The sequence below is a fragment of the Calypte anna genome, chromosome 1 (assembly GCF_003957555.1).
Source record: "Calypte anna isolate BGI_N300 chromosome 1, bCalAnn1_v1.p, whole genome shotgun sequence".
Classification (NCBI taxonomy): Eukaryota; Metazoa; Chordata; class Aves; order Apodiformes; family Trochilidae; genus Calypte; species Calypte anna.
This window is the reverse complement of record NC_044244.1, coordinates 130,015,804-130,304,161: the sequence shown is the minus strand read 5'-3', so window position 1 is coordinate 130,304,161 and position 288,358 is coordinate 130,015,804. Positions and strand designations below refer to the sequence as shown.

At 40.2% G+C, this 288,358-nt stretch overlaps 2 protein-coding genes and 1 long non-coding RNA gene across 5 annotated transcripts; 1 reads left to right on the top strand and 2 right to left on the bottom strand.

The window, feature by feature from the left end:
* Window positions 1–3,157: 3,157 nt before the first annotated feature.
* Window positions 3,158–11,929, top strand: LOC115600455. Its single transcript, XR_003988983.1, has 3 exons — window positions 3,158–3,192; window positions 9,941–10,006; window positions 11,810–11,929. It is a non-coding gene; the product is annotated as an uncharacterized LOC115600455 (long non-coding RNA).
* Window positions 11,930–68,556: 56,627 nt separating this feature from the next.
* DHRSX (dehydrogenase/reductase X-linked) lies at window positions 68,557–237,560 on the bottom strand. Of its 2 annotated transcripts, XM_030446450.1 has the most exons (8): window positions 237,263–237,559; window positions 236,581–236,639; window positions 199,996–200,103; window positions 184,663–184,731; window positions 125,527–125,628; window positions 113,612–113,819; window positions 96,220–96,427; window positions 68,557–69,013 (listed from the first exon to the last, which is right to left on the bottom strand). In XM_030446450.1, exons 1-8 carry the CDS (start codon window positions 237,367–237,369, stop codon window positions 68,816–68,818), a joined length of 1,059 nt encoding a protein of 352 aa, XP_030302310.1. In that variant the 5' UTR covers window positions 237,370–237,559; the 3' UTR covers window positions 68,557–68,815. The 2 variants fall into 2 exon arrangements, with proteins under 2 accessions (XP_030302310.1, XP_030302299.1); XM_030446439.1 differs by lacking the exon at window positions 236,581–236,639 and having other exon boundaries at window positions 237,258–237,560.
* ZBED1 (zinc finger BED-type containing 1) lies at window positions 227,642–237,341 on the bottom strand. 2 transcript variants are annotated; one of them, XM_030446417.1, is made up of 2 exons: window positions 237,258–237,341; window positions 227,642–230,028 (listed from the first exon to the last, which is right to left on the bottom strand). In XM_030446417.1, exon 2 carries the CDS (start codon window positions 229,975–229,977, stop codon window positions 227,890–227,892), a length of 2,088 nt encoding a protein of 695 aa, XP_030302277.1. In that variant the 5' UTR covers window positions 229,978–230,028; window positions 237,258–237,341; the 3' UTR covers window positions 227,642–227,889. The 2 variants fall into 2 exon arrangements, with proteins under 2 accessions (XP_030302277.1, XP_030302285.1); XM_030446425.1 differs by lacking the exon at window positions 237,258–237,341 and adding an exon at window positions 236,581–236,656.
* Window positions 237,561–288,358: the final 50,798 nt, after the last annotated feature.

The following is a 288,358-nucleotide window of genomic DNA, read 5'->3' as shown; positions in this document are numbered from 1 at the left end:
TCTTTGGCAACTCAAGGCACCTGGTTGACAGTGTCTCTCTACATACATCAAAGTTCAGACAGCTGTCTACTAACTTTACATACGTCAAACCAAACCAAATAGCATTCTTGGAAAGTCTGACTGCAGTGGGTTTCAAACCAAACCACCAACAAAGCTCCATGTAATCAGAAAAACAAAACAAAAACAACCAACCAAAAAAAACCAGCAAACCAACTGACCAAATAACACACAAAACCCCCTTAAATATTGTATACCTGCTGTATTTCTCAGTAATTCAGGTGTCTAGCTGACTTTACCACTGAGCTGGCCATATTATGAGGATAAGCTCCAGCATAGCAAAGGAGGAATTCAGCCCTCTGTCTTCAGCGGGCTATGGAGTGATAAATAAAATTCCCTTCTTATGTCCCTGTTAAAACTGTTGCATAGAACTTGCTTAATAAGAACCTGAAGAGCTGTCAGCTATGGGACGAAAACTGGTAACACAAAGAGCTGTTAATGCCTTGGCCCACCACAGGCCACAAAGGTTCATCAGGCACCTCTCAGCATCCAGGCAAAGAGAAGTCTGCTGGCAACTTCCTTTACATATACTATGACAATGCACTTAAGTTGGGCTGGCCATTTTAAAAAACATTTAAAAGAATTGCAAATAGATTGTTTCATATATATATATATATATATGTATATATGTATATATGTATATACACACATCTGTATAAATGTATGCATATAGAGATTGTACACATTTTTAATGCAGACATGTGAAAGCCACCTTCATCTCTCTAGGTAAATATACATTTACATGAGAACTTATTTTAATCCTTATTTCCTCATACCTCTTTGTTTAATTTAGTGTAATTTTCTTCAGATAACTATGCCTGTGAAGAGTTGTATTTTCCAAAATGTTTAATTCAAACTTTTCAGAGTAGAATTTTTCTCAGCGTAATCCAGCATTAAGGTTAATATTCAGGTCACACTTTCCTCACAGGGTCACTGAGTTCTGGGGATCTGTTACAGGATTGCTCATGTCCCACGTGTTCTCCCTTGGGAGAGCTGTTCCTGCCCCTTTGCAACCCATCTGAAGTCATGGTGACTCACATTGAGGCAGCACATCCTGAGAGGAACACCTCCTGTTAAAAGGACAATTTCTTCCAGCCAAACTTCAAGTGGGCAGGATTGATCTTTTTCAAAAAAATTTGACTATTTTGTGATTTGTTAATGAGCTTTATTTAGAATATGTATGGTATGTGTGCAGCCCTAACTGGGGCTTTCCTGGTTTTGGGGCTCTCACCAATGGACCACAAGTTTTAAGACTTTTGTACCCAGAGCCCAAACAGCACTTCTGGTTTGGGGTTTTAAGGCACAGCTCTGGTGTGTAATTCTTCTGCAGACAGCTATCAAGTCCTACTGATGCAGAAGCAAGAAATTTCCACAGATCCTATGTGAAGAAGTACACTGCAGGGTCTGAGGCAGACACCTCAGCTTCTCAGAAGGGCTCCATGGGGAAATACACATGTTCTGGTGAAAGGTGTAGAACAAGACCCTAAAACACCCTTATTCCTTTTTTAGCAATGATAAATGGTGGGATGTACAGACTTGCCATGCTTTCCTCCTGCTTTCTGGTGGCCAATGCCTTATTGAGTATCATTTATTGTCCCCTCAGTGCCCATCCAGCAGAACAGTACTCATGTTCTGAGCTCCAAAGGATCCTTTGTTACCTGAAATGGCCTGAAGTTGCACCAGGGGAAGTTTAGATTAAGTACTAGGAAGAAATTGCTTACTGAAAGAGTAGTCAGGCACTGGAGCCATCCCTGGAGGTATTTAAGAACCATGTAAATGAGGCACTGCAGGACATGTTCTAGTGGAATGGTGTTTTTTTGTGGAGGGGCGGGGGTTGGGGTTGGTCATTGACACAGTGATCTTAGAGGTCTTTTCCAGCCTTGACAATCTGGGGATTTGATCCAGTTGATTTGTCTGTGACAGCTGTCCAGTCATACCAGCCAGCCTGCTCTTCACACACTCGTCTTCCTTGTGGTTTTTCCGTCACTTTCTATAAATGCTGTACTTCATTAAAACAGGCATTACTATTTGCAAGTACTTTGTCAAGCACAGACCACACCATGTGTTGAATAACCACAAGCAAAAAGAATGGGAAGAGACATCAAGAGCTAGACAAACAAAAGCAGACAAATAGGTGCATGTCAGAAAAACTATTGAGTGTGCTAAACTTCCTTGTCTTCGAGAAGTCTGGTGTTAGATTTTTTGAGGTTACGCTTGCAGTTCAGATCCCACTGAGATGAAGAATGAAGTCCAATTCACCAAAGCAAAAGTTGATTTAATTTTTGAAGAAGGAGATGTTGTTTATGCTTCAGCTGAAATTCAGGCAATTTTTTTCTAGGTAGTTGTTCTCAATGATATTCTCACAGAATGAAAATTATTCTCTTAAACCACTTACACTGATGCAGAAGTCAGGAGCTTTCTGGAACTTCTCAAATACTGGAAAATTACTGTAAAAGTGATATCATAATATCCCTTCCTCACCTTCTTAACTTGATTTCTGATATTGGCATAGTTTATATCTCACCTCTTCAGAAACAAGAGGGCTTCCTACAGATGGTGAAAATGTATCATTTTGAAAAATGTCTAATAGAAGTATAATGCACTTTGTTACTCAACAAGAAACTGCAAGTTTTATTTATTTTTTTCACGTTATTTTTTCTTTTAAGCTAGGCACAAATGAGTTAGCTATTTCTTGGTTCAGGAATTTTAGTCATACAGTAGTAAGAAAAAAAATTCACAAAGGAAAACACAAAACTAGAGGCTTAAAAAGAAAGCAATATTTTTTTTTCTGAGTGTTAGTTTCTTCCTGCATAACTTTTGCTTTCTGCATAAACAGACATAATTTTTCCAAGGAAAAAGAATCTAAGAAGTTCACCAGTGAATTAAATCCTTTTAGTTATCTTTTTTTTGTAGTAGACTTTAAGAGGAGGGAAAACACAAAGTTCACCTTGTATAAAGGACATAGTGCAGTGTTTGGTGCATATCATTCCTCAGGGACACAAAGTAAAGATAAACAAATCTTTGGATTTGCTGGATCTTTTTCCAGCAACTTTTTCACAACAAAATGAAGACTCAGATGTTCCTGAGTCAGATGTTCAATAACAGGACTTAGAAAATCCATCCCAGTTTTTTAAGGTACTGCTCAATGTTAATTACAGTTAGCTACATTTTCCTTTTTTTTTTTTCAGACTCAATAGACAGATGCTCTCATAAGAATTACTGACTGTATAAAGATTTTGCTGTGGCAGGGTATAGATTATTTCAATTCAAAAATGCAGTGACTTGAACTGCTTCAAATGCTGTCAACCTGCCTATTCCTATTACAGAAAACAGGAAAATTTATAACAACCAACTCAAAGCTTATGTAGCTACAGGCAATATAGTTACACAGTTTGAAGTGCAATGTAAAGAAGTGTGTTCAGGTATTTTGAAAGGCCCAGAGGCCTGAATCTGTGCCATAAATCAGAAGAAGAAAGTCTGCTACAGAAAATAGGATTTTACTTCAGTTTAGGTAACTCTCAGGCCTTTGTAATTTTTATCTCCATTCTTAAAAGAGCAAGAGAAAATAGTTGGAGATTCCTTGTCATCACAGGACTGATGTGTGGGCTGTAAAGTCTATCGTCATATCACACTAATATAACTTGAAGACAGTGGCCACATTTACATTTTCTGGATAACACATACAGTTTTTCTGTAACCAGAGAGACCAGACTAATCTGATGACATATTATTATTTGTGATATATTTTATATTTACAGAAGAAGTATTTCTTGATATGTATCACAGTACATTCCATGTATGATGTTGCTGTTAAGCAACAGATTTTCTGTTTGTCAGAGAAGATAAAATTGACATCTGATAGAAAACCACCTCTTTATCAGGCAAAACTTAGTTTGTCCAAAATTATTTATTTTCCCAAATAGAAAAGTGAATTTTCAAAGGCACTAGTGGATGTTCCAGGGAGCCTGTCATCTAAGGAAAAATATTTACAGCACTTAGTAACTGCAAAAGAGTTGTATATGTTTGCTACCTCCAGGATGACCGAAAGTATAAAAAATCAGTTTGAACAAGAGTCTCAGTAATTTAAACAATAGCAACACACTCCCACACTCCTAGTGTATCTTCCACATAATTTAAACCATGGACTTCATTTTTATGTCTTTCTAGTTCCATTTTTAATTTTTTTTTTTTAAGTTTTTAATTCAACATAAAATCACAAGAAGAGTTACGACAAGAAAAGTATAGCAAACCCTGTGTCCTCAAGCAGTGCCCAGGAGGACTGGTGACATAAAAACACTATATAATTTTAACAATAACAAATATTTAGCAGTATTAACATACTCAGTTATACTTCCCCAAAATACTCCTCCTGTCTTCTTTAACTTGTGGCTCTGAGACTTCCTGAGCAGGGACACAGACTTTGCCTTTGGTAGTTGGCCTACATTACTGCATTTTTTGTCCCCTTGATTTGTCCATCTGCTTCTTGACTTTATGCAAACTTCTGGTTACACCACATCCAGTTGTAAACTTCATGTTTTATATAAATAATGTGTTAAAACAGTCTCATTTTTCTTGCCTTAAATCTGCCCCTTGCTATTTTCGTTATATCCCCCTGTTTTCTTTCTCTAATAAAAATAGGGAAATTCTTTCCTCATTAATGTTCTGATCAGTCAGAATAATACCTGTGCTGTGTCTCCCTCAATTATTTATTTTCCCATCTGGTAAGCCCTTAGTCTATTTATTCATTCCTCATTTAAAACCAATCCCCTTCTTTGGACATTCTCATTGCTTTCACTGGACCTTTCCTTCTTCTACTCAACATCCTCTGAGATGGAGACCTAAGATCTCTATTAAGTGCTCAAGATGCAAACAACCTGTAGATTTATTCTGTCTGATGATGCTTTTTTGCCTCTTCCTTTTCCTAAAGATTCCCAACTTGATGTATTTTCTGGCAACTGCTGCTGATCTGGTGGTGTGAGATGACTGTCTTGGCAGCCCCAGCCCACTGGCCTGGGGATAGCAACAGCTTTAGGAGAGCCAGAGGTCATGTCCCTCTCTGTATTTAGGCAAGGATCTGCTGAAGGGCACCATTAATAACTCAGGATATAGGAACTGTTCAAAGATTCATGGAAATTGCTGACATTTTTTCAGAGACAGGACCACTTCTGTACCTGAAAGTGTCCTACAGGCTGTGGAGGGACATTTCACATGGGTGTAGAGTGATAAGAAGAGAGCTAATGGCCCTAAGCTGGGATACAGTAGATTTAGGCTAGACACAAGGAAGAAATTCTTTTATGTGAGGATGGTGAGACACTGGAGCAGGTTGCCCAGGGAGCTATGGATTCCTCCTCCCTGGAAATGTCCAAAGACAGATGGGATGAGGCTTTGAGCAACCTGTTGTAGTGGGAGGTGGATGGAACTAGAGGGTCTTTAAGGTTCCTTCCAACCCAAACTATTCCATTGTTCTCATTTTATGAGCTTTTCCATCATATGGTTTTCTCTGGGGGAAGACATGGGTTGAATTTTTGGCCAGTCTGTGGCCATGTTAGTAAAATTTTCCCATCTTTGCCAGAACACTTAAACTGACAGCAGACTTTTCCACACCATCATGCTCTCCCAGACTTGTTGTTATAGTTTTAATTTAAAATGTTTTGTATTGGAGACATGTTTAATGTTTTATACCCTAGTTACTCTCATTAAAGTGCTGTTGAGCACAGTGTGATGCTTATTATTTTAATCATACTAGGCCCCATTTGGGAACTAAATTGTGTGCAGTTATTGTGGGCTTTTTATCTTTTTATCTTTAGGTTTATTTTTCCCACCTCCTTTATGAGGATGAGAGGTTTTAACAAAGCAGCCTGTGCAGAGAGGGTTGTAATGGGCACTAGCAGCAAATCACTGTTCTCTTTCAGGACAGGAGACATGGAGCAATTTTTTATCTTAGGCAATACAATTATAGAGCTTGCACTCTGCTTACAGGACTCCTGGACATTCACAGGCATCTGTTTTGAAATGTGAGGATCTAATCAAATTCCCTTCAGAAAGTATTCAGAAGGCTTAGGTCTGAAGAACAGATATGCAGATCCAGTTGAGAGCTGGAATTAGGAAACAAAATGCACAACTGAAACATACTAGTATCATGTAGCTTTATTTAAGCACATAATTATAGCATATTATGCATTTTAAGAGATAACATCACTATCAATATGCACTTTATAAAATAATAAATTAAAAATAGAGACTTTCATCCATTTGGTTTTCTCTGTTGGGCTTTGACTTGATCAAGAGTGATTTAAAAGCATAGCTTGGCAGAAAGGGACTGAATTTTGCTTTATTACCCAATATAGGTAGAGAAAGAAATTTGAAAGACTTAAGGAACTCAATATTCCACAAAACTAATCATTATTGTCCTTGAGTGATAGGGGAAGTGTTAAACAAACACAAAGGAAAGAGCAAAGAAAGAAATGAGATTTGCTGCTGCATTTAATTTCAAGGATACCTGAATTTTTGAATGCCAGATATTACCTCCCATGTTTGGCTCAGATGCTTTGCTTCATAGCTCTGATGAAGACATTTGAGAAGAAACATGGTAGTCAGCTAAAAAGGTATTGAAATCCAACCATGACTAAGTAAATATTGTTGATGTTTCCAAAACGAACAGCATTTTCTTAGCCTTTTATATTCTTAACTCTTATTTTCTTCCTTTAGCTCACTCGTTTTAATTTTATGACTTGGATAGCAGGCAGGAAGGTACTCAGAAACCACAGCTGGAGATGGGATTTTCAGCAGCCAGGCCTGAAATAATTGAGGTAAATGAGGGCTGACACCATCAATCACTTGCCTTGGAACAGTTCACTGTGCCAGATTGACCCTCCCTTTTTGACAAAATTAGGGAAGACCAAATAATACTTTGGGTTAGCATGTAAACATAATATAAATTAACTATTAATTTAAAAAAAAATTGGCAATGCTTTCGATTACAAAACAAAACATGCATCGGATCAGTGGGCTGGTTTCAGTATTTTTCAGTAACCTTAGGAAAAAAAATATTCAGGTGGAACAAAATCTGATAACTTTCTTGACATCTATTACACATCTTAATAGTGAATAAAATTACAGTTCATTTATATCTGAATTTTACTTGGAATATTTATGAATATGAGCAACCTGCCATGGCAAAAAGCAACAGTAAATGATCAGGGAGAGTTTGATGCACTTTCAACAGGAAACCAAAATCAGTATTTTAGTTTGTTGTCACTTTAAATAGCTTCTCCTTCCCAAGACAATCCTCTTTTTGTCTTTCACAAAGGCTTAGTAATTATGTGCCGAAGGCAGCAGAAGGCTCTCCATCAGTTTCAAAAACTAGGGCACCTTAATATCTCTGTGACTGTCATGAAAACAGGACATTCATGAAACTGGGGCACCTGCTGACCTTACCAAGGACTTATACTGAAAACAGTAACGTTAAAAACTGATGGACAATCTAGACTTATCACGTTTTTAGAAAGATAAAATTATTCCCATGTAAGTGTTGGTAGGAATGAAAACTGGGAAGTTAATGCAGATATAGTTGCATTCAACAAATGTTAGCTTGTGCACAAACTAGGTGTTTCCAAAAGCTCACAGACAGAAAGACAACTGGAATTTTCAAATGGCAAAGTGGCCATTTCTGCATTAAAAGAGCTGAAGTTGTGATACCCAGGGCAGCTGAGAATAAGGCATGCTTTTCCAGGGGGACCAAAGTTTCCTGGCATACCTCAGCAGTATGACTCTTCCCCCAGTCCTCACCTCTCACCAGTCCTTGCCCAAGTTTTGGCTAAGATAAAGCTAATTTTCTTCTTAGTAGCTAGAATAGCACTGTGATTTATATTTCATATGGTATTTGGCATGAAAAGAATATTGATAATATATGGATGTTTTAAGTTGTTGCTAAGAAGTCAAGAACTTTTCAACTTCCCATGCTTTCCTAGTGTTCAGGTTCACAAGAAGATAGGAGGGAGCATAGCCAGAGTACCAGATCCAAATTTGCCAGAGATATTCTGTATCATGCAACATCATGCTCAGCATATAGATGAGGGCTGGCCTCGAAGCTCTCACTTTGAGTGATTGCAGTTCTGGGATTTTCTCTCCTCCAAGACCACAAGCTGGGAATGGGCTGGGTGTTGTTCAGTGGATGAGTGGTAAGCACTTGCATTGTGCATCGCTTATTTGTGTACTGTTGTTGTTGACACTGATGGTCCTTCTCTGGGCAGCCCCCTGAGCTATACTCACATTGTTGTTGTGGGGACATTCTGAGGGCCAGCTCAATGATATCTGGGTTGATTAGAAACATGCACAAGGAGACTGGTTCATGGTAGTGATGTTGGTGCAGCCAGAGGAGCCATGAGGCAGCCCCATCAGCTGGGGTCCCTTCTGCAGAGAGAACACATTGACTCTGTGTGACACCTGGTCCTAAGTCTTCTGCCCAACCTGGGACATGGGCCAGGCAGTGGGGTCATAACCCTTCTGACCTATGCCAGGGGAACTGTGGAAAAGAGGAGGCTGGGGATTCAAGGGAGAATCAAGTATAGCTCCTTCAAGAGGAGTTGTTTCATGGTAGTTTTTACCAGAATTTTCTCCAGTTGGTTATGACAGAGAGGAGGAGAAGGGGTTTGGGTGAATCTGTGTAAGTAAAGCTTATGCTTACCTAATTTATTAGAAAGCTAAACTGTTATGAGAGACCTCAATAAATATGCAATTTTGTCTCTGCCTGCAATGCTCTCTTGTTCATCAGCCAGGCAGGGAATAGCCTGATTAGTTATGAGTAGATACATCTTGTTAGTATGGAGAGGGCCACTATGGGGACAAAGTTTTTTCACCTTAGAGGTTTAAGAAGACAAGAGAAAAGAGCATGAAAAAATATTCAGCAGCAGAACAAGGCCTCCAAAGCACTTCTATTAGCTTTAGGGAAGTGGAGAGTTACATATTATCTGTTTATCTGTTTCTGCCACAGGAGCATTTCTGTTGTAGGCATTAAGAGCTTACTGTTTTCATAATCTTATACACAGATCTCCTGTTTCGTGTTATAGCTTTGTGTTACAGCTTTCATATGCTCCTGAAAAAGGTAGCTGTAAAACACACCAACACCAGTCATTTTTTCCAGAAAATGATGTGCTTGATTAATAAAAAGTGTTGAGATTCCCAGCTCATGCCAGCGGCATGTAAGCATGGATTTGAGGACTGTGGTGGTTTCACTTCAGGTTTCCCCCAGCAAGTTTTTGTCCTGACCCCGGGGCAGGACAGCTCTGTGAGGATGTATGTGGAAGAAAAGGAGAAGAGCAAGCCTGCTTCACTGGATGTATAGGGCAGCTAAGGAGATCACTACCCCTTTCATTGAACTTTTAGAATATGTGTGCATAGTCATGTAAAAGATGAGCATGGATGCTGGTGGTATTAAGTAAAATTCAAGCTGCTTCCTACTAATAATAGAGTTTTCACACAAGCACTTGAAATTTCAGTATGATTTCCATATTCTTAAATGCATGGGTGTATCTTTTTATGGTTCTGCATCACTCCTCAGATTATTCCTGAGACAGTTATTCCTAACTTTTGCAGCTTTTCAAACAAAATCCTCTCTTTAATTTTTACATTCTACCACATTTGAAGAACGTAGTCTCTTGGTACTTATATCTCCTCTGAGGTACAACCCACCCTCCCCCCACAAAAAAATGAAACAAACAAACAAACAAACAAAACACCACAAAACCAAACAAAAAAACCCAACCCACATATCTTAAACAGGAGAAGAAATTGAGCTTCTATTTTCTCGGGTATTTTATGTTTTGGAGATCCTACCAAGAAACTGCAGTGTTCTTGATGTATGAGCTCTCTGCTCTGTCAGCAGATTTGGCACCAACCATGAAGCTGTGATCTACTGTTCACAGTGTCCAGAAAAACTGACTTTTCAAAGGTGAGTACAGAAATATGTCAGTCATTCCAGCACTATAATAGAGGTATTTATTGTTCGTTTAATTGAAGGCCAAGAGTATGGAACAAACCAGAGTGGCTTAAAACTGCATGTTTTCAAATGCCACTGTAGCATGCTACGTTTGATTAAAACACAGCAGCTGTGGTGGGACAATGCAATGGAGCATTAATCACTGCACCCTGAGAAAATAAAGCCCTGGTTCACAATTACCTATTAAGTTTTGATCAGGATGCAGTGCTAAGAAAAGCATGCTGCAATAACACTGCTTCCCTTCTAGTTACCAGAGAGAAACACTGGAGTGCTTATTACTAGCTTGGATTTTGAGGTTGTCAGTGGCTGTCAATAGTGTCCATTTTCTGCAGCTTTTCATCAGTGTCTGCTGGCAGAATCTGGGACCTGGAGCAGTGAATACTAACTCAGGAGCCCTACTTACAGCTTGTTCATACCTTGCTCTGAGAGTATACATTTTAGAGGGCAGAAATAGCCTCATTCTTCCTCTCTCTTTTTGAAGCTGGACACTGCATTTGCAATATCCATATTAATTTAGATCTCCAAAGGAAAATCAATTTTGTATATTTTGCCATGAGAAAATTTTTCTCACTGCCTTCTGTCTGAGCCCTCTCTTTTTTTAGTTCTCATTTAAATTCACACAGAATATTTATCACAAAGGTTATCCTAACATTTATCTTTTGTATTTGTCACTGGAACAACTTGTTCTTGTCTGTTGTATGAATATATCACTCAGACCTCCTTCAAGATCTCCTTCTAAAGCATAGTCCTTAAGAAGAGGAAAGAATTATTTCACTTTCAGCAGTGTCCATTTAGAAAAATAATAAAACAAACAAACAACAAAAACCCACAAAAAACCAAACCAAACCAAACCAACAAAAAACAAAACAAAAAACCCAAACCAAACCAAAAAACAAACCAAATAACCCAGAACAAAACTTCATCATTCAAAGAGATGAGGTCACAGCCAGGAACAGCTTAAGAAAGAGACTGAACCAGACTTGCTCAATCTGCAGAGGGTGATGATGAACAAAACTTATGGCAGTCTGATATTTTCTTCATATATGGTGGTTAATGCAGTGAAGATAGGGACCACGAGAGACAAAAGCTGCCTCCTGCTAGTGACAGGTGATGATAACAAATTCTCAAATAACAAATCTCCTGCTGAGGTTGTGGAAGAAGAGGAATTTAGCCTCACTTAATGGCTTTAAAGGAAATAATTCAAAATCTATATATGAAACTTTATTAAACTTTAGAATCAATGTATATGAAGAAATATTACCTACATAAAAATCATACATTGGTTAAACTGACCAAAGGTCTCCTTTTGTCATAGAGGATAGAAGTCATCTTCACAGATACCTAAAAAGACTTAGATTTTTTTCTGTTTGATTGCTAAACGATGAATGGAAAACTATAAGCAGAGATGGCCATTTCCATGCCCCTGCCTTTATTGTTGAGGTGCTCAAATACACAGGCAATTCACTTTGCTGTTCGCAAAGTCCTACCAAGTCACCTTGAAGTCTGTAAAATACATGTCGAAGGAAAGCAGGGCAACCTGTTTTCTAGAGGTGAGTATTTTTCTCCATTGACTGTAGAGGGAGCCTAGAAACTAACTTTGACTTGATGCCTAAATTATGGTTAAAGTGAAGGTACAATCCACCTCACTTGTGTGCACAGCCATGCACACTGCAGCTGGAGATGGATTCAGTCTCAAATGGCAGAGAATACTTATGACTTTTGTGTGTCTTTTCTTCTTTCCTGTGTCTTGTCCAGATTTACTTGGCAAATATCCACCTTCAAATTTCTTTGCACTGCTACTGCATGACTATTTTGTCCCAGGCAGCTCCTATATAATCCTGCTTAATATAAAGATCATCCTAACAAGAAAATAACAAAAAGTTATTGAAACTCATGAAACGCATGAAACTCCTGGAGTGGTGCATGCATGCCCTTAGAAGTAGGTCAAGAAGTTTGTAATACAAATGCTTTCTTCTCCCCTTTAGTTCTTCAAAACATAAACAAAATAAGAAAAAAAAAAGTCATTTTTATTTTTAATCTGTACTAAATTTTCCTTTATTATCATGTCTTTTGCATTATCATTTGCTATTTAAAAACATTCCTGTGTCTGGGCTGCAATATATCATGCATGTATAAAAATGTAATAGCAGATGTTGGTCTTGCAGAAGTTCTCACCAAAAGCCACAGAAAATGGGAAGATTGATCTTGCTTGCTGTGCACTTGATAGCAGATAAAGAAAAAAAAAAAAAAGGCATTCATCTGTTACAGAACAATTTAGTGGACTACACAGTTTGGTGTATGTATGTTGCTGCTTAAAACTGATTCTGATTCTTCTGACAACTCACAGTTTGGATTGTACATGGCACAAATATGGAACTAGGCAACAGTGATTAACAGATCATATCTTTTCTAGTCTGCAAACCTCCTCAAGGCCATTATTATCAGCCACTCTTTTAGAAAGTGAAGGACAGTCACCCAAGGTGCCCATGCAGAATGATGTTTTTCAGTGACTAAGAATGAGGTGGAATTGATTCATTCCCATTATTCCCAAATTTCTTCCACTCCAGAATTGAAATAAGGCTTCTAGAAACTCTCTGTAGCTTTTAAAATTATTGTCAGGGCTGATAAGAGACATTTCATTTTGAGAAGTGTAAGCAATAAGTTTGGGTTTGTCACCAGGTCCAAGGAGTAAAATCACCTCTGGCTTTTATCCAGGATGTGGCAGTTTATTGAGCAACTCTGACTCCCCGTTTAAACAAGGCTCCTGTTGTAAGCTCCTTTTGGTCTGAAAGCCACTCTTTCAGCAGCAGCAGTGCAGCCTGACAGCTTGTGTAGCCAGGACACAAGTCAGGTCTGCAATAACCTTTAAAAACAAGGTATTAGTTATTAAGAATCCTGCCAGTTTTAAATGCAGAGAAGAATGCACACACATCCATGCAGGTCATTTTTCTCACTTCTCTGGCTCATCAACCCCAGGATTAATCAGCTCCCTGCACCAGGCAATCCTCTTCCTCATAAAGCTTTGCGAGACCTCTGTCCTTGGTTTAAAACCCAGTCACAGGGTTTGCACATGGTTTGTCCACACTGTCTGGCAGCTGTTAAGAAGTTCATGTGCAGTTGTCGAGTGTCACTGTTATCTCCAGGAGAACACCATATCTTGACAGGCTCCAGGTAGGCATGTCTAGACAGGTATGAACTCACTCAGAGCAGCTTTCACTCTCCTGGTTCAGAGAGGACATGCATCACATCTGATGCCCAGCAGATACTAACACAAGGCAAACACACTCCCTGCACTCCTCCATTCTTTACAATGGGCATACATTGACCAATACTGTGATTCTAATCCAAACAAAAAAAGAAATATATCTTCAAAAGGTGTTTCTTTAATCTTTGATCAGGGTTGACTTTTCAGCAAAACACATCAGGTTTTTACCATTTGGACTCTTAAAAGAACAACCAACCAACCAAAACCCAAAATCTCCATCCAGCCACCAAATTAATCAAGTCTGTGAAAATTTCAGACTAAATCCCTTTTTTGCAGGTAGATGGGAAAGGACACATTCTGCTCTTGACACCTTTGTAGGGACAGCTGTACATATTACCATGGCACATCTGGGTGGGTATGGAGGGAGGGATGGAACAGGGAAGAGACGTGTTCAAACAGTGTTGGTAAGGGATCATTGGGTCACAGCTCCCCTAAGTGATCCTAGGCTCTTGCCCACTGACCATTCCAAAAAATGCAGGGGTGCAAAATGAGAAACATAACTGTATTATTGATATCATAATGAAAGGGGAAAAATGGTATTTCTGACACTAACCATATAAGCTTGGCCTTTTCCAGAATATTACCCACAAAAAATTCGATTAGAGAAACTTTTCTATGAGCAGGTATCCAGGTGTTTGCATCGGCTATCCACAGTGATATTGCCAGACTGTTCATAGATTCATGCCCATAGGATCACATCCAGAACCTGCCTCTGTCTTTTCCTTCTCCATCCTGATCTTAACCCTAGAAACAGTTCTCTGTCCTAACCTTCAAAATTATAGGTAAGAGGAATCCACTTGGTTTCAGCCATAGTGACAGCAATTCTTTGCAAGATGTTTACCCTGGGATGTTGTTGCTGATGCTATCTTATACCCTGCGAGTTTGAGAGTGAGGTTCTCAGTGCATTCAGGCAGGATAATAAAGTAAAAACTGAGGTAAGGAAGTCAGACAGCACTCTCATTTTACAGAGGTACATCCTGGAAAGAGGTAAACAGCAGTTCAGAGGTAAGCAAATATGTGCAGTACCCAGAAATCCGTCACACTATGATTAACTCGTAGCTCTAATATTATGTATACTTATTTTCAAAGTGATTCAAATGTGTACCTCTGTCTTTTTGCATGCACAGTTAGAGACCTTGAAAGAATTTCCTTTTCTCAGACCTCATCACTTTAAATTGCTCCCTTTCCGAGGCAGTACACAAAGTCACCAGTCACCTTTCAAATGTTTGACAGGTGTGTCTTATCACATCAGTTAAATCCATGCAAAAGAAAAATGATTGGCTAGGAACCCTTCATCCAAGCAGCAGCATCACAGATATTAACTTCCCTGCCTCTCTGGCCTCACGTTCACCTCTAAGAGTAAGATCAGTCACCCATTGACTAAGCACAGAATATTTATAAAGGCAGAAATACAAACAGAGGGAGTGCAGAAAAACAACCACCAGAAGATCATGCTGGCATTTTATTCTTCACAGCTGATTTTCATCTAGAAGATTGCTCAGTCACCCTTACTGCACAAGCACTGCAGCATTGCATAATGAAAAGCTGGCTGTAGGGTGACTTTCAGTGTTCCCTGCCTCTGCTCTGCTCTTGCTGTGCATCACAGAAAACAAGGCTGGATATGTTTTATAAGAAATAATTGTCACAGCATTAATTGCCTCCCCTTTGTAAATAAGGAACATCCTTGACTCTCAGCCATAGTTTGTGGTATGGCTCATCTCAGGGCAGCCCTTCTAGAGCCAAGGGTGAGCATGTAACATGGTGTTTTGCAGACAGACCTGAGCATCTTCTGCCCAAGCTGATGCAAGGTCAGGAAGCCATGCAGCTAGGCCTGGGTAACCAGGGCAGTGTGGGCCTGGCAGCACTGCACAGGGAACAGTAACAAAGAGAGGAATATCAGCTTGTGCCCATGGTAGCAGCTTTTGTGGTACACATGTCTGAAGTCTATTACTACAGCCACAACATGTAAGTTTTCATGAAAAAAACAGGTATATACAACGTTAGAAACTAGTGTGGGATGGATAAGTCATTTGGGTCTCAGGGTACATAGATCTTAGCTAACCTACCAGAATATTATCTACACTGCAGATGTAAAGTCCCATCTAACAGTTCTGCCCCTTGCTTCAAACCAGCATTAATATGCTCTGAATTTCAGCCAGAACTTGGTTAGAAGCCAACCTCAGGGCCAAGACATATGAACGTAAGCTTAGATCCAGAAGCCAGGAGCTTGCAAGAGGAATTAATTATTTTTAAGCATCATGATCATTATAGCTGTTCCCTTTGAGACATCTGTGAGGGAGTTAATTTATAATGGATAACTTTCTGGTCCTTTTTGGAGACACCATATGTCAGAGCTGGTTTTCTGATAAGTTGCTTCTTTGGCTGACTTTTTCAAAGTTTCTTCTAGGGTTTTTTCTGTGATGAACTGAAACTTAGTTAAGCTATATGCAGGAGCTGAGTCATATTACTCTCTAATGAGGATCAACTTTTCCTTTCCATGGTCTGCCATTTTATGATTCTTAGTACTAAATATTTATTTTCTCAGACATAACATCAAGGCAAGGGAAATGAATAGATAAATCTCATTTTTGTGATACAATCTGTCTGTAGATATGGAAAATATTACATGGCTTCCCCTCTTCCTCCCCCTTCCCCCCCCCCCCCCACTCAGTTGGTCCTGCATTTTTTTGTTTTATTTTGTGAACAACTTAAATATGTTTTTTCTTTACCTGCTCCCTTTTTCCCATATTGCCACTATTGATAGTACAAGAGATTTTCTTAGAAGACTTAAGCACCTGTTAGCCATAAAGTTTCTCTGAAACACCAATGACAGCAGCAGACCTTGACCATGTGCTTACTTGGCTGATTTATTGAAAGTTGATAAAATAGCTACAACAAACCAATTTTTTTTCCATTTCTTAGTTTTACCCAGGAAGCTGGTCTCTTCCTCATTCTGTCAAACAAAATGTGGTGCATCAGTAGAACTGGAGTCTGCCTACAAGGAAAATAGCAAGGAAACCTACTGTGCTGCCCCAGAGCATCAAGAGAAATGTTCTGTCTAAAGCATCTGGGCTTTAGTGGTACAAAAATTAAAAGAATAATAAAACAAAATCTGCTCAAATGTCAGGAATTATATGGTTCAGAATGTACTTTGTCTCACTGCATCAGTTCCTGTAGAATTACCTAATGCTACAGCACCTTTCTTAATTTAATTACACAAAAATCCTTATATAATTTCTAACAACTTAAATTAAAAACTGAGAACAATATTTTAGCTTCCCTTTTCTCCTAAAAAGAGTTAATTGCAACATGAACTGGAAGAAAATGAGTAGGAAAAATATTCTGGCTAATCCAAAAGAATATTTTATTAACGGTTTCAGGTATATATTTATCATCTCTACCAGGGTGGAGTAAGTGGAAATTCAGAATATGAGACAGAAGAGCTAGACTGAACATGGTATGTGGTACTGATAGGTGGCAGCTGGCCATGCTAGCTCTGATCTGGTATGATTTGAAGGATACAGCAAGGTGGTCTTTCCTATTTTTCTTAATTTTTTTTTTAATGTTGATGTCTGTTTCTTAATTTTGGGGGGGAATTTCTTTCTCTATGTGTTGAGAATGTTGGTTCCTTTTTTAATATTGAAATACTAAAGACCACCCTTTTCATTACTCTCCACCCATAAAGAAAAATCTTCAAGCTTTCAGGGGTTTTTCATATATATATATATATATATATATAAGCAAGTTTCTACTTAAGATTTTCAGGGTACAGGGACCATATGTCCCCAATCTGGCAGGACACTTAAATATTTTGGAAGCCTGGGGAATTTCACTTTAGGCAGATATGGGGCTGCATTTTCTTCCTGAGAATCTTTTGACACCAGCAGTCCCCAGCTCACCAGTAAACATACTAAGCTTTAAAAATAACTAAACTAAGTACAGAACCACAGGGGACTTCCTAAAACCTCCATAAATATTTAGTATCTCCTGCTGATTAAGTGTCCTGTAAACATTTTTAGGCAGTTACTCGTGTAGGTTGATTGTACAAAAGGACTAAACCAAAACCTACGTTGCTGAATAAAATATTCTGTAAACATATTTTAAAGAAATAAGCTGGCTATAGGAACTATCACAATTTTAACACTGGGAGTTATAAAACAGCTGGATTTTGTTGGAGGGGTTGTGCATCTGGCCTCATCCCTCATCCAACAGTACCATGGCTTACATTAACTAGATCTTATCCCCTCTCTCACCAGATATTTGTATCCAGATAATAAGGTAAAATATTGCTTCATTATTAAATATCTTAAATGAATGGGAGAAATACAGTAAAATTTTCCACCTTAATATATAAAAACCTGTGCATTTGTATTGGTAAGTGTAAAAAAACAGGCATATGTTTGTATGTGAAATTATTTGTATATTTTATTTTACCATCAAGCTTTCATCATAAAATTTAGGATAGAAGTCATTATCACATAAACACGTTTATAGTTCTAATTGAAATAGTTTTGTTTTGGAAAATCTAAATGGTTTCTTTTTAGTTATGCAAAGTTAACCAAACATTGCAACACTTTTGAAAATGAGGCCTCTGGTGAATATTGTCTGTAAAGCACATGTTGTTTCTGCTTCTAATGGTTTTAGAGTTTGGGGTGTCTTGTTTGTTTTGGTTTTGGGTTTATAGTTCAAGAATTTTGTGCACAAGGAAATTACACATTTGAAGAGTATTGGTGATGACGTAACAATATTAAAAAGAACTTAAAAGCTTAACGTTAAATCTTTGGTAGAAAATAAATATTGGGGAAAGGGTTGAACTGAACAGTGATGAGCCAGCTCCCACATGAGTTTAGCACAAAGTCCCACTTGGCAATGTTCCTTCATTCTCTTCCACTGATGTGTCCCCACCATCCTGCAGAGATCACATCAGGATCAGATGACAAACATTCCCTCAGCTCTTAAGTATTCTGCACCTTCAGCTGAGCCCACAGGAACCAGAAATTAGCCCCACTAAGCAGAAAGAGATAGTCCTTTTCTGTGTCCTCCTGACAGGAATCTTGAGAATGACCACACATACAAATATCTTTTCTAGAGATTTATATGGTTTCTGAATTATCTTCATGTTCTCACCCTGGGACAGCAAACAGTGGGATAGTGCAGCCTGAACTGCTTTTAACTTGTCTTTCTCCTTCAGCCACCAGTTTCTCCTTGTCCTCAAGCTACCCTCAGGGTGCCATCCTGCCAGACTTTAGCTAAATGTTTGTATAGATGAGGGCACTTTGTTCTTTTATGATTCATGAAGATGTACTGGCCCATTAGCATCAGCAAGGATAAAATCCACTTTTCCTTTCATTTAAATAAATCTCTTGCATCTGTATGACTTCATCAGTCTGACAGTCTTAATACTGATGTACCTATCTCCAAGTACATACAAAATCAAAGCCAAAAGACAAAATGTACAGTAAACAGGGAACTCTATAACTCTTCTAACTCCTGGACAGAAAATGAAACAGTCTGAGACTACACAAGGTGTTGACACGCTTAGATTTCATGTAAGGTATCTGAAATGTTATACTGCACTGAATCATTTAGAAGACTGAATGTTATGAAAGAAACATGCCTTTCATTAAAAGGTTGATTGGTATGTCTCTGCTTATAATCATAGGAAGGACATTTTTTAAAATTAGACCCTTCTAGCCTTTGGAAGACAATATAAACCCAGATTTGTAATATTATTTTACAGCTTTCTGATATTCAAAGACTGAGACAATTGGAACCATAATGAGAACATGGTTTGGGGGTATTCTGATTTGCTCAGTAAAGTGGAAATTTCAGTACCAACTGAAGTGTACAACCAAAGCCAAGAAAAATAAAAAGATTGTAGGACAAGCAGGATAACAGTTGCTAGCCTATGAAAAAATGACTGGGATTAAAAAAAAAAAGCAAACAAACCCAAAACAAACAACAAAAAATAACCCAAAAACCAAAACAAGAAAACCAAACAAAACCCCCCACAGAGATAAATATTGAGAAGAATATCATTTCTCATGCAATCTTATGATCAAGAGATTAACATGATAGAGTGGATGTATGCATAAACTGATGAACTCTGTGCAGGGACACTGTGGGGAATACTCAGCTGCCTGAACAGATGTCTGGTGCCTTATGAAGTACATTTCAGTACCCAAAACACTCAAACACATACCACAGATATAGCAAAGAACCTACTGGAGATGAAGACCTATCTGGGATGATATATGGAAGCTGAGCAAGATACACCTTTGCACTTGTATTTTCACTAGACACCTACATTTAGGCAAACCCTACCCTACTGTATTTTAGTACCAATAAAACCAGGACATGGTATTGTGTTGTCTTTTTTGAACAGCTCACAAGAGAATGCAAAAACAATTAAGGGACCCTGAGAATGATGCAATGAGGGAGGAGACACATCATGATAGCTACAGGGAACAAACCAAATTTTTATGAGACTTAATAGGAAATACAAGTGACCATATATACTTTAGTTTCCATATGGGAAACTCAAGCCTGAGAACAGAGAGTTTTTCAATTTAGAAGATGTAATCTAGGTCAAAGTCTAAGTTAGAAACACTTTAACAAAAATTAGATGGGAATTTTGACACAGGTGCCAAGTGTTATAGCCTATAAGAGAAAGAAAAGAGTTTTGTTCATTCTCACCTCATTACTGGAAAATTATAACTATATCTGAATACATCTCTAAAAGAGCAGCTCCAGTTCTAATGAAAATTTTTAAGACTTTGTAATAATTATGGTAAGAATTAGGTTTTTCAACCTGAGTTCATGAACTTGCTTCATTATATGTCAAAATGACCTGGAAAGGATAAACCTGGGTTCATGTAAACAGTATAAACCTTGAGAGACTGCACAAATGAGTCTCATGATGTCCACTGAAGGGAAAACCCAAATCCTTCACTTAGAGAAAATAACCTTCTGTACCAGCATGGGCTACTGACTCACTAGCTACAAAGAAGGTCTGCAAAGTGGCCTGTGAGGGTTCTGGTGAACAAGAAGTTAACCTTGAGCCAAGAATGCACCCTCATGGCAAAGAAGGACAACAGTCTACTGACCTGTACTAGGAGCATTATCATCATCAGGTCGAGGGAGATGGTCCCTCCTGTTTTCTCAGTATGGTTGAGATAAATCTGGAATGTCCGGTTGAGTCCTGGGCTTTCCACTATAGGAGAGACATGGGCACACTGGAGAGAATAGAGAGAAAAGGCCGCAAAGTTAGTTAAGAGATTGGAGTATCTGTGTTAGGTGAAGAGGCTGAGAGAAATGAGACTGTTCAGCCTGGAGAGAAGACTCAGAAGGATCTTATCCATGTGTTTAAAAGATCTGATGGGAGGAATGTAAAGATGAGCACGGGCTCTTTTTAGTGATGCCCAGTGAAAGAACAAGAGGCAATAGGCAACAACTCAAACACAGGACATTCAATTTGAAGATTAAAAAAACCCAAACTTACTAAGAGGGTCATCAAAGGTGGTCAAACACTGAAAGAGCTTTCCAAAGAAGTTGTGGAATCTACATCCTTGGAGAAAGAAAGAAGGCAGGAAGATAGTCAGGCAATTAAGCAGGAAGGCAGGAAGGAGAAGCTTTAAAAATTTTACTTGAAAAACCTCACGTGCTATTTGATTTGCCAGTTAATGAGAAACCAGATTTTGAATGTAAAGGTAAACACCACCCATTTTTTCACAGAAGAATGCATGGCTGTTTGAAATTGGTTTAAATTAACCCTAAAATGAGACTTTAAAAACATAGAAATGAGATCAGAGAGTAAGCAAATTCACAGGCATGTACCTACAACTCCTTCAGAGAATCAGTGTGTTGGAGAATTTCTGGAAAAAGAGAGTGTAAAATAATGAAGGGGCTGTCTCTCCAGCCACTCTTCCCCCAGTCTGTAATTCTGCATGGCATTATTGCCCAAAGTATAGGACCCTGCTCTTGGTCCTGTTGAACTTCAGACCATTGGCTTCAGCCCACCAACCCGTCCTCTGGCAGATTGACACTCCCTCCCAGTTTGCTGTCACCCCCAGACTTACTAAGGGCAGACTCAATCCCCTCACACAGGTTGTCAATAAAGATGTTGACTAGGACTGGGGCCAGTACTGAGCCTTGGGGGACCCCACTAATAACTGGATGCAGCACCACTCACAACCACTCTCTGGGCCCAGTCATCAAGCCAGTTTTTAACCCAGGGAAGGGTGAACCTGTCCAAGCCATGGCCTGTCAGCTTCTCCAAGAAGATGCTGTGGGAGACTGTGTTGAAAGCTTTGCTGAAGTACAGGTAGATCATATCTTCATCCTTCTCCTCATTCAGTAGGCAGGTCACCCAGTCATAGAAGAAGATCAGACTGGTCAGGCAGGACCTGCCTTTCAGATTATTCTGCAGTTTGCCCTTTATGCTGTGAAACCTGTGGGAGGAAGAGAATTTGAAATTAGGAGGGGGAAATCTGAGGAAAAGCACAGATTTTTGAGGTAATTTAATATATTTGGTGGCTGCTATTCACTCATATCACATATAATAATTTTTCCATCCCCTGGAATAATGGGAAGAGATATACTCTGAAATAGAGTATCTTGATGACCTTGCTCTATGCCTCTGGCAGAAACCCTTGGGTTCATTGATGTATGATTACCAACTTGGTGCAATTTCAGGGAAGGGATTTCTATGAAAAGATTTCCTACTTGAAAAATGTCAAGGCAGTAAAAACTGTTGAAATTGTTAAACTGAGTGCATGGGCTACATTATTTTGGTAATACACTATATGGAATATAAACTGAAGCTGTGGGTAAAGTTGATGGAAACACAAGATTTTCACATACTTTAGTCTCTCATAAATTGCTCTTTTTAACATAAGGTAATATAAGGTAATGCTGCTTGCGCTGTAGGTAGAGAGTTATATCATTTTTGTTTAGGAGAAGACTGAAACCCTTTTATTTTTTAATGGATTTGACATTTACACTTAGCAATTCAGGTGACAAATGACTCTACAACAAGCATGATACCTCTAAAATTTTTAAATATTTGATTTATAATTGCGATGTTTCCTTTTTTGTCCTTTCAAGCAAGGAATTGACATGCTGAAGAGAGTTGATGTTAACCCTGGACAACAACTAAGCACCAACCAGCCACATGATCACTCTTCCAAAGAGCAGTCAGGGAGAGGATCAGAGCAAAACCAAAAAACTCTCAAGGTTCAAGATAAAGACAATTTAATAAGTGAAGCAAAGAGGAAAAAATACCCACAGACAACTGATGCAAAGACCAATGACTAGCAGACTGATGCCCAGCCAATGTCTGAGCAGCAGCCACCTTGGAAAAACTATCCTCCTTTCCCAGCTTCTACTTCCAAGCATAGTGCCATGTGGTATGGGATAGCCCTTTGGTCATTTGCTCAGCTGTCCTGTCCATGTCTCTCGGCCTCTTGCCCAGCACCAGCCTACTCACTGCTGGGGCAAAGTGAGAAACAGAGAAGCCTTGAAGCTGTGTAAGCACTGCTCAGCAACAGCTAAAGCATCCCTGTGTTATCAACGCTGGTTTGGTTACAAATCCAAAACATGACAACATGAGCTGCCAAAAAGGCAGAGAACTCCATCCCATCCAGACCCAGTAGACTTGTATAAATTAATACCTGAGTCACATCCAATTTTCTTTAGGTTTTCAACCACTGCTGCCCTTTCACATATTAGCACATGCAAACAAAGTATGAAGTCAGACTGCAGTGTAGAATATAAATTATTTTGGAGTGTTTGATCACCTCCTTTTGTATTGATTAATTAAGCTCTTGTGCTACTTGCTATTTACCAAGATGACTTTCTTGTCTATTGTATGGTATAGTTGTGTTGTACTTATCTGCCTTATAATGGAAAACTACATTTCATGTTCTCTCTTCAATTCCAGTTTTCAGGCACATAACATAACTCACACCAGCAGCAGCTAGGCACTAACCTAAAGCTAGACACTAGACACTAGCCTAAAGAGGCTAAGGACTGAGTAGACACAGACAGCCCTCTTATTTTTAAGGTTATGTTTATGGCAGAATTTAAAAGATAAATTGCAACTTATGCAGACTTTTAAACTTGCCACCCTGGGTTCTGACAACAGTGAAAAAAAGAAAACAAGAGGATAAGGACAGATTACAGGACCCATCAGTGTCTTGAAGTAGCTATTTATGCAGGCTGTATCAGCCTAGCTCACGTACCTCTACAACTCAGAAAGTTTCAGTGCAGTAATTTCTTTGTACACTACAGAAGAAAAAAGCTGGTGTAGTTGATGCCCTCTGATAACTGGTCTGCCTGGAAGGCTGTACAGGATTTCAGCTGTAACAAAGAAATAAATTTTGTGCAGCTGGAAAAATACTGGAACTGGAAAAATTCCTTTCTGAGGTACACAGGAAATCAAGGGTTTGTAATTGTATCTAGGAAAAACGCTGGAAAAACTCATGAGCATGGAGGATCTAAGACACTTTCAAGATGTACTCAATGGATGCCTCCAAAACCTTGAAATCAGGAAGAACAGGAATGGTAGGACATGTAAAGGTGTGGTTTAACAGATAAAAGAGCATGCTTACAATAGAGCTTGTTGTGAAATCCAATATCAAAGGTCCAGAGAACCCAAATAACTTTCTGGTCTATTAATTAATTATTCCTGAGAATTCCCACAAACAGAAAGGGCACTGTGTTATCTTCTGCATTGACAATCATTACATTTTATTGGGTTCATTAATGTCTGCTGCTTGATCTGTCAACATTTAACCTAGAGGACCTGTGCTAGAAAAGCCATCAATGGCATGGGAAATCCATATGGTCTTTGCATATTGTGTTCTGAGGGTACATGTCTGGCACCCATTGCATTCCCCTGCTAATACACATTTAGCTAGTAAGGACAGCTTTTCTGCAAAAGACATATTTTGGGGCAAAGGGTTGCTATTATTGTAAAAGATGATATATTTTACTTCATCACATTTCTCACAGGAAACAGAGTAGCTGAGGTTTTGAGAAGGGATACCTCAGCATTTTCACACCAGAATGTCAAACTGGACAGTTAGGCCTTCAGTAACTGCTGAAACATATTGTACCTCATGAAGAAATATGAGACAGACGTTGGGAGAGAACAGAACATTCCTGCTTTCAAAAATGTTCTAATACCAAAGATAAATTAATCTCATTGGTACTTCATCTTATAATTTTGAAGTTTCCTTCCCAAGAAATGAAAGTCTATCTGTCCTTGTATTCAAGGGTAGAAACATATTCCTAAAATGCCAGGTATCATAAAGGTACCATGTCTGGAGCTGCTTACTGCAAAGTGATGTTTGGATTTGTTCTATCCTCAAAACCACAAGAGAGTGATTGCCATAACACCTATAAAGATCCAGATCTAGATGACTTCTGCGTATCATTCTGCAGCTGAAGTTATTCATGAAAACAAGTGCACATTTATTTCTGCTAGGCTCTAAGAGCCATATCTTCTAAAAACACACTGAGCAGTAGTTTATTGGTTGGCGACACACCAAAACTTGTGGGTTTCTCTCTTGCTATTCAGATCTCAGTTCACTGACAGGACCTTCATACTTCCAGGCCAATTGTTTTAGGACCATTTTTATTTCCATCAGCTTATGTTATTACATTTCTTTGGGATCAAGAGCACCCTGATGAAATTTGTTGACAACACCCAGGCTCACCCTAGAAGGGAGAGCTATCCTTCAGGATGACTTAGAAGGACTGAAGAGGTGGGCTGACAGGAACTTCATGAAGTTCAATGTAGAGGAGTGCAAGGTCTTGCACCTGAGGACACAGAACCCAGGAGTGCAGTTGACATCTCCTGCAGAAAAGTCAGCCAGGCTCCTTCTATTATCAGTTGATATGGTAGGCATCCTCAGAGCTAGTACATACATCTAGATACCCCCAACAGACTTAATGAGTAGTCTAGGTGTTAATTTAGACTACCTCCAACAGGTTAGATGTCTTCACTATGTGTTGCATTCACATCAACATTAGTCTACAACATAACAAAGTATGTCAGACATTGTTCTTCCCAGTACACTACGTCAGTGACGCACAAAAAAATGCTTCACTGACCTGAATTCTGGCTAGCAGGGGTCTAGGAACAGACAGTATATAACATCCCTTAGATGTTTCTGAGGGAGTAGTAGGTTTGGATATCTGGAACAAAACATTGAGTGTTCAGTGTTAAGTCAAAAAAAAAAAAAAAAAAAAAGAAAAAGCTTCTTTTTCTCTGGCATTCTTTTTTTCTTCTTCTGCTTGGGGAGACTTTTTTTCAGTCCTGGTTACAAGAAATCATCTAATGATTGTGCCTTTAAAATCTGTTTTGCTGCTTCTAAGCTCCCTTTTGAGAATCATAGAATCATAGAAAGTTAGGGATTGGAAGGGGGGTGTCCAAATAGTTAGACATAGGGGGGGTGGCAAATAATGAGCCATGGTGGGCTCCAAAGTCATGGGGTGGTGCTACCAGATAATGATCAATGGGGGTGATGACAGATAGTGAGAATTAGGAGGGTGCCAGAGAACATACTATGATTTATAGAGAATGAGTGAAATAGTTGTATCTACTGCAAGTTCCACAGTACTTCATTTTTCTTCAGAAGACAGATTTGCTTGAAAGAAAGATCAGCTTCAATTCACTGAGTTTTCAACAATAGTCTTTGTACAAATAGTGAGGAAAAAAACAACCCTTCATTATGATTGGTCTCTTTACTTTTGCTTCATGCTCTATAGAAAATAATCCGAACATTCATCTAACTGTTGACACACAGATTCTTTGCAGACACAAGAAGCAATATGAATACACACAATGTTAAATGTTTGCTGTATATGGATCATTTATTGAGGGCTGTTTAAGGTTTGTAAGGCCAATCAAAACATACCTTAGTAAGATGTTTGTGCAGCTTGCCTAATCACGGTTGCTGAAATTGTTGTGAAACTCAGGGGAGTAAATTAGAGCAGGTATGAACTTGCAGTCTACCCTGGCACTCTTTGCCTTTCCTCTGCACGTCTCCAGGACTATCCAAGTCAACAAAGGGAAATCAGGGAAATCGCCAGGCCAGATCCTGGTGTTGACTGCTTGTGCGGACACAGCTGATGGAAAAAATCCCCTCCCTTCCACCACAGCAAGGAAACGTGTGTGTATGTGTGTGTGTGTGTGTGTGTGTCTACCTTTGTTTGGCTGGGTGACTTCTTTGAGCTGCTTGTTTTGCCATTCAGCAATGAGCCAACTAAGGACACAAAAAGCTTAGATTGCCAGGCTTCCGTGGCAAAACTCCTGTTTGGAGCCACAGATGGAGGAGGTTTCCAAGGACAAGGTTTTGTAGCTCATGTGCCAGGGAAGTAGATGTAGACTGCTGACTCATCTCATGAATTTATTCGTAGTTTTGGTAAGATGCAATGTCAACAATATGAAAGTGTACCACTTAGATACTGCTTGTGGGACTTTGTATGTACAGCCACTAAAAACACGGACTGATTTAATGAAGTATTATGTATGTCAACAAGTCACACATCACACTGCAAATGTCCAGTACTAGGGTAGACTTTCCTCTCTAGACAGTGAGAAAAAGAGGCTTCTTCAAAAATCTTTGTTTGAAGAAACTGCTGTGGTTTAGTGGCCCAAATTTCCACACAGCTGGAAAGTCTGTGCCTAAGAAGGGAGGGCACATTAGATGCCAAAAATAGGGACCTAATACCCCCTCTAGCTACAAAAAATCAAGGGAAAAGCTTCCATAGCTATTCAGTGAAGAGCCTTTTAGGTTTTTTGCAGCCATTTCCCAACTGTGACCCTGTATCTCAATAGTCAAGAAATTTTCTCTAAGTGTTTATCACTAGAAAAAAACTGCAAAGAAAATTTATACTTTATGTTTGAGTAACTTGCAGCACAAGACATGATTTTCTGACACTCATTTGTTTAATGTACAACAAAAAAACATGGTCTTTTGTACTGGTAACGTAAAATAAAACATGGAGAATGGAGGCATTTTATAACAGTTCTGAAATAAAGCTTCTGAGTCAGAGCTCATCTGCTTCTTTAATATATTGTTAAAATCCACTATTCACTTGTCTTTGCTTAGGTAATTTCATGTGAACAGCTTCAAAATTTTCCTTAATACCAGCTGGTTTTAGCAGCTTGATGTATTGCTCTTTGTATTGTTCCAGTGAATTCCAGTTCACACGCACACAAAAGAGGACTTTACCCTGTAGAATTCTTTTGATTTTTAGTGAACAAATTTAAATTTAAGTTTTTGTCATTTTAATTACAAAAACATTTTCTGACCCCCAGACCAGACATATTCTGTCTTTTGCAAATTGCAGAAGGCTATACATGAACCCTTACAGGGGGAACTATCAGCAAGGCATCAGGGTGTGAAAAAAGGTGGAATTAAGCTCTTTGAGATGAGGATATTGTTGCTAAATTGTGCTCCCAGAACAATTTCTTATTGTTATGCTCCCATGATGTTTTCAGAGTATAAATATCAAAGAAATACTTTTAATTATGCAGTGTTTTGTCATGGGATTCAAAATATCCCAGAAGGATTTTAAACCAACATGAACAAGGCTACTCCCAGAGGTAGCAGGGACTTCGTACTGAGGGATGTTAATCTTTCCAGCATGATGGAAGATTTTGTATACAATTATCTTATGTTATTAAAAAAAAAATAAAAGCATGTGTGATTCTAAGTCGAAGTATGATAGAATGGCAGTGTCCTTGTTTTTTATTTTTAAATTTTACTATCAGTTCCTCTTCTTTACATTCGTAACCTTCATTACATTTTTTTATGCTAGTACATGAGTCCAGTTTTGTATATCTATGTGTTTAAGCATAAATTCATCTTTCTGCACTCTTAGATCATTCTCTTTACCAGAACAAAATGAGGTCTGTACAGAATATTAGACAACTGTGTAAATGGCTGATGGCTCTCAGACTAGATGTGAGGTCCTCCTCTGTGGAGCATGGGCTTCTCTGCATGAAGTTGCAGCCTCCAAGTGCCGAGATGAAAGGATGGCCAAATGAGCTACAAAATGTTTCCAGTAATATCATCAAGAAGTGAGCAGCTGAACGATTCCACATGATTGTCATAAAATGTTTCAGCAATCAATATTAGCAAGTGTAAGTGCCAAGCTGTAATAGAGGCTAAAGGCCAGGAGCCAGGAGCCACGAGGTGGTTGCAATTAGTTCTGTGCCCAGCTGTAGCCATCAGTTTTATGCCTGAGACAACCCTAGTCCTGATGGTCCATGCTTGTTCAAATGGCTGGGGGAGTTCAGGACAGGAAAAAGAAAAAAAAGGCTGCTGAGTGCTTAAAATCTTACAAAAAATTTGATTGGTGCAGTGTAGGTGTCAATAATACCTGGCAACTTTATATTCACTCTCGGGAGAAATTATGTATACATTAAAAGGAAAATAAAAGTCACTGTCATTCTGTTTAGGTGTTGCCAGGATACTTTCTGTTTGTCTTCCAGAGCTTAGAAGGAATAGTGGTGGAAATGTGAGCAAATATCAGAAAATGAACATCCCAGAGTTCTGCAGTGGGAAGGTATTGATAAGAGCATGCATCCAAATATTGCTGCTGGACATCCAGCTTGGGATTCTAGAAACAAGGAAAATATTCATATTATGGAAGTATTTTTTCCTGGAAGGAGCCCTAGATGATTCTCATAGTAAAGGATCTATGGGCAACTGTGAAGCAGTTAGTAGGATGAAAGGAGCAATTTTATTTGAGTGGTAAAAGAGTTTCTTCCCCCTTTTTTTGTGTGTTTCTGCCACTTAACCCATCTTGCTTGGTACACTGCACATGATACTTGCCATGCTTGGTGGGGTAGCAGTCAATAAGCCCTAATGAGTTTCTGCTGTGACTTGGCTGACCCATTTAATTATGACAAGCAGATATTTGAACAATGAGTGATAAAGAAAATGAAGGTAACCTCTTCTCAGCAGTCTGGCCTTGGAATATCTTAAGTTGTCTGCCATTTTCTCTTTTAGCAAAGGCAAAGGGCAGCCAGCAAAAATCAGTAGACAGTAAAAATGGTGAAAGCTGTTTCGGTGCACAGCTGCACTTCCGTTCTCCAAAACCTTCTGTTCTCCACTAGTTGCAGCCTTTTTTTTCCCTGACACTGTCACATAGCTAAATAGTCTGTTTTGAGTATTTCAGTATGTAGATTTGTGGGAGGAGCACTCCAAGATGAACCTGTCAGGGTTATTTTTGTTCTGTTCCCCTTCAGGAACAGCTGTGAAATTTTTTTGATGCAGTATTGAAAATAACATAAGTAACAAAAGTGAGTTGTCATGAGCAGAACTGTGTGATTTTCAAATTTGCCATAGAAGTACTGTTTGGGTTGATTCAAAGCTATTTCAAAATTCAAGTCAGATTTTCCAAATAGTTTTGAATAAATAAAATAGTTAATAGTTCAGAAAGAAATCATCTTGATTTTTTTGTCAGAGCATATCTCTGAAAAAATTGCAATGCTAGTTGGGTAATCTTAGAGGAGAAATGAACGAAGAAATGATAAATATTTATTGGCCGAAGAAAGAGCCAGAAAGTCTTCTAGAATGTTAGAATGCTTGCCTGGGAAGTGAAAGGTTTTTGTTTCAGTTCATACTCCCTGTGCTATTAAATTTTTAATGAAAACTGAAAAAGCTCCAGCAGAGTAGAATGAGAAAGCCTTAATTCATAGTGTCATAGAATCCAACGGCGAGGGTGCCCAATGATGTACCTATTAGAAAACTAGTTCTTTATTTTTATAAAAAGGTTGGTAGATTGTTCTATAAACAAATCTTTTGTTTATCCACATTGTTTTAAGTTGATAACTACATAGACAAAATTTTTTGAAGTCAGCTTGGAGGAAAAAATAAAATTTTCTTGGAGTACCAACCAAAAGCCAGCCATGGTCATATCCATAAGCTCCAAGTATAAAACACTCTTGACAAGAAAAAATTCTTCGTAGTCTCACAAAGGAAGAAGCAAAACCAGCTGTTAGATCAACAGACTTCTTACATCAAAATGTCTGCCATCTAAACATCTTGCTGCTGATAAGAAGTCAGGAAAAGCTTTTTGGTTTGCTACAAGTTAACAAGCACAGAAACTATAGCCAAGGGATAATTGTTTTCATGGGTGACACTAGAATGACTTCACCCCTTATTACACCACTTTTTAGCTCAAGGTTAGCAGAGGGTCGTGGTTCGGTTTTAATATTGGGCTTTGACATACCATTTTGGGGTTTGTGTCATAATATTTCAAACTGATTAAACAATTTTGATCTATCAGAATCATATTAATTTCAAGTAATTTTATTTAGACAATTTTAGAAAAGAATACTTCCAATGAACTTTGCTTTATTGAGTGATATACAACGTAAGGATATGGAGCTTTTGGAAGGAGTCCACAGCAGGGCCAAGAAGATGATCAGAGGGCTAGAGCACCTCTCCTAAAAAGACAAGATGAGAGAGTCAGAGTTGTCAAGCTTGGAGATGGCTTCAGGGAGGCCTTATAGCAGCCTTCCAGTACCTGAGGGAGCCCAGAGGAAAGCTGAAGAGGGCATGTAGTGACAGGACAAGGGCTAATGACTTTAAACTGTAAGAGGACAGGTTTACTTTAGACATTAGAAAAAATTATTTTCTGGGAGGGTTGTGAGACACTGGCACAGGTGCCCAGAGAAGATGTGGCTGCCCCCTCCCTGGAAGTGTTCAAGGCCAGGTTGGGTGGGGTTTTGAACAACCTGGTCTAGTGAAAGGCGTCCCTACCTGTGGTGGGGTGGAGGGTTGGAATTAGATGATCATTTAGTTCCCTTCCGACACAAACCATTCTATGCTTTTATAATTTCTGGAAAAAAGGCAGTTCTTTGGTTGTCATTTTTTCAGGTGGAAATATTGGTTCTATTAGCTTGGGGGGGTTGGTAGAGGGAATTACATTTACTTCTGTATCTACTCATGTTTCTCACTGAGGCTTGTATTGCATTCCTACTGTGTTTTCTGTCTAACATTATAGTGTTTGTGTGTAGCAGTATGGATCATTTTCCTTCTCTGCATCTCACTCTCATGCGAACATTGAAGGAAGCATTTCTGTATAGCTTTGTCTATCATCTGTTTAGATGCAAAGCTCATAGGATTTGCTATTACCCCAAAATTAAATGTCACTTACTCCTCATATACTGAATTTAGTGTGGTATTTGCAGTACTTCCACTTCTGGCTTATCAATATATTGACTCCACATCTTACTTTCATTACCTCTTTGTTTGGCACAGTAGTGTTAAAGAGTTAGATTGAAGTATTTCTGCAATACAGCTATTTAAATTGCCTTAATTATTACCAAATACATGTACTACCTTCATAATATAAAATAACAATAATATGGGCAAGGAATTATTTTTATTGCTGCGACACCTCCTAGTATGATCCTTATACTTTGGCTTTCAGTGGAAGGAAGTAACAATAGTGATGGAAAGGGACAAAATGCTTGGTTCTTGTAGGTATGCCAAGGAAAAAAAATGCGTGTTTATATTTCTCTGCCAGATGATCTTGCTGGTGATGACTGGGACATAAAAGAAATTATTCCAATCAAGTTCCTTTCAATTGAGATGTTTCTGCTGTAAGAGAAAGAGTCCAAGCTGTATATTTATCCGAACAATTAGTATTCTCAAGTTTTGTTCTTCTGCCTCTTTTTAGTGTGCTTTACATGCAAGAGACACAGAGGTCAATATGCCTTATATAGCCTCTGCCAAGCATATACAGACTTAGAGACTTGTTTGCAAACTTCCTGCACGTCTGCCCAAGCTGCTTCTGATGGGGAGATAGCACCATGCTTGGAAGTGGTTTAGCTTAATGCTGGGAGCTGTATTGCTAAGTGACTTTGTCATCAATTTATTCTTTTTCCAGCTAACAAAATCTTCTGAGACAAACTTGAAAGAAATCAGGTATCAGGCATATTCCCTGGACAAAACAAGGAAATGCACTCAGCAGTTTACTTGCTTTCTATAAAATATTCCTATCCTCTCTTATAGCTTTAAACAAATGACACTAATTTCCTTCATCTTCCTTGCTTCTTATGGATGAAGAGCTTCCCCTACTTCTGTTAATATCTTTTGTGACATTTGATTCAGCTGGTCTTTTGCCTGTTCTCACATTTCTCAGTCTCAGGTGATAAACACCTAGAAATTAAAATGTCTCATTAAGGGCACAACTTTCAGTATTTATTCATCTCCTCCATCACACTACAGAGATCCTTGATCCATATATACATCTAACCCTCAGGGTTTATCACTGATTTATCATACTGTCTCAGGAGAATATTTTTTAAATCCATTCCTACAGACCATCCAGCATCCAATATTCTACTGAATCCTCAAGCACCTGAGCCCTCTTCAGCTAGGTTTTAACTACATGGTGATTCAGAAGTGTCTTCAGGTCACTTCACTTCTTCACTCTTCCATTTCTCACTTTTAAGTCATCTACATCACACTTAAGTATCTCAGACATCTGCATGGTGTCAATACTTCAAGAAAAACTTTTCAGCTGATTGCAGCTCTGTGACATGAAGTCAAATCTTTCTTATTGTAACCAGTCCCTGTTGTTTTGTTTCATTTTTTAATTTTTCTTGCTATGCATTTACTTCCTAATGTAAATGTGATGAATTCCAGAGAGACATCTCAAGCTTATCTTCTTTGAACATTCTAGTCTATTGTAGACATCCTTGACTCTCTCCAGTATTAGTTCTTGTCCTGATGCCAAGAACACTCAGTAGGGTCCTCTTTGACATTTTCAAGATCCTCTTAGTTCCAATCCTGTTTCTCAGCTCTTTACTGTCTCTACACCAGCTCCCTTGGTAGGATTTTTTTTTCTTTTAATGATAAGGGCCCCTTCTTGATACCAGTTCTAGTTTTCTCCATGCCAGCTAACAAAAGCTACTTGGTTTCCCATTCCTCTTTTTGTTGGACTAAATGTACTGTTTTTTCACTTTTCAACTTATCTTGTGCTCCCTTTTCTTCTTCTCTGAAGCAAGCCTGTTCTCCAGCTCTGAGTTCTTTTTTCCCATGGAGGCTGCCCAGGCACAGACTTCCAGGTTCTCTTTCTTGGACTGGTGTTTTCTCTGCAGTTCTGTTATGTAGTACATTTGTTGGATGTCTGAATGCCAAGAGATCTGTAACTCAAGCGTATTGTCAAGTGTTAACATCTTCCCTCTCTTCCACAGTCTCAGATCCAGAAGTAAAACCTACAATTTCTTTGATTTTGCTGCATTTTAATTTGCCTTCTTTTTCATGAGTTCCAGCTCATGACCCTTGAGCCAAAATCATCTTACAGCCTGCATACTGCTGGCAGCAGAAGGGGAGGAAATTATATCAATCGAGGTTTTAATAAAGCAAGAGTAATTCAGCAAGCTCAGGCTTTTCTGACAGGCTTTTCTTGTGTGGTTTGGTTTTTTTTTTCTTGATAAAGGCTCTGTCACGATGATGAATTCATAATATGTTCTCGATTCCCAAAGCAATTTGAATTATTACAGGACAAATGCACAAAGTTTTATCTATAGTTTTATTTTTCATCACACATACTCTAACTTATAGTCATTTGTGGGGGGGAGGCTTAAAAATAACCCTGGAATTTTTCCTTTGTTCCCACTTTATTTTCTTCCTTTTTTCCTTCTGCAGAAAAACTAGTATCAGGTTAAGATCTGTGCAGCAATAAACCTTTGCCACTGGCAGGAATCTAGCAGTCACAAACAATTAGTTCTTTCTGTGAATGGTCCAAGGTTAATTTTAGCCTCCTAAACTGTCTCCTGCCAGATCTGATAAGTTTTATCCTTCAGCTCCAGCTGTCTGGTCCCTGACAGGATTTGGCTACAAGGAGGATGGCATTATCAGCCCATTAACCATCACTAGCAGGAGAACTGTGATGCTGATGAATATTGATCACCTGTTCCACGGGGTTATCGGATGATGCTGAGTGAACCTGACGCTTGGTTGTTTCTGTGGGCAGCTTTACTCTTTCCGTGGCTGATGGCACTTCTCTCCCTGGCTCTGTTCATGGAGGAGAGGGCACTACAGCAGGGCAGCTCTGCTTTCACCATCAACAGGTCCTGTTTGACTGCAGGAAGGGGTTGGAGCAAAAGTTGTCCCCTGTCTGGGTCTAAGTCCAGATACGACCCATGCAGCCATCTCTCCACCTTACTGCACAGCTTTGCAAAATGGTTTTGATGCAGGGAGAGCCCCAGCAGGTTAGAAAGGATTTAGATCAAAATTTCAGGCATCAGAAGGATCTAAGTGGTACTCACTATATTGTGAGTGGCTTGCACCAGGGTGGTGACTTTGCTGTGTCTGGAGAGGGTAAGTATAGAAGATGAGGAAGGTCTATCAGTGGGACCCTGCCTGATAGGACAGCAATGTGCCACCCAAATTCCTGAAAACCCGTCAAAACAGAGGGTGCATTGGGTTGCTTTGGTTTTGAGAGCAGAGAGTTATGAAAAAAAACACTGTAGAATACCAGCATTTTCTTTCTAGTCCAAAAAAAGTTACTCAAGGCTCTGAAGGTTAAACAATAATTGTTTCTGGTTTTTCCTGAAAGAAAAAATAAAAACAACAGTTTGGAAAAAAAATTCTGTTTGTTATTAAGGTATAAAAACACAAATTCTTGGATTAAAACCAGGACAAATATTTATTAATACATGAACTATCAAATTAAGTGAGTTAACATTTGATAAAACCTTCACTTTGGATATTTTTTACCCATTTATTTCATTACTTTGGCAATCACAATTAATTCAAGAGACATTTGAAGGGGAAAAGAAAAAAAAAACCATGACAGCATCATCATAGTAAGACAAACAGATATTGAATAAATTTTTCCTAGGAGTATGAGGTACCTTGGAATAATGAGAAAAGAAAAAAAATGTGACACAGTGTTAGCTTTTAAAGATTAAAGGAAAAACAAAGATGGTTTGAAATATTCCTACTGTTTGGGTTATTTATTTCTTTATTTATTTTATCATGCTCCAGTGTATGGTAGAATAAGAGTAGATTAGCTGTTTAATTCTAAAGTTCCCGACGGATTTTTAAACGGTATTTTTCAGTCACTTAATTTCACAGTTTTAGGCAGCATTAGAATAAAGTTTTATTTTTAATTTTTTAACTTATGCTTCTTCAAACACACATTTAAAATCTATCAGTGTATAATTTCCCGTCACAGACAAAACATAACATCAGTCAAAATTTCCTCAACTCTTATTTTTTTATCTTGAATAGTGAAATATCTATCAGCTCTACCATAGAAACACACAGACAAGAATCGTGGAAGAAAAGGACATCGCAGTGTCTGAAACAGAAGTGATTTAGGCATTGAATTCTTATTAAAAAAATAAAATAAAATTCTAATTTAGAAAGAAAGGTCAAAGTTCTGGGCCTTTCAGCAGAAAGAAGATTGGGGAAGCATACGAGCTCTAGCTTCAGCCAGCTCTCTGGTAGGCAAAGTTTCCCCACTATCACTGAGCAAGCCTGTCTGGCCTCCCCAAAATGAAGAGCACTGGGAAACAGAGCCTGCCCATCAAACTTATTCTTTTGCTCCACTCAAAGCTCATCACAACCAACAGAGTCCTAGAAGAACATTTATTTTGACACATAGACTCCTTTCTTAAACAATTGGTTTTCTTTGAGAAAACATCTTGTCAAGAGGCTCAGGTGCTTCAGTGTTTAACCTCAGGAGCATTAGAAGAACAAAGAATGGCAGATAAGTAGGACAGGAAGAGAAACAAACAAATGGAAAGAAAACAGAAGCAAGAAATGAGGGTTGTTTTGTTGTTATTGTTGGTTTCTAAAGCTAGAGATACCACTGTGATGGTCTTGGTTACTCAGTGGAAAAAGTCTGAGGAAAGAAAAGAAGTGAAAATTGAAATGTTCAGCCAGCAGTTACAAATGTGTTCATCTTGACTGCAGATTATCTTCATGCCTCTAAATTTGAAAAAACTGTTTAGCTGGACTTTGCATCTCCCTGATACAGAATAAACTAGCATAAAAATACCAAAAGGATTAAACCATTCAAAACCAACCTTTATGTTTCCATCGAAAAGCCTGTTCTCTGCTATCTACAGAGGGTTTTTTCCTGGTTTGTATATCCTTCAATTTATTAAAAGATACAACTATGAAGCCTGAAAATGGATAATCACAAAGAGAATATATTTTGATCAAGCGTCATCTGTCCTAACAGAAAGAGTTAGGAATAAATCAAGAAATTATATTTTTGACTGAAATGTAATGTGTTAAAGATAATTTTCCTTGCACTTCTTGGTTTTTGACAGCTGATTTCTGAAGGTGTGCCTCAGTAGCTCTGGTAGGATCCACTCAAGCTTAATACCACCTTTGTAAGCTTACATCATGTGTGCCTGTGTGAATTTAAAAAAAAAACAAAACAAAAAAAACCAAACATACAATCTTTTCAGGATTGCCTAATGCTAGAAAAGATTAATTCAAGCACTGCTTCTCTTCTCATGCTAGAAGTTTCTTGGATGCTGATTTCCATAATCAAACTTTGATGTGTACTCTGGGTGCATGTGAATAAGTTCCCTGTTAAAAGCTCTTTTGTAATCTATATTTAGGTCAACAAGTACCTGGGCTTCTCATAACAATGATGAGAAAAGGCCAGAATGCTAAATGGTGTCAGTAGTGTAAACAATTTTGGTAGCCAGCAGCAGCACAGTCCACCTTGACTATTAGAAGAGCAGTAATGAGTGCCTGCTCTCTTTTATGGGTTAAGTAAAGGTGGCCCATCCACCTTTGTTGTATATCAGCTCACGGTGTGCCATGATGATAATAATCATTACGAAATTCTAGGTTCAACTCTCCTCAAAGAGTACTGAGGTCACTTCTGCAACACACCGAGTGGAGCACACTGTTCAGACCTTCAGCAAAAGCCAGTCCACCATGCAGACAGGGATTCAAGAGTCTCAGAGGAAAGAAAGAAATAATTAAACTGGAGATCCTTGCTGAGTGTGCAAGGATGGACATAAGCTGTGCTTCCAGACACAACAGTTCTGAGGGTACATATATTTCACCTTCAGGGACTGACAACTATCAGTTCTTGGGAGAAGGACCAGGACACCAGATATGTTTATGTCCTACTAGTACAGTTCAAGATCATCTTAGGGGACATGATATAAAATTCTACAGGTCATTCAAAAAAATAAAAAAACTAAAAAACCCAAAGAAGCAAACAAACAAAATAAAACAAAATAAAACAAAACCCCACTACTCTCATTCTTGTTTTGCATTCCTCTTTTGCCTCCATCTCAGAGCAGGGCTAGGCAAAACAAATGCTGGGTATAGAGACAGAGTCAGGATTGCCTTTTGGGTCTTATAAACTCCCTGTCTGTGTCACTGGAGTGCAGTAGGCTGGATCCCCCTCTGAGGATCTGAGTTCTCTATGCAGTAGAGGAACATTAAGTGGCACAGACTGGAGATGTCTCTTGAGAACACAAAGGTGTCTTCCTCACCTTGTTAATTGTGTGACCACGGCTCATAAGGAACCTTACTTAGAGACGTAAACTATGGGGGCATAATTTCCTCCCCTCCACTGGTTTTCCATAGCTTGGCTAAAAAAGGAAGAAAAAGCTGTCACTACTTTGTTGGTTTCCAAGACAAAAAGAGCGCAACTTTCCGTTGCCTCACAGTACAAATTTGAGCCTATTCCTATACAAAAAATAGGAGCTGTGGTTCCCATAAAAACATTCATCTCTTCTGGAGTTCTTTACTCTGGGCTTGGCCCACCTTCCAACTGAGCAGAAGCAATTTCATCGCACCAGAAAGCAGCACCCGCCTGTGCCATGATTCAGAAGAAGTAACTGTGCTTTGATTTCATAATTTGTTTAAATTTGATTTAGCTTTCAAGTGCAAAGAAGCCCTAATGTACATGAAGTCAGAGGAAAACAAACACATTCTAGAGAAATGTGACCAAGGGTTATTGGGCTGGTTTTGCTCTCTTGTGGATAGCACCTTTTTTCAGAAGATTCAGGGAAAGTGCTTGATCAGAAGTTTGTTTTCAGGCAAAAGGCTTCTTGAGCCTTTTGAATTTTATGTTTGGAAGCTTTGAAGTCATCTCATGCTCTCATGCTGAGCCTAGTAAGGGATGGATGTGCATACTGGCTTTCTTGCCTGTGAATCTTCTTAACCCTTACGTGTGTTTAATGTGTTTGAAAAGCCACCAGAAAGCCTATTAGACACAATAGCTCAAGGCATAGCTATAGAATACATACTTCAACGTGGCATAACACATCAAAGGGCTGTGACAGAGTAGGACTTTGAAAACACTGATGCTGGGCCAAGGAAAATATGGTTCTAAAGTAGGCCTGTGTTCCTCTATGACCTCAGAAGTCCTTGTTCAACAGGCAAAAGGAGTGTGCAGTGAAGTGAGGTTCGTAAATGAAAGGCTAGGACATTCATCACCATCAATGCATTTTGTAACCTCTTGAACTCTTTTCTAGAATTTGCAGAATTAGCTCCCATTTTTGTTTCTCATAAAATCACCTGTTATTACAGTGCAGAAAAAGTGTAAAGGCAGCTACACACCATGTCTTGAGGCTGTCATTCTTCTACCTGATGTGGTCTATCTCAGCACAATCAATTCTGCTAGTAAATCAGGGATCAAGTCAGAAGTGAAATTGGGCAATGGGCCACAGACATGTCACTCCTTAATTTCTAGTCCTTGCTGCTAGCATAGTGAAGTGATGCTGATACTGGAGTTTGATATTTTGCCTGCTTAATGACAGCCACTCCCTAGCCTTCTCTGCCCATTGGCTTATTGCTTCCTTTCCCTTTGCTGTGAATGTCTGCAGCACAATGTTTGAATCTGGACACAGTGGCTGGCCCTCCAGTGGGGAAAAATCTGTTTAGGAGTCACCTGTTCTGCATAATTCTATGCCTTTTGGTTTGATGTGAATTCCTGGGCAAGGAACCAAAGGACAGATCATGCACTGACCACTCAGGGAAGAACATTTCTGAGCTGCTGAAATAAAATCTACTCTGCACAGTGTGCTGGGTAGAACAGTAGAAACTGTGACAAAAATAGAGTCTTCTAAGAAATTAGCATAGAGCAAAGACAGAATAATTCCTAATAGTATCAAAGCCACTGACAGACAGCCGCAGAAAGATATTGCTCTGAAGAACAGTTCATGTCTTAGAAAGACAACAAGAGAAATCACTGACATATTATAGGGCCCTTTGAAGTGCTAGTAGAATTGGACAGTGTGATTCTGCTGTCCCCCATACAATGCCATCAGGTGATACAGATTCTCTCTGATACAATTTAAAGTTTTGAAGTTGAAGGGAGCCTCCCTTTCCTCTACCTTAGACAACAGCAAACAGATTTAGGGAGTATGTAGCCATTAGATCAGACCAGATCCTTGCCTGACAGGCAGAAATCTCAGTTTCTGCCCAATACATAGAGCAGTGTGGGGCCTTGGACTCCTAGTTTCCTTACCTCAAGTAAGTACCTTAATTATTTGTCACAGTCTGTTACCAGGAGCCCATCCTGCCCTAAGGAATATTTCTGAAAACACTTAATTGAAGCCATATGTTCCCATTAGAAGCTTGAACAAACCAGCAATTCCTTTGCTTGTCACCAGAACTGTATCACCCAGCTTGAATTGCCAAATCTATCACAAGTGTTCGTAGAGACAACTGAAGGAGTTCACTGCTCATCCCCAATCAAACCTTTGCCTCAATACCTCCTACAGGCACTGATAATCTGCCCAAGGTAGCTGTGAGTCCTTCCTATTTAGAGCAGCCTTGAGAGCAGTATGGGGTCAAGGATTGGGAGAAGGCAAAGGAGGCAAAGTGCAAAGACATTGAGTACAGGGCACATGTTGAGGGACTGACAAGCCTCATTCTCTCAGTTTTCTCTCACCCACATTTGTTGCTTCATTCGAAAAGTTTAACTAAAGCAAAAAGGTAAAGTTTTAGGTCGCTGCAGGAGCAGAGCTCCCTGATTAGAGCTGTTTTGAGAACAGAACTGGAAGACCTCTTGGGGGGTGCCATACTTAGAGATGGCTGAGGAGAATGACAGATGAAGTTAAAGGAACTTGGGATACACAGGAATTTTTATTTGCTATGAAGAGATTTTTGCTCTGCTCAGAATGCTGATTCCAAATATTGAGTTTCTTCTGCTTATCATCTCCTACTACTATTTTTTTTACCCAAATTTGCTTAATTTCTACAGAAAACAGATGTACATATTTCCTCTTGTTCATTAGATTTGTCCTGTATGATCTAATATTAAAGTAACTGTAGCTGAAATAATAAATACTTATTGTTTTTTTGGCTTCGTTCCTGACCATTAATGGTAGCTGCTTTTCATGTATATTTGTAATAGCCAGCCTTGCAAAGGCCCCTGGCTATAGCTGTGCTTTCAGGGTGTAGTTCCATCTGTTTCATTTGTCTCTCAGATTTTAAAACTGTCACATCTTAATAATCTATTAAACTCCAGAAAACCTGTCCATTACCTATGTCTGTAGCCATTGAATTGCAGCTTTTCCTTCAGCATCAATCATGATCTGCTTGCTTTGGCTGAAGTGCCAATAAGGGACAACTTTTTCCAATGGTATTCCTGCCAACTAAAACGTGTGATGCTTAGGTATGGAGCCAAAGAAAGGAGGACGAAAAGAAACCACAGTATATGACATAATGTACATATTGGAATTGTAGTATTTAGTAATTGCAACATGTTCTTTATTTCAGAAGTTATTTGATTACTAATAAAAGTACTTTAGAGAAAGAACAATGCCTTTGTAGAGAACTGAATGTCATCTACTTAGATATGGGGCTTCTAGGCACCGTGGCAATCAACTTATCAGATATTCATGAAAGGGGATCACGAGTACACCACTCCACATACAGTTTTATAAGAAGCAATGTACCTATTTTAAGGACTGCATGCATTTCCATTACCTTGTTGCACATTTCTTTGAAGTCAGTTCAGATATTTCTACAAGAATAAGACACTGTTAGGCACTGAGGTAGGAACCAGAGCTCTACTGTGAATTTTAGGTGTAAATAGACAGTGTCTGTTCCTTGATCAATAAGAGGAGGACCAAAGGTAGTTACAAGCAACAGATGGAGAAAACACATAAGAGGCAGTCTGGTAGGTAATGAAAAGCAGTAGTTACAAGACATCAGCTGTCTGACTGCCAGACTTTTGGCACTGCAACTGAGAAAAGCTTGGACAGAAAATTTGCATTTGGACAATGAAATCACTTTCTGACACACATAGGGAACAACATAGAAGAAAAAGCATGTAACACATATCCCAACATGTACTGTGTGACGTCAGTTTCAGAAAAATGTTCAGTATGATGGATGACAAAGATTTTATAGTACATAGGATTGAAACTCCTAAGTCTAATTATAGTGTGACAAATGGGACAAGGGAATGATGAGATTTTTCAGAAGGTTTAACAAAGAAGTGATAGCATGAAATGAAGATAATGAATGTGGGAAAGTAAACCCTGGTCAGGGAAAGGATTTTTTGGCAAAACTGTGACGATTCAGACAGATGACCACAGGGGAAATAGGAACTGATAAATCACAAGTATCATGGAAGACCTACACTTGCTCCTTTTAAACTTGAACTTTTCCACTGAGAAAATGAAAGATCAGTCCTGAGAATTTCTGCTGACTTCATTTAAGTTGATGGTATAGACTGAAATAATTAAACATGTGTTTTATATATCTTTACATTTCCCACCTGAATTACAAAATGGTTGAAATTTTGATTTGGTTAAATAGAAATGGCCAAGATGTTTAATTAATTTTGCCTCCTTATAGGGGAAACAAAGTATAGATAGAATTGTCTGTTATTCAATTTCCAAGTCTGGAAAAGTACACAGGCTTCATTTATATCTTATCTTACCATGGGCAGTAACTTATTACAGGAGAAGAAGGTCCCTGGGGCACTCAAAAGAAGGGCAAAATCTTCAGGGGTGGCTACTTTAACACCAAGGTCTCTGAAAAGAAAATGACCCTCAGTAAACACAGAGTTTTAAAAGCTACATAGAGGAGATCATAGGCACCAAACTACCCAGCTATAAACTCTCCAAAGCTTTCTCAGATGCTGCCTATCTGTAGGTTTTTCATTCTCCAGGTACACAGGGCATGTCTACACTTAGATACAGACATCTTGGCTGGCTCCATCACACTCCCCTAAACACAGGAATGTGGAGATGCACAGTACCATCCAAACCTGTGGTGTTGAAAAATATCAGGTAACCCTGGAGGCACCTTTTTTGTGATGCCTTGTTACACGTCCAGAAATGCCCTGGTTTTGATGGGACTGTGCATCTCAGCCACATGTTCGTGCCTAAACTTAACTGTTATACAGGAACAGACATCCCTCTGTCTTGTAACCCTGGAAGTATGGCCAAGTGCCGGGTCCTTCACTTTGGCCACAACAACCCCATGCAGCGGTACAGGCTGGGGACAGAGTGGCTGGAGAGCAGCCAGGCAGAAAGGGACCTGGGAGTCTGGATTGACAGGAAGCTGAACATGAGCCAGCAGTGTGCCCAGGTGGCCAAGAAAGCCAATGGCGTCCTGGCCTGTATCTGGAACAGCGTCGCCAGCAGGTCCAAGGAAGTGATTCTGCCCCTGTACTCAACACTGGTGAGGCCACACCTCGAGCACTGTGTCCAGTTCTGGGCCCCCCAGTTCAGGAAGGATATCATGGTCCTGGAGCAGGTCCAAAGGAGGGCAACCAGGCTGGTGAAGGGACTCGAGCACAGACCTTATGAGGAGAGGCTGAGAGAGCTGGGGCTGTTCAGCCTGGAGAAGAGGAGGCTCAGGGGAGACCTCATCGCTCTCTCCAACTACCTGAAAGGAGGTTGTAACCGGGTGGACGTTGGTTTCTTTTGCCAGACGACTTTCAACAAGACAAGAGGGCATGGTCTTAAGTTGTGCCACAGGAAATTTAGGTTAGATATTAGAAAGAATTTCTTTACGGAAAGAGTGATCAGGCATTGGAATGGGCTGTCCAGGGAAGTAGTGGATTCTCCATCCCTGGAGCTATTTAAAAAGAGACTGGATGTGGCACTCAGTGCCATAGTCTAGCAACCACAACGGTGGTTCAAGGGTTGGACTCGATGATCTCTGAGGTCCCTTCCAACCCAGCCAATTCTATGATTCTATGATTCTATAAGTGTTCCCATAGCTTGTCCCCACAGTGGGTCTGCATCCAGTGCAGCTACAATATTCCTTTTGATACAAAGGGAAAGAGGATGACTCATGACCCACCTGTTCTATGTTGTAATACAGAGGTCTTACAAAATGTCTTGGAGTAGTTCCCACCCCGTCCTGAGCAGTTTCCATCCCATACTGACCTCTTCACAAGAAAGAACCCATAGAGGGCTGTTATCCTCTTCTGGGATTCCTCTTCATGATTCAGAGGAAGGCTTCAAGCCTCCTCCAGCCACACAAGGAAGTGATGGCTCTCAGCCTACTGATTTGGACACTCTACTCCAGACTTTCTAAAAGAAGGTTTCTTTTGACAACTGTTTATTGTGAAACAGAAAAGCAATGATGGAGGTAGATGGTAGGATATCCATGTTTCCTTGTTCTACCACTCCATGGCTGGATTGTGTAAAACATTTCCAAGTTCTGTATCCCTTGTCCCATGAGCTGATCAATACCTGACTCCTGCATCTTTCTGTTTGCTTAGGTAGAATAAATATCTCTGAACATTTAAAAAAGACTCTGTCTTGATGGATAAACATTGCAAAGTCAGTTCTGGGTCAGGGTGACTTTGCTCCAAACTGATCCTGTTGCTGTCATGTGCGTAATCAAATATTTGAATGATGATGTTTCCAATGAATTGGTGATGACTTGATAGCAATCAAGATTATGGGGTGTGCTATTTGATAGCAAAATAAGAAAATGAAATCTTGAAGACATATTAAAATGGTTTTCAATTTTATTTTTGTTTGACGCTAGTGCAGCAGCTCAGTTAAAACTAAAGCAGGAGAATCACACATCAGATATTATTTCTCAGAAGTACTTTTTGTGAGTTCTCCCATTATGCCCTCTAGGATTCTTGCTTTGCAGATCAACAGCACTGAAAAGACAGGATATGACTTGTTAGCTGAATAATTTCCATTTAAAATTAAAATACTGTCAGTACTGACTAAATTGTTCCTGGAATTTATATACATTTCCCAACCCAACTGACAACAAACTTCGGCTCTGTTATGCTTCTATGATCTTTCCTTCATTAAAATGTGTAAATAAATGATGTGGTAAATTATCTCATGTCTAACTCTTGTCTTGTTATTAATCTAGAGGGAGATGAAGTTCTTCAAACAAGTCAGGAAAGACATAGAATACAAGATGATTAACTTATCTTCAGTTCCACTCACAACAGGATTTAAAAAAATATGTTTACTATTTAAAATATGTTTTTCTAATTGCAGAGCAGAGATCCCTTTATAACAATAATCTTTTTTTTTTCTTGAAGTGGTAAAGAGAAACACACTCTATTAGAGGTTCCCACAAATTGAAATTAATCCTGAAGTAGCTCTCCAGAGGCATTACATGAAGCAAAAGTGGTGGGTCTCTTTTTTACCTGATTGTATTCTTAAAAAAAAACAAAAAAAACCCAAACCACTCTACTGCTCACTCTTACATAAAAAATAAAGTAATTATTATTTATTTATTCCTCATGCAGAAGATTGCTGTTGCCAACAGGCAAATAAAATTAAGCACTCTTTGTCCCAAAGAGTTTATAATTCACGTTTGCATATGATGAATTGGAGAGGGATAAGGAAAATGGAAGAATAATGGCTACAGAAAAAGGTTCCTTCAGGCCCTTCACATTATTTTGTATACGCCAAGGGAATATGTCAAGCATACATCTATGTGTGTGTTACATTAAATACATGTAATATGAAATCTTAGTTATGGCCTTACTAAAGCTGTGTGTAGGTCTCTGTCAGCCTTTTTGTGGACAATGGACTCAGTAAGAGGGGAGAAGCTGTGAAACTGGGGCAGTGAAAAGCCAATGGAAAAGAAGGAAAGGGTGAAGGGGAGGAGGAGGAGGCGAAGGTGGGAACAGGACCACATTCCAGGAGCTACTCTCCAGGGCAGAAAAACCCCATACCAGCCATATTGTGTGACTGGAGGAAGACCTACAGGCTGTGCTGGCAGATCACTGGCTTCCCAGAAGATGATTCTCCCTTCCCACTGCTGTGGGGAAAGGGCTTGTATTCCTCACACTCCCCAAGAGCCCAGATCTATTTAATGCAGCCAGAGTGATGGAGAAACCAACTTGGGATGCTGAGCTCAGGTGTACTGAGGTGCATTCCAGAAGAGGATTTCTTTGTAATTGTTAAAATTTCTTTCAGACAGAATGAATAAATATGTCCTATGACCATCAATCATACATCAATTAAATAATATAATAATATTCAAGTCATATACAGAGCACTCTCTACAAGCTTCTTTGGTTATAGGAGAATGGACAGAAATATTCCCATGGGGAGACCAAATGAAAAAGAGAAAATGAAATTCCAGCATCTTTCTTCTGTAGTTCAAGAGGCTTGGAGTCTTTCATGAGGGAATCTCTTTGCTCTCTTATGAAGGGGAGCTCATGAGACCCAGGAAGTCAAACTTCATTTCAGAAAAGTACTGTTGCACCAGTGAAAAAGAATGCTTAGGAATAGCCACCACCTCCCCCTGCAAAGAAAAAAAAGCAAAAAAACAACTCTCTTCCTGGTCATGTTCCCTACAACAGCAGACATCTGCCTTTGCATTTGAAAATGACCAAATAGTGCCAGTTGGCATTGTAGTTGGAAAAACATGCACGAGTAGGGCACAGACTCGGAATGGTTATTAGCCCATTGAAAAGATAATGAAAAATCTGTGTGCATCAGTGGCCTGAAGATATTTAAACCTGATTAAACATAAAATGCCTGTAGTTTAAGAGACTGTCTCAGTGGATATATTTAACCTTGTAAAAATTCCAGAGCTACCGGCAGACTTTGTAGCTGTAAAGGAGGGAACAGGCAACTGGTTGTACAGGCAACTGAGTATCAGTCTGATGTGGGCAGAGGATTGCTGCAGGTAGAATAAGTGCTTTAGTTTTTTGGTGCTCTGCATGGAAATTAAGCAACAAATTGTGCTTGTGCTGGGCCAAAAGGAGGCCTTTAAGCCCCTGCCTTCCTACAATAAGTCAAAGCCTCCAACAGGGTCCTCAGAACGGGATTTGTAACTTAGGTCACCCGGGGGGGGGGAGGGTTAGAAAGGATAGGACTCACTTCTAGATGTCCTTGTTTCCCTGACGACCTGAGGAAAGCATCAGAGAAACAGCAAATTTGTCACCTCTCCCAGCAAGCAATCTCTGAATACTGGGGGTTTCAGAGACCGTTCTGGAGATTGGAAGGGGCAATGGGTGACACTCAGATGACACTATGGAAGGTTGGATGAGAACAATAACAGAAGTTCCACTTCATGCAGTAGTCTAGGGATAATAGTATTTGACCTGGACACTGTTCCCCAGGGTTCCCACCTGCTGAGAGAGGGTTCCGTGGAGTCCCCAGGCAGCTCCTTTCACGTACTTTTGGGTGGCCTTGTCTTTGTACAGCCCAACGAGATGGGAAAAATGTACAGCAGGAAAACACCCCCTTGTCTTGAGTTTTCATTACCTCCTTAGCTGCCCATCTCACCCTCGACATCCCTACCCCAAACTTCAGTTTGCTTTTGTGGTTCAGCAAAAACACAAAAGTTCCTCTTCTTTGCGCACCTGAGTGGGGGGCACATATCCCTCAGGGCTGCATGGTACAACTCTTGATTCTTTGTATAGCACAGACACGTCTATGTCCCACAGACTAAATCCCAGAAGTTAATAGGATCTCTTAGCCAGTGCTGCTGCATTTTGCAGCCGCCCAGAACACTGCAGTCTCTCTCCGGTAAGCCAGAGACTTCTGCATCACATGAAATACGGTAGCAGCATCTTTATAAGGTATGGGAGCAAATTGCTTCTTTCTCTTGATTATTCTCCAGACATAGATTTTAGCAAGATGAAATGGCACAACTCTAAATTAATTTAGTTTTGTGATTTTGATGGTAACAAATGAAGAAAATAGAACAAGCACAGTCCTTTATAACTAGACTGCAACCTTGTGCTTTTCTCCAAGTGCTGCAGCCTGTTTCTGAGATGCAGAATAATTTCTGTTTCCAGAGGCCTGAAATTATTTTTCAAGCTATAGATAAAAAAAATTTTCAGTCTACCTTGTGCCTAATGTTTTCAATTCTATTCAACATTATTATAAAGTTATTTAGAAAGTTTCCTAGCTTAAACCAGCCCTGCAAAAGCAGTTTATTTCTCAAAACACATTAAACCATAAAACACTAATAAAAGTGCTTATCAAAGAACTGCATTAGATGCTTAGCTGTTATGGACAGTGTTGATTTCACTTAAAACGATGAAGCTGATGACTTAAAATAATGATGACTATAAAATCAGTAAGAGTAAATAAAATGGAAAGCTGAAATGACAAAGTCACAGTCATGGAATTAAGACAAGTGACTTCTGTAAGCACCTGAAAAAGAGCAAAAATCATTCCCAGGTGGTTACCGTAGCAAATGTAACTGTAGATGTCTCACTCCTGTCACTGCACTTTCAAACGTGGGGTGATTTTAAATATTGTTGCACTTTTTAAAAAAAATGCCATTTCTTTCTGTTTCTGATTTTAAAACCTTATATTTTAAAACATTTTTCTTAGTGTTTTTCTCTCTTTCTGTGTTCAATATTTACTTCCTTGAAGAAAGCAACATTTAAAGGCAGAGACATGAAAAAGCACGAAAAAAGCATGAGAAAAGTAATGAAAAATCCCTATCAAAAAAAGTCTCTCCTACACCACATCCCTGCCTTCTTTCTTTAACTAAGGGAAAGCAGATCAAACAAAGAATAAGTCAATTCATAGATGAAAAAATCGAAATGGTTTAAAACCAAATTAAGGGTGTGAAAATGTTCACTTTGTGGAATTTTTTTACAGTTTTGGGGAAGATTATTTTTCTTTCCAATAGGGTAAAAATCAGATTTTTAAATAATTATCTTCTTTTCTTTGTGCAGTAAGCCCAGACACAGCCAGCTAATCAGAGCCCTATTCAGCCAACCTCTACATGCATTGTAGCAAAGTTGTTTAATTTGTAAATTTGACAGTAAAATAAGGGGATTTTTTTCTGTTTGGAGAGAAAAGACATGAAAAGGACAAAATACAAGTCTTTAGAGATACTTCTAGCAGGCAATTCAAGGACAACCCTTTCACTGGCCAATTTAATCATTTAGCATAAATCCAATTTAGGATTGATTGTTGACTGTTAAGAAGGATCAGTCATTTTTATTGCATGTAAACAAAGAACTTCCTTCAAATTAAGCACACTTACTAAGAAGATGTAAATTATTGCATCCACCCTGTCTGTTTCTAAAAATTCTTTCATATGTTGTAGCACCAGTTTACTCAAAAAGGGAGATTCTGCTTTTCAATGATACTTTGAATCTTGCAAACAGGATATGTTTCTGCCACTATTATAAAATTTCTCTAGGAAAGATAAATTCCTTTTTAATGAATTTGCAGCTTATTTTTCAAAGACTTTAAGATATCTAATGGCCATCAGGGATCCATGAGTCTTAGCCAGATCTGTCTGTCTGAAGAGACCATTGGCACTGACATTTTCTGGCAATAGCTCTAATGGCTCGAATTGGATTTAGTTCTAATCACCATGCAGTAAATTAGAGAGGAAGGGTGTTGTTTGGGTCTTTTTCTCTTTCTAAGGCGTCTGTAGCATTGATATCTGCTGCTGTGCAGAGAGCCAGCCTAAGGTAAATTTCTTAGTTTGTATTCTTGACTTCCACCCTGCTCCTGCCCCAAGGATTAGCATGCAGTTCTGTTGATGTACTGGCTTTCTGCTGATCTTTTCCTTAGGGACAACCTTCTTCAATAAAATTTCTGAAAATACAAGCAGGAATGGTCTTGTTTCAAGGATCAGTGGCAATTCTGAAAGGATCTGTAACAAATTTTTCTAGGCTGCTTAACTGCAGTAGAGTACCTGAAATACTGACTCACTTCAGGCTACCACTTTTTGCTGAATAATTTTACATGCAAGGTATCGTAAACATGACCTACAGTCTCCCAAAGCACCCCAGGCTCATCTGCTTTTATATTATAAAAGGATCTTGTTTCTTGAAGACAACATGGTTATGCAATTTTTGAACCAGGATTAAGGAAAAGCTGAGGAGAACAAACTGCAAATGCAGCTACTGTATCACAGGAGTAAACCTTACACAAAATAGGTAGACCTGATCATGTCAAATGCGAGGCAGTTTTTACACTTGTGGTCTGAGGACTGAAATTTGACAGAATTTGGAAATTGGAAGTGCCATTTTCTCTTTCCAAATGTACCTTTAATGTGCAGCCAGTGAGTCTCTATATACAAGAGATTAGCATGTTTCTAGTCTCAAGAAAATGATACAGGGGAACTTGGATATTCACTGCAAATTATTTTCTGACACAGCAAAGGTCTGGGATTATTTTGGCACCAAAGCACTGCTCTGCTACCCTGTGATTTGCCTTTTCCTCTCCGTAATTCACAGTGACAGACTTTTAAACAGAATTACATCCCCCTAAGCAGTTTCCTGTGCTCTGGAGATGGGCAGGATGGCACAGACAATAAGGAAACATGACTGGAATACAGGCATGGCTGCCCCTCTTGTTCAGCATCAACACAAAGATAGGTGCTCAGCCTTTACTCCAGCAGTGAAAGAACACTGTGCTCTCCCTGTATTTTATTTCTAAGGCAAAGCCATCATGATTGTAAAAACACATGGGGGGGAAACAGAAAAGAAACCCTGAGTATTTCACTGTTTCTCAAAGGCTGAAGATTGAAATTCTCATGAGATTGGAACTTCAAGGCAGCTCAGCTCTTTCACAAGCCTCTTGTTGCTATGCAAGAGTGATCCTTTTGTGGGCACGTATTTTATCCAGACTCATCTCTACTGTCTGTGCTATGAATTTATAAATGAGAAGCAATATACCAATACACCTTTTTAAAGAACTTTGTAATAGAAAGTCCTACCATCACACATGGGTGTAGTAGAACAAAACACTGTTTTTGAGCATCAAACCTGCTGGAGAGTATGATGGACCTGTAGTCTTCTAGGCATGGAATGCTTAACATATAGCCTGAAAAATCAGTATGTCTAGAGGGAATATAACCTTGTATTTTTATGACATTTATTTATATACTTTCCATGACTGTGAGAAGGAAGAAAATTATAAGCTTGCAGATATTCAGAACACCATATATATACACTCACAGGCATTCATTATAAAAGAACTACTAAATGTTTTATGTCATTTGAGATGTATGTTCTGTGGGTTTTATATACTATATAAACAGAAAATAATATCACAGTAACAGATTATGAACTGGCATAGCTCCATCCACTTCCATGGCAGGATTTACCATTTACAAATTGATAAGACTCATCAGGCTATAGCTTTAAATCTTTTCCTTCCTTGCTTCCTGAGCTAGGATGATACAATTTTTCCATGATACCGGCCAACTATTTGAGAGAGTGGCAAGAAGTACAACAGAGAATTCATCATTAGCCTCTGTGGTTCAATTGCCAACAACCCTTTAATCATCAAAGATTCTTTCTAAATAATTTTGGATTTTGCCCTTCTTACAGAAGAGGAAGGATCTGATTCAGCTGATAAAATTTATAAGACTGTGTTTTTAACTTATTTTCATTTTTCTTACAATTTTTCCATGCTGTAGCATAAGATTCAAATGTGAACTTATGGTCAGACATGCCATGGATTGTATTGCAGTAGCATGAAGGGATCACACATGGAAAAAAGGAACAGGACTGGTTCAACTGGTACTGAAGCACCTTCATGAGGAGAGGAATACCAGAAACCTCTGAGGTAGACCACTGTTTCAGGATGTACAACATGAAGTCAGGCTCCCAGGCCCAGGTCTGATCAAGGACCCCAATGCCTCATGGTCAGTTATGAGGCCTTTGGTCCTTCAGAGTTGAATTCAGTATTCCAACAAAGCCTTTGGCATGGGGAAAAATCTCATACTTAAAAAAATAAACAAAAATGGCCAGTTGACTAAAAAGTTTGCATGAATGAAATGTTGAGTCTTACCTCCCAGGTACCTTATTCAGCTATGCACTGAGATATTTGTATTCCAGATATGCAGCCTAGAAGAATGTCCCGAGGGTTAAATGTTATTACCCTTTACTTCAAAAGGTTGAGAAAGGCACACTGCTAGATTGCTTTTGTCTGGTGAATGTAGTGCAAAGTTAAATTTTGTTTTTAATTGTTTTTATAATGCTGGAGTTCTTAGAGCCTTGATGTTACAGTGTCTCAGACTAAAGGTTAGGGAGGAAAGATCTCCTTTTGTATTATTAACACAGATTTCACAAACCTTGGCTAGGTTTTGACTGGTTTTATACTACTTTTCCACTCCTTGCTCCAGACTAAATGACCAGTTGAACATAAGGTACAAAAAGAGTTGTGGCAAGCTAGAATCTAGGAATTTTATTTTTTTTTTACATGAATGGACCCCAAGCCACACTCTTCCTGACCCATAGAAGTTTGATTTCAGTTCTGTGACCTCTCTCCTCTCCTCTCCTCTCCTCTCCTCTCCTCTCCTCTCCTCTCCTCTCCTCTCCTCTCCTCTCCTCTCCTCTCCTCTCCTCTCCTCTCCTCTCCTCTCCTCTCCTCTCCTCTCCTCTCCTCTCCTCTCCTCCAAAAGGACACATTCCCATCAGGATATTATGCAGGGATATGTGGATTTCATAGTTTCTGTGGGCATTTTATACTGGAAGGGACCTCTCTAGGTCATGTGGTCCAACCCTCTGCCCAAAGCAGAGCGAATTTCTGATCAAGATAAGGTTGTTCAGGCTTTTTCCAGCCCAGGTTAAAGTAGCTCCAAGTCTGTCTGGCAGCCTGATTCCTCTCTGAAAGACACATACTTCTTGGTCCTGTCAAGATTCACTAGGTCTGCTCTGAGACTGCCTGCCTACATCCTTGCCAGGAGCACCTAGAGTGAGATTCACCCTACCTTTTAAAAGCTGGGTATCTGATCTTGACCTTCAATCTGTGCCAAAGAAATAGGTGCTCTTAGAAGTGAATTGTGTGTCACTTCTTTGCTCTGATTATAGAGGTAGCAGCCAGAGGAGTTGATATTTAACCCCAAGAGGAAAGCTCCTTTCCCAAGTTCAGGGGTTTCGACCTAGGCTAAATGGGAAGAAGACACAAAGCACTTTGGCTTGCTTGAGAACAGAATGTGAACAGAGACATAAAAGGAACTTCTGAGCTATTTCATTGGAGTAATGGCATCAAATTGGAAGAGAGGGTCTCAGGATCACAGTTCTGAAATAAAATTGAAATTGGAAAAAAGATCCATCTGACCCAGCACTGAAGCTGTAGTTTGCCTCACCATCTCTAATTAAAGGACACTTAGTCACAGAAGTTTCATTTTTTCTTTCAGCCTTGGAGGCACAGATCCAGAGAGAATATGTTTGCTTCAGTTCTCCCTTTCAAAGATTATGCTAAGAAGATAAGGAGAGGCATTTACAAATGCATCAAGCAAACAGAACATGTGAGAAATTTACTTTCAAGACAAACAGGAGGTCAGGAACAATCACAGCCTCTCACACTTTTGCATTAAAATACTGATAATCAAAAGTGTTGCTCTCCAGGCAGCAATGTCTAAAGTAGCCTTCTAAAATAAACAGAAGTTTTCCTTTTTTTTTCTCCATTTTCTTCAAGCTTCTTAGCTTGGATTATATTGTGTTTTCCTGTGTAGCTGCCTTCTCCACAGTCTTCTTACAGATTTCCTTTCTCCTTCATATCTTGCATCATTCATATTTCATTATCTCACTCTGTTAGAAATCACTCTTGTTGTGTTCCCTAGCTGGCTTATTTCTTTACTGCTTTTGTTTTCTGCTCTGTCTTTTCCCATTTTCCTGCTGCAATCTTGCTCTTGGTGAGCTCCTGTCTACTCTTGCTCTTGGTGAGCTACCTAACTACTGTACCTTAGACATGTCCAGACAAGATCTCCCCCTGGCAAACTGCAAAGACTCTTCCCACTCTCCAATGATTCTATGGTGAGCAGTGATGTCAGTGAAGCTTAGAAGATGGTTCCACTAGGAGTCCAAGCTTTAGAAACAAGCTGAGCGAGTAGGACTAATATTTCTTCTATTACATATTTTTTTAAAGTTTATTTCCTTCACTCTACTCTTTTTCAGTTTTATCAGCTGGCTTTCTACAAATCTTTCTATCCCTTTCAAGGCTGAGACGGAGACAGCAAATCCCCTCTCAAACTGAGATTGGTTTGAACACCTCACATCCTAACTTAATACCTTCTTTCTCTGAAGAATTCCTGTTTCAGAACTTCATCTGGCCCTGCAGCAATACTGGGACACTGCAGGAGAGCAGCCTTTTTGTATTCTGTGTACTGAAAAAGTAACCTGGATGCAGTAAGAGCATGTCTGAATCTTCCTGAATTAATGTGAGAATCAGGTACAGGAGTAAATCCTTTATATAAAAAGCTGCCCCCTCGGTTTTTTCTCACAGTTTTACATCGTGTTAGGAATGACCCAAAATCCTAGGGCCACTCCCCAGGATATTTTTGAGTTGCTCATCTCTACCTGTATGCCAACAGACACATTTTCTTGTCCTGGATCCACTTACAGCAAAAGTTTAAAACGCAAAGGTTGTCTCAAAAAATTTCTCATCTGAACTCACACGTCCCTAGCTGACAAATAGCAGCTCATCACTCACTGCCCTCATCCTTGCACAAAAATCTGCTGAAGGGACCCCAGACGCTCACTGCCAGTCCAAGTTTCCCAGCGTCCCTGCTGGCAACGCAGCATGCTCACTGCTATCTGCACTTCATCAGTCATTTCTGAGAACACAGTATCAAGAAAATAATCTACCACATATCAGGAAGTGTGGGAAGGCAAGGAGTATTTTTATACAAAATTATCCAAAAATATCCTTAGAACTGCTTGGCTGAAGTGTGTAGGGAAAGTGAAGGAGTTTAACAGCAGATTTTCCCAATTCTTGCCAGAGAGAGCATCAGGCTTGCACAGCATCATTTATGGATGCTGAGGAGCTCCTAGCCTGAAAAAATCACCTGCAATATGACTGGGACAAGTGGATCAAAAACCATATTTTGTGGATATAGATTTAAGGAAAACATCCATTCTTTACTGGACATGGGCAGGAATATAGTTGTCAAAGATGAAGAAAAGGCTGAGGTATTTAACAGCTTCTTTGCCTCAGTTTTCAACAGTAAGACAGGTTATCCTGAGGACAGCTGGCTTCTGGAGCTTATAGAAGGTGACAAGAACCTAAACAGCCCCCCTATAATCCAGAAGGAAGCAGTGACCTATTGAACTGCTTGGATCCCCACAAGTCTATGGGACCAGATGGGATCCACCCAAGGGTGGCAGAGAGAGCTGGCAGAAGAGCTCGCCAAGCCTCTCTCTATCATCTACCAACAGTCCTGGCTCACTGGGGACATCCCAGATGATTGGAAGTTGGCGAATGTCACGCCAATCCACAAAAAGGGCTGGAAGGAGAACCCGGAAAACTACAGGCCCGTCAGCCTGACCTCAGTGCCTGGCAGGGTCATGGAACAGATCATCCTCAGTGCAATCACACAGCACCTGCAGGATGGGCAAGGGATCAGACCCAGCCAGCATGGGTTTAGGAAGGGCAGGTCCTGTCTGACCAACCTGATCTCCTTTTATGATCAGGTGACCCGACTGGTGGATGAGGGGAAGGCTGTGGATGTGGTCTACCTGGACTTCAGCAAGGCCTTTGACACCGTCTCCCACAGCATCCTCCTGAAAAAGCTGTCAGCCCACAGATTGGACAGGGACACTCTGCGCTGAGTTAGGAACTGGCTGGAGGACTTAAAAAGAGACTGGATGTGGCACTCAGTGCCATGGTCTGGTAACCGCAGCAGTAGTGGATCAAGGGTTGGACTTGATGATCTCTGAGGTCTCTTCCAACCCGGACAATTCTATGATTCTATGAAAGCACTGAACACCAGTATGTGAACTCAAAAGCTGCTAAACTCAATTTTTTTTAATAGACTAATAAACTCTATTCCTCCCTTCCCCACCTCCATTTTGTTTTTATTTATTTTTTTACTTTTTATTTTATGAATTCCTGCCAGTGCTTCTGGGAACACTACAAGGAAGGTTAATCCAGACACAACATCTAGTTGTTTATGGGTTTCTTACAAGTATGAGGAATCACTGCAGACAGAGGTGTGTTTGAGAGTAGCCTTTTAGCATGCCAAAGATCAAGTTCCCTTGAAATAGAGGGATCCCCGAAGCAGCAGTGGGGGATTCTTCTCCTCGTTATACTTGGGCACTGAGCTACAGCACAAGCCTCTACTGTGGTTTAAAGTTAGTCTGTCTTAATTGCTTCTTAAATTACACTTATTATAGGAGCCTTGATTAATTTCTCGTTTCTGTTACAATGCTAGTCAGTGAAAGAAATTTTTGCTAGTGGCAGGCTTGCCCAGGGTTATGATTCCTGAAAACCCTTCCAGGGTCTTCAGTCACCAGAAAGCAAACTGCAGTCTCTAGAAATGCATAATATTTAATGTGACAGGTAATCTAGGTTTGCAAAAAGCCACTCTGGTCATCAGGCTAGGTCTGCTGCTCTCTATGTACCTGTTCCTGCTTTAATGAGACTCCAGCTTTAAAAATACTTCAGTTTCTCTAATCCCTCTTAATCCTGTTAAAGTTATTGCTGAGCTGCAACCCCAAATGGTAAGAAAATTTCTATTGCTGCTCAGGCTAATTCATTCATCACTGAATTATTCCTTTTTGTGCTTCTACTACTGTCTTTCAGCTTAAACAATCCCTTTTCCCATGGTATTTATAGATAAGAGCTGGAGTCTCTTTAGGGAGAAACAGACACTGGGCTGTTTTAAAGGGAAACTCCTGTATGCACTGCACCTGGGATACTGACACACCTTACACCTGGACCTCATCTTATAAAGGTGCTGTTTGTAAAGACAGCTGTAGGAGCAACGAAGGGAGGAGAACAGGCACATAAAAAAGCACAATGGCCACCCCTGTAATAGTCTGGATTTCTCACTAGTTTCATCTTTCTGCCAGGGATGTTTCTGTCACTTTTTGAGGAGCTCTATTTGCTCCTAATAGTCCTTTCCATGCTCTGGGAAAGGGGAATTGCTGATGTCCAGGGTAGGCAGGCACCCTTTGGCCCTCTGCCAGTTACTGCCCGGTGTTGCTGTTCCAATGGATGAGAAAAGTGTCTCAGACCTTGCAAACCTTGCACTGTGCTCCAGTGGGGCATTCCTCAGGTTTCTCCCTACTTAATATGAATTAGCAAGGTTCAGATTTTAAATAGTCTAAAATAGGACAGGGATGAAATCTCTAATAGCCAAATAACCCACAAAAAAAATCTTGCTCAGCACTTGACTAACCTCGAAACATTGGAAGCCTCCCTGTCTCATCTGTGGTACCCTCAGGTGCACAGAAACCTTCATGCCTGGGACCTTCTACATCTTGGTGATGAAGCATTTGTCATCTCTCTTATCCAGAAAATAGGCAGAGCCATGCTTAAACCTTCTCATGAAGGTCCAGAATCTGGACTCCCAGTTCTTGTAAGACCCACCTGTAGGGCTAGTGCCCCCAAAGCAGGAACTGGGACTGTTTTGTTTGTAAAATACCAAGCTTCTCCACTGCCTGGGGAGTGAGTCAGGATCCCACCCTGCAATTAATCTCCCTTTTTTTTTCCAGGAGAACAAACATCAGGGGATTAGCTGCTGGAGGTGGGAGGGTGTGGATGGGAGATGGAGGGGAGGGCAGTTTCATCTTTTGCAGCCAGTGCTGAAGCTCTGCCAGGCTGCAGAGAGACATGGATCCAGGGGAAAAGCAAAGCACTAAGCCTGAGCCTCTGCAGCCTCCTGAACACACACACCTCTCTACAGCAGGGAGGTGCCAGCCTTGCTGCTCTCCCCCATCCATCTTCTATCTCAGGCTATGTTTAATTTAAACACTTGCTTATTTTGATCATTACTAAGAACACTTGCACACCACATTACCCACACTATGCCCCATCAGCCTCACCATGTTTTTAGAACATCTACAAATCAGCTTTTATAATTTTTTTTTCATCTTGAGCAACATCCAGGCCACCTAAATCCCATTAAAACATTCCACCCCTCAGTTTCCTTTGCCTAACCACCTCCATCCCCTGGGACTGAAAGCTCTCACCTTCAGCCAAGAAGACTCCTTCATGCCCAGAACTGTCAGTCAACATTTCTCTTGAGCTTCTAAATTGATTAGCATAATGAAGTTAAACTGAGAGCAATTACTCTCAAGATCAGTCCTGGTAATTTTTTAGCCTCATGGAAAGGCTGATGAGAGGCAAGCCTGAACTGTTTCTTCCCACAGCCATTCCAGCTGGTCTGGAGAACAACATGGACCTCATGTCACTCCTGTGCCCCTGACGGCAACAGTACAGGCTCATCTCAAACACACAAACAATTTTCAACTGTGTTTTGTAACCTGGGATGCCTTTTGGAGAAGAGATGGTGAGAGGAAGCTATTGTTTTGCCTAGCAGAGGGGAGGTGAAAGGCAGGCCAGCTGTAGGCACTGGCTGTGGAAAGCTGCTGCTGTGCCATTTTAGAACTGGCATTTTGCAAGAGGGAGAGATATTTTTCCCATCCTGCCAGCTGGTGGCTCTTGGCAAAGTGGTTATGTTTTTAGAAGCTAAACAAATTCATCTTTCTTATTTTTCCCCAGAGTTTTGGATACGACTTCAAGTGGTTTGATAGAAAGGTTTTTAACACATCTGACTAACAAAAGGCTTATTAAAAATGAAAGAGGACATGAGAAAAATAGGAAGAAGCACAAGTGTTAATTTGTATTCAGCAAATGAACTGCTTTTTGAACATAAGAAATCTAAGTGGTTCTGAATATATTAATTTTCCATTCATGAAAATAAACAATTTAGACTGATACACAGTTACCACTCCAGTGTATGTTCCTTCAAAGATGTGCAGAGCTTTGAGTTTTCTTGTAGCACTGTACATAATCAAGTACTTGCAAATAATAGTTATCATATTTATAATACTCTTGACACAGGGATCACTCTCCCATATTTTCTCCTCAAACTCTGCATCTCTTATCCTTAATGAGCTTTGATGTACAGTTTGAACTTGTGGTATACAACTAATTTTTCAGCAACATTGGACTAGCTTTGTTTTCCTATTTTTAAAATATGTTTTAAACTTATTTTAAAGTTATTTAAAAATAATTTAATGTGTCTATTATTTTCCTCTTGAGATTATGCAGACACAGTGATTATGTGATTAAATATATTGAGCTAAAAGCCTTAAAGTTTAAACACATCTTTGGCTAAACGTTGATATTTATGAAAAACTTTCAAAAATGGAGACCATTTGGCTTGGTCTTCATTACAGGTGAAAATTAGCTCTTCAGCTTGTGCTCTTTTTTATACCTACCTGGGTGTGATTTCAATACCTTTTTGTCACCTACCCCACATCTGAAGTACAACACAGCCCCAAGTCAGTCAAGCACATGCTGGAATCTGAGCCCATGCTTAAAATCAATTCACTTATTAAAATATGCTGAAGCACACGCTTTTACACAAATATGTTTTTCTGAACTGCTGTGATGAATAATCTAAATGCAATGTCCCAAAACATCTGCTCTCAGGAGAATTAGGTCATGTAGATTTACAGAACTTCAGGGAAAGGAAAAAACTACAGATTCAGCCTAACCTATTGCCCAGACATTTTTTTTTTTCTCCTTAGAAGAAGGAAGGATAGGAAGCTATTTGCTGGATCAAAACATTTAAAAAACTACTTTACACATATTTGAGTTCGAAGGTGGTTGTTCAGGTGACCATGGTGCTTTTTCCTAGCCTCAGAGCCTTTGAAATAAAATCAAAATAATTTTGCATTAATTTGTCGATGAATTCAGAGGATGATATTTCAAGAATAGCAACACCCAGAATTTGACCTTTTCAGCTGTACAGAAAACAGCAGCCAGTGTGTTTTACCAGCTCCTGGGAAATTAAGGTTGAACAAGCATGGAAATGTCTTTCATTTTAAGAAAAGGTAAGTCACAAACCCTACAGGGTAGGACCAAATTTCCTCAGTCCTGTGACCCTGAGAGGTACTATTCAAGGTTCTATTCAAAACCAAGATACAGCCACATCAGGGCATGAAGTGCTTGGTCTGACTGAGATTTGGATAGCTGATTTTTCATTCATGTATTTCTCATGTCATATCTCTATCATATCATGGTTAGGGCTGGAAGGTACAAAAAAGATCATCCAGTTCCAACCTCTCTTCATGGGCAGGGACACCTCCCACCAGACCAGGTTGCTCAAAGCCCCATCCAACCTGGCCTTGAACACTTCCAGGGAGGGGGCAGCCACAAGTTCCCTGGGCAACCTGTGCCAGTGTCTCACCATCCTCATAGGAAAGAATTTTTTCCCAGTGTTTAGCCTAAATCTCCCCTCTCCAAATTTTAAACCATTGCCCCTTGTCCTCTCACTACATGGAAGCACACTGCTGCTAGTTGCCTTCTCCTATTTCCTATTCATGAGCCCTTGACAGCTTAAAAATGTGAAGGAGAAGCAGTTATAAAATCAAGTATTTATGTTGTATCTTCCTTTCTGGGTCTTCATGGGCCCCAGCAGTGTGATGCGTAAGGATGTGCAATAAATCCTCTCCTACAGTATCAGCTGTCAAGTCATCTTTGTCAAAGGAAAAATCTTCAAAGCACGATTGCTAAAGATGTAGAAATTTATTTTTAGAATAGAAAGAAACATCTTTCACTAAAGGCCTCTTCCCTGAGTTTGTTTCAAAAAGCTACTTCACTGCAAAATGCTGCAACTTCTACAGTGAAACAATGTGAGGGGCACAGTCATATTGATCCAGATGACTTCAAACCTGAATTTAGTTTTTATTTTTGCAAGACATTTAAAAAATAGTCTGCTACTATTTTTCATGTTCTGGAAAACAGAACATTTACAACTTTTTAGTATTTACATTTCCATTGTATTTTTAGCATTATCTAAACTAAACATTTTGATTAAAATGTTATGATTTCCCAAGAGAAATACTTTAGACACAGTGTTCTGCAGGAAATAACTTGCATCGTGGGCTTTGGTTCAGAGGCAAGATGACTGCTGCACTTTTCAGTATTTTTTGGAGAATGAGCTGGTGGTAAAATGCTTTCTGCTCTACAAGAAGACTGGTGATAAATGCAGTAGCAGCTATTGAGTCTTAAGCAAATGTGATATGAAATATGGTTGAGAGACCCACAGAACGGATGGTAATGACTCTCTTCATAACAAGCAGAGAAGCCATGAGTTTGCAGCTTGAATGCAGTGCCCAGGAATAAGACCCAGCAGAGCAAGAGGGAGTTACAATATTGTGATCACAACTGTCACACCAAGTGGATGCAGGATGCATGGAAAAAAAATCTGTTTCCATCAGTTTTGGGAGAAGTCTCCAGTTTGCACACAGGGTTTCATTGAGAAGCTGCACATGAGAGGGAAAGAGTCATTAAAAATGAAGAATTGGTGTTAAACTAAAAAAACCAACCAAACCCCCCTCAAAACAAACAAACAAACAAACAAAACATCTTTGAGAGCCTAATCTGCTTTTTGAAATCACTCATAGAGCCAAGGTCTGGAGCCAAGCTGCTGAAGCTTCAGCACTGTGCTGACGTACTGTGTAATTGCTAGGGATCTCTTCACCTCACAGGTGCAGAAAAATATCCATTTCTACAGCTAATCCTGGCTGTGAAGAGAGAGAAACATCTTCTGAGAGTTTCTTTCAGAGTGATAAATAACAGAAATAATCTTTTTAATGAATGAAATGACAGATTGTGTGTAATTAGTTATGTTCCAGATAAGTCAGGTCACTGCTTAGTATTTTATCTATGGCTTTAATTGCTCAACTATGGAACTTTTTCATGATGTCAGTGCTTCAGCTCTCTGTTCCTCTTGTGCCTTCTGACTCAAATGCTCCAGACACCTCTCAAGCACTCCTTGGTGCAGATTTAGGGCTTTAAATGTGGAAATAAATCACAAAAAAAGAAGTGTTCAGTGTTCTATTAGATCATGCATCTTCAAAACCTAAAATAGGCTGTATTTATGGGCTAATACTTTTTGAGTCTGAAAAAGGCTTATAGAAGCTCTTAATCTGAGCTCTCTATGATGCCTCAGGGAATAAGGTCCAGAAGGTCTTGGGGTGTAGGAAGAGGGAAAAATAAACTGGGTAGTGCAACTATATTACCTGTGTATATCAAAATCAACTATTGAGATCCCAAAAGTAGGAAGGAAGTAGAAAAATTAGATGAGATTCATGAACAGACAAGAAAATTATTACAAGATGTAAAACACAACTTCTAATTACAGACTCAAAGAGCTTAATCAAGCTAGCTTATAAAAAATATGCCAAGAGATGATTTCTACCCTGCCTGGCCACCTCCACTGGGATCAGAACACAGGTTCTTCAGCCCAGCAGATGAAAGTGTAACTACATCAAAAAGCTGGTAGCTGAAATAAAGCCCAGTTTTTAAAACTGAAGTGTAGAGAAACAAGATAAACCAGGTGCCTCGAGTTGCCAAAGAGTGGGTGTGAGTCCACCTGTGCCTGGTTAGGGCAGGCCCCCTATTACCAGGGGGCCAATAAAGGTGGGACACACCCACAGAGGCAGCTCACTCTGGTGTGAGGCAATGGAGAGGTCAGCAGCTCATTGAGCCTCAGGAGCAAGAAAGGCTCCTCCTGCTACACTGAAGATAGTTTATGGTTGGAAAAACATATCCAGGTTGCTCTATATTTCACTGGAAAATTTTAAACAAGGTCTGATAACTATCTGGAAGAGGTGATCAAGCTAAAGTTAGAATTCGCTGATCTTTATTGTCAGAAGATCAAACTGTAAGATTGCTATGGTGCCTTTTCAGCTAAGAAACTATGAAAAACCAAGCCCCAGAAAAGAAAAGCTTTCTTCTTGGGCAGCTTAATTGTTTGTGGAGCTTGCTGAGCAAACAAGAGCTTGATAATGTTCAGGCACTGGACATTAACCTTGGACTATTTTCTATAGTCAATTTTCCCTCACTAATTAGTCTGAGATGGCATTATGACTCATTTCACACTCAAAATGGGTCAGAGGAATTGTCCCATAGAACTATTACACTCATTGACTGAAGGCAGAGCCTAATGGACTGGTTTAAGCTATCTGGCTTTTAGTTGATTTACTTTTAAGTGAGATGAATGTTTCTTTTCACAATAAATCATATCAGTGGAATTTTAGATTGCATATTTTTTAAGACTAATCTCTTTGAGACAGAGAGGGCTTAAGCGTATCAATAAAGCACAAAGGTGCTTTCACTCCAGATATAACATTCTGAGGCATTTTCAAATTTAAATCATAGGGATTTTTATAGCTTCTTCTGTTACTAAGTTATGTGACTTTCTAAGGTGATTCTTGAATGTCTCATTAACTTCAGCAGCGTTGTACAATACAGTCAAGGGAAAAGTTCTGTGTAGGTATTTTACATTAACTTTCTTGAGCACAGTCTTACTATTCTTGTAAAGAGCCAAGATTGTCTTCAATGGAAGTTTTCTTTGAGAAAAGAATGCAGATTTTGGCCTTTAGGTATTCTGTAATTCCCAAGAGGAATTTGTTTTGTTTGTTTTTTTTCATTCAGTATCATTAAAAAATATTTAGATATCGCACAGATCTTGAATATATGCAGATCATTATGGACTAAGTCATGAATTCCATAAATGTGGCCAATGTGGAAAAAATTTAGTTACTAGTTTCAGAAAAGGGAAGAGAAATTAATAAGGAAATATCAGTCTGTTTGGCTGCAAAGTTTAACAGAGGTGTCACTTGAGGCCTATTTGAGAGCTCAAGCAATGCAAAGATAGAGAGGAAGGCTATGTGTTTGTTGGTGTGTGTTCTCTGGAAAGGACATAAGCCTGCTTTCCATCTTAATGTGTCTTAATTTCAGTCTGTGAAGAGGTGGCTAGGTTTAGTATTACTCAAAACCTGCTACATACTTTTTTTCCTCTTTTTTTTTTTTTTAATTATATATTATTTTTTTATATAGTTTTTTGGCATTAGGAAGGTTTTCACTTTAAGGTCATTATGGTCACTACTTCTTATTCCCTCAGCTGTTTATGTGAAAGAACTCCTGGCGTGGGTCCATTTCCAAAGACATGCTAATAAGGGTAGGGTTGATCGGTACAGCCAATAACTACATGCATCTGGAAACAGCACTCTTGATCACTGCTCTGTTTTCTTCCTGAAAATGCTTATAGCTTCATCAAAGTTACCACAGTGGATTGCTGAAACACAAGTGGGTTTGTTTTTAAAAGGAATAAATTTACCTTCCAAAAAATTGTTCATAATAGCTGCTAATCTATCTTGCCTGGGCTGATGTTGTACAATACAGTTCACATTTCTCATTGATTTCTTCACCAGTTGCAGACTGGTCTGTGCCCTTGTCCTCCATTCACTTAAAGTCATGTGGTTTTATCTTATCTGTGACAGATTTCATGTGAACTTCACTGTAATGTGATTTTGTTTATGCTGGAGCATAAACCATGTCATATAGTGAGCAAGGACAGTCTAAAGCCAGAACTGTGCTAGAGCCAAAGCTTGCATAGCTTATTTATGACCAGAATTTAAATATCTGGCATGTATTCTTTTATTTAGGGATAACACTATAATGCATTTAGAATAGGCAGTATCAAGTTTGATGTCAAGTTATGAGGTCCTTGTTTCTTTTACAGCCTACTGAAGGAGCTGATAGTTGTGCAAAAATGAAAGTTTGAAGTTTAAATATGCATACACTGTCATTGTAGAAGTGTGGTTAGAGGTTCCACACTTAGGGCTTAAAATCAATTTTGAATCGCAAGTAAGAACGCAACTTCCTTATTATGTGTGAATAACAGTGTATAGGCACACAAGTCACACACTTATTATTTCAATACACAATAAATTGCCCCCAAATTTACAAATAAATTAGTTAATTAATGAAAAAGTTCATATTTTTCCTAAGAAACGTATAGCTCTGCCCCACATAGTTTATTTCCTAGGCAAGTACGTAGTCTCATCCTAGGTCATTCCTAGAGGACTACATTAATTGCAGTAAGATCTAGAATATATATTTGAACTATGTTCCACCTTTTATGTCCTTTTTTAACATTTTTTTTCATGGGAGATGAAAATGAAAAGTAATTATTTTTTTTTTTTTTAATAAAGGATTATTTTTTTACATTTTTGAGGGGGTTATTCCCTCATTGAGGGTAACAGGATCACATCATGGTGGCCTTTAGCAGATGCTTCTGTTGATCAGACATGAACTGGACTGTAGATTTTGTGTGTTTTTTTAAGACCAAGTAAAGGCACTTAGCCTTTTAATTAAATACTAGCCTGAGCAGACTACTGGCATGGAAATATCCGTTTGAGAAGTTGTGAGCAATGGGTCAATCTCACACTAATCAAAATAAGTGCTATCACTTTGGACATGAGAGTGAAGCTAAGTATGACTTTACTGTGGTTGACCTGCTCTGCTTAGGAGCCTACCTGGCCTCCTTGCCAGGTATCTCATCAGAGGCATCTTTTCATTAACTTCAGTATCAGATCTACGTGTTCCAATATGTAATTACTCTTACAGAGAGTGGATCTCGCTTAACGTTGGAAACTTAATTTGTCTAACTTCAGTTTCAGCTTGCTTTGCTTTGCCTTTCTTTGCAAGGTTAAAAAGTTCTCAGTATTTTTTCTAAACATATGCATCTACCACAGACCCAAGCCATCCCTCAAACTTGTCTTCGGTGGACTGAAGGAAAGGGCTGAAAGAGCTTCTCAGATCTCCAGAAATTCCATGTCCTTGAGTTGTTAAAATAAACTAGCTCTTATGATTTCTGTGTGCAGAATTATTATTTTTTCTTAATAGATATGCTAGGGATTATTTTGAAATTTCATATCAGTTTCACAGATGAATGCTCCCAGTAGCATGTAGAACTTTATAATGACACCAGATTTTGCTCAAGACAAGCTCATGTGCTTATGTGACATTGCAGAGCTGACAGTTTTCTGCTTTAAGATCCTGAGATAACATTTTTGCAGCTATATCAAATTATACCTTTATGGCATTGCACTGTTGTAGAAAAGCCTGGCTTTTAGGACACATTTTTTTCCCCCATGCAGGCACAGTCTGTGTTCTTGGTTTTCACAAAGCAGGTTGTCAGAGTTGTTATAGTAGATTTCACTGGACTGAGACCACTAATGAAGTGGTTCAGATTACACTGAAAAGAGGAGCTGGCTCTCTTTACCATCAGCTTTTTCTACCAAAGCCTATGACACTTGAAAATGGTTGTGCAAATGTTGTGGAGCTTTGAGAGAGTGAAACCTGAAGGTAATTTTGTCCCATCTTGTTTGACAAATCCTGGACATTCTTCTAGCAGCAATGATGTTCCATGGGAATGCTATGGCAACATCAAAATGTTGGCTGTCTAGCAGGCTTACTGCATCCTATGCATGATCCATGAATAAACAGAGGAATTTAGTTCCCAGAGTGTCAGTCTGGCACATTTCACAAGCACTATATTCACTTCCATAAAAAAAAAACCAAAAACAAAACCCAAAGAGTCAGCCAGTCACACATATAGTGTGAGTGACAGAGAGACAAATTTCCTGCTGCTAACCCTTGTATATACTAAGTCTAAGAATCTAGAAATAAATCATGCATGGCTTAATTCAGAGGGGAAATATGCTCTCCTTCAGATTTTTTATCATTTTTAAACTCATCTGTTTTTCTTTGTTCATGCTATTTTTTTTTTTTTTTCATTGTTTTTGCATCTCCTTGCTGGTCTCTCTCATACATATTAGCATGCATTCTTTCAGTTAAATGTGATCTTTCTCTGGACCAGGGGCTGGAGATATGGTCAGTGATGTACCAGGTTTGAGCTAAAAATCCCAAAAGGGATATTAGTCCAGGGTTCAGTGAATAGGAACATGTTCATATTGTTTCTAGTCTGCTGCAAATGAGACCACAATGCTGTGTTTGCACTTAGTTCTGTCATGCAGTGATTTCCATTGGTCCAAATGAATGTAAGTTTTACATTTGCCTAGTGGTCTCTTCTGTAGTGTAGATCTTTAAAAAAAAGGGACATACAAGGACATTTATAGGACTGTGCTGCTTTTTCAGACCACACCTAAAATTAATGAGATGGGAATAAGGGAGAGCTTACTCCATTAAGAGCCAGAGTTCAAGCTCCCCAGCAGAGACCATTCTTGGAAAGTTTTTCTCACTAAGGAGAGATCCTAGCATCACAGAATGGTTTGTGGTGGAAGGGACCTTATAGATCACCTAATTACAACCCTCCTGCCATGGGCAGGAACACCTCCTTCTAGACCTAGTTGCTCAAAGACCCATCCAACCTGCCCTTGAACACTTGCAGAGGCAACATTCTAAAACTTCCCTGGGCAACCTGTTCCAGTATCTCAGCACCCCCACAATAATGAATTTCTTCTTAATATAATCTAGATCTCTTTCATCTTAAGAATATTACCCTTCATCCTACTGCTTAACTGCCTGAGAAAGTATAGAATCACAGAATCATTTAGGTTGGAAAAGACCCTTAAGATCATCAAGTCCAATCATAAATCAGGATGGTGATTATATCAGCCTTTGCTGGACAGGCCATTTGGAGGCTGGAATCTTGAATAACTCTGTTATTCTGCCTTTTTAAACTTATTCTATCTGCAAGATCAGAATGGACACAGTCCACACAGTCCATCAGGAGACAAGGACACATCACACCTCATCTTTCCTGTAGGCCCCATGTAAGTACTGGAAGGTAGCTATTAGGTCTCTTTAGAACCTTCTAGATAGTTTGGGGACACTTCTAATATTTATTGTGACTTCCAGATTAAATTTATCTGTAAATTATTCTCATAGTTTATCACCTTCCCCTTTAAAATGCAGGCTCTATCTTCAGTCCATGGCTTTCTTGTAGTTGCTTGAGCTTGAAGAAACTCAGACTTATCTTCATATCACCACGTCTCTTTTGTTATTCACCCCACAGATGTGAGCATCATTCTTGAAGCTTTCCTTCGGCAGACATAGATAGAGTGCCCTGAAATGTAGACACTGCAGTGTGTTTGAAACTGAAGGCATCTGAACTGACTACTGTCCTGCTCAGAGGAGAAATCCCAGGGTTTACCAAAAACAGTTTCATAAAAAGATATTAGGCCCACACTCAAAGACAGTCAAATAAAATTAAAAATAAAACTGTTGATAAGAATTTTTAGGAAAGAACTGCACAAGAAAAGGAAAACTATCCTGTTGCTGCTCTGTAAGTTGGATGAGTAGGAAAGGACTGGTCTTTAGCATGGCAAAAGAGACTGTTTAAGGAGGACATGTTGGAAGTCTCCAAAACCCTTAGCAATGTGGAAAAAAAGTGACCTGGCATTACCCAGTTGCTGTCTCTTCCAAACCATGAACTCTAGTTTTGAAACTCATAGGAACTAGGTGTGAAAACAGACAAAGGAGGTGATTCCTCTTGCAGTGAGCAGTAGGTAAGGGCATCTGCTTGACAAAGAAAATGCAAGAAGTTGCAGCCTCAAGGTTACATGGTTTCAGGAGAAAAGGACACAAGTAATCTTAGCCTGCTGCTGAGACAACAGGTTGAGGGCACCTGTGCCAGATCCAGTGTCTCTTTTATTTTGCTTGAGCTCTTCCTCATTCTTATGGCTTGTCTTTAAAGGAGAGCTGAACTCAAATGGAAAAACACCTGAATTCAATATCCTGTCTGAAGACCTTCTTTATTTACTCTTTTTTGGCTCTGACCTTCCTTAAAACTTCTGGATAAACACTGACATATAACACTAACACTACAATAGAAACAGCATAGTGAGCATGAATGTCAAATGTCTGCATTAGAACAAGCTGACTGTCATTATAACATGCCTGAAAGATCAAATTTAAAAATTATTTAAAAAGAGTAAGTTACATGTACAAAGGTGCCTTAAGTTCAACATGCCATAGACAACATTCTCACCAGGGAAAGTTTTTTTTGTTTGTTTAAAAATGAAAACTCAACTCTGCACAAGGTTAAAGATTGTATTTTAATCACAGACTGAAACATCATGATTTACAAAACTGATGGTTAGATTTAAAACCAACCACTACATCTTTCTGTGGGAATACTTCCCACACACCCTAGCAGACTAGGGATTCAAGCAAAGAACAGAGCTGTTCATGTTTGCCTTTGAGACTGAACAGTGATTTCCAAGATGATGACTGATGCTGCAAGAATTCACCTAAGATGCTTGTCAATACATTTCGTTCACCCAACCGGAAATTGTTTCTTCTAGGGAACTCTGCTGGATTCATCAGGAATCCCAACCATCTTGCAGCTTTCTGTCCAGAGCCTTCTCTGCAGCTCCTCATCATATGCTATGTCAGCTGATTTTGTCCTTTCCTCATTGTAAAGGTAGCAGCCGCCAGCCCCTTCCATCTCAGGCGATACTGCTGCATAGATGCTTGTAGAGGCTCCTTCCTCTGGAGTCTATAGAAACAAAATAAAACAAAACAAACCAAAATAAAATGAAAAACAAATGCAGGCAAGACAGGTACAATAGAAGAATTACATTATGTCATGGAATCTCACCAGTGACAATCAGCTTCTCTAGTTGTGCATCGTATTTGTGGGCGGTAGGCAAACCTCAAGCTGATAGTGATAAAAATGACACCTACCCAACTGCTAGAGTACAGTCCATTTCTACAACAGTGCTATTTTGAGATAGCTTAAAGCCACGGAACAGATATATGGAAAACTCTGGTCCATTTTTCCAAGAGCTAGTCAGATAGAGTGTTCAAAATAATTGATTTAGTTTTCACAGTTAGAGGTAATACACCCAAAAGCAAACACAAGTATAAAAATTTTAGTTTAATTATTCATTTTACAAGGATGAAAGGGTCTGTACTCTGCCTTTAGAAGAAGAAGGCTATGCTCTATGAGCAATGTGCTCATTGTAACAAAAATATGACACAAGCAAGGGATCATGGAAACCATGACAGAAAATTAAGATTCCATACTGTAGCTCAAGCAGGCAGGTAAACCAGGAAATTACCTTTTACACTGAGCACACTCATCAGAGTTCTGCAAAGTTTGTGAGGCAAAGTGGTAAGATATCTGTAATGTCTGTTATACCATGAGTTTCAAATGAAAATTAATAAATGAATAGCTAAAAGTGATAAATCCTTTCATCCCAGGGATATGCAAAACATTTCCATTTGCATACAGCAGGATCACGTGTCTATCACTGCAATAATTTCAGTGGATTTTTTTTTATTTAAAACACAACATTTTATCTATTTTGTCTTTATCAGTGATGTGATTATGATCCATGTCTTCTAGATGATAATGTGTCATCTTACAATACTTGCAGTAGTTCTGAGTCACTAACAGTACTGCTGCTGCTCACAGCTGTGTCTGCTGCTCCTGACAGGGTGTCTTTTCCTGAAGAACTCACTTTATGAATGAGACAATACTGAATAGCTTACTCAATGCCCAATTAAAAAGAGAGATAAATCTAAGTAATTTCAAAGCTTTCTCTGACAAGGTTCAGATATTTTAAAAAGAAACAATTTTTCTGCTTTCTCACTGTTACAAAACATAGAACATAATTTGTTCTATGTTCTATAATCAATTTCTCTGATGAATCTGGCATTTGGTCTCATTTATAAGTTAGAGCCATGCCATACAATCATACAATAATACAAAGCTACCCAAACCAACCTTTCTGGCTGCTGCCAGGGCAGAGAGCCCTCAGATTCTGCAAGGGAAACACATTCCCCGCATGACAAGAGGCTCGGTCCCTCAAAAGGGAACTGCTGAAGAAATGTGCCCAGTCAAGGTATTTCAATGCACAGAGCTCTACTGGTTCCCTACCAAGCCCCTGTCTGAAGGTGTTTAACCTGACAGAAAACTATTTATGCCAACAGGCTGCAAAGAGTGGTATTACCACCACCCATTCCTTGAATGGCCAGAAAATAGGCAGCTGTTACTATTAGTCCCCATGCAATGACACCCATTCCAAATTCCACTGAATAAAAGATGACAGTGCAGTTATCCAACTGGCTACTCTCTCCTCAAAATATCAGTCAGAACACTAATTAAGAGTCCAGGTAACTGCTGGAATATTAAGGTAGTTTTTAATAAGATGAGTCTACTGTGAGCTACTATCTAGTGCTTATTAAAAAGCACTTAATAAAATGTGTTTATTTATGTTAATTTAGTACTCTAATACTTGTTCTTCCCTCCTCATCATTTTATGGAAAATAGTGCAGTCCATTTAATCAATCTAAAGCCATGTGCATGCATAATTCTTTGCAGGACCATCATGACTCCATAAAAAGCTGGGATCCACACGCTCAGGTAGAATCTGTTATCCATGATCAGCTATGACACTATAGAAAATATCTTAATTCTGTAAAGCAGAAGAATAATGATGAATACAAGCATTCTTATTTTATGCAATTTCTTCTGGATGGCAGAAGGAAACATAATTTTTAAGGTAGTGCTGTGCTTTACTTAAAAAATCTACTAATACAGATAAACCATTATTTCATGCAGTTGTTCACTGGACATTATGGTCTGGTGTTCAACAGCACTGCAGCACAAACAAGTATAAATGTCAGTGTCAATGACTCACAAATCTTATTGACAACACCTTAAAACTAAAATGCTTTAAAAAAATGGTGTGAAGGCAGAATTTGTGTGATTACATTCTTTCAAGCAGGGCTCTCTATAGCCTCAGAGACTGGTCTGTATGGATCTTCTTACAGTATCAGAACAACCACATGCCTTTTGTGGTTTGATAGGAAGGTTATCCCATGATATTATTCATGGATTATTTTATGCAGTTATCAAGATTTTTATTTTTTCATCATATGTCAATTAAGTTCCTCACCAGAGGGGACTTATTAAAAATAATATGAAATATATTACATAAAGGCTTTATATGAGTTGAGAAACAGTTGTTTGGTTTATTCCAGATTTATTTATTTATTATTCCAATATTATTCATTTATTGTTTGTGTGGTTTTTCACCAAAGAGGTTAGTGACAGGACAAGGGGCAATGGTTTTAAACTGAAAGAGGGTAGATTTAGGTTAGATATCAGGAAAAAATTTTCATCATGAGGATAGTAAGACGCTGTATAAGTTGCCTGGGGAGGTTGTTGATGTCCCCTCCCTGGAAGTGTTTAAGGCCAGATTGGATGAAGCCTTGTGCAGCTTCCTCTAGTGGGAGGTGCTCCTGCCCATGCAAGGAAGTTGGATCTTGATGATCTTTAAGGTCCCATCCAACCCTAACAATTCTATGATTTATGCAACCTTAGTAGACCTTTACCAAAGCATTTTATATGGCAAAGTATTTCCTACTCTTCAATACAGTGAGAATATGGGGCAGGTTCAGACAATAACAGATGTGCTATCATGGCGACATTGGGACCAGTCTATAAGCACAGTGACATCATCAGCTTGTGTAACTTTTCACAAATTTAGCTTCTTCTTCATTATGACCACCATATCTAACATGCTGAGTAGAAGGTTCTAGGCAAAAATGCTCGTTTCTATCACCTGCTTTTTATCATCTATTGCTAAAAGCAATTATCTAAACACATAAGGGAAAAATACTATACTACATTAAGCAATTAGCAAATAATAATTTAAGCTAAAGGAAAACAATTTTTCCTGTACAATGGGGAGTAGAGTTGCATATGTATGATTAATTAATTGTCTTACCCCATCTTCTGAGTACTTAATTAATGTTGAAAGCTTTAATGTTTCCTTACTTGAGGATCTCTTATTTGGTTTGGCGTGTTTTCTATTTTAATAACAATAAAAAGAAACCCTACATCAACAGACCTCCGGTCTTCTGGCTGGGTGGATGACCTACCTGTTTTGACAGGCTGGAAGAAAAAACATATGCTGTTATTCCACCTCTGGATTATAGATTCATAAAAGAGTTTGGATTGGAAGGGACCCTAAAAATCATCTAATTCCAATCCCCCTGCCATAGGCAGGGACATCTCCCACTAGACCAGGTTGCTCAAAACCCCATCCAACCTGGCCCTGAATGCTTCCAGGGAGGGGGCAGCCTCAATTTCTCTGGCCATTCTGTTCCACTGTTCTCACCACCCCCACGGTGAAGAATTTCTTCCTAATGTCTAACCTAAATCTAACCTTTTCCACTTTAAAGCCACTAACCCTTGTCCTTTCACTACATACCCTTATAAAAAGTCCCTCCCTAGCTTTTCTCTAGGCCCCTTCAGGTACTGTCAGGCTGTTATAGGGTCTTCCCAGAGCCTTCTCTTCTCCAGGCTGAACAACCCCATCTCTCTCATCCTGTCTTCATAGGAGAGATGATACCTACCTGGAAAGCACTGTACAGCCACCTGCCCACACACACTCAAGGCTCTTTACCAAACCACTCGATCCTCCCCACAGATCAACAGCAACACACACACATCCTGCTTGTTTAACATCACCTGAGGAGCTCTTGAAGAAGCTGGCAGCAGGTGGTTGCCACTGGAGCAATTCATGAGTACCAGGAGAGAGAGTGAGATGAATTGTTCCAGCAATGGCAGCCCCACTCCTGATTGCAAGCTTTCCTGGGAGTCCCATAGCTCTTATTTTACTACCTGAGAGCTGATTAAAAGATGAGGAGAAACCATAAAGACCTTGGGAAAGAAAAGAACCATAAGCAACACATCTGATCTGTCCTTTGAATGCCAACAACACCTGATGGGAGGCCAGAGAAATCATCAGCCAGTGGCTGAATACCTTGATCAATAAAACCCAAGATGTTTGCCACGATGCTCTACACAAACAGGAACCAGTTCCTTCCCTTCTTTGGGAATCTGAAGTGTTATACCAAAAAGCTGCAGTGTATTTGTGGTTTAGTTTTGTTTTTCTAAGATTTGCCAGTTAATACATGAATGCATTTTTGAGCGCCACGTAACTTTGCCAATATTAGGTGCTATTGCACTCAAAATGTGCTAGCTGACAACAGTCAGTCCCTACAGCCATATCACCATGAAATATCACATCTTTTTTGTTTGTCTGCAGTAGGCACAACACCTTAACTCTTTAAATATCATGCGCCTGCTTCAGAAACCACAGAAAACTTGTCAGGAAACAGAACTAATGAACTCCTATCATTCTTCATCTGCAATACATTCATTTTGCCAGTACCATTTTCAGTACTAGCAAACACTGAAAACTTTTCTATGTGTCTTAAACACTGTGACAAACAGTTTGGATGGATGCCATGCACGAACTTCATATTGTAATGGTTGTCAGAGCTGGTTAAAAAAGCATCTATGGTATCAGATACTTACTGTGGAATAGCTTCCCCTTGCCCCAGTCAGTCAGTAGATTGTACTGGGTTTATATTTTATGACTTCAGGATGCTGCCTACTTGGGACATGCTAGGAGAAAGGGCTGGGCAAACAAGGCAGAAAGAGGGAAGCAGATGGAAAAGTCAATGACCAACATCACAGCTGCACTTTGAGGGACACAAATGAGGGGCCAAACAGGGAAATGTGCACCCAGAACTGTCTGGTATACTTGCAAATGACTTAATTCTGAGGAAGAATATACTAAAACACTAAAACACCTCTAACCATGCAATTTGTGATGCAGAACAGATTAAGTATTGGTGGAGTGTCCCTCATCAGCAATATTAGGTAGGCTGCTTTAGGAACACTTACTGACCCTGATTTTTGTCATGTGGTCCTACTTCATGTATTCATATCCAGCATGCATTTTTCAGTTCATATGGGAAATCTGCTCATGGGTTGATGAGTTAAAGGAGCTTTCTGGGATGTTTTTGGAGAGAGACTTCAGGGTTTGGTTTGTGGCCCTGCTTTATTAACTGGATAAGTTTTAATCAGTCCATTTCTGTCTCAGCTAAGAAGAAGACATGTCTTGGCTAGTGACACAGTTCCTAGGTTCTAGCCAGGAAGACACAGCAAGCACTAAATGTGCCATCTTCTGGGCCTGGGTACTCAGACACTTCTGCCAGCATTCTTTACTTTTTTAATTAATATGGTAATGTTCTGCAAATGTTAGTATTTTATTGTTTTGTATCTGGACTGAAAAACTCCACATATACAGAGTTTTCTGTCTTTTTTGTCTCCAGGAAAGACAACAATCATCTGGAATCCCTGATCACTATTACACATATGCACAGTGGGGGGCTTGCCAACAGGAATGAGAACATGAAATTACTGTTATTTGGTACAGCAAAGTCTTTAATCTACCTGCTGGCAGCTAACAGAAGGGTGACACCCAGTCACCTTCAATGCACTGCCTGAGTCTCAAGAACAGAGGCAAACATGAAGCCACTGCAACACAGAACAGGTTGAAAACTGTCAGAAAAAGCATGGCTGGGATTGCGTTCCCATGAATATTAAAGCAAACAAACCTGTGAGAAATAAATCACCCCTGTCCCAGGGAGCAGTGATTACTGAGCTCTGCAAACTGCAGAACCATTTCAAAATCAGGTTACTTACTGCTGCAAGACTCTAGGTGAAATAATACCAGCTGCACTAGTGTCACAGTCCCCTGGTAAAGACATGGGCTGTATGTGCTCAATGCTTCTTGTGCAACTTTGGCAGTTGCCTAAGCCTCCTAACATGGTCGCTGCTTTGAAAATTTAATCCAAAAAAAGGAATCAGTTGAAACATCAGGTACAAAAATGCTAGAAAAGGAAACCATCATGCAGGTGTAAGGATTTGTTCAGAAACTTTTGATCAATAAGGCTGGAGCAGCTGACTCTAAGACCTGGTGAGACCGGTGGCCAGGACCAAGTGTCGGATCCCTTGGAAATCAGAGGTGCCAGAGAGGTCTGGCAGCACAGCTTTTTAGACATCACCCCCTTCAGTCAAAAAGCCTGGTTTCCATCTGCATTCTCTCTCTCCTCCTATTCTTTCCCATGTAGCTCACTATTATTCTCTTTCTATCCAATTTCTGCCTTGATCATAAACCAGAAAGAGATAGAGATGTTTTATTGAATATAGAGTTTTCCCTTGAGACCCAGTCAGCACCATCAAATTAATTTATCTTCAATCTCCAACTCATGGCAAAAGGAATTCTTTATTTAATTCACTGCATAATAAAATTCTTTAGATTTCATCTTTAAATAAGACAGCAGCTAGAAACAGAAATAGCTGAACTAAAATGTGAAGCCTTTTTCCTGACAATGTTGTGGCTATAGAAAAATAATTTCTGAATCAAAGATATGAATATATAATAAAAGATGAAACATGAATTAAGAGCAAAAGGCAATTTTCAAACTAAAAAAAAATGAAGCAGAGGATTTTTATAAAATGAATAAGTCATGCCTATTCTGGGAAAAAGAGAAGCTTTTCCCTGAACATCCTATCACAAGACACTGTAAAGAGCAGAAGCAGAGGGAGGTGGCAGACAGACACAGGGAATATAAAATCCTGAATCTCTCCTTTACTTCCTATTGAAACCAGTTTTTCTGGAAAGAAAAAAAATCCAAGTCTACAGACAGTCTGGGAAGCCCAGCACCACCTTCATACCTGGTGGCTGGGATGACTGTAGACAAAGAAGACCACAGAAAGAAAGAGCTGCCCCCCAAGACAACCGGGGTCAGGCTGGTGCTCAGGACCCCAAAGAGCAGACAGGGCTCCGGCCTTGATTACCTGGTTTCCCATATAATTATTTGATAGAGTCAACAGTAGAAGGTTTCACTTTGTTTTATGACAGAGCAATGCCTTCTGAGAAGTCTGTTTTGCTGGAATATTACCAGGCAGCTCTTCTCTGAAGTTCTGGAATGGCTCTTCTGTCAGACTCAAAACACGAGCAAAGGTTTTGAAGAAGAGGAAGATAGCAGTAGTGGCTCTGAACACCCCTTCCAAAGCAGATGCTTCCGACTAAGTAGGACATCAGGGGTCATCTCAAATAGCATCAAATGCCTATGTTATCAGACTGCTAAATTAAGCCCCTATTAGGTGGCCAGTTTTCTGGGCCACACTGAAAAGATCTCCATTGACTTTAAATAGCAGTTTCAACAGTGAACTCACTTGTAGAGTTCAATGTATCCCCAGCAATTTGAGTGGGGAATTTGTAGATCCTTAGTTGAAATTTTCTGAGCTACTGAAATTAAGGCCTAGAAGAACAATCTTTAGTTTTAAGCAATTTAAAAAAAAAAACAAAAAACCAGAAAAATGAACCCAACTTTACACGACTGAATTTGAGAAGGGACTTGAAACTTCGGTCAAAGTCATTAATCATAACTGACTCCTTTGTTCATTTTGGCAAGGGCACTGAGGAAGATTACTTTGCTAAAGGCTGATCCCTAAGCTCGCTTTGTGGCAGGCAGCGGTGTCTTCAAAGCCAGAGCTGAGATATCGCTGCAGCCTCTCAAATTACATTTGACTTGTTACCTCGCTCCGTTCAGTAACAATATGCAAAATGTGACAGCTAGGAGCCTGCTGCCCCAGACACTGCATAAACATTCAGCAAGGGGCAGTCACTTGCTGGAAGAACATCCAGTCTCTTGGAAATAAGGCGGGCAGTGACAGGAGGAGAGGGACAAGACAGCACATGCAAAATGCTGGAACCTCTTCTGCAGGCAGGGCACTCTGTCTGGTTAATCATCCTGTAAAACAGGTGATGTCCAGCAGCCACCCATGGCTGAGGATGCCTGACTTAAATCACTCAGGATTGTCCTGGGTATCTTCACATAATCTGGGATTTTCTGCAACACCTCTAGTCACAGAGAGACAAAGGGATTTACTGAAACAAATGCGCAAGCCAGGGAGATGAGGAAAGAATGAGACTCTTAAATCCTAATCCCGATGCTTTGCAGACTAGGCTGTTAGTCCTTGTCTGTGTTTGTAAAGGAAAATACACAATTTATTTGTTTACTACCAGCTTTATGACCATAATTACAGTATCATGCAAGCAATTCAACATAATCTTCTTCATTCCAAGATGCAGACTGATCCATCATTAAGTAAGAATATTTAATTACAGCTTAGTGTTAATGCTAAATATATGCTAAGGAACCATCCTGTTATCTTTATTAACTATAAAAGGCTTCAATTCCACTGAGTTTTGAACTATTACCATCAGAGAAATATGACTAAGAGAGTAAGGCTGCTCAACCCTCCAACAAAGCTTTTGGAGACGCGACTGCTTTGATAAGCAGTGGCTGGATCATCTGTACCATTTAATAATATGTGCCTGTTTTTTGAGTTGAAAACACAATTTAGATATGAATCAAAATGTGAATGGAGAAAAAGTAAAGAGGACTTAAAAACAACAACCATGAAAACTCTAGATCTTTCATTCGCTATGCATTATCCCATACATGGGTCTTCTTCAGTTGCCGAGTTCTTTCAAATTGTGCCAGTTTTGGCAAAAGAAATGAAACGACAAAGACAAGCACACAGAAACATTAACATTTGAAATGGTAGCTTAATTTTCACCTGTCCCAGACAGCAGGAGACATAGCAAGGGTCTAAGTGATGAAGAGGATTCTCCTGAGTGCATATGCCCCTGAACAATTTATTTTATTACCTGCCTGCTCACACAAACTAAAATATCTTTGCCAGCTTTTGCTGAAAACAAAAGACTTTAGGCATGAGATACATGGCAGCTTCTGACTTGTAGCCCCCTGCCATCATCTTTGCTCTTTTACTGGTTGTTAAATATTTAAGAAGTTAAAGATCTTGTTCTCCCTTCTTAGAAAATTGGAATTGACATATCTCCCAACTTTCTTATACGGATGGTTATTTTTTTTTTAATGCTTATAAGCACTCAGGATGGGCATGGAACTTCTAAATATTTAAAAGGCAACCACAATACAGCAAAGCTTTACAAACAACAAAGAGATCAAAAAGAAGAAGAACTGTACAGAACAGAGACCAAATGAAATAACCCAAAATTACACAGGGCAACTGCTATTTCACAGCCTCTTCTGTTTAAAACTGCTACAACACCCCTCTTGCACCCCAAAAAACATCAGGACTCTTTCCCACCTGTGGGCTCAGCCTGGTGGTGGGGCTGGGAGAAGCTGGCTCCTAGCCCAGGCTTTTCACTTACCTGCTTGAGGCACTTACTGAAATGAGATGGCTCACATCAGAAAGTGCAAATCCCTTCCCAGACCACCAGGTAAGGGCAGCAGAGGACACTTCTCCTCCAGCAGGACTCCAGCAGGCCATGTGCTCATGCTAGCAAAGATGGGAACCAGAAGTAATAAAGCACACAAAGTAATTCAAAATGAGTACAGAGTGCTACATCTCTGCATTTGCAGCATGCAAGCTGAAAATACACCTAGGAAGATGGTAGATGAAAGCAGAAATTCACTTTCCCACAGATTTGTCTCATCTACATGGTAGCTGCGTGCTGGCAGCTGCAACATGTCCTGCTGAGGGGTAGAGGGGGTCCACATACAGCCCTGCAGGGAGACGCTTGGCCACTGAGGTGGTCAGTCAACAGCAGAGCTGTTTGCTTGACAGAAAGCTCTTGTGTGGAAAAAGAGACATCATCTCACAGTCCTTACCCTTGCTCTGGGCCTCAGCCTTCGTCTCTTTTTCCCTTTCACTGACTGAGGTTTCCTGCAGGACTGAAACATGATAATCCTTCAGAGGCTGCACTGGCTGAAGAAAGAAGTCTCAAGTAGACCACCAAATAACACTGGGGTATTTGTCCGTGCCCCAAGTGGTCTGGCTTTAATTTTTTTATATATAGTTACTGTGTGTAAATTAATAATTTTGCAATATTCCCCAAGCTGACAGGAGAAAGCTCAAACTGGAAGAGATAAATATGGTGAGGAGGGAAGGAATCTTCTGCAAATTTATGTTTTATATAATTCCAATAGATGGTAATTTCAGTATTTAATCTCAAACAATAAACTAAAAAGATATAAACAAAGGGGTTAATTTAGGTCTGTCCCTAGTAACATACTCTGGAGATGGAAAACAAGAAGAGTAGACTGTATTTCTACTGAAAGAGGCTCAGATTTGAAATGCGTGGGAGAGGCTCAGATTTTCTAGTCTTTCTGACAGAAAAAGTAAACAGAATTAGTCTCTTCTAGTCAGTAATTACAGATCATATATCCTTGGTTTTATGAGAAAAATATGTCCAGTAAGTTCCAGGTATTTCTGTTTAAGTAATAAAAGCCCTTTAAAATGACAGTTTTCTCCATTTTAATTAAACTCATATTTCATCTGGAAAAAGCTTTTTTTTGTAAAAAAAAAAAAATAAATAAAACTACTGTTTCCCATTTTCTACCACAACAGAATGCTAAAATAATGAAATCACAGATAAATTCTGAAACCATACAATGATTGAGCTGCCTCCATAATTTATTGTCTCGATTACTAAATGTAAAGGCAAGGACTATACTCAGTTGCAAATCAACAAATCTGAATGCTTACTGGCAAATCAGAATCAACCTGGTGTTAACAAAATAACTAAATACACAATTGCAAAGGAGGGCTGAATCTTGTGATTCATATTAGTCTTCTTATTGCTTAGAATGAAAGTGAGTATAAGCTCTGTAACTTAAATCCCTTTGTTTAAATCAATCAACCCAGAGGCTCTTTACTGTCCATTAGGGAACCTACCCATGGCTTCAATTGAGAAGAGCCCCAAAGAACATGTATAACTTTAGACAATCAAATAGTGCCATTGATTGCAAGAAGATTAGTCATGTTTCTAAAAGTATGTCAGGCAAGACATGAAGCACCAGCAGAGCTCATTATAGAGAGAGCAAACACACAAACACTCAGTCACACAAATGTTTTGAAGATCTGAGAACCAAAAACCTTCCATTGAAAACAATTACTCATGAGTTTTAACTCATCATTTAATCAATTAAATGGTCTGAAAGTAGGGCAGATTGGTACCCATAGTTCAGAGGGGGATGTTAGCCTGGGGAGAGGTGACAATGTTTTTCATTTGCAAAGGGACCTAGAGGGGAAAAGGTGGCAGCTCTTGACAGATACAGGAAAGCAGGGCAGTGAAATGCACTGAAAATTAAGTAATAGTAAGTAGCAAGACCCAGGTTTACTATCCACTGAAGCTGTTAATTTTAATACTGAGGCTTATTTCTAAGATGCTGTGTAAACCTTCATTAAAGTAAGCAGAGGGAGACAGTAATTTATGAAAAATCCCTCCCCTGCAAAAGCCAGGACTGGATTTGCCGACAGACATGATCCTTTCCACGTTTCTGTTTCCTTTGTTTGATGACAGAAGTCACAGCAGAAGTGTCATGTTGCTGTAGAGGTAAGAAAGTATCCCCCAGCCCTGTGTGAATAACTAAACTTGTGTCACAGGAAGTATTGGTTTGGGTTAAAAATTAGATTCACAGTGGCAAATTTTATTACCTGTAGGAGGATGAAAAAAGAAGAAGGAAAAAACTGTGAAGAAGAAAAACATTTAATCCTATCCAAACCTAGTCTTCTCCCAGTCTGCAAGTGAAAAAAAAGAGGTCCTCTGCAGAGACCTTTTAACACAGAACTGATTAAGGGCACAGGTGCTCACACTTGCAGAAGTATCAATAGCCAAAATAACACAGTGAGAATTAACCTTTTCTTTTTATTATGCGCCCCGGGAGAGTTTCTGTTGCGCTTGTATTCACGGGGCTTTTTGACTAAAAGGTTAGAGCAATAGTTTAGAATGGGAAACAAATACTGTGAGGCTTTGTGGTTCAATAAGTATATGTTGCGGCCTCATCTGATGCTGAAATAATTCCCTTTGTTTAGGGAGCCTGCATTGAATGCCACTCTCTGGTAATGCCATTGTGCTACACACGTCCCTTTGCCCTGAGACTCCAATCAATGAGCCCTCCCTGTGATACACTGCAAGTAGCGATGCTCCAGATGATTAAACTCCTGCTTCCCAGGCAAAATTCCAGTTGAATTAATGCAGAACTGTGCTGCGGTTTAGTAACTGCTTTTAAATCCCAAAAATATAGGCTGAGGTATGAGTGAAGGCTTCGATGCCAGCTCGCACTGCCTGTCCCAGCCCTCCCTGCTGCCTTGCCTGCCCGCCTGGCAGCTTGCTTAAAATTCTGCTCTTCACCTGCAAGTCTGCACAGCTCTGCAGCTGCCTATTGTTATTTAATATGTACTTCACAGCAGAATTGAATTGTTCCAATCAAGATTAGGACTCCTCTTCTCTAGGTGGTATGTAAAGCACATCTGCAGTCCAAACTTTCACCTATTTCTCCCCTTTCATCATGCCCCTTCACAATCTCACAGACAGTCCCAGCTTCTTCTTCATTACCTTTTCCCCTTAAATCCCTCCCTGGCCTCTTGCCAGGCCCTCACTGCAGCCTTATTGAGTGTGGCTCCTACATCACATGCCAGGCACTTCTCCCCCCTTGGCTCAGATCTCTTTTTGCATCTCATAAGCCATATGGAAGAGGGGCTTCTCAGGGGCTCCCAGTGCAGTCCCAACACTCACCCTCCTGGGATCACCCATCCACGTCAATGAGCCCCTCTAGAAACAAAAGACAGCACCCTTCAAAGCATGGGATCTCAGGGCAAATGGCTCTTACCACCTCTGCAGCAAACAAAGGAGACAGCCCAAGCCTTTTGACAGTAGAGAAAGAAGAGAGAGAAGGGAAATTAACTAGATGAACCTAGTCAATACATTGACTAAGCCAGATCTGAGAAGACAGGAGATACAGTGGGTCCACAAGCAGTGCAAAGCCCTTAGAACAGGGAAGAACAAAAAGTTTGTCTCACAGCAGAATTGTAGGGGCCCCAGAACCAGTGGTGTGCAGCTTGTTGCACTGCTGGATACATGGGGCTGCAAGGGAAGGAGAGCAAGAGGGGGGTCTTAGGCCACCAGCATCAGCCATGATCCTGCCACTGCTTGGCCATTCCCGGGGCATGAGCCAGTGCCATGGCTGGAGGGATGAGCTGCAAAGCCCCCTTGGTTTTGCGAGCCATCTGCTGAGCTGATGTGGCTAGGTTTTGGTCCCTGGTCTCTGCTAAGGGAGCCACAGTGGAGAAGCAAGAGTTTCCCAAGCAGCACGCTTTTAATAGAAAAATAATCTAAATGTTTGGTTTTTACCAAATATACGAACTCCTCAATGACCAAAACACAACTGACCTTTACTTTTAAATCTGTACTCAATAAAAGAGGATTACAATTGTTTGTGAAGTTTGTAAAGCCCGTAACGTGGCTTAGGAAAAAACAAAACAAAACAAAACAAAACAAACCACCTTAATTCATATTTTTCTAATCCCTAATAGCTGCTGACAGTCTGTGAAACAAATAGTTTTAATTATTTTCTCCTTGCTAAATCTCAGGTCTCATCATCTAATCAAAAAATAGCACATCACTGACAATTGGGATTTAAAGGAGAGTCATACAGTAGGAAAAAGAGGAAATTACATTAGTACCCAACAGCGAAAAATATATCCTACTTATTCAGCCCTGCCCTGAGACAGGAGAACATTTACAACTCCCCCATCAAAAAAACAAACAGCTAAACAATAGCAAAAAAAGCCCTTAAGACTTTTTCAATTTATCCTGAAACTTACGGCTATTGAAAATGTAAATTTGGGCTCTGCAATAAAATCAATATTCTAAAGATATATTTTTTTTCAGTTATTAATGAACAATGTATGGATCTTACACACTGGTGTAAAATAAGTGCTACTTATTTTTTTTATCTGAACTAGTGATGCATGAAAATTACTACAGAGCTAATCAATAGGTAATGACTGTATTTCAGAAGTAATGGTCTGTTCAGAGGGGAAAAAATGGCTGCAATTCACAAACAATCGTTGACACCGTGAAGCACATGGATCAATGCCCACAAGAGACCTGCACATTATTTAAAATTTCTTCAGCCATGTTTGCTTTTGTTCCTTTGTCCCAGTGTAATTTTTCTTGCCACTAGAGCAGCGAATATATTAAAGGTAAGTGTGAATCTAGAATAAAATGCAAAAAGTAGACTGCTGATGGATAAATTTAACAGCCAGCAGCAGTGCACCTATTACCGGAGCACATTGGACTCTTTCTTGCCTAAGACATTGTCAGTCACAGAACAATGAAGACTTCACCTCTCACAGGCTTGGTATAACCCTGCAGGATTTCATATTTTTAAAGTCTTCCCAGTTTCTTTTTCAGTGTGCAACCATTTACTTCTCAAAGTAACCAGAACTGTCCAGAGCTCAAGGTGATGTGCCTGAGCACTTGCTGAGGGCTCCCAGGGAGACACATTTATCACTGGTTCCTAAAGTGAACTCATGAGTCCTCACAAGCCTAAATTTCTAAATATAGCTTTGTCTTGTTTTTATCTCTATCTCAGTGTAAAGCAAAGGAAAAGAATGAACTAATCCAAGGTACAAATCTGAATTCCCCTCTATTAACACAAGGGAGAGAATAACCCATCATACATAAACACCCCAGGTGTACACGGCAGCAAAGAAGCTGATTACCTCTGGCTCTCACATTTTTCTTTTTGACTCACACATAGCTTGAGAGATGGCTGGGTTATAGCCTGAAATGATGTACCTTTACTTTAGGTTTAAACTGCAAGTCAGTCTGCTGATTTGGCCAGAACAAACGTCTGGTCTTTGCTTAGAAAACAAATAGACGACTTCACGCCCGCCATCAGACCACAGCTTCTTGAACATCTGACAGCATTTAGCAGCAGAATCTGATAGAAGGAGAGATTTTTGGAAGAATAAATACCTAGCTGTGACTATAAATTACCAGAATTAGGTGTCTTACTGCAGTTCTGAAGAATAAAACATCAGTAAATTTTAATCACTAAAATAATGAAAGGGAGAAGAGCAGTTTGATTCTTGAAAAATGAGGCAGATTCCTCTTCTAATCCAAATTAATAGTGTGAAGAATTTACAAATACCTGTAGATGGCCACAGCAGAAAAACCCCCAGACATAACCACAAAGAGAAATTTGAAGAGAAAATAGTACTTAAGTACACATTCTTGCAGAAAATGCTTCCTTGAGTAAAAATAGATGCCCAAGCCAAGTATACTCTTAAGATCCTTCTCTGGAAAAATGAACGCATTTCAAAAGAGCTCACTCAGGTGGTTTTGTTTTCTTTTCCCTTGTATTAGAAATTACCAAACAATACTGAAGATTTTCTCAGTATGCACTTCATTTGCAATAGCAGAGAGCTGCTCCTACACCTAGAGTTTGATTTTGAGTAGAAAAGGAAACAAAATCTAGTAAATCCTCTAGCCCGTGTTAACTGCTGCTTCATTAAATAAGCACAAACATAACTATTTTGAAACTATAAACTGGGAAGGAGTGTCAACAAATTGGACCTGAGAATAAAATCCAGAATGTATATATGTAATTTAAAAATCAACATAAAAATGTGTACTTATAGGATGAGGAGCAAGAAAGGAAGCTGCTATCCCAAAGCCTGGGTGCCTGAGCACAGTGCACTGCCAGCTCCCAGTTTTCCTATTTAATTTAGAGAAAAGGTTACTATCATCAATCATGCTCCACAGGTTGTCAGAAAAGCCAGCCCTCTGTATTTTATCATTAAGAAACCTGACTGAAGAGGTGTTTTAAATGCTTGCAATGCAAGCATTAGTTAGCATTAGGTTAGCTAGCTATTTGCCAGATGCAATGTAGTTCTGCCCTTCCTTTCAATTCAAAATTATATAAACTGGAGGAAAATTGCAGATATTCTCAACCGTAATCTACAGTGACAATAATAAACAGCAGATCAAATGAAAAGGACCTTTCAGTCTTCCAAAATAATCAGCACTTCATGTTTTGAAGCTATTTATCTATCTTTTCTAAAAATTCTTATGTATTGCAGGTGACTGAAACTAAGAGGGAAAGAAAAATATTGAGCAGTACTTCATAATATATGTGTAACTTGAAAAGCTATAGTAGGCTACATTTTTCTCTAGTATATGATTAAAAGGGAAATCTATACTTGAAGGTAAGTGATACATAGTTGAAAATTATCTAGTCTCCACAGATTTTAGGAAAGCCACTCTAAAACATGAAAAGGATGTCAGGCTACTGCTTTTTAGATGAATCTGTTTTTCTGTGATAAAGACACTAAATAACTGTAATAAGAAAATACTTGCAGAAGTCTGTTAATAAATACCTATTGTCAGAAAAAGTTTTACAGAAATACCTGTTGACAGTGAAAATTTAGAAAAACAAGAGAAGAAGTTATATGTACCTACTCAAAAAAATATCTTGCACCTACTACACATGAAAATAAGGGATTTTTTTATGTAAGAAAGCTGTTTACATTAAGAAATACCTACTGGTACAAATGACCCAACAATGCAGTATTCTTAACAGAAAAACAGTGCACTTTTTTACTAATTCCTTGAAGTTGCAGAGGCACGTGCATCTCAGTGACATGATTCATATACAGATATTTCCATCATAAATATAAAAAAACCCAAACCCTAGAGGCTGCTGACAGCAATACACGGTGAATGAGAGATTACTGAAATACATCTGAACTGAAGGCAGATTAAGAGACCTATATGTCAGTTCACCACACCATTTATTTCTTGACAGTTCAAATTTTGGGTATAAACACAAAATTACACAGGATCACAGAATGTTAGGGATTAGGATTTATTTTTAAATCTAGATACCTATTCATATCAGAGGGCAAAGCTTTAACTCAGTAACTTGAGGCATGGTCAAATCCCAGCTATAATACTGTATTCATGATCAATAGCTCCAACCAGGTCTCTTGTTTTGATATGGAAGACCCATCCAAGAAATAACAAGAACCTGGTTTTGTCCCCTCTAACATACCTCATCATACCACTTTAAATAAAAAGTCCACAGAAGCTATACTTAAAAAAAGAAAAAAAAAAAAAAGAAAATATTTTTTTCCAAATTTTAAAATGCGTGGTATCACTTCTCCATAAGAAAAATACAGCAAGTAGTGGTGGTGAGAAAATCAATACAGGCAAGAAGAACCCGCCACCACAGAACATAAGAATACTTTTCTTTCCTTCAGGCAAAATCCTGACCCAAACTCTCTCTTCTGGACAATTTAGGAATAGAAATCCTCCCCTGCTGGTCTACTCTTGACCCTGACAGTTGCAGCTCTTCAGCAGGGATGCAAACCTCCCCAAAGGCAGTCACCTCAAAGGTACTTTATGCAAACCACCTTCACAAAACAGACTTCAGTAACCCTGACCCAGATTAAAGATAGCTATGACACCTATCTCTACAGCTCCAGTTTCAATTTACTTTGGCAAATTTATTTTTTAATAGCACGAACAGATTTCTTGACCAGGAGAATAAAAGATCTAATTTTCATTGAAGGCTCTTCAGTCTGACCCTTAGCCCCACCATCACTTTTCTACTGTAAAAAAGAGCCAGCACTGTTGGAAAAACACTTCAATAAATCTCAGCAAACAACTGGAAGAACACTAGGATGGAGGGGAGGTCAAGAAGTGACACATCTTGACCGAACATTTTTTTCTAAAGAAGGATTTCCAAGGTACTCAAATACATTCAAAATCAAAATTAATGTTTGTTGGCAAATCTTAGCTTTTGGACCCTTATTTTGGATTCCTTTTTTTCTTCCTTTTAATCATAAGGGCAAAACAGATAAATCTGAGGGAAAAAGAAAAGAAAAAAAAAGAAAAAAAAGAAAAAAAAAGGATTCTAAATACCAAAGGAATTCAGAAGGAATGGGGGACCTCAGGGTCCTCTTGGGAGATCTCTCATCTCTTCATTTTATTCTGTGAAAGTCTTTCCCAGAGTCTAATTCCAACGATTACAAACAAGTTTTTCATTTTTTCTCCTTATTTCTATCTCACTTTCTCAAACTAAATACATTTCCAGCTTGCTTGCTTCAATTCATTCTTGTCTTGACAAAATTGTTTCCTCAGTCCTGTTCATTTTAAAGGCTATTCCTCGATATCATGATATAACTTGAGAATAAAAAGAAAACAAAATTTGTTGCCTAGAGCTTCTACAGAGACAGACTGAGATCAGCAGACAAAGGATGCATTGTTTTTATGGTAACAGTGACAGCACTGCTACTCTTCTTGAGTGGAGTGGTACCTCCTCACATCTATAAAGCCTAGAGACACTAATACTGAAAAAAAAAAAAAAAAAAAAAAAAGAAAAGCAATTCTTTCCAAGTAGGAGAGCACAGAACATATTGTACATCACATGTAGGAGAGCTGCTTCTGAGCACCGGAGGTCCTTTATAATCCCCTTGGCTTCTCTGGGTAAACCACTGTGTAGTGTCCTACCACTGTGTAGTGTCCTACAGATGACAAACCCAGTTACCCTAGCACAATAACATTTTGTATTTTATAATTTTTTTTAAAAAGCTGGAAATAGATGACTCATCAGCAAACTGCCTTTAAATCGGTGCTCTGACGAATGGATTGAAAATTCTTATAGAAGAAGTTATACAACCAAGGTGTTGGGTGATGGGTATATTTTGCAGTGAAAACAGTGGTTCATATGAAACAGGCTTTGCCCCATACAAGGGTGAAAAAACCCCACCACACCACCAAAATCAAAACTGAGCACTGAGTGTTTATAGACAGAATATTAACAGAACAATTTTATTTAATTAAAAAATGCTACGTAAAGCTCCCTGCTTCCTGCCTTCCAGATCTTACTCCTGAATGGATTTGAAGCAACATCAGCTGAATCTAGTATTATAAACATTTGAAGTACTTACTACCTCTAGAGACCTGCAGGCCCTCTAAAGCGATTATGGTTCAGTGTATCTGTGACAGCTTTAATCCACTTCCTCTGATAATAGGCATATAAAATAGGACACATGTGCTACAAGCCTAAACTAGGTGAGAAAAATAAAAGGCCAGACCCATATCAAGGAGAACTTCTAAGAAGCAGGATGAGATGTGTAAAATGTTTTACATAAGGAGAGTACTCCACAAAGAGGATGCAAAGTCAGGCCAGATAATCCTTCCTACAAGAATACACAGTAAAACTGAGCCTGGGTTCTTTCAGGTTTGGGTCTTTTTTACTTGTTTAGAAGGTTCTAATCAGCTTCACTCACACTGAAGCCACCAAAGAAGTACCAAAAACTTCCTGATGATGGAAGTCATAACTTGATATGCAAAGGAAAACAGGAACCTACCTTGTCATTACTGGTCATGATGTATGAGAGTGGTGGTAACTGAGGTTCCCTCTGAGAAATGACAAAGCTATATTCACAGCTTGGGCAGTCACGAAAATAACCTTTGTACTTGGACAATGTACAATCCTGACAAAACAAATCAGCATTTTGCCCCATACTGCCTCTTCTACGTTCTTTTCAGAGCAGATCCACTTGTCACAATACGCTTATAGCATGCAATTTTATTTCAACACCCTGAGCTCCAAAACCAACAGGACAGCTTTTCTCTCTCTGCATTTTTCATCATCTTTGGACAGTATGCGACAAGTGGCAGATGCTGTGGAAGACTATATTTTGCATCTGAAGAGCTTGGCAGGAAAAAAAAATACAAAAAGAATGAGACAGTCAACACCACTCTTCCTGAGACAGGCTCAGCCTCAGCCCACGGCTGCCAGCTGCAGGGATGCCAGGCAGCTGGGGACCCATTGCACGAGGCTGCTGGCAGCACAGCCCGGGGAATACCGGGATGCCAGGCACAGGGTAACAACTCCAGCCCCTGCCATTCATTTTAAAACTAACACATATAATAAATTATGTAGACTATTAATAAAATCAGTAAGTTAAACTTGTGAGATGGTGGCAGCTCACTCCAAGACTTTGATGAGAAATTAAGAGACATTGGGAGCAACTCTTATGTTTTTCAGATGCTGCCTTGGCCTAGAACCAGCAGCAGCACTTCCCTCCTGTTCCAGTGACAGAAAGTAGGTCAGTGTGATGGGGCCAAATAAATACCTCTGTAAATCCCTGATAAGTTGTCCAAGTTCATTCATGTTTTATTGCACATTGCTCAGGTTTCATCCAAATCCTCTTCCGCATGTGTTCTGTATTCCCTGCAGAGCACCTGCTCTGTGGTAATGTAAATCCTGTGGACACTTCCCCTGTCCACCACTGAGATAGCAACAGCCAGATATAGTCATTTGCTCTGAAGAGATTCACATCTAATTTAAAGAAAAGGTTTAAATATGTAATAACATATAGAAACCACAGACTCTGGACAGATTGTAATGACTTGTGTTTGTGCCATGTCTAGGATCAACTTCCTTGTAGAAAAATGGGGGCTAGAGCCATTGCACCAAATTCCCTTCTTGTGTTTACCTATTAAAACCACCAAATCCCATGTATTTAGCTGAGAACATAATAAGAACACAAAAAACCATATGAACCACATCCTGAAGTACCTCAGTACTCTCTCAAATACACACATGAATGTTTTGGGCTAGCAATCATAATTGTTATTACTAAAGCCAGAGATATTCAAGTGATTTTTTAATTGAAACTTTTCAAAATTCTGAATTTGGGTGCTGGATTATCCTGTTATTAAAAAAAACCCAACCATATTTGCTGTTTCCAGTTCTTCCTCAAATAGTGGGTGGTGCTTGCTTTCTGTGGTTCTCTCTAGTTATGCACATGATGCAATTACAAATACGTACAGGGAGTACACATAACTACCCATGTAAATACATGGCTATATCTACGTGATATATAGTGGGTTGTAAACATACTAGAAAAATAAAATTCATAAATAACTGTGATTTCCTCACCTGTGGCTGCCCATTAATACATTACCCATTTATACGGGAAATGGTCTGACACTCAAAACGCTTAAGAGTCATCATATGAAAAAACAGCTTGATTGCATATTACTTGTGGTCCAGATATGTGAACACACTTTTACAGTTCCTACTCTCTCCTGTGCACATACAAAATTAAGCTATCTTCATTTACTCATTAGTACCTCCAGTGCTATAAAAATAACACAGATTTAATATCCTCTACCTTAGGAAGGGATTCACCTAAACTAATTTTATACTTTTAGAGAGCAGTTATCTACAGCTGAGCTAGTCACCATTTACAGGGTTAAACTGGCACTTGTAGTACTTGATTCATCTGTACAACTGTATAAATTTATCTTGAGATAAGACAGATCCAGAAATAGAAGCAACTCCCTACCAACTGTAAGAAGATCACTGAATGGACAGCTCTGATGCAGGCATTCACATTGCAGACATTTGTGAACAAGAAGACCTGTCAGAGAGGGCTTCCAGGCACAGATGTCTTAGACCACTGCAAAACGGTATGTTTTCAGCTTCTTGGCAGAACCTGGCATTTTCTGTTAACCTTTAAAAGCTCAGGATAGCCATCAAAAATGCTGCTCACGGAAGAGTTTCCTTACTTCACATTGAAAGGTTTTACAGTCTCCTTGGATTACTGGTAAATTAAGGAGCTTCACATTCAGAGAGGGGAAAAAGACTGCCTGCAAATCTCCAAACACTCCAAAAATTATTTTTCTTGTGGTAAGTAGGGGCTCAAGGTTTTATCAGCATTATTTGTTACATTACAAGGTAATGCAGGACAAGTATTAAAGCAATAATGAAGGTCATCCCCAGAGAAATATTAATTGAGCTATAATGCACAACATCCCTGGAGTCAAACTGTTCAAGTATATATATATATATATACCTCAGCAGTTCCAAATAAGAGTTTTTAAACAAGAATTTCAAAATTTTGACTCCATCTGATGCAATCCAACACAATCCCACCCATTTTATGCTGTCCTATACAGCATCCTTACCCTTTGGTGTGCCATTCACCAAGACATGCAACACAAATCCTTCACTTTCTTGTCATCAAAACGCTCTCCAGCAACTCTCAAGATGTCTCTTATAATAAACATTTCAGCTGCTTAGCCCTGAGAAAACGCACATAAAGCAATGGTATCTTGGGACCTCAGGGGAACAACAGGTTAAGTGGGGACAGAAGTCCATGTGTGCACTGAGCATCTGACTCCTTTAGAGAGGTCTGAGCCTCATTAGGACAGACACAAAACACTCTATGCTCCAAAGTCTTCTAAATTAGCAGTTGGAATAAATAAAGCAGCCAAGCTGCATCGACCTGCCCCCTAACAAGCATATCCTAAATGCCTGCCCAAATCCAAGGAGTCACATACAAGAGATATACCCAGACCACCAGACTATGGTAGCTCAAAGATAGGTTGCTCATAATCCTTCTAAGGTGGTTCCCTTCATCTTTCCTCCTAGAACTGTTCTATGGCTGTATGAATAAGCAAATACTTATTAAATGGGGAAAGAAAATAAGCCCCATGGCTGTGAAGCTTAAATCCCTGTGCCATTGTGTACAAAAATGGGACCTGCTAAAAGATCAGAGGTACTGGCATAAAGTAGACTTTACTCAGATTTTGACCAGAATCTCACTTTTGATCTAACAGGCTTCTGTAAAAACCACCTGCAAATTACATGTTTCTGCAAGAAGCTTTCATTTTGTGAGAAAGTTCTAGACTAGCTTTGCATGAGGACCACACACACACATGGATGCAAGAGTCTGATGAATTGCTGTTTTCAGCTGTAGAATTTAATTATTCTCATTTTCTACAGCTGGTGTTATTGTGTGGTGATGTGTTTGTCTTCTCACACCTCGGGGAGGGAGGATGAAATGAATTTTCTACATTCACAGAGCCAAAGGGACAGTTTGAATAAGAAATGCTGCAATAAGACCTGCATGACTATGCCCTCTGGCATGAATGATGAATCCAGGCTCTTTGGATCTTGTTTGCTAGCAGCACGTACAAAGTGGAAGCATTTCTTTAAAAACGTTATAGGAAGATTACACTAAAGTAAAGGTTATTTTGACAGACAAAAGAAATTAACTAGTTTACATTGGTTGATTTTTAGCTTGTATTCCTGAAGCCTCCCCCATCACTTCTGCAGGCCAGCAGGGTCACTAATCCCACTCATTTTCAAGTTTGTCAGTCAATAATCACTTACATGGCACTATGTCTTTGGAGATGACAGCTGAGACAAGATCTGATGTGCAGTCTTGCTTCCAAAATGCCTTCCTAAATACCAATCTCAGGCAGCTGAAAGCACCAAATATTCTGTGTCTGATACTGATACATTCATCCAGCTTGTCATAAAGAAGGTTTGGGGGAAGCTTACAGAGCTGCTAAGCAGGAAATGTCTGTACATCAATGACATTATGAAGTCATATAAGGCAGAACAGTCCCTGCCATTGGACATTAATGAGAGTCAACTCTTTCTTGGCTCTAAAGCATTTTAAATATATCACAAGCAGAGGCCATCTGGCTTAAGAATGGATATTCAGTATGGGTAGCAGAAGCAGAAATACTTGGGAGGGAAATGGTACCTTCTCAGCTTCCAGCTTGGACAGTACTCTTTACTAAAACTTGTGTAGTGTACAGCTGACTAAATTGCAATTTGATGCCTGAGCAATGTCTTTTTATGCTATTATTGTCTTACTAATTAGCTACTGTTTACCAGGTTGGACTTTATGTCTTCAAAAAGAAGATCACTTTATATTAAAACCTCCTAAGGGATAACATATTTCAACACACTCTGCAGAGAACTATGACAGCTCGTCAGCTTTTATTTACTGGGAAGTCATAAGGGTAGAAATCAATTTATTTGTTTGAGGAATAAAGATAACTTCTCTCAGGTGTGACAGGTGCAAACCCTGTTTATTAAAAAATGCAGAGAAAACACTTGCAAAAAGAAAATTTAAAGAACATTCCCAGCAGAAAATAACATTCCTGCGAAAGAACCAAGCTGAGAAAGAATGAAACCATCATTTTCATTGAGGGCAGGCATTAATTTTATAATTTTTATGATTGTCACCAGGTACTTTAGCTTGGCCTATCTTATTTCTACAGAGGTGCCTCTCACTGCAGCTTGTTGGGGAAAAAGAAACACCAAACCAAAACAAAAAAACAAAATACCCAAAAGAAACAAAAAAACAACCCTGGTGTAGCCGAGATTTTTACTGACCTATGTATGAAGCCCAGAACACGATGTTGTGCAGTTCTGAGAAGCTCAGGCTGTTCATACTTGAGTAAACTATATTTATGTACCATGACCTATTTAGGAGACTGCAGGTTTATTTGTTTAAGCACCTAAATATCTTGAGGCAACTCTGAGGCGGATGTTGAGCCGACAGCTTTGTCTGCCACACGGAGCTACCTCACATCTGAGCAGCCCAGCAAGAGTCAGGGCCTGGCTGTAACCCCCAGGAGGTATTTGACTTGAATGCAACTGGGACCAGGACCAGAGGAAATGCATTTAAAGGTAGCGAGGCTCTGCCACAATATTTTGGAATTAAATCAAACAACATGTTGACTCTCTCCTGAGGGAATGTGATGTGATAAATCCGTGATGCATTTCCTCACCGGAGCTATCTGGGCCGCGTCGGCTCTCACGAGCGCCAGATTGCAGTGGGTGAAGCAATTTCCTGCACGCATTTAGAAACCCCTTCGGAATACTTCAGGGTGATAAAAGTTAGTTGAGCTGATATGATTAGAGAGCTATCACCTCATTTTCACTGTATTACTGTCAGAATTCTAGAAGGAAGATTCATATGTGTGCACCTGGGAACAAATTCCAAGGAAGAAGAAATCCATAATGCCACCAGTCAGCTGATACTATCAGACAGCTGAATTTTCTTGTACTTGCCTTTTCACTTTTCTCAGGGGAAATCTATCCCGGACCAACACAAGACCCACCCAGGCCCAAATGCTAGATACTATGGCACTCAGTCCAGTGCTAATGAATCATCTTTCAGTGCTACTGAAATGGCTTTCAACATGAACACGACATGAGCTAAATACTGTGTTGTGATGCAGTTCTGCTGGAGCTGAGCAGGGCGTACTTATGTGATGAAGTGCTCCAGAATGTGAGAAATGAAGGTAAAGTCAATCCTGAATACATAAACATATCTTAAGCACTAAGCAAGAAGTACAGAGTAGAAGTCAGAGATGTAACTCAGAAGCCTAAGGGAGGATGGGAAGAGTGGTGGCAAGATTTTTTCTCTCCTTTGGCCAATAAGAAAAACACATTGAGTGTTACATAAAAATGTGAAATTTCAACCTCAGTAACTGAAACAGTTACGCAAACCTGAAGTAACACAGACCAAAAAGCTTTTGCTGATCAGGCAGCACACACACACTGCATTTCCATACAAGTTAGGATATCAGTCTGTCACCTGTGGCAAGGCAGGATGCCTTTAGAGTGGCACCTCATCCAGAGAATGGGAAGTGATCAGGAACTATCAGTGACATCATTATTAGAGCTCAAGTATGAGACTCCCTCTTGTAATAAATCCAAATTCATTTCATGTGTGTTCAGCAACAACCCATTCAGCATCTAAACACAATCAGTCTCATATAAAAATATCTCCCTGAGGAGACAGAAAAAACTGAATGGGGTTGAGTTCTATGAACAAGAGACTCAGTTTCCACTCAGACAAGGAAATTTTGTAAGAATTTTGTGGGACTAAAGGAAATGCTGAGCACAACCTAAACATCTACATGAAACTGTTGTTAGCAAGGTGAAATAAGTCCAATGAAAAAAACACTACCACTCAAGACATATTTAAAAAGGCAATCACAAGAGGCAAAACAAGTTTAATATATACTGGTCTGGCAAAGCTGCATCCTGCTCCTTTAGGAATGCATTGCATATTATGAGCATTCCTATTACAATTTTATTGCAATATTCAAGGTGTACTCAGAAGATACTAGTAATTTTTTTTAAATACAGGTTTATTTGCTTGCATCTTATTTTACAGCCACTCTTCCAGCCTCCAGTTTCACTTCTAAAATTAAAGCTAGTGATATTTCCATATCAAAGTTTAAAATTAATTTGCTTTGTGGGACATGCCCCTTGATCTAAAATACTTCATTTTAATTAGGACATTTAATTTTCCCTAATGGAATCAGGTTCCATTCGCTTAATCCAAAACTACTTTCTGGAAGAGTTTCAAGCAGTACATTTCCTTAGCACAAGTCCTACTTAGGCTTGTCTGCATGTGGAGATTGCACCTATGCAGCTAAATTGATTTCAGATTGCTCTACTTACACCATTACAAAGTGTTACTGAAGTTAACTGTTACTGGATCTGCCTCACTTCTGGATTGGTTTATCAAAGAGCTTTAAATTTCCTAATGCAGGCCAGGAGCAGATAATAGAAAACCAGGTACTGTTACAAGCATGTTTTAAGGTGAAAATGCCTAATGAAAATTGTCCCCTTTCCCAGAGCAGGAGTGTCTGGACTTTCACAGCCCTGAGTATGGCCACTTCCCACCACCATTTTTGCACAGCTACCTTCTTCCTTTTGCAATTTTTCTCTATAATCTGTTGCGTGCACATAAACAGTGCCAGATCATATCTGCTTATCATTAAGAGGGTGTAAAAGACATTTTAAAGGACCACTGCATCTTCTGGCTCCATGTTAGGATGATGTTCTGTTCCCATACACTCAAAAAGTGCACACACAGATAGATGGGGGCAGAGAGGATTCTGGGCACAGCCAGTGAAAGGTACTGCCTTCCCTTATGTGAAAAGTTGCTCGCCTCATATTAAATCAGTGTTTATTCTGGGGAAGGTCTGCCTACCAATTTTGTACATCTCATCAGAACAGAGAAAAGAAACAAATAGCATAAATTATGATAAACTCTGAAACACCTTCAGCTTCATGGTGACTACAGCTCTCACAGTGTAGGGGCATGGTAACAAAAGGATCCAAAAAAACCCCCAAACTGCTTACCTTGAAAACTAGCCAGGCTGTCATCCATTTGACCGCTTTCACAACCCAAAACACATGCTTGTAGAGGTCAGTATTCACTACACCTGGGTCTACTACATTAGCAGTCACATGGCTTCCATTTGCAGTCAGAAGGTGCTGTAGTCGATAGGTAAATAACACAAGGGCAAGTTTGCTTTGGGCATAGGCTCCATGGGGCGAATACGAACATCTGTACACAAGAGAGAAAAGAGACACAGAGATGCACATGAAAATAATCAGAAGGAAAACAGAACTGCCCAAACTTCAAATGTAATGCATTTTGCAATATCCACCAAACAAATGGTTATACAATGAGGAGTCAGAAGAAACAACTTATCACTGGCAGGCATGTGGTTTGCTGGGGTTCTGGTGATTATTCCAGCAGACACCAAGTCTGATTTCATAGAATCATAGAATCATAGAATCCTAGGGGTTAGAAGGGACCTCGAAAGATCATCTAGTCCAACCCCCCCTGCCAGAGCAGGGCCACCTAGAGTACATCGTGCAGGAACGTGTCCAAGCGGGTTTTGAATGTCTCCAGTGAAGGAGACTCCACAACCTCCCTGGGCAGCCTGTTCCAGGGCTCTGTCACCCTTTCTCAGCTTCAATCCCTGTACAATACATCTCATGAAGCTTGAAGTTGTGCCCTGGACACAGTATTTCTGCACCAAAATGCATCTGCAGGATGTGTATTTCCTTTCCTGCATTTTACCTGATTATAATGTGGAAACAAAATATACAAGGATGAAGCCTTTATCTGGAACAAACACAAAGTAAATTCCACCAAGTACAATCTAAACACAGAGATTTCTTTCACAAGCATCAAGAATGCATTTGAAAGAATGTCAAACAGATGCCCCAAGAAAATTACTTCTCTTGTCTCTTTTCTCATCCCAAATCCTTATTATGGCAGGGAAAAAAAATAAAATTACACAGAATCCGGTAGAATCTCTGTGTCAAACTATTTAAATGAGGAATGTTGAGGCACCATTCTCCAGGATAACGTCACATAGAGGCCTTCAGATTACTCTCCTCTTCCTCACTGTCCTCTGCCCACACACACATACCCTGTTCCCACCCAATAAATCTGTGCCTGATAATACTACTCCTGGTTATTACTATTTGTTTTACAGCAGGACCTACTAGTTTCTGAAGAAGGCTCCTGTGTTGAGAACAGTGGAGATGAGTAAGGCAATCATTGCACCTGTGACACACCAGATTACACCCAGCTAAAGAGATGGATAAAAATATGGGGCAAGGAGAGTGGCTGCAAGTGTAACAACCACACTTATGGCATATACAGTCTTTAGAGTGAAGACAGATGGCTGGGTCTGTGCCAAACAGGAGGTGCGATGAAGGAACCCTAATAATGGGGGTAAAGGCAAAACATTACCTAGTGCACCTCTCTCATCTGTATGCTGAATCTGCCTTTCTTTCAAGTCAAACTGTCTAGGAACTGCTGATTAGTTGGGTTTGAGTTTGTGTAGGCAGCAGTGTTTTTTATTTATTTTTTTTTAAATAAGCAGGCTACTTCGAGGTAAATTAGCAGGTATGTCACTTAAAATGCTCCTCCTGAGTGGGGCTTCAGCATCACTTCTACAAATTCCTATGCCATGACAATTTACTCTTGTAATTACTACAGCCTCTCATCTAATCTTTTTTGTGTGTGATTGTGTGTGTGTGTGTGCTTGGCAGAACCAAAGGTAATCCCTGGAATTACAGACAACTCACAGGAAAACCAGGTGGGAGCCTAAAGCAATGGGCTGCTGGGGGCAGCAGAAAAGAACAACTTTGTTCTCCATGCCCTTTGCCTCTGCCAGTGCATCAGGATGCACTGCTTGCTGCTGCTGCTGCTGCTGCTGAGCCAGGGAAACAGCTAATGCTGTGGGGGGGAGATAGAGGGGTATCTAGGAGTAGATCACTCTTAGCCAGCTCTCTCCTTCCCCCTAGTTGCTGTCCTGCTTCTGTGACAGACGCAGCTACAGATCCACCCTCTACACCCTCACCCTCAGTGCAGCAAACACCCAGGCTGGGGATGTTCCTGCTCTGGTGAAAAGCCTGCCTTCAGTTTGCTGTGGTTGCTATGTGCAAGGTTTTTATTTTGAATCAATAGCAAATATGTCTCAGGGTTCTTTTTGTTATCCCATTCTGGTTGAATACCTCTACTTATAAAATCCTGTAAACTTCACCACAGAAAGCCCTGGGTGCTAGCAAACAGGCTGACTCTCTGCAGAGGTGTAAGGCTACTGAAACAATTTAAATTGCTTGCTATCTGGATGTACTCAGACACTTGGAGACACAATGGTAAATCATAAAGTTCAGCTAAAAGAAGTAAAAGACAAGAACTCGAAATCTCCAGTGTATCTCTGGTATTTTTCTCTTCTCTTTTTCCATTCTTGTTCAAGCAAATCATAACAAACAGGCCACAAAAGCATTCTAGAAATCGTGAGAGAATAAAAAAGGGCAGCTGATTATAAACAGCACTCATACCAACCAATGGCCTGAGCTGTACCGTGCTGGGGAACACAGCTCCATCATCATAAAGGTATCACCTGTGCCTCAGGGTTAAATGGGCTATTTTAAGAGTAAAGAACAACCACTGCATGAATATAAAAGCAACTGGGCATTAGCCAGGAAATTGCAGTTACATTTTAAATTCGGTAACGTTCATGCTCTGATCTGAGACACTCAAAATGTCACCTTATGCTTCATGCATATTTCAGCCCTTTTAACTTGAAGGACTAGATCCTCAGCCACTACAAGCTTCCCTTGCACAGCTGTGAGGGACAGAGCTCATGCCACCCATGGGAAGAAACACTTCATCCCAATCTGCCTCTGGCAGCCAACCCTGGCATTTCTCCATCCATGCCACCATTCCCTCACTATTAGAGAACACAAGCTGAGGCACGGGACAAGCTTTCCAAGTTGACTTAGGGTGATCTCGTCTGGCAAGTGGTTTGCAGGGTAGCAGGGCTGAGGACTACTCTGACTCGTTCTGCCTGGGTCTAGTCTGGCCTTCTGTAACCTTGAGATGCCAGGCAGGAGGATGGTGAACACTTCCCATTCCCACATTGTGTGTGAGTGATGTTTTGACTTACCTTGTGGCAATGAAGCATGAACTACAAGGGCCAGATCCTCAAAAGCCTTGTACTTTGCATAGGTATCTATGTCAGAAAAACATGAGTGCTGAGAAGTTATAAAAAGCTGTCCAATCAGCAAGGAAGCCTTTTATATCACAGTACGGAGATGCAAATGATTTGCAAGGCAGCAGGGAATCAGAGTTCAGTAACATACTATAGATATGAAGGAAATAAAATTGGATACAAGCAGCAGACACTTCTGGCAGAACTCCTGCAATGATTACCTGCTCTTTTCCCATTTTCTCTGTGCATGCTTTTTGCTTTCCAGGAATCTGACATCAATGAAGTGCACAAGACAGGGGAATAACCTGTGACACAGAACTGACAAGGATTTTGGATGAACAACTATTTTGTTTGTCATGTTGTTTAAATGCCACATTGGAAAAAAAATCAGTACTGGTTACCTGATTTCATTACATCAGTCTTGACTATATGTATCAGAAAAAGAGGAGCATTTAAGCTCCTATTTCTGTATCATGCATGTACACATAGAATGACAGACTGATTTGGGTTGGAAGGGGCCTTAAAGATCATCCAGTTCCAACCACCCTGCCACATGCAGGGACACCTCCCAGTACACCAGGTTGCTCAAGGCCCCATCCAACCTGGCCTCGAACACTGCCAAGGAGGGGGCAGCCACAGATTCCCTGGGCAACTTGTCTCACCACTGTCATAATGAAAAATTTCTTCCTTATGTCCAATCTGCATCTACCTTTTTCCAGTTTAAAGCAAATAAAGAGAAGTATTACTCTTACACATGGAATTATCTGGCTTTAAAGTTTATGCACTTAGATCTAGTCTCTCTTGGTGCTCTATGCTTTCTCTGTATGTACATTTTCTACACTGAATGAATCTGTAATTGTATACTAAATAAAATAGTAATTTTGCCATTATACATTTCCACATTACTTTCAATTCCTGAAGACTCTAAAAGCTTTCTGAAATGAAAGTGCACTCAAGAGGCCAACCAGCTCAAAGCAGAATACAATTTATCAACAAACTGTGTTGGCATACCAGTGCACAGGAGGTGCCTGCGATGTCTGGACCCCTGAGGACACAGTATTGATGTTTTGCAGCAAGGCAGAGAAACTCTGCCTAGGTGGACAGCCAGGCAAAAGACTGGTAGCTCCCAATAGTACATATGCACGCTGATAGAGAGGTAGGGGGTATGGGTGTTTGACTTTTCATGGTTATTCCTAATAAATACTGCCCACTAAATTGAAACTATGTCAGAAAGTACCTAAAGTGGTATGGCAGGCCTGTGAATGGGTCATAAGCTAAGGAAAATGGAGCAAGGTCTTACTGGGAAGAAGTCCAGTGGGAAAGATTGCTGTACTAGGCAACAGCAGCTTACAGAGAACGATGCTTGCCTACCCACTCATTTAAGTGGGGGTCTCTGTGGACCACCCCTTCCAGCCACAGAAAACGGGATGCCCAAGGAGATGCCCTGTAGACCAATTTGGCAAGTAGTTGTTGATAAAATAAGGCAACACTCACCTCACTAAATGGGAACTACAGGAGGAGTTAAGGCAGACAGGATTTAATTAGCTGCTTTGAAATCTGGCCAAAAGAGCAGCAATATACAAGAACTTCTTCCTTTTAAAACAATGTTTTATTGATTCTGTACTGAAACATAAAAGATAAGGACAAGGCAGGCTATGCACTTTCAGTTCAATTAATTTAGCAGAGATTCTTATTTTTGGCTTATGATTTTTTGCAAGATGGGCTTAATAAGCTTAAATTGCAATTACAAAAATCAGGAAGGAGAAAGCTCATTTTACTACTCATATCCATGGTGATATCCCCAGCAGCAGTCTCCCTAGTATGGTGGGGCAATGTATTTCTAAAAAGTAATGAGAGGCCAAATTTCAAACCAGAGTCTGCAGTGGCTAATTAGTTGTTTAAATATGGACTCAGCTACTATCCAAGTTTGAAAACAGGATCCATGTTTAGCACCTCCCTTGGCAGTCAGTCTTACTCTTTTTTTTCTACCTGGCTTTTTTCTTTTTTTTTTCTTTCCTACCCTTTCCCTTTTCCACTACTTACTTGAAGACTCACAGGAGCTATGACCACACCTGTGACACACAGAGGTACATTTAACCCAGCCATTGCCTGGAAGTACTGTTTTCCTGATGAGGACCTCTTCACACCACAGTTGTCTTGTGCATGTCATCCTCCCCTCACCCATCACCACACTCCTCAATTTCCAGTGTGTTAATTTGCCTGGAGGGCAGAAGGCACCAAAATCCAAAGGCAGAACAACCCCATTGCTGTGTGCTCCATTAAAAGACAAGTGATGCAAAACGTGGGTGACATGCTGGGATTTTTAATGAAAGGACACACAGAATTTTAATATCTGCCTTAGGATGATTCAGTGATTTAAGCAAAACACAGAGTTGCTGTATTAAAATGACTAGAGTTTCCTAATGATTTATGAATTAATCTTGCAATACATCATCACCACTGCTTAGTCAAGAATATAAAAGACTATTATTAAACACTCATGAAGTTTTCACAGTCTTAAATTTTCTTTCCCCGGGGGATGCAGTCTGGATTTTTTAGGATTTTTGACAGATCTTGCAGTTTATTTTGAACCAGCTACAGAAATATATTGCAGGACATAGGTATATTCTTTCTGCTTATCATAAAGAGTTTCTTTCTCTCTTTCTGTGATAAACTAGAGCCTGAGTCTTAAATATTGCCTTTTAGATTTGAGTAGACTTCCTGGCAGTATATTTATCCCATGAACACATTTAATGAGTCTCATCAATTGTGATTTTTCTCCAACAAAAGAAAAAGAAAAAAAAAAAGAAGGGGGAGGGGAGAAATACAGAGATGGAGAAAAGAAAGAGCTGGAGAAATTGGAATACAGGTATGCTAATACTGAAGATTGCTATTTGAAAGGAACATGCACATACCTTAGTAATCAGTAAAACAAAACTACAATCTAAAGTGTTATTGTACCTTCTCCAGATTTTGTTAGTTTTGTACAGTAGCTTCCTTTTTACCAGCTACTACTGTAGGCTACTGCAGAGTCATGCAGTCCATTCAAAAGCCTGGAAACTTTGGTTGTTCACTGAATAGCTACACTTCCTCACATACATTTCCTTCATGTATTCGATATTTAGCCTTAAAAAAATATAAATATATACATATAACAGTCGAGGTGGCCCTAGAATGCTTCATGTTTGAACATGAATATGCTGGTAGCTGTAATTTGAGTGAACAAAGACTCAAGCATTAGGAACATCTCAAGGGCCCTCATGACCCTGTGGTGATCATGTCAGAAAGGAAGGCTACAAGACTGATATATGAAATTAGTGATTCTATAGAGGCTGATAAGCAAACCCTTCAAATCCCAGTTGGTTTCATGGTAGTTGAAACCAACCAGAGACAACCAGAGCAACCAGAGACAAGCAACCAGAGACAGGAGGCACTGTCAGAGCAGCCCACCTCGTCCTTTGGTTCCAATCCACTCAGAAAGATCCACCACACCTAGAGCTTTGTCCTCTCCCTTCAGTGAGCCCCTCAGTGCCATATGCTGCCCACACACAGCTCTGGCCAAAACAGGCTCCTTCTGAAATCTTTCAATCGTGATAAAATAGCATTTTTCTTCTTATAGGATGAGCAGAAGGGTACACATTCAGAGCCGGGAGATTCTCTCTAAAATATTGGTGCTAGTCTCACTAGGAGCAGCTTATTTCTCTGCAAGTCAGTGGTTCCTGTCTTGTGCTTAAATCACAGCAGGAAACACAAGTTGGAAGCTCGGTTGTGGAGTTTTTTAAAAGCCATGCTTCCTAACTTCCAGCACATCACTGTATAAATACATAGCATTCAGTGACTTTCACCTTGTATTGCTTGTAGAAAATCCAGAGGGAACAAAATTAAGTTACTGTTTTTGGAGGACTACATTTAGTGAAGGAACCTGGACTATATTTCAAAAACATTTATGAAAGGCAAAACAAGCAGGGTCTTGCCAGCCTGGAATTACTGTCATCCAGATAGAATCAGTGCATCATTGTTCACTTGGCTTGGCATGAGTCAGGATGTCAAGAGCCCTCCTGCTCCACTGATTTCCTTGCTCTGCACACCTCCATCACTTGGTGGCTCAGCACAGCTCTCAAATGTATGAAACACAGACTCAAAGGCTGGCCTTCTCAAAGTCTCACCAGAATTAGTTTCTTAAAAAAAAAAAAAAAAAGAAAAAAAAAAAAGAAAAAGAAAAAGAAAAAAAAGTCTAAGTTTTCTGGTTTTGTACATCCAGTGTTAATTTCAAATGGGGTTTTTTGTTTTTTGGTTGATTGGTTGGGTTTGGGTAGGTTTTTTTGTTTGTTTTGGGTTTGGGGTTTTTTTGTTATTTTTAAATACCGATTTCAGGTTCAAGTTGTAATTACTGTAATATCATTCCTGCAGAAAATATCTCTCTTTATAAAGAATGATATAAATTGCCTCTTCTGAAACATAATTTTTCTACAGTTGTTTCACATGATGCAGTGTTAAGTATTTGCTAAAATTTGAAGTGGTATTTAAGCATAACAGGATCCCTTCATTAAATTAAAAATCTCCATCAAATGAAAGAATGTGTAAATAAAGTGAAGCAAATAAAGTTTTGCATTGCTGCAGGAAATCCAGGCTCAAACACCCACATTCTGTGTCCCTATGACCCCTTTACATCCCCTTTGATGGAGAAACATCATGGCTACATATCTTTTTGTACTATCTCTTGGATAATATGGATCTTAGTTTATTGAAGATTGTCACATATATTTTAAGATTATCTCTTGGGTTATAACAAGAGTTCTGACACAACCTCCACCCACTTGTGGAAAGCTTCCTAACTTTCCTGCAATCAAGCTTTTAGGTTGAAGGAAGCAAAAGGTCTCCTTACAGTTTCTTCCCTTTCACCAGAATGCATATATAGCCATAAAATGGTCCAGTAATAACCTGAACAATCCCAAATTTTCTTCCTGGTTTGATAAAACTATGTTAAAACTAGTGTAAACTTTTGCAGAGCAGCAGCAGATTCTGGGCTTTTCTTTCTAGGGCTGAAAGGGAATTTTAGGGTCTGCTTATGCAGGGCTGCCATCACAGACCCAGAAGAGTGCACCACATGTGGTTATCAGATTTCCAGCAGACTACATGAAATTTATTGGTCTATATGTGAAAGCAACGTATGTTTTCATTTTGTGGTGGGCTGAACACACTGCATTGCCTTGAAGCTGAGGAGGTGCTGAATGTGTTCTGCAAATGCAAATACTCAGCATGCTGAAGGACTGTTGTCTTACAAGGGGAAAGTGTGCACACAGACTGCAAAACCCTTTTCCTTCCAAGAGGTCTATAAATACTGAGCAAAAACTCCTGTGCCATCACCCTCTGTCCACAGAAGCCGCACAAAGTTATCAAGTCTGGCACTATGAAAAAAATTTGAAAAATGGGTTTTCTTTGTTTAAAAAAATCTCACAACTTCTGCTTTTTGAAAGTTTTCTGATGTATTGAGGATATGAGCATCACAACTTCAAACTGAGAGACAAACTGGCTAACTCCCTGCTCATGAATATAGGACAAGGAACAAGCTTGCAAACAGAGCTCTTTGTAAAAAACATCCATGAGAAGTTTTGTACTCTGTTGGAAGACTTTTCTAGGCAAGAGAAGAAATACAGCTGATGTTCCAAAAGGTGTAGGAGAAATTAAGATGTGGAAGTTTTCTGCACCCATGAAATGACTGAGAGCTCAGACACATCAGAACAGGCTTTTGTCCTGTGAGACTGTATCACCAGTGCTACTTTTCCACCATCAGAAAAGGTGCAGGATTTAAAAGAGTGCATGAAAGGGGTCTGTGAAGTGAGGGGATGTATTACTTATGAACATAAACAAGCTTACTTGAGCAAAAAAACGTAAAAAAAAAGCAAGAAGCAAGTACAATGTCCCAAAGTGGATGGTAGCCAAGATTACAAAGGAGTTGTTTCAAAGTCCCATAAGGGACAGTGAGAGTGACTTCCTCTACCATTTATCCTTAGAGCTGGTTTTTAGTTTTATTTTATAAATTTCCCACTACTGTGTCACCCCCTTGGAACACTAAAAGCAGAGATCTATAATGGAAAATTTTTCTAAGCCTTTCCTAAGAAGCAGCATGGCCTGTCTAGGGGCCAGAGTGCCAGTCATCTCTTCTACTCACAAACATGAGGAGCAAGTGAGGTCAGGCAGGTTTGGCTTCCCAGAAAACAATTAAAAGTTTCATGTCCAAAACCTGAAAAACCAACACCCATAGAGCTGCCATCCCCCAGCCCTCATCAAAAAAGGAGTTAAAAGATACTGCTGCTTTGGCACAAATCTGATTTTTGGCAGGAACTCAGATACAGAATGCACCATGGCCCTCCCCCTTTGAGCTGAAAAACAAAAGATTTCATGCAAAACTCATAATATTTTAATTTGCACATTGTTTTCAGTGCTGTATTATAGCTAGAAACACTGTTAAAGCTCTTGAGCTTCTCAAAAAGCTACTGTGAGACACAGTGCCCTTTGGTCTCTGTCCTTGGGAGGCTGAGATGGTGCTGTGTACAGCCACCTCCTGTGATAAGAAATTTAAGGCAAACAAAGCACCTGACACATAATGAGATCAAAAGAAATGTAGCAATGAAGCTACAAGTATGTAAGGCATTCTGGCAGTATTAAAACTTCTGGAGGGGATAAAATATTTTATTTATACAGAGGCTTATTTTATTTAGGAAGTGTATTTTTTATAAACCCCACTTTTTTTGTAGGATATTTGAGTTGATCAAAAAACTGATTTTACTTAACAGGCTTAACAATTCAAACACCTGGTCTTCTTTTGCACAGATGTTCTCCTTCACTGAAAGAAGAGGTTTAAGACAGGGGGCAGAGAAAGGTTAAGAGTTATCATTGCTGAGGCAGAACTCTGCCTCCCCCCACTACAGCTTGTAATCCTTAATGCAGGTGGCAAGATCAGGGATGTACAGTTGTGAAGAACCAGGGGCAACAGCAGGGCTGAACCCAGAGAGGATTTTTGGAAGGCAAGCTGATGGTTTTGAACGTTTCCCTAAACACATTATCTTAGGGATTTACAGGCATTTGTGCCAGCTTTTCCCAGCTAAACTAGGCAGCTCAGAGGAAAACTGCTGGAAAGGTGCTTGGAGTATGCTGGTAGTTAAAGTGATTGAAAGGAGCACTGAAATCATTTGAATCATCACCCAGGACCTGAAGTTTATGCTTCTAAGGTCCCCTCAGCCCTAACAACTCTTTTTTGTTCACAGGGAGATGTTAAACTAACCTTCCCCTCTTAAGGGTGACAAGCTATCTCCACTCCCTGTTCTCTACAAGTCTCTTTTGCTTCTCAGTCATACAAGCACAGCACATTAACTTTCAAATCACTATTTTGCCTTTTTGGAAAAGAGCACATCTGTGAGACTCACTGTCCTGACTCTCAGAGACCCACAGAGAGCTGACTTCACCCACCCAACCCACTGTGTAAGGAGAGGCTGAGCAGCAGGAGCACCCATACATCACATAACCTCCCAACGTGTTGCAATTCTGAACCTGGGAAGAAACACTGTGTTCTATGAAATCATTAACTATTATTAATAATCCTTTGCTAAGAACATTAATCCCTTTTAGACAAGGAGGAATTTAACATTGTGACACACAAAGTAGCTACATTTAATTTCCCTGAATATATTAAAGTCTGGTGTTACCTTTGTGAGAGTAGCGTTACACTGTGTTATTGTTTTTCAGAAACCAATGAACCCTAAAAGTATTTTAATTAGACACAGCAAAAATGAACTGATAAATCTAAAATAAAAACTTTCCAAGCTGGCATCCTGATTTAAACATTGTTGGTTTCAGGAATGTCTGGGAATCACCTGTGGTAAGCTACAGGGATAAAACACATGCTAAGAATGAAGTAAAACTCTGTCTTTTGTACTGATTAATTATTCTGCTCATACAATAGTCCATTTATTAAAAAAAAAAAAATACAGAATTTGAGGTCTGCACCTTCACTAGCGCACTTATTTTCTTGGCCAGCAAGTCGATTTTTGCAGTTAATTCTAACTGCTGCAAAAGCAAGGAATCATTTGGCAAACTAGCAAATCTTTTTTTATTTACGTAGAAGTGATTTCACAAAGAAGAACTGAAGGACTGAAGGATTTCTGTAGATGCATTAAGCTTTTAAATACTTATCATCTAACTGTAGACAGGGAAACTTGGTAACCTGTGTCAGGAAGATGTTTAACTGAGGACAGCAGTGTCTGCAGTTGGTATTTGGTCTTGCTAAGGGAACATGATTCATCTCACAAACAGAAGCAGATTATGGAATAGTGAGAAAGCTGTTCAAACAAAAATACATTCCTGGAGTAAAAGAAAATCTACAATAAGATGTATCTAATTGTCTAGAACAATCTGTTGCTATCACAATTTCTGCAGTTTTCACAGCATTTTACTAAGCAGCAGTCCAGTGATATAGCTCTTTACACATAAATGTGAAAGACTTCTGTACTGATTTAATGGATTAATAAATAGAAGGGTAATATTTAAAACACCTCCTACTTCTTGTTACACATTTTCTTCCATTATTTAAAAATTTGGAAATAAAGCAATACTACTACACTGCATCAGCTTCCTGCTTGCTTTTTTTAAAATTGACAATATTGTATATCCCATATGTTCTTATAGTCAGAGACAATTAAAGCATTACAAGTGATAGATCAGTTGTGAAAAGGCACTGAAGGAGCCAACTGAGAGTTTGGGGAAATTAATAATAATAATAATAATGCTAACGCTAATGCTAATAATAAAAATATCTTTAGAAAAAATGTTGACCTATCAAACCATTCTTAGGGAAAAAAAGACATTTTAAACAAAAGTCCATCTTAAAAATAAGCAAAATTTAAACTGATGGAGATTCCTAACTTAAACAGAATGAATTAAAAATCAAAATTTTTGGGGTGTCAGTTTGATCAACATTATGCTTCAATTTACAACTAAGAAAGAAAATATTCTGAAATCACTGAAATCAATGGGTTTGTTCTGAAAAATGAATATTTATTTTCCAAATATAGCTTGGCATTTTAACTTTTCCTTGATATTCATAGACAATATTTTCAAAATGTCAGCAGTGCTAGTGGGACAAAACTCTCAGCCTTCAGCCCAAACTTAATACAACTTCGTTTACCAACAACCACCATACACATGGAAGAAGTGAAGGACATCACAACAGAAGGACAGGAGGTCTCCAGGGACAGTGCTAGACATATTTGCCCAGCAGTGTGAGATGCCTCCGATTACAGCCCTTAGGAACCTCCTATCAAAGAGATGAACTGGAGCTGCCTTCTCTCCCCAGCACCCTTCTAGATCTTGGGCAAAGATTTTTGCCCTATTTTACACCAGTTAGGAAGCTCATACAACAGCCAGGATGTTTTTGCAATTCCTTTCTTTCAATCTCTGTTGTCTCTGACACAATTCATGCACTAGGGCTACTGGGAAAAAAAATACAGAAATTATCTGGGGACAGTATCAGCTTGGAGAGTTACAAAAAAAGTCTGCAATGAAAGAGCAGAGGAAAGAGAACAGAAAAAGTGTGACTAATTGTTCCTGAATATGCAGGAGACATGAACCAGAAAAGAAGCTGTGTTCTGTGGCCGGGGAGTTCAGAGATCTGTGATTCACAGCATCATAGGGCCAGTTTGACATGCAAAAAGAGAGGATGATGAAAGGAACAGTTAGTCATGGAGGCAAAGCTAGACAGAACACACAAAGATACTACCCCTGGGAAAGGGAACATATTCAGGTGTGACCCACAACCTGGGAAAAGCAATAATGTCTTCTTTATTTTTCAGGAATCCCTTCTTAATCTGGTAGGTAGAGTACATGAAGGAGTTTCCTCCATGCTAGCCTTGTCAGAGCACCAGGCACTCCAGTGCACTGTTCAAGCCTATCTCAAACCAAGAGGGATGGCATAATGTTCTTCAAGCTCTTGCTAAAACCAGTCAGCCGTATGCTCTCATTACCATATTTTTTTTTTATTCTCTCACTTTAGGAAGTATTCTTTAAGGCAGGCAAAGAGGAAAAAATGATACCCCAGCTATGCTGTTGGAGTGCACAGTCTACTATCCTCAGCATGTAATTACTGTAACCACCATAGCTGAAACACTTGCAGATAGCATTTCTGCTAAACTTTCACCTCCTTGAAAAGAGTTGTACTCAAAAGTAGGGATGAAGGAGAATGATTTGCCTTAGGGATCCCCTTGTCGACTCATGTGATTGCTGTTGAAAATGGTCTGGATCTAAAAGACCACAAAGGTGTTTGATGTTCTTCATATATCCTTCAGCAAAAGAACTAGGAGAGCAGTCATTGCCCATGTGCATTTGCATTTTCAATAACACACATGAAACAAGCTATGCCCTGCCAGTTTGAAACAAGCTCTGTCCTGCCCTGATGTACCCATGTTGTGCCTCTCATGCTGGTGTGTGTGAAGAAGATGAGCAGGAAGGGGGAGAAAAGTTGAAGGGGAGAAATAGGACCTGGACTAGGGGGAGAAAATAAGAATTAGATAAATGGAGAGGAGAAAATTAACTAGTAGGTGGAAATCAGACACAAATGCACACCAGAAACAAACAAACAAACAAAGAAACCGATTATGAGATAGGGTGGAAAAAGGCAATGGAGACAAAAAAAGCTCGAAAGACACAGGCAAAGATGAAACTATGAACATAGAAATCAAGTAGGCAGACATGAAAAGAGAGATAACAAAGGAAGAAAAATAATGTGAAGTGCAAGGAAAATCAGAAAGAAAAAAAATTAACCCTCTTGCCAAAAAGAAGTTGAAATTAAAAATATGGGATAAATTAGATTGGTAAGATGGCAGAAAACAAACAAAAGAGGAAATGTGCAAGATAGTAGAACAATCTGCGCTTAATACAATTCATGGGATAGACCTCCTAACAATTATTTGTTATACTGTTGCCCCATGGTCACTTGCTATGGATGACATCTGGCTTAAGAGACAAACTGTGGGTGGTAAGTACAAGCAATAGGGACTGGTGGCTGCAACTTTGTCTGCCAGACCAGAGGCACCTCAATGGAAGAACAATCCCATACAAAAATCTGTGGCAAAGCAGAGAACTAAACCTTGGTTTACTGTCTCCTTTATGTTAAGATAGGCTTCTGCCTTTCCTTCTCTGTCATGTTTAATGCATGGATCCCTCCTTGGCCACCATCACTCACCTCCAGTATGGACACTAGTCCAGCCAAAATCTAGGAATAATGGGACAAGAACATGGTAAACAGTTCCATCTGCTACAATCTGTAATTTTTCCATCAGAGAGCATGTTACCCATTCTCCACTGTGAAGATGAATCCAAATGATTTTGCTCCCTTCCTGCAAGGTTAGTAATACCAGGCAATTTGGAAACATACACCCAAGCCATGAGAAGGATTACTGCCAACTAGCGCAACTAAAAATAAGGGAAAAGCCAACATAAAGTTTTTAGAAAGATTTCCTGTTCACACAAGCAGGAAAAATGAGGGATGGCATCACTGGGAAACTGTGGCAACTTATGAAATGTTGTCATACTGCAGTGTTTACCACGGGTGTCTTTACTGCATCCATTAATGCTCTTAAATGCTGCTCTGAGTCACAGGCATTCCCAAGGCCCCATGGTGTGGGCACTGCCTGTGTCTTGTACCCTGCAACAGCCCCTCCAGGGCTGCTAAACCACCCACTCATGCTGTAGGCACACACTTGAACACTGAAGTGATCTCACTGTTTTTACCAGCATCATTTCTGAGATATCTAACTATTCACCTGCATGGAGGCTTATCTGCAGTTAAGCTAAAAAAAAAACAAAACCAATAAGAAACCCCACAACCCAGGAATGTCTTCTGTCTGAACCAAGGGCATGTGTGGAGTTGAATCAACAGCTCCCAATGGGTCTCACCTTGTGCCTGTGTGCTTGGAAAATGGGCACCACTGCTGGGCCCAAGAGATTCAGAGCATCCACATGGGAAAGAACAGGCAAGATCAGCCAGACTCTTTTGTCCTTTATGGGTCTTCTTATGCCAGTAAAGTTGAATTGTAAGGGGCAGGGTTTGGTGTAAAAGCTGCCAGTAAATCTTACTGGTATATTATTATTTTTTACATCAGATTGGTCATGTTCATAACTCAAACATAACTTTTCAAACTGACACAATTCCAGCTCCTTTAAAAGATGAGTTAATAATGATGAATCACAGGTAAGGAAGATCCTGAATTAAAGAGGGATGGTACAAGGCTTTGCTATAATCAATGAAACTATTGTTATCCAGAGAAACGGAACAGACACATTTAATTTTGCAATCTGCACTTTAGCCCAAAGAAACACTAATTACCCTCCTCAGTCCCTATGCATGGTGCCATCCAGAACATGGCCATCAGAAAGAATAAATACATAGATCAAGTGAAGAGTAAGGGTAATTTCCTGTGATTGGTTTACAAGCAAGAGATTAAACTGTGACTACCCTGCAGAGTTTAAACAATATGGTTGTAATAAAACTGATGCTGTAGTATGCAATCAGGAGTCAAACAGAAAGTCTGATGTGCTTGATGCAGCATTCATATGTAAAATGTCTGAAGTGGAAACAGCCCAAGCTCTGTAATTTCAAGTTTTGTTCTATAATGAAACCTGTGGTCAGGTGCCTCTAAACACATACTGAACTCCCTGTCAAAGGACAGAGACAGAATTTCTCCACAGAAATAATGCAAAACTCAGACTGTCTCTGTGCAGGCAGAAATGTTCCAGAGCCCATCAGATTAGTGAGCATGTGATTCCCACACGTGGCCACATGGGGACATTATCAAATGCATCTCAGTTATCATGCCCGCTCCTAAATTAATTAAACAACTTTACATAGCTTCTGTATGATGCCAGACACATTAAATGCATCATTTGGTGCCTTCTTAACATTAGAAACATCCTGTAGACATTCACCCAGTTTTCCCAAATGAGAGCAGTTGGACAGAATATAGCCATGCATTTTAACCCGTTTTTACAGGATGGCAATGCACTTGGAGCTAGAGAAGGTCTCAGAATCACCAGCCTCAGGTGTGAGAGGGCAAGCACCATGGAGACAGGAGGGATGGCAGAGCCTAGAAGCAGGTGGGGAAACTGAAGAAAGGCTGAGAAGGAGGCAGAGGTGGGGAACTGGGACATCAGGAGATGTGCAAGACAAAGCAGGAGCCAGAGGTGGAGGGAAAGGAGGATGGTGTGCCAGAAGCTGGAGGGCAGCAGTCAGAGCTGCCAGAGAGGAAGGAGCAGCAGGCAGCACATGGGCTTTGCAATGCCCCAGACAAATCAGCATCCTCATGCTCAGCGGGCAAGGAGCTGGCAGACAAAGGCATCTGTTGTGCTCATCTGAGGGCAGGATCAAGGTGCCTCAGTATGCATTCACTTGAGGATGAAGTGCCTTAGCATTTGCACAAACCAGTTTCACAGAATCACAGAATCATCATGGTAGGAAAAGGCCTCTAGGATCACCAAGCCCAACTGTCAACCCAGACAAAACCCACCATGCTCACTGGAGCATGTCCTGAAGTGCCACATTAGCACTTCTAAAAATGTTTTTAATACCTGTAGTGACAGTGACTCCACCACCACCTCCTTGGGCAGCCCATTTCAGACTACTCTCTCAGTAAAGAAATTCTTCCTAATATCCAATCTAAGCATTCCCTGGCACAACTGCAGGCCATTTTCTCTAGTCTTATCATTCTTTACTTGGGAGAAGAGGCCAACGCCTCCCTCACTACAGCCTCCTTCAGGTAGTTATAGAATGATAAGGTCTCCCCTTAGCCTCCCCTCACAGAAAATAAACAACACGAATTCCCCCAGCTGCTTAAACAATTCAGTTATTGAAAGCTTCCCTGTAAGGCAGTGAGGATTCCAGGCTCTGCACCACAACTGCCACCACAATGTAAGCATCAGAAAGGCTGCAAAGGCTTTTAAGGCTCAGAATAAAACACTCAGTTTACGAGCTTATAAATTATCTGTGTCTTTGACTGAAGGCTACAAGCTTTGTTCAGGCCTGAAAGACACTAAGCAACAGCTTGAGAATCATCATCAAAACAAAAAAAAAAAAAAAAGAAAACACCAAAGAAACCCAGATGCAGTATTCAGTAGAAATTCTCTTGGAGTTTAATCTGCACACCTTTACTGCAGAGCAGTGAATGCCAAAAATGGATCAGTACCTGCTTTGTAAGTCATTCAGGTGCAATTTGCCTACATAATGGGTGGCTGATGAGACAGTGATGATCCTAGCATTGTGACTGTGCGTTCCTGATTGCTTCAGCTTATCCAAGAGGAGGTTTGTCAGCAGGAAGTGTCCCAAGTAGTTCAATCCGAAGTGCTCCTCAAACCCATCCTCCGTCTTCCTTTCAGGGACCAGCATCACCCCGGCTGGAGGAGAAAGTAGAGGTAAAACTTGTTGATTTATTTCAGAGAAGGAGCAAGCTAGAAGGAGCATGGCTTTCCTAATGCAGAGTGTGAACACTGAGCAACGAGTGACTGGTGATGGCATGTGAAGTATACATCCATGATTGATTCCTGTTGAGAAAAATGTCAAATCCCCCACTTCAGTTCCTCTATCCCAGCAAACAGGTGGACGGACTCCCTTCCTCCCTCCCTCCCTGCAGAATTGCAAGGAAAAATGAGTTCATTTGTGAAAAGGGTTTTGAAGACATTAAAAGTTGAATTAACCCATTGTTGTCGTGCCAGAACTAAATGCCACAGATCCACAACAATAATTAATCCATCTACAATAGCTGGGAGATGGTGATCACTACAACATTGCCTCCATCAAAGAGCTCAGAGCAGTGGAGACAAGACCAGGCTAAGCAGCCAACTTGCTCTCCCAGACAGCTTTCTGCTGAGTCCTGGCTGGTGTTTAAAGATCTGTTGAGTATTCGTCTGAAATATGCAACTTCTATCTCAATGGTTTGTGTGAGAAAAGATTTAGTAAATTTACCCAATATATCTTAATTACTGTGCTTACAAGCAGCTGCATATTGAAATGAGTTTTTAAATACTTATTTTGGCAATATTTTTGCATATATTCCTCCAAACCACAATTTTCAAACTCAGTGCCTAAACTCAGTATCCACATCCCTAGCACATGATGTTGATTTCAGCATTTTGCAGAGAATCCTGAGCTCATGCATAAACTATATCATGTACTGAGGCTGTACGGGGGATTGCTGTCCCGCTCAATTATAATGTGGACTTGAACGTTATAAATTATTCTTCTTTTATTAAAATTTAATTATTGTACAAGTGGACCTGACCTTTGTAATTTAAATGTAGATGGACAGGGCTCATAAAGAATAATGTTGCAGGATGTTTGTCTTCTCCCTAAAATACATGGTTATTATAGAGCAGAAAGGCCATCTCTGTTCACAGACATGAGAGATTATCATGATACTTCACATGCCCATAAAAAACCTTCAACATCCCATTTCTAGACATCAGACCAATTATGGCATATTAAATTGCCATTTTAAATTGTACATGCTGTGCATCTGCACCATTCCTTCTTGGGTCTCAGCACCCAACAGTTCTGCTTCGTTACTGCAGCTCAGACTGAGGAGGTGATATTTTCAGGACATTTTTAGCATGGACAACACCCATAGCAATTCACCTCTGGCTGCCTATTGCTTCATGGAGCAACTGGAGACACAGAGTGAAGGGAAGAAATGGGAGAAGAAGACAGGGAAAGCAAAAGGCTCAGATGTAACACAGCTTCCTGCATATGGAGACCTTAAGACTGAACATTTTAGCTGATGAAAGAAACCTCACACAAATTACATGACCTGGCTCTACAAAAACTCTGATTGGTATCTCTCTCCGTCATTACAGCCACTCTCCCAGATGCCTCAGAATGACAGGAGAATCCAGCTGCCAGATGTGGTTTCTCTGAATGCCAAGCCTCAATTTTAACAACGGGAAGACACAAATTAGAGGGTTGGATGTCCTGTTGCATTCTCCTTTCCTAGCAGCACTTGCTTCGATGTACAGTGCAACAGCTCACAGAGATGAAAACAGATTTCCATCTCCTCCATAATCTGCATATGTGGCATGCTCGTGGCTGATACTTAACGCTGGTGTGAAGGTTATGAACAGAAAGAAAGGTGAAAGAAGCTCTACTGTGGCTTTTTCTTGTTTTCTGGGAAAAAGGAAAGGGCAGGACAGGCAACGAACCCCAGATTCCCAGGCCAAGTCTCAACCTGCTACAGTGTAAGTTTTAGCAAAGACAGGACTTAGCACGAGCTGTTGGAGGGCAGATGTGAACAGCACCGCAACTCATGAGCACTCAGGATGGTACAGAGAAGTGATTTAAATCTCTCTAAGACCCATTCTGCCCCCCAAAGCTCTGCAACTTGGAAGAGGCATGAGGAAGAAGTTTGCCAGAGGTCTGTTTGTAGCAGCAATGGTAAAATGGAAATCTATGAAAAAGATGCCAACATAAAGCAACCCTGGCACAGAAAAGCTGATATGAACCCTAAATGATGCTTCTGCATCTGCTGGGCTGCTGCAAGGCTCACCACAGGCACCTCCATGTACACCCTCACTTCTGCCAGCCAAGGCAGATGAAGCGATGGAGGAATTTGTTTGGAGAGAAGTTCAGCTTTCAGCAGGCAAACCCAGGGAGGTGGTCACCACTCATACCAGCCCTATGGATGCTTCTGATACAGCAGCTGCCCCCTCAACCTCTGGAAAGATGCAGGACTTCAAGAGCACATAGAGGTTTTGTCCTTCACCCCAATTAGTCTCCACCATCTGTGCTGTCCATTGTGTAAGCAGAGAACAGACCTGAGCTCATGTCAGGAGACAGAAAGAAATAGTACTTGTGCAACACACAACTGTTAAGATAAACATTCCTGAAAATTATTTAGCTTGTTCTTGAGGACCTGCCTCTAAGCAGAAATCGTGGTCAAGTACTTGAGCAGGCACAATCACTTCTGCCGGCATTTCTTGTTGCTACAAATCCCTTTTTTGTCTTCAAGACCTGGTCAAAAAATATTAATCCAAAATACCTTTGAAAGATTTTTATTTTTTTTTAAGGCTTTCATCTTTGTGGTGGTTCATGTTACGGCTATCAAAAAATCTTGCTCTGCAATTTGGGGGCAGTTTCTTGTTTTGAGGAGAAGCCATTTAAGTCAGAACAAGCATACAAAGGAGTACCCAACAGGCAACTGAACCCAGCTGCTTCCCTGACAAAAGGGAAAACCTTGCAAGTCTAGCTGCAATCTTTTTTTTTTTTTTTTTTTTTTTTTCTTTTTTTTTTTTTTTTTAAATTATTAACTAGCATTCAGTAGATACTAAAAATGTCATGCTATTGATTTTCTTTTGTCCAGAAATGTCATCAGCTTTACTAAAGGGCCCCAAATGGTAACTCAATGATTCTCCTATTTTTAATTCTTTGTTAGTCCAATACTATTTGAAACATTTTAAAATGCTTTTTTTTTTTTTTTAACTTCTTCATTACAAGCTAAGCATGATGCTTAGATGCTAAGCTCAGTGCCATGGTCTAGCAACCGCAACGGTGGTTCAAAGGTTGGACTCGATGATCTATGAGGTCCCTTCCAACCCAGACAATTCTATGACTCTACGATTCTATGATTTTGCTTATTTTTCTGGTATGAATTCATTCATTATATTTCTGATTTTAATTATCAATAGTCAGTGTCCTCTGCTTTTTGGAGTGCATGTGAAATTGGAAGTGGCAGCACACAGACCATTAATGTCAGGCACCTCAGTTCTGATACAGTTTTCTTGTGTGTTTTCCCCTCTTATTTAACTAGATTGCTTCCAGAGTTTTTATTTTTAAAAATGTCACTGGTGTCAGCATGGCATTAGAAAATTAATTATAAGTAAGCTTTTACTTTCCAATTGGTTAGCTATGACCAAAATATTCAGGCAAAGGACTGACTGTACATACAGAAAACTGTCTGTAAAAACACACCAATGTGTGATTTTGCAAAAGCAGAAATAAGTTAGAATAAGGAAAATATTTTGCTGCATAACTCTGTAGAATTACTCTTTTTATCAATACAGTAATGCCTTCCTGTGTGCTATAACTAGCTAAAAATTGAAAAAATCTGTATATATTTTAATTTTATGACTAGGCAATAATATTTTTCTCTGAAAGAATGAACTCACATCAAGACAAACTGTCTTTGGAAACTGCAATTCATCATGATTTTCAGTGAAATTTTCTAATGAAACTCTTGGTTTGGGATCCACTAATGAACTAATCTTATGTGATTTTAGGAGCATAATGGATCTGATAGTGTACACACCATAACCAGGAAGCTTATGACATCTGTAAATACTACAGGCCAAGCATAATGTATTTTTATTGGATTATAAAGAATAACTTGTACCATGCCTGCCTGTACTGTAGATGATAGTAAATATTGCTGTAATTCCTGTACCTCCCACTGCAAAATCATCCTTCAGCTCCATTATAAAATATGTTTTAAAAACTTCAAAAATACAAGTATTTCACTTATCTGCACTTATTTACACTGAGCTGCTAGGAGGTTTTTAAAGGTAATTGCTTGAAATTCACTAGAAAAGAAAGATTTAGAATGTCTTTTTCACACACAGAACAAATTGCCTTTCTTCCCAGCCAGGCTCACAGAAGAGGGGTTGAAGACAGTGCCCCTACATAGAAGCCAGTTTATCCCCAGAAACCCAAAGGCAGAGCAGAAAACTCAAGAGAGCAGCCACATACACTTAATACCTCCACACCAGGAGGTGAACACGTAGAATCACATGCACCTAATTCTTGCTATTTGTGAGGAAAAGATTAAAAAAAAAAAATTACTTTTTTTGGACCAAAAAAGTTCACAAGAGGCAAACATCATAGAGACAGTAACACTAGGTAGAAGTACAAAGCCTTTTTTCATACAGGATTGTAGGAATATACATAATATATGTATACATATATATGTATGTATACAGTACTGGTGTAGTTGATTCTTTTAGCAGCACTTTCCATCCCCATAAGCAGTCACATGAGGTGACCCACCTCACTTAACAGAGTGTCAAAACTGCTCCTCACACCAAAAGATCTATGGCTGGATCTATCTAACTATAGAATAGTACAGTTCACTTCCCTCTGGAATAGGGAAAGCTCTAGTGGAGTGAACATCTCAATAACCAAACAGCAGCAGCCACTGGCCAGGCTGCCTATACCAGAGTGCTGGTTCCACTTTGTTCAGCTGGGCTGCACTATCCAAGAACACACCTGTCCTGTGGGATCTCTCCTGCCTAGTGAGCAATGAGAAAGTGCAATACCTTTGCTTTACTTTAAAAAGCCCCAAACCACATTTTTTACTTTAAAAACCCAAGATGTTTTTCTTACCATTCTTGGAAATAGATTAATTCCATGGCTCTGAGATTAATTCCTTTATCTGGCATTACAAGAAAAATTAAATAAAAATAAATTAGCCTTGGGCAAATGCTTGGCATGGAAAGTCTTAGCCCAGATATTAAAAGTTGGCTAGTGAGTAAAAAATTGTAAATTGATTTATGTCTACCACTGTTGTTCCCAGACCCACTTATAATGATCCCAAGGGGGAAGGGTACTGTATTAGCTGTGGCAAAGAACATAAAGCAATGCATCTCTTTCCACCGAAGACAAACTCTTAGTTTAACAGTAGGTTAAAGAAAAAAAAAATGCAGACAATCTACATTCAAGGAGTATGAGAACAGCAACCCTAAGAGGTTCAGCACAAATCTGAACAGGTTGCAATAACTCCTTAAGAACAGATTCACTTTCTGATTCAATGTCAGTCTGCTACACAGGGAACACACAAAGCATAGGCTGGTTCTCTGGAAAATGCATTAACTGAAAAAAGAAAATATGATCCACAACTGAGGTTTTGTTTTCACACTAAAATAAATTAGTGCATTCATAATTGGGTTGCACCAAAAAAAAAAAAACAACAACCCAAACATTATTTCCTAACACTACTCTCAGTTAAGCATTTGGTTGGCATAACAGTGAGTTATCCCACTCAGAAGCAGATAATTGGAATCTCAGTCTAAGCTTTCTAATTCAATGGGAAGCTTACTTAAAAATAAAATATTTTTTCCCATTTGTATAAAAAGACATTTTTACCTAAGAGCTATGAAAGGATTAGGTAAGAATAAAACATGGCTCACTCCTGCCTCTCAGAAAAGCCAGTGGCAAATGTTCCACACACTTAAGTAGAATCGGTTTGGTTTCATAATCCATCAATAGCTGAATTTTGTGTCTGTCTTCCACTGATAAAGCATTCACATTCAGGACATAAAAGCAAATGGGTCAAGAACCTGTAGCATGTGGAGCCTCAGATATTTCCTTTTTCACAAAGCGTTTGATATCAGAGACACAGAGAAAGCTTTGGAAATAAATAAAAAGTCAAAGATAATATCAAACAAAAGTCAGGATCTTCATGAATGAAACACAGTTTAAAAGCCAGAAGTAGACTAAAGTTACTCTTTTACTGCATTAGTTCTTCTAATAAAAATAAACCCTTTATAAGAAATCTGCTATCTTTATACAGAATACATATCATTCTGGCAGACAACAATGCTATTCAAGTATAGCAAAAGCTCTAGCTGATGACTGCTGCTAAAAATCTGGGTACTAGGTAAAGGTTGCCATAGCACAATCCTTGGTTGCTCTGAAGAAGCTGGGTTGTATGGCATCAGCAGTATCCTGGTGCTCTGACACCTGCCCAGACAAGTTACTCCCAGTAGCCAAGGCATGTAGGACCTGCAAAGAGCAGTGTGTGATCAGTCAGCCTCCCCAGTAATTTCCAGTTACCTCTCTTATAGAGGTGAACTCCTCTGAAAAAGCTGAGTGAGTGGCATCTGTCGTGCACTGAGATTCTTCAAAAAAAACCCAAAAACAATGGCTCTGGGAATATTTTCTCAATGCACAACACATTAACACTGCATGTTAGTGTCCTAATGAGTCTTGCATCCATATCATACATGGATGATATGCCCATCATCCATGGGATATCCATTTTAGGCAAATACCACCACCACCTCAAATTGCCTTTTCAAGCTGTTAACATGTACAAAGGCCCAGCTCTCCAATAATGTCAGTATCTATCCTCCATTACATACAAGTAAAGAGCTACTTGTCCTTCTACTTCTCCTTCTCTCTCTGTGTCCCTGTCCCTCTACAACTCTTCCATCTCAGCTTTGCTGGTGTATTGCTCTAATTTATCTTTGAGGATGTACAAAGGTGAAACATGATGTTGTAATCAAGGCATACAAGGGGGGAAGTGGCTTTTATCTAGTCCATGGGGACACGATCTTTTCATAGATCCCACTGTGTTAATGTAACTATTATACCTAACTAGTCAACAATACTTGTGAATGGGTAGGCACCTATAAAATTGTTTGTGTTTGCTATATCCACTTGTTCCCATCCCTCAAATCTCACACTTTTACTATCTTGCAAATAACCAAAACCAAGAATAATCTAATATGTGATAAACCATGAAAGCATCTGTGGGACTACTCAAATGGCTCCCTGCAAAGGATTATGACTAGGATGATTGAACTGTGTGTAGGTAATACAAATATATATATATATATCTCACATATTTACCAACTGATTCAATTTTTATTGTACCCTAAAGAAGGGACTAAAGAAGGTAGCTTATAGACACTTACTCTTTCAATCACAAGACTGATATTCCTCAGATACTTCTTTATGAAGTATGAAATATGAACTTCAGAATTAGCCAGCAGGACAGAGACATTGATTTTAAATTGGCATAGACAGCTTTCAACCTGAAATACATTAAGTGCAGCCTGCTTATGATAGGCTAATAATATGCTGAAAACTCCATGTTCTTTTCTTGCATTTGTGTGCATGCCAAGGAATATACTAAATGTCCTTGTCATTGGTTTTCATCCTCTCCTTTCCTAACCTGTTGCCAAAATCACAAACCATTCAATGACACACAATAGAGAAGGTAGCTGCTATTTCACGGCTGATGAATTCGACTGTGCATGTTCAGTATTCATAGGCATCCTGTTAACACTAAAGACACTGTGTCTGCAGTGTTATCTCTCTTCTGTTTAAGATCATTAAGTACTGTAAACAATGTATAAGTAAAATTATTAACTACAGGTGCTGAGAAAAAGGAAACAGCGACTACTGCTCATGGAATTTTATGAAGTGTTTCACTATCTGTCTCCTTTGCAACCACAGGAAGGTAGTAGAGGTTTTAATGTGTCTTAATGTCAATACCATTTCAATAAATATATTAAATAATTACACTAGTGCACATGCTGTAATTTGCTAAATGATTTTCAACTGTACATTGAAACAGCTCATTTCAAAAACAACACCAAAAAATTGGCACTCAGTTACTAATTAGCAGACTAGAAGACATACTCCTCTGACCTTCTGTCAGGTAAGTTTTCCTAGATGCTTTTACTGCATCCATTATTCTGTGGCACATAGTTCAGCTATTTAGCTTACCTTTTTTTTTTTTTTTTAATAGAAAATTAATTTGCTCTCTGTGTCATAGCATTTCTCTCTTTATAGCACTAGCACATAAAAAAAAAAAGATTACGTAATACTCTATTTGCATCTTTAATATGTTTTGCTTATTTTAAAAACGAAGAGCTGAGCATGCACATTACTGATGCAGAAAGCATAGTAATGGAACAACAGGCCTTTATTTGTCAGCTGAAATAATGAGTGCATTCAACCAAATTTTTTCCTTTTAAATTAGAAATTAGAAAGGTAAATGTGTACGCTAAAATCAGCTACAACAAAAGGAGAGGAGGTGACTCTAGTGCATTGATCTCCATTTTGAATGCTCTGAATGTTCATGTAAGACTTCTTAAAATGCCTGAATTAGTTGGATACCTAAACTTTACTGAGATTTTTGTGGGGCCTGGGCACCCAGCTCTAGAATACTTTGAAACTCAGGATTTTATCAGTAATTTAATTTCCAATCAGATCCCTAAGTTAGGCAAATGATGGAGTGCAAATGATAGAGGTACATTTTTTTTTTAAATCACCAGTGACCTGGAAAACTACTGAATTTCATAATAATCTTAGGACAGACATGTAGTATTGATTATTTACCTAGCACGGCATACATGTCAAATCACTTGTCTTTAATAATATTTCAATGTTAATTTAATAGTTTTCATTATTGATAATGTTAAAACTTTCCTCAATCCATCTTGAAATGTTTGGCTTTTTTGATAGGTTAATATAAGCCTACAACAAATATCATATACCTACACATATGTACAGAATACCTATTCATGGAGATAAAAAGGAAAGTTTACTACCATATAGATATGTTTATATCAATAAATTTAAAAGATTCTGATTCAAAGTAATTAAATAATACTAATACATTGTGCATAAAAATTGCAATGTAACAGTTTCTGGCATTTTTATATTAAATGTAATAAAAGGATACAGTCCTTATTAACAAAACCCTTGGTCCTATGAAGATAGAGAGGAAAACTCTTATTAGGTTGCCAGTAGTCTGATTCAGAAGTCATAGGAGCCACACAAGGTCTCATTTTTAAAACCTAATGGAGGCTTTCCAACAGATTTTGGGACAGATTCTTAAAAGCATATGGCTTTTTATACATGCATTGTTTAGATCTCTGGCCCACAGACTCTTTCCATATGCTAAAAAATAAAAAATACCCCTTCATACGAAGAATGCTAGAGCTTCAAGATCCGTAAGAAATAAGAAAGTACTGTGTGATACCCTACTATTCTTGATGCATACACTGAGGAGACATGACAAAATCAACCATGTCATTATGAGATGTCATTGTGACATCTAATGGCCATACAAAGTGCTTTTGTATTGACAATAGAGTTTTCTGACAGGAAGGGTACACATGGTGAGAGCATGGCCAACAACTTACTCCCATTAGACTTAAATATTGCAAACATTGTTGTCCTCCACACACCTAAGTTGTGTTCCAAGGAATCAAGCAGTGAAGGCACTGGAGCTGGAAACTGTGATAAGGCTTTTGAGTGAGTGGTGCCTCCATCCCAGCAGTTCACAATGGACTGAATCTTCCTCCTTAGCACATTACAGTATGAAAAAATGTCAAAAAATGAATGAGGAAGAGAAAGGGAAGAGGAAAACTCAACCAGTTAGCTCAAACATTAGCATTTGTCTTGGATTTCCACAACAGTGATGGATGTTCAGAGGTTCCTGCATCAGGCCACTAGGTACCTTCATTTTCCTCTTGTGTACGAAGAAATCACTTGGGTTTTCACTACAAACCTAACAACAAAGCTAAATGGTACAGATTATTTACATGAGCAAACAAAAAGGACAAAAAAAGCCCAAACAAAACGTGGGAAAGAGCTTTCAGAAGTGAAGGCTGATGACTTGCCAGGTAGTGGTTTAAGACTAATCTAATTACATGGGAGTCTTTACAGCAGCTTTGGACATGATTCCTCCTCTGATCCTGTTAAAGATTCAGCAAAAAGCAGAGTTGGACCATTCATTTCATTGTGGGTTCTAGCAGGATTTTCTCAAACGAAAGATTTCTCTTGTCAACTGTATTCGGTAACTATAATAAAATTATGCATAAATGAAATTAAATGCCTTGGTTGCAGGTCACAAAACCAGACTGATTTAGGTAAACAGTCTTAAACTTTTTCCGTAATAGAAGCTTTGGGTCTACACTCTTCGGTCTCATATTTTTAGGGTGGTGAGACATTGGAATAGGTTGTTCAGGGAGGTCGTGGCTGCTCCTTCCCTGGAAGTGTTCAAGGCCAGGTTGGATGGGGCCTTGAGCAACCTGGTTTAGTGAGAGGTGGTGTTGGAACTATCTGATCCTTAAAGTCCCTTCCAACACAGCTATTGCTGTTTTTCCAGATAGCTTTGTACCCATCTGTCTTGCACTTTGTACTCTGCATCTTTAAAAGTACACCTGTAAAACTGAAAAGATTTTGTAACCAGGATTAAATATCCATTACTTTTAATTGCTGCACAATTAAAGTAATAAAGGGAGATTTTTTGACTAATCAAATAAAAATGAACATTTAATTGAACATTTAATGAATGTTCCATATCAGTCAAGAAAGAAAAAACTCTTAAATTTTTATTGCAATATTTGCTCGTGTTATTGAGAGATCTTTAAAGGAACAAGAAATGTAACAAACCCATTTATTCACAGGCCTCACTAGGACTGAAAGGTGTATGGGAAAAAAGAAAATCCTTTTTGAGATGTCTTAATGAAAATACATAGAAATAATTGGAAAAACAAAAACACCAGCATGTAACAGCAGAAAACTTCTAAAAAGAAGCTTAGACTGTTGCTGGCAGGGTTTTCCCCACATTTAATACAGGTGAAAATTCCCCTTTAGAAAAGTGTATGAAAAGCATAAAGGGTTTTCAGAGGAAAATTATTGTGCAGGCTGGCTTCCAAAAATATTGCAGCTATAAAACATAATTAGATTGCAAGTATGTGAATAACAAAAGTTAAAATCCCTAACAGTAATTACATTCATTTGATAATTATATGAACGCAAGATAAATGCTGTCCTTATAATTTGTTCTCTGACCACTGAGGACACAGCTTTGTGGACAACTTTCCAGCAGCACCTTGATCTAAGCAGTGAGGTCATCTGCTTAATTTGCTAGATTATATTTCAGATGGATTAACCCTCCAACCTAGCTCACCAGGCAGCTGCAGTAAATGCATGTGTTAATACAGGGAAAATATAAGGGAAGAGATTCTAGAGACATAAAATTCAGCTTTACTTTTTTCTTTTTATTAAATTTTTTATTTTAAAATTTATTAGGAATGCTCAGATTCTTGTTTAGTCACATGATGTTTAGTGTTGGAGAGCTGAAAAAACCCTACACAACAAAGGAACAAGACTTGCACTAACATCAAGAGCAGGGGTGGCACTGAAGTGTTCAGTCTGCTCAGCTGACAATCCATCCAAAATATTCAATTTAACTCCTAGAAAGACCTCCCAGTTAATGCAGTTGTATTGTAACTTTCTGTATAGCTCAGATAATCAATTTTCTGAAATGCTTTTTGTCCCATCTTTCCCTGCAGATATGTGAAGAAAAAAACAACTCACCATTATTCACCAGGACATGGAGTGGATGATTCTTTGCTTTAAACCGCTGCACAAATTGCCGTATAGACTTCATGGAAGTCAAATCACAGTATGAAAACTCCACTAGGAAAGAAGAGGAGATGAACAAAACCAGAGTTAAATCAGTTACAATGTTATCAAAATGCACTTACAGACATCAACAAGGACTCTTGTAGCCAGGAAAGTATGGAATTAGAAATAAATCAGGCTTTTGAAAATTATGGGTGAAGCTGGTCTCAGAAGGTTTCTTCTTCCTCTTCAAAGAAAAATATTAAGAATGCTGCTTCCAGGACTTGAATAAGGGTATCAAACGGAGAAAATATGTTCCAGTCATTCCAGTTTTTTTCTACTGCTACAATTTAGGAAGAGGGGCTACATCCCTTCAGTGCTGAAAGGATCAAAACACGTCAGCTAGAAATCAAAAGGGGGGAGGAGAGGCCACATTGGGCACTACCATGTTTCCTTGTGTTCCTGATGCCAAATACTCTGCCCTATGCTTCTTTTCCAGATTATTCACTGAGTGTCTGTGGTCCAAAAAGTGATGGATTCTGACAATAGGTTACAAAAGAAAGCTTTATTGAGGAAGTAGGAAAGATGAGCAACAGTGTGCCCATAGGGCAACTCATCCCATCACTGATAACAAACATGGCATTGTAAGTGATGCCATGGCTCTGGTGGACATCCAGGGACATTTCTTGTCCGGGTCACTGGGCAACAACAACCAGTTATGTAAGTGCCTTTTGGATGTGGGCAAGAATTGTGCCCTCCCTCATCTCCAGCAATGGCTTGAGAGGAGCACCCCTCACATGGCCACTGTGGGCAGCATCCTTACTACACTGCCAATGTCAGCCCAAGGGGCACGTTGGTGGGGGATAAGGGTTTGTCTAGAAACACTGTAAAGGGAAAAGAAAGAAAGAAAATTGTGACCTCACCCACCTGTTTTAGCCATTTAGAAAGTATTCATATTGCATGCAAAGCTTTTGGTTTGTTTCTGCATTGTTTTAAGAAAATATGAATTTCTAGCACATGTTATTCTCTTTCTGGTTTTCTACATGTCATGGTGGGACTAAAAATTGACTAGATCTTGTCAGCTCCACCCAAGCCAGATCCAGCACACTGGGGTCTGAGGCGGATTTGCCTGAACCTCTTCCACAAAGTGAATTTTCCAGGAAAAAGCAAAAGGTAAAAAAAAAAAAAGGAAAAAGCAAAAGGAAAAAGCTTCTTAGGAGGAAGCAACCCCCATTGCCAATGGACAAGTCCCTTTTATTGCAAAATATTCATCTTGGTACAGAAGGCATTGGACTTACGGTAGATACAGTATTTTGTGGCACAGGGCAAGGTCCAACCACCTGTTTAGACTGACAGTGCTTTGGACACTCCTACAGTTTGCTAATTTGCAAAGCAGGCACCTGAGAACATTCAATGAACTAATTTTTAATCTTTCCCCTCATACAATCTCAAAATTTTCCTTTTCTGCATTGCCAGCTACAGCTGTGGTTTGATAACCAGCAAGCCATGGTGAGTGTTTTTCAGGCTGATAGGTACAAGCCCATTCCTTTTTGGGAATTAACTTTTTGCTACGTGTGTCTGATGTTCCCTCCCTTAATTCTGTACTTTAGCAGAGCAACTGCTGTCCTGACTTATGACTGCACGGTGCCCAGAGTAATGGCTTACTAGGCCAAGGCTGCCATTACTAAGCTTATTTACTTGCTTACTTGGGAAATGTGTCATCATATTGAGTATTTGTAGAGCACTTGACATCAGAAGATCAGAACATGCTTTGCACAGGAAAACAAACAAACAAATCAAACCCCAAACATCTTTTTTCTCACGGGGCAGACAAATTAATGGCCAAAGTCCTTGTCTATGCTTATTCGTGCAAGGCAGCCCTTTGCCAAGGTGGCAGGATCACTGGCATGAGTGCTGAGGTGTCTTTCCAATGGAGAAAGAGTGCCAAAGCATGGCTCCAAGCCTTGTGCTGGCTCAGCGACAGGGCCCTGAACAGAAACCCAATTTCTTCTTTGTGCCATGGTGCAAGTATTTAATATTTTTTTCAGCAGTGTACTGAAAAATTGCACATCTAGAAGCTACAGACAAACGTTAAATTTTAGAATATTTCAGAGCATGCACAAATATATTAAGCAAGCCATTTTTCCAAATGTCTTAACTAACAAAGACCTGTGTTAAATAATGGGAGTAGATGACCAAGCCTGAATTTGAACTAGCAATGTGACTTGAATCACTTTCCAAAACCAACAATGGCTAAAGGTTTTCTGTATGGGATAGATATGAGAAAAAGGATAGATATGTCCAATAACAAGAAGCAAATTAAAATAGATGCTAAAATTAATATTCAGAGATGTTACTTCTTATCTTTTTGGTTTGTCTGCCACTAGACTTCAAATTATTAAAGCACCTAATTAACTGACAATAGTGGTCATTATGCCTTCGAGTTTAGTAATGTGTTTTCAAAACTAACTTGTTCCTTTTGTTTGTTGTATACCATTAAGAACAAAAAATAGGAATTGAATCTACATATAGAACATCTGCATCTAATGCTGAAATGCCCTGTTTTCTAACTCAATCTCATTTTATCTCTCCTTCTCCTATGCTTCCCCTTGCTTTCAGGTACTTCTAGGCTGACATCCAGACCTGCATGTCTTTCTTCTAGTGGAATGGTTATTGTTCTCAGGTAAATAATCTTTCCAAGGAAAGCAAGTGACTACACAATTGTCAGACACTGGCTAAAATATTCACCGTTAAAAAATGTTACTATTACTTTACTGTAATTTGATGATTCACTTGTCAGAAAGTTAGTAGCTATTAAAATACAAAAGGAGCATAATTTCCCAAAAGGCAGCTAGAGTTACTTATGCCATTATTCACCTATGAATAGGTGATGGTGCTACAATTGCTTCTTTGCCTAATTGCTTTCTTTCAAACACCTATCTGCCTGGTGCAGATGGTGGGCAGGATGCCTGTGGGGCTGCTCCTCAGTAAGGCCGCACAGATCCCACAGAGCTACCCTGGCTGAATGCACTCACACCACTGAGCACCTGCAGAGTTCAGTGCCCCCCACAGCACTGTGCACCTTCTGCTTGTTTGGTCCTGGTAACAGCCAAAGGACCTGAAGGACAGGCACCTGGTGGCCCTTGGAGAGCCTCCTGACACTGTGAGTCCCACAGGAGCCCCAGAATTAAGACACAGCCCTTGAGTGATAACATTCTCATGAGTTTTCTCCTTCGTGAGTTTTCTCCTTCATGAGTCAACTTCTTCACACTATTTAGCACACCCTTCTTTTTAACACCTACAGTTCACCTCGTCTGCTTTTCACATCTGACCAGTTGACTCAGAGACTGAAACTTCTGAGATATTCACTGACCAGATGAACAGAGGAAAATGCAATGTTTAGGGTCCTGCAAGGGCTATGTCATTAGGGTTTAGATCAGATTTTTGATGATCTGATTGAGAGGAGAGGAGAGGAGAGGAGAGGAGAGGAGAGGAGAGGAGAGGAGAGGAGAGGAGAGGAGAGGAGAGGAGAGGAGAGGAGAGGAGAGGAGAGGAGAGGAGAGGAGAGGAGAGGAGAGGAGAGGAGACTGATGCCACCTACCAACTACCTCTTCTTCTGCATTCAACTCTAACTCATTATCTTGAAAATATTATGGACAACTACAGCTCCACCTCAGCAGAAATCATAAGCCAGAGTCAACTTTCCTTTATTACTTATGCCAAAGAATTTTTCCACAGTGCTTTTACTTTCTGCAGTCCTGCACAGCACGGAGCTGAGAGCTCATAGCTCACAGTGGAAAGAGGACTGCAAAAAGGATTGCTTTGCCTGTTCCTGTTTGCCCCTCATCTATCCAGTATCTGAAGATACCAGCAGGAAGAGTTACTTCTCCAGCAAGGCACTAAGAATGGTTCTTAGACAAGATAATAAAGAATACTGCTCAGTAGTCACATATTCATGCTCAAAAACACATTGCAAAAGCTTCACTCAGGTGCATTGTTCTCTGTCTGTCATATCTCCACAGAGAGCACTGAGGAATTTGGCCTATTGTCTGCTGTTCTGCCTCCTGGAGTTATGCTTTGGCATCTGCACAGCAGCAAGCAGAAATGTTGTCCTGCTCACAAAAGAACGGAGTGGGTTTCTGAGCACCTGGACAGTGCAACAGAGATGAGTTTTATCAAAAAGTGCTCTTAATGAGGCAAATATCGACCCTCTGATGCATGCTGTGCTGCAGAGCTAGAGAAGCTCTGTCAGGATGGTGGCAGGTGGAAACAAAATGGAGTAAAACCCAGGAGACCCAAAGCATGAACTGTGAGGGGAAGACATAAAGCAATACTGACTAGCACCTCTTTCTGTTTGTCACTCCACTCTCCTTGCTAGCACTAATAAACAGTGGCTTTGGCTGGTCCAGTGTTCTCCCTTCTCCCGTGGTCCTCTCCCCAAAGCAAGGTGTCCCAGAATCAAGTCATCTTTCTTAACAATCTCCACTCCTCTGCTTATACACCTTCCAGCAAAAAAAAGTCATTCTCAATCAAAACAGGGAAGGGAATGAACTGACCAGCTGAGAAATTATGTGACAATGCTGTGACTGGAAAATGCAAAAGCACTGCTATCTAGTTTACTGACACAAACCTGGGGTTTATCAGTCTGCAAAATGTGGTATGTGCCCTTTGACAGAATATGAGCTCTGCTAATAGAATTTTCCTACTTTGTCCAGGATTAATACAAGGGCTGGGATGAAAGCTTTGCTCAGATGTGAATGATGACAGAAAATTACATGTTATTCAGGACTATAAGATACTCACTTTAAAAGGACTTCTAGGAAAACAAACGCAAACAAAACCCCACAGGTAAATAAGGCGTGTACCAGCCAACTGCATATTGAGCTTTACTATGAGAGACAGTCATCATAAATGCAGAAAGCACAGCGTCTCCAATTTATGCCATGTTCCTGTTCTTGTACTCTTGATGACCTCTCTGGCTTTTACACCACAAGCACCCCAGAGTCTCCCCGATCCTGCATTAAGATTCACAGGAATTAAATATTCAATTGATTAATGAACAGAAAATCCTGGTATGTGCAATAGTACACATGGCACAGGTTAACCCATAATTCCAGCTGTGGTTAGGCTAATAGTTTGCAGAAATTTGGGTCCTAATCCTTCCAACAATTTTACTTATATAACTATGTACCAAATTTGGGTCCTAATCCTTCCAACTATTTTACTTATATAACTATGTACCAAAATGTTGATTGTTTTACATCTTAAAAGTTTCTCTATCCCTAGCCTTCTCCTCTGTCCTTTTTTTTTTTTTTTTTTCGGTGGCACTTTTTCCAATCACTGGTCTTTCATGGACTATTAACAGAAATTATAAACCATGGCTAACTCAAATACAGATTTATTGTTTGGGCTGATGCTTGTAAGATGCCATGGAAAAAAACCACAGATGGAACACATCCATCTGGCAAAATGTGTAAGTGTGCTGCCATGGATCAAAATAGTGAGCTTATTTAAAGATATATGACTTGGTCATTAAAAGATACATTCACAACTTTAGTTAGACTAGGTTGTCTATGGTCTTCCATTAGGTGGGAGCACCTAAATTTAGGCGCACCTTCCCTGAGTCATCCATCCCAGTGCCATTAGTTTTTAAGACAGACTAAAGAGATCAGCTGTCTCTGCCTAATGTTAGCCTTTGTGAACAACCTCTGTGTGTCATTCTCCAGCTTACTCAGTGAGAAAAGAGTTCTGCATTGGTGCTCATGACATAAAAAGGAAGACACATAGGGCAAATATTAGTATTTCATGCCTTTATTTTCTTCCTCGGGATGACCTGAACATTGTTCAAAGAGTTACCGCAAAAAAACCCAGGCATTTCAGGTTAAACCATGTAGATCTAACTTCTTGTACTAAGATAAATGGGGAAAAAAAGACGTCAGCTTGCTTTCTGTCTTAAGAGGTGGAAGAGTAAAATAAAAAAGAAATTTGCTCTCAGAAACTGAGCATTTTGGATTAGCTACTTTCAGCTTCTTCAAAGAGAAGTGTGTGGTCTACTGCAGTGAGCTTTTAACTTGTTAAATTCAACAAAGGCTGCAGTAGGTCTTGTGTGCTGACTAATCCAAATAAGCAAAACTCCAAGGTAAGAACAGTACTTGAGTTCCATCACTACCAGTAGTTCCCATTACTGTCAAAATAACAGCTCCTCATAGGACTGCCCCCTGAATGACTTCACAGATCCAGTTGCCAGAGCACTAGGACATCACAGCAATATAAAAAGACACAGAACTGCCCATCCATGACTCTAATTGCACCACCAGGGATGATGATATTTATGTATGCTACCATTTTAGCACAGTTCCTATAGGCACTGCATGTCCTGGTTTTCCAAACATGCAAGTAGTGCTTTGCTGTATAATATGTAGTATTTTCTGCTCAGCAGGCAGTGTATTTGAAAAGAAATAAGCTTCAATCAACTTGTCAGATGAGTGACCTTAGGAGGTGGTGGCAGCAGCACAAGAGCAGTGGGGTCCATAGCCAGCTCCCAGGGTAAGAAAGGTTAACTCAGCTTCCTGTGGTAAAATGTCTTCCAGATTATTGACTGAAGAGTCTTTATCTTTTTGAATAGCCAATACAACAATAGTTACATATGCTTGCTGAAAATGAGATGCCACCTCCCTTACTCTTCAGGAGTTTGGGTGCTCATCACCCAAGTTTCTGGCCGCAGAGAGTCCTCGGGCACCCTCCCTTGTTGCTATGGGGAGACTTTGCTTTTACCCCAGTGAGTAACTCTTTTGGGAACCCATTCTGTCATTATTTCTAGTATCTGCTGGTGTGCCTTCTCATAGGTTTAAAGGAAATACCATTTCAGCAGCTTTGCAGGCTCATTTAAAGCCCTCTGGAGAAATGTTGGGAAAATGACATGGCCACGCCAGTTTCACTCTGTGGCTGAAACCTGGTGGGGGGGGGGGAAAGTGTTGCTGTGAAAATGCTTCTCCTATCTTTTTTTCAGGATTGAGGAAGGCAGCATTTATCTGGATCACAGCTAAGCATCTTTTTTTTTCCCTTCACAGGCACCAAAACCAAGGGACAGACCCAGGTAAAATCCCTCTACTCCACAGGGACAGGAGAGCTCACAGTGAACATCTGAAGATTCATCATTTATGGACAAAAAATAAGATAGCTTAGAAAACCCTCATTCCTATTATACATACTTTCAGATGCATTTTTCTCTTGCTCCCTGGAGAACAGATTTTTATATTAAATTTCATCACTATATTTTGTGAACTGCAGATATGTTTCTCTTTCATCTTGAGTGACATTTACTGCTTACAGTGGCTTATCTCTATACTAGGACTTATATCTCATTTAAAACTTCAGAATATATGGCACATATGTGACACACACATTATCGTGCTCTCCTATTGACACTTCTCATCAGAAATGAAACTCAAGCAAAGAGCTTTTTGGAAGCAATACATAGTCAATCCATTAAAGAAGATAAAAGTCAGTAAGCCTTTTAGAAGATGGCAAAATAAAAAATGTACTTCAGAGCAAGCTAGGAGGAGGATTCTTCCCAGAAAAGATGCTGAGTCTTCAACTGATTTAAACTGGTAAAGTTCTGCAAACTGTGAGCTAACATTTGTTTCTAGTTTCTTAGCTCTGGACTTGCACACTCCCACTGCATCTTGGGTTGTGTAGCTTAAAAGTTAAGATATCAAATCTCTTGTATAATTTAATGATCAAGGATAAATAGATGAATATGAAAGGGTACCAGGGATGACAAAAACAAAGGCCCAGACATCTTTTGCTGGCAGCCTTCTTCTTCTGAATATTTTCTTAGATATGTACCCTGACTAAAACATGCACCAGCATTCTTCTTGAGCTGTTCCCCTCTTGACTTGCAGAATTTCTTTTCTATATGAATAGCTTACTTCACAAGCAAGTATAATTTATTTACTCAAAACATTTTCTCCAAGCTATCCAAACCCTACAAAATTCAATTTATTTTTAAATTAGCTATTTTGCTCAAACCTTTACATGCCTAAGCCTTGCTTTCCTCAGCCTCCCTAATTTATTTATTTATTAATGTGAAAGCCAATTTTCCTTGCCTTACAAAATAAAAAAGGTCTTACATTCCCTATGTATTTATTTTAGAGAAAGAACTGGCACAAGTTTCTGTGAAAAAGAGGCTGTTCAGAAAGTGATACTTTTTCCAAAACAGGGATACCTTAATTTCAAACACTCCTAGAGTCATAATATCTATAGAACCGATTTTTTGATTTAGTTGCTACAGTAATGAACCTCTAAATCCACTTAGACTGCTTTTGGACTGAAATAGCTCAGTTATGATGAAGCCCCAGTTCTGATAGTGTCCCAGAACTGAGCTGGGCCACTTGACTGCTGCTACTGCAGGTCTGGCTTCTGTCCTCTCATGAATGTAATTGTCAAGAGATGTGAAGTTGTAACCTTCAGTCAAAATTCAGAATGCCACCAGCACGGCTAAGTTTGCAATGCAAGAACTTCTTCCCATAAAAAAATATCAAATATATACTTGGAGATCTGAAAAAAAAAAAATCTTTCCAGTGGGAAGAACTATATAGATATTTCATGCACAATAACAACTTTCAATTCATGGCCAGATTTAAATAGCAGAGAAACTTTTTGTGATGACAAAACAGTTTTCCCATTGGCTATTTCCTGAAAAGAGAATGCATTTTCTGAGTATAGCTGCTTACCATTTCAAAACCACCAAAATAAAAACCTTCAATGTGAAGAAGCATGTTTGTAATAAGCTTCAGTATTACCATGAAAACACCTCAGCAAATATTCTGCTCCACGCCCTCTTAGCTAACACAGAGAGGCTGATAGTGCCTCTGCTTTGGAGCACTGCAAGGACAAAAACCTTGCCGAGTCAAAGGAAATAAAACCAAGAAGGAAATAATATTTCCAAGCTTTAGGGAAGAATAACTTTGAGTTGTCCAGAACACAGTATCTTTTGCTCTAGACACGAGAGCAAACATATCCATAACAGATGCTTCCGCAAACGCCACCTTTCTTTTTCCCCCATGTTCTATGGTTTTTACCCCCTGTGTCAGTCCTAGCACCCATGTGACAATCTTGAGCAGCTCTCAGATCCAGCTTCAACCAACTTTTTTTTGTCTTTTTTTTTTTTTTTTTTTTTTTCTGGAGATAGTCTTCCTACAGATCAGTGAGTCGCTCCTCTTCCTGGCAGCAGTGGCTGAAGAGGTGGTGGAGAAGAGGCAGAGGGAAGAGGGAGCTGGGGTGGAGAGGCCATGAGAGGCAAGGGCTGCCCCTTCCACCAGGCAGGCAGCTTTAGGGACAGATTAACCTGCTTCCTGAGCACCTGGTGGGATGGCTGCTCTCCCCTCTCATCCCTGCCCCTCTTCACTGCTTCCACAGAGTTCTGCAGGGGTAACTGCTTGTCCTGGCTCATGCCCACCTACACATGGATTGTGACGTGGGTTAAAATAAAATAACAATGAATGTCATTGTCCTTTCCCACTCGTCCAAGAATTAGGATGCACAGGCTCACTTTTTCCTTCCCTCCAGATCTGACACTAGACTGTTTCTCTTTCATGCTTAAGCAAACTTAGGTCTGTAGAGGGCTTCGGAGATATGATTCATCTGACCTGTTTCACAAAATCTAGTTTAAGATGAGATGAATCATGTCCTGCAACTGCTTATTCCTCTTCACAGACTGCAAAGGGAGCTTGATGATGCTGACTCAGTTTTAAACCTCTGCATTATAAACACCCTCAGTTAGGGGATTTGAGTCCCAGTGCTCAGTTTGAACCAATAATGAACAAATAGAATAAGAGAAAAATCACAGAACAGGGTATGCTTGCAGATGACTCAATGTTAGTCTCCATCCTAAAGATTAGGAAACAAAACAAAAAACACACAAAAAAAAAAAAAAAAACAAAAAACAAAAAACAAAAAGAAAGAGTGAGAACTTTAAGGATCCTGCCAAAGGCTCACAGTTAACTGAGTAACAGAAAGAAAATTCATGCTAGAGAAACATAAGGAGTCTTGCAGGGTGTTTTTAAGTTCTTTTCATATTGTGAATGCCTCTGAAATAACTGTGACTTCTCAACGCAAAATTTGAGATATTGTTGCACAATCTAATTGATGAACAGATGCCGAGAGTCTAAGAAGGTAAAGATAATCATGGTGGTTGCTATGTATGTTCATGAATATAACCAAAACTGAGGTTATACAGACTGCAAAACACTATTAATTCTAAACTAACAACAGTATAGCTTTGCATCCCAGGTGAGAACTGGCAGTTTTGCTGCTGCTTTATAAATCACACAGCTCTTGCAGTTACTAATCTGAAGCAGAGATCTTATTAGCTAGCAAAGTGCCATGAGAAACAAGTGCAGAAGAATAAGATCCCAAGAATAGAACCAGAGTTTCTTAATTGATGCTTCAGAGGCTTTCCTGTATGCAGGACTCCATCTCTTTCTCAGTATTTCCTATTATTTTCAAGGGTGTATTTTCATCAATATTATATGAAAGGGCCTTTAGGGTCTTTTTTTGTTTTTTGGGGTTTGGTTTTTTTTTGTGTGTGAGATCAATTCATCTTCAGGAAACCTTAGATCTCTCTCCCCACTGCCGTCCTGTTTTGTTCTTTACTTTTCTGTTCTTCTTCTCATGTCACCTCCCTTGTTGGTCCTCCAGAACATTAATCATGATCACTCTAATATGTTTATTAAGGGGCTTTACAGCAATTATCTTTCATAGCAGCACCCTGCTAATGCTGACCTGGAATTTCAGACAATATAAGACAGAGCTGTTGAGCAAGGAGCCACACTGTTCTCTTTCATCTCAGTATTCAGGCTTCTGGTGTTCTCATTGTTCTTGAAGGCAGACTGACATTTGGAGTAATTCTTACTGTCTTGGCCTGTCTCAACTCCTGCTGATAACCCTACGAAGATAGTTTGTGGAAAGTTTTCCTTTCATTAGAAAAAAATATCCCTGGGAAGGTTATGTGTGGCTGGAAAGGGTACATTCTCACCTGGGGACTACTTAGGAAAAAAAAAAAAAAGTTTTTTTCACAGAATCACAGAATGTTAGGGATTGGAAGGGTCCTCTGGATATGCTCCAGTGCAACCTCCTGCATGAAACTCCTTTACCTGCATGATTTTTCTTTTTTTTCAGAAAAAAAAAAAATTCTAAAGGTACAGCTTGGGGAAGGTACCAGATGAACAAAAAATGGATATTTAAATCTTTTTCCTGTTCAAAAATCCAGCTTGTGCATAGCAATTTCTGCCATTGGCCTTAATGCCAGCTCTACAAGAATAGAACCTGTACAGCTAAGTCTTTGCATTCCCATCTATTCTTTGGGCTTTCTGGAGCAACTCTCATCAGCCAAAGTAATTTTTAAAATGTGCTGGTGAGATACTCCTCCAGGTCTGAACTTCTCACCTGCTGAAGGGGTTTGGAGCAAGGCATTCATTGCTCTGCAGTGCATAGTGAAGTGTATAGTGAATTCCTATGAATTCACTTCATAGGAAGTGAATTCATTCTTGCTGAATTGGTCAAAAGAGGTGCATAGCTAAATGAAAAGCATAAGAGGTGTATGAATCAATTTCTGTGTGAATCTGCTCTCTAGTTATAAGGAAGGAATTCAGCAGTAGATAGAAGGATCTCTTTTTTGAGGCAATAGCCACAGCACTGTTTTTGCTTTGGTGCACATCTTTCAGGCACAAGCCTTTTAGAGGGAGGAGGGGGAAGATGTGATTCCCATTAGTCTCCTTAAAACCAAGTATAACTCAAATAGATGTTTACTGGATTTTTTCCCCAATCTCTTACATAGGAAAACTAAGCTCAGAAAGACAAAGCTCTTTTAAATTTTTCATCCTCTGCAGGGAATTAATAATGTATGAAATTATTCTTCCTACACTTTCTGATGTATTATTGGTGTTTGGTTAATGAAGAAGCAAGGAATTCTTGTCACAATAAATTACTCCTTCTATTATGGTGATAGCTGTGATCCTGACTCTATGAAGTACAGTAGAGAACTGCAACTGGCAGAATAGTGGATCTGAGGACTTATGAAGGTTTCTGATTACTGCTTAATGCCCAACTGGCATTTCTGGGGAACAGAACCCACCACTCATTGGGAAAGAAATCAGGTAACTTTTATGCAATCTACTATTCTGGTAGAGTACCTTTAACAGCAGGTCTGGGTCTGCACGCTGCCTTCCAAACATGCTGAACTGCTGCAGAGCCCCAGATGAGCAGTGCTGCTGCAACATCAAAAGGCTCTGATGCAAAATCTTGGTGGAGCATGCCACAACATATAAAAACCACACTGCCTGTTTTTAGCAGATTCTCACCCACCATAGTGTCTCCTTATGTCTATGTTTAGGGCTCATCTCAACTCTCACCTGCAGAGAGCTGAATCCAGCCCCTGCTGCCATGGTGCGCATTGTGCAACCCACCTCAGTGCTGGGTAAGGTGGGGGGTCCCTTTCTTGACTCCTCTACCTCATCCAGGAAAGGGCAGTGCAGCTGCTCAAGCACCTATCTGGGAAAGTTTGGTGGCTCTGCCAGGGGGAAAAAGGGGAGCAGGGATGGAGCAAGACTCGTAGTGACCACTCAGCCCCAGCATCCTGTGCCAGCACTGGAGCCGTGTGATTACTCTGGTTACTTCATAGAGGTGACACAGATCTGCCCAGCCACTATTTTTAAGGCTGAAGTAAATTTGGTTAGCTATGTAAAAAGCTCAGGAGCAACATATTTTTAATGGGCAGGTAGAGCACTAATTTAAGGGAAAATTATACATTTGGGTTAGTAGCTTGGCTGCTTTGTTGTTTGGTTCTTACACATTACTTGGACAGCAGCCACCAATTCTCTGCAATTTATCTCTATTCAATTTTTCCACTTTTTCAGACCCTTGGCTGTTGGTAATTCAATTTCTGGCAACTGCAGATCTTTGTTCTCTATTATAAGTTATACCCCAAGGCAGACATACAGCCATCTGCACAGTAATGGTGATGGTAGCTAGTGGATGTGAAGAGGCAGATGTCCAGGTGCCACTTGAGCTCTGAAACAGCTTTAATAAACAAATTATATTTGGATCAGAAATACTCTCTGAATCAAAATATGAGCCTTTCAGAAACAATAGCGTACTCTCCCCTCAACCCTGTACTCAATTTCTGTGTGTTGCTTGACCAGACAGCTTTAATGGATTCAGAAATCTATTTTCCTTTGACCAGACTCAAAAATCATCAAAAGAGGAACTAATCCCCATCCAGTCAGCCTTCATACACACTCACTTCCCATCCCACATTTTGACTTCTTCTCCTCCAGAAGAAATCTTTCAGGAGGTTTGTGCTTACAGCAAACCACTAGCTTCTGCTTTCCTGAGAAGTATGTCCCATTGTCATCTGTTGGTAGCAACACTCTGACACAGTGCAGCGTCACCCCTGTCCAGCAAGTCTGGAAATGATACAAGTCTTGCCCTGAATCAAAGAGGGTAGGTTATATTTTAAGCAGAAATTACAAAAAAAAAAAAAAAAAAAAAAGTGTGAAAAGTTCAATGAAGATGTAAGCTACCGACAGAGAGGTGGAAAGAAAAACTATGAAACTGCTGAAGTGCACCCACTCTTGTAGGAAGAGGAGGGAGCCTCATCCCATGCTGGGTGATGCACAGCTCAGCACTTGTACCGCCTATCTTCCTGGCCTCCTGCATGACACAGGATCTGACCCTACAGTTACTCATTACTGAGTCAAACCTATAATTTCTTGATGAGCTTGGGCAAAGCTTGATGAGCTAATAGCTGAGGGAAGCTAGAAAGAAACAGGGTGATACTTCTTTTCCCCAGGGTTAGTTATCTTGAGATGTGGAAGACTTCTGTGGCTGCACCTTCCTGTCCTCTGATGAAAAAGGAGAATATCAGTGCTTATCTTGTGTGAAAAACAAGGGAGTTGATCATGACAACACTGGAGAACTTCTTTGCTTCCTACTATGTCTCCTTGGATAAATATTTAGATTTATAAACTGTGAGTTTATTGTAATTTCCTAAGCAGAGATCCATCTGATATTATCCAGACACAGTTTCATTTTTCTCTACCCAAACAGTTCACTACCTGTCTAATAACATATCTTCAAAATTTCTGGACTTCAGAGTGAGAAAAATGCAATCTAAAATACACATCCAAACAGTCTGTGTGGATGGCTTCCCACAGTATTTAGCCTTCTGCATTTCTGTTTTAAAATTAACTTCCCAAAGAGAATGAGGTGAAGCAGAAAGACTTCATACTTAGTAACACCTATTTTCTATTAAACTGTTCTGTTAGTCATGAATAAAAAGGTAAATCACAGAATCAGAGAATCATCGAGTTTGGAAAAGACCTCTAAGATCATCAAATCCAACCATCCTCCCTATAACCCCTAACCACTAAACCATCCACTGCAGCACATCAACCATGAACACTTGCTGTATCTATTCTGGAGAAAACTGCGTGCTTGTTCTCTGAAGGCACCTCTTTGCCATTGCCTCAGCTAAGTCAATGAAAAAGAAAGAGAAGCCCATGCCAGAGAGAACAGAAAACAATTTAAGACATTTGGGCAACCTGGCATGCAATTTTGCTGGAGGGACATATTCACTTTCCAAATAATTTTCTTTTTCTGTGGAATAAAGGACTTGTTGCAGCTTGGCGATGCTTTTCAGGAGATTTAAATTTCTAACAGAAAATAAACCCTTTAAGATGTATTGTTCCAAACAACTGCATTCTTTAGCTCTTATCAACCCTTTTTGATCACTGCTCTTTCAAGATATGTTTTATGGGAATAAACAAAAGGTACATTGTCTCTGCGTAAACTGACTTGCATCTATAATCTTTTACTACTTAAATGTAATGCTTTCAAAACTCTCTCAAAAAAACTGTGTATTGAAGCAGTACACCAGCAAAGATTTTTTAAAATATATTTTTTTAACAATTACCAATGCTGACACCTATTTCATCACTGGCAGCAGTGGCTACAGTATGAAGCCAATATTTTTTTTTACTTCAGTTGGATTGAGCACAAACCATTAAAAGGTCAAGTCTGCAGTCAAGGTATTCAAGTGGCAGCTCATGACATTTCAAAAGTTACAGGTTATGTTTCACCCACAAAGTTGAGGAAAAGATATCTGCACTCCATGCTTGGAGCAGGGAACCCTTCCATGCTGCTCTGGACTGTCAGGGATAGTTTGCCCACAACGAGTGAAGTTTCTCATTCTCCTCAGCTCTTGGCTCCCTGACTACATTTTGTGGCTGAAGTGAATCCACTCTTAGGAAGGGGCAGTTTATGCTGCTCCTTCTTCTCCTGGGAAGAGGGTCATGGTGCATTTCACCTAATACCTGGCAGGATAGCTTAGCCAGGGCAACATCTTTCCACTTCTGTTCACTTCTCAATTTTCCCCCCATTGCAGTTGCATTCTTCTATTCTGTCAGTCCCACTTTAAAAACTGATTGTTCTTATGGTAAGGGAAGGCATGAATTACACATCCCTCCTTAGAGGTGAATTTTATCTTCTCAAGCTTTTTAGTGAAAGGAGTGGGAAGAGGGTGAATCAGGTATTTCTGAAGCAGTTTGAGCAGCTCTTCTAGTGGCTGGAAATATACATCTTAAAGAATGTGCTTTAATTCCTGGAAGAGAAATCAAATCTGTCATTTTAAACTGTAAGATTATGTTTTAACTACAGTGGTGGAAAAGACCAAGTTATTAGTGGGAAGGTGACAAAACTGATGACTGGTGCAAGAGAGAAACTTAGAGCTGGTACTTACACAGTTTAGAGAACTTATCCATGCTCTCTCAGAGGTTATCTGAATACCCATTCTATTGCAGAATTTTGTGGCAAAAGATCTTTAAAATCACCGAGTCTGTTAGCCTAACACTGCCAAGTCCACTGCTAAACCATGTCCCTAAGCACCTTTTTAAATATCTCCAGGTGTAGTAACTGCACCACTTCCCTGGGCAGCCTGTTCCTGACAACCTTTCCAATAAAGCACACTGTGGTCAGCTTGTGATAAAGCAACCTCTTAATAGCAGTGAAACTCAGAACCCAAGAATGTTGAGATAATTTAAAACAAAACAACACAAAACAAATGCAAGTGGTATTGATTCTATAACACACCACTGGTAAAAAATCTCAGAACCTGAAGTGCTCTCTACAGAAACACAAGAAAGATGGAAGAAGGAAACTTTCATCTGGAATGAATATCCAATGGTTTGATTATCCAGCTATCCATTAAATATCCATTAAATCCATAAATATCCAATATCCATTAATCATCCAATGGTTTAAGACAAAGTTGTACCAATGCAGCTTCAAAATCAAATGCAGGTCAAATTTAGTGGAACAATAAAAGCTGACTGACATACATAGATACCTGAACTTAATTTTCTTAGGATACAAATAAACAAGAAAAAGATTTTGAAAATGTACTTTTATCATTATCACTCAACTTCTTCTAGAAACAGGAGGAAAATCTCTATTATCCAAGTGACCAAAACTTATCACTTCCGCATTTTGAGATGTCACTCATTTCAAGTACTTGGAATATACAACACAGACTGCAGAGCCTTATAAAAGTAAATTCTAGAAAGGTCACTAGTCATGAAAACCCCTGACCTGAGTATGCAGGTGAGTTAGGAAAGATTATTATGCAACATGATTTATGTAAATTTTAAGCATCATAAGATTAGAAGAGCCATAGGAAAAAGTGGGCTTTTTTCCTACAAATAGCATGACTCCCATAGGCCCTTACTGCAGTTAGAGTTTAGTAGGACCCTCTGAAGCAAAAGGATGAGCTACCATGTCTGAGAACATCAAAGCAGGCAAATAATGACACATTAGTGTGGCAAATGCTCTGACTTGCAGTTTTCTGTTCACAGCTTCTGCATTTCTACAAGGCAATGTAGCTGGCAGACCAACGTGTGCAGGGATGGCCTGACAAATACTTGGTTTGTGATTATGACAAATTATAAGACTATCACACTCACAACAAAATGTGGATCTGGAAAATTTATTTCTAATTCAGAGTTCATATCAGATTACCAAATCCATATGCTAAAAAATGCATTGGGAAAAAAAAATTATGAATTTTGAAAAAGCATTAAATAATCATCAGACCATGCAAAAGACATCTCTGTAACACATGAGCTGTTTTCTGACCACTTATCACATTTATTCCAGAAGGCTCTGCCTTCAATCCATTAAAATATAGCATTAGCTGGGGAAAGTATTCAGTGCCATTTGAGTGCTTGAAAGCTGCTTGAACCCAAGGTTACAAACAGTTTTGTAAGCAAAATTGCCAGAGTTTAAGAAGGGCAAAATACAGAAAAATAATTATATACATTTGTAATTAATTCCTTCTCTATTGAAATGCAAAAACTGATCTGTGACAAACAATTATTAAGAACTCTTAAGAGTGAAAATACAATGGCAATTTTCTAAATTAATTTAATGGTTGACTTGCTTTAATTAGTGGTAAATTATTTATTGCCAGTTCTTTAATCACTTCCTATTTACACAAGGGAGCCCCAATCTTGGTTGAGCTATAGAAATCACTGCAATAATAAACATTAGAAGATGTTATCTAATCCTCATGATTTTGTCTGGGTTTGAGGAAGAGAAAGCAAAGGAAAGAGAAGCTGGAAGACAATTTTTATTTTAATGTATAAGGTTACGTACAGGCCAACCTATCTGCAGTTAAAGTCAGACAGCATAGACTGAACACACTGTCACAAATAATGGGTATATCTTTATGCATCCTGTCACATCCCTTCAAAAACTTACTGGTTTCTTCTTTGGAAATAGCTATGTTGGTTTTTTATGTTTTGTTTATTCTATGGGAAACCTGTTCCATAATTTTGCTTTTCCAGCTGGTGGGAAACCTTTACTAACTTCCAATCTAAACCAATCCATGGCTAGTTTATACCTCACTGTTTTTGTAAGTTGTCTTCTACTGAAAATATTTTTGTACTTGTTTTATTATTTGCCCCATTGATAAATCTATGGGGAGCAAGGCTGTCCTCTCTAATACTCAATTATTTCTGGACAAAATCAGCCAAGCTCTCTGTTTACCTAAGAAAGCCTTCTTTCTCTATGTCAGCTTGCATTCATCTTTGTTAGAACACACAGAGCAAGACAGTACCCTGTATTTTATATGGAATTCAACATAAGTTAGTACTGATATTTCCTAATTTATTTTGGGAATACACCACCAAATACATCTCAGGATCATTTATCTGTTTCACAGTTACATGAAAGCCTAAGCTGCTAAAGCAGTGGCTTATCTTTGTCACCTTTAGTTATCCTAATAGCACTGAATCCACTGATGTCCTCCTTTTCCCCAGATATTTTTAACAAATGAGCTTCAAGTTTATAGCTGAAAATTTATTTTATGTTATAGGTCCTGGAAGCCTTTTGATACCAGACAGACAAAAAGCATCTCAGTATTAACAGTTTGCAGCTTATTAGCCCAGCATACTTCTGCTGAATTTCATTGCACCACACAGAGCTTCAAGATTATTAAAATTTAATATCAAGACATTGAACTAAGCCATGCTGGAAAATCTGCCATTAAAATTCTTTTAAGTCTCATCATACCAATCCAGGGAAAAATCAACTATGACAGGCTTGGAAAACATCACATTTAAATAATGTTCTTTGTCCTCCCTGAAAGGCGCATAGAAGAAGTCACCACTAAGTAACACAAACACTTTTTAACATATTACTCCTTTTTTGCTAGACCTTTGGGACATATAAGAAGCAAAATGTGAGAGCAGAAAAAAGGACAGTATTTTGAGGTAAAAGTTGCCCAACTCACAAAATGTCAAAACCAAAAAATATAATGTCAAGGATGAAAAAGAAAATATATGGCAAGGTATAGTCATGTGAATAATACAACATCAACAATTAATTTGGCTCAAATTAGTAGGAAGAGAATATATTTCACAGAAAAATTTTGAACAACTTTATCTCATAAATGCTTGCAGTGGCCACGAGGAATTGTAAGGAATGATAAAGAGAGCTTGGGCTTGGGGTAAATCATTTTGGAACAAATTTGTGCGCGATAGAAATTTCTTTGGCTCCTTTTCCTTTTATTTTTCTATTTTTTTTAAGGGCAATAATTTATTTTAAAGCTTCTTTCCAGTTTATTTATGTTATAACACAAAACTGACACTTAGTTCTCAGAGGGCCACACCTCTGCTTTTGATTTGTTCTCATCCCAGAAACCAAAATGCTCCAGATGCACAGCCCCTGCCACGACCAGCTTGTCATGGACCTGTAACTGCTCTGGTCTGGCTGAGTTCCTGGCAGCAAACTTGACTCCTGATGCTACATAGCCACAAGAGTAAACCTCACTTCCCGGATTGCAAACTAACATTTGATATCTCCTCTATTTAGCCATACATCGTGCTATACCTTCCTTTTCCAGACCTGGGAGATATCCCAGCCATCAGTAGAACATTAAAGAGGTCCTCTCCATCTCACTAGACCTGTGACCAATTGTCTGGATAGACAAGCTTGCTATGACCTTCCCCAGTCAAATTCCATGAGCCCAATTCTGATATCTTAACAGAATTAATTAGAAATCAGTGCTGTCACTTGTAAATATGTTCTTACTCTGGCTAATGGATTTGAAAATGCAGGGCATTTTGCAATAGACTAACAGCAAAAAGGTTGCATGTGGTTTTTATTTTCTGTTTTTCTTTAATGACATTCTGCTATGTAGGAAAGCATTTTAATGAAACACATACAGGAAACAAGGAGAAGTTGCTAGAAAATTAGAATTAATCATACATTAAGTGCAAATCTTGTATGTGATGGTCTGAACACAGTACTTAACACATGAAAAGTTTAATGACAAAACCAAAACAAAATGCCTTTGGTCTTTCTTAAAGTTATATAACAGCACGAAATAACTGTTGCATTAATAGGTAGAAAGTATAAAAGTATTAGCATTTAGGTATTCTTTCTGTCTCCCACTTTCACTCATTTGGAGTACTTTCTCAGTACACAAAGTGTTGGCGTAACCCTGCTCTTACAGAAATTAACAGGTATTTTACAGTCTAGAATGAACAGATATGGACAGTGTAAGAAAAATGACAAGGAAACCTGAAAACAATATAAAAGAAAACAACATGGAAAAAACCCCTCAAACAACTAACAAAAAAACACACCACTTTGCTCTCTAAAAAGAAGTCTGTAGCCCAGGCTCTACTCATCTTAAGTGCTTTGGAGAGGTGCTTCAGTTTCCTGGCCAAAGAAGACAGCAGGCCATTACAAAGGCAGTTTTGGAAGGTGACCTTCCTTCAGTGACTGTTTCAGAAATACAAGAATCTGAATATTTGCCTAGATTTTTAGAACAAGTATGAAAGTAAAAAAAAAACATTTCTATTCCCACTTTTTTTTAATGGCAATTTCCAGGAGCTACATGGAACCTGGGGGTCCTAGGAAAGTAAACAACTCACCCAGTTTTACATTTGTCCTAGTTATCCTGAAGACTAGCAGCTAGAGATGTTACTGTTTCTTGTAAAAGTGGATGTTCAGATACAATGACAATTATCCAACACAGAGTGCATTCTTTGCACCAGTTATTCTACTTCTACTACAACACAGAAAAATGAAAGCAATATACCTGCTCCTCAACCCCAGCTTTTGTTCTTTTTCCTAAGAATGCACTGACCCACCTCACTATCCTCACTCGCCTCCACTATCCACTGTGTCTTTTCATATTCACATCGTAGTAGTTTTCTCAGAGACTCAGTGTGCTCATTAATTTTTATCCCAGAATTAAAAATCCTACATTCAGAAAGGTAGGCTATTTTGATCTAAGCTTAGACAAGATGAAAAATTCACCTCTTATGGAAATTTTTACTCTCTTAATTTTATTAATTGCTTTATCACCCTGGTTATTAAAGCTGGTTCCTCATTTGACCTTGTTTGCCTTCAACTGAGGGACATAGGTCTGATAGTACTCTTCCCACCCTGAGTCTTCAAATCTAGTTCCAGTCTTCACAGCTGTTAATAGTTCTTGAGTTTTAGTACCCCCTGCATTTTTCTTTAAGAATTTATGACAATGGAGTGCTATTCCAGGAAAAATCTACAGGGGCAGACACCAAATGAACATAGATTTTTCCCTGGGGTGTCAACTGGCAGGATGCAAGCTGGCTCTGGTCTGGAATTTGATGAAGAGTTCTGCTTAAGCAAATACACTTGGCAAATACTTGAGTAACACCTCAGTTTCCCTCTAAGGCACTTTCTCCAGTTGTTCAGTCAATTCCTTGATCCACCCTTACATTTTCCCCAGTTTTTCCAATACCTTATGTGTGTGTGCATACATGTATGTACACACATATATATTTTTCTGCATCAAGTCTGATTTTCGGAGAGTCATTAAAAAGGTATGAATATTCAGTTACAGGTTTTAATGTGCTGGTTAGTCGTTTGCTTTTGCATAGAATGTATTCTCCTTAAACTTGCTTAGTTTCTTTTGAGTGGCCTATGGGCTATCTCAACTTATTAAGGCTAACAGTGAAATTCTAATTCTAATGCAAGATTATAATGCAAAGCAAGCAATTTAATAGGTATGTAATTTGGAGGAATAAGATTTTTTTCCTTTCTTCTGCAAGCCAAATCATAACTGCCAACTGGAGCCACCTCCCTCTCCCACCCACAAGCCAACCACTTCCAATGAGAGATCAGGAGAGAACATTTTCCACACAAGTCTTTGCATCGACACCATTCATGCAGCTCAGAAACAGATGACCAGATTTTCATTGACCTTTTCCAAGTCATATCCCTTGGTGTGGGGATCAAACATGACAAAGATATGAAGCAGCTGAAAAGGACAGGAGGTGACAGGGACTCAAGTGTCAACCAAACCAGCATTACCTGCGCTGGGTAGGTGTCTCAGAGAGCTGCAGCAAATTTCACTTTGGAGTGCCCGGATAAAACTTCCTTCCACCCCTGGCCTAGTTAGGTTACAGGTGTTATTTATGGAGTGTTTTCACCCTGGGGCAGTTTCTGTGCCCATACTGAAGATGCCTGATGCCCACTGGGGAGTGTGTGCCCACTCTGCTGCCTTGTGTAGCTGCACAATGTGCTGCCTGATGGATCACCAGGGGCCAAGCACCCTCATCCTGCTGCCAAGGACACAAAAGTGTTGACAACCTTCTTCACCCTTAAGACACCCAGACTGTGGAAGAGCAAGGGAGGCTGTAGTGCAATTCAAACCATCACTTTTTGGAAACACAGTGCTCTTATGAAACAGAATGAGAAGCCCATTTTCTAGGACAACAATTCCTCATAAGATGAAAGCTATAAGGAAATAGCTACAAAAAATATGTCAGAGCTGTACTGCAAGTTTTTAGTCGCATTTTCTTCATAATCGTTACTGAAATTAATTCACAAGATTTGCCACAATATGCTGATAGGATACAACTGTAATACTGTAAGCTGCTGTTAAGAATTCAAAACATGACAATCAAAACAGTTCTCTTTATATACGACTAGAACATTTATTTGCTTGTTTGACGCAAAATTAAATAGTAAAAGCAACCGGGATCTGGGAAGGCTGCCAGAAAATAAAATTGATTGATTGCCCAAATACATAAAAATCATATCCACAGCTTTCAAACATTCTTTTGGAAGCAGAAATTCATCTCTTCAAGGTTACCAAACAACCTGGTTAGACAGGATGGTGAACCTGCTGTTAAACAGAAGACAAAGTTCGTCTGTGAGGTGCAGCTAATACAATTACTGGTTGCTCAAAATAGCATGCATCTCCATAAATCTGTCTCTATTTAAGCTAATGACCAGAAATTATTCAGCAATGTCATTTTTCTTGATTCTTCGATTACACGAAGTATACATTTGGATGTTGAGGAAAAACATACCAGTTGTTTAACCCATTTTTTTTCAGAAAAGATGCATTCCCAGAATTCATTTCACTTTGCAACTGCTTCCTTCTAAGAGTACAGATCACCTCATCACAGCACATCAATTTTATTTCATTCATACATTACAATCAGACAGCTTTCAAATTACACCCGTTATATCCATTTTGCCTGTGCCACCATCATTCTAACAAAGTCAGCATTGTCCAGATTAAGTATTAAACAACTATTTACATTAAGAGTGGAATTTAAATTGCAGAATTGAAATCAAGCTTGGTACCTTCATAGGCAGAAGTTCCAGTGAAAGTCTGGTATTTTCAGTGTCTAGTTGTCACAAGAGACATATAACAAGAACTATTTAGAATGTGGGAAAATAATATTTTAGAAATAAAAATATTTAAGAAAATTAACTGCTTTTCCATTGAAAGAAATCCCAATTAAGAAATCTGAATACAGACTCAAATGAGGTGCTGAAGACAATATTCTGCATTCCAGTCAAAGTTAGGTCAAAAACTTTATCAACCTCATTGGCTGAATCAATAGCACAGTTGTGTATCCCAGATTCATATTGCTCTTTGTTATTATTGTATGTGACAGCTTTAATCGATGTGAAGGGTCAGAATTCACAGCACAAGGCATTCAGAGGGTTTCAGTGCCTCACTCTGTCAGGAGCTATTGAAAATCCAAGCCATAAATATGCCTTTGCAGGATCTGATCAAGAAAGAAATACTGCTGACAGGTCCAAACATTGTTGAAATACTTTTCACAAGAGAAGTCACTTCTGAGACAAATGGATGTCATTCCTCAATGTGTATGAATCAAATCGAACAAACATATGACAATAAATATCTTCAAGGCTTTTGTAAGTATTAAATAGCCAAAATTAATTTCACTAAAACTTCTACTTGACTCTTGAGTGGTTGGTTAAACAAAACAGCCAACTGGATGTCCTACCTGCATGCTTAAACTAGAGAATGGCTTCTTAAATAAATCTGGTCCCCAATAGTTACTTAGAATAATAAAGCATCATGAATTTTACCTACATATATTGAGTGGACATTACTCAGCACTCTTTGAACTGTAAGACTGTAGTACTTTTGGTTTTCAAATTGTGGTTCAGTTTTCCATATTATTGTAATTATTGCAGCTGGACTTCTGCCAGCAAAATCCTAGATTCAAAGCTCTTGGCTATGACAGAACATCTAAGTAATCACCATGGGATATAGGGCTAAACTCAAAACAGGTTTCTTTTTTACGAGCTGTGTACATGAGCAAAAGCTAGAGCATGTTTAAACAAAGCAAATCAGTTCAAGTCAAGCCTCCCTACTTAATAGATTCACACTGCTTATTAAGATGAGCAAACATGCCTTAATGAAGAACACCCATCTTCTAAATGAGAGAAATAAGGCCTTAGTTGTGCTATTTAGGCAGGGCAGGGCACAGTTTCAGGCTATCCCAGCGTTCAGAGAAGAAAATCCACTACAAAATGAATTCAGGGTGGACCTTTCACTCCTCTGCCCATGATTTTCAGTCCTCCTTTGTTGTCTAGTAGTTGTCATGGTTATCTGACCACTGCCCAGTGGTCACATCGCCCTTAGCAGGACAGCAGGAGTCCTGGTTACAGTGACTTCATGGTCAGGTGGGCTTTTCAAATGACAGGAGGCTTTCTTCCACTTTCCCTATTGCAGCATCTAGAAAAATCACCAAGTACTTCAGAAGCCCTTAAGATGTAAATAAACACTGGCTTTAAAGGAAGACTTAGGGTAACATCATTAGTCAGCGGAAACTACCACCTTCATTTCCTATAATGGCAACTCTTCACTTCATGTATTTTCTTCCCACAAGCTGAAAAAGCTGTCAGTCTAAGTTGGTCAACAATTATGTCACCCTCAGACTGTGCCATCAGCTCAGACACTACAAGGTTTTTCCACTGACTTGCCGGTGTAGGAAACAACACGCTATGGCCCGTGAATGGTCAGTGCTGCTTAATACTATAAAAGCAGACAAAAACATTTACTCAGAGGTATGGAATTGGAGACAACAGTTCCCAGCTGAGAGACTATACCAGATTTGGGGATGAATGTGGCTGGGGTATTCATCTGCATTATGTCTTTCACTAGACTTGGTTGGTCTGGTTTGCCTTGTGTTTTTGCTCCAGTGGTAGAGACTATGGACAGCACATGCAATAGAAGTGTAAAAAACCTTCCATACTAATTTGTAGCCCTCAGCAGCCTTTTAACCATGGTAAATTTGTTGAGAAGATCAATAAGTATCAAAAGCTCAAGTTTAGAAGTTGATGGGAGAGCTGAGAATTTCTTATGATGGGCACTGGGCATGGATCTGTGGCTTATATGCACAGACACACATCAGATTTATAAATTAACTACTTAATTAATTATGTAAATTTTTACAGCTAATTACAAAATACATGCCAAGGAGTGCTTCATATTCCAAGGGATTTTGATCTCTTCTCTATGAAAATGATTAAATATGGAATTGGTAACTAGCTTCATCATTTACTGAAAAAGGAAATGGAAAATATAGGAAAAAAAACCCCGATTACTATACAACACTGTGGTTTAACACAGAATAAACTCAGAATTTCAAATAGAAAATCCAGTTTGCCTAGAGGTTTTTCTGCTTACTATCTTTTTTTAAAAATGGCTATTTGACATTTTTATTTACTGTGCACAGTACATATTCCTTCACATTCATATTCCTTCTCTGGTTGTGTCAGCTCTCTAACCAAACAACCTGAAAATATATAATTATGTATGAAGAGAATTCAAATGGAGAAAATGCTAACATAAAGTAGTATTGGATGGCATTAGAAAGCTCACCAACATTACTGAACAGATTAAATTAGCATTTTTCCACAACATTAAGACTCTGCCATGGAATGCAGCTCACAGTACATGCCTTTCCCTATCATTTATTCAAATTAACTTTGGGCTTTTCCTTGCTTTGTGGCTTTATCTTAATGGAGAATTATGATGGAGCAGCTGGTTGTTGCCCAGGTAATATCACTCACATGAGTCCTGAACCCCATCAGAAAAAAACCCCAAACATGCATTGAATAAATAATTTGGTATCTGCCACATGAATGACTGACTGGTCCTGTCATGTACAGAAATATTTAAATATTTGCTTTTTAAAATATATTTTTCTTTTCACTTCACCAGTGATGAGATACTCTCTTGAGCTGCAGATACTTACAGCTTTGTGGTTACAGCAGTATTTCATCATGAGCTCATACATCACTAGGCCATAAAAAGAAAACTTTTCAGGTACAGCACACATGAGCTGAATTCTGCAATAAGTTGAAGTGCTATGTATTATCCAAGATGCAACCCCAGGCTATGTCTATTTTAATGAAACAGAGATGTTGTACCATGGCACTACAGTAGCTTCTACTAAAGCACTTTAATGCATAGCTTAAATACATCTGCTATCACTTGAATAGAAATACCATTTTTTTTCCTTGATAGATGTTTTCCTTTACCTTGCACCAGTAAGCTCAATGCCATCTCTTACTGACATGTTTTTTTCTCAGCTGGTTTTGTTTTTTTTCCAATTGTGACTTAAATTTCCTTTTCAGACAGTAAGTTCTATGCAATTTTTGTTATGATTTTGTGCAATACTAGCACTGTTTAAAAAGTGGCAGAAGAATCCTTTTATCTGTTTCTAGACCTTTCATGCAAAACACCATCTTCCCTTCCATGAAAACACGAAAGCTGGAATATCACAGTTTGTCTTATATGTTCTATGATCTCCTTCACATTTCTTGTCCATCTGCACTGGTAGGGTCTTTCTTTCAGAAGGATTATTTTAATATGGTACAGTTAATGTGTTGTGGTATACATGTGGAATTGAAAATATAAAATATGTCTCTTGAATCAGTTTTTTTTTTCCTCTTTCCTTCATCCTGCTTGTAATTACCATATGTTTACCTCAATGTATGCCTGACAGACACCTAGAAGATAAGATTATTTATCAGGTCACCCAAAACTAGCAGGACTCCAGGAAACAAAAGATAAGAAATGACTCATCCCAGGAAGCCTGGAGATTTGTATGTATCAGGGCCATACTCAATGAAGGGACCTCTCTTTCTTTTGGGGGTATAAAAAACCCTAGGAAAGAAGGAAAAGTGGCCTTCTTCGTCCAGACGCTCCCCCAGCTCGGCACCTCGGCTTCCAGCTACGGAAAGACAGAGCAGCGGCTCGAACGACGGAGAACCAGGAGCAGCCCCCAGCCCGAGGCTGGCCCCTCGCATGGTGACAATTTCTCTCTTTTGTTTTCCCCTCTTTTACTTTTAACGACCCTCGAGTTAAGGTAATTACTTTATGCAAAGGCCTTTTGCCAGTAAACCGGCTTTCCCTGTTTTTAGAAATAAACCCTTGTAACTAATTTTAAATCCAACAGTCTGGTTATTTTGTAATTCAAGCGTCGTCTCTGGGTGGCTAATTTGTCCTCATAATCAATATATAAAATAATAAGCGGATCACGAAATGTGTCATACCTGAACCACACACCTTGCACCTCTGGCTTACTGGAGTTTCTTCTGTAAGACACAATTCAAGCTCTGACTAACATTTCATAGTGCTATGATGATGCTTTATAGAGCAGAAAAAACCTAAACAAAAATATCTACATTATAAATTTTCATTGCCTCTTCCAACTGAATTTCCATGAGTAAGCTCAGGTGAGAAGTAGCCTGCATGATCAGAAGTATATACAAAGCAAAGCACTAACTAGTACAGTATCACATATGGAACAGTTCTGTAGTGATACACAGGGATATTCATATTCTTTGTGCTGAAGACAATAATTAGAAGTACATTTACTTCACTGAGAGGCTTCAGAGAAACAAAATGAAAAAGGGAATCATAACGATAGAGATCACTGAAATTACAGGGGAAGTGGTGCATCCTGACATAGAATAAGGATAGGTTATGTAACATGATGTAGGAAACTAGGATTTAAGAGAGAGTTGGGTAGGAGGAAAAGATAAAGCAGCGAGATGGAAAAGATCTTTGAAGTGACTTAACAGAAGTTATATCCTAATATAAAGTTTAATTTTATATTATAAGTTTGAAGTAGAGGCAAACATGATGAGAAACTTGGGGAAAAGGGTGATGGTGATTTAGACAAGCAGAAAGTAAGACAAAGCATAAGATTTGGAGATGAAAAGATTGATATCTGATGCAGGTGGATAAAAAGAGGGGGGAAAAAAGCCAAGAGAACTTTCCTGTATTATCCAATTTCTAAGTAGAATGCTTCTGACCCTTCAGATATCAGAGAGTTCTGAATGAATCTGTGCTTTTTTTACATATAACTGTGCCTTCTGACTACAGCCAAACCGGAAACAGAAATGAAGAAAAAATAAAATCCAAAAGTACGGTAGAAAAAAAGAGATAATTTGGAAGAGCTTCTGGAACTAAGCCTCCTGCTGAAAGACATGCAACAGAGCGCAGAGAACCACTTAGGAGATAATGTTTCTGCACATTTCTGGTAGTCTGTTTCAGGGGAGTCAAGATGTTTTGCCACTCTGTGTCATCAGTCACTCATGTGAAACTGAGGAATTCAACCAATTGGAAACACAACAAAGACCAGCAGGAACCTTGCTGACAACAAAAAAAAGGAGATTAAAGGATCTGAACAATTGCATCGAGGGCCTCCCCCAGAATTGTGACTGGGAAACAAGAGAAAATCAAAAGGTTCTGAACTGGCCAGGGCAGAGAACTCAAGAACACACACACTCAGACTAATCTCCCACTAGAAAGTACCACAATAACTCTACTGTGTGTGGTTTCACCAAGAGGAAGCAACAACATTGATCAATACATAGCATTTCCTTTATGAAGAGATACTTTAATTATCTTTTAGCTAGAGAGCAAAGCATATATATATTGACCTCCATGTTGCAATGGCCTTTGGAGACCTGAAAAGCTAAAGCATCTCCAGGAAGCTGTGAGTAGGAAGTGGCAAGTTACACAGAAGCAGCTAGAAGCAGTCACATTAGAGTTTATATGACTGCCCCACTCAGAGATAATACACAAGATACAATTCAGTGACTTTAAAGCAGAAACAGGTACATTGCTTTAGATTTAAAATACAAGACAATGGAGTTGCATTTATTGGTGCTGGAAGGCCTGTGGGTTTTCAGTTACTTTTGCACAGCACGTCTACATCTCCCTGAAGCTCTGAGCTGCATTCTCCACCATGCCTGAAATCCCAGTTGTTAATTCTTGAAAGGTGCAACAAGAACAAGACTCATACCTACAGCAATCACCTCCTTTTTTAGCTGCAGATAATATTTCAAGAAAACAATAGTGAGATAAGGCAGAGCACAGGAGTGATTAGACCATGTCAAGAAAGTGTATTTGCCTCACTTGGTGAAACCTATTTTCTTGATGTTGCCAAAAAAGAAAAAAAGGCTATTCAGTCAATGAGCAATTCTGTTTCTAGAACAAACTATATCAAGACAGCTAATATCCTTGATGGTATTGAAGAGGTAATTTATTGGTACATGATATCGTGAAGTATTACCTTGAAGGTTTAAGCATATACCTTAATAATACTAAGATTAAATTGTTGAGCCTCCAAGGTGTTATTCATCATGAGTCAGGATACGAAAGTTTAAATCAGAATACCTAAATTATAGTTCACCTTCAAATTATATTGCCTTTATAAAACATACCTTGTAGTTGAAGTCAAAGCATACTTTTGTTATGATTTCTTCAATGTGCGTGGTAATTTAGGCAGCACTACAACACATCACTCAAAGGATTTGGCTAAATGTAATGTATAGTACAACTTGCAAAGAAAATTCATCAGCACAGATGATCCTAAAAATATATCCAGCAAGGCAAATAAGAGATTTTAATTTGCTTTTAACTTTCCTTTGTAGGTAATAGAATACATTGTGTATGCAGTCTTCTACTGAAAACTTATTTGAACTTGTCTCTCATTCTTTTCTTGAAATCTGAGGCTCTAAACTGTCATTCACAGTCAATCAGTCTGCTCACACTGACTTTATAAAAAGTACCATTCAAGCAATTTTGACATCAAGTCAATTTTAAAGAGACCTAATTTTAAAGAGAAAGATCAGACTTCCTGAATTAACATTCCTTCTTTCATTTTCATAAAAGAGTGGTATTGTCATAGATACAGGGAATTCAAGGACAGAGCCATTCCTAATCTAATAATGTATTGGGACTATTTTGTATTATTTATTAATAGAATTATAATGCAAAAGGAATAATGAACACACAGGCCATCCTTTATATCCCTAGAGCCTGTACACATTACATGAGAGATTTCTCCAAGGCTGAATTTTCAGGGTTCGTGTATTACTAGAGTAGAAGAAGGAAAGAAAGAAGCTAGAGGCATTTAAAGAGGATGACAGCTCAGAGAAATAATCTGCAGAACATCTATATGACACAGCTAGAATAAGTCCAGGAGTGCTCACCCAGCTGCAGCCTAAGGGATCTGCCATGCAGCCAGCTGCTGCTGTTATGTGACATCTGGGATCTGTAAGTGGAAAAAAATCAAAACAAAACAAAAAACTCCCAAACCCTTCCTCCCTCATAACAGCACCACCACCGCCCCTCAAAAAAAAAAAAAAAAAAAAAAAAAAAAAAAAAAAAGGCAAGAAGAGAAGGAAAATAACTAAAGAGTTATATGAGGTAAAATTCACCTCTCAAAAAAATCATATAGCCAACACTAGAGGTATTTCTAAAGAAATTTTGTTGCGGGGGCAAAAATGAAGATGGAGCCTCTGTGTGCTGTGTGAATACAGAACAGAAATGAAAGGTGATGTAAGCCCTGGCAAATTAGTGTAAAGCAATAAAACTACTAGGAAAAAACCACTAATATTGTTAAAAGCAGCACTCTGTGCCCTTATCTGACCAACAGTTTTGTTACATACTGCATCACTTACAAAGATTACCAGGGGTAATTCATGCTGTGGGGATGAGAGCAACTGGTTTTTAAGGCTGAGTCAGTGGTCTCAAGCATTGTGCCAAGGCAGTCCAGTTCTCCACTTCCAGAGAACCTCAGCCTGATTTCCCCTGCTTGCTCACCAGTGGTTACTGGTGAGAAGTGGGCAGAAGTGCAAGCAGGGAAGTGACTTGCCTGAGAATATGCAGTGTGCTATCAGCAGAGCTGAGGAGCGATTAAACCAGCCAGCCAAGGAAATTTCCCTTGGATCCATCTACCACACCAGGGACCAGGTGGTCAGTGCATATGTAGTAATGCAAACTCATGTCTTCTTTCTCAAACCTCCATGAAAACAATAAAACAGGCAGTCAGTACTTCCAGATTACTGCATGGAGCTGCTGACAGGTTCCTTTTCTATGGCTTGTGTACTTCATTAAAGGTTACTCTAAGTGTCTAGATTGCTTTTCATCCTCATATGACCTCCTCTCCCTCGCATGACTGAGAGCATTTGAGACAGGAGTGATTCAGATATATCTGACACAAACTCCCAAAAGCTTTACTAAGTGTAATTTTATATAAGCAAATTGCCTGCTTCTCTGAGGTGGATCAGCAATGCTTCCCCTTGTCAACCCACAATACTAGTGAAGTTTTGAACTGTCAGAGTCACTCTCTAAGAGAGAGACCTTGCTGGGAAAGATCATAGGCAGAAAAAAAAGAATTTGTGCCCCTGCACGTGTTTCTCTGGCAGTTTCTATATTTACATTTTTGGAGAACTAACTTTGGGCCAGATTTTGTCACTCCTATTCACAATGAAGAGCATCTCAATGCACAAATAATCCCGAGGGGCTAGACTGAGGAAATCTGGATCATGCTGAATAGTTCTTTTCACAATGTGAGGTTTGTTTTTCTTTCTGGCATAAAGATGGCTTCATCTGAACTATACGAAGGCAGAATTCATGGTCACAGCAGACTGCCAATTTTGCATGGGGACTCCAGAAATGGACACAGTACTCCAGGTGGGGTCTCAAGAAAGTGAAGTAGAGGGGGAGAATCACCTCCCTTAACCTGTTGGCCACACTTCTCTCTATGCAGTCCTGGATACTGTTGGCTTTCTGGGCTGCAAGCATACATTTCCAGCTCATGTGGAGCTTCTCATCAAAAGACACCCCCAAGTCCTTCGCCTCAGGGCTGTTCTCAATCTGTTCTCCCTCCAGCCTGCATTTGTGCTTGGGATTTCCCAGAGCCAGGTGCAGGACCTGGCACTTGGCCTTGTTGAACTTCATGTGGTTTGCATGGGCCCACATTTCAAGCCTGTCAAGGTCCCTCTGGATGGTCCCCTTTCCCTCCAGTGTTTTGACTGCACCACACAGATCAGAGTTATCAGCAAACTTGCTGAGGGTGCACTCAATTCCACTGCCCATGTCACTGACTAAGATGTTAAACACTGCTGATCCATAATCAATCCCAGGAGGAACACCATTCATCAGTGATCTCCACCTGGACATAGAGCTGTTGACCACAATTCTCTGAATGCAACCATCCAGCCACTTCCTTATCCTGGACTGAATGGTCCATCCATCAAATCCATGTCTCCCCAGTGTAGAGACCAGAATGTCATGTGGGACAGTGCCAAATGCTTTGCACAAGTCCAGCTAGATGACATCAGTTGTTCTTCTCTTATCAATCAACACTGAAATCCTGTCATAGAAGGCCATGAAATTCATCAGGCAGGATTTGCCCCTAGTGAAGTCATGTTTGCTGTCACAGATCACCTTCTTATTTTCCATGTGCCTTAGCATAACTTACAGGAGGATTATAATGTATGACTAGGCATATTTGTAAATAAGATATAAGCAAACAGTTCAACCATAGAAATAAGTCTCAAATTTTTTGCCTTTTCTCTTCAGTTTACCTATTAGCACCTATTTTGCCCCTGTACTCAGCGCTGGTGAGGCCACACCTCGAGTACTGTGTCCAGTTCTGGGCCCCCCAGTTCAGGAAGGATATCGAGGTCCTGGAGCAGGTCCAAAGGAGGGCAACCAGGCTGGTGAAGGGTCTCGAACACAGACCCTATGAGGAGAGGCTGAGAGAGCTGGGGCTGTTCAGCCTGGAGAAGAGGAGGCTCAGGGGAGACCTCATCGCTCTCTCCAACTACCTGAAAGGAGGGTGTAGCCAGGTGGGGGTTGGGCTCTTTTGCCAGACGACTTTCAATAAGACAAGAGGGCATGGTCTTAAGTTGTGCCAGGGGAAGTTTAGGTTAGATATTAGAAAGAATTTCTTTATGGAGAGGGTGATCAGGCATTGGTATGGGCTGCCCAGGGAAGTAGTGGATTCTCCATCCCTGGAGATATTTAAAAAGAGATAGGATGTGGCACTCAGTGCCATAGTCTAGGAACCACAATGGTGGTTCAAGGGTTGGACTTGATTATCTCTGAGGTCCCTTCCAACCCAGCCAATTCTATGATTCTATGTCAAAAGACCTACAGAAGAAAGTACCTAACTGATATAGCTATGACTTGGTGCAACTAGAAGGCAATTTGGAAGCCCAAATATTTCACTGTGCTTGTAGCTTGAACAATAATACACATGCAGAGGAACTGAAAAGGAGAAAAAACAAGTTGGTCACACTTGGCTTCAAGACAACCCTCAAACCTAAAACTTCAGAGCTTCAATGATGGTCCTAATTCCTGTGTCACATACCTTGGCCCATTTATGTGGACCAACAAAGAAAAGAAAAAGTGCTTCAGAAAAGTGCTTCAGAAGCCCCATAGGGACCTAAAAGTGTTCACCAGAAACACAGAGAAGTATAAAATGCACTGCATAATTCCAGAATGTCCAGTACATTCAGAAAAAAAAAATATATCCCAGAACCCACTTCTTCTTGTTACGGAGATTTAAAACTGGCAAAGTTATAGAAAAATTCTGATGGGTACCTATCTAAACGATTTACTCCATAAATAGCACATCTGATTTCATGTTGTTTACCATTTCTTTCAAATATCCTAGATCCCGTCGTCCCCAAAGAAATGGGCTGGCAAGTAACAGAAAATGTAGACAGAAAAACTCTTGGGGTTTGAGGGTGGGAAAAATTTGCCTGGATGGTTTTGGGTTGGGGAATTGGTGCTGATAAATATAACCTTGAACTAGCTTATGGCATTCCCCTTCTGCACCCTCAACTATTCTGGCCCAGTGCGCTAAATGGATCAACATACAGGATCAATGTCCTAAAAAGCATAAGGAGGGAGAGCTAAACCATTGGGGTTTTTTTTGTTAGCTTTACCCGTGGCAAATGGCTTTTCTGGAGTGAGGCATAACATTTGTATCTGAGTTTTTCTTTAGGTAAGTATTTGTTAAAGTGTTGATAAGCATTTGTTAAATCTCATGTGGGGAAAAAATAATTTAAAAATATATACATGTTCTTCTCCTATAAACAGACAAAAATCATTTTGCAGGAGGTTGAAATGCTCCAATATGTATCTTCCTGACAGCCTTTAAACTGTTGTTTCAGTAATATCAATAAACACTTTCCTTCCCTGTAAAGGAATGCATTATGTGTGACAGGAAAGGAACAGAAAGAAGGGAGGTGATCTCAGTTATCTACATCTGCCTAGATGTTAGCTGCTCAGCTCTAGACAGTCTTGTAGGCTGCCCTCCTTAAAATGGGTGTCTGAGGTGCCTTTCAGATGTTCCAGTCTCCTCCTCTCACTAGTGAAGGTGTTTGGTTGAAGAGCTTGGAGGACCCAACCATCTCTCAAATGGCTGAGGCTGGCCAGGTGGGTCACACAGTGCCAGGGAGCACGAGGCATAAACAGAAGAGACTGAGTCCAACCCCCTAACATCCTTGCTGGCAGTGCCACTTGCCTGTTCCCTTAAAACTTCCTGACCTGACCAGGGCCAGGTCTGGTGAGTCTCTTCCAACAGTCAGCTGCAGTAAATGCATTTGAGATGCAGAGAGACAGAGGAGCTGTTTGTAAGGGATTGATCCTCATTGACCACTGTAATCCAAAGGGACTGCTGGAGAGGATGGAAACAGTGATAAGGGTATGCATATGGCCCAGGTCCTGCATATCGTGATAATGATAATGATTGTGATAATGAAAAGAACTGAGGGGTGGATGGGGCTGAAGCCCATTCCAGCTTCTCAAGCATGATGACTCAATTATGCTTACTCACTGAGAAACAAAGAAGTTTCATTTTGTATTCCCATTTCTTCTTCATTCACAAACTTCAGGAGTTTCATTGACACCAATCTTTCCCTGTTGGCTGGCCCAATGCTGGATCGGGGACTGGTGATTTTCTCTTCTCTATCTCTCTTTTCTTCTCCTACTCTCTCTCTCTTTATCTTTCCTAAAATCATTAACACAATGCTTATCACAGTTTTTTCACATGTCATGAAGCTTGAGCATCCATGTATTGTGACTTTTGTGATCCCAATATTCAGCCTTTATGATTCCACAGCCTGAGCATATATAATAACCAAACTATCAGTTTTATGAGTTATTCTTTCCATGGTTCTAAAATCTTATGTTCAAATACAGACCTTCATTGTCACTTCACCGTAATCTGATCAAGAGGTATCTGACAGTCAAGCACTTCTCCTCTCTTACTCTGCCCTATTAAGACCTTACCTGAAGTACTGCATCCAGTTCCGGGCTCCCCTGTTCAAGAGGGACAGGGATTTACTTGAGAGAGCACAAGGGAGGGCTACGAGGATGATTCAGGGACAGGAGCACCTGCCTTATGAAGAAGGCTGAGAGACCTGGGGCTTCTTAGTCTGGAGAGAAGACTGAGAGGGGATCTAATTAATGTGTATAAATTATATGAGGGCTGGGTGTCAAGAAGGAAGGGACAACCTCTTCTCACTTGTGCCCTGTGATAGGATGAGGGGCAAGGGATTCAACAAGCTCACCAGAGAGGTTGTGGAGTCTCCTTCTCTGGAGACTTTCAAGACCTGTCTGGATGGATTTCTAAGTGACCTGCCCAGTTTTTGGTCCTTCTCTGGCAGGGGGATGGACTCGATGATCTTCAGAAGTCCCTTCCAACCCCTGACATTCATATTCTCTCATTTCTCAGACCGTAATATTTAAGTCACTCTCCCTGGGAGGGCCAGGTCTGACACTAAGGTTGGATCCAGCTGTCCCGAGGCTCCTTTCTGAGAAGTTTAGAAAGCAAGGGGGTCTGATCTGTCTCCATGGGTGCCCTGTCCTGGTTGTGATGCTGTTTTAAGCACAGTAGATCCTCATCCAAACTGAGCAAGAGAAGAGTTCATCTGGCCCATCAGTTATGCCTGCTGCCCACAGCATTTCCCATCATCTCTCAGCCAACAGTGGTTTAGAGATGGTAACTTTCCAAGATGTATCTCAGAGGCATTTCAGCAAGTGAGAAGACCACAAGTTACTCAACACAGTCCACAAAGTCTTCTTTAGTCCCTGAGTTTAAGTAATAGAGTAGATGAGGTTAGACAGGCTGAACCACAGCATGGCCAGCACTAACTATCCCAAAGGACTGATTCTTATAAAGGAGGTATCGTGCTGGGTAATGAAAGGCCTCACTTCTTTCAAGGAATAAAAATTAGGTAGATTTAGACTAGACATTAGGAAGGAATGCTTCACTGTGAGGGTGAAACACTGGCACAGGCTGTCCAGGGAAGCTGTGGCTGCCCCCTCGCTGTAAGTGTTCATGGCCAGGCTGGATGGGGTTTGGAGCAACCTGGTCTAGAGGGAGGTGTCCCTGCCCATAGAGGGGGGTTGTAACTAGATGATTCTTAAAGTCCTGTGTTCATAATGAGTTGAGGTTGATGACTCCTTCCAATTCAAGTAATTTGGGGAGAGAATGCTGTAGATTACTCTAATTATTCAGAACTTAGAAGATCTTAGCCTTCCAGTGTATCCAGATTGCCTGTCCGCAAAAACAAAGGCAATGGTCAGCACTGAGGATGCCACCAATCAGAAGCACCTCAATTAGTCTGTACATAGCTCTTCAAAAAATATCAGAACAGATTGTATTACTCAGCCTCAAAAGAACTATGTGGATATATCACCCAAAGTCATGACACAGGCAGGTACTATGTAAGAGGCATCTTTACTGAGCCTAATACAGTCTAAATATTCCTAAATAGGTCAAAAGGCCTTTGATCTGGGATATAAAAGAACGACATGATTCAAAAATGGAAGGTTAGTACTTCAAAAAGCTGATGTTAGGCCTGGCAACAGCAGACGAATTTTTAACAGTGATAACAAACTAACCACTTCGTAATGCACATGATATATTCTGCATCTGATGCAGTTTAGTAGCTTCTTTTCTCTAGCCACAAAGGTCTGCTGACCACTTTATCTTACATCTCATTGGGTTCACCTTTTTCAAGTATATTGGGTGATTTTTATTTTTCTTAAATGTCCTTTCAATATATGAGTTTGCTTATAATATACAAGAGAATTGAAAGGAAAAGCTCACATCATGTATTTATTATGAAACTATTTTGCTGACACAACTGGATGTTTTTATCTTATTCTTTGCTGGTGCCCATTTTTTCCCTCCTACACAGCTGTAGACATTGGCCTCTTATGTCACTTGTCTCTACATTGCCCAATATCCTGTCACAATTAATCCCTACTCATTGGGCACTGATGAGTGGGAAAGCAGCAAAAAAATGTAGCTAAGTCTGTCATTATATATTTTAATGTCTCACAGATTCTGTCTGATCTATTACTACTGCACAGTTTGAAACTCTCTGCTTAGAAGCTACACAAGTGAAAAATCAGACCATTATTTAGGTAAGCATCCATACTTCTCCCTCTGCGTGTGGCACTGGAGGGAGTACACTTGAGGACATAAAGCACGCTAAAGCATCTTATTTCCCATTTCCTCCAGACCTCTGAGCTTCAAGATCTTTCTCCTAACCTGACAGAAACAAGGCAGGAAAGAATATATTTTCTGGGGCACTGGGCCTGCATAGAAACATTGTGCCTTTGTTCTGAAGCTACACCACAGAGAAGTGGGCATTGTTCAAGCATGGCAGGAGGATTAATATGATGCAACGTCTTAGGCAGGAGAGCTTATCCTACAGGTGGATCTGTAGGAGTCCAGGTGTTTGGAAACCTGTCCCCTGCCTCCTCCACAGCTTCCAAAACCGCACACTATTTTTGGAGTTTTTTCAAACCACCGTGTTATAACACCTGGCCTCGCGCAGCTCCTTCTGCTAGATATTGCCAAGGGGGAGTATTACATATTCCTTATGCATGCCTTGAAATAATTCACAAAAATAAGTGATAAATGACAATAGGAGAGCCAGGAACTCTCAATTAAGATCATATCAGCTCAGAAACAAGAAATTTTTTTCTTTTATTCCTGCCAATTCTTAATTAAAACAGGTAAGTAAATACATAAGGCAGTAAAAATTTAATTTGGAAAGGCTAAAATTCCCAAAGACAAGCTGCTATTCATATTTTACGGGAGAAACAAAGTATTATTCACTTTATGAATCTTTACTTTCATCTTACATAAGAAAAGACTAATTTCTAGCCAAAATAAATCTTGATTTATACTTCTCCTTGAGTCACTTAGTGAAATCAAGCGTTTAGATTTTCACTGTAACAGACGTAATATATTAAAAAAAGAAGTCCAAAGCACACAGCATACTCATGAATTCAGAGGCTGAACTGACTGAACTGACTGTAATTAAAAAGTCCAGCCTTTGCTCACCTTTACAATCTGTTTCTGTATCTCATCCATCCTTCTCCTCTTCTTTCTGTGACTTTCACTAAATATATCAGGACAGTGAAATGACCTTTTAATCAACAATCTAAATCAATCTTGAGACTAAATATGGAAATTCAATACAAACTGCTGCTTCTCTAATATACTAAAAAAAGGTGAAGGATCCATGTTTATACAAGTAATGTGTCCAATATAGCCAGCAGCACTCCAGCTGCAGTTGGCATCCCAGACATTCTTCAGCTGTTGCTAGATCTCTTTCCCAAGGCTTGGATCCATTTCTCAGAATTCTTCCCTGTGAGATAAAAATCACATGTTCCATGAAAGAGCAACTCAAAGATCTTGTATCTATCTAGCATTTGATTGATGCTCACACATCTGCATCCCTTTCAGTTCAAGTTACCTGGGTTAAAGACACATGTCACAGTATTAAAAAATGCCCTTACAAAGCCTTACAGATGTTCCTGATGAGAATTAATGTTTCCCCAAATCCTTCTGTGACTCCATCAAAACAGGGGAAAAAATTACCCTAATTTGTCCTTTTTCCCCCTATGGATTTCCTTGTTTCATTCACATAAATTTAGCTTCACTTTCCAGATGAGCTTTCTGATCAGTCAACACAGCATTCCCTCTGCTCTCTGTCTAACCACTTCACTTTCTGATCTTCTCCCTGGACTTGGGACTCACACACTGTACAGGTAGCACAAAGGAGGGCTCCTGAAAAAAATATCCTCTTTCCAAAGATGCTGCAGCAGCAGCTTGCATCCTCATGTGATACCTTCTTGATGCCTGTCATGTAAAGAAGAGTATGAGCCTCCAAGATGGCTTGGAAAGGACCTTCTGTTGAGTCAAGAGGTTAAGAAAGGCCCCCCCTTACATTTTAAACTCCTTCTCAGAGAGTAGTCAAGGTGTGGATGGATCCAATCCTCATCCCTGACTTGGTCAATGGTTCATGTCTAAAGGATTATGAATGTGCCACCTATTAGAGTCAACATTTGCCTGCTCAGAGCCCCATAAAGGACTTGTACTGAGCCAGCTAAGAAAAGTTGAAAACAATGTTGGCTGTTTCAGAGCCTCACAGAGAGCTTGCACTGAGACAGATAGTAAGGCTCTAAAGAAAGAGACTTTATTAAGGCAATATATAACAAGTTTGGAATTGCCGTTGATAAATGCCCTTTGTGAAAAGATTTGAACCTGAGTTATTAATTGTTGAGTAAACATCCAACAGAGTTGGAGGTGAAAATTTTACCAAAGAGGCATCCCTGTTTGGGAGTGGGGGTGGGGTGTGTATGTTCAGGCCCACCTGGATACTTGGAATTTTCTTCCTCCCTAAAGAGAGGATTCTACAGAATACTTTATAGACCTACTGATGAGGTGGGATTAGGTCATATATCATGTATTGACTGGTTCTTAGCAAGCTAATGGTAATTAATAATTAATAATGAAGAGGGTGATGATAGAAAAACCAACATGTGCTACAGATGCAGATTCCTTGTCTGGTTTTGCTGATACAGCCTCTGGCTATGAGTCCTTGCCTCCGGCTCTGCTAAGGCAACTTTGGGCCACAGGGCTTTTGCTCTACTCCAGCAATCATGATAATCACTGATCATAAAACCTACATCATGGTAATTGTCAGGTCCAGTAGCAGTAGTTGTTAGGTCATAAAACTTCAAACATCTGTGCTATGTCTTGTTCAGATAAGCAAGTTGCTCATCCCTCCACCCTTACTCATGGTCAAGTAAAAGATAAGTGCACAAAGTACAAGATAAGCACACTAACTAGCTTAAAAGAACAAAGAAAACTATTCCCTCAGTGCCTTCAGTGCAAGCTTCATTCTGCAATTCCACAACTTTCAGTACAACTGTAATAGAAGATGGGGTTGATTTTAGACAAAGGCACTGGCCATTTCCAAATCATGCTGGCTTGGTTTGGTTGAGCACTTGCTGTTCTGCACATGCAACACTGGGGAAAAAAAAGATAGATAGATAGATAGATAGATAGATAGATAGATAGATAGATAGATAGATCTCCCAGGTTTTCAGTGCCAGTTTTGTTTGAGCCCCAAGAAGAACCCTTCCCTATGCACCTGAATCTCAGGGCTGACTAATGGCTCTATTCATCAGGAGCAGTTGTTGCCTCTGCCTGCTGCCAGTTCTGAGAATTCTGGAGAGAAACATCATGCTTCATTTGCCTTGTACCCAAACAAGTGGTAGGTGCCAGGTGTGAGGGATTTTCTGTAAAACAGGAGGAATAGACAGGTGGTGAAAGTTGCTGACAGTGCAGATACATTTAGCTTAACAAAGGCTTGGGAGGATCATTAGGAATTTCCCAAAAGACCAAACAGAAGTACATGCTTAGGCAACACTTAACAAGGGAATGTTTGAAGATAAGTGCAAGGTGGTGTACTAGAGGAGAGAAAAATAAACATTGTTTTGGACGAGTGTGACCTCTTCAAAATAAGAAACTCACTGAAGGAAGGACTGTGAAATGCTGGCAGCTGTGTGTGTGTAGGGGGATAGTATCAAACAACTAAGATCTTTGACAAGTTGTTTATAACTAACATGCATGAAAGAGAATAGCAGTTCACAGCATCAAAGAATGTCAGGGGTTGGAAGGAACCTCTGAGCATCATCGAGTCCAACGCCCCTGCCAGAGAAGGACCAGTATCACAAGGAAGAATCATCACAATCATTACCATTATCATGATATGCAGGACCTGGGCCATATGCATACCCTTATCACTGTTTCCATCCTCTCCAGCAGTCCCTTTGGATTACAGTGGTCAATGAGTTACATTGACCCTTACAATGAGTCCTCTGTCTCACTGTGTCTCAAATGCATTTACGGCAGCTGAGTGTTGGAAGAGACTCACCAGACCTGGCCCTGGGTAATTAGAACACCCTTGGCAGGTCAGGAAGAATTAAGGGAACAGGCAAATGGCACTGCCAGCAAGGATGTTAGGGGGTTGGACTCGGTCTCTTCTGCTTATGCCTCGTGCTCCCTGGCACTGTGTGACCCACCTGGCCAGCCTCAGCCATTTGAGAGATGGTTGGGTCCTCCAAGCTCTTCAACCAAACACCTTCACTAGTGAGAGGAGGAGACTGGAACATCTGAAAGGCACCTCAGACACCCATTTTAAGGAGGGCAGCCTACAAGACTGTCTAGAGCTGAGCAGCTAACATCTAGGCAGATGTAGATAACTGAGATCACCTCCCTTCTTTCTGTTCCTTTCCTGTCACACATAATGCATTCCTTTACAGGGAAGAAAAGTGCTTATTGATATTACTGAAACAACAGTTTAAAGGCTGTCAGGAAGATACATATTGGAGCATTTCAACCTGTCTAGAACTGAGCAGCTAACATCTAGGCAGATGTAGATAACTGAGATCATGTTTCTCTCAACCTTTCCTCAGGAGGTAGGTGCTCCAGTCCCTTAATCATCCTTGTAGCTCTTCATTGTACTCTCTCAAGTAAATAAATCCCTGTCCCTCTTGAACAGCAGAGCCCAGAACTGGAAGCAACAAAGCAATACTCTAAGTGAGGTCTTACTAGGGCAGAGTAGGGGGGGATGAGAACCTCCCTCAATCTGTTGGACAAACTTTTCCTGATGCACCCCAGAATACCATGTGCCTTCATGGCTACAAGGGCACATTGCTGTCCCATGGATAATTTTTTTTCCACCAGGACTCCAAGGTCCTGCTCCATGGAGCTGCTCTCTAGCAGATCACCTCCTAACCTCTACTGGTGCATTTTGTTATTTCTTCCCAGGTGCAGGATTCTGCCCTTGTTCATGTTGAACCAAAACCTCATTTATAGAGACCATAATGCATCCTTAGTACAGAAAAGCCTGTTTCAGACTCATTACACTGAGATACAGAGATCTTTGTCAGGAATGACCTGGAAGGAAGGTGAAAACATTCAGTTAATGGCCAACATTTACAAGCTACTCTTGCTGCAGATTGGTGCCCAGTGCTACAAAGTGTTTTTTTAAAGCATATTGATTAGATATATGAACTCCAGCATGTAAAGAAATCACATCACTGTTCAGCACTCTACAGGCTAAATAAGCATTTGGAAACCCTCAAAAAAATCTTTGCAATCAACTGTAAATAAAATGAAAATAAAAATATTAAAAGGTATGCTTCTTAAAATGTTTAGGTTAATTACAGTTCTTACTGACCAAAGAAACAGAGACATTTAGTTTGTGAAGGTTTTTAAAGTTAGTGCATACATAGATGGGAACAGCACCTGCATGCACAGCTACTGTGATTCAGATCTAGAGGGCCATGACACTCTCTGCCTCCAAGCACAAATAGATGGCCAACTGGGATCAAAAAGTTTGCCTTCCTGGGTATCTCTGAATAATCGTCCAGCTGAATTGTTAGAATTGTAACTTTACTGATGAATATGGGACAAATTTCCAATTAAGTACACTGAAAAAACCAGAAATATAGTATACTATTCGTAATAGTGAGGTAGAATCCGCAATTGTGTTCAAGCCAGTGGAAATTTTGCCATTGTTTCCAAGAAAATTCAAGATATTAGAGCCCCAAGAACATTATTTTGAAGGCTTTAATATAAAAAACAAACAAAAAAAACAAACAAAAAAAATACTCAGAAATATTTAGATGCAATAATCAAGTAGCTTCGTGATTCATGTTTATTGAATGTAACCATACAGACTCTTAGGTGCAGAATCCTTGACATTTTTTTCCTAGTCCGGTGCAAATACCAAGTTCTGCTCTGCCCATATTATTATATTTACCTCCCTTTTATTCTTTCTTTCTAAGGAGGTGCTTTTGAGTTGCTTGGCCCCTAATAGAGAGGGATACTGGTAAACTACAACAAAACAACCCCAACAACATATTAAAATGTCTAGAAAGGAATCGTAACATTAAGGAATTTTTTTTCATCCTGTCTTCCAAAAGCTCGAGTGTGGTTTCACAGGTTTCTACCTGCTTGCTGTTCATGTTCAGCATGAGCATAAAACCACCAAAAGAACCTCCCAGATTTTAATAACGCTTGAGAACTGGGTCAATATATGCTGATAGAAGCACTTCAAATGCATACACCAGCACCTACTGCAGAAGGGGGAGGGGGGAGAATGAACAGGGCTTCGAATATTCACAAGTGGTGATCTGTAATCCCCTTTCCATTTCTGATTTTGCATACTACGCTGAGTGGAGTGGGTCTCCAGTCTCTGGGTTGCAGGGGGAACCTCTACATCTCCGTACCATAGCACAGAGACACGACAGTGTTGTGCGGGGTGACGACCTCAGAGGTTCGGCACAGAAGTAAAAGATGAGTCCTCACAGAGGTATAATCAATGCTTTCAGAGAGAGGGAGAGAGTTTATTACGTACAAAAACCGCTTATATACTGTTACAGTGTCCACACCCCCTCCACCACACTCCAAAACTACCTGCTACAGGTCACCGGGTGCCGTTCACATGTAGCAAAAGTGAATCCTATTGGTGCAGGGGTGGGAGCCACTTGTTTTTCACTTCGTGCCTCCTCCTAATCTAACGTCCAGGACAGGGTGTCCTTGTAACTCTGAACAGTCTCAAAACATGGGGTTGTGCATACAGTAGTGCAGCACGCCCCTGCCTTTCAGACCATCCCCCTACACGACAGCCTTCAGGGTTTTTTCTTGAGCAAGGCTTGTGTCCTGTCCTGCCCAATTCTCTGCTATTTTAAGGTGCTTCAGCCTTTCTGAGAGCTAGGAGACCCCTCCACCTAAGCTAAAAGCCTTTATCATCAGCTTTGGGTGTGTTTATCCAGCTGTGCTTGAAGCGGGCACTGCTGCACCATCAGCATTTCCTCAGCAGCTGGCAGAGAGCAGGTGCACTCTCACACAGCAAAGGGAGACAGCCAAGCACAGCAAGCACACACAGGGCTCAGGGACTTCAAAACACAAGGCCAGCCAGCCAAGGCAGCCTTCTTGCTCTCCAGCAGTCCCTTTGGATTACAGTGGTCAATGAGGATCAATCCCTTACAAACAGCTCCTCTGTCTCACTGTGTCTCAAATGCATTTACGGCATCTGAGTGTTGGAAGAGACTCACCAGACCTGGACCTGGGGAATTAGAACACCCCTTGGCAGGCCAGGAAGATTTAAGGAAACAGGCAAGTGGCACTGAGAGCAAGGTTGGATTCGGTCTCTTCTGCTTATGCCTCATGCTCCCTGGCACTGCCTGGCCAGCCTCAGCCATTTGAGAGGTGGTTGGGTCCTCTAAGCTCTTTAACCAAACACCTTCACTACTGAGAGGAGGAGACTAGTACATCTGAAAAGCAATTTTCTGCACCTCACTTTCTTGCAGCATTATTCAAGGGCTGTCCCTGCTAACCTGGAGAGGGAGATGATGCCTGTCTGTACCAGTGCTGGCCCAGACAGACAGGAAGGGATGTGCAAAGAGCTCTTGTATCAAAGGTAGAAAAGATGCACTTTCCTAAGGTCCTGGCTGGGGACAGGGATGAAAAGACCTACATGGATAACTTGAGGTTAGGTTAAGTTTATACCATTAAATTACTGTGTCTACCCACTGACACCTATTTCTGCCTTGTGTTTAGCAAACTCAGAATTTGCAGTTCTGAGCTATTAAAACAAAAGATAATCCAGATACAGAAACATATACAATTGGGACTTCGGAGGAAAGGTTTGAGGAAAGGACAAAGGGATGGTTCCATAGGACTGGAGAAAACAAGGGAGACATTTGGACAAAGAGGGCACAAAGAGGAGCACGGGAAGAGAGAAAAGTCCATCAGGAGTTATTTAATTCCATTACCTTAATGATTCAGTCATTCTTTTTCTAGTTTTCAGATGAATAATTACAGAAGTTAGCTTTTAGGCTTTTCCCAAGGCTAGCATGATACCTATTCCTAGGACACAAACACCCACTGGACATAACATGTCACTTACAGTTTGTGGTTTTTAATTTGACAGCTTTGAAAATAATTTAACAGAACAGTTGCCAGAGAAAGGATATCATGTAATCCAGATCATTCATGTGTACTCTTCCAATCCTATATAAAGTCAATGAAGAAGTTTGAAGGAGTAGGTTTCTGCCTCCATCTTAGAAGCCAGCTTAAAGAGGATCTAAATAAAAATTAACATATTGGATGAAAAGTGTAGAATAAGAAATCACACTTACTTTAAAAAAAATCCTATTTTTCTGACGATGCAAGCACTATTAATGCGGGATCATTTTTTAAATTAAAAATGAAAAGGCATGGCTAAAGTACAGGCTGTTCCCATTGATACTGCCTGCTTGCAATATGCAAACTAGAGACTGTAAAGCAGCTCCAATGAGAACACAAAAAGCATTTGAAACAGAACATAAAACTGCAAGACGCATGTTACAAAAGCTGTATTTCCCATTAGTTAAAAACATTAAAAAAGAGACAGAGAGATAGGGATGGAGAAGGAGACAGAGTAAGGAAGGGAAGGAAAGGGGGAGAGGAGAAGAGGGAGGGAGACAGAGGTGGAAATACAGTGATGCCAGGAATGCTGAATGCTTTGTAAGACCTTGGGAGAATATTAGGAAAGTTAAGTACAAAGAATGGAAATGAAAATATGCAGTTTTCCTTGATGGAAAGATAGGGGGAAATATGTAAGATGAGGTCTAGAACAAAGCCAATACCCTCTCACACACTGCCTGGGGGATATAAACTAGACTAAAAGCAAAGCATCAGCCTCATGTGCACTGTGCTAGCCCAGCTGGTGCCTTGTAAGCAGGCACAGCCATGAATGCTGTGTCACTGTCAGCTGGGATATGACTGATATTTTCTCTACCGTGTTAGTGCAAGGAACGTGCAACTCCCAACAATGAAATCCTGAAGTATGGAGTGACTCCACTTCTTTCCCTACAGACTCATCTACTCAAAGTTTGTTTAGCATATATAGTAAACAATCAGCCAGCCCCTGTGCATTGCATTTTCTGGATATAATCTTACACTCCTTCAAACTTGTATGGCTGTAACCAGGTTCTCCTATGTCCCTCTTCTTCAGCCTTTTCTACTTGTGCTGTTCTTCTCTTTAGTCTTCCCTTCCTCTTACTCTTTAGTATGTCTCAGCTTTGTTTGGCTTATTAACCTGCATGTTAGCATGTTGACTCTAGCGTGTTGAGGATTAAATTTAAAACTATGTTAAAAACATGATCTTTCTAAAAGAAACTGGAATATGGAGAAATGGTTTTCTGCTTTCCTTTTTTCCTCAATTTTCTCCCATTTACCTGTCCAGCTTGGCTGCTCTTTCAACATGTACATATATTCTTTTCCACAGCATCCACTGCAGTAGGACGCTTTTATTTAACACAAAAAATAAACAACATAGAAAAAATATCTGCAAAATCTGCAATTAATCTGCAAAATCTGAAATTAATCTGTAAAAAAAAAAAGGAAGTTAACATATTGTTTTAAAAACAAAAAAGATCTATTAAAAATCTATTTTTCAACTCAAGGAATAATCCCCCGCTGGTTAGGTAAACTTATACAATAGCTCTAAGACTGAATTCTCCTTATAATATCAGTGACATATAATCTCACCTGGTGCTTGTGAAGGGACACACAAGGACCTATTGTGGAGAGTGGTGTCCAAACACCATCATAAGTCCTGGAATAAAAGAAAATGACTGCCAGACAAGGGACTGCCTGGCGCCTATGGAAATAACAGCTTGCACATGGCCTATGGCCTGCATATGGAGACAACGGGAGAGATTACGATGGAGGAGCAGAGTAGGACAGAGGTCTACTCCACTTGCTCAATCATGATATGACTCAACCACACTTAATCATCATTGCAAAACAGTTGCCTAAAGGAAACAGACCTATAAAGCGAGGAGCTGGGATGGTGGGCTTTGGGAGCTCCACTGACACCAACTCTACCCCATTGGCAGGACCAATGCTGGATCCAGGACTGATGATCTTCTGCTTTTCTCTAGCTTCTTCTTTTTTTCTCTAGCTTTTCTTCTATTAACTCTCTATCTTTTCCTTCCCCAAATCACTAAGCAATGTGAGACCTGCCACAATTTTTCCCAGGATGCACAGTTTGAACATATATGTATTGTGACTTTTGTAATCAAATTATCAGCCTTTATGACTGTGTAGCCTAAGCACATATAATGAACCAAGTATCAGTCTTCATGAGTCATTTGTTCTATAGTTTTAATTAAAGCAGATGTTCAAATACAGAACTTGAGTATTGTTTCAACTTAATCCAAATGAGGGGGTATCTGATGTTTGAGCATTTCCTCAGACCGTAGCATTTTAATCAGAATCTCTCTGGGTTGCCCAGCCCAGGAAATTGAAGGGAAAACAGCACTAATTTTTACTCTCTGCAACTACTAGGAGATTGTGTGTTTTAAAAGTTCTCTCTGGCCTGTTGTGATGGCAGATTGTGGAAAGGGTCCCTGAAGTTAGGCAGAAGAGTAAGCAAAGCGCAGATCCATCAGGCCCATAGACACTCTTTCAGCTCCAAGCCACTCCTTACACAACTGTCCCCCTGTGCACCACCACACTGCACTGGACCCAAACTGCCCAGAGAACATGTTACCTACTGAAGGAAATGAATTATATTTCCCATCCTGGCCTTGTTTTCTGCCTTAAAAATCCCTGAGGTTGGGGCTGGTGGGTAGCATTTTCTTGCTGAAGGAAGAGATTAGCCTTTTTGCATCCAGCTTCTGAAAATAACCCCTGTGCAAAAACACTTCAGAAGAACAAATGCAGGGCTTGATTTCAAAATATTACCTTCAGCAAAGAAGGTAAAATTACACTTAGGAGATTAAGGATATAGGTAGATTTTCACACAGCCTAAAAACTGTGCTTCTGGACTACCCGCGAGAAGTGAACTTTGGTGCCAGCAATTTACATCACCTGATGAGGTCTTCACCCAAGGAGAACAATTACTAGGTAAGATCTCTGCCACAGTCACACATTCAAGGCTGTGTACTGAGGACAACAGGCTGAGTACCCAGGCTCTGCTGCAGACTGCTGCCTGGATAGCCTGTCAGTGAGGAGGAAGGAGGAAGGCCTGGGAATTCAGGGGAGATGAAGGAAGGACCTCACAGTTCAGCTCCAGCCAGCTCTCCAGAGATGCTGTGACCACCTTCTCCTGTGTGACTACCATGATGACTACCCATCTCCATACACAGATGTTGCCAGAATAGCCAGGGGGACCCAGCAGAATTACTGGGTCTCTAAAACACCTCGGGGCCCAAATTCCTACCAATAAATGCAAACATAGCCCCCAAATTTTGGGCCCCTCAGTTCAGGAAGGATATTGAGATCCTGGAGCGGGTCCAAAGGAGGGCAACTAGGCTGGTGAAGGGACTCAAGCACATGTCCTCTGAGGAGAGGCTGAGGGCGCTGGGGGTGTTCAGTCTGGAGAAGAGGAGGTTCAGAGGAGACCTCATCACTCTCTACAACTCCCTCAAAGGAGGGGGTAGCCAGGGGGGGGTCGGTCTCTTCTCCCAGGCAGCTGTCAGTAAGACAAGAAGGCATGGACTTAAGCTCTGCCAGGGGAGGTTTAGGTTAGATATTAGAAAGAATTTCTTTACAGAGAGGGTGATCAGGCATTGGAATGGGCTGCCCAGGGACGTAGTGGATTCTCTGTCCCTGGAGATATTTCAAAAGAGACTGGATGTGGCACTCAGTGCCATGGTCTGGGAACCACAGCGGTAGTGGATCAAGGGTTTGACTTGATGATCTCTGAAGTCCCTTCCAACCCAGATGATTCTATGATTTTATGAAATTCTCAACTTTTGACTGCAGTGAGGTGAAAAACTCCACACAGTCCTGCTTGATCCCACACAGCAAATGCAAGTAGCTTTGTTTGAAGAGTTTCCTCCAACACCATGCAGTATGCACTGTAGGCTCTGCTTAGTCGTGCTACTTGAGGAGGGCACAGGGAGAATTACTACTTCAGTAATGTAATTTTCACTACTTGAAACTCAGGATTTATTCATACTTAATCCCTACGTACACCCAGGTTGGCTAACACAAACACACCAATTTGAATTTCAGATTTATACAAAAAGGCACTGTTTGGCAGTTAATTGAATAATATGTGAGCACTGGCACAAATTATTCCCTTTTGCATGCAAAGGCAAAGATACTGTTCCATCCTGCTGGGAGGACACACAGAAAAGGATGCTGCATTCTGAAGAGCATGTTTCCAGAGATACAATTCAAGTAAATAAAATAAAATTTTAAAAAAAGAAGTTAAAAAGAAATATTGTCTGTAGAACCAGATAAAAGGGCATCTGGGGAGGCAAAACCCAATGTAGTTATGTATCATTATTAGTTGTCAAGGCAACTAAAGGATTATGATTTCAGACCAAAAAATCATTTATCCTCTATGATAGCAGTCTTCAGCCAGCTTTTTGAGATCAGCTTAACTTGAGGAAGAGCCATAGTAAGATTCTCAGGAGAACTGCTCACTACATCAGACTTGTAAGACATGCACTAGTACCAAATAAGCACATTTTTGACATTTCTTTCTATTATCTATGGTCTGTGATTTCAAAGAATATGGCCTTCATGGCACTGAGATGTGCTTTGCCTTCTAGATTCAGAAAAAAAGTCTTGAAGGATCCCATTTGAAGGCTTAATTTAGCCTAGGATTGAACATTTAATTTTGCATCGTGTCAAAGCAATTAAAAAGTAAATATCGGATTGATGGAAAGTAGGCTCAGACCTATACAAAAGAAGTGTTTTCAGTTGGACAAAAAAAAAAAGAAAATCCATAACAACATGCATTTGCAAATCAACACAAAGCATTGATAAGCATCAGTTTATTAATTCAATAAGGTTTTAAGTTCTAAAACAAAGATTGACTTCATTAGTAGTCTGGGACATAAGAAATTCAGAACACGTTGGATGAAAAGCCTTTTGATCTGGATTGAAATGAACACAAAACTACTGCATTTTGTGTTAATTTCTTCTAGAGGCAAAGGCAATTTTCCTGTTTTATGCTGCAGACCTAAGAGCAAAAATGTTTTTCTCTCTCATTCACCAATAAACACTCACACCAAAATGGAGACATCACTAGGAAACATTCTGAAATATTCTGTCTTCGTGAACAGTTCCAGTTAGGGTCATGGGATTTTTGCATGGACTAGTGTAAAACATAAGCTAGGAGAAAGAGCACAAGATTTCAGGTTGGAAAATGAACTTTTCACAAACCTCCAGTTTAGAAGCCCCCACTACAATGACAAAGTTTTTCAACTGGAGAAATTTTTATTTTTTTTTCCTTTTGCTACTTTTTTCTTTTCCTCCCCTCCAATACATAGATCTCTTTTTTTTCCTCTCATATATTATATAAAATTCCTAAGAGAAAGAAATACAGACACGTTACCATTTATATAAGATCCATGTTTCTGGAAATTTAGTAACTGTAAATTATTCAAAACAAGTCCAAGTGTGTGAGCATAACAGGCTGGAGCAGAATGAGAGGAAACACAGAAAAACAGAAGATCTTGCCCAGAGCTATGAAGATCTCTCTCCCATCACAGGCTCACACTTTTACCATGCTTGGGAAGTAAAACACTATTAAGAATTATTTTTCAACTAGGTCAAACTAAATGTTGGATTTTATCTCCTCAAGTCATATCAGTTGTCTAGAGCTACTCCTGCCAAGCAGCCTGAAGTCAGCAGTAATCTTGGTAAGAGAAGATAGTGACAGACATAATGTAAAGACTAAATAAGGATTAAACCACAGCTGCCCATTACCTTGGGGAAATTAATCAGGCAACAGTTCACATCACCTTGTCCAGAAAGATTGCCTTAATATAAGAGGACTATCAGATTACTGTCAGATAGCTAATGACTCCCTTGTTGGATATTTTTCTCAGTTCAAGAGTTTGTATCAGTCTCTTTTGGAGTATTTCTTTTTCTTCTTACAAGAAAGACTTTTTAGCACCAATTATTATAAAATATTGCAGAAATTGTTCTGGCATTACACTTTTCCTGCAAGCCTTTAAATAGGTGGGAAAGTGTTTCAAAGTGTACATGAACATGCTAATTTCCATTCAGGATGTGAAAATGTGACAAAGACATCATGTCTTGCATGATCTTGAACATGGTTTATTTGAAATTTGGATTTTAAAATTTAGATTATAAAATGAAATATATTAGTCTATACCCTGCATAGAAAAAAAACAACAATAAAACAAACTGTAAGAAGGTCAAACTGCTCCAGAGGACAGAGCAATATTTCCTGGCTTTTTCACACAGATTATTGCTTTCAGTACTAGTGTTCCTACACTCCTTTTCTCTGTTTCTACAGAATGGGCTTTTTACCTGCACAGATGTGTCTTTTTCACACTGCTTCAAATTTCTTCTCAAATACCCATTTCCTAAAATTTCATTACAGTCAAATTATTGCTGTTCTCACAACAGTCTGTGCCCAAGAGTCTTATTTTGGGCATTGTATAAACACTGATGCAATTCTTTGGAATTGCAGTCCAGGAATCTGTGCATGGTATTTGTAGTCAGGGCTGGACATACAAAGAAGTAGTTTTATGTGGTTTTGGCTGCTAAAATTTCATAGACTCACACAGATGTAGGGTGGCTGAGGCTGGAAGGCAGCTCTGGAGATTGTCCATTCCCAGCCCCAGCTCAAGCAGGGACACATGCAGGCAGTTCCCCAGGACCATGACCAGATGGATTTTGAACATTTCCCAAAACGAGCAACCTGTGCCAATATGCTACAAAAGAAAAAAGTGTTTTCCTATTTGTAAATGGCTTTTCTTGCATTTCACTTTGTGCCCATTGCCTCTGATCTCGTCATGGGGCACCACTGGGAAAGGCCTGCCTCATAACTCAATAAAGAACTGGGTCACCTCTTCAGAACTTGGATTCTCTTCCATTGACAAATGGCCCTCAAAACACAAGACACACTAGTATTGGCCCTTCAGAGGCGCAGGGGATCCTCTCTGGAGCCTTGCTATTCTGCTGCAAAGATGGAGCTGGCAAGGGAAGAGCAGCAGTGCCCACACACTCAGGCAGACCCCAGTCCATCGCTGTTCATGTGCAGCTCACACCTGGAAGGTTACACTCCCCCACAGTAAAGGCTTCCAATATAGGCTGTGTTTTCCCTGTGTTTACTTCAGGCTGTGAGTTCTCCATGTTCCTGGCAGCTGGATCCTTAGTACAGAAGCCGATGGCATTTCCACAGAAAATGTTTTACTTTTTATAAGCAAATTAACTTCTAAAGCTGTACACGCAGCTCATGGAAGCTAGGATTATATGAAGCAGATCTTGGAAGAGAGATATAAAAGCATTCCAGAGAGAAAATAAATTGCCTTTTTCTTGGCTTTGTCTTTCAGTATTTGTTGGCAATTCTTTTGAGAACAGAAAAAATCTGGAAAGAGCTCACGCAATCTGCCCCCAATTCCTGTTCAAGCCGGAAAAATTAACTGCATACTACAGGAGATGTCAAAGACAGAAGCATCTCTAGCAATCCACTGCTTGACATCATGGCTCTACAGGTACATAGAAGAGGATGAAAATCCAGTAAAAGGGTGAAATGGGAGGTTTTTGAGGCCTTGTAGAGGCAATTTCATTTTGAAATTCCCTTTCTCTGCATTGCCTTCAGTTGGGCGGCACAATCAGCAAAATCCTAACCTCAGAGCTCTGGTCCCATTAGTCACACAAAGCTTTGGTGATTTAGAGTCAGAAAATCATTTCAAGACATCTGAAAGGTCTTTGTTATTGTGCCTACAGCTACACCTGTGAGCTACTTTGTCTCTAAGTTTCAATTAGAAATAATTTAAATAAGAGAAAATCATGTTTCCTAGTGGCACAGCCTGTTAATGAAATATGTTTCACATTTCCAATGGAAATGGGAATTTAGGAAACTAACAGGCAGAGCTTGTGACTGCATTATGAATACATTTTATATTTGAAAGACTTTATCTCCATCTCTCTTTCCAGATCTGCAGCTCATCTTTAGCTCTGTGAACCATACTCATGCTGCTCTTAATGTCTGAATTGCCACCCTGTTAACATGACAACTCAATTTCTAAGATGTCTTAAGAAACACACCAAAAAAAAAGAGATTCTCCATTGTTTCAAATGTCTGCAAGCACTGAGGAGAAAAAAAATTTTATAACATTTTACACTGAAAGTCAAAAGGAGAAACAAAAAAGACATGAGCAAGCAGACTTAATTAATTTAACCACATTTTTGCATCAAAGTATTATGTAAAACAAACAGTTCAACTGAATGATTTTATCAGAGGGCTGTGGAGATACTTTTCTGTGGATTAAAATCTTCCCTGGAGCAAAAAGTCACCAACTTTACTAGGTATGGGATGCAAGTGCTACGAGCACAGAGAAGCTGTACTAGCCCCTGCATCAATTTCTTGGACTCCAGAAAGGGGTCTTCTATACCTTGAGCATTTGGAGGTTTCAGTCCTTACAGACTTAGACCAAGGTTAACACATCCAATATTTTTCAAGATTCAAATATTTTTTATATGGCTTGAATATACCTGATACAGCCTTAGGTAAGACTATGGAAAAAAAAGAAATCTGAATGTTTAGGCAAGGCTCTTATACCCATCATCAACTGATGAAGAAGGTGAGCCCTGCAGTTTCATGCACAGTCTTGTAAAGTTGCAAACTTCAGTTTGAGTTTTCTATGCTTCTCACTCATATCACCACTTTTCTCTTCCAAGATGACCTCACAAGGCTATCATTCAGTTTTACAACTCCAACTAAGAACAGTCCTTGACCTGCTGAAAATAACTTCTGGAGATAATGCACTAGCATGAAAAAAAGAAACTGCTTGGATGGAAACCGCACTGTTAGTGCTAGGAAACTCCAAACCAATCCTACAGGTCTTTCAGCACCAGCAGTGGTACAGAAAGGATATGCCAATGGCAGGATGTGGTAAATGGGACAAAGTAGCCACATCAGGTCTTGCCACAAACTTAGGAAGTTCTGCTTTTACAAAGTTCAAACTCAGCATTAAAATCTGACTCAAGCAAGCATGAACTCACACATGCTTAAGCAGACTTACAGAAAATACATCTCAGACACAAATATTTTCTACTATTTCTGACCTTTTCGATGATCACTTCCCTAATGACATCTTTGACATCCTAGGTGACATTTTTGCATATTTAAACAAGGGATTGGTCTTTGGTGAACACGCTTACACAGCTCTGGCCTATGTGCTGGGAATACCACCGTTAAATCTTAAGCAAAATCAAATCCAAAAGTTTGGGAAATTGGAAACTCTCAACAGCTGACTTGCTCTTGTCTGCAGGGAAAGTCTGTTACAGAGTGGAAAAATATGGACTGTTTTGTTCAAATTGGCACCTAACATACAGTAATAATCAGTGGAATAACCTCTCCTGAGTTATTCTACAATTATGCTTGGTACCTATCGGCTAGATTATCCCTTCTTCTTTCAGGTAAACTCTTCAGTCTCAGATCTCTAGTAACAAGAAAAATCTCCTTGCTCATTAGCAGGTTATGCTGCAAAAGAGAGCAAGAGACCTTGTAATCTCCTTGTTCCCTGTCTGATCCAAATGTAGCACAAACATCCCAAGAGAAAGCTCAGGGGAAAAGCCAGGCTTGTTGAAAGCAGGTGAACTGCAGTGTTTTCCAGACACCACCGTTCCTCCTACTGCTTATCCCACGCTGTCTTGATGTGGGTCAGACTGCAAATGACACGATTTGGTTGCCACTGTTCTAACCTCTGCATTCCTTTGACTCCAAGGGAGAAAGTCTCTTCTTCTTTTCTCATCTGGCTTCAAATGGAAGTCTCATGAATGCTGTGGATTTAGTGTGTAGTTTTATAATTGTGGTTTTATTTGAATTGCCACAAAACTGTTGGGTGAGATTAAACACAGGCTTCTCCTTTTGAAGAGGTTTAAGCTTAATATGACTTTTACACCCTGTTTTCTCACTGACTTTTAATTTTTTTCTCCTTTGAGTCTTGATGGAACTCCAGCTCCTAAACTGCAGTTGTGAGAGCCTTTCCTTGGTACTGTGCTAAATGATATTTATGCATAAACTTTTGCTAATTGCTGATTCCACTGGCATTCATGAACCTATGCTGGAATGAATGAAGTTTTCATTCATGTTTATATATTAGTTTCCAACATTTGTATGTTTGTAATCATCAGGCTGAAACCAGCTTTCATTCGCCAAGATGTAAACTGAGGGTAACTGAGTCAGGAGATGTACTCTATTTTCTACATGAAAAGATTCTTTTTTTTTCTTCTAATATCATAGGGAGTTGAGTTTTTCACAGAAACTTCCCAATTTCACAACTCATTGGGGTTTGTTCAGGACTGGTAACTACAGTTATATTTACAAGCAGTTTGCATTAATAGAAGTAAATCTTTAGATCTCATTTTCTGCCAGGGATTTGATATAGGAACTTCTATGGGTTGTTTGGACTCTTAGTTCAGAGGCGCTCTGAGTCTGTGCTCGTGCACTAATGCCCTGCTACTGCTGCAGCTTCACCTTCCAGGATCTCTCCCTAACGAATTCAGATCAGAACCTGCCTGATGTGCCCTTCCTGATGTGAACCTGTGCTCAGCAAGCGGGCAACAGCTGAGTGTTGCCTGAAAAGCAGTCTCTTGATCTAAATAACCAACAAATGCATCAACACAGACACACCCTATGTGTAAATTACAGAGACTGACACCATTAGAATATCTCTGTGGCAATCCCTAGCCATCAACAATTTTCCCAGCCATATAATTGCTACTATTAAGAACACAAGTTCCCAAATTAACAAATGGAAGCGAGATAAATGCCCACATCATTCTGGCTTCTCCCAGCTTTATGATTCAGAGCGTAGCAATCTGTTGCCTTTGGTCTTTTGGAAATAGTACCCATGTGATAATTTTAATGACAATGTAGCACTGCTTCTGGTCTGCTCTGGATATCTGAGGGCTTTGATTGCTTTACCATAGAGGAGGTTCTGATAACCAGGTGAATTGGGTCTATCAAGACCTTTACCATATTCTCTTCCAGTTGGCTGTCCATGTCCTTCCTTGCTCTTTACACTTAGTAATATATAACCCAGCACAGAGACCCAAAACCAAAGAGGACACCTAAACAGTCTGGAATTAGCAGGGGAAAGAACCAAGGAGGTTTCTGGAGTAGCACCATGGAAGCAGATGGGTGGCAGGAAGAGATGATATGACACATGGCTTAGATTTTCTGTGTCCTTCAGCATTGCTGCCTTGCAGGGGGATGGCTGCAACTGCTTTTCTCCACAATATTCTGCCACCTTTTGGCACTGGCTGTGGTTTAAATGCCTCCAGTATGGGAAACCAGGATTCCTAGCTCTCTGGATTCAGAAATGTTCTCAGTCCTTTCTTCATGTCGTGCTGCTGCAAAAAAGCATCACCTGTGTGCATGGCCTTTTTTCCTTTATACTCCTCTGAAACTGTTAACACATTACTGCTCATGAGCTGCTTCACTTATGTACATGCTTTGAATCTCATGCGTACCTGAAATAATTGTTGATTGTGTCAGGTAAAACTACTTACCCTTAGCATACAAAGCCTCAGACAGACAGAGGACCAGCAGGAGAATGACATTGCCATGAAAACACTGCAATTACATGCATTCAGCAAGCCTGGCCTTTCCCTAGGAGTGTCTCTGGGGATATTTTTTCTGCTTATGGGCTCAGACAGGCAACAAGGAGAGGACAAGGTCACTTGCTCCCTTTTGCTGTCTAACGTACTAACAAGCTAGGAGACTTTCCTTGTTCTTTAAGATCTGAGATCTGGATAGCAAATTGGTAGCACTCACTTGTACAGTTTTGCCCATAGTAAAAGAAGGACAGTTATATATCCCACTCTTTGATCATTCTGGCTGCCCAGAAATATTGCTTTGAGTAGTTCTTCTTCAATAGTCCAATATTCCAGATGGGAACAGTTTCTGTAGCACAGAAAAATGCTCAAGAAATGGGAGGACAGGAGGGTGAGGGTGAAGGTCATGACAACTAATAGAGTTTTTATGCAGTGAATGAAGAGATATTGAACAGTAGCTTTTGAAAAGGTGATACAGTCCCACAGCCTCATCTTGGTCACAGTATTTGCATACACATCCCATTACAAAGCTAAACTGGAAATGCAGTACAACAGGACTGCTGCTCAGACTGATGCAACATATTAACTTATAAATACAAATATCCCTCAGCCAGTGAGAAATGCTGAAAAGGCATTGTTTCCAGATTGTTTTTAGGCCAAATCTAAAGCTGAAGCTTCCTGAAACTGCCAGTTGTATCGTGACCAGGTTTATAGCTGAAGGATAAAGCCAACTTCGTTCAGAAAAAAAAAAAAAAAAAAAGTTAGACTGAGGTGCTAGAAAAGTCTGTGATCACACAGATACAAGAAAATAAGGCTGAACCTGGTTTATTCAGACACACATCACGTGATGCAATTAATTCCAAATAGTTTTGGTCTCTGTACAGAATCTTCCAGCAAAAGATTTAAATGATGTAATAATAACCTTTTTCCTTTCATGATCCTTTTGACTATACCTTAATTTATGAAGCTTTTAACTAGCATACATGTATCCCGAGGCTACGATGGATGCACATTTATTTAAGTCAAAAGATAAATCTTAATGAAAGGGTTTTTTTAGCACAATAATTAATGTATTTTGATCATCATAACAGTAATCATTAGAGTCACAAAACCAGAATCAGATATCAGCAGAAGCCATGGAGATCCTAAATAGGGTGGAGTACCAGGACTGCCCTATTATTTTGCCAAGAAGTGATACATCAAAGTGGAAGCAGTGAATCATCATACACTACTAGGAACTACACCCAGTGAATCTGAGATGGAAATTCTAGATGCACCAACCTCCATCATAAACTGCAAATTATAATCACACAGCAGACAGTGTGCAGGATGCCTTTTCTCAGAGTTATCAAGCTATGCTCTTCTTATGCCTCCCACCAACACAACTGCTCATCAGATTGAAGCAACAAAACTGGAAGCGTGGCAAAAATGTAGGAATTCTGGCTTATGTGAAAAGTCCATCTGTTTTTAAGAACACAGTTTTATTTTGCGAAACATTATATGCTCTCACCGTGTGCTCACACAACTAGACAGTGCTCTTCTTGTAGAAACTTCTTTTAAAAAAACCCAACATATTTTTAATGCAATTATACACACCACAAGAGGCAAGATCAGCAAGAAAAAAAAGCACACCCCTCTTATCTGCTGTCACCCTTCCCTTAGCAGAAATTACTAGTATTTTGATTTTCTGCCCAGCTATTAAATCAATATGCCCACATGCAAGCACAGGCAGACTGTAACTTGCAGCCAGTCCTTTTGCAATGGTACACAGTAAAGAAGTTAAAAAAAACCCTGAAAACATTTTAAAAAAACCCCATCCTACTTGTTTTACCTTTGTGTCAAATTTACTTTAAGACTAATAAGAATTAGTTTCCTCAAACTAAAAAGTTTGACAACACACAAGGGAACCTTGTATAGAAGATGCCAGCAGAAAGACAGGAATAAAGGGTTCCTTAAAGAAAAGGGTGTAGTGTGGTACCTTTTCCAGTCAAAGTTTCTTCTTGTATTTTTCTCACTGCTTCTTGGCCCTCGCTCTCATTGTTTCCAGCTGTTACAATACAGAAAATGGAAAATCAGTGATGCAATTAGAGACAGTGAATATAAACATATCCCTATGAAGGGCTAAGCACAGTGTAAGACCAGTATGGGGTTTCAGGTCAAAAAGGCTGATTTGTTACTGTCAGGTGGCAGGCATTTTTGAAGAGGGCTGTACAAATGCACTGCTGGTCACACACGTTCTGCCTGTTCACCTCATTTATTCATACAAGATAGGACCATCTGCAGGCTGGACCAGCAGAACTGAGATGTGAGTCTCCAAGCCAAGTGAATTATAACACATCCAGATTCTATACAGGTTGAGTATGGGTTAGAGCAGACATCTCCTCGCTCTTTTTCCGAAATGAAGACTTCCATAATTGGAGAAAAAGCCTCACCACCCTCCCCTAAGAGGTCAGGAAAGGTTTTACCAATGCTAGCATAAGATGTGATTAAGTATTAAATAAATGCCTTTTGTGCTGCTAAGCTTAGGTGGACAGTTAATAGTGGTCTGACATTTGTTTGCCAATTTTTTAATAACTTGAATGAGTGCAATAAAAATAAGCACAAGCACATTACTGCACTTGCTAATACAAGGTAAATTTTTGAAATTAATTCTAAAATTCCATTTATCTATCAAAGGTACTTTTGATAACATGGCACATTATTGTTTACAATCTAAATTGGATATAAATAATGATTTCTCTTACAATCTTCATGAAGTTGCCTTCCTTTACTCTTTGTATAAACCTATACTTTGGTTTCTATAAAGGCGATTTCGTGCCCCTCTACAAGCATCCTTTCCTCTCATTCGCTTGTAAGCTATGAAGCAGAAATTTCAGGTTTTTCACTTCTTTTTGACATTTTTTTAGTAACAGTGAACCATCTTCATCAAAGACAAGGAAAGAATCACAGTGTCATGGAAAAAGCTGAAGTTCAAAGGGACCTCAGGAGGTCATCTGGTTCAACTTCTTGCTCACATTAGTTGGTACGTGTTCGTTTATACTTCAAGATGTCAGGACATGTTTTATTGTGTTATTAAACTGGTTTCATTTGAAGTTACAGTGAATGTGTTTAAAAAGGGGGAGTAAGCCCTTTGAGACAGATCATGTGTCATCCATTGGTTGCACTAGCTAAAGGCCAAGAGCACAGAACACAGATTTCTGGGGCAACCTGACCTTGTCAAGGAGGTAGGCTAAATACATTCTTTTGAGGGTGATATTTTTGCTGTGTTCCTACAGTGAAAAACAATGATTTGCACCATATCTTTGTTCTGGTGATATGCAAGAAGACTCAGTATTTATATAAATGTAGCCAAAATAAAGACATTTAGCGATACAGATACTGAAGAGAAAAAAAAATCTCCCATACAGCCTAAAGTAATACTGGCCTATAACTGTTGTCTACAAATTCTATTAATTGTAGATTATATTGCTCAGACTGACCAGGAAAGAAAGAAAGTAAAAAGAAAAAAAAAAAAAAAAAAGAAAAAAAAAAGAACAAAACCCAAAAGTCAAACAAATAAAAAGACCAAAGCAGACATCACTTGCAGTATTTTCTTCTTGCTGTTGTTTTTTTTCCCTTTAAAAACCATCCAGCCTTGAACAGAAGAGAAACATTCAGCTTGATCCTAATTTCCAGATATAGCTGCAGCGTAAACAAACAAACCCTCCAGTGAAACTGCCATTTCTGGGGAAATCTGTGCACAGGGTTATGGGCAACAGATCAATTTGCCTCACTGTTTCACCTCGAGTGATGTACTAGAGTAAGATTTCAAACTCAGCGTGTTATTACGCCAGATAGAGTTAGGCTAGAAACAAAAATACTCCAGTGCCAATTCTGTGAAGGGCTTATTTGATTCCTCTTTCATTCAGCACTCCTCACGCAGAGAACAGCCTTATTAAAGCCTCCAGTGTCTTGATTTAGCTCCCAGTATGCTCACTTAATTTGGTCCTTTAAAAGAGCTGGTGTTTACAACAAATTTTAATTTGCTTTATTTTGCTGCTGTAGAAATGATTATTCATTAAAGCTCAGTGCCTTCCAAATGAGTTCATTTTATTCATATTTGCATATTTTTCACTCTAGACCACTGGGAAAAATAATTATTTTGCTAAACAGTCACTTCAAATATCTGTTTCCAGCCTGGTTTAAGAGAAAGGTTGAAAATCAGATTCTGGAGGCTGGAGTATCACAAAATTAAAATAGCCTTATTGAAAGAAGCTACTGTAATAGAGGCTTTTTGAAATACTTATTTCAAAGAAAAATCTGAAAGAAAGACACTGAACAAATCACCAAAGTCCTTACAAAAAGTTCAAAGACATGTATCAGGAAGATGCAAGGGCAGGAGAGTAATCTTTGCTCCTGAGTTAGCTTATGGGGATCAGCATCCCCTTGCTGAGCAGGGGTAGGAAAGAAAAGGGACAATGCACTGCACTCTTGCACTGCTTCTCTTCTAGTCCATCCTTCTGGGATTCTCCAGGCAAAGTGAGTGGTAGGCATGAGAAAGAAAAAAACCTCCTTTTAAAGTGCTACATTAATAATTCAAAAGTCAACAAGCAAACACAATCAGCTCTAGGCTGGGAAAAGTAAAAAATAATTTGTGTCTTCTTGATGAAGGGCACGACCTCCAAGTGTACTGAACAGGAGTACAGCACTCCTGTGCTGTACTAAGGAGGGGGAGAGTTTACTATACAAGGGTCAAATTCTTACCACCGTCAGCTGTTTGAGATCCTTAGTAGCATTTTTGTAGTGATTCTTTTAAAATCTTTGTGATAGACAGAAGAATCCTCTGGCTGGACTTTTTACAAGTGATTTGCCATGATTTTCACACATTTGACATGCCAGAATTCATGCAAGCCAAGATTTATCAATTTCAAGCACAGTAGTATCTGTAGTGTAAGATTTGCCTGCTCTGGATTCAAGTGGTTTGGAGGGGAGGAAAAGAAAAGGAAGTGAGGGAAGTTGAACACAATCTTTGAGAGAAAGGGATTCAATGTCTTGAGAGCTTAGATCATCAAAGTACCCAAACCAGTAATAATTTTGCATTTCATGCTAAGTGACTATTGGGAACTCAAAATAGATATACTTTTCTCAGGAACTGTTTATGCAAGCTGTTCAGTGCCCTATCTCATGTTCTTCTTCTACTTGGTTGCCACATAACAGTGAAAAATTCAGGTGAGACTGATTCAATAACAACGTTGAAACCAATTCTGAAACAACCAATTCTGAAAACAAACCTAACATAAAATAAATTCAAGTCTGAATGGATTCACCTGTATAAAACAGGATATCATTTTCATGACATGAAAAAAAAATTATAATTCTTAGTAAAATACCATATCTCATGTGGAAAAAAAATTTTAAAAATAAATTTAAATACAACTCTTAGTTTAAAAAAAATGGACTGTACTCTTACATTCACCTACTCTTACATTCTTCAATTACAGGCTTGGAAAGGAGTGTCTGGAGACCTTCCCAGAAGAGAGGGACCTGGGGGTATTGATCAACAGCCAGCTGAACATTAGCCAGCAGTGTGCCCAGGTAGCCAAGAAGGCCACCTCCATCCTGGCCTGCATCAGAAACAGTGACCCCAGCAGGATCAGGGAGGTGCTTGTGCCCTGATACTCTGCCTTAGTGAGGCTGCACCTTGAGTACTGTGTGCAGTTTTGGGCACTGCAGTATAATAAGGACATCAAGGTGCTGGAAGAGGGTTCAGAGAAGGGCAACCAAGTTGATGAGGGGTCTGGAGAACAGATCTTATGAGGAGAGGCTGAGGGAACTGGGGCTGTTCAGCTTGAAGAAGAGGAGGCTGAGGGGAGACCTCACTGTTTCATGGTAGAGAAAGAGATGTTGGCCTCTTCTCTGTAGTGACCAGTGATAGGACAAGAGGAAATGAGATAAAGCTCCACCAGGGTAGGTTCAGGCTAGATATTAGGAAAAACTTCACAGAAAGAGTGGTGAGGTATTAGAACAGGCTGCCCAGGGAAGTGGTGGGAATACCATCCCTGGAAGTATTCAAAAGATGGGTAGATGAAGAGATACGGTGGATGGCTTAGTGGTTATGGGTTGTAGGGTGGAGAGTTGGACTCAATGATCTTAGAGGTCTTTTACAACCTTATGATTCTGTGATTCTATGATCTACACAAACACCACAAATCAAAGCACATTAATCTAAATCCACCAAAAAATAACAGAGAAAAATTCTTAGCATCAGCAATAGGCTTTGGATCTTACCCTAAAGGTTAGGCTCTGTCATCTTAATCACTTCAGTAGATCCTAAATATGAAAGTTATTTTAAGGATTGCAATGGGATTATCACAGAGGATTGCTCAGCCTGAATAAGGAGGGCAAGAACACAGCCCATAGAAACCCAGCACATCTAGGAAACATCTACACTATCACTTCTTAAGGGGTCCTAATACATATATATGTTTTCTTTATACAATATTTTTAATTTTCTTGAATGTGAAAATCTCTTCAGAAGAATAATCTTTACTCATGCTCAAAATTTATGTACTAAATTGATCATGATAAAACAACAGGATCTTTTCCAATTGGTGTTTTGCAAAAATAGGAATTTACAATCTTGACATTTTGGCATTTCAAGGGAACATACTGCAGGGCATTAAAAAGAAATCTAAAATAGCCTATGCACAATGACAGCCCGTAGAGTTCAAGGCAGCCTGGACAGAATAAGCTCACACATCCAGAAAGCTCTTGCTTACTGAAGTTAGCAGAGGAAGAATTTCCTGACTTTCAGTAAGGTAACACATACTACCAAAACACAAATAAAAACTTGTTGAGAGGAACACGGAGAAGAAGCAAACCACCCCAGGATGTGGTGGTCCAGAGAAAAACCCAGACCCCTCCAGCCTTGAGCCCGAGAGCCTCCCTGTGCACCAAGGCACCCCTCAGCCCACAGCAAACCCTGGTGGGGGGAGCAGGGACAATTTGCCTGGTGGCAGGACAGGTCCCTTTGCACCCCAAACTTGGACAACTCCAACCCCCTCATTCTCCAGTACCTGGGCAACCTGTCTACCTAAGATCAACTCTCATCCCTTGAGTTACTTGGCTGTAATTAGCTTCTGGTTAATCTCTGAAGTGATGAATAATTTTCCAGGGTTTCCAGCCTTCCCTATGGCCCTCCCCACTCCCCCCTGATCACTTGAAGTAACCCAAGTTTAGATGTGGTGCTCATAAAATCTAATGCATATTTGTGTTACCAGGAGAAGCTGGGTGGGATGATAATAAATTCTGTATAAATGTCTACTATCTGATTAAGGACTTGCAGAGGGTGGTGGGTAGGAGGCTTTGGGCAACAGAATATAAAAAAGATTCCAACTGGAAATTTGAATTAAGGAGCCTCCTCAAAGTAGTATAGTCCACATTATGATGAAAGGGGAACTGATTTCACTGGAGGACCAGCCTGAAGACATGGCTTACAAGGGCCACCAAAGCCTCAAGAGAAAAATGAAATCCTATCAACTGGTGTTGAGGATTATGATTTCATGAGTGTGAACAGCACTGCACAACAAATAGCACGTGCCTCAGAGAGGGGGATGAATGTGCCCCAAAAGTTCTGAGGATGAGAAATTTTAACTCTCTTCGGTTTCTAAAAGATATTTACAAAGTCTTCAATACAAAAACAACAAAAAAAACCAAACAAAATTCTTGTTTAGGAGAAAGAAATATAGATCTTGGGTTTCACTCATAAAACTTCCAAGTCATGAATTCATTATTCACTAAATAAGGAAGTGACCTGGTAAAAGAAAACATGAGAGAGTGATGCAAAGCTTCCTTTTGTCTAGAAGTACCACACGACCTTTGTCATCCCGTTCATCATGCAGCAGTCAGAATTAAATACATGCTTTTTTTGACATCATAGGCAAAAATGTCCTTTTAAGTGTTCCTTTGAGAAAAGAAGCAAAACTGAGTAAGGTGGAGGAGGTCGGTTTCCAAAGAGGAAAGAAATCATCACTCTTGCCTCAGGCTTCAGCAACTCAGCTTTTCCAAGAAGTTCAGAATGACCCCATATATTGAACCAAAGATACAAGTGCCCTGTTTCCAACAATAACCCATAGCACCTGCTTAAGAAAGTGTAAGTGAGCCATACATCTGGAAGTGATGTTTTCCTATACACTCTCTCAGCAGCAAGAAGCTTCAGAGATTTCCTGACTCAAAGGTCACACCTAAACTCTCAGTGAACCTTCTTCCACCACTTCATCTAATTGCACTTGCAATTCATTCAAGCACTTGGCTGCCATTGGGTTCTGGGACAACAAGCTCTGTGATTTAGTGACACACTCATTTACACTAAAAAGTTGTGCTTCAATGGTGGTGGTTTTTTATTTATTCTCTTGGATGTTTGTGTACAATAAGACAGAAAATAACCACTTCCCATTCACTTTCTCTATACCATTCATAATTGCATGACATTACACCTCAGTCATCTGTTTGCAAGCAGAAGAACCTGGCTTCATTAGCATGGAGTCATCCCAGCTTACCCACTAGCCCTCTTTCTTTTATCCAGTTTTACCAGACTCCTTTTCAGTATTCACAACAGGATGAAACAACAATTTCTACAAAGGAAGACAGATGCTTCCTATCCTGTTTTCATCTTCTTTCCTGCTAAGTAATAAAATTTTATTTGCCCTTTTGACTGTCATTGAATATTGAAGGTGTTCCACAGAGACCTTTCAATGGTGAATCACAATTTTTTTAATTTTTGTTCTTCTGAGTGCTAGTAGTTAATGTAGATCCTTTTCCTGTAAATATAAACATGATTTTTTTTCCTCGTATGCAGTATTTTCATTGACTGACACTCAGTATTTGTCCATCACTTTATAACCTAGCCATTCAATATTGTGAAATTCTTCCCTGTTCTTCTTTTCACAAGATTACCAGATGGCTGAGGAAACTCTGGAGACCATCCAGCCCCACCCCCTGCTACAGCTGGTTGCTCCGGACCATGTTCACTCATGTTTTGACTATCTCCAGGGATGGAGACCCCTACAACCTCTCTGGACAGCCTGCTGGACCAACCTCAAGAAGTATTTTCTAATGCTTAAATGGAATTTCCTGCTTTTTGGGTTGTGCCCATTGCCTCTTGTGTCACAGGCACCACTGAGCAGACCCTGGCTACACCTTCTTTACTGGCTCCATCAGGTATTTATGCACTGGGAACGGTCCCTCTGAGCCTTCCCCTCTCTAGGCTCAACAGTCCCAGCTCTCTCAGACTGTTCTTATATGTCAGACGCTTAAAGTCCTTAATTATCAGTAGTAAAGTTACTTTGACTATCCTAAACAAATTTGTACAATCATCTCACTGTTCATTCTTCTTCCTATATTTGTCTTTCATAAATGTACTGAACATATGGCTAGGGGATCAGGAGTGCTTAATTGCTCCATCCCAAAGATGACAAATCATTCCAGTTGTTTTCTGTCTCCTCACCAGTTACTAATCTATAAGAGATTTTTCTCTTACCTCAAGATAAGCTAGCCATTTTAAAATATTTTGGTATGAACTGTGCCAAAAGCTAATCAAGATTAAAGTAATTCATGCAGTTGTTGAATTCTTCAAAGCATTTAATAAATGCTTAATGAATAAATTAAGTAAATGTCTGGAAAAAATGCACTAACTCTTCCAGGAATTATCATCACATATTTAACTCTGTATTTTTTATGATGTCTGCCATTTTTGTCAAAATTCACACTCACTGTTATATTTACAACATCCTTCTTAAAACTGCCCAACAGTCACATATGCCCCTCTTCCAATTCCTCTATACCAATGAAGATTTGAGATCCTATGCAAAAGATATTAGAAATAGTCCTGAAATCCTTTTAAACAACTGGTGGATTTTGGCTTTTACCACAGTGTCTTGGTTTAGTCTATTTTAATTTATTTTCTGATGGGTGGCACTATCGTTATACTGAGTTTGTAATAATCCCCATACTATTAATTAGCATTGCATCTTTTTAGCTTCTCCTTTAGAAGAGAGAGTATAGGAGTTGCCTATACACAGAACACATTTTCAGATTGAAGATTCTAAACCCATCTGGTTGTTCCTCATAAAGAAGCTTCATTCCCTTGATAAGCTTGTCTTCCTCTAAACCCTTTTCATTTTTATGTTATCCATTTTGAAACAGGCAGTCCAGGACTTAACACAGCATGTAAGATGCAGACACTCAAAGGATTATACAGTGACAAACTCAAACTGTCTGTTTTGATTTTAATTTTTCTAACCATTTTTAATACTTGCTTTTCTTTTTGCTACTAAGTATTGAGTTTTCATAGCATGATCTATTTGATCTTCCTCCAAATTGATGATAGCCAATACACAACCCATCATTTATTTTTCTGGAGTGAAGATTCCTCACTACATCCATCAGTCTACATTGATCTGAACTGGACGTGCCTTTTAACATTCAGCTTACTATGAACTTTCTGCAATTCTTCACACACATCCCTGGTCTTTAGTACCCTGAACAATGAAATGCAATTTGAAAGACTTGTCACTTCACTGCTTGCCCTTCCTCTAAAGTTATATGTTGATAGCATGAGTCCTAACACATATCCCCACTGGACTCCAATAGTAACACTGTCTACGAAGAAAATTAACATTCATGTCTGTGTTCTGCCATAACCTGGAATGTTCTTGTGTGAATGTAATTACATTTGTACTTATCCTTTGGGCTGTGCAGTGTCCTTAAGAGCCGTAAGGAATTTTGCTTTAAGATTTTTAGAAATACTACCAAACCACAGGAACCCAAATCTCTCTCATTGATGTGACAGCTGAGCTCAGTTAATCAAAGTTTTTTACAATGCAATACACCCACACAGATGTTGAGTTATATTTCTATTTGAGATTACTGCTCAAAAGAGAATACTTGCACCTTAAGTTTCTGTTCAGTTGTTTGTCAATATTTTAATGACAGTTTCAAATGCACCAAAGAGTGTGCTCATCAATATGTAGACTCAAACCACTGCCAATTACAAAAAAAAAACCTATAAATATTATAGGTGAAATGTTCAAAATGAATAAATATAAACAAATATATTTTTAAAAAGGTGTCTGGGATGAGAGTTAAACAAATGACAGACATTCTCTATGAACCCCTCTCCTTTCCTGGAAAAGGGAAAGAGAATGAGGAAGAGAGATTTCCCCTAACTTGAAACTCAGCTACATGGATTAAATGAAACAGTACTGATGAAAAAGAAAATAATGACATATATACAAATATATACAAAACCACTATTGTGTTCCCCCCAAATAATGCTCACATCACCACTGAGACTAAAGGGTGACAGATTGGACTTTTGGAGTTAACAGCAGATGGGAGCGGGATGCAGGAATGCATGGATTCAGGAAGGTACAGATCAGGATTAAATATAGAATTGATGGAGTTCTCCGAGGACACCATCTCGATAGGAAAACATCAGAACTAGATCAAGCTGCCCAGAGAGATGGTAGTAGCCCATCCCTGGAAATATTCAAGGCCCAGGTTGGACAGGGCTTTGAGCAACCTGATCTAGTAAGAGATGTCCCTGCTCACTGCAGGGGACTTGGAAGTAGATGACCTTTAAAAGGCCCCATCCAACCCAAACCATTCTATGGTTCTATTATGTCATTCTATGAAAAGAGATTGACCCTCGTGATCCCTCAGATTTACACTGAGTATGATGTGTATGGGATGGAATGCTTTCTTTGGTCAATTCTGGTCACCTGTAGATCCACTCCTCCCCACAGGAGGGTCACAGGTGCAACCCCTTTTCCTTCCTTTCATTTCTGGAACAGAAGAAGTTTAGCAGAACCAAACAGTGGCCTCGGTTCTGCAAAACATTCTCCAGGAGTAACTCTAAACATCCAGCATTATCAGTCCTAGAAGCAGACACTGACTGAGAAACTTGCTGTGCTGTTACTTAGAAGAGACCTTACTGAAAAGTAAATTTACTGGAAGGAAAATTAGTTCTGTCCTGGCTCAAAACAGGACAAAAGGGGGAAAAAAAAAAAAAAGGACAGTCTTCAAACAGAAATTAGGGAGAAAAGACAAAATTCTTATTAATTGAGAAAGCTGTGTATAAAAATAACACAGCACTGTAAGTGGAGTTTTTTCTTTCCTGATTAAAGTGATACATGAAAAACTACTGAGTGACAATTATAATGTTCTTAATATTCATGCATTTTTTTACTGTTCATATAAGGAAAACGAAACCATCACACACTTTTAAAAGACTGGTAACCTTTTCATACTTCCTGGCTAACTCTACAACCTATTCAAGACTAATAAAACATGGCTAAAGTTAGAAGAAAAACACTTTTCTTGTAAAAAGTTATAACACAAGCATCTCATACATCTATGTAGAGTGAGAAAAATTAAAGTAACCCATATAAATTTTTAGTAATTGAAATTAAATCAAACTGCCTTTGAAAGTGAACAATTGCACCATCTTGACAGCATTTTATTATCCTTCTATAGTCACTTTGTAGTATTATATAATATAAGAATTTTTTGATATATGGTGCAGAGAGTCCAGCTTGAAAATTGGAAACTAATGTGAGTGAAACAGATAACAAATTTCTTGCTTGGCCTCCTGCAGGGCTTACAGAGGTCACACAGAAGTGCTGAGTCTGATGATGGAACCACATTTATTTATGCCAAAATTGCATGGTTCAAATAAGTCACTTGAATATATATACACACATTTATATGTATGAGACTGCTTCCTTTTAGAATGTGACAGTGATACACTCAGGCACTGAAGATTAATTACACTGCCCTGAACCTGGTGTTTTATATTAAGCAGCATATGTGTAATATTGTCAAGCTGAAATTCTTTTGAATTTCTCTCACTATTCACAGACAGGATTATCAAAGCTTCTGTATTAGATATTGTCACACTTTTATTTCCAACTTTCTTTCATTAATGTTCTGACAAAGAAAAAAGGGAAAAATCAAACCCAAGCTCTCCTTTTTAAGTCAACAACTTTTACATCCACTCACAGAACCCTCTTAAAATTAAACCCCAGCAATGAAGGATGAAAGGCATATGAAGAGTTTATGCTTCTCATCAGTCTAAATTCAGACACAAACTGTTCAGTGGCCAACACTGTGAACCAAACGGAACCTTGTTATAAAATTGTCTGGATTGTCTTAATTTCCAATGTTCTTTTTGCCAACAGCACGTTTATTTGTAAGTCCACACAAAAAACCATCTTCAATCTCAGCTAGTGGTCAACAGGCACCAAAAACTGGGTGTCATTTACCTCCTCTCTCTGGAAATGAAAATAGAAGCTTAGTTATCAAGTACTAAATTGTGTAAATTTTCTAAATTCGTCCCAGTAAGAGGCTGAGGGCAGGGCAAACAGCATCCAGAGAGGGAGATCATCATCAGGAGAAAGGACCCTTGTGAATCAGTGCTGGGACTGGAAAGGAAGAAGCTGCAAAAGCACTGTGCAACCACTTGCTGAAAATGCTCCAAGTGAGCCCATTGCCCTTTCATGCGGTGAGGATTCGTGCTCCACAAGGCAACATGCTTTCTACTGATTTGTTTCCACATACTTCAAACATTTATTCCTCTAAAACGTCAAATGGAGTAAAAGTCACATTCATCCCAAGTGGTGAATCATCTTTGCATTAGACATTCATGTTTGAGTCATTTGCCCACTCCAGGGGGATCATTCTTTATTGCTAAATATTCCCACTACTTGCTTCCTGTAATGGGAAAGAAGCATTCAGTGAATGGACAAAGTATTTACTGTGAGCTACATGGGAGTCTCCCCTGAAAGCCCAAACTCAGCTAACACTGACACTTCTTTCATCTAAGTTCCTGCCTATATACAAACATAGGGTGAAAACATTTCTAGAGTAGAAAGTTCGAGCACAGCTGCTGTCTTGAGACTTAAATCTTTGCTTGTATGCCAATGTGCCAACAGGTATTTTAAGCATACTCTGGACACTTGAGGCCAACATTTAACAGCAAGGATGGAAAGTCATTGCATTTAATGTGATTTTGAGACTGTTTTAATCTTGCTGCTGGAACAAAGCCTGTGACTATCTATTCTACTGACAGGGCTTCTCTGCTCTGAAGAATTTCACAGGCAAAGATGGCTGTGACTCACTAGATCAGAGTCTGTCTGAAATAATTGAATCAGTTTAAAAACTTACTCATCAAATGCTTCCTATAATTAATTTCATTAATTTACATTTGTAGAGATTCGTAATGTGAATATTAGGGTTGGTACAAATGAAGAGTGAATGGAAACGTGTATCTGTAAGAACCAGAAGAAACAGCAAAGCAGAGAGGTAAAAGAATGTCTAACAGAAAATAAAGAACATGTTTTCAGGACACCATTCATGTTCTAGGTCAAGGACAGAGCACAGAGGACTTGTCAGGAGATGACCATGCACTCTGACACCAGGAGAATATCAACATCAAGGTTGTGGCATATCACCCATACCATCACTGTGCCTGTTAGCTGACCAAGAAAATAGGTTATAGGCATAGTCTTATACTCCGGAGAAGGACAAATGTATAAAGAACTGATGACTCCTAAAGGGTATAAAAGATCTGTCCATAAACCAGCTTGCCATTTCCAGTCAAGAAGAACCAGAAGGGCAGGATAAGGACTTGCTAGCTGTTATGCCTTTTCCCATGCTGCACACAAGTGACACTCACCAAGACCACAGAGGCACACACATCTGGGTGCTTGTGAGAGGATGGGTGTGAGTGGCAGTGAATGAGATTGATGAGAGGGGGTTGTGAGTAGAAAAAAATCAGCTTTCTTAGAGATTTTAGAAGATTTTAGAAGAGGCTGGGAGCACCTCTCCTATGAAGGCAGGCTCAGAGAGTTGGGGTTGTTCAGCCTGAAAAAGAAAAGGCTCCAGGGTGACTTTATAGTGGCCTTCCAGTAACTGAAGAAGCCTACAGGAAAGATGGGGAGGGGCTTTTTACAAGGGCATGTAGTGGCAGGACAAGGGGTAATGGCTTTAAACTGGAAGAGGGTAGGTTTAGGTTAGACAATAGGAAGAAATTTCTCATTATGAGGGTGGTGACACACTGCAACAGCTTGCCGAGACAACTTACGAATTCCTCATCCCTGGTAGTGTTTAAAACCAGACTGGAAAGGGCTTGGAGCAACCTGGTCTAGTGGGAGATGTCCCTGCCCATGGCAGGGCAGTTGGAACTGGATGATCTTTAAGGTCCCTCCCTCACATTGAATTTTGTTACACAAAATGTCCTAAATATTAAATGGTATAAAATAAATCTTGAAAAAAAGTAACAATATGCCATGTTTCCATCATCCTATGCAAAAAGAAGAAAACTTGTGTTTCAGTTTTCTCACTGAGTACATTTTTGTAGTCCACCTTAAATATGAAAAGAGAATCCTTTAGTGAAATATTCATACTGGCATCATTAGCTATGTCTAGCTACATTAGCTCATCTAGCATCTAGCTACATACAGCAGCATCTGTTTACACTTTTGCAGGTGTTTGTTTTGACATATCTATTAAAACATGTATGACTAAGTGGTACTCCACATAACACCTATACAATTCCAGGGCAATTCCACTAGTTGCTGACTGCAGTAGACTAAAAATACATGACTACTATGCTCTTGTGTATTGCTTCCTGTGGTTCTTGTTAGTTTTTCTTCTCAAGGGATTTGTATACAAAATTTTAGAGAGAGTACATTCTGTATAAAAGCTAAAAAAAATGGCACCGACAGCTTGCTACTGCATTATGAAATACCAGCCTTCAGTGATGCAAAAGTCATGTACACAAATGGTGTAAAAGTCACAATGTTTAGGTAAAAATGAAGTTAAAGAAAGGTAAAGGGACCAAAATGCAACATTTTAATCATATGGGTATTCATGGTGTTACTGTGTGTGACTGTCCCTCAGGGAATGCAACACCATTGTAAGCCCTGGAACAAAACCTCCTTTGCACTCCAGAGGAATGAATCCCTACAGAGATAACGGTGGAGGAGCAGAGAGGGCAGGAGGCTGCTCCAGTTGCTCAATCATGATATGTCTCAACCATGCTTATTCATCATTGCAAAACAATTGTTTAAGTGAAACTTGCCTAAAAAAGGAGAAGCTGTGATGGTGGGCTTTGGGAGCTTCACCAACACCAACCCTCCCCTGCTGGCCAGACAAATACAGGATTGGTGGTTTTCTGTCTAACTCTTCTTCTCTTGTTCCCTCTCTTTTCCTTCCTAAAATTATTAAGTAGCACAAGGCCTACTGTGATTTTTCCCAGGTCACACATCTTGAATATATATGTATTGGGACTTGTTATAATCAAAGCATCAGTCTTTATGACCAGGCAGCCTGCACATTTATAATAAGTGAAGTATCAGTCTTTATGAGTTATTGCTTCTATAGCTTTAATTAAAGCTAATGCCCAAATACAGACCTTGAGTGACATTTAATTGTAATGAGGCGATTTATGAATCAGTTACCTTCCTCTTCTATCCATAAGGCAGGACATAAGAGTTACATACTGATTTAGTAGATATGTTAGTGCATGTATATGTCTAGTACAGAAAGCTGAAAAAAGTCTCACGTTATCTGCAGTACAGAGAAAAAATTGTATGTTTAGGACATTTTTTGAGTTCCTAGCAAAATTCACCTATCCTAACTTCAGGTGTCTCAGTCTTACATGGTCACCTTATAAACTCTTTATTTTCAATGAAGAAACACAGACACTTGCAGGAGGGGAGTTGTCCAGCCTGTCATGAATGAACCACTCTTGATTTATATTTCTTTGCCCTGCCCACAAAGGCTACCTACAGTGACACACTGAGAAGTAAACGTGCAACTTTTGCAAGGATGGAGTCATAAGGCTTCCTCTGCCCTTATAAAATCAATCATCCCTCACTACACATTGAAATACTACTCCAAGGCTTTCTTTAGTTTTGTTCTTAATGAACACGTGCACCCTAAACATCCCAGCACAGTCCATCCTCAGCAAAAAGATAATAGAATATTTTTGCAATAACCATATTTTTAAGTATTTTTTCATGACTTTGTTGTTTTCTTCTTCCATAACTCTTCTAAAATTGGCATAAAAAAAACCCTCTTCTACTTTTCTTTTAAGATCTCACAAAGCAAAACATAAATCAAATCTTTGCTTGTGCTAAATACTAGCAAAACCCTCTCCTGCCTTCCCCTGCCATATCTTTACTTATTCTGGAAAGAAAATACTCCTTAAAAGAAATAAAAAATACTTTTTGAAACAAAAAAAAGTATATTAGGAAAATAACTACTTTACCTATTATAACATGCATGCCAAGTCGTGCCAAATGCTTCACAGTTTCGTACCCAATTCCTTTAGCACCTCCAGTCACTATAGCAACCTTTCCATTTTGTGTAGGGAAAACTGTATGAAGAAAAAGAAATAATGTAAGGTTAGCTCATCAAAGTAACATGATTAAGAAGTTAAGATGTATTTTAAAGAGACGTATGCTTAATAGACCACATAAGCTGAGCTAATAAACAACCTCAGAAGCAACTCTGAGATTCCAGCTCTCAACAGAAACACAAGTTATAGAGCATCTGCCATTATCTACTGCACTAGACTGGAGCTGACCACATAAAAAGAGAAACAACTTCAGAAAGTTTCTCATGTCTAGTTGCATACACTTTGTCATCCCACAGTAATCTGCCCTTTACAATTTTCACCTTAATTTTGTTACAGAGCAAGGTGACAGCTGTTACAAGTCAGCTCAGAGGTGGTTTACTTCACATGCAAAGGGGAAAAAAATTCAAAGGGCAGCATGATATGCTACAAACTTTTTGAATGATGAAGGACAGGCCTCTACCAGTAACATGGGGAAACAGCAAATAGCTCAGTCCAACACAACACTTCTAAAGGGCAGGAGCTGGTCAGCCTAATTTACCTGCACAACTGAGCAACCCCTTGTTGAAAGTCGCAGGGTCCTGGCTCCCAGAGGAAGGAGGGAGAAATTTTTTGCACAAAAAAACCCACCTGCTTTTCCCACCCACCTCAGAAACCAGCACCCCTGACACCTGTGGCCAACCCCCATCACCTCTGCCCCCACAAGAGCTTCTCAACCCAGGGCAACATGCAGCCCAGCAGGCAGGGCACAGTCTCAAAACCACCACTGCCAGGCGATGCTTAGACCCACCATCCACACCTCCTCTGTCCCCAGGCAGCCCTTTGACCACCAAAAAGTGGCTGGGATGTCTGCTTTGGGGTAGCAGCCACCCTGACTGCCAGTTCTCACACCAGCCATGGGGTGCCAAGAGCATCCCTCCAAGATGGAGGGAGCCCTCCCACCAAAGGAGAGCAAAGATGGTTTAGTTTAACTGCTTGGGGGAGAGGGCATGGAATATAGATCAAATAGCAAATGGGATTTTTAAAATTATTTATTTCTATGAGGTGGCAAATCTTTCATATGAAGCAACTTGTGGTCTTCAGGAGGCTGAGATGAATTTCTGGTTTTCAGAAGAAGCTGCTAGGTATTTGGACAGGGAAAAAGGCACTGAGTATTTTGTTTTGCTGTGGTGCAGTGTCTATAGGCAATGTTATAGATAGCAAAGTAAAAAAAATGCCAACTTTCATCTATCAAAGCACTTTGTATTTTCATTTGTAGGTTTTTAGGGTATTGTTTTGTTGTACAACACAAGCTCACATTTTATATGGTTATGAAGCACAAGACTCATGCTGATACCAGCAGCTTTCTTCTCAGCAACTTCAAAAAGGACTCAGATTTCACCTGCTTTGAAATACATAGTTCTTTCCAGCACGATTCAATATGAATTTAAGTTCTCTTCAGGTAACAATGTGATTCTTTCCATCCACACAGAGTGAGAATTGATTGCAAGTATTTAAAAGTTAATTATTATTACACTGGTATCTATACATGCAGGTGTTGAGCTAAATAAAACATTGTCAAGAAGGCTAAAGGACTTCATTTAGTTATAAGCAGTCCTGCAATTTTCACCGAAAATATTTCTCTTAATAAACTCTCAATGATACATTCACATATTTTTCAATAGTTAAGCCTAGAAATTAAAGCTACACCAGTCGATAAATACTTGAGTAAATTGTTCACTATGGATAGTATTTTTCATTGTGCATTACTTTATTAGACTTGGCCTTCGTGGTCTTTTCTGTCAGCAATGTGGGGGAAAAAAAAAAAAAAAGCACTTTTGCATTTTTTGAAAATGCAGAGAGGAAAGAAAGATTTTAAAGAGGAAGAAAAATGAATGTTCTTTGAATGTGCTTAGTGTGAAACAAATTGTCACCTCCATGTGAATAGCCCTTGTGTCTCAGTGTGACCGGATATGCCTGAATTTGGCAAGGATATATAATCTCAAGTCCTTTCATCCCTGGAGTGAAAAATCACTGCCTGCATTCATAAAAAGAGGGACCAGTATGTGCTCACCATTCAGTGTTTTAGACTACACGAGAACAAGAACACATTGCTTTGTACCAAGGGTGTACTAAGAGGCAACAGGTCCCTCAATGAGGAACGGGGCAAAAGTCTTTGCAAGAGGGCAGGCAAATCTGAATCAAATGGCTTTTCAAGCTTGTTTGCTCAAAAATGTAAGACTATGAAAAATGGACTCTGGCAAAGCAAATGTCTCTTGGCTCAGTTGAGTCCATGCAGCAAGAGCCATTCTGAGGCCTCTCCTGAGGGGCACAAGAGCTTTAAATCCTGAGAGGGAGCACTGGTATTGCCTCGGTGCTAAAGCAGAAAGATAGGCCATGACAGATATATGTGTAAATTTTGCATGTGGCAGATGCATATCTACTTGTAAAAAAAAATCCTGTGAGCTCAATCAAATCCATAAAGTAATTTTCTTTTAAAGTTTTGTTCATGCAGTCATAATCTACATTGAAAATTCTGCTGACACATGAGAGAACAAGTTGCAAAAATGTGAGGTTTGCTTTCTTCCCAGAGCTCTCTCTCCTCATTTATCTTTTGTTCCATTTCACCTGTGTGTTTGGACACAGAATTCGGAGAAAAAAAAAATAAAAAATATTTCCATTTTTATTTCACTATAGCTGAAAAAAATACTCTGACACCAAGAAAAGGAATTTCCTCAAGAGAAATTGCTTTTCTTTGGGCCTAAGTGCCTTCTCCTCTTCTACCTTCTCCTCCTCTCACCACCTTGCCAACCTGACATTTGGATTTTGCATACTGTATACAGGTGCTCTCATTTCCCTTACTGCACCATTGTATCTACCTATTGAATAAGAAGTGATATTCTAGTACAAAATTGTTTCATTTAGAAGAAAACAAATAAAAGAAAATGAGAAGTGCAGACTGGGTAAGTGGCAATAGCATGAAGGAAAAATGGGAAGTCAGGAGAGCAAAATGATAGAAGGTATCACTGTGATGAAATGGTGCTCAGCAGAGGGCAATGAAAGAAAATGCCTGGTCGTCTCCAGTCCATGAAAGCTGCAAAGAAAAGGAGTTTTTGGTCTCAGTGGCCACCCAAGTCAGGTATATTATCAGCCTGCAATGAAGAGCATGACAGCTGGAAAGAATGCACTGCAGAAATATATTCAGTGAGATCCTATATAACAGAAAGCTTTAAAACAGGCCTGGTTGTAGCAGCTAGCTTGAAGGACCTAAGCACCCACGGAGGGAGGTGTGAGGGCTGAGGACACAGGGATAAATGGCCAGTACACATTTTATTTACAACTACAGCATATATCTCCCACAGAGCATGGTTTTGAGTAGACACAACACTGCATGCCACATCTCAGTATGGGGCTCACTTCATTCAAAACAGGAAACACAAAGAGAAAAACTGAAAACATATTTGGGAGGGGGGAGGGGCATAAGAATAAATAATCCCCTAGTTAATTCTAAAATTTTACTTCTATTAATCTTAAATTAATTTTAATCTGCAGAAAAGGTGTACTGTTTCCATCAAGACAAATATTTTAATGTAAAATGAATCTCCATGAAAATGAGACACTACTGGTTCTTAAATAAAGAAAATTGGTTGAAATCAAATCTAAGGTTGTGTGTGCAAGGCAGCAGCAACAGCAGCAAAAAGCAGTTTATCAGTGCCCTGTTCCCAGTACAACTCCACTTCTAGGTAGAGTTTCATAGGATCATAGAATTGTTTCGGTTGGAGGGGACCTTAAAGATCATTTTGTTCCAACCTCCCTGCATGGGAAAGGATACCTCCCACTAAACCAGGTTGTTCCAAGCCCTGTCCAACCTGGCCATGAGGACTTCCAGGCATGAGGAAACCACAGCTCTTCCACACTGTTCTTGTGTCTCACCTCAAAGTGAGGAATTTCCTCCTACTGTCTAACTCAAATCTACCCTCTTTCAGTTTAAAGCCATTATCCCTTGTCCTATCACTACACACCCTTGCAATCAGTCTCTCCCCATCTTTCCTTCAGGTACTGTAAGGCTGCTATAATGTCTCCCGGGATCTTTCTCTTCTCCAGGTTGAACAACCCTAACCCTCTCACCCTGCCTTCATAGTGGAGGAGCTCCGGCCCTCTGATCATCTTTGCTCCAAGGGGGAGTTAGCAAACCAGCCACCTTTTCGGCGGGAAGCCATGAGGAAACCCAACATCAAACTTTCAAAGCAGACCCGGGCTCAGCCTGGTTTTCCAGCAAACACTGCTTTGTTTTGTGCAAGAGGCCGGAGGCTGGGAGCCCTCCAGGCAGGAGGCAGTGGAGACCCACCAGCTTTGCTATCCCTGGGGAGGTTCCCTCAGGTGCATCTTGCACCTCATTTAAAACACCCTATCTCTCTCTCTGCCTCTGCTCCTGGTAAGTAGGTAGATACTTATCTGAATTACAGAGGCGTAATGCCAGTGATCTCACCGTGGGTCATGAGAACCGTACAGCCCTGGTGCTAATGAAATCCCCTGACCAAGCAGGAGCTGTTGATGTCCCTTTGTGTTGGAAGAAACCAGCCTGCCATCCTGAAGTGCTGCTTTATCACGCCAGAGTCTGAGAAAGGCTTCTCCCAGGCTGCAGGCTTTGCCTGCATCCCAGCCACTTTGGAAGAAATAAGCCTGTCTGCTTTGCAAATGGATTAAGCTAAAGCAGAAAAAGAAGGCAGATTTATTCTGTAATAAATATCTCCAGACACGAAGGTATTTGAAAATAATTATTGTCCTTTTAAATATACTTCTCCGTAATCTGATCTATGTACACACACATCCTCACACACAGTCTGTGCTACAGAGAATCTAAGGCAATTCTGTAATTTTTTAAGAACCCTAATTTTCCAGGGACTCTTAAATAATGCTCTTAAGATGTCTCTGCAACTGTCAAGACCACAGAGAAATAAACCAGACTGCAGACCTGCATCAGTGACCAGTACCAATCAATGACCAGCCCTTCCTAGCAAAATCTGAACTCTGAAGTAGAGATGAGGGTAACTGAAGTAGTCAAATCAAAACAGTGGCACTAAACCATTTTTTTACAGAAATGTAATGTGGACATTTGGAGAATGTGCAGAAATGTGACCACAGACAATGCAAACCTCAGAAGGAAGAGCTCAGAAGAGATCCCCTTTAACAACTGCTTGCTCTGATATTCTGTAATCTTTAAACAAGCACAGCCTGTTTGAGGGGAAAGTAAAAAAAGTGTTCAAGGTTTATTAAAAGCAAATTGTATGAAATTTTTACAAAGTTCCATCTCCTACTTTATGAATCTAGCATGTGTATTGTGGGAGATTATGAGTCATGTGGACATTAAAATACAGTATCTTTGTATTAATCTCTTCATTAAATCCTCACTTTTAAGACATTGAAGGCCAAAGGCAGAATTTAGCTTGTTTAAATCAGTCTCCATCCCTTATCTGGCAAGAAAGACGAGCAGTGCTGAAGGCATCTGAAGAGCTGGTCAGAGGAGTCACCCTAGAGGCACCATGCTAGGACCTTCCTACACCTCCTGAACTGAGCACTTGGCACAGGGATTCCTGTGGCATTTGTGCTGAAAAGACCCCTCCAGACAAATCCAAACAGTTATTTTTTTCCCTTCCTCCTAAAACTGAATAATTTACATGCAAATACTGTGCCTGAAGGTAACTGGCAGTACCACAGATGGAAAAAAAAAAAAAAAAAGAAAAGAAAAAAAAAGAAGTTACAATGAATATTTAGTTTGATGACAGAATAACAAGTGCCAAGTTTTGAGCTGTTCCTGTATTGCAGCCCGGAGTGAGTGAGGAAAAGAGGGCAAACTATGATTGTCAGTCCTCACCTAATGCCACAGGACACAGCACAGTCGGGTTTTTCTAGTTGGCTGAGAAATTCGTACAGCTCAATCTACCACCAGGTTATTGAGCAGTTTTCCTGATCCCAAAATACTCTGACTCTTTCCTCTCAATTTAGATGGTGGCAGTGCTGAGATTACAGCCATTAAGCCCCCATTCAAAACAGATGTAGAAAAATAATTCCTTTGCTAGTCTGAGATCAATCGGTAGACCGCTGGGGGAATCCAAGCAGTTTTCAGCAAGAAACTTCTGTTTCAGCCTTACAGTCATTTCTCCATAAACTTCTGCCTTGGTAGAAAATTAGAAAAAAGGTCCAGACTCAAAAAGTCATTCCAGGATTATCCTATCAGGAGACAACTTCAGATACTCAAGCCCTGAGGAATAAGCCAGACAATCTTTCTTTTCTTGTATGACACCAGATTTCACGAGCAGAAAAGTTGTAGGTCCTAAGCTTGTCCTAAACCTGTGCAGATGATATTTCAGATGCAAATGGACTTTCCAAATTTGCACACCAAAATCTCTTCTGCCTCTGCTGCTTCCTGTCCTTTTCCTAAGGAACATCAATATGCAATCAAGATTGAAGGCTTTTAAGGCTGCAAACCAGGTAGGTGGCAACCAGCCGGACTAGTCCTTCTGTGAAAAGGTATCCTGCTGGTTTCAGCAGTTGGAAGCCATCAGACCTTCTGCTCATGGAAAACTGTCATGCACACATGTAGATCCACTGGCAGATGACCAACATGTCCAGTGTACCTCAGATCAATTGGCACATTGTGTAAGGATGATTTATTTGCCCAGGAAGATCACCTGCTTCCAAACACAACTGGAATTTTGCCCCAGCTAGGTGACAAGCCTCCTAGCTTTTGTCTTTAATTCTGCAGAGGAAGTGAAAGTCAGGAATCACGAGGAAACAGAGGTACCAGAGACAGGTTGGCCCTGGAGTTACTCATGGGAAGAGAAAGGTGTTGAAGAACCAGAACAGCAGGAGAAACCAAACCATGGAAATGCGTCCCTTCCCTACAAACGCACAGGATCTCAAGGTGCTATTAATGGAACAGCAGCAGCCAGATGGCTGTAAGAATTTCAGCAGCCAGGGGTAGACCTAATTTAAGAAGCCTCCCACACAGCGACCAGTAGGCAAGACAAACTGTTAACAACCACTAGCAAAGCCACAGCAAAAACCATGACATCCGTAAGACCAAGTTTCTCATTTAGCCATTGCATGAGGCACCACACAGCTCCTAAAATGCTGCGTGCCAAAGAACTCACACACAACAGTTCACACTAGAACTTCATAAAAGCTGGAAAGCCCTAACAGCTCTGTCCCTTGTATTTCATGCTGGGACACTGAACATGAGAACACTCATGCAGCCCTGTGCTCCATGAAGAGGACATTTCCACACTGCAGCAGAGCTCCCATGCTCCGGCAGCACAGGCAATCACAGCACCACAGAATCATTGGAGTTGGAAGTGACCTCTAGAGATCCAGTCCTTGGACCAGCAGCAGCCTGGGAACCAAAGAGTGCTGCAACACAGGCCAAGGTGACAGGTATCCAGCAAGCCTGGACAAATGGCCAAAGTACAGCAAGGCAGAAAATGACACAAAAGCAGGAGAGTTGGCAGCTATGCTGACTACATAAGCAGTGTGTGTACCCAGCTAAGGAGCCTATGTGTATCCTCATACCTTCCCAACCTCATCAACATGGGAACAAGTGATATCTCTTCAGAGTTAGAAGCAAATATCTGCTGAGCCAGACTAATGACATTTTTTTACCTGCCAATGAAAACAACTGAAAAACAAAACCCAAATTTGACCCTGTTGTAAGTTTAGAGCATTTGCTTAGGCTTTTGACAAGGATGCCAGCTTGCTTATAAGGGAAAAATGGTAATAGTTACAAGATGACAGGCCTCCACAGAAGCCAGAGATACAAGTTTCCAAAATCAATTCCAGGACTTGTCCCCAGATAACTCATTCAGCTCATGGGAAAGCTGAACTACAAAGGATTAATAAACAGAATAGCTCCTCCTCCCTCTTACTTTTCATCTCATGAACACACTAGGAGCCTTCAGAAGCATTAGATAGCAACAAGTATTATTAAAGTTCAATATCACAAGACTGGAGCACCTGTATCCACAGCAAGACCTAACTGTAGTAGAAGAAATTCACATACTAGAAAAGATGCAAGATAAACTGTCACAGTAGTAAATAGAAAGAAACCAGCATTACAGTACTGAAAGAAGTATTTTTTTTTGTTAAAGAAAAATAAGATACTCTAAGTAAGGCAACTTTTTTCAGAGCAACAGTTTTGGGCATTCAAAAATCCGAGCTTGTGATAAGAGATCTCTCTAGCAACATTGGGAAGGGGGATGGAAAGCTGCACTAAAATTTTCATTTGCATGCCACACCTATCTGCATTTCTTCTAGTGATTCTTGGAAAGACAGGATAAATGCAGATAAAGGGAGAATTCTCCCTTACTTCCAGGTATTTACCTGAGACAGGTCTCTAAGCAATTTAATATACCTGAATCATAAAACTCTGCATAAGAGTATTGTCCTCAAGACAGAAATAAAAAGGTCCAGCAAGGAGACTTGCAAAGACACTTTGGACTGCTGCTATGTATGGAGACAAATTAAACATGGTTTGGAGAAGGGACACTTGCACATGTATTATCCTTGCTTTCTAGAGAATATGACTGGAGTGTTTGCAAGTTTTTGCAAAGTCCTGCCTGCTTAAGAGAGCCAAGGGAAGCTGCATTTTCACACATCTTTCAACTGCAGCATGAGTGCTTTTGGTTTATTTGTCAAATAGGATCCTCAGTAATATCGATCCTGGAGTTTGTGATGATGCTTGACTTGGCAGAAGGGCTGCACAAAGCAAGAGATAATTGCAATTTTCAAAAACAATATAGATGGCAATTTTCCAAACAGATTTATGCATTCTTTACTCTGACTGCGAAGTACCTCTTCCTCCAATAAATCCTACTCAGACATTCTGCATTGGGCTCATTGACCTTGCCAACAAAGCTGCATGTTGCTCCCCCAAGAAGGAAGAGGCTGAGAATGGAGAAAATTAAAGACAATGGTTAATCTGGGAAGTTTTCTTGCCATTTCTGGATTTACTTTCTCTAAAAGAATGGGAAACAAAGCTGCATTAAAAATGGTTTGATTAAGCATATATCTGAGCTTTTTACAATACAAGTTCAGGCTGATTTTGACAGAGTGATATCAGGAAATTTGATCCCAACAAACACAGAGCTGCCCTAAGGTAAAAGAAACCCAAAGTAGAGGGAGGGTGCAGTTCCCCAGTCCTAAATCTCACTTCTGGCCATGTTTGCTGTTTTCAGGTACTTTGTTCCTTTAGCCAAAAGTCATATAAAGATAAGAGATTTGAATCTAATTTTTGCAAGCGCCAGATAGATGGATTGAGCACATCATTATACAAATCAAGACACTTGGGAAATACCACAGTGCACTATTAAAATCTGCTAAAAATTCATCAGGAATCCAGGTTTGCCCATAATCTGGAAGTTCCTAAACAAATGAGTAGGAATAAGAGAGCATTCGATCCCTGGAAGAGGATGGAGGGGAGAAACAGAAAAAGACAGAAAGGGAGGAAGGGAAGGGAAGGGAAGGGAAGGGAAGAGGGAAGAAAGAGGAAGGAAAGAGAGAGAGAGAGCAAGAGATGGAAGGAGGGAAGGAGGGAAGGAGGGAAGGAAGGAAGGAAGGAAGGAAGGAAGGAAGGAAGGAAGGAAGGAAGGAAGGAAGGAAGGAAGGAAGGAAGGAAGGAAGGAAGGAAGGAAGGAAGGAAGGAAGGAAGGAAGGAAGGAAGGAAGGAAGGAAGGAAGGAAGGGAAGGAAGGAAGGAAGGAAGGAAGGAAGGAAGGAAGGAAGGAAGGAAGGAAGGGAAAGACATCAAGCAACATCACACAGTCATCTTTATCTTAAGCGTCCTTGGGACAGTTTTTTTGCAGGAGAAACTCGAGTCTGGAGGAACAAGAATATTTCAGATATTTGGCACCAGGCTTCTCACTGGGGTTACACAGCAAATTTTGCTGCACTCTGCAACCATTTTGTTTTGGGGACAGATGCCAGCTGGGGACTCAGATTGGGCCATGAAAAACCACCATCACTTGCAAGAGAAGAGAGGGCTTTGCTGCCATACAGCCAGCTATAGGAGAGGTGTGTAGGACACCCTGGGGCTCTGACAGGGGCAGTGGCTGAAGAGCACAGCACCAATTCTGCTCAGCCAAGGCGACTGATGTGTGAGCAGCCCTGGCTTCCCTCAGAAGAGGCACTCTGCAAAAACCTAACACAGACCTTTGTGAAGTTAGAGCAAAGCTGTTGTTGCAATAATGTGAAGAAATCACAGTAATTCTTTACAAGATACTGGATAGCCACACCCTGCATGTGGAAGACAAATGCTGAAAGCACCAGGAAAAGAACTCAACACTAGCTCCAAGACAGTACTCATCCCCACATATGCATATATTTAATGGGCCCATTTACCCATATAATTTCTTACATGGGAAAATTGTATCACAAGAATAGAAAAGGTCATATTTCCATTTGCCGTGTATTCTCTGCTCTGCTTATCTTTCATTCCTTTTATATATTTACCTACTAAATGTTACTCTGGCTTTCACTCCAGTCACACTAAAGATAGGGAAGTTACATACAGGTGTCTCCTCAAATCAAGAAAAAACATCTGGTTATCTTTTGAACAGATTTACTGATACTTACTCCCATACTCCCTCCCTCTGGGCAAAAATAACTGTGCAATACCTCAGGCAATGTCATTCTATGTAAAACTTCCAAATGCTCTTCAAGTCATGTCATCTTGTGATTATGGTTTTTTCCTGTTGTGAAGTAAGAGATGAAAAAGAGGAGCTCATCCCAGGAGTTTTAAATAGGGGAAATGGAAATAACCCTGCATAGTCTAGTACCTACAGAATGACTTTTCCCATCCTGCAAAAGTTAGAAACATTAAAAATATTTACTTTTCATTGTATATAGGGAACAGAAGACTGTCCAGGCTCCAGGATTTTATAAACAGCTAAAAAATAGATGCAAGTCCATTTCAGAATGGTTTACATCCCTCAAGATGTAAGAAACCATCTCAGTTCCTTGCTCTCAGTCATACCCTGAGTATACAAAAGCCTTCCCAGCTTAACTCCCAATCTAACAACAGAAAGTTTCAGTTTCACCAGTCATTTGCCATTTAAAGACACTTTTTTTTTTCCTCTCCTACAGAAGTCCCCTCTAAAAGACATATATCTCCATTAGACGCTCAGAAATCCAGTGATCAATTTGTAAAAAGCCATAAAAATAAAATAAAGCTAAATTTAAGTAATGCCAGAAAATGCCTCCTCTTGGAAAGACTGAATCCCAGATATCTCAAAAAAACTTGAGAAACAGTTGTCTGAGTGACTTAAGGCAAAGAATTCCTAGGATTTTAAAATTTCACATCTAATTGTGAGGAATTTAGGTTATCATTTTGACCTAAAAATGCAAAGGTGATGATAGTGAGTTTGAAGCTAGAGAAGAGAAAGGGCAAGAGTAACATGTCTGTTAGTACATTACAAACTGAATACATCTCACAAGTGGCAGCAATGCAGAAGCTTCATTTCAGAGACTAAATATTGGGCTTGCTGTTTTACTACAAAGACACTTCAGGAACAAAACCAACAGCTGCTACTCCTGATTTAATCCCAAATAATGTAGAAATCAGTCTGAGCAGCTAAGCCCCCAAACTTTCCATGGTAGAAAGGGTCTGTCATAAACTTTCAAGTCTGGAGAATGTTTACAGTATCCCAAGCTCAGCAAATGCTGAAACTCAGATATTAATCAGCACTTTCACAGGAAGAAACCAAAGCAAAAAGTGATCTCCTTACTTACAGTCAAACTGGAAAGATTGACCTACTTATTTATGGTCAAACTGGAAATTCAAACCAAAAGCAAAATATTGCTACTGGCTTTTTAGCATAGTACTGGAACTAAAAAGCCAACAGAAAGCAGTTTATACTTCACTCTGTGATCTATACTTTTAAAAAGACCACTTTTTAATTATTAAAAAATTAATACAGTATTGACAATATTAACATATTCCTATAGACTATAGGCTAGTGTATCACAATTCCCAATATCGTAAGTACAGCTTCTACTTTTACTGTTTGTAAGTCCCAACACCTCTTATTCTGACCACATGCTATTAAAAGATGGAATTAATCATTCCATCCCTTCTTGCTCAGCGCACAGATGGGGAGATACAGCTGAGCAACTGGTACATCAGAAAAGTCAATTCTTTAAATATCCCCTTACTATATTAGATTCTGGAGGGGGAGGGGAAGGTGAGAAGTTGCAAGATCATTAAGGGTAGTTTAAACGGCATCTCTCCTCTTCCCAGAGACAAGGAATGTAATTTCCATATCCCAATCAAGCTTAAGAGCATCCAGCTGAAGGTCACATTCAGATCTGCCTCTTGCAGCCAACAAAATGTTCTGCTGCCACTTAAAAAGCCCCCTTTGCTTCCCATGACTTCAGCATGACAGTATTTCCATCAAATGTAAATAAGTAAGTAGAAGTCACAAGTTGCTGTACAGAACTTAAAAGGTAATTGAAAGTTTCTGAAGTACTTCACTTTAGAAATCTGTGCAATCACTCATGACCTGAAGTGCTTGTTATCATATACAAAGATCCAGTAATTAGAATCAGGAAGAGAGGTACACGGTGATTAGAGATTATTGGAAAAAATCTATCTAACAGGAAGTGTAGAACATAAACCAATCAGTACTTAAAGCTACCCTGAAATACCTGCGATTAATTCAAATACCAAATGTTAAAAAGCACATTTCCATATTATTAAAATCTTCAGAAATGACTAATGATCATAAGCCATTAGAGCATTGGCTGTAATGTCAGATAAGCTTCAGGTTTAAAAAAAAAAAAAAAAAAAAAAAAAAAAAAGATGGAAAATAACATCAACATGCTTCCTCTCCCTCTCTACACTACTTATGCATCCTTCAAACCAGCCCCTCACTAATACACTTATTTCTTTGGCTAGCTGGCACCTCCTGAAGAGTCCAGACAGTGACAAGGGCTGTCCACATATTATCACTTGCATGGGTGCCCATTTGCCTCTCAGTGTAGGCACCTGAAGCAGCAGCTTCAAGGAGAGCAAGGCTCACTTTGCTTGCATGGGTGAAGAACATGTTAAAGGCTCCAGACTTGTGGGGCATCCCCCTGAGCGAGGGTATGCCCGAGATCGCTGCCCAGGGCTCTGAGCTTCTCACCCCTCTGCTGTCACATGCCACCTCCTGGGGCCACCACCCAGCCTCCAGAAGCATAAACTCATGATGGAAGACAGCTTTGTGGGATTTTTAGGTTTTTTGGTTTTAAGGAGAGTTCTTACGGGAGTTTTACTGAAGCCTCCAGAGACTGGGTGGAGCTATTTTGTGTACACAAAACTGCTTAAAAATCAGCTCTAACTTGGGATAAGTTAGAGTACATGTTTTGTTTTCAAGACAACTACAACATTTGCTTTCTGAAGGCGGAATTTTACTATTTTTCTCCTCTTTGATAACAGGAGCAGGTTAGGGTTTTCAAACGGAATATGAAAGTCTGAGTACAGAAAGGTCTTCACTGTACTATAAATCATTTCCTAATTTTCTCACAACAGTCCCTTGCTAGGAAAATATTGATTTCTTTTCCAGACTTCTCTTCTGTAACACGTGCTGAAGTGATCAGATACTCACATTTATTTCAATTTGCACCTTTCTTGTTCCACACAAAATATGCACCAAAGTTTTCACAAGGAAGTTAGATGCTTTGCAATATAGCCAGCAAATTGTTTTGAAAGATTTTTATTTTTTAAAATAAATAGTTTTATTCCTTGGTAAAAACTTAGTTTTGAATTAAATTGTATAGGCCATTGATCTAGTTAAGGTCACAGAACTCAGGGAAATAGTTACCTTAAAAAGCAGCTACAGTGCATTCTCTAGAACTGCTCTTCATCAAAAAGTTGTCAAAGATTTTTAATATGCAGAGTTACCACACAAATGAAAAGTTCTCAAAGCATACCTCCATATATGAGGCCATCATTCCACAGTGTCATTATCTGCTATTAATATTTCAATTAGAGACTATCACATGCTGCTCTGAAGAAATGCAACTGTTCACAAAATGAAACCCATTATTGATAATGCTCTAGGGCATGACACAAATGGCCTATTTTTATTTCTACATTTAATTACCTCCTATAAATAGCTTTCAAATTTTTAAAGGTAAAAGCTCAGTTCATATTGAAACAAGTGTATTTTTTGACCCATTATCTCCCAACCAACCTGCTTCCAAGAAGGGAGACAAAGCCTGCAGAGACCACACCAGCCCCTCTGCACAACCTCATCCCCAACACCTGTTTGAAAAGGCTGATAAGTCAAAGACTGTTTTTTCTATTTGAGCAAAAAGACACTTTGTCAACTATGACAGGTCTTATAGTCCCATTTTTGCCACACCAAGCTCATAATCAGTAATCAGCTTCCAGTGCAGCTGACATACCAGGACCCACCTCTCAAAGGACAGACCTTGCCAAGCTGACAGATGGCAGCTTCCTATCTACAGCTCTCATATTATAACTCACATTAAGTAGACAAAAGTTACACCTGTTTTATTTCTGTCTAATGCTAAATAATTAAAATAATTTGAATTAATTTTGGTGGGGCTTTTTGGAGGGGCTTATTTTGTTTTGGTTTTTGGGGGGGTTTTTTGGTTTGTTTGTTTAGGGGTTTTTTGTTGTTTTGTAAAGGCATTAGGTGATTTAAAAAATTTAAAGGGGAAAGACCTTGAGGAATAGAAGCTGAAGAGCTTGCACTGGCTTGCTCAGCAGCTCTCTGCTGGTTCCAACATTTCTCTCTCTAGGGCTTTTTCCATGAACACACAAGGCCTGCATTTCCAATATATTCTTTACACTCTGTGTTGACTTCTTGGTGGTTTGAAAGATGTGAACCTAAAATGCAGTTGCTATTCCAGATACCAGCCTTAAATTTCTGTCCCGGTGTCTGAACAGCCAGCCCACTCACACTCAATCTTCCAGCAGGGCTTTGCCTCCAGTTACTACCTCTCTCAGAAAAAAATGTGGTGATATAGAAGGTAAAAGGTGCACAGCTCCTTGCAGGGAGAGCAAAGCGATCCCCTCCAGCCTCTGCAAGTTGAAACAGCAGATTTCGTCTGAATCAGCATTTATTTTACTACATTGCATTTTGAAGATTTGCAACTTTTCATGAGATCCAGCAGCACTGAGGGCTATACCACCTTCATTTTGGCCAAAATAACACCTCCATGTGAAGGCATGCTAGGACATCTGGCTGGAGTGGCTGTACCCTGATGCATTCTGTGACCAGTGCTGCTGTACTAGCAAAAGCCCACACTGCCCTCCAGGCACAGTTACTGGCTTTCCCTGTTTCATCTAGGGAAACAGAAAAAGCTGTTTTTCTGCAAGTATTGCCTTGCTAATGGATGTGGTACCTTTTCAAAGGAGTGCTTTGCCCAGCACATCGGCAAAGCCATCCCCGTGCAGATTCAGCCTGGAGAAGACACATCTTTGAGTAAGAAAGCAGCAGCTACAGACAAGCCTGAGGCAGACAGAGGAGATGTCAACATGAAGAAGGACACACAGCACAACTCACCAGGATCACACCACATGCAGTCTTGTAACAGGAGCAATGTTTCTCCAGGGAGCGCAGGCAGAAAGGAGAGGTCTCAGCATCTCCCCCTCCAAATGTCCACCAGCCAAGCCAGAGGAGAGCACTGCAAACCCATTTTGATGCAGCCCCCGTAGCTTTTGCAAGCAACAGGTCATGCCTGGATAGACACCACTGACAGAACAGCCACACTGGCCACACGCTGCCAGATGAGCCACTGTGGTGGCTCCAGTGACTCACAGAGCTCTGTCCCCATCACCACAGTCCTCAGCAAAACCACCTGGCAGCTGGAGCACAGCTGTAAAGAGGACTTTGGCCTTTAAAGCACAGGGTAGAAGCTTGGAAGAATGTGAACTGAATAAACTGGACCTCATCGATGAATTGCAATCATTTTCTGTATACTTGTGCAGGTATGAATACACTATTCCTTTAAGGGAGAAAAAGAATACTTTTATAATTGGATTAGATGACTAGGAAAAAAATCATGTTTTCACCTCTGTCTTAACTGGGTATTTTATGACTTGTTTTAAGAAGTAAATATTGAGGAAAAAATGTTTTTAATTACTTCAAAAATGGAAGTGGAAGTAACAGAATATATGCTACACTTAATAACAAAAATCAAAATAAAGCTCATTAAATTAGTGAAGAAACAAGGAAGACTATATGCCACTGTAGTATAACCTAATGACCATGCTCAATGGGCAATTCAGGATGCATGGTCGCCCATCTTTCTTGCTTTACACTGCCTTCCCTCTACTTTCAGATATTCTCCTCCTCTCTGCAGTGCTAGATGACTACACTTAATGACTTCAGAAGATCAATTGCAAAAGTGAACCCATGAGAAACTATAGGAGGAATAAAGTTCTGTGCCTACAACCAAGTGTGAAGAACTGTGCTAGCACTTACCAGGCATTACTGATGGCAGTGTCTGCAGCACTCGAAACTTGTTGCTGACTCGAGTTAGTTGCTCTTTAAATATCCGTACCATATAGTTAGGAAGTACAGCATCATCAAGAGAACGCGGATTTTGCATTTCCTGACCTTTTTTCTACTAATTTTCAGCAGACTATTTATGTTAAAATCATATGCCGTGCAATGCAGTGACTCCAGCTATGAATGCACAAGTATGACTGGCATATAGGTGGTGGCACTAATTAGCATGAAAGCACTCCAACAGGCAGATTAGATGGTATCTATATTCACACTGGATAGCTTTATTCATTAACAAGATGTTATTTTGGAAAAATAAGCCCAAAGAGCCCTCATATATCTGCTGTAAAAAGCATTTCATAGCACTAATGTTTCACTTCCAGTTATTCATGTTATATCCAATTGCCGAAACCCGGCACTTACTGCTCTGCAGGCGCCCTGTTAAGTGGCATATTCAGTAAAAAACTTACAAGCTCATCTCTTCACTGGGTCAGTCCTACTTTGCAGAAAGTGTAATGCAGTAATGTTTTATTTACAAAGTAGTTTTCATGCTGTGTAATATGTACATTCTTGCATCCTTTTATAAGCCATTTGCGATGGTACCAATGAACGAGGTCTGACACCAACTCATTGGTAACTCGCTTAACTGGGACGGGTTGACATGTTTATTAAAATACAGTTCTACTGAATTATCTCCTTCTGTTTTAAAAATAAACAGCGAGCATCTTCTGGATTGGCTTTGTAAAGAACTTGGCACCTTAATATCACTTGTTTCAGCACAAATTGCTCACACTGAGCATCACCCATCTCCAGCGGCAGCACACCGTACCCGCGCAGCCGGAGGTGGCAATCAAACCCTTGCCTGCAGCGTAGTGGATTAAAAACTTAATCCCAAATTCATTGAACACTCATAAGGCTCATTAACTACAATCCCTGGTTTGTGCATGTGAGAAACACCAGCGTGAGGCAAGAGGTCAGGAGGTGACTGAGCTTTGCTTTTATTTGGCACAACTTGGTTTTTGACACCAGTGAAGCCAGCGTCACAGAGGGTAACTCAGAACAGAGCTTGTAGGAGATGAGTACTCTCTCAAGAAGTTGGAGGGTGCTTAGTTATATCACCATGGTACCAACGTGTCAACAAGTAAAAAGAAAGGAAAAAAAAAAGGTTTTAATTGTTCCCTCAGTTTCCTGCATCAGAAATAAATTCAGCACATTTTTTAGGTCCAACTTTCTTTTTTTGTTTTACCCCCAGGCTACTTTAAAATACTGAGCAACGTTAGCAGTCACAGTTAGACATTCCCTCAGATGGCAAAATGTCCATGTCTCAGAAAGAACAGTCTGGCAGGAAACAGTCACACTACAGAAAGCAGAAGTATATCAGAGCCAAGCACTCTTACTCAGCCTTAAGCAACTCAACAGGGTCTTTTGAGTAGGATGGGTGATGCAGTTTTCCTGTCCAAATAATTTTCCATTAAATATCAACCCTCTCCTAGCAGAGGACAAATACAGTGAATGGAAAGCAAATTTCATAATTTTATTACAAACCTGTGGCAGTTTCTTTTTTCTTAAAAGCAATCCTGAAGCAAAATATCACTGGTTCTTTTTGGTTATTTCCTTTAGGAATAGTAGCTGTCAGGATTGTTGGTTTTTTTCCCCTTGCTGGAGATAACCCCATTTAAACCTTGCTGTATTCGACCATGTCTGCAACATTAATGCAATAATTTATACATTATGATAAAGCCACAAACCCAAAATTACTGTAATGACATCTGCAATTCAGAAACTACAATGAGAAGCTTGAAACCAAGTGTGCATGTATATAATTTTGATATTTGTGCTTCATAACTGCCCAAATCTTCATCTTGCCCTGTCTGCAAGGCAAGGTAAAACCACATGATCTTAGTGCCATAGAGTTCCTACGACTCGATTTGTTTAATGCACTAAAAGCTTTACTATAAACTGAGCTGAATCAAGAATTACATGTTAGTGCCCATGCAACTTCAACACTACTCCAGCACCAAGCTAGGGAGCCCCAGGTAAGGCATTTGTGGTGGGACAGTAACTGCAAGGTCCAAGGAGACTGAGGTATTACAACTCTACTACAAAAATATCTCTGAAAATAACATCACAGGCTCCAAATCTACTTCCTCCTGCCCTCTGGCCTTGCAAAACTTCACAAGTCTGCTTCAGCACTCACATCTAAGCCAAGTAAGATTTTGGTTGTGCAATGTGTCCCATGCAGGCAGCCTCATGGTGGAGCCCACACAAGGTCCTGTGTGATTAAAGACACCCACCCACCCAACTGACCCTGCAGTAAAGCTTAATGTTCCTCAGCTGCATTTCTACAACCTCCGGTGCCTTCAAGTGAAGTGTGATTGAGTGCCATTTGGTTAAACAACTCCTTTTAGGATGTAAAGGACCAATTACGTTTTATAGTTCATTTTCTTGAGCTGCTGCATCACTAATTCTAACAGAGTTGGCTCTGTCACCTAAAGAAGATCCCACTTCAAACAGTTCCCAAAAAGCAGAGACACTGAGTGACAGCAGAAGTTGCTAGCTGCACAACCAGCTAACGCTTGGGGTGAAGTAGCACATTGATCGGCATAGCACTGACCTGAGAGCTAAGGTCATATATTCTTTGCAAGATACCATCTGCTCAGCTTTAGACCCAAATGCCCTATTGGCACAAGCACAATCCATCACCAAGCTCAGAAATCCATCAGTGGTGCTTCAGCTGCAGGAGCACTACTCACATACACAGCCTTCCAACTCATAACATTAGTCCCCTGTTTTCCTTCTTTCCTTTGGTTTACATTAAGAAGAAGAAAAAGCTCCTGTTTATCACATAAAAAAGGCATAAGCAATAGAAATGCTCACTCATATCTGCTCAAATTGTTGATTTTATGCTTGTTAAGACTGACACATCTAAACTGAAACATCTTAGCAAGGAAAGTAATGACTAGATAAAACAATGTTGTTCTGTCACTTGCATAGTCAATGAAATACTATGGGTCTGTTCCTGCTGCCATGTAGCTAACAGGGTGGAAAAGGGGCTTAAGTTTACAACTTAAGCCTTTTACTCAGAATTTTACCTAAAAAACATAATTATCTACATTTTATGTTCTCCCATGTTTTGGGAGTTACAGTTGCTTCCCTCAACAAGAAAGTAATTAAGACTTCCAGCTTCCAAGTCATGAGGGGAAATACTTCTCTTGACTTTACCTACACCTAGGACCTCAAGTGTTTGAGTACCTCACTTTAGACAGAACTATCCTATGGATCCAAACATGTGAAACATACCTGAAGAGAAAATGAATACATGGAAAAAGAAAACTTGTGGCCTGTATCTAAAAAAGGAGCCCACCTCAGAACACCATCATTTAAAATATTTTTAAAGAGATACACTTATGATGCCAGCATTTCTAGTGGTTCTCAAGGTAGAGCATGCAAAATGGATCGCCTGCCAGGATTAAATCCCATACTCTATATTTGGATGCCTAACTCACGAGTAGTTAGTGCAAAGGGTCTGAAGGCTCCTTTTCAGGCCACACCTTGCATCATTTTCATCTTAGCCTAAAAATAAACATAAAATGAGAGAAATCATTTTGTAGACTTCATGTTCGGGAACTTATCACCCAGCTGTTGCTATCATCAGCACAATCCTCTTGCCAGGGAAGCCAACCAACCCATGGAAGCACCAAAATCAGGGGAAAAGCCCTGGCCCACCCCTTTTCTTCAGGTGTGTATAGACCTGAAAGCAGCCCCAGCAACACAAAAACACAGGGAAAACACTCCAGAGGAATCAGTTTTTCCCCCCGCAGAGCACATCAGCCTTCCTAAACACCACAGAGACAGGGTAGAAGTGCAATCAACAGACTGGGCTGAACGCCTCAAAGCAAGAAGAGCTTACCAGTCTCTGCATACAACCTACTTTGGATATTTGTGTATCTCATCTCTGGGTAAAAAAAAAATATCTTCCATCAGCTCTAAAATTCATTGCCAAAAAAAAGGTACAAAAAGCATACACAACCCTCTTAACAATAGACAAATAGTTTCTTATATTATCTGTGAATTTATCTCCAAAAAGAACTGTGAAATCTTTGCGAAGATCAGCCAAAGTAATGAAAATGGTAATTTTCAAAGTAACTGAGGGAGCAGGGCATGAACAAGGTGGTCTGTTTGCAAGACTACAAAAGAACCAGTTCATGCGACTGCTTTAAATTCACCTGGGAATTACATCATATTTCCAGACACAACATGCAGAAAGTTTGCTCTCTTCTCACTTCATTTCTCTGACCAGGCATGCAGAAATCTCCTAGCAGCAACACCAGGACAACATTTGCAGCACTATGGGTGAAAATAAATATCATCCTCAAGCTGCTGTTCATGCAAACCAGGCAGCAAACCACATCCAGCACCTGGCCAACTTTTGACTACTTTCACCATGTCCTGAAAGCATGAAGGTAACCTATCCTCCTCACACTTGGAATATAAGAGCCACACAGCAGATCAGCACTAATGTACACACTACCTGCATAGAAAATAAAACAGGGCATAAAATGAGGGACAAGAAATGAGGTCTACCATACACAGGAGGCTCCACTCATCCACAAGACTGGCTCTTTCCCACCACTCACTCCCTCAGGACTTGTCAGTGGCAAGTTCTTGGCCTGCATGTCAGTGTGTCTGTGGTGGATCAGAGAGGCTGTGCCAAAGTATCATTGCGAAACAACCACTTCAGCCCAAGCTTCCCATGGCAGAGGGCAGGGTTTGATAAGAGCTTCTTCTCCTCCACTACCTTAGTACTGAAACTCCTCCCTGATCTCTTGGAGCACTGGCCTTGGAGCCAACAGAGCTCACCAGCAGCAGCATGGAAACACCAGGAAGTGTGCAAACCACATGTTTTACACAGTTCTGAAATGTCAGATTACAGGAGAGTTCATCATTTAGTATTTTTAAATACTGCCGGTATTTCAGACAGAAACTGCAGGCTCCTGCTACATTTTTTTCTGGGATGGACCCACTTCTTACTTGTTCTCACCAACGAAGTGACTGAGTTTGGCAGATTCAGTCATTATTTATTTCCCTGTATTTATATAAATTCTGCTGCATGCTCAAGAAACTTAAATTTCAGGCCAAACCTCTGAGTGCATCCCAAAGCACAAACCCCCAGCAAACTGAACTATCACCCAGAAAACAGAACTGTGTTGTTGTTTGCAAAAGCACTTTATTTTTCTCTCACAAGGACATCTCAGATAACCACACTTGAGAAGATGAAGGTTTCTCTTAGAGCACAACATTCATGACACAGGACAGGATGTTTCTGGCACAAGCTTTCCTGATGCTGACTCTACATCTTCCTTGTTATGAGACTAAATTCCTATCACTGTAAACCTCACTGATGACTCCTGAGAAAAAAGCACATTAAAAAAGCAACAAAGAGAATGAAACCTCAATCACACTGTCTATAAAGACAGAGTGATGCACAGACACACAGAATGGTTAAAACTTAAAAGCAAAGCAGAATCTGTTAGAGAAATAAAAGATTAATTTCTCATTCCTGACTGCAAGTGTGTGGGGACAATGAAACCGTATGTAATAAGAAAACAAAACAAAACAAAAAACAACCCAAACAAACTCATTCTGCAGTTCTTGGGGAATCACTGCTGGACATAACACCATGCATATGCAGCTACAGACAAATACAGTCATACTTCCAGCATACTAAGTAAATCTAAGTAATCAATTATCTGCAAATAGATCTAGATAAATTATTACACTATTATATAAATTTACAGATGCATTTTCATTTTTCTCTACCTAAAAGTGCTAAAATACAAACACTTTTTATTTATTCCAAATAAAAGTATCCCTTCCTGTCTCTGGCATAGTTAAAAACAGGACTACACTACTGCTTCTGATAGCTGAATGTACATGGCCATGGAATCTGTTAACAGTAAAACCACTGCAAATGTTACACCCCAAATATCTATCCAATATGAAGTGTAGCTTTAGCCTCCATATAAAATCTAGATTCACATGCCACAGAACACTTCTTTTTTTCTATGTCAGCATTAAATATGGAAGTATAATAATCACAAAATTTCCCAGGAAAAACTTCAGCCAAGAGAACAAACGAGCACCACTTTAAGACACTTATCCTGACAGCCCAAACAACCAGAGTAGACACATCCCACTTCTAAACCTGATATGTAATAAGGACTATTATTGCTTACTGTGCCCTTGACCCCAAGCATGTTTCCCTAGCAGTGTTCTGCCAGATTTCCCAGCATCTTATGTATGAAATTTTGGTCCAACTGAGCAATGTGTTCAATTTTACATCACTCTGGTGGGGGTTGGGGCTGTAGGAGGGAAGAATCACTGGCTCTCCCTTTTTGCAGCATGGCACAGGCACTGTGGCCCCAGCAGAGTAAGAGTAAGGAGTAAGAACCTAGTTTAAACTCATTTTAAACTGAGCTAGCCTGTTCTCCAGCAATCTTTCTGTAAAAACAGAGTGGAGAAGGGCTCCTTCTCCCTGTTGCTCCCACCCAGCACTCTGCCAAGTCCAGGCCAGGGAAACAGACCTGTAAGACAGACAGAGGAGAACTTTGCAAATTAAAGTAATTGGAAGTAAACATTAATTGTAACACCTGGAAATCAGCACACCTGTGCTGCAGGTAATAAGTCTTTTCAGCAGAAAAAGATACATCTGATCACCACTTCAAAGCATTATAGATGGCAGCAGCATTTTTGCTAACACTAACCTTTTCTTCTGGCAGCAGGGGAAATCAATACCACCCTGCCTGGAAATGTCAACATTAGTGCTCAAAAATCATAATATTAACATTTCAGAGTCTGAGGGACTCTGCAACAGTCTTTGCCTTTTAAAAAGACATAAATCAAATTCTATAAACTAAAAAGGCTCTTAAAACATAAGGTATTTTTTTAAATAGTAAACTCAATTCCCTTGTAGAACTTTAACACAACTGCAGGGGCACTGAAAATTACTGTAGAAGCAGCAAAAGATCTATTTAATTTATTTTTATTGTTCAATCTAAAGGAAATACTTTTGTATGTAAAAATGACAGTATTATACAACAACTATAGGGATGTTTTGCAATTCCAGTTTAAATAGTAAACTCGTTTGATATCATTTACTGATGTAGGCTTTAAGACAGACATAAGATTACACTGTATTTTTAAATTATCTCTGCAGCACCAAATAACAATGCTATTTAAAAAAAAAAACAACTGTAATTTCCCTACATCCTCTAAAAATAAAATACATCTTGAATTTAGCAGAAGATCAGCGATTCAGAGGATATATAGTGAGACAGATCATAGTCTTTGCCTGCAAGAAAAAAAGCAACAACAACAAAAAGTGTCATAAAATACCAAATCAAGAACTGAGTCTTCTCAGCATAGCCAAAGACAGCCTAGACTAGACAGTAGTGTACTACCAGAACCAGGATTACCAGACCTTCAGCAAGATATCATCCTCTGAGAAGGACGGAAATGGAGGCCACCAGAAGATGTACAGTGTACAGAGACTGAAATACAATTTTTACAGCATAAAGTTTCCTTTAGCCAATTTTCATGGAATATGTAAAATACACTACTTCTGTGTTCAAATCTGTATGCTTCCCCTGCTTCAGAAGCGACGTCCTCAGGTGGCCCCTTTCTTTTAAGCTATCACACAAAAAGGACAAAATAATGAACTGTATTCATAATGCTTATAAAATAATACAAATACACAGTTAGTGCAAGTTTCTTTTGCTTTTGATATTCCTGCCTGCATATGAATGCTCCTCTAAAGCTACTGGACCACCATGACAACAACTAAAGAAAAGCCATCGAATTAATCTAAAACATTGCAGTGACAGAATCTTAAAACGATCCAGAACAAGGCGTCCCAGACATGGTTTGCTGGGAAAATTCATCTTTTCAACTTCAGTTTGGTTTTCCTTTTGTCTTCAGAGCAATTCCTAATGGCAGAGAGAGGCAACATATGTACAAAGGTTGTTCAGACACACGAAACTCCCTTTAGTTACATTGCTCACCCTAAGAAACCTTATTTAGCCAGATCAATTTTAACACTGAAATTCGCAGTTGGTGGCAAAAGGCAATTAGTCTTCTTTTGATATCAAGTACATACTTTGACAGGATGTCTAAAAATTCACTTTTCCATCATGAAAGCACTCAAAACTGAAGTTTCTCTATTGCCTCTCCAAGAAGATGTCTTGGCTGTACCAAAGAGAAAAGGAATCATTAGGCTGTGGATTCAAATTAGCTGTCAAGAAACACGAACATAAATCTAAGTCAATAGCATAATTTGGAAACGTGTGCTGGGCCCACCCTTGGCAATAACCCCATGGTTTAACTCATGTTGTAGCAATATTTAAAACAGCTTTGAAACTTTGGTTCTCCACCCAACTAAACAGCAGAGAATTATGCCTTTAAGTGAAAAACACCACACGTATTTAAGCAAGAGAAACCATCTAAACTTCTGATATTTTTCAGTTTGTTTTTTTTAATCCAAAAGATTTGTACAGCTTTTTTTTTTTGTTTGTTTTTGTTTTTTTTAATAACTTACAGGATCAAAAGGAAAATAAATGCATAGCTTCAAGACCTTATAATATAACCTCCCCTTGTTGCAGAAGAGTTCAAAGTCATAAAGTGCAGCAGATATGAACACATATCAGACAAACAATCTAGTAACTAACTTATTTTTCTGGTTTATTTAACAATATTCCAGAGTTAAACATTAAATAAGAATCTCACAGACAATGGGTAAGACTAACAACGGCTTTTTGGTTGGTTTTTTTTTTCTTCTTCCCTTTTTTTTTTTTTTTTTTTTTTGTAAGAATGCTGAAAGACACATCAATTGAACCAACTAGTTTTACTTTGGATACCAAAAAATAAAAAAGAAGCTGGAAGGAAGGTAGTGCACTGCACTTATCTCAGTATAGCTGCTTGTGAGCATCACTGTGTACATTTAGCTTGAGAGGGACAAAGGGGGAAACAGGACAGATGATTCCAAAGGGGGCAGGCTGAGCATGGACTGGGGAAGAGTGCTCTGTGCCTCTGCCTTGGTTCCAAGGGCTTAGCTTTGAATCATGCTCGTGTAAGAGAAGATGTGCACACCTCACACTAGTGTTTGCAAAACTCCTCAAGGGCTAGCAGCAGTGGCAGCAAGTGAAGGTGGCAGCAAGATGCAGGTGACACCAGCTGGCACCCAAATATAGGCAAAAACTGCACTTTTTTGGGGAGGCTGATGAGTGAAAGCCTAGGCTTACTGACAGCCAAATATGGGCCACACCACCTGTTCAATGCATTTTTCCCAGGCCTTAAAGTATCAGGTAGTTTCTTACTATTTCCTCCACTGCTCCTCTAATGCAGCCTCTGTCCTTTCTCCTCACCCACCTGCTCCTTCCTGCTACCAACAAAGAACAGAGAGGCCTGAAAGTTGAAAAGAAAAAAGAAAAAAAATTCAACTAAAACAAACAAGCAGTCTGGCAGTAGATTGAATTCCATCATGATTCTCATTTTTGTGTGTTCCTCCTGGTTGGGCCCTTTCTACAACCACACATCCACCCAACATGCTTCCTCCAGAACAGTAACAGCCAATCTTCTACAGACCTCTGTCCAAAAACAGTGTGGTTAACATAGCTGCAGACCAAAGCTGAGGAGGGTGACAAGACACCAGTAACAAAACCCCGAGCAAACCTTGACTGTGAGTTGACTATGCCAAGAGTCCTCCCCTTCACACTTCAGGGGAAAATGCTGGCTACCATCCCGCTCTGTGCCAAGCATGAGAACACTGATCTTGTTTATCACTTGTGGTATTTCATAAGAGATGGGGGATCTGGGTTGGTTTTCTTTCCTTTTTTCTTGTTTGCCAAGTTCTCCAAAGGGCTTAAAACACTTAAAACACATAGGTATAGACACAAAGGAAGCAATTACAATATATAACAACTAAATGGAAACAGTACTCAAACATTAGACTGGACAAGACTGAAACCCACTCTACAAACTGAATCAAAAAGAGACAGGAGAAAAAAAAAAGTTTTTAAGTGCTAATGTAACAAGAAACAACCTTAAGGACTCACTAAATACATGGGGAATGGAGAGGTCCCCTTCTTTTAAATATATTTACATGATATTAAAGCTTTTTATTTTGCTTTTCCCGACAACAAAATTTTCTAGCTACCCTGGGCAAAGTCTCCATTTAAATTAAGAGGTTAAGGATTTAATAACATAGACAGACAGACAGAGAGTTAGACCCACAGCCCATACACATTTCCACCCTCTCCATCCCTCCCTTCCCTCCCTGCCTCAGCTGCTGAGGGGTCTTGATGCCTCGCCTGCTTCACACTACCTGGCATCAGCCCTAAGGTCAGCGAAGGCAAACATACAGTGAAGGCAACACAACAGTGCTCCAACCCTGTGTGCTTCGTAACCACTTTGTGAAAAGCACAAGAGACTACAATCAGGGCTTGCCTAGACACACACACACACAAAAAGAAAGTTTTTGCCATTCAGCTGCTGCAGTGAAATGGTAAAACCAGACTAATATGGACACAGCAATACCAGTTTAGGAAGTGTTTATACCATTTGCACCGCAGTGGAAAGGAAAATAACTTATCCCGGTTTAAATGCATCCACACTACAGCCTATGACAGCACAGCATCAGTTAAAATAGTAATACATCAGTCTCCTAATTGACAGAATTATACCAGCTGAACTTTCCTGGCATAGACCAGAGGCCTAAGACATGAGGTAGTGAAAAAGAAAAATCAGGCTCAAGAACTTCTCTCATTCTGTAGCATCAATACACTTCAAAAATAATTGCTGCTCAGATTTAAGGATTTTAAAAATAATGTTTTAAAATCGAAAATTTAAAGCTAAAATCCTGAGTCACGCAGGACTTACAAACAGAGGCATAAATCTTAAAAACACCCTTGCTCAGGGTCCTAATTCAGGAAATATTTTTATGAATAGAAAGCACATAAGCATGTGTTTGTCTCCCACTGAAGCAAGTGGAAAAGAAGCACACGGGTAAGTGCTCTCTGAAATCTGGGCCACAGTCAGAAACCAGAGTCTTTGTAGAATTTATTTCCTCATTCGTTTCAGTGCTGTTTAATCACAAGTCATTCATCTTTTAAGACAGTGGGAAAAACACAGACAACGGAAGCTAAATCGAGTTTGTTACAACTGTTCAATATTTACAGCATTCATAGCATAAAACAGAAGTATTTTTGGTAACTTAAGACAAATACCTTTTTTTCTTTGTTATTAAATGTACCGCAGCAGTCCTGTTAAACAAACCCACTGTCTCGGATATTAAAGAAATTGTTGTTTACATTTACTGAGTCATTTAAGTTAAAAATCTGTTCCTGTTCCAAACCCCACTCCCCTTCATCTTCATCCTCTGGTTCTGCCTCAGACCCATTCCGACTGTTTTCATACAAAAAGATCTGCTCATCCACATGAGCTGGGGCTAACCGGTTTCTCTTTGCACTTACAACATTAGCAGAAGAACCAAAAAGGCGCTCAGGGAAGACCCTCGTGGCCAAAATACACCAGTATTTTTGAAGAACCTTTGGTAAAACTGGAAACAGAGCTAGTCTGTCAGACCACCACTTCAGCGGGTCTTCGTTCAAACCAAGGACCTTTTGTGACTTAAAGTTGCTCAACTCCTCAACAATCTGAGCATGCCATTCCTCCTGGTCTTCCACTCCTCCCGTCTGGCAGAAGATCTCTGCGAGCATGTTGTTGATGACACTTGTAGGAGGAGGAGTAGAAGAGATAAGGATTTTTTTCACAGGGGGCTCTTCTGAAACAGTGAAGAATTTCTCTTCAGTCCTAAAGGTATTTTCTTTTACTTTCTCCAGCAGGCTTTTTGCCTCTTCCACCACCCTGTTTTCAACCTGCTGCCGCTCAAAGGCTGAAAGAAAAGGCAGTTTTTTGTAGCGGGGATCCAAGAAAGTTGCAACGTTGAGAAACATGTCTATCTCAGGTGTGTGCTGGTAGGTGGTTGACAACTCTTTAGCAATCACCTCCTTTGCCATGCTGATTTCTTTCAAATCGTTCTCTTTGATGTTCAAGGTAGTATTCAGAAGCATATGGAGAAGCGGCTTCACCATGCTGATCGTAGGGTACTTTGAGGCAGACATCATCTCTGCAACTTGCTTGAAAGGCTGCAGCAGCTCCACTAGCCCTTCGATTGTATTCCATTCACTGGCTTCCAGCATCAGGTGGTGGTTGTTGCTGTCCTCCACAAGAACAGCTGCAATGACAAACTGCTGCTCCTTGAGGCGCTGCAGCATGGCGAGCGTGCTTCCCCACCAGGAAACGCGGTCGCTTATCAGCATGCAGTGGAGAATATTCTGTTGCTTCTGCTTCTCACTCAGCATGTACATCGCGACCGTAGACTGCTGAAAATACTCCACCAGTTTTCGGCACCTGGCAAGAAGGCTGCAGAGTTTGGGGAGCTGAAAAGCTTGTTGTATTCCTGCATTAAAAGTGTGCCCCAAACAAGGCATCTGTACGGGAATATCTAGAAGAGAGCAAGCTTTCACAATGTCCTTACTGTAATCTGTTGTAGCACCAAAGACTTTTGAATTGATCCCCCACTCAATGAATGTTTCATAAAGGACTCGTGTAATAGTCTCTGCAACGTTATCCTCCGGTACTTCAAATGTTTTTAAACACCGCGAGTTCACCACCAGGCAGTTGGCATGGCTGCTGCTGAGAAAGTGAACCGCAACAGTTACGTACGACCTGTTCTGGTTTTCGCTCCTCCAGATGTCCGTGGATATGCCACACCACAGAACCTCTGTGAGCTCTTTCAGCACAATTTCCCTAATGGCATTGTACTTTTCTGGAATAGCTTTTGTACAGAAGTACTTCCGGCTGGGAAGTTCATACCTGGGGTCTGCTGTTCTCAAGAGGGCCTTGAAGGTGGGTTCATCAACGATAGAGGCTGGGTACATACCCTCACAAATTAAGCTGATGACTGCAGATGTCAGTTCCTGATGCTTTTTGTTTTCGTAGTTCTGGTAGGTCTTCATGATGAGGCTATCCTGAACAACCTGCTGCGACGACTCAGGCTTGATTTTTGAAAACGCAGTGGCAAAGGCTTCCCTCATTTGCTCAGTGTTACTTTTCACAAACTCGCAGAATTCGTCTGGGTGATTTTTCTCGAGGTGGTAGGAAAGGTTGGAGGTGTTTCCTGAGTAAGCAATCTGTGCCATGCAAATACGGCAGTAGATCTTCTTCCACTGTAATATGCATCCTTCTGCATTGGTATCAAACCCAAAGTACTTCCACACTTTACTCTTTGCTCTCGGGTGAGCCACTAACTTTAGGTCTGATGGGGAACCTTCTAAACCTTTATTCTCCATTGCTTCTTGGCCACCGTCCCACCTTTTGATCCTTCACTCATTAATGAGTACCTGATAAAGGCAGTAAGATAAAGATACAATGAGAAAGCACAAGTTTGACCACACTTAATTATGTGAAATCAGTGTTTCTGCAAATGTATCAAGAAACCTACCTTACTAATTACATTTGCAAATTTAAAGATGAGATTTGCAGGAAGTGTGACCTACAGGAAGCCCACTGAAATGTCAAAAACTTAAAAAGGGTTCTAATAACTCACATTCTGCTACAAGCTAGAGGACCTGAGTTTTGTTTCCAGAACTATAATTAGTAGCAAATAACACAATTCTGGGTAGACAAAGAGTAACAACCACCACAGAGTTGATAGGTTACTGTCACACAAACTGGTCATCTGCTATAGCATTTTCCTGTCTCTTTAAGTTATATTAAGGTTTGGACAAAAGGGTTTATCCCTTAGAGTTAGGGATAGAGTAGGGTATCTTCTTGCTTAAGAGATACTGAACTTCACAGTTAACATTTATTTAAATTGAAACCTGATACAGAAGGAGCAAAGGTTTTATTGTTTGTTTATTTTGAACGAAGTTTTGTTAGCTTGATCTAATGGTTTCAGCATTTGGTTTAAAAAAAAAAAAAAAGCCCCCCCAAAAAAATCTGTGACGCAAATTACGGCATAATGCTGCTCCTCTGAAATGTAAAGATGTTTTCTGACTGAAATAAAAGGAGTTTGAGCTTGCATGAAGATTAAGGATGCACATGACACCTTTCCTGTACTTTCTTTCTGAAATCAAAGCTATCTCCTGAACTACTAGTTCTCAATTGTGGTTCCTGGAATAACAGTGCATTATAATTACAGGAAAAACAGACAGGGAAGTACTAATAAATGTTATTATCCACATCAGATGGAAAATAACTTTGCTGTATTTTCTTCAAAAGGCTACAGAAGTCAAGAGAGGGTGACACTCTAGAGATGAGCATGGCAACAAGGCAAGACTTGGCAATCTGTACCTTGGTATCTGCACAGGAAAATGCTTCTTGTGCAGTCACATGCAAGGACAACTCGAGGCCTACAGCATCTCTGTGCACAGTGCTGGAGCTGATATTGCTACACCAAAGAGCCAAGCCACAGCATAGCATGATTGCATGCTGATGCTTTTTCATTTCCTTCACACCACCAGCCGAGTCACCTTGAGAACAAATACCCCTTTGCCAGGGGTCTGGCCACGACTGGGAAGGAAAAGGAAGTCACCAGTTAAACATGGATGTGACCTCTGCCACAAAAATCCGGGAGAAGAGAGCAGGAGAGACACAACAGGAGCATTCCTGCAGCTAGCCTGAAAGCAATGGCATCCCTCTTCTTCCATCCAACAGCTGCACCTGTGCTCAAGCCCAGACATTGCCAGGTGCTAAGAATGGCTGAGTGGGGGAGGAAGAAACAACGGGACCTTTTCATACTGCTGAAAAGGAATATCCCCCACAAAAAAGTATGCCTGCAATCTTCTCCGGTGTATTTCCTGCTGTTGATGAAAATCCCTAAGAAAATATATTTTTCCTCTGAACTAGAGCTGGTCTTTTTAAGCACTTTCTGTACATCTTGAATAAAAAACACACAGACCAAGACTAAACGTATCTAAACACAGCTGTTGGTTTAGAACCAGAATGAAGGATGCGGGGCAAGCATTTTATTGGATTTGTTTTCAGTACTTATATCTGAAGATTATTTTTGGGTGTAGACCCTTTTTTCCTGAGGGGGCAATGTCCTGGCTGCTAGCCTGCCCTCTACAGTGATTCATTCAGTGCCTTTTAAGTTGCCAGGATAAACTATTGATTCAACATGGTAATGCTGCATAATTCCAAAGATGTGCATATCAACAGCACGAAGGTATGCAATCCCACAAAAACTGATGATTTTGAAAGATAAAGCAGGGTAATGTATAATGATGTAACCCTGCCATAGCATCAGACTGTGTATTGACAAAATATGTTGTATCAGTATGCATTAGTATTGCTTTCAGATCCCTCCATTTCAACCCATGGCATGGTCTCTCAAGGATGTATAGAGGCTTCCAGTACTTCATTAAATCTTAAGAGGTTCCCTTGCAGTTACATGGCAGTTCCTGAGAGCAAGGAGGAGGGCACTGTAATAGAAGAGTTGGTGCATCTTTAAAGATGCACCAAAGTTGGTATGACACACTTTGGATCATAAAAAGTTCATCACAGACTGATAAAATGCAAGTTATTTTAGATCAAGGGAGTGCTACAGCTTAACCCCACCTTTCATCCTTATGTATGTTACAGCTTTGCCATCTTTTTTGAGATGGATCTGACACTAATTCAGCTGTCATAATAGCTCAAATATAAACTCCTGATCATCCTCTCCTCAAGTGTTATACAGCATAACTGGCACTATTGGGGGAAAAAAAAAAAAAAAAAAAAAGAAAAAAAGAAAGAAAAAAGGCAAAAAAACTATCACCAAAACCCATAACTCTCATTTTTCTTCAGGAAGAGATTAGTTTTCCTGTTTCACTGACACAGTCTAAGTATTCATAGCCTAGGCTTGGCAAAAAACAGAGCAGCTTCCACTCTGAGCCAAACTGAAGACACAAGCACCAGAATGAAATCCACTGGGCACCTCATGGCCCCTTTGGGAAGTGCTACAGCTTGTTACAAGGGCAGCTGATGGAAATGCTCTCTTTCAGCTTGCCTATCTTTCCATGATAAAAAAACACTGCCACTCTGGCTTCCTGAAACTCTTCCACATGCAGAAGCCTTCAGGCTACAAAGCTGGCTTTCCTTTTCTCCCTTGAATTCCCATCCACACTGAAACAGACTGAACCTTGAGAAGCTGTTGTTATCCTCACCTCCTCCATGCAGCTGACCAACGCCACCAGCCAGTACCCATGCTCAGGCTTTTAAGAGCCTGCAGACAGGATCCTCTGCTGGCCTCCAGCACAATCCACTACCACAGGAGGAGGAAGAGATGTTTCCTGGCCCTAGCACCTTATCCCTGCTCTCCTCAGGGCAGACTGTGCTGCCTCCTCACACCCCTCTGGCCCCTCTCACTCTCCTAACACAAACCCATGACTCCCCTTCTCCAGAATAGGGATTAAAACAAAATACCAAAATGCCAGTAACAACATGCATTGCAGGGGGCAACGATGCTACCCTTGCACCAGGCAGGGCTAAATTTCCCTGGTGGAGAAGGAAATAGGTTCAAAACCTGTAAGAGAGTCACTCGGGTTGTGAAACCAAGCACGGAGATGTGAAGAAACAAAACATGGGGTGTGCAGCCACCCTGCCAACCTTAGCTCTGCCCCCTTGTGCACACACAGCAATGGCACCCTAATTACATGGTAGGGATCGCTGTCGCATAGCCCTTGCCTCATTCAGCACAGGGACAACCATAAAACAGGTGTTTCCTCACTTCTGAAACTACCTAAATAACTCTCACACGCATGCGCGAGAGAGAGGGATTAATTTTTAGATGCTACTTTATTTTTGCCTGCCCTCAATCTTTCCTACCTGCTCATTTCTCTGCCCACCTCAGGATGTTTAGTAGACCAGAGCTCATACGGCTTTGAGCAGGAAGGGCTCAGTCTCTCGATCTGCTTTACTCACATAAACTAAAAATCCTTAATAAATTACTTGAAATTAAAAGATGCTTCTTACTAATTAATATTTTACGATTAATTGTAAAGAAATTCCATACCAATTACTACCTAGAATAACTAGAAATGGAGGCAAATTTAAAATACCTATGAAATCTCAATCACTTGTAAGAAGAACAAGAGTCAGCTCTAAGATTGTCTGAACTTCAGCCACATTATTAACTTCTACAGAACTATTTTTCTACTGATTACAGGTACCAAATTTTACTACCAAGACTTCAGAACTACAAAACATTCAGCATTTAATCTTTCCCAACCAAATTCCAATGAAATGTGTGTAGCAGAAAAGAAAGAGCAGGAGGGAGCTGCCAAATAAACTCCTTGCAAAGTTTTGAAAATACCAAGATTACTATATGAACCTTTTTTGCTATCAATAGGATGACTTTCAGTGACCACATTTTCAGTTTTAATATCCTGGTGTCACAATTTACATGATTTTGTCTTTTACCAATCCACTGATTATATTTTTATTTTTGAAAGCTGTTTATATCAAGATATGGAGTCATGCAGGGCAGTGAAATCCAAGCAGTAATTTCTAAAGAAACTACTAATTTTAGATCACTGAACGCTAACATAATTTGTACTACATATCCACAGTTATGCCATTTATGTAGTTAGTACTTGGAAAAATGCTTTAATATAAGTTAAACATAAGTTCCCCTTTATTTTTGCATACTGATTTTAGTTAGCAAAGCAATCACTGACTGCACTCCATTTATCCCCTCAGCTCCTATTTCCCTTACCTGCAGATCGAGATCAGAATTTCAGACCCACTTCCCTACTCTGTATTGGGGTAGAAGGGCTCAGGCTCACTCCATAGTAAGTATATTTTGGGACTGCAACTCAAAACAATTACCAAGTTTTTGCACTGAATCTAGATTTCAGACCTCAAACTGCCCTTTTTCCCAAAGACTGTCTTGAATCCCATCTACAAAAGCTAGATCATCCCCTGAAAGATCTGAAAAAACAAACAGGTACTTTTAAAAGCCATGCAAAAGCACACATACCAAGAACATGCAACTTTGACTACGGATAAGGAAAAAGAAAAGAAAAATAAAACTAATTTGGTTTACTTGGATTGAAATACTGAATACTTCTTCCTGGCAAGCTCAAGAAGGCAAACTTTTCATGGAAAATTCAGAGACAGAAGGGCTTCCTTGACACCAGACCCCTTTCCTGATCCACTGATCTCAAGGACAAGCCACCAGGCATCCCTCAGTTTTAGCATTCCAAAGAGAGCTGCTGACACATGAAGAGTGGGAACTCTGATGGGGAAACGGGGACCAAGGAGACAAGATCAGAGTCAAGGCTGACTCTGCCACCCTGCCCTTCCCAGTCCTGCTTCCCCTCTCCAGGCTCTCCCCAGGAAAGCACCCTGACAATAAAATGTCTATTCTGGTCAGAGTTACAGAACACTCCCTCAAAAAAATAAATACACTTTTAAACATATGCACTTTTCTAGGTTACTGTCTGGAAAAGTTACTTGTTATTTTCTTACGGCAAGAGTAGATGACTGATCTGAGCTTTAACTAAGCACGTTCTAACCAACACTTAAAACTTTTTGCTGCACTGCAGTCGCTATTTTGAAGTTATTATGGAAACGAGGTTAATCTGGGTAAAAAAGTTCCTGTTGACAAACTGATTCACCTTTCTCAGCAATGGCTGGACACAGCAAGTTGAAGCAGGGCAGCAGGTAACTGCCAAGAGGCAACTCCACGCAAACAGCTATTGAAGAGGAAACTACTTGTCCTTGGAAGAAACCACCCTGCATTAGGGCTGAAAAAAAACTTTCCACATCTGTCAGGTCTGCCTTGGTCTTAGTCAGCTAACATTTCCCAGGTTGGATCTTCACTGCCTTCTTCCAGCATTTCCAAATTCAACACTTCTGTATTGTTTTGTTTTGCTTTAATAGTAGCTAAGAACAGACTGAAAAAAAAACAAAAAAAAAAACCAAAAACCCCAAAAAACATTCAGTTCACATTTTCGTCATGCTATGTCTCTGTGGTTCGAAAAAAAGATTTGGAAAGTGTTACACACCCTAGGCACAATACCCAGGTTCACTTTGCCAAGAAAAACTAATGCTAGAAAAATGCCCAGATGACTTCAAATGTGCGCACATCTGCCCTTTCTGTCACCAGGGTTCTCTCAGTTGTGTAGGGTCTCTGTCTTATGGGAATAAGACAGAAGAATCCAAAGAAGTATCAGGAATTAATTAAAAGTAGACAAAAAGCTACCTGTGATGAAATGCACAAATACCCTCTTACTGTGTGGTGTACTTGTCCCATCTCCTCCTCAGTGCTTCAGATATTTTCTAAAAAAAATTTCATCTGCCTTCTCTCCTTACTGAAACACTATACCCTCCCAATATATATCTATTAAACTGTTCCTTTGGTTAAAACTGTCAACAGAGCCACAAAGGCTTACTTGCTGTTAAGCAGAGAAAGTTAAAGGCACTGACTAGCATGCAGTTGTACGCTCAGCCCTGATGATACTCTACGCATCCATTCAGAGCATAGTTTGCTCTAAGTTTATAAACTCAGAAGCGTTTTAAAGTTTTCAAGAGTAATGTGAGGAAAGAGGAAATTCAGATCTTCGTTTTCGGGCAAACTGAAAAGTTTCTTCTTGTCCGTACTAGGCATGCTGGTTGACCCGAATCGGAAAAGCGTAAAAGCGTAACTTACAACAAATACCTAACCTGAAGTCCTTCGGAGAAAACTACCGAGTGTCACTCACCCAGCTTAAAGGCTGTCAGAGAGCGTCAGCCGGTATCAAAGACTTAAGTTTTCAGAGCACGGCTCTGTTCCCCTCCGGCCGGGGCCCTCGGTTCCAGCCGCCCGTGAGGGCCGGCAACGGGGCCGGGACACGACGGGCAGGAGATCCCGGGCCGGTGGCCGAGCCAAGGGCAGGCTGCCCGCCGCTACCCGCCTTCCAAGCACCTACCTGGGCTGAGGGAGGCTGCGCCCGCGCGGCTCTGAGCCAAGGTCTGAGGCGAAACAGTCAGAAAAGCAAAAACAAAACAAAAGGAGGAAGAGGAGAAGCGGGGACCCCCGGCCGTCGGAGACCCCACACCGCCTCCCGAGGCCGCAGTCAGGCCGGCGTGCAGCCAGGCGCCCGTCCCGGGCCCGGCCCCCCGCTCCGCCCCGCGTCCGGGGCGGTTAGGGGCCGGGACCCGCCGCCCGCCGGCGGCAGCGAGGGCGGGGCCCATGCGGGGCGGGGAGGGCTCCCCGGCAGCCGCAACCCCCCCGGGCCGTTTGTCCTCAGGCGGCGCGGTGGGCCCGGCCCGGCCCAGCCCGCGGAGGAGGAGCCTGGCGGCAGCGCCCGATTCAGGGCCGGGGCCGCCGCGGTGCCTCGGCTCTTGCCTCGTTGTGGGGGGAAGCGGCGCGGTGCGGGCCACCCGCTTCTGCTGCCAAGGTCGCGGTTATCCTGTCCTGACCGTGTGCCCGTCTCCCCGCTGGGCCTAAAAGTCTCGGCCCCGCGCTCCCTGGGGCACCGGCGCTGCCGCCGTCCCCCAGCCCCAGGGTGGGTAGATGGAGGCGCGGAAACTTTCCCTCTCTCTCAGGCCGGGGCTGCCGCCCCCCGTCCCGCTCCCTCCCCGCGGCGCCGGCTGCGGTGCTCACCTGGGGCCGGGGGACAGCGCGGGAGGAGGCGGCGGCGCAGCTGGTGCAGGATGACGAGGAGGCCGATGCGGTACACCCGGAGCAAGGGCACCAGAGCAGACAATAGCGACATGGCCGCCTCCCGCCCCGCGGCGGCTGGCTTGGGGCGAGGCGGGGAAGGAGCTCTCGGCAGGCGGGAGGGCGGGCGGCTGATCCGTGGCTCGGTGGTTCTCTGCCGAGCCGGGCCGGGTCGAAGAGGGGGCGCGGCGTGGGGCTGCCCCCACCCAGCGGAAGGGAAAGCGCCGCCGCTGTCACAGCAGCGCCCGGGCGCGCCGCGGCTCCCGCCCTTCTGGGCATGTGCAGCGGGGGAAGGGCCGCGGCGCGGCCAGCGCTGGGAGGGAAGGGGCGGCGGCGGACGTAAAGGCAGCCGATAGCGACGGGCTGGCGGCTCTTCCACCTCGGGGATCCCCGGGAAGATGGGGTGGGAGCGGGGTGCGAGGGAAACGGCGCTCCGCGGGGGTGTGACTCGGCAGCGAGCGAGAAGCGGCGGCGGGAGAGGGTGAGAGGCTGCCGGGCTCTGGGTGCACACTGGGTCTCGCTGCCAGGTCGGTTCCAGGTAGAGGCAGCCTGAAGTGCCCAGGTGAGGTGAGGGGTGAGACAGCCGGGTCTGCTTCAGAATCCCCTGGCTGAGAGCGCCCAGCGAGCTGTGTCGCGATCCACCTTCTCCTCGGCACAGGTGAGGGGCCCCACGGGCATCGCTGGGGCTGGACAGGACCCTGTCACCTTTGGCAGCCGAATCCTCTCCTCGTCGCGGCTGTAAGGAGATAGCGATTTCTCCAAATGCAGCCCTATGTCCAGAGCACTCTTACACCAGAAGCCTGGATTTTATACGAGCCTGATGCAGGGATTCTGCACAGCGATACCTGGAGTATCAAGGGGTTTGTCTCGAAAGTTTTTTATTTTCGGTTTTAAATCTTCGGCGTCGCTTTTAAGACATCGAGTACTTAGAGTACATCCTACCTACCAGTTCTTCTGGTAGATGGCTGATTTCAGCTACAGTAAATACAGCCCCTGCCAGGGTTTTCATTAACAGAACTGGCAGTGTTTCAGAGGCACAGATGAGCCTCTGTATCAATACAAAACCAAAAATGTGACCAGTTGGTTTCACAAGAGAAGACATTGACCTATATATTCAGTTTCAAATCCTTAGGTAGTATTTTGCCACTGAGCATGATGGGCAACCATGCCGAGTCATGGAATTGCATTTGAAATGTATCTTGTCTTCACCTTTAAAAAATATAAACCTATCCTTGAGAAAAAATACACAACAATATACTTGTTCAATGTCAGATCGGATTGCTCAGCAGAACTGACTGTCTTGTATCAAGAATATGCATAAAGTAATAGGATAATGGGTATTTCCTCTGAGAAAAAAACACCCATTTAATTTTATGTATCTCTTGTGAGTTTTTTTTAATTAATAGATGGAATTATGCAAACATAAATGATAAAGCATCTCAAAGTCACATCAATTAAGGATTCATTCTTAAGGTATATTGTTCTCAACCATGCACCAAGTGGTAGAAAGAGCATCACATAAAAAGACATGAAAGCAGAAGCACTGACATTTAGTAAAGATGAATTACTCTTTCAACTTAATCTCAGTAAAAATCAAATCTTAATTCTTTTATGCTGCTTTACATCTTTCCTGAGAACTACAGCATTCATGAAAGCCCTGAGCAACATTAAACTGTGAAATTTGCCTACAGTGTATTTACACTATTTGTATATAACTATACATGCTTTCTCAGGTTTTCTAGGATAATAAAATCAATTGATGCACATTCAAATAATGGAAATAAACACTCTTCCGTCTTTTTATAGACAACAATATCCAAAGACTTAGATTAAGTGGGCAACAACCAATTAGTTAACATCATGGTCTTACTGGTCCCTCTACTTTTTCTCGAAGTGTTAAAATTATTTTCAACCCTCCATGATTCATGAGTATGGCCTCACAGAAAGGATGAGGAAAATTTTTTTCAACACTAAATTATTTTTTTCTAAAAGCTGATGAGAAGTGAAGTGATGAGAAGTGGAGGAGAAATGAAAACATTAGCAAAAAGCTGTAGGTCTTTGATTCTTTTCAAATGGTGTCTTATAATGCATCCTAATTTTAACTGGTAATTCCTTTCCCTTGGTTTTCACTGGTTGCCATCTTCTTAGTGATTTTTTTTTTCCTTGCAATCATTAACTACGAAGCCTTGAGCGTTCAGGATGGGATCTTGTCCATCTATTGTAGATACCTCACTGACACGTTATTACCTCAATTAAATTTTAGGTGTCTGAGCCCTGGAAGGGACAAAAGGAGCGATCTAATTGCCTCGGCTTTGCTGCATGGGCAGCGAACAGAGAGAGGCACTTCTGAAGACCTGCAGAAGTTGACTGCTTACTTCTTTCCAGCAATAGTAAGTGAGCTCTTGTTGCCAGCAGGCAAAGCCAGCCTGCTCTGAGAGCACAGGTATGCTCTTGGGAAGTCCTCAGAAACACCAGGAACACTCCAGCCACACGCGCTCCAGCCTATCTGCCCCTGCTGTAGGACTGGAGCTGATGAAGCAGTACTGAAGCTGATCACAGTGCTTCCACCCACGCTTTGCATTATGATACATAAAGCTTTAAGAAAGGAAGTGGGTAATATTGCTAGACTCTAATTAAGCCTTGAGCTCAAACTTCCCAGAAGAATAGCATAATCAGCAAACATCAGGTAGACCAGATGGTAGGTGTTGCAGCTGAGAGCCTGTGCAGCCAGGAACGCACAAGGCACAGGGCCACATCAGAGCAGACAAAAGCAAACCCAAGGTTAGCCTGCAAGTTCAGATTATCTCTGGCATGGCATGGAGGATTAGCAGGTTATGGCCTATTTTTTTCTTGTTTGTTCCATGACTATCTCCCATATAACATGTTTTTTTTCCAGGTATATGAGCTTGCTCCCCTTGGTTTTCCCTCTTTTGAGATGAGAAATAGAACCAACAACCATATTCATCATGTGATGTTCCAGGTTCAGTAGTTGGGGCAGTCTTGTAAGATGTCAATCATGTTACATCAATCCCTCTCAAATGGTAAAACATACACTTCCACTCTTCTGCTTAGCTCAAGATGAGCTCTCTCTGTTTCACATGTATGTTGCAGCTGATGGCCCATGCCAGAAGAAGCAAGACATAATTCTGACTGCTGCAAATTTTTCAGGCTTCTAAAAGGGATTTAAATGCCTGTCTTCCTAAGCTGGATTGCAGTGGGACTTGAGGCAAGAGATAAGTGCCTATCTTCCCAAAACAGGATCTCCTTAACATGTGTGGGTGAATAAAGTTAAATGCCTGAGGAGCTTTCAGGTTCAGCAGGGAGGTGCTCATAAGATTAGGCAGTGCTGGGAAACAGTTGGGATTGTGTCTGGAATTCATGTGAGGTTGTGAGCACCTGCAGAAAACTCTTTTCAGTCTGCATATGATTTTTCCCCCTTCTATCAAAAAAAAAAAAAAAGAAATTTTTTAGGTACCCTCAAACTAGACATCACCTTGCCTAACATTGGACACTTGAGCATAGCAAGACAGGATGGAGCTGTAAGCTCTTCCACCCCCTTTATAGTAGCCTGGAAGGGGAAAGAAGCTTTGCCAAGGGGAGAGGTGTCTGCAAGTTATGCAGTAAGAAGTACCAGGGACTGAGAGCAGGCTCCTCTGCTGTGGGCAGTCATCTAACTGAATACATTTCTTTTTCTTTATTAATGCTGGGAGAGATAGTAGATGAGTATAAGACCGATCTTCTGTGTAACAGAACCAGTGCTACAGCATTTGCCAATGAAGAGGAATGTTTTTTGATCCATCTCAATCTTTTTTAGGTATTTCACTTTTCAATAAAATAGTCTCATTGGGAAAAACTGACCCTTGCTGGTGTGGCTATAGTGATAAGGATATCAACCCCAGGAACAGAAATCTGAAGGTTTTTAGCCTAGAACTTAAGTTTATGGGAACAAGGGAACAGAGCTCCAGTCCATACTCCCTGAAGAGCCTACATTTTTTAAATTGGAGAAGAACAGGAAGAAATATGGATTAATAAGTACTGGGAGTACTTATAAATGGAGTACTGGGATAGAGACAACTTCCCCTTTTCAACCAAATGCTCAAGCCACTCAGCTATAAAGCAAGAAGCAGTGTGCTTATTACTGCTGCTCAGGTTTTTTAAAGTGACCTCTCTTCCAGTGACTATTGCACTTGTGCATCTGAGTTTTCAGCATATTGCCATGTTTCAGGAGGTAACTGGAGCATGAGTAGTTGGGGCTGGGTTTGCTTTCCTCTCCCCCAGTACCATTCCTCCATATCCAGTAAGATCTGGGCATCCCCCCTGCAGTTTTTTCCAGACTTGGAGACCAAACACTCAGGAAGGCGGCATGCAGGAAAAAAGCAGTAACACAAATTTAAAAATAAAACTAAACATCCCCAAGCACATGTATTTACATGCAAAACTTCTGCAGGAACATAAGCATAAAGCAGGTGAGCTGCTAACTAAAATACATAAGCTTTTATTAAAACCAACTTCTGCTGTAAAAGACTTAAAAGCAGCAAATCTATTTAGAATTGTGTAAAGGTATTAACAGTCTACAAACTGTTGTACTCAGCAACTTGATATTTGTGAATTGGCTGAAAGAATAGCAATACATTTGGAAATTCCAGATAGAGCAAGGATTAGCCAGCATTATCTTAGTAGAAGGAAATCAGTTTTTGCATGTTTCTGGGAATTTATTTAAAAATGTCCATATGTAGATAAAGTGATTGATTACTATATACAAAGTTTCAGAAGCCCTTTGACAAGGTCCTGTGCACAAGGGATGCCAAGCAATCAGGGGATAAAACCCAGCATATTTACAACACAGAAGAAAAGAAACAAAATCCCACACTAAAATGAGAGCAAAATTAAGTGACTGACTTTTACTAGGAATTGAAAGCAAAATAAGAGCAGAATGTCAAGTTTTTGTACCACATTCAGCCTGGGCTAATACCTTCCTTCATGTCTTGGATGGGGTAAAGGAAAAGCTGTTGCAGCACAGTGGCATGGTGTTATTTCTATTTGTGAAGTCAGGAGAGGACCAGGGGAATTTCAGACACATTTCAGCAGGTGAGGTGGACTGGCAACATTCCAATGCTGATAAAATAATGCTATTGAAGGAAAAAATTAATTATGCCCACAATAGAAATGGATTTGTTGACAGTTAGTTCATTTGGGTTAAAAAATATCTAGTGTCAATAATTGCTGTGTAGTTATTCCAGTGTTTGGATAGTGATGTCTGCATGCACCTATGGCATACCCTGTGCAACACTGCCCAACCCATACCCTAGAGGATTTTGTTAGGGTTCAGCAAACAGCCAAGAAGATGATTATGATCCAGAGCAAAATTTTTCCATGACAGCAGGTCCTCCATGGGTCTATGATCTCTCCCTTATCAATACTGTAAGATAAACATCTTTCAACAGAAACTTTGTTGGCACCATTCTAAAATGACAGAAATGAAAATGCAGAATGACCCCTCACAAACTACATATCATGAGTTGATCTGCACCTGTTTTTTTTTGTTTTTTTTTTTTTATCTGCTTGCAAGAGTACTTGAGTACCACGTATAACAATGTTACACAAGGCAAGGTTTGTGGGGAGAAAATAGAAAAGTATATTTACTGGTCTCATCTGTACTGTCTACAGGCAATTCCTTGAGGGCAGCACTCCCTGTTGTTGCAGCCGGCCAGCTTGTGTTGGGAAGCAGTGGGACTGAATCCTGAGAAGACCTGGGAGCTGTGTTTTTGGGCATGCTGGCTGCGTTAGGTCCCACCCATTACAGACAAGCAGGTGACTCCACACCAGAGCCAGCAAGCCCTCACACTGATGACAGATGAGTGCTCAGGTCAAGGAACCTGGGAGATGGAGTTTGGATGTCAAGATGTTCAGAGCAGCAGAGAAGTGGTCAGAGGGACAAGGGACAAGGACTGTACCACAGACTCTGTGTGTGGTCAAGACTGTGGCTGCTGTTTGAGAAAATCAGGGGAGGAAATGTGCTGCTGCTCAAAGGGGACTATTGTTACTTGGTTTAAACTTTTCATACATCTTGAAGTGCCCTGGCTTTTTGCCCTGGCCTGTCTGTGCCTCACACCAGTGTGAAGCTACTTGTCCTCTTTCACCAACTCACTTCTTGGATTGGACCTAATATGGATCTTTAGGATCATGTTGCTCTTCTACTTAACTGTATGGTCTTCTAGGGTTCTCTGGGGGCAGGGCTGACTTCAACATGGGAAGAGCATCTCTTACTTTGGTTGTTGTTAATGACTGGCTGGGCTGTTTTCGACTGTCTGTCTCTTGGCTGCAGCATGTGAGAGAGCAAGCATGGTGATGAGTAAAGAGATGCACAGAACAAGCTGGAGGGAAGAAGATCAGGCCAAATCACGATGCAAATGCTGAGCAAAGGAAGACATGCAGATGATAGAAAATAATAGGAGCTGTGAGAAAGGCTAGAGGTGGGTTGGTTTTGGTTTGGTTTTGCTGAAAACTGGCCCAGGTTGCTGCTAACCTAGATCAGGGCATGCAACAGGAAGAATGAGGATGGGCAACTTTCAGTAAATGATGCTATGTGAGCTGATCTGGTGTGTAGTGTCAGATGCCTGAAAGCAAGTGGAGCTGAACAGCCCCAGTGCAGCAAAACTATTCTTCCTGTTAAAGGGCTGGGGCGGGGACCAGCTGCCCCTCATCCCCAACCCCAGGAAATGCGCTCTTGGGATGTGCAGGGGAGTGGACCAGAAACAGGAGGTATCTGAAGCCCATGTAACCATCTTCCCTTCTATATTGAAAACAGCAGGGGATCCCTGAGAATCAAAGGGGATCCAGTAGTTCTTTAAGCCCACTCTGCACTTCTTTTTATTACTGCTCTGGCACAACTACTTTGCCTGCACAGCAGGTCCTGGCTCCTGAATCTCCCCAGACACTTGCTCATCACTGCTGCAGCTGATTCCTCTAAAACCCCTTGTGTTCTCTGCACTGTTACTTCTCCTTGCCCTGGGACAGCCAACACTCTCTCCCATTTTTCCCAATTCAATCTTACTTTACTTTCTAATTAACCTGGACAAACCTGTCTCTCTATCAGCCTACAATCACTGGATTCTCCATTCTCGTGATCACACCTGCCTGTCAGTTGTCCAAAAAGATTACGTACATCTTGAATTTTCCATTTACTTTAATAAAGGAATGATTGCAGCGTTATATAACTTGTTTATGTTTGGCTTGTGCAGTAATGTTTTGGATTTTTGTTACTCTGTAGCACTACATTAATTTACTAAACACAAAGCAACAGTGTAAAAAGCTAGCAAGGCCAAGAAATGAGCAGCCTCAATATTCTGAATTTAAAGGGGAAAGTTAAATAAAAGAATAAAGAAGTCCTGCTTCTCTTGAGGAAAAATTCACATGGGATATAGATGAGGTAAGAGAAGACAACTGTAAAAACATTTCTCATTCCTTGTCCTTGGGATGATCCAAGGCTCTGTAAACACTGAGGTATATTTTTCATTCTTCATCTAATTTTTTGTCAGTATAAAAGCAAATCATAGTGTGAACTGTGCCAAACTGCCTTAAGAACAAGTGGAGAGAAGATTCAGCTGGGTTCAGACATTGCACTTTCTCCTCAAACACTTGTCTGTGAGAAAGCATAAAATGTTCCAGAATTGTAGTTTCAGCCCCTATAATACATATGCTACAAATTATCAAAGACAATTCATTCTGCTGATAAAAACAATTTAAAAGCTGGAGAAAACCAAGGGCTCATCCTGACAGCTGTTCAGAATACACTTTCAGAATTATTGTCTGATTCTGATTATACATATGACATCAGAATTCATATTTTTCAAAGGTAATGAACTATTCCGATTATACATAATACATTACTTATGATAGCTTAATTTCCAAGTCTATTAAAACAGCAGTTTAATTCAACATCATCATCACATCCCAGACTGCAGAGACAGTGCAGAATGACAGATTGACCATTTTTAAAAATCTTTCACTAGAGACTCACAAAATGGGTATTTCTCAGTCCTCTGAGAACCAAGATTGCTCAAGCCTGAGAGATAACATTTGGATTCCCATGAGATGTAGTGGTTAGAAACGTTGCATTTCAGATTCTGGATTAGTTCTGGTCTTGTATTGTTTTCTAATCTGCTGCTGCTGTTTCAGTAATATCAGCCATTTACATTCAGTATTGAATGAGGATAAGCTTAACAAGAAGGACTCGGCTATTGCTGCTTGTATATGACATATTTGTAGTTTCTGGACTTGGGAGGTGTGGGTTTTTTATGTAACAGTATGCTTTTAAGTATGAGTATGACATTATAAAATAACAGAGGTAGTTCACATGCATAAGAAGCTTTCAAAACTAAGATTTAAAACTGTTTTTCAAGTGTTTTTCATCTAGCAAAAGACCTTAATCCAAACCACCCAATGACTCAAGTGAAGAGTTGCAGTCTTTAAAACTACTTGTTAACACCAGGCTGTTTTATTTTTTCACAGAAACTTGCAAAATAGCATCACCCAGTGTTGTTCTAAATTAAAAAAAAAAAAAAAAAAAAAGTAAGCAACCAAAGCCATGCATTACATACAGGATGAGTGGCTTTTTGCTTACTCTTTTGCTGGCTGGGTTTCTTATTGCAAAACAAGGGGGTTTCCTGCAACTCACATGTTGGGTCTTGTACCCATCTTGCCTGTGACCAGCCTGTCTGTTATTGGGGCTTTTCTTCCTAATAATGATGTTATTAAGAGCCCCTTCACTATCTTTAAATATGTTTTCCATGGAGGAATCAAGGTGAAAACTACACTTTGCATCTGGCTTTCCTTGGTTTTTGTTTGTCACAATATCAGTCATGCCCTTGTTTTGCATTGTATGGCAACCAACTGTTTACAGTAAGCCATCAATAGCAATCAAGGATCTGATTCTATCTCTCTTGCTGTTGTTGATTAAATACAGAGAGTACGAACAGAAAGAGAACTTGCCTGCTTAATTAAAATACAAGTAATGTACAGAAAAGGGCATACATTTGCCTGTAGTTAGGCCAAAAGAAATGGCTTTTTTTTAACCTGCAGGTTTGGTTTTCCCTTCTTTAATTATTAACTGTTCCTGCCCTAATCAGAAGGTTAATTTAAATCACGATGTTATGAAAGAAACTTCCACTCAGCTTTAGAAATGTGTATGGATGAGTGTATGATCTGTACTTCAGGGATGGGATCAAGCACTGAACAGCTATATTAAATGAGACAGAAGAGCAGCACAGATTGTTATATCTCTGTTAAAATTACCAGGACTAGATATCTCAGAGGGAATTTTAAAATCTCCTCAGTAGTTAACCACCTACATGGTAATCTTCATCTTTCTTCTCACTTGCACTTATTATACTGACACGTAGTAATGTTTGTTAGACAAAATTTTTTTAAGATTTCATATCAATTTTTTATCAATTTTTTGGTTTTGCTGCCATTAGTTGTCTCTTTAGATATAATTAATGCATAGATGATTCTCCACATTACTTTTGAATTTTATTAAGTGTTTTCTAGTGCTTCATTTCATGTATATGACTACATACATTGTCATAGAAAAATCTAATGTTTTATAACTCACAACCTTCTAATCTTGTTGCATACCTCTATTTCTGTGCTATAAGGAAGGAAAGCAAAATTCTCACCCTATCTTTAGACCACTTACTATTTTATGCACTTCTTTTTTGTTTTACTCATTTCCTGTTTACTGTAAAAGATCTTTTACGGCTCTTCAGAAGGAGTTCACAGTACAACACAATCTGTTAGCTTTCATTTAGACAGTTCCAGTTCAAAGTGTACTATGGAGTGTCTATTAGTGTAACTGAGAGTGATACACAGGGAAAGGTGTTGGCATAAAGAGTATTTCATATATTTAGAGTGCAAAATTTTAAGCATAAACTATGCAGAGATTAAAGTATGAATACTAAGTGAACCATGGACGAGAAATATTCTTGTTAAGGCCTGCACAGAACTACCTAGTCATACCATGCCACTGTCTTCCCCATTTTTAACTGTGAGTTCATATGAAAATGCAGATGACAAATGTGATACACATTTTCCTAAAATTCTGCTCCTGGGATCTCTTGGAAATTTCTTCACGTGCTGAGAGTAACAAGACCAGCACCACCGATGGAGACAAGCCAGAACTTCATCTTATGCCACAAAATGTCTTCACCAACATCTGCTCTCTCATCAGCACACAACAGTTCTCCATCTGTGCCATTCTCCAGCCACACTCCAGGATCACATCCCACCCTTCAGCAATTAGGCCACCAAGCTGCTAAGGACAATTGGTAAGTAATATTTTTCTGTCATTTTCTTTTATCTGATCATTATTATTGTTTGCCACTCGAGAGAGGGAGTCAGAGAGGAAAAGAAAAATAAAATAAAAAAAAAAAAAAAAAAAAAAAAAAAAAAAAAAAAGAAAGAAAATATAGGTATTTACAATGAGTTCTTGAAACATTTTAAATTTAAGTTTCCTCTTCAATTATCTGCTGCTGCTACTTGAAATTTTCAGGGCTTTTTGAGCCCTGTAATAAATTGTTTGATTTATAATTATAATGATTTATTTCTGCTGGGGAGGGAAACCATGCTGATTATTTCTTTCTTGGTTTTGCTGTGTCATTCTCTATGCTCACAGTATGTATTGCAACGGTTTAACTGAAAACATGAAAAAAATCTATCAATATAATTTTCTAAAAGCAAATGCATTTACACACAAGCTGAAAACTATCATGTAAAAATGAACATACTTGCTGAGTGTACAGATGCTTCTTTTTTCCCCAGAAAGTTAATTTTTACATATACTAAGAATTAGACATGTTCTCTGCTCACACAGAGCAATCTATGGCAATCTATTATCTTGTTTGCTTTTTTTTTTTTTTTTCTGTGCACTAGGCTGATCATTTCAATGATTTTCACTTAATAACCTCAAGCCATTCTTCTGATCGTTGCATTGGATGATGGTCCTACTTAGCACAAAACCAGTGCCAACCAGTTTCCACTTATACATGCTACAATGAATCCAGGGAAAAAGCCAACCAACTGGATGTTTTAATATCTACTTGTTTTGTGTCCTTTGAATAAAATTCATTTACCCTTTTAGAGAGGGCCAAGAAGTACATCACTTTGAGTGCTTGATTTTTTTGCTGCATTCAGGCCTCCTGCACAAATAGAAACTCTTCTTTCAGTATTAGCATTTTGCCTGCAAATAGTAATAATTTAACCTTCAATTAAGCATGCTACACATCAGTGGCACACTACTCACTTCAAGTTTATCCCATATTTATGAGAAGAGAAAAGGTTTCTACATTTCTTGACAACTCGTATCATCAACTAATCAAAATCTAATCCAGATTATTAGTGACTAGAAACCACCACCTCAAATGCCAAGAGATTTTATCACCTCTGTCCAATGTCTCCAGAAACTATCATTAATGGTGATAAGAAATATTTGTTTTTATGAAAACAAGTGAACAGGTTCCTTCCTTCAGCTCTGCTAAACATTTTTTTGTCTAGAAATTGCTCCATGGATTGACTGGTTTTATTAAGAGCTTTGAAAGGAGAAAAAAAAGCATGGCACCTCGTCTACCTAGTCAGTTATTTATTATATTACTTCCTTGCTTCAATACACTCCCTGCAAAGCTTCTGTTTATCTTTTTTCTTTGCCCTGTACCTGCACTTCAAGCATAAGTCTGGTACTTCTGACATCTCTACAGAGAAACCCAAAGATGTTGCTGTGCAGGAGCTCTGAGGAGGAGCTGGCTGGGGAGGCAGGAGGGTCACTGCCAGAATACCCCATTGCCTGGCAGCCCCTGCATTACCACTGACAGTCTGGAAAGCAGAAAAAAATCCTCCTCAAGTAATTTTGTTATTCTTAGTGAATTTGCAAAAGTCCAGGCTTTGCTTAATTGTCAGTGTCCTTTTTTTTTTATTATTATTATTATTTGATCATAGAATAAACTCATTGAAAATAGTCAAATCTAAAATATAAGCTCTGGTCTGCATCTAGAAATAAATAGGTCAGTTAAGATCACTGAAAACTGCATGATAAAACCCCTCTGGACTGATGAGTAGAGCCAGCAAACAAATACTGCTTTCCTAACATTTTTTTTTGTTGTTGTTGTTTTTTTCTTTCTGATAATCTGTCAGCTCCTTAAAAGTATTTCCTCACCTCCTAATATTCTAAAAGGCACCATTACATCTCCTGCACCTTTAGTACCCACGAATTAAAAAAAAAATAGCAACAACAAAGATGGATGCACCATCAGGCATCTCCTGGCAGAGCAAGGAGGGCAAAGCTAGAATCATAAATAACTTTTTTTTAGAGGGTATAGTCAAGTGACATGAGAAGGTAAAGTTTTAAAATGAAGTTTCAGCTGTACATGTAATTTTCTGTGTCAAGAAAGTGGCCAAGCCTTAGCAGTGGACACAGTCAATACCAAGGAAGGAGAGAGGAGCTGCACAGTCTCGTGGCCCATATTGCCAACTGTTTCAAAGAAAGTTCTGGTGTTGTGGCCAGGCTGCAAAGCCTTCTGTCAAAAGCTAATTTGCAGCTTCTGCAACTTCCTTATGAGAAGTACATAAAATGCTCAGGCTGAGAATTTTCTCTGGTAACACAGGAAGGGCAAGACTTAAAGGCCAGCAAGTCCATGAAACACATCTCCATAGGCTTTGGACACAAAACCTAAAATAAAATAAAATAATTAAAAAATAAAAAAAAAGAAAGGGAAAAAAAAAAAAAAAAAGGCAGAGTTGGGCAGAACCTGTGAAAATCTTGAAGGGAGGTTCAAGAAGGAGGGCTGGCTGGAAATACCCAGCACCCTTCCAGGTCTGTAACAAGAGGATGGAAAAAAAAAAACAACAAACCAGCAGCTGAAATCACCTTCCAACATGGAAATGTTTCTCTCCACTGACTGTGCCAAACAGGCCTCGTATCTCTCCAGTGGTCTCTCTGAGCAACCTTGGAGTTGATTCTCCATCTTCTAAACAGTTGGAGAGTTTTTCAACCCTCAGAGTGGCCAGCCTGATTTGGGGGCTGGTTTCCCAGGGAATTAAAAAAAAAAAAATAAAACATCACTAAACAAAAGGTAAACGTTGTAGAGAAAGTTTGGAGGATCTGTCCTCCAAACTGGGATTGAGCTGCTTTAGCAGTAATCTCTGCAACACCACCTTTGAATCTCAGATGAGTTTCTTACTGACCACAGCCCCCAGTAGTTAAACTGTGGTTTTTCCTGTGAAAGTGACTCTAGGGAAAAAAAAAAACCAAAACAAACAAAAAACCCAACCAAAGCTAAATAAAAGCATCCTGTGTTTCCACATAACTGCAGGCCAAATGATATCCTCAATTACAGGCCTACAATGCCATTGACTGTCAGTGGGGTTGCAGAGGTGTAACTGGAAGCCAGATTTGGCCAGCAGAACCATAAGTTCCCTGGCACAGCATTTGGAAAAACCCCATTCAACATGTGTAGCCCGAGCCAAGCTGTGGAGCTGGTGGGTATAGCTAAATCATTTTGTAAATATATAAAGTGAAAAAAATGCTCCAGATGGTGCTCCAGACTTTCCCTTAGGTCCCCAGTTTTTAATTGGGGGATGTGAGCATCTCTAGACATAGTCATACAAAGGGAGGCCATACTGGAGAAAAAAAGTTTTGAGCTCATACTTGAACAGTTTACTGGAAAAATATTAAACTTTCCATACGTATTTTTTTTTTAACATCAGTAGTCTTTTTTCTCTCCTAACATAACCAAGAGAGTAGGTCAAACAAATGTTTGCTTATAAAATTAGACACACTGTCTGCTTTGCTAAGATGCCAGTGCAGAGATCTTTGATGTTAGAAACAATGGGGCAAAAAATTTATATGACTGAAAGCTATTTTAGAATAAATGTGTCTTGCATAAGTTGTATACACAAGAAGAAAATAAAAATTAAGGAAAATCTCTCAAATGAAACGCACAAGATGTGAATATCAATAGACTACAATATATAGGCTTTTATATTCTAACTGCCATTGCTCTATTTGGCTTCAAAACCAAAATTATTTAGCATAATTATAATTACAGCTGGTAAGAATTTCCATGCTCAGGGAAAAACTAACATTGCTATATTTGTTTTCCTTTTCTCATGCTGATTCGGAATAAAAAAATTCAAATTCCTCTCAGAAAAATTCAGAAAAAATACGATACTTAAGTGTTAAATATATATACTGTCAAAACACTCCTACATATATTAATATCTGCAACATCTACTAGGAACATATTGCAATATTTAATTTGGTATTCCAATATGATTATGAAGTCATGAAAGGAGTAGGAAAATTAAACACTTTCAATTCACAAAGTAGAAAAATTCGATGTTGAACAAGGATGTTGGGGTAAAATTTTTAGCACTGTGGAAATAATTGCATTTTTAAAAATATAGTGTTTGTTAACAGTACATTTTCTTCATGCACTATTGTTTTATTAGCTAAGTTTTGACAGCTCTCAGCACATCTTCTCTTTGATAATATCCTGGTCAAGGCGTTTGTCTTTCCTTCTCACTCCATTCCTTCCTTCCTTTACATTAGTATGATAACAAACAAGCTTTATTACTGTATTTGGATATTTTTTTTTCCATGCCTAGTTATATAAAGACTTCCACATCTCTGGACTAATGTGCAAAATTGAATCCTCTAATTCCAGTTTGTGAGGTGAGTGAGCATATAAAATGATGGATAAAGAGAGGTGTGCATTTAAGGGGCAAAGCTAGGATTAGAAGCAGTGTACATAGCCCAGCGTCTTACAAAGTGCTTCAGGCTGCCTCTAAAAAAACATGAGCTCTTCTCAGCTCATCAGCTCACAGAAGAGACTGTCCAGCTGAAGTACTGTGTGTAAAAACTAATTTTCAGTGTATTTCTGACACCACAGTTCATGCACAAGGGAGTGCAGGTAGGGGATGCTGCACCTTTACCACTCTTTTAGTTGAGATCAAGGAGTGCTCTTCATGAGGCAGAGCTTCTCCATCTCCCAGCACCCTGCCTGGCTTTCACACTGCAGCCATCTGGGCTACAGCAGATGAGGCCCTCCACGAAGCACTCCCAGGGTGAGCACGTATTCAGGCCATGCCATCAAGCTGGGTCTGGTCCAACAAAAAAACCCCTGGAGTACCAGTTCCTTTTTCCTCCAGACTGCTTCTGCTGAGCTAGAGCAGAGGACTCCATAGAAATCCCTCTGCTGTCCACTGTATTTGGAGTATTCTTGCAACTATTAGCTATGTTCAGACCTTTTTGAATTTGTGAAGTGTATTTGTGAAGTATAATCCTTAAGAAATGTGGTTATGGTGCTATGGATCTACACAATCAGTAGATCTATGCCATGGATCTACACAGTCTGTATGGCACAGCACTGTAACACAGGTGCGCCATGTTATCTACCCATACATGGGATGCTCAAGTGGGGAGGTAGAGAGATGCTGCTACAGTCCCTGACCCATTCCTGCAACTCCTTCATCTACTTCTGAACACCTGCTTCATTGGAAACTCAAGCTGCAGTACAGATCTGTACTCCTGACAGGGAACTGCATCAAAAGCTTTTCCAGAATGATGAAGAAACAGCGTTTGGCAATGATGTGTCTCTTGCCCAGTGCTGCAGTTCCAGCCCTGGTGCTCTCCCTGTCCCCAGTGTGAGCAGCCTGGGCTCCCTGGCCCTGACCCACACAGTCTCTAGAGGAAAACCTGCAGTGTTCTTTTGAGCAATGCCCCGGCACCTCTGTCACCACCATCAGGGGCTGGACAAACAGAGGACTTCAAAAGAGCAGCCTCCACATCCAGGCACCTGCACTCGGTGCCGAAAGACAGGCCCTGGGGGAATTTGGTCTTTGCTTTTCTTTTCAGCAAACTGTCTCCAATAATTGTCTCGACTTTAGAGTGGAAGGCCTCTGGAGTAAGGAACAACTGTTATTTCTAGTACAATGGGATCGTTGTCTATAATGGTATCCCTTAATTGCTACTGCAGTGACAATTATGAAAAGCAAGAATATCCGAATACAGAGACGCTTGGCCCGTGTGACAGCAAATTAAGGTCTGTTCTCTAAACACTGCTGAGAGCCCTGAACACCAGGTAAAGTAAAAATGATCTACATACATTCAATACATCAAAACGCAAGCTCTTAACCTTTACAGATGAGAGATAATAGAGCTCACATTGTGTGTGTTCTAGTGATCCCTATAAACGTCCAATGTTTTTTTCAGATTCTACTAATCCCCTGGGCATTTTGGTCTCATCAGAGTTAATGGCAAAACTTGGATAAAAAAGACTGAAGAACATTTATTTAAAAATAGTGAATACACCTGTAGGTGTATTATCTTTTGAAGCTATAGTGGATTTGATTGCTTAATTTTATTTTTTTTTTTGAGAGCAAAAGATAGCAAATGTTGCTATATCATCCACAATATAAAATCTTTCATCTTCTTTCCCATTTTTCATGCCTATTATTTTCAGCCTCTTGGACAGAATCTTTTTCAGACCTGTTCATGCCTTGCTTTGGTGTTGTAGTCCTAGGACACAATAATGACCAGAACAGACTCAAGCTTCTGAGAAACAGCATCTTCTCTCTAAATTTCCATTTTAATATTCCAAGAATCAGTAGGCTTAATAATTAATCTCCACTGCAAACTACACTCTCAAACATGTGGTACTGTCAAACAAGAGTGGTAAACTGCTGAGGAAAGGTCTGATCCTTCTCTTACTGATGTCAGTGGGAATTTTGCCAGGGAGCTCAGCATGAGCAGGTTATAGCCCAAAGTAATCAGTTCTACAGATGATTACATGAAAAGCCCTTAATTATAGCATGATGATTGAGTATTATTGCAGTCATGAGACAGAGGCATCTTCTGGAACCAAAACCAAGAAAAAGAATACATTGAGGCTATTCCTCCTCTGCGTTGTGCCTCTTTGGCAGCAGCCTTTTATCAGATGACTTTTCACATGTTAGCACAGCTACTCTGGTTTTGGCCACAGCCTGACATGCACAGCAAAACGATCCCAGATTTCCTGTTCCACAGTTCCTCTCTGCTAAAGGTCTCTCAGCCCGTGAAGGCTGCACCGCTTGGCAAAGTGAAATGTTTTTCAGCAATCCCAGGAACACTTTGCTTTTTTGTTGCCTGTCTTTTTCACTTGGGTTCAAAAGCAAGCCTTGCTCCATAGGTGCCTTTCCCAGGCTGAGGAAGAGCACGTAGCTAATGACCTGGAATGATGGCTGCTGTCTTGACAAAGGCAGGGAAGGGTGACTGCAGACCTCCCGAGCCAGACACCCACTTCTGCAGCCTTCACCAGCCTGTCCCAGTGCTTGGGCTGAGAGAGGAGGAAGCAGGTTTTGTAGCTGTGACTCGTTCACTGAGGGCACTGACAAGGTGGGCAAGATAATGGGATGCTCGTGCAAACGTGGTCAAGATCTTCATGGTTCCTCAGTGAGCATTTGTTAGGCAGATGTGCAGATGCAGTTTTGTGCAGTTCATGGGAGAACACGAAGCTTGCACAAGTGCACTGCAAAAGCAAAGTCTGTATGAAGGTGGGAATATGATTTGACTTTGTATGAGCTTTGGATTAAATTGTTGTATTGATTATATGTAAGGAAGTTAATTTTCTCACTCTTACCTGGGGGCATATCAGAACCCTGCCCTCCCTCCTAAAATAAATTATTTTGGCAGCTTAGCAATATCTGTCTTACTAAGACAAAAGGCAAGTATTTGTAAAACCTGCATAGTCACTTCTCTCAAGCCATTAACAGTGTTTGGTTCTGGTTTTATTGTCAAAGTCACAGGAAGCAGCAGTGATGGCAGTGAGAAAACACACATCCACAGCAAGTTTTAGGTACATTCTGTGGGGCATTTTCCTTGTTACCTCACTTACAAGAGAAGTTTTATGTTGCATTTTAATTTGTTTTCCACATTTGCATGTTGCTTATGTTTCTTATCTGGCAGGAACTGTGAAACTCTCCCACTGCTTCCTGCCTGAAATTACTCTCTGGATGCAGCTCTGATTTCCCTGTCATGACACATGTTGTCAGGCTTTGTCTCCTCTCAAAATTATCATTAAAATGATACACTGGCACGCAGCCCCATTTGTAACAGTGGGGGATCCTAAAATATTTCCAGTTATTCTCTTAATAGCCATTGGTAATTTCCTGAAGCTATGCATTCTGATAAAATATGATTTCTTTCTGCAGTTCTGTGAAGCAATGGTGAAAAATTACTGCTGGTTCATTTTAACCTCTCAAGGGAAAAGTAAAAATCAGTTGCCTCGCACACAAAAGTACTATTGCCTGTGTTAAAAGGTCAAGAAAAAAACATGCTGAAAACTTTTTGGATACATACATAAAGAGATGATTTATGACTTGGCAGTTGTTTATTGCACAAAGGGGTTTGTATTTGACCCTGTGCATCCTGCTTTCACACACTCAATGCCACTTAAAGGAGAGGAGTATCTGTATTCCTCAGACAAACATTCTGACATTTCAAAAAGATAAAAGCTACCTCTCCGTTTAAACAAACTCAGAAATGTGCCTGGAAAATAATTTGTCATCAGCTATAGAAATGTCAGAGTTCCAGATTAAGTGACAGAAGTATTAAATTTTTTCAGTCTTTGACCATGTGCTAAAATAAGCAGCAAATGAAAAGCTATTGTGCTTATTTTCTAAGGGCAGCTACTAAGTTTGGTAGTACCTTCCATGGAAATCCACCACACAATATAGATATTGCAGTCCTGGTGATTCCACCTTCTCTAACCTATGCTATCCTTCACTTCTAAAGATCTTTGCATAGAGCAGCTTGTGTGTCACACATTGCAAACATGCTGCATCTCCCAGATGGATGCATAGATTTCCAGGATGTTACAAGATCAACTTATTAGGGTGTAACATTTGAAAGTAAGAGCCCACCTATAGGTTTGGCACACCTGTACCTCCTACAAGCTGGAAGCACAATAACTGCCTGGTACCAGCATTTTTAAGGGAGAGAGAGGAGATTTGTAAGAGACAGGAAAAGTCTCCAGGAAAAGCAAGAGAGAACCTCTATCATGTACCCTAGAAAGACATCCTGTCAGCCACACAGTAGACCAGAAGGCATCATTGCATCCTGCATCTTCTTCAACATAAGCAGAAAGTCTGATAGACAAAGCTTTCACCTCTCTGTTCACATTCCACAAGAGATATGTCTGGACGAGGAAACCAGGATAAAGCAAAATGCCTCCTCCTGCCTTATCTACTGCTATGGAGGTGTAAGAAGTGGATCAGACATCAAAATGGGAAAAGGAAGAAAGAAGCTTCTTATCTCCATCAAACTCTCATCCTCTGCAAACAAGTTTCCAAATTCAGAATACTTCCTTTCCATTACAATGCTTTGGTACAAGAGCTCCCCAATGACCTGAGCCAGCAAGCATGTGAGTTTTTTTCTGTCTCATCTGTCTTGACGCAGATCAAGACCCAGATAATTCAGGCCTGGGTCCTGTGGACAGCAGCCTGACTTGAGGCAGATTCAGCATACCACATGCAGGGATTCTGTGGCAGGGTCAGGACTCTGGCAACTAATTCAGAAATGAAAAGTGGACATCAAAATTTTCAGGGAAGCATTGAAAGATAATTTCCTTTGTGTTATTTATTATTCTTTCCCTCCAAACTTATCAGTTACATCAACTGTTGGTTAAATTAGTGTTCTGGATGACAATGCACTTATGTTCTCACAGACTTTTCTTTGAACTGATGCTCTGTTTCAAAATTCTTTTCAACTTGTTAAAAAACAAGAAGAAAAAACGAAGAAGATGGGGCTACAAGCTCCTTAATAACCACAGAAGCCAGAATCTTCTGGAGAAAATTAGCATTTATCTCTTCCCTGGTGTAAATCACTCTAACCCACTTTCCCAATTTGCCTGATGGTGAGGGATTGCTAGGCAACACCACACTTGCAGGTCAGCTGCCACTTCATGACTGTTCTGATGTTCATTTTTTCGAGGCCCACACTGAACATTTTTTCAAAGATTATGTTGTCATTTAGGATGAAGAGCATTTAAAAATACTTAGCTAATCTTCCAACTGCAATACTAGCTCTTGCTTAGTCTAAAGCTGAGTTGCTACAGCTTAATATTGCTTGGAGTGTCTAAATATTTGGAAGTAGAACCTGCCATTTTCTTCAGCAGTAAAGTATAAGGTCAAGCCTGATTTTAATTATAAGGTATCCTTTCTCTTACTCTGCCTGCCTGCCCTGTTTTTCATGCCAAGAGCAACTGTTTGATTTGACTTGAAGGAAAGCTGAACAGTTAGCCTGAAGTAGCAGATGAATCATTCTAATATCTGATAACTTTCTCAAATAATGGCAGCTCTCTTCAGGAGCAAATGTCAGCCTCCATCCCTTAACAAGCTTATCTGAGCCAATGCAGTTAGCAGGGAGACACTCACACTGAAAAGCCAATTGCCAGTGGTGGGATTTTGAGCGTGTTGCCAAACTGCTGTGTCAGAAGTGATACTCCTGATTTCCAGCTGAACTTCAACACACAGCCTGTATGTGAGCAAGTGCTGAGAAATAACAGATATATCATAGAATCACAGAATGGTTTGGGTTGGAAGGAACCTTAAAGACCATCTTGTTACAAAATCCTGCCACAGGCAAGGAGATCTCCCACTAGACCAGGGTGCTCAAAGCCCTATCTAGTCTGGACCTGAACACTTCTATGAAGGGGACATCCACAACTTCCCTGGGCAACCTGTTCCAATGTCTCACCACCCTCACAGTGAAGAGTTTTTTCCTCATACCTAATCTCAATCTACCCTCTTTCAGTTGCAGTATGATCTACTGCAAAAATTCCCAACTGCACAATACCAAAAACATATAAGGCGCTCCTCAGTGACCCACCACTGGTGCTGGGGCATCTCCTGCTCTTGTTCTGCTGAGGTGCTGTAGAGCTCTGCTTCCTGTGCAACATTTGAAAGTGAGAGCCCACCTATAGGTTTGTCACACCTGTACCTCCTACAGTCTGGAAGCACAATAACTGCCTGGCTACCAGCGTGACCCAGGTGTCACCTTTAGCGTCCCATCCAGACACTCAGCTACTTCAAAGAAGTGCCAGCTAAAGATGGGTTTCAATAAAAGTAAGCACTTGAATACAGAGTAGAAACCTTTTTAGTGCTGAGTACCTCAGTAGAGTGTCAACTTCCTAACAAACAGAAGAGCCAGAACAAAAGTGCAAGGGAAAAAATTCACCAGTGATGTGTGCTGGTAAACCAGGACTACCAGAGCCAGCTGCTCAGGGCTGTGGCTTAAAGAAACATTTGGCTTCCATCAGAACCCCTGGAGCCCAGTGAAGCCATTTTCCACAGTCAACCAATGAGTGCATGAAGTGGAGAGCTGGGCTGAGGGGCCTCCAGGAGCCGGGCTTCCCTCTGCCAAAGCAGCGTGTGCTGGGCAGCATCTCCCTCTGGAGGTTCTCCCTGATCCTGCCTCTCAACAGCCAGCCTTGGATGGGAAGGAGAATTCATCCCAAACCACCATCTGAATCTCAGGCTTGGCTGAGTCCAATTTATTTTAGTTCATTTTAGTGGGCACCTAGCTCAAAATAGCATATTTAGCCTAAAAAAACCCAAACAACCCAGCATTGTTACTAATGCATAATTGGGGATTATTTTTTTAAAACCTGTTACCTAATCTGTGAACCTTTCAGCATGGTAAGATGTCACTCTTTTCTTACAAAGCAGGTTATTAGATACATGCTTTTCCTAAAAGTATGGGGAGGCAGATGTAATTAGATGTAATTAGAAAGTCAAGGTTGAGGATTTAAAAAAAACAACAGAATCTAATCAAACACCATCACGACAGTTGTCATTATTGTCATGATATTTAAACAGCAATTTCCCTTTTATGTTACCCATGTGTTTCCACCAACACAGAGGCAAATCATTTAAGCAATTTCAATTACATTTTTACATCACATTTTTGTTTGTTTGGGTTTCTGCTCTGTACTAGATCTAGTTCTTCAATGGGATCCACAGACATCAAGGTTGCTCTCACTGCTCTGAAGCTGCAACTGGCCTGTCATAGCTTTCAGGAACTTGACAGATGATCCAAAGAAAAATTAAAAGATGGTACCAGAGTTTTTGTAGGTATCCAGGGACTTCAGCAATGCTCTGCAGAGCCCCAGGGTCTCCATCACAGGGGCAGCAACATGCCACCTCATTTTCGTGGTGAGAACCATGCAGCACTCACATGCATCCAGCATGACAAAAGATCCAAAGCGAAACATTTCTATCCAGTTCCTAAAATGTCATGTAAAATGTCAGCTGGCACTGGAAAGGAAAACCTCACATAAAACAAGAGTACTCTGATTAGCACGTTGCTTTTTAGTGGAAGTTACACATTCAGTGAAACCACCGGGCTTCAGAAATAAAAAAGAATTGATGGGGTGAAAAAGATCATTGCAGCTCACTGGTAAATCTCATGAAAGCTCCTTTTTAAGTGAATCTCTCTTTGGACACTTCTTTAACTGGACACATTCTAAGACCAAATTCTCTCATCAAAGGGTACATATTAAGCTCTCACTAAAGTCAATGGGACTTCTATGCATCTCAGAGGAAAACTTGGCATTCATTGGTGTTCCTCTAAGGAGAAGGGAGTGTGAGCAAAAAAAAAGCATCTTCAATCAATGTCATTTAAAAAAAATTTGATATTGCAATTTATGAAATAAACAAATAGATAAAACCAAATCACTATAAAAATTGGCTGCTAATTATAAGATTCTTTAAAAACATAAATATCTTAGCAATTAAGTCATTTTAACAGAGGGTACAATTTTTTTTCTGCTTTATCCTCCATTATGTTCAAATTGCAAGATTTTACAGAAGTTTCCCTAATTTATTTAATAAAATACCCTTTTTTAATTTTTCCTCTTTTCAGAAAAATACCAATTTGAAAAGTCTTTTTTCCCTAAAGATTATTAAATAAAACATAAATAGTACTTCTAGCATTACTGAATCCTTAGTTGCAATAACCAGAAATCACAAATCCTACCAGTAACATAAAGTCAGTAGCAGACAAATCTTAATTTTCATAGAAAAAATGGTCAGAAAGACCAGCCATGCTATGGGTTAAAGAACCCCATGAATTGCAGAAAGGAAGAAATCACTCAGCTGTTGAGTTGCTTGGTCTATCCCAAGTTAAGGCACAATTATCCTTTCCCTATATTTTTATTTCAGAAGTAGAGGCACAACGGGAGAATCTGTCACAGACTCACAGACAGTAGCTTTTTACTCCCTGTGCTCAGACTACCTACTACACAACTCAGTACATATTACTCTGCCCTTCACAGTTGCTCACCATGTTTTTGCAGCTGCTAAACACAGTTCTTTGAAGAGGAAAGAGTCTGAAAAACCTCATCTCCCTTACTGTTCATTGTACCTTTTGAGGCATATGACTTGTTCAGAGTGTTTCTACTTTCTTGCCAATTAGCTCAACTACGCTTTTCATATTTATCTTGTTAAGTCTCCTGAATTTTTATGATATTCCACATACAATCTGATGGAATATACTTGTCCTAGAAACCCTGAATGGCATCTGGATCTTGTGGTGTGCTGGCATCATCATGGTGCTGTCAAGTGTGTTCAAAAAGCAGCCTCCTGCAGATTCTGGACACTGGAGTAGGATGCCCAGGATAGGGAGGCCTTGCCAGCAAGTAGTGTTTCCAGCTGCAACTTTTGTGGAGTTGGTATGAACTAAAGATGTCTTTGAAGATATTTTTTGTTTGCCAAGTCACACAGTGATGTTAGGGCATTACCATTTACTGCTCCCAAGTCAGTTTTGTGCTCTTCTCATGATCCATAGGGAGATGCTGCTGTTGAAACATCCCAGCTGGAAGGTACCAGCCCCTTGGTTTGACTGCCAAAAGTTTATTTAATAACCAAGGAACCACTGGCAAAATGCAGTACAGCCACAGCTCAGGTGTTGTGTCTTTTGTCCTTGGACTTTTCCTTGGTCCCAAAGGATGGAAACTGAACAAGATAGTGGGAACAGCCTGGCTTTCTGACTGATGTACTGAGTGCTTTCAGAGGAGCATTCTCACTTCTGCTGCAATCCCATCTACTGTACCAGCTTGAGATAATGATTGCCTGGAAACATTTCTTTACCCTCTGCTTGAATTTCATGAGATTATAAACTTCATATTTTAAGGTAGCTTAAATTATCAGTATATCAGTATTGCTGATGGAGGTAAGAGGATTACTCACAGATTTCTCCAAATAATAATGGAAAACTCCCTCCTCTGATGTTAAATTCAAGCCATTTCTCACAAATCAGCCCCTGTTAGTTACCTCAGCACTGCAGTACTATGACACATCTGCCAAAAATTTTGTTGCAACTGCTGCCTGCTCACATCCAGTGCCACAGCTTCACAGGGACTGCAGCCAGAGCTCCTTCCCCTTCTTCAGTCCCCTTAGAATCTCCTGAAGGAAGGTAGGTATGTTGAGAGAGATATAGATAGATGGACAGACAGACAGAGGCTGAAAATTCACTGGAACTGGGCCAAATGTAGATCTGAGCAGGGACAGAAAGGGGTTGAGTATTATTCATGTCCTTAAATCCTAGCACTCCAGTATGCTCTTCTGGTCCACCCTGAATCTCCCTGGCTTTGCCACCTCCTCAAAAGAGCTCTTTCAACCGTGTGATGCTCTTTTCCCTCCCTGACTGTCTTCTCAGTTTCTTCCATCCAACTCCTCTGCTTCCAGACGTTAACACAGTAATGGGAACACTAGGGCGTGAATTTCTCCCTGGCACCTTGTGCAAACAGCCATTGAAAATATTTCAGTGGATATTTTCATTGGCAACTAACGAGTTGTCATTGGCAAAAATGATATAAAAAGATATAAAATTAAAAGCTAAACAACCTCTGATTATTACCTTTTCACATTAAAAGTGAAACTTGGATAGCTATTGTAAACCTACATCTTTTAAGAGCCAGTTTAAAAATTTCTAACAAAATGGTGTAACAGAATACATATAACATTATAAGCATGAACATTTTCTCTCTGTCATATGTTTCTATATGTTTCCAACTACATTTTTGTACAAATAATAAATACATAATATGCTAATTTCTCCATAAAATTAAAGAACAAAACCCAAAAATACTAGCTGGAAAAATGTAGCCAGCAAAGTTTGCCCAAGAGGTAGCTCTGTTTTAGAATGGATTAATTTGTTCATGATTCATTATTCTTCTTTACTGACTTTGCAGAAACCCTATCAGTTAAAAACTGTTCCAAGAGCTGTGTTTTCACTGTCAGTGATGCTTGTGCAAAAACAAACAAAAAAATATCTTGGCAAGACAGTAAGACACCAACATAAGCCCAAAGCTATTCTTTTTCTACATAAATTTCAGTGTCAAAGCAGTAGGAAAACCAAAATAATTTTCAAGCTGCTAGAGGCTACTGTCAACTGTGAAAAATAGAATGATAACTATAAACATAATTATTCAAGTGTGCCCCATTAACTAACAGAAAAGATTTTGAAGGGCTAGCACACAATTTTATAAGCATATTTTTTTCCTGATAAGCAAGACAAACAGATAATAAACAATTAAGGTGATTTTCTCCTTTGCAAAATAGCTTGCAGAGGAAATAATAACCGTGCTGTACTGGTTCCCAGTAGAATGAAGGAAGAGGGCAAACCCTGAGGTTAGTTCTTTGTTCCATTTTTTCGAGATCTCTATTAGATGTTTTGAATAGCAATACCTTCTGAGCAAATTCACCTGGGACCGAATTCTAATTATCATTTAAGAATTCAGTGGAAAACCTGTAGGAGTCAAGGATGAGTATTTGGTCCATAGGCATGTGAAAGAAGAGGTCATATTTGCAGTACTTTTCCTCTTGTAGGAAGAAAGAGAAGGTTCCCAAAGTATCACTCATGGTCTGTCACTGGTCTGCAAGCCATTTCAAAAGGTACATGTCTTGGAAGAGAAAGGTGCCTAGAGCTGTGATGGCAATTACTGTGAGTGCTGCTCTTCCAGGCACAAGGCAAAAGAGGGCAGTGGAGCACTGCACATTTCAATAGACTAAACTAATGATCCTTGCAGATCTTCTATCTACATTTCTTTGCTGCAAAAATTATTGCAATACTTTAAAAAGCAATAATTTGTATTAATAATAGCTAGACAGTTTAAACTGAACATCTCTTAAGCTTTCACTGAAAATGGCATTTCTCTCCTAGCAATGTCTTTGTAATGGATCAACTGTAAGCTCTCGAAATTGCTTCTGTTACCTTCGGCATCTCCTGTCACAAAATGTATTGCACTTTCACTCAGTAATAGGATTCTCCATGTTGGTTTCATTTATGTCACCTCCTTCACATGCAGTCCGATCCGGAGTTGCCATTCCTGTCTATAACACAACCCTCCAAGTTTAAAAAGGTCAACTGGAATTTAGGTGACCTCACACTGAAGGACTTTTGCTTCTTTCTTGTGTCATTAGCAACAAACTCTTGGGTTTTGCCAACATGCTGTGGCCAGTCATTGCTTGTGTTGGGTACTTTCTTACCTTATGGAGCAGTTCTGCCTTCTGAATCCTTCCCGAGTGTTTCTAGGCTTTGTCTGCACCACGTCCATTTCTTAAATGTGTTTGTTCATGCAACTTTAAACATTCAGCAACACCATCTGTTGTTCCCATATTTAAGAAAAGAGCTTGAAGGTCAAAGATATCTTCAAACATCTCTAGTTTTACATCTTGGTAAATTCAAATCTCAAGTTTGGGTTTGCTTTGGTTTTCATTTTGAGTCCGGGAGGCTGCTTCCTTTTACAGAAAGTTCCCACTCCTGCTTAAGTTGACATGGATAATATGTCATTAAAAATAATGACATGCTATTTAAAAGGAATGGCTGCAGTGAAGAACCCTGGCCTCTCTACCCAACAGCATTCTTACTTCTTGTTGACAAGTCTTTAGTCTTCTTTAAAATGGCAAAGTTTTCCAGTGTCAATATACTCCTCTGGCTGTCCTCGGGATGGCAATGCTCTAACCGAGTTTATTAGCAAAGCTCCTACTTACCCATAAGCCAAAGTCTGGTTCTCAATTGTTATTCACTTCAAAATGCAGCATTATATTTAATGGATATAACATGTCACTACTGTCTCCATTGCTCTTTTGATGTAAAAAGAGAAGAGGATGTGACAGAATACCTTTGATGTGCCATATCTAACCTGAAATGTGAATTATTTATAAATGTTTAGAAAATTACATAAAATGATAGTGTAGTGATATGTAAGCCATTACCACTATATTTTCAGATCAAAACACAGTAATCACCAACATCATTATCTTATTCCAGTTTCATGGGTAGCTCACTGGACTGAGATGCACAGAGTCACTTTATACACCCAGTTCTTTGATGTTCCTGATGGTGAATTCAGGAAAGCCCCTCTCCCATCCCCCACCCCCAGCCTCCTCAGCTTTGCTTTCCTCTCCTTTAAAGCAGACGGAGTAGCACCCACCTTTTTTGCAAGGTGTCTGGACATCACAGGGCTACATATTTTTTTATTTCACCAATACAGAGGCCAGGTATTTCTGGTATTATAGTCTCTGTTCTATTTTTAAAATTATATTATTCCTATTACCCCACTATTCTGCCTCCAGGGTGCTGGGTCCTGAGCAAACACAAACTCAGGCTGTTCATAGCCCACTGCTTTTTACATTTGAAAAATGCTTTAGAAGTGTAAGACCACCCTGTACACACCAGTGCACTTAAGCTTATGGAAAAATCAATAATTTTCTCTATAAATTGAGTAGTCCTTTTCCAGGGGGTCTTGCTCTGTGCAAAAAGGCACAAACCATCCTCAAATATAAATATAAAAACCTCGCAGTAGTGCTAAGCCCATGGAAGCTACTATTTTTCATGAGATGCTTATAGAAATACTTTCATGTTTTGGTTAGGTCTCTGAGACAAAGAATAGCAGCTGTCTTAATGGACAAAACATTGTTTATTATTTACTTTTATTTACTCATTTTGACCTTAACTAAATAATAAAGCAATGTAATATTTCAGTGCCATACCTAATAAGAAATCTAAAATTAATTAACTCTTCCTTTCTCCTTTCCTTAATTAGTTCCTCATTTCCTGATTTGTTTCTATAGAGATATGCATTTCGATTAGACTGATTTTTTTAAATAAAATTGTGTATAAGGATTTTATCATTATGTTGTAAAATGCATATAAATATATATATATATATACACACACATATAGACATATCACTATCCAAAAGCAGTCAGAGCTGAGCATGTCCAGGTCAAGTGAAAATCAAGAGACTTTCCAAATCTGAACATTATTACTTATAAGACCACAATGTCCCCACCATGCTTCAGCATCAATAGAAGAGCATTCTACCACCATGCACCAGAGCTGAGGGTGCTCTTCAGAGAATCCCATACCCAGAAGTGTTCAGTAGGAAGACGCATGGATGGGCCACTGGATGGACCAGAGATAAAATCCATCCAGAAAGTTAACTTAAAAGCACCTTTTAATTTTTGACAGTCTATTTCCATGTTCACTCCTGTTCTCTCCAAGAGCTGACATAAATGTAATGGAAAGCCATAGAAACCTCAGATTATCAGGAACTCCAGGAGCTGCTTTTGCAAACCAAGTGACATCGCTTCTGGACCACTGACCCCGTCCATGTCCTAAACATAAAGCCCATGTTAAAAAGAGACCCAAAACTAAGCAAACCAAGGAAATAAGATTCTGTTTGGTGGAAATGCACAAACGAGAAGTGGCCATTTTTACTCCAAGCATCATCACATGCTCATTGGTAATAAATGCATGTATATGTACAGATGTGCACAAACATCTCTTTAAACTCATGATAACAAGTCTTTGTGGTGTAAATGATAATATACTGAAACATATAATATCACAGAGAATATTTTTTAAAATGGAACCATTACAATTGGTAAAAAAAAACAGCAAAATGCAAGCAAAGAGTAAGATTTGCTTGTTCTTTTAAATTAAAATAAATATAATTTTTACACATGGAAAAAGCCAAACAACAAGATTTCCCCAGTAAGTACCATGATTAAAAGGACAGTATATTCTGGGCAACAAGTGCCATCTGCTACTATTACAGCAAGAGACTCAACAATGTAGTCACTTTCTGCACTAAAAGAGTTCATCCTCCCCTGATTATGCTCAGAGGTGATGATAATTTAGGATTTTTCAGCTTGATCCCTATAAGGGCCCAAAACCCACTGCCTACACGTTGAAAAGTAAACCCAGCACAGGTTTCCAGCAGAACAGCTCTAGTGGGAGTAGGATGAGGCTGGTAGGTGGATGTTACATTGTACATGAAGATAAATAAGCATGAAAATAACGTGTCAGAACTGAAATAAAGGGGTACACAACATCCAGCTAATTATGAGAACAACATGCACACTATATGTATATAGTGGCCAAACATACATAGTTAGCAACATACATATACACTTTTACAACATTTTATAACTGAAATAGTAAGAGAAAAATAAACTAAATTTGCTGTTGAAGGATCTGTAGCTCAAAAAGAAATGCAGCTACAGTACCACTGCAGGAATGCAAGAGACAGGTTTACTCACAGGCTTCAGTTAAAACCAGCTATCTTAAAAAATGGCAAATTAGGAAATACATCTTACTAAACAGCTGAAAATGCTATTTAATAAAATGTTAATAAAAGACATTGATAGATGCCCACACTGGGTCACAACTATGGATTGTTGAGGCACATCACTATAAATTCAGTATTGTGCATTTCTGATTGTTTCCAAGCCCGCAACAAAGGGTGACTGCCACAATAAAGCAGTACTGAGAAGTCATAGTCAGCCTTTATATTTCTCCTTTCCAGGCACTGTATATTTCCTGTCAGGAGTAGACTCTTCTGTCTTCAAAATGTATCTGTGTGACAAATGCATTACAAGGTCTGGCATTCCCAGTCTTACATGAGGCTTGCAAGTTCCCAGAGGCTTGGCATGCCATCCATCCATGATATACTCTACACTAATTTCTTATTCCAACCATCAGTGAAGCCTCCTGCAAAACTTCTCCCAGTTCACAAAGCAGAGTGTCCTGGTTTGGGCTGTTAAACCGTGACACAGAGCTATGACAACATGAGGGTATAGAATGTATCCTCAGCAAGTTTGCTGATGACACTAAGCTGGGAGGAGTGGCTGACACACCAGAAGGCTGTGCTGCCATTCAGAGAGACTTAGACAGGCTGGAGAGTTGGGCAGAGAGAAACATGATGAAATTCAACAAGGGGAAGTGTAGAGTTTTGCATTTGGGGAAGAACAACATGGTGTCCCAGTATAGGTTGGGGGCTGACCTGCTGGAGAGCAGTGTAGGTGAAAGAGACCTGGGGGTCCTGGTAGACAAGAGGATGACCATGAGCCAGCAATGTGCCCTTGTGGCCAAGAAGGCCAATGGCATCCTGGGGTGCATTAGAAAGGGTGTGGTTAGTAGGTCAAGAGAGGTTCTCCTCCCCCTCTATTCTGCATTGGTGAGGCCGCACCTGGAGTATTGTGTCCAGTTCTGGGCCCCTCAGTTCAAGAAGGACAGGGAAGTGCTTGAAAGAGTCCAGCGCAGAGCCACTAAGATGATTAAGGGAGTGGAACATCTCCCTTATGAGGAAAGGCTGAGGGAGCTGGGTCTCTTTAGTTTGGAGAAAAGGAGACTGAGGGGTGACCTCATCAATGTTTTCAAATATGTAAGGGGTGAGTGTCAGGGAGATGGAGTTAGGCTCTTCTCAGTAGTGACCAGTGATAGGACAAGGGGTAATGGGTGTAAATTGGAGCATAGGAGGTTCAAGTTGAATATTCGAAAAAATTTTTTTACTGTAAGGGTGACAGAGCCCTGGAACAGGCTGCCCAGGGGGGTCGTGGAGTCTCCTTCACTGGAGACATTCAAAACCCGCCTGGACACGTTCCTATGCAAAGTGCTCTAGGTGGCCCTGCTCTGGCAGGGGGGGTTGGACTAGATGATCTTTCGAGGTCCCTTCCAACCCCAAGGATTCTATGATTCTATGATTCTATGACAAGTAAGTGCCACCCTGGGTGCTGCCTTTCTGTTAGCCTCCTCTAAACATCTAGAGGGTTTTATTTATTTTTACAGTTGTCAAAAGAACCAAACAATTTCTCCAATCATCTAGAGGACCAAACTGTGTTAAATAATTTTAGTTTGCCTAACTGACTTTTACGAATATAGCAGTAGCTATACCACAAGCTTACCAAGGAGCAATTCTATTTTGGTATGTACAGAGATTCTTCGTATTTTGCATGGGGTTTTTTTACATGAAATCTGTTTTTTGCATGAAATCTGCTGAACCAAAGGCACATGTTACATACCTGTATATTTCAATGACATATCATGCATATTTATTTTTCTCATGGGTAGCAGTTTGCCTTTTGATTTAGCAACATTTTATACAGCACACACATTACACATTATTAATACACATGATTAGGTTTAAGGGCTGTGTGTCACATCAATCATTGCCAAATCAGTTTAAAAAAAACCTGGATAATTGGCTACTGAAGAGTGACAAAGGTGGCTGGATGTCATCCTAGCTACATCACTTACTTGGCTGCTGCTGTCTGCAGCCTGGAGAAGGACTCCAACCATTTACTAATGCACGTATGTATCCTCAGAACCTAAACCTTTGCTAACAGAAATTGGCACCACTCCACTGAAGTCAGCTGAATGTTTGTAACAAATGAACAGCTCCTCCACAGCAAGCAAAATTTTGCCTTCCTTTATGTATCCTCCCACATGTCCATAGGATATTGCCTACGTGATTAAAAGAGAATGACTCACAATAGAGGCTGCAGTATATTCCAAGCCTCTTCCAGCATCCTCTGTTGTGCTCTGCCTTCCACCTGACCTTATTTGTAAAGCCAGAAGAGAAGAAAGCCTTGGCTGATCAAAACAGTCATACTATTTCATAATGCTGTCACACATTTATCCTTGGGACTGACATCACCTCCCAGCATACGGACTAAAGGTAAATTAATTTACTGTCAATGTCTTGTTTCTGGGAAAGAAACAATCAAATTTTTAAAACATAAAGGCAATAGGTTCATAGAGGTTCTGGAATAAATACACAAGATAATATTATCTATATCCAGTTCATTCACCTGAGTACTCTGTAAAATTTTAAAAAGGGAATCATCATGTCAGTTTCATCCACAAAACAGAATGTTGCTGCTTCATATATAATTTAAGTTTAGAACATGGGGAACTTTCATAAACTCCTCGGGAAGGCTGGTTTCTCTTCTCTTTCACCTTTAATTAAAAAGCTCTCTTTTCCTAGTCTCAAAGTATTTTTCATCATGATTTTACACATCTTAGTGAAAGATGTAAAAAAAAAAAGGAAACAAAAAAAAAATTGACTGAGGTACACAGATGTGGCTTTCCATGTGTTTAATAAGTGGGGTGACAGCAAGTCTGTGTACTAACACTGAGAGTCAAAGTTTGAACCCTTCACCCTGTGGAACCCTCCTGCCCCCACCAGCATCTGCCCACCATCCATTACTGCAGGAAAGTGTTGCAGCGCAATTTCAAGCACTGAGGAAAAGGCTTTTTCTACCTAGGAAAAAAGTTCAAAGGGCTTTTGTATTAAATGACTTTTTCTCCAGCTACTATTCCATTCTCCACCTAAATGCAAACTGTGAGTTGCCCAGGCGTGAGATGATAGGTTTGATGCTGAAGTGTGCAAAGCAGTTCAGGGTCAAGCCAGGCAGTACCTTATAGATCCTACTATAGCAGCTACCTGCACAGACATTGCAGTTAATATAACAGGTTTGTACAGGTGAACATGAACACAAACTAAAATAGACATTGGACAAGACTGAAAAATATTATATTGCACAATAGCACACCCAGCACGATTATCTTATAGTCAGAGTAATGTAACCAAATTAATTCCAGTTCCTAGAAATGTGCTAGAGTTCCCACAGAGGTGTAAGAATTAAACAGGCTATAAGTACATTGCAATTTTTGTCTTCAACCTTCAGGCTACTATTATCTGTGATAACATCATTCTCCACACATACATCAGCACAGTGGTCATTCTGCTCTGGAGCATTTCAGCTCCAGACCACACAATACCCAGCAGTGTTGTGGAGCTGTATGTGTAAAATCTAAGGATGGTCAGGGCTACTGAGAACAGATCCTCATTCTAACCTAGTCACAGTTCTGTGCCTCAATCTTTTGGTTTACTTGGCTAGTGCTTATCCAGAGTTGAGAGAGTGTACCACAAGTAAGCCACTGCTCATTCCAGGAGAAGACTCTCAAGAATACATGCCTTTTGAGAGCCATGGCTCATGAGTACATGGATCATCAATCCCAGGAAAATTCAAGTTGGAAGAGACCTCAGAAGGTCTGTTGTTCACTCAACTGCTCAATGCATGGTCAGCTTTGAGGCCAGACCTTGTTGCTCAGGGGGTCTTGGAAACATCCAAGGATGGAGACTACACAACTTCTCTGGGCAGTAGTAGTACTACTACATGCCCCAAAGTCATCTCTTTTCCAGGCTGACCCAGCCCAGCTCCCCACCCGCTTCTCACAGGGCAGATGCTCCTGCCCCCGACTACCAAGCCCCTTTTCACTTTGTCCATCTCTGTCCCATGCTGGGAGGACCAATCCAGAACACAGTATCTAGAAGTGGTCTAATAAGTGCTGTATAGAGAGGGATAATCCCTTCCTTTAATCTCTGGGCTATGTTTTTATTCATACCCCCCCCTGAGGCTGTTGGCCACCTCTGCCTCCAGGGCTCACATTCACCTCACTGCCCAGGGCTTCTGCCACAGAGCTGCTCCCCAGCCCATCCATCCCCAGCTGGGGGTGTTGCAGAGGCTCTTCACACCATGGTGCAGGACCTGACATTTCACTTTGCTGAGTTTTATGAGTTTCCTCTGGGCCCAGTCTTCCAGACTGCCAAGGTCTCCTTGAAAGACAGCTCTGCCCTTTGGGTCTATTGGCTGGTGTAGCAAATATGGCATCACCTGGAAACAAGAGAAGAGCGCTCTCTGTTACCTTCTCCAGGTTGAGAGACAGAGAAAAAGGAAGTGCTGGAGATTATCCTATAGTTGTTGCTGAACTGCTAGGTGGCATTGAAAAGTCACTAATTGGATCCCCCTGTAGCTTTCTTTCTCTGTGTGTAAAATGTGGATGGCACATGGTATAGCAACCTTGGAGGAAAATTTCTGTACAGATCTTGATATCATTGTTATTATCATTATTGCCACTTTCTTCCTGAGGTCATGTATTTGTTGTCTAGGAGAGGTTAACAGGAATTCTCAGGGAACGTTCTGATATGTCCTTGTATAGTCAAAAAATACTCTGTCCTTCTAAAGATGGGTTAACAGGGCTTTTTCCTTATCTCATTTCACCAATTGGCAGCGTTCAGACTCCCACAAATCCTCCAGTCTGTTGTGCCAGAATCCTCAAAGGGAGGTGAATACTGAAGTTGCAGATGCCTGAGGGCAGAGGTTGATAGGTGCAGTTATGTGCCATCTGTCTGCTTCATTGTATCAATGAATAAATGCATATTCCTTACCTATTAACTCACTTTACAGTTCAATTATCCTATGTAAGGTGCTAGAAACATATACTAGTATCTTTCTGTGTGCTCTCTGTCTTAACCAAAACCAAGACTTCATTAAACTCTGACTTAGTTACAGTCCCTATTAAGCATATCAGAATAGTATTATAATAGAAAATAAACCCAAGTCATTAGAACGGAGACTGACTTAGTTTTAAGCCCAGTTATACATATATCTCACAAGGGTGGTAATGATGGTATATTCAGAAGTACGAGAATTGAAAAAGCTATACAGGAAACATATCCTGCAAGTTAGCTAACTATGTAATTTATATTTTGAATGAAGATCACAATTAAGACCCTGCTTAATTATAACTGTAGGTATTATGATCAGTTTGTTGGGCATTCATTTAATAGAGTCTGCAGCATGTGCAACTCGCTCCCGAAATGGATTCTGAACAAAAAATAAAATTTTCTTCATGTCTCCAGGTTTAGGCCAATGTGCAATAGATATGGAAGAGGCTACTCATATAAAAGGTTCTGGGGTTTTTTTTCCCAGCTCTTGGTACATGCATTCCCTTGTTCCATGCAAATCCAAACATTCTCTCAGGCAGGCTTTATAAAACTCTATAATACCCAAAAAGCATAATAATCATGTAGTAGGTTGCATAAGTTTTAACACTTGTAACTTTAGTGGATTTTTTCCTCATCTGCACTTAAGACATAAGTAGAATAGATTATTACACGAGTTTTACGTGAAGGACTTGTGTAACAAGGTCTTGGTTATTTCTGGTTTTAGTAAAAATATTACAGTTCTCCTATGTTCTCTTTTAGATGCCATTCTCATGTGTATTTATTTGTCATAGTAAGTTAATTACCTTATAGGTTTTTCACTAGAATGTGAAGGCTTTGTCTCTTCGAGGCCAGTGGAAAAACAAAAAAAAAAATCTGTTATTAACGTTATTTCTTCTAGCTCATAAAACCTGCATTATTTGTTTTCAACATGAATATTGTTAGCATTTTCTTTATCAGAATAATACATTTATAATGTCAGCTTACAGTGCCACTCATATTTGATCACAAAATTCTCAAGAAAGCATCTGCAACACTATCTGGTTTGAAAATGAATGCATATTGGACAGTAATAGAGCCAGGTCACAAGGACAAAGGAATGAAATCATCCATTTCATAAAGATTCTCAGCTCATTCTAAAGATGCAGATTTCTAAATAAATCACATAGATTGTACATATGTATGTGCACATACACACACATATATATGCATACAAGGATGTATTTATACATTTAGCAAAAGAATATGGCAATTTTTGTCTTGTGAGCTTAGCTTAGTGTTTTACTTCACATTAGCTGCACTTTTTATTATTCAAATACTCTGAAGACCCTCTTCTTCCATCTTGATGTAACATTTTTCCCCTTTTTTCCTGTTCCTTTCTCCTCTTTAATCATTCACAATCAATTTTTTCCCACATCTTTTTCTCAGCCATAACCACATTCATAATATGTTCCACAAAGAAACTCTGAATGTCACCTTTTTGGTATCCTTTACATATGGTTTAATTTAATGGTGACTTATGAAAACACCAGTAGGAATCTTTCATATTCCACAGTAGTGCATCAAAACATTCAAGATGTAATGAATGTGTTGTGAGCCCCTCTAAGATGAAGCTTGAATTTTCTCATTTGGGTAAAATTTTCAAAGCTATCAAAGCACCTCTAACAAGAGCAGATGCTGCTGTGCAACTGTAGGAACCATATTAGCTAAGCATATTAAAAGAAGCATGCTGAAGTAAAAAAAAAATTAAAAAAATAAAAAAAAAAGTCCAAACAAGCAAACCCCCTATTTTATTTTATAGAATATTCACTTGGTATAAAACTAGCTTAATGTAGAAAAACAAATGAGCAAGTGTGTGTTGCTTTCCAATACATTCATTATTTCATCAACCCACTTCAGGAAAATCAATTCATGCAGTTTGTCTACAAACCGTGTTGTGAACTAAATAGCCACAGTTCAAAGGATTATTGCCCAAGAGGAAAAGGAGAAAATGTACATCTAAGAAAAAACTGGGGGAGAAAGCAATGCATTGATAAACAGCAGTGGAACTTCTTACATTTTAATGTCCTGTGCCAGCCGTGAGGAGGGAGGGAGCGTGTCAGGCAAGCACCTAATGGTACCTATGTGCCTGATGTGTGTGTAGAGCCTGCTCTTCAGGTGAAGAGCAAACACTCCTGTTCTTCATAACTCCATTACACCACCACCAGAGCTTGTATTAACATTACTAAGATCATTGTTCTAGCAAGGGAAGAAAAGCTATGGCCTGCTCATGCTGCAAGTTTAGTACAGTGACCCTGTGTTCCCTAATGCTGCCCCAAAAATTGTCATTTAAAGGACAATGCCCTGACAGTGGCATAAATTATACAACTAATACCCACAATCCCACCTCCAAGCTGTTTATAAATACACAAATTATACCAAGTGCTTGCCACTTTACCAATAATCCAAGGGTCATGGATTTTAAGGGACACGAGGAACGACTTCAAAACAGTTGTGTCTGACCTCTTACATAAAACAGGCAGTAGAAAATTGCTCCTACAATGAGCTCTCCCCTAAGCAGGGCTGGAGCAGTGTAGGGCAGAGCTATGTGTCCTACCTGACAGCAGTCTGAAGGTTACTTTACACTCACCTGGAGGGGGAGAAGTACAGCTGAGAACTCGTACGACACGAGGACAACTCAAGGATGCAGCATTAGCCATCCTAGGACCTTGGCTAACCTTTCATCCCTGCAGAGCCCCAGGTGATTGATCCCAAAACATACTTGATGTTTAAGTCAGACCTGATGGGTTCCTGGGACCACCCTATAGCATGCTGCCTTGAAGTAGGAATTAATCCATGAAATTCATTACACCTCTGCTGATGAAGCAGTGGTAATATCTTCACAGTGCTTTTCACACAAAAAGGCAAAGCTTTGAAATATCCTTTTACACAATGCTTGAATAGTCTATTAAATTACTTTTGGACTAATAATACCCTTTCAGACTACAATATTACCAGTTTTTGCACTATGGTAAAGATTTCTCTTGGCTCGAGTAGGAACGTGATAACAAGTTGGTTTTGCCTTGAACAAAGGTACTCATGATGTTACAAACCATCTTATGGAAAAAAAAATACTTACAGGTGATGTTTATATACTCAAAGCTATTGTACTCTGTACTTTAGCTCCAGATATTTCAGTATCACCTTTGAAACACTACCATACGTTAAGACAGAGCAAGCTGATGAAAATTGTTGAGTTGGGGCAAAAGCACCTAATAATACTAAATAAAAATAAAATTTCTACCAAACTTCTGAGCAAACAAGTAAATAAATAAAAAAATAAGATTTGTACATGCTCCACTCTAACCAATTTGCCCTTGCTTACTGTTTTAATAGTTCTCAACTTCAGTAACAGCCAGCTGTTTCAAATTCACAGGTAAATCTCTCAATATTTTTCACCAACTGCAAAATTGCACACTGACCTCAGCAAGGCCAGGATTTCATCATTTTACATCAAGTGTTGCAGTAATAGGAAAGGTGGGTTTCATATTTTTAGGGTTTTGCATTTGTTAATACACAATAATGAACTCACATAGTATTGATCCAGAGCCAACAAATATGTGACTTCAATTATAAATCAGATACAATATTGCTAATCTTTGGTCTGCTTATTTTTCAGTTGTGCTGGGCTGGAAAATACCCATAAATGTTTATACAAATGTATATATACATATTTATATATAAACGCATCCATATTTACCTTATTGAGAATAAAAGCTGTTAGGAACAAAATAAATTTTTTGTCTTGTCTCCTAGAAACTGTATGCTTAAAAAAATAATGAGCCAGCTAGGAACACTAATGGTCACACAGTAAATGAATAGAGTATTTCACAGTTTCTGCAAATTTTTGCTGCTAGGCATTGGTTATGATGGGTACTATAAAACATGTTTAGTCATATCAACACTTCAGGCATTTTATCACACACACGTATCTGTCAGTATCTGAAGTCTGGTGAAAAGCATTTTAATTTGCCATGTTCCTTCTACTTCTATAAGAAACTGTTTGAAATACTGGTTTACCATGAAATAATAATTAACACTAAGCTGCAAATCCTCTATAAACTTATTGCCTGCTAGCTGCTGACAGCTGAGAGAGAAGCATGAGGTATGCACTCTTGTTAATTCGAAAGGAAACCTGTGACAAAACCTTACATGTCAAAGTGTGAAGAGGGTTTTTTGCCACTTCGGCAAAAAAAAGTTTACTTTTTTTGGTGAAACTGAAAACAAAAATTAAAGAAGAGGACTTAGAAGTTACTGTATTTCTCTGTAATTAAACACATGAGGAAAGCAGAGCTATGGCCATTTTTACGTGTCTTTAAGAGCTTGCCTCTCCTCCTTCCTTTTTCCCATGCTGGTCAGAGCTGTTGAGTAACAGACATTTCAGAGTGTATACAGGGGAAGTAAACAAATGCATTGCTACTGTAGTTGCAGGGTAAGGAAACATTGATGTCACTGCTGCTATAATCATATTAGTAGGGTATGTTAACAGTAATGTCATATTTGATCAACTAGTCAGGTCAAAAGCCCTTCAAAACACAGTGTGAACAGAAGCACAACCCAAAATGGCAAGAGAATTTGACTTCCAAACAGTTTTCTTCCAACCACAGACCCCTGTTGCAAAGGTGAGCTTTCAGTCACCAACACTCAATGTCAAATCATCCTGAGTCACGCAGTTACACTTTACACTCGGCTAGGTCCCTGTTCCTCCTCTTTAAATCCAAATTTGATTTTTCTCTTATTCCCCACTGCATGCACGCACCCGCACGCCGTGGTGTCCGAATAAATCCCCAGCAGGGACAAGGCACACAGAGATTGCTCTGATTCCTGACAGCTTGTCTGTCAAGGACAGAAACATTTTCAGACTTAGTGTTCAAAACCATTCTTCTATCAGTCTGTCTTTTTTGCTTTAAACTCTCAATGTGTTGCTGTCTCTCTGCTTTAGCATGCAGGATTCAACACAACCAAGCAATAAGCACAGAAATAGCCAACGACAGATTCTTTCAGGTGGGAAAACGGGGGGGGGGGGCAGGATAGGTCCCCGGTAGTGTCCCAGACCACTCAGCATGTACATCTCCATCAATTGTGTACTTTTTAATCATTATTTTCTGACATTTCCTGGATTGGGCATATGTTTAAGCCCTAGCATTAACCCTTTTGAGAAGAGCAGCTTGTATGACACGCAGTGTTGCTAAGACCAGAGAAGGACCACTGCCAACCAGAACTTCCTATGCACATTCTTTTATCATGTCCCCCACCTCCATCCAACAACCCTCCCTGAGGAAGGAGAAACTCATCCCGCTTCTCATCGCCTGCCCAAAGTCTGCCCGCTGCTGCCCACTGGTTCCCCGACATCTTCCCGTTATTTCCCGTTACTTCCACGTTTTGCTCCCGGACAGATTAAAGCGCTGGCTTCCCCCCATCCCTTGGGCTCACCTCTTCGGTCTGCCTGCCGGCGCAGCCACCTCCTGCATACCAATGTGGGGCCGCAAAGGCAGCGCGGCGGTCGCCCGCCGCCCCTCCCGCACCCGCGCCCGGCTCCTCACCCGCGCCCGGCCTCGGCGGCTCCCGCGGGGCGCGCTCCCTTTTGCGCCTTGTCACTTCGGTGCATTTAAAGCGGGGACAGGGACGCGGGGACAGGGACAGGTACAATTTACCCCGGTCAGCAGGACCGGGTCCTGATTGTTCCCTGGGGACACGCACGCAGGAACGCAGCAGGCACTTGAGCACGCACATCTACCGGGGTGCGTGTGTGTGTGCGAGGCTTGGGGTGCGACTGTCACATCCGTGTGTGTGTGTTATGTGTGTGTGTGTGTGCATGCTAGGGCAGCGGAGCAGGACGGTAGGGAAGCCGCACCGCCGCACCCGCGCATCCCCCGCGCCGCGGACAGCGGAGACTCACCGGGTCACCCTGGTCTCTGAAGGTCAAGCTCAGGTTGGTTTCTTGATTGCAGTTGTCCTTTGGGCTCTTTCGCCTCGGCTCTTCCCTCTCTCTCTCCCTCCTTTTTTTTTTTTTTCTTTTTTTTTCTTTTCTTTTTTCCCCTCTTTTCTTCCCTTGCTCCGGCCGCGGTGGCGGCGGCTGCCGCCCGCCCGGTGGGGCTCCCGCTGCCGCTGCCGCTCCCAGACCCGCGGGGTGAATCCCGGCTCCTAAGCCCTGGCCCCGCGGCGCCGCTCAGATCCCATGGTCGCAATCCACATCGCGGCAGATGTACCACAGAATCACGTAGAGGATCAGCAGGATGGCGAAGATGAACAGAGCCACCAGGATAGCCTTGGTCACCGGAGAGATGAGGGACTGCATGTCACCCGCGGGGCCGCCGCCGAGGACAGACGGACACGGCAACTACACGGGGGCAGCGAGCGCGGACGGATCCCGCGGCCCCGCCGCCGCCCCCGCCGCCGCCGCCAGCGACCCGGCGGGCACGGGCGGCTGGCGCCGAGCCGGTGGCGGTGGGCCGGGAGCGATGGGCCTCCCTCAGAGCCCCCGCTGCGGCGCTCCGGCGGGTGCGGCGGCGGGACGGGGCGGTGCGCACGGACACCTCGGCACCGCGGGGCTCCCGGCCATGGGCTCCGCGGCCCCCGCCGCGGCTTCAAGCCCGCCCTGCGGCGGCGGCGGCGGCAGCGGCGGCGGGAAGGGGACGGGCGCCGGCAAACTTAGGGGCGGGGGCGGCCCATGGGGGACAGGTGTCAAGCGCCCGGCTGCCCTGCAGGTCTCCGACGAAAGCCATCCACGGGGGAAGGAAAGTTGCGAGTGGGATGCCGAGGACGCCGCCGCCCCCCCGGCCCCGGGGGGAGCGTGCGGGGGCGAGGGGAGCCGCCGGCAGCGCTGGCAGCCCGGGACCGCGCCGGCCGGCGTGTCCCGCCCAGCCGAGGTTTTCCCTCCCTTCGCCGTTGCTCGCCCCCACCTCCCTCTCTCCTCCTTCTTCTCCTCCTCCTCTGTCGCCTCCTCCGCCGTGCCGCGGGGGAGCCCCGTCGCCCGGGTGCGTGTTGTGGTTGTAACTAAGTGGTGGTGCGAAGCATCGGGGTTTCCTTTCCCCGTCCACCCTCCTCAGTCCCCGCTTTGGCATCTCCGCCATCCTCGCTGCCCACTGGAGAGAGGCCGGGCGCTGGGGAGGACAGACGAGGCTTCTCACTGTTTCCTAAGCAAAAAGGCCACCCCATTCCCTCATAAAATTAAAGGGTGTTTTTTGTTTTGTTTTGTTCTGGCAGGTCATCCCGGGTCGCAACCTGCCCAAAACGCCTCTGTAGTTCTATGGCCTTTGGTACATGCACCAAAGACACCACGGAACAGGTAACATGAAAATAGGACAGGAAGATGGAAATTAATTGCATACTGACCACATGACAGCAGATCCAATGCAGATTTCAGCTCAACCCAGAGTTCTGTGGTGCCAGAAGTGCCCAAACAGCATCACGTCACACACATGTCAGCCTTGTATTCACCACTTAAAGCATGTACAGATGCATACCTGGCATCCCTGCACAGCAGGGCAGGATGGAGCTCCCTGGCAAGGATGGAAGTGCCTCAAGAACAGCTCTGTGCTGGAAGGCAACCAGAGATGAGGACACTATTGCCTCAGGTCACCCATGCAGGTGGCTAGCAAGCACAGACTCGGTGGGATGGGGGCCACTTATACAGCATCAGCTGTTTTTGGTGCAATACAAGTAGCTGTCACCTTGGATCTTGAGTAGGGACAGAGCCAGCAGCATCTTCACAGAAAGGCTTCACTTGATTGGAATTCTGGATGCAACCATATAAAAAAATACAGAAGCACTGAAGAATGTCATGGAACCATGCAAGATAGGGCTGAAAGAAACCTTGAGTCATCATCTTCCTGAGAAAGACAAGAGCATCTTTATCAAGAAGGAAAAGGGTAGATTAAAACTTCAATGGATTAATGAAGGATAATCAAGTTTTAGAGGAAGAAGGTAAGATAATATTATATAGATATTCCAGGTATAAACACCTCAGGGACAATAATCTTATTAATGCCAAGCATGTGAGAAAAGGCAATGGAGAGAAAATACGAAAAAGAAATGCTAGGATGTTAAATAAGGAGACTTCTGACACAGTTAAATGTTTAAAAGAGTATGAGATAATATCCCAAGAGAATGTGTTGCAGGACATAAAATTTGACTTTTTGAAAAACCTCAGCTTTTCCATGCAGAAAGAAGCATCAGCTTGCTAGGGATACCCACCTTTCTGCCTCTGTCTCTAGTGTTTTGGTTCCTCATCTGCAATATGCACATAGCTATATTTAATTTCTTTTCCTTTTGGTGTGACTGTCTTATAATGTAGTATTTTCACTGAATGTTGGGGAACTTAATTTATTCAGTTTTGGATTTGTGAGGTTTTTTGAGGGGTTTTTGGTTTTGTTTTTGTCTTTAGAAATAATTACATTTTGGCTAGAAATGTAATGTTACCAGGGTACAAGTAACAAGTTCACAGAATGCAGCTTGGACTCCAAGCAACAACTTGGAGTTGTTTATCCTCATTAGTTTATCCTCCTCATTTCCAAGGAGGCTTGGATTCTGGAGGGAGGAAGTTAAGTGCTTACATCAGATTCTTTGAGATGTTTAAAATGTCATATTTTTTCTAATCTTTTTTTTCTGGACATTAGCATTTCCTTTGAAGAATGGTGTGATTCCATGTAGGCTAATTGTTCAGCACTCGAGAATTCTTATGTTGCCATCCACCTTCCTTAGCTTGCCAGCTCTCAAAAAAGTGGTACCAAGGGATGGCTGAGACCTTTGCACTTGCCAGCATGAGAAGCAAAATAGTGCACCATCACTTCTGAGCCCCAAATGTGACTGATTGTGTAACCTGGGCAATCTGTTCTGAACAGGTTTTGAATTCCACTTGTTTCATTTGCATGTACTTATGCACAAGGGCATCCCTGAGTGATTAAAAATATATAGCCTTTCTCTGTTTGATGTTCTGTCACTGGTGGAGTCTGAGCCAACACAAGTTAAAAAGCAAATTTATTGCCAAAGCTATCCATAGTTGAGAAAGCTGACTTAAACAAGTCAGTAAACATAAAAACCATCTTAGTTTTCAGATGTCTTATTAGTAAGCAGTAGAGAAGAAGGAAATCGATCTTTGCCAAGTGAAGAGAGATAACAGTGACAGAAAAATCATTTTAATTTCCACCTTGTAAGCTGATATTAAATTAAACAAGAATACTACTACATGTAGCTTTTGGTTTTCCCTTTCTCAGTTCTGTTAAAAAATGTGCTGCAGCAAATACACGCTTGCAAAGAAAAATACACACACAAAAAAACAGGTAAAAAGACCCACAATCACAAGCTAATGCACATGACTTCAAATGCCCAAATTAAAGCCTGTGCTGATGTACCAAATGTGTGTGTGACATAGATGTCACAAAGAGACTGTGCTATTTCTTTTAGGTACATGGGCAACTTTAGCCAGTGTGAAACTATCACTGCTGTCTCTGGGTTTTCCAGTCCTCCTATCAGGATGTTTATTCAGACCCCTTAGAATCTACTGGAAAAGGAGGATCAGGTTTATATATGTTCAGACTTGGCCAATTTTTCTCACCACAGACTTCACTACTGGAGACAATTTCTGCCAACTCACAGCACATCCCTAGGCTGGGAGGGGATCTGAGGCCATCAAATCCCCAGGAGTGGGCTGCAGGGCTTGAAAAAGGAACAGCCAGTGGTCTGTGATGGTGGGTAAGGCTGGTGATGACAGAGCTGGATGCTTGGAGAAGTCCTAACTATTAATTCTTTCTCACCTTAAGCCTGAGACTGGCAGCAATGCAAAACATATTTCCCTCCTGCAGTGAATGCAGGGACAGATCGGGCAGAAGACTGATGAGTTTGGGAAGAAATCAATAACATTTTTTTAATTCATTTACCAGTGAAAAAATCCAGCCACCCTAAACCATTCCTCTTTTTTTTGGCTTTTGCCTATAACATCAGAGTGCCAGTGAAAGTCTTGTGATTCACTTTGATGTTAGCTGGAGGTGGTTCCGGTCCAGAAAATCCAACACAGACTGATCATTTCTAAGCATGACATTCCATTGCATGTCTGGTCCTCAATGGTTTGATGGGGATTGTACACGTAAAAATGCAAGGAGGTCTATTCTCTTTTATTAGAATGATTTTGAGACTTACAGAACAATTCCTCAGAGAAGAAATGTCAGAACCATGTAGAAGATGCCCAGTGAATGCTCATGGCCAACTGTTCCCAGAATGTGTCTGTACTAAAGAGGGCCACACATGCTAGAAATACTGCAGGCAACTGTCAACAAGTGAGCTTGAGCGTGGCAATTTGTCTGGCATTGCTGCACGGAGCTGAACATGTATTAATTTAGCCCAACTCTCAGTCTGTTTTCTTAAAAATAGACATATGCAGTATTTTTTGCTGTAGAAGTTTATCACCAACCTCAACAATACCAGAATTTTAGCTGATTACAAGAAAGTACAATGAAATCAGTGGAAATTGGAGTCTAATCTAGAGTACTTGACTGTGAACAGTATCACTGGAAACTATGTTGTTTAAGGGACTGATGATTTGCTTCAGAGCATTCCACCCCTAGAGCATCTTTCAAATCATTTGCAAGTTAGAAGCAGCCACGTGTTGACAGGATGACTGGCTGGAAGTGGACTTGGTAGCTTTAGTGATTTTCTGAGTGGATGTATGTCTATATCATTAAAAACACTGCTGTGAGTGGCACTAACCAGATTGGACAAATCCATAGATTATATGTCAGGCCTCAAATACTTTTATTTTTTAGGCCAAAAATGTGCTGTTGCCAAGACAGTATCTCTTCTGTGAATTAAAAGAGAGTTATCAGTCATCTCACATTTCTCTATGAAATCATAAAACATCATACAGATAAAATCATAAAATAATAAAGACATCATAAAAGCCTGGGCAGAAATGAAGGGCAAACAAGCAAACAAAATAAATCTCCCCCTCAAAAGAGGAAGTCAGAAAACAAGCTGAGTTATCAGTGATGGTAATTAGTGAATCTCCCTCTGGTCATCTCTTTGGGTGGCCCAAACCCATGAGAAAACTCAAAATAAAGGAGTTCATAACCTGGGTTCTGCCAGCTCTCTCATCACCCTTGGGTGAATCCCATCCGGTCCCATAGACTTGTGGGGATCCAAGCATCTCAGTAGCTTGATGTAAGGGGCCATGAAACTTTACAGTTTGGAAATATTGACAGCAAGGAGAATTATCAAGTAAGAAAATTTTGGGGGGGGGAAACCCAACTAACAGAAAAACAAAATAAAACAAAATACAAAACCCCAACTTATTTTCCAAAGAAAAAAACAGATATAATGGGCCCTCAGCACAACACAGCTTTGAGAAAAATATGTTCTTTATAGAATACTTGAGAGCAGAAATGCAGGAAGGAGACAGGAGTTACATGTTGTCAAATTGCATCACATCAGTAATACCCTTCTGGGGTACTGGAGTTCCACTTTCCAGGTTAATGTTTGGGGGGAAAACAAGCAAGAAAAAAAATCACTAAAACAACTCAAGGCTGTGATAATGGATCTTTATCAAATCAAAGCCTCAAATCCTGATATAAAACCAAGTAGGTCTATTTTCCCAGACTGCCCTGAAGCTGCAGACACAAACTCTCCTACCTTTCTGTGGGATATGACAAAAGAGAACAGACAAATCTCTTTTCCTTTGGGTTTACTTAGAATCACCCCCCAGGGCATCTGACTTACAGCACAGGGAATTACACTTGGGATGGTGTTTGTGCTATTCCTTCATACATTTATGTATGAAGGAGCTGCCCTTGTGCTGCTCCTGATCCTGACAACCTGTCCCAGGAAAAGAGGGAAGATGGCTGGTGTGGTGGTGCAGCAATGAGTGTGCCTGGCCATAGGGACCATGTTTGCTCTTTTTCCCAGGCTAAATTTCATCCTGTATCTAGCCAAGGCTGTGGCTGATGACATCTGGATTTATTCTGGATGTCCATGTCCACCAGAGCAGCTCATGGCATCACTAACAGATCAAGAGAGCAAATTATATGGTCTTGTCATTAACCAGGGGGTTTGAGACTCAGGATGGTTCAGTCCCATTCCTGCTTGTATCACTGATTAGCTATTCAAGTTTGGGTGATTTACTTAATTTTTCTATCCAGGAGAAATAGAAAGAGGACACAATTGTAGTGCTGTATTGTTGTGAGTGTAAATTTACTAAATACTTCATGTCCCTGAATATCAGCCCTTCACAGGTTTCAGCCACCTGTTGTTGGAGCTCCAGCAGGAGGAACATCTTGTTTGGCAGATATGCTTCCCTGACAAGAAAAGTCAAGCTGTTTAGAGAATGAAGGTACTTTTCAAATTGCCACTTGCACAAACCCGAAATGCACTTCTGTTCTTCAATTTTTATCTATAGGAATTTGAAAACATAGAATAAACTCAGCAAGTGAGTTAAGGAAAAGGAAGGGGAAAGGAGTTATTTTTGACCTAAGTATCCATCAATGTTTTTGAGACCGTCTTTTGTGTCAGAGAACAGAGAGCTTGTGTTATGAACATGTCCATCCAAAGAGGTAGCTAATATGGCTCAGCTATGTTTCCATTAGATTTCAAGTGAGAATTGTTGTCATGCCTTCTCCTTCCTAGCTGATACATACCCAATGGTGGGGAAGTCTATAAATAAAGATTTTTCTCTTTGACTCTTTTCAGATATGCAAACCAGTCTTTCAACTTTTAGTGCAGGAAGAGAGAACTAAGTCACTTAATTAGATCTTACCCATCCCTTCCAAACTTAACTCATCTTACATACTCCTACACAGTCATTCTACCAATACTTTGGGTTATGAATTTTTTATTCGCACTGAAGCGTAAATTGTCTTTTTATATCACGTTTGGAATGAAAAATCTCAACTGGGAACCAAAATCAGAGGTCAGCTATTTGCAAAACACTTCATTGGACCATGGAGTTCAGTGGAAGAGCTGGGGCTCTTCCCAGCTCTTTTGTGGGAAGACACAACAGTTTCTGTTCCTCTGTAGACCCTTTCTGATGCACAGATTTCTATACTCGACATCAAACCATGCTCCATTCAACTTAAAATCTCTACCCAGCAGCCACACAGCAGAACTTCAGGACAAATAGCCCCACTCACCCATACCACTAGGTAAACAATTTTGCTGTGGTGGAGATTGGCTTCAGCAATCAAGCTGTCAATTTAAAGAGCAGAAAGATGTCCTGAAAAAAAATGATAGCTTACATGTGATGTGAAAGAGATCGATATGACCAGCAGAAGGCTCTATTGTGGGTCTATTTAAAAGATGAAGAGAGATGCATTCTGCAGTGAGTGAAACAGTTTTTCCTTCCATCCATCTCATGCTAATAATAAAGAGAGGTCATGGTCACTATTAAATTCTGCCACTCTTTAATTGCACTTGTATTTTCTACAGCAGAATTCTTTATTTTGCAAGTCTCATGTTTGTATTTGACTTGCTCCTCCATTCCCCTGAAATGAAAAGTCAAACTGGCCAGCTAAGGGAAAAGAATCCCAAGTTCCTTCAAGAAGCAGGTCAGTACTTCTGGTTTTGCTGGGTTCTGGTGATACACATACTTTCTGCTCTATTTAGCAGAGTGGAATTGGTGTTCGCTCATCAGGGTCTCTGTTGTTTTGAGCGTTTTTCTTACTGATAGCAGAGGGCAATCTGTGTTTGAAGTATCCAACCCAAACTATTCTTCGATTCTGTAGTTGGAGGAAAGCTGAAATGTGTGTGCAACAAATAAGGTGTTGGCAAAAGCAGGTCAGGGCTGGTCATGACAGAACCACCTGTTTCCAAAAATGTGCAGGACTACCAGGTTTTGCAGAGATCGGTCCTGGGTGAAGCATGTAACTCAGCTGAGCAGCTTTGTTTATCACAGTATCTCATGATCCTTGCAAAAAAAATGTGTAATAGTGGATGGACTATCAGAATGAGGTCTTAATGATGTTTAATAGAAGACTATAACTAAGTAGAAGACTACATACATACCTATAGAAGTATGACAGACTCAGCAGATCGAATTTACTCCCACATAATTGCTAGCAGAAATTTCTAACATCATGTGAGATGGGGAGAAAATACTTTTTTTATGATATCTAGAAGCCCTTCAGATTCAAGTTTGACCCAGGAATAGCATTTGGAATGCCTGATCTGTCTTTAAGGATTTTGTTACTGCTCCTCTTCATTGCTATAGGCTGCACTGTGCTGCAGTAGGGGTGTGTTTTCTGAAATGGATATTCAAAAGGAAAACATATTGGGCTATACAGTACAAACACTTTTCCAAACGGATAGACAAAGAAGTCAAGAGAAGTGTATTTATATTCCCTTAAAAACACCACATCCAAATCAGGTGAATGAAAGAGAGTGGTGCAGCAGGATCAGTAGCAGATCAAGATTCTGGCTGTTTGATTGTCATTATTTTTCTGCTCAAGATCACTCTCTTTTCCTTCTGAACCCTGAGCACCTGCACTGGCTTCTCTTCTCAGGCTCTCCCTTTCCAAGAGGTGGCTTAGCTCTGGACACCAGAGTCAGACACAAGCTGAGAAGCTACAGCCAGAAGATTTGTGTCCCTGCAGCTGCCTGAGAAGCAGCATCCTGCTGTTCCTCTCCAGTGTTCTGGGAAACAAGCACATTTTGCTGCACAGCAGAGCTTGTCACCCACATTTTGACAAAGCTAGTCACAATAGCTTGACACTTTTAATTGAACTTTATGGAAATTTCAGTAGTTAAGATTTATTTTCTGTCTTTTAATCACACTGTACCTTAATAAAATACTGAATCATGAGTAAGAGAACCTTCTCGTTCATTCAGGGTCATGGACACAGTGAAGCTGCAGGGAATTAGGGGGGCACATAGCGGATGGTTGTGAATATACTGATGGAAAAATTTCCACTGAAAAACACTTATGTCATAAAAACAACTCCACAATGGAGGAATGTCAGTTTTGGAGAGAATTGCTTGGTTCACACTGGGAAAACTGGCATGATGCTTCAGTGATGCCTGCCTAGATGAATCTTACCTGCTCTGCTCTCTACCTACAAGACTTCACCAGAGTCTCATCATGTGGGACTGAATGCTTCAGCTTTCTACTGTCTAGACCCTACTTCTACTTGCTTCTCTCAGAAATCTAGGTAAATGGAGTAAATCTGCCACAACTTTCCTTTACTCTTGAAGTCTAAATGAGACTTACACTCATCTATTTGTGCAATGTCACTCTGAAGTACAGTTCAATGAACTGAGCTAGGATGCACCAGAATCAGGTTCCGCTTCCTGACCTGCCACAGGCTTCCTGGATAGAACTAAAGAAGTCACTTAGCCTGAAGTAGGGGTAATCATAACTCCTGTTAGAGGTAGGGGTCCCAAAATAAGTACAGTTGAGTCAATGAGTAGCCATATATGACAGGGAATGGAGCATATCCATACCACAGATACATATTATCATCTGAAAGAGGAACAGACTGACAGGAGAAAACTGAAAGAGGGTAGATTAGAAATTAGGAAGAAATTCTTTAGTGTGAGGGTGGCAAGATAGTGGAACAGGTTGCCAAGGGAGGTTGTGGATGCCTCATTTCTGGAAGTGTTCAAGGCCAGGTTGGATGCGGCTGTGAGTAACCTGGTCTAAGGGAAGGTGTCCCTGCCCATGGATCATGATGATCTTTAAGGTCCCTTCCAACCCAAACCATCCTGTGATTCTGTGCTTCTGACTTGAAAACTGCAAACACATGCTGTAGTCATTAATATCATCTTGAAAGCAGGTGAGGGGAGTTAAAAATGAGAGGTGATGCCGAAGTTCTGTCTTCTTATGCCCTCAGCATCTGGAACGGTCGTGGAACCAGAACCAATGCATCTTGCCCAGTATGTCCCTCAGCATCTGGAACGGTTGTGGAACCAGAACCAATGCATCTTGCCCCGTATGTCCAGAACAGTCCTGGTCCATGGTGTCTTATGTCAAGAAATAAAGATCAGGTACTCACCTATGACATCTTTCTTATGTCTGTGGCAAGTTTTGGGATGGTTCACTTGGGAAAAAACTAAATGCTTAAAAGATCATCCTGACCACAAAGCATTCCTCTAGAAAAATGTGTAGAGCAGAAGAATATGGATGATGTGAGGGAGAGACCTTCAGCTTTGGGGACAGATACTCTTCTTACATTGCAGCAGTCGATGCTATGTAGAAGTTTTCTTTTTACAATGATGATGCAAATTTAGAGTACTGTGGAAAATTAAAACCTATCAAATAATGAGGCCAACTGATTTTAACATAAAGCTGGTAGTTCTGTGCTAGTCACACAGCCAATGAATAACATATATTTTGGCCCAAGGTTCATTTAGGGCAAAGAAGAG

Excerpts from the sequence above, each read along its gene's own strand:
- ZBED1 (XM_030446417.1), bottom strand. The coding sequence starts at position 229,977 with ATGGAGAATAAAGGTTTAGAAGGTTCCCCATCAGACCTAAAGTTAGTG.
- DHRSX (XM_030446450.1), bottom strand. The coding sequence starts at position 237,369 with ATGTCGCTATTGTCTGCTCTGGTGCCCTTGCTCCGGGTGTACCGCATC. Across the intron at positions 236,640-237,262 it reads CTCCCGCGCTGTCCCCCGGC|GACTGTTTCGCCTCAGACCT; the intron begins CCCAGGTGAGCA and ends TTTTGCTTTTCT. Across the intron at positions 96,428-113,611 it reads CTGAATGACTTACAAAGCAG|ATGTTCGTATTCGCCCCATG; the intron begins GTACTGATCCAT and ends TCTTGTGTACAG.